Here is a 288358-nt window from a genome sequence, read left to right on the forward strand (position 1 = left end):
CTAACATCACAATGAAAAGAACTAGAGAAGCAAGAGCAAACACATTCGAAAGCAAGCAGAAGGCAAGAAATAACTAAGATCAGAGCAGAACTGAAGGAGATAGAGACACAAAAAAACCCTCCAAAAAATCAATGAATCCAGGAGTTGGTTTTTTGAAAAGATCAACAAAATTGACAGACCGCTAGCAAGACTAATAAAGAAGAAAAGAGAGAAGAATCAAATAGACGCAATAAAAAATGATAAAGGGGATATCACCACCGACCCCACAGAAATACAAACTACCATCAGAGAATACTATAAACACCTCTACGCAAATAAACTAGAAAATCTACAAGAAATGGATAATTTCCTGGACACTTACACTCTTCCAAGACTAAACCAGGAAGAAGTTGAATCCCTGAATAGACCAATAGCAGGCTCTGAAATTGAGGCAATAATTAATAGCCTACCAACCAAAAAAAGTCCAGGACCAGATGGATTCACAGCTGAATTCTACCAGAGGTACAAGGAGGAGCTGGTACCATTCCTTCTGAAACTATTCCAGTCAATAGAAAAAGAGGGAATCCTCCCTAACTCATTTTATGAGGCCAACATCATCCTGATACCAAAGCCTGGCAGAGACACAACAAAAAAAGAGAATTTTAGACCAATATCCCTGATGAACATCGATGCAAAAATCCTCAATAAAATACTGGCAAACCGGATTCAGCAGCACATCAAAAAACTTATCCACCATGATCAAGTTGGCTTCATCCCTGGGATGCAAGGCTGGTTCAACATTCACAAATCAATAAACATAATCCAGCATATAAACAGAACCAAAGACAAGAACCACATGATTATTTCAATAGATGCAGAAAAGGCTTTTGACAAAATTCAACAGCCCTCCATGCTAAAAACGCTCAATAAATTCGGTATTGATGGAACGTACCTCAAAATAATAAGAGTTATTTATGACAAACCCACAGCCAATATCATACTGAATGGGCAAAAACTGGAAAAATTCCCTTTGAAAACTGGCACAAGACAGGGATGCCCTCTCTCACCAGTCCTATTCAACATAGTGTTGGAAGTTCTGGCTAGGGCAATCAGGCAAGAGAAAGAAATCAAGGGTATTCAGTTAGGAAAAGAAGAAGTCAAATTGTCCCTCTTTTCAGATGACATGATTGTATATTTAGAAAACCCCATCGTCTCAGCCCAAAATCTCCTTTGGCTGATAAGCAACTTCAGCAAAGTCTCAGGATACAAAATTAATGTGCAAAAATCACAAGCATTCTTATACACCAGTAACAGACAAACAGAGAGCCAAATCATGAATGAACTTCCATTCACAATCGCTTCAAAGAGAATAAAATACCTAGGAATCCAACTTACAAGGGATGTAAAGGACCTCTTCAAGGAGAACTACAAACCACTGCTCAGTGAAATCAAAGAGGACACAAACAAATGGAAGGAATGCTCATGGATAGGAAGAATCAATATCGTGAAAATGGCCATACTGCCCAAGGTTATTTATAGATTCAATGCCATCCCCATCAAGCTACCAATGAGTTTCTTCACAGAATTGGAAAAAACTGCTTTAAAGTTCATATGGAACCAAAAAAGAGCCCGCATCTCCAAGACAATCCTAAGTCAAAAGAACAAAGCTGGAGGTATCACGCTACCTGACTTCAAACTATACTACAAGGCTACAGTAACCAAAACAGCATGGTACTGGTACCAAAACAGAGATATAGACCAATGGAACAGAACAGAGCTCTCAGAAATAATACCACACATCTACAGCCATCCAATCTTTGACAAACCTGAGAGAAACAAGAAATGGGGAAAGGATTCCCTATTTAATAAATGGTGCTGAGAAAATTGGCTAGCCATAAGTAGAAAGCTGAAACTGGATCCTTTCCTTACTCCTTATACGAAAATTAATTCAAGATGGATTAGAGACTTAAATGTTAGACCTAATACCATCAAAATCCTAGAAGAAAACCTAGGTAGTACCATTCAGGACATAGGCATGGGCAAAGACTTCATGTCTAAAACACCAAAAGCAACGGCAGCAAAAGCCAAAATTGACAAATGGGATCTAATTAAACTAAAGAGCTTCTGCACAGCAAAAGAAACTACCATCACAGTGAACAGGCAACCTACAGAATGGGAGAAAATTTTTGCAATCTACTCATCTGGCAAAGGGCTAATATCCAGAACCTACAAAGAACTCAAACAAATTTACAAGAAAAAAACAAACAACCCCATCAAAAAGTGGGCAAAGGATATGAACAGACATTTCTCAAAAGAAGACATTTATGTAGCCAACAGACACATGAAAAAATGCTCATCATCACTGGCCATCAGAGAAATGCAAATCAAAACCACAATGAGATACCATCTCACACCGGTTAGAATGGTGATCATTAAAAAGTCAGGAAACAAGAGGTGCTGGAGAGGATGTGGAGAAATAGGAACACTTTTACACTGTTGGTGGGATTGTAAACTAGTTCAACCATTATGGAAAACAGTATGGCGATTCCTCAAGGATCTAGAACTAGATGTACCATATGACCCAGCCATCCCATTACTGGGGATATACCCAAAGGATTATAAATCATGCTGCTATAAAGACACATGCACACATATGTTTATTGTGGCACTATTCACAATAGCAAAGACTTGGAATCAACCCAAACGTCCATCAGTGACAGACTGGATTAAGAAAATGTGGCACATATACACCATGGAATACTATGCAGCCATAAAAAAGGATGAGTTTGTGTCCTTTGTAGAGACATGGATGCAGCTGGAAACCATCATTCTTAGCAAACTATCACAAGAACAGAAAACCAAACACCGCATGTTCTCACTCATAGGTGGGAACTGAACAATGAGATCACTTGGACTCGGGAAGGGGAACATCACACACCGGGGCCTATCATGGGGAGGGGGGAGGGGGGAGGGATTGCTTTGGGAGTTATACCTGATGTAAATGACGAGTTGATGGGTGCTGACGAGTTGATGGGTGTAGCACACCAACATGGCACAAGTATACATATGTAACAAACCTGCACGTTATGCACATGTACCCTAGAACTTAAAGTATAATAATAATAAATAAATAAATAAATAAATAGGTAGATTTTTCCTCCCTCACTCCACTCTCACCCTTCCCCCTTCTGAGACGCCAATGACCAGTATACTACTCTGTATACCTTTGCTTACCCATAGCTTAGCTCCCATTTTTAAATGAGAACATGTGGTATTCGATTTTCGATTCCTGAGTTAGAATAATGGCCTCCAGTTCCATTCTAGTTGCTGCAAAAGGCATTATTTTGTGCTTTTCAAATGGCTGAGTAGTATTCCATGCTGTATATATACAGTATTTTCTTTATCAACTCATTGGTTGATGGGGACTTAGGTTGATTCCATATCTTTGCAATTGTGAATTGTGCTGCAACAAACACATGTGTGGTGGTGTCTTTTTGATATAGTGACTTCTTTTCCTTTGGGTAAATACACAGTAGTGGGATTGCTGGATTGAATGGTAGATCTACTTTTAGTTCTTTGAGAAATCTCTATACTGTTATCCATAGAGGTTGTATTAACTTACATTCTGATTACCAGTGTATAAGTGATCCTTTTTTTTTTTTTTTTTTTTTTTTTTTTTTTTTTTTTTTTTTACCACATCCACACCAAACTTTTTTTTTTTCTTTTTACTTTTTAGTAATGGCCATTCTGGCTGGAGTAAGGTGGTCTCTCATTGTGGTTTTAATTTGCATTTCCCTGAAGATTAGTGGTATTCAGCATTGTTTTCATATGTTTGTTGGCCATTTGTATATTTCCTTTTGAGAAATGTCTATTCATGTCCTTTACTGATTTTTTAATGGGACTATTTTTGTTTTGTTTTGTTTGAGGTTTTCTTTTTTGTAAAGTCTGGATATTAATTCTTTTTTGGATGCATAGTTCGCAAATATTTTCTCCCAGTCTGCGGGTTTTCTGATAATTATTTCTTTTGCTGTGCAGAAGCTTTTTAGTTTAATTAGGTCCCATTTATTCATTTTTATTTTTGTCGCATTTCCTTTTGGGGTCTTAGTCATAAATTATTTGCCTAGGCCAATGTTCAGAAGAGTTTTTCCTAGGTTTTCTTCTAGATTTTGAATGGTATCAGTTCTTAGATCCACCTTGAGTTAAATTTTGTACATGGTAAGAGAATGGGATCCAGTTTTATTCTTCTACATGTAGATATCCAATTTTCCCAGCACCATTTATTGAATAGGACATTTTTTCCCAATTTATGTTTTTGTATGCTTTGTCAAAGATCAGTTGGTTGTAAGATTTGACTTTATTCCTGAGACCTCTATTCTGTTCCATCAGTTACGTGTCTACCTTTTTACCAGTACCATGCTGTTTTGGTTACTATAACCTTATAGTATAATTTGAAGTCAGGTAATGTGGTGCCTCCAGATTTGTTTTTCTGCTTAGGATTGCTTTGGCTGTGTGGATTCTTTTCTGGTTCCGTATGAATTTCAGGGGCTTTTTTCTAATTCTGTGAGAAAATGATGTTGGTATTTTGATAGGAATTGCACTGAATCTGTAGGTTGCTTTGAGCAGTATGGTCATTTTCATCATATTGATTCTTCCAGTGCATGAGCATGGGATGTATTTCCATTTGTTTGTGTCATTACAATTTCTTGCAGCTGTGTTTTGTAATATTCCTTAGAGAGGTTTTTAACCTCCTTGGTTAGGTATATTCCTGGGTATTTTATTTTTTTGTAGCTATTGTAAAAGGAATTGAGTCTTGATTTGGCATTCAGTTTGGTCATTGTTGGTGCATAGCAGTACTACTCACTTGTGTATATTGATGTTGTAGCCTGGGACTTTACTGAGTTCATTCATCAGATCTAAAAGTCTTTGGAGGAGTCTTTAGGGTATTCCAGATTTAAGATCATATAATCAGAAAACAGAGATAGTTCGATTTCCTCTTTTCCAGTTGGGATACCCTTTATTTCTTTCTCTTGCCTGATTGCTGTGGCTAGAACTTCGAAATGTAACTTTTATATGCACTCAGCAACCAAAAAGATTACGTTGCTCGCTTTTTTGCAATATTTGCTTTATGGCAGTAGTCTGAAAGCAAAACCACAGTATCTTCAATGTATGCTTATTTAAGGAGGACATCCTTTGTTGGACAAGTTTGAAGGTGGAGAGACCAATCAAAAGATGATTGAAGTAGCACAGGTGAGAGAGATGATGGAGGCTGTGACTGGGTTGTTGCTAATGCAGATGAAGAAAAGTGGATGAATTGGGCATCTATAACAACTGCTGAAACCACAGACGATTTCAGTTTTCCAGCTGAGAAGTTATGAGGTCAGATCCAGCACAGTGTATGTAGAAACAGAAAATAAGAGATATCTTAGAGATATAACTTTGAAGGAAGTCTCAAAGACTTAATACCAGGGAGAATTAGAGCATATTGAGGGTCAGGGAGACTGATTTGTGATCTCAATCATTAGGAAGATTGAAGGACCAGACAAAGAAATGAGGAGCAAAGGATGGAGACAGGATGTGGGGAGAAGTGAGGAGGGGGACAGTTTTGGGAAAGTTTTAATGTTGAAAAGTCATGGAGATATCCAAATGAACATGCCCCATAAGCAATTGGAAATGTAGGTCTGGAGCTCAGGAGCAAGAAAACACTGCAAACGTAATGGGACGAAAGATCTTTCACATTTATATTTAGGTAGAGATGTATCCAGAGACCTGTAGACATCTTTGGTATTACTCTTTTTAAAAACAAACGTGTGATCATCCATAGTCTCTAATACTTATCTACAACCCCAAGAAAGTCTTTCGTTATTGTTGTTTTATTTTTGTTTCTAGGGAGTTGGGTATGGAGAGGTCATGTGGGAAAGAACATATGGACAAGGTAAAAGTGTGGGATGGGGGAGAAATTGAGAAAGAGAGAGGAGAAAAGCACATAAAACATATCAGAAGCTGCTCCCACCACCATCTCTCTAAAGCTATGATTAAGATGCTGGGCCAGGGTGAGTGATTGTGTTAATTTCCCCTTCCTACCCCATTTTCAGTGCAAGTTTCACCTAGCTTCATGAATATCTGTGTCTTGCTCTGTCTCACTTGCTTTGGCCTTGTCTTTGTCTTTCTCTGTCTTTGTCTCTCCTAGTTTCCTTATCTAGCTTTCCCTCGGGGGACTTTTTCATTCTTCACCAGCCCAATATTTCATCCTTGGGTTGGTTCATGTTTCTCCAAAATGCCGACAGCTCCATCAGAGAATGCAAGGATGAGTTGCCACAAATATGTTTCTGAATTGCCACTAGATGGCCGTGTCTGGGAACTTTGTTAACTCGGTCTAGGCATTCATGAGTGCCTGACTGCTGAGTGGTAGGGAGTTTTACTTGATTATTCTGCTTTTAGGCTGTTGCAACCAGTTGCTAATACAAGCGCTAGACTTAGCTGGATCTCTTTCTCCATGATAGAAGAAAATTCATGTTTGTAAAACACCCAGGTCTGGAAAAGCCTGTTCTCTAAGAGGGTTAGCGTTTTCCTCTACCTCAATTCTCACACAAGTTCCTAGCCCTTAGATTCCTTAGGTTCCCTTTTGTTCCCCCTTCAGCTGTTGTTTGTTGTTTGGTTTCATTTTTTATGCAAATGCATTTCCTCATTTCCCAGCTTTGTTGGTAAGCTGGATTGATTCTCTTTCCTCTTTTTGAGCGTGGACTTGTAGAATCATCTGCTATCAAAGCTTGAAGAACTCTTAGATGTCATTGAGTCCAACCCAATCATTTATAGATAGGGAAACTGAGGCAAATACAGGAGCAGAAACTTGTTCAAGGCCATATAAAAATTCAAGGCAGAATCCTATGAGATAATCTCATGACATACTTGTAATAATCAACAAAACAACCAGAAGATTATTTTTGATCCATTAATTGTGGATCTAGCACAACAGAAGAAGGGGAGGGAGACAGGAGGTATAGGACATGGTGTCTATTCTTAAGGTACTTAGAATCTAGGTGGGAATATAGACTTTTACACAATGAAAAAGAATAAATGCATTGTATGATAAGGTAGTCTAAGAAAAAATGCTAATGTAGGCAAGTGGCACAGGGATTCAGAGGAACAACAGCTCTAAGAGAAAACAAGGCAATGGGTGGGGGTGGAGGGGTGGAGGTGGAGGTGAAGCTGGGAGATGAGAAATTCAAGGATTATTATTATTCAGGGATCAAGGCCTAATAAGTAGGCCTGACAAGTACAGGGTGGGGGTCAATAAGAAGTAAAAGATAAGACTCAGTGATAGGCTGGGACTGTACCGTATAGGCTCTTAAATGCCAAGCTAATTCCTGGTAATGCTGAACAGAAACTTTCCAAATGTTTTCAATCTATTTTCTATTTACAGTGGTAACTTTCTACTGTGTTTGATTCCCCAAGAAGTAGCCTCTTTGCTCTACCGTGCTTTTCCCCATTAGTCTCATCTTGCCATCCCCGTAGAAGGGAGATGAAGTAGAGCTGAAAAATCAGTCTGGGGCTTATTTCTACTACAGCTTTTCCCTAGTGATTCAACCAAGAGTGACCTGGACATTCTCCAACCCTAAACCCCTTTCATTCACTTTATTTCCATTCTCCACCCACTCATGGGAGTCTGAGCACCTGGCCCCTGCATCCCACAACTTCCTTTGTCACAAGGACCTTCTAGAAGGTTTGGAGAGCTCTTGACAGCTGAGAAACACCTACAGGAGGTGAGCATGACTTCATGCAAATGAAAGAGGCCACCATACAAAACAGCTCTTTAAAAGCAGTCTGAACGTAGGAACAATCCAAGAGCCCTTTCAGATTGTCAAGAGCACATCAGTGCCCAAGCATCTTGGCCAGCCACTTTTCAAAGCCAAACAGTGCCACCCTCTCCCCTTCTCAACTCTCCCTTTATACTCCCAAATGGCTTGAGGTCTTTCTTCCAGGATATAGTGGATACCCCTGCCTCAGCACCTTCCATCTGGCTTTCTTCCCGCCATTTGCTGTCTTCTTGTCCCCCCAGGATGCTATGTGTTTCCTCTTAGCCTGTGCTTGGTATACAATCTGACACAGTAGGTACTCAATACATGGTGTTCTTGTCCTTCACAAGGACGTTGGAGATTATCTAGGCCTGAATATTATGGAGCCACCTAATGGGCCACCGAGGTAGGGATCATTGGGAAATAAGGAAATACTCATGACAATTACAGTCTTCATTTCTGTAACTGGTCACATGGTTGTAGTTGAAATTTATAACTACCTTCTACTACTACCCATTCTACATCCTCTTTGTCTTCAGCAAACACCTCAACTGGTTGTGGTTCTTTACCTGGAGGCATGACCCAAACCTTCATTCCTGAAGGGTCTGGGCCATTAGTAGTCTTGCCTGGATTGGTTTGTTGTCCTTTTCCATTTATCTTAATCACAGGGTGTGGAAATACTAAGATACACCTTAAGGGATCCTCTGTATTCCAGACATATTCTTTCTTATCTACATTGTGGAGTTATAGTTCATTTTCTCCTTGGTATTCAGGATCAATCAACTCAGCCAGCACAGTAACTCTCTTCCTTGCCTCCTGTTGATTCAGAGGCATGAGGAGCCCCAAGTGGCCAGGCGGCAACCTTAACTTTCAATTCAATGGAATCATTGTCGTGTCTTCTGGTGGAAGCATTCCTCCCTTTGGAACTAAGACTTCTTGGCCAGAAGACCATAAATTCATGAAAAAAGGCAGTAGAAATTTTGCTAGTGGATCAAAAGGGGTGATGGTGAATGGTACCACTCCCATTCCCACCCCTTAATTGCTCGACCCATGAATCCTGGCTGTGGGAGAAACAGCCCCATCTGAAGATGCCGATTTAGAGCATATACAGCCTTCTGGAGAACTTTCCTCTTGCCCTACAAGGTATTGCCAGCTGGCTGGTGCTGTAACAGAGTTTTCAAAAAGCCAGTTTGCAGTGAAGTGAGTTCCTTTATCAGAAGCAATGCTGTGTGGAATACTATGATGGTAGATAGGGCATTCTGTAAGTCCCCAGAAGGTAGTTTTGCAAGAATAATTGTGTTCAGGGAAGGCAAATCCTTATCCATAGTAAGTGTCTATTCCAGTATGGACAAAACTTCCACAATGGAAGTGGCCCAATGTAATCAGCCTGCCACCGTATCAAGGATTCAATGTTGATCTCTGCTGCTGGCAGATTGGACACCCAGCCACGGCCATAGCCAAGTTGGCCTTGTTGAGTAGAAGTTCATGTTGCTGATTCTATGCATAACCTCCATTCCTGCCACTATGGTCACTTTGTTTATGAGCCCATTGAGCAATGACAGAGGTGGCTGGGAAAGAGACTGGTATCCATAGAGTGGGTGTTCTATCCACTTGATTATTAAAATTATCTGCTGAAGTCACCTTTTGATGAGCATTCACAAATATCTTCATTATGTTTTTACCCATTCATAGAGATCTATCCCACACCTCTTCCCCAAATTTCTTTCTCATCAATGTTCCAATTATGTTCCCTTCAAGTCTCTGACCATCCAGCTAAACTATTGGCCACAGTCCATGAATTAGTATATATTAATGTCTAGCCATTTTTTATTCCAAACAAGTGAATGACAAGTGTACTTTTTCAAGTTCTTCCCACTGGGAATATTTTCCTTCATCAGTGTCCTTTAGGGATATTTCAGAGAGGGGCTGTAATCCTGCAGCTGTCCACCTTTGGGTAGTACATGTATATCATGCAGAATCATCTATAAAGCAGATCTGGGTCCTCTCTTCCTCTATGACCTGATCATAGGAAACTCCCCCATGAGGCCATAGCTGCAAGCTTACAGACAGAGGATAGTGTAGCAGGAGTGAGGATCATGGGCATTTAGCCCACTTCTTCGTGTAACTTATTTGTGCTCTCAGTTCCTGCTCAGACCAATCGAGTATAATATCGCTTTTATTGAATGATGAAGTATTTTGGTGCATGCCCAATTTTATGGCTTGGTGGGTCAGATAATGGTCAGTTCAGGTCACCTGGTAATGTGGTGGCCTGTGGTTAAGCATTCAGTCTCTACTAAGGCCCAGCAGCAGGCAAACAGCTCTTTCTCCAAATAGTAGTTATTTGCTGAGGGAGGTAAGATTTTGCTCCAAAATCCTGAGAGCCTTGTGTAGCAGTTCACCTATGGGGCCTGACATGGGTTCCAAACAACATTCCTATCTGCCACTGACCCTTCAGGCACCATTGGATCTGCTGGATCATGTAGCCCAATTGGCAGAGCAGCTTACACACCAGCCTGGACCTTGTTCTGGGCCCTACTCAAAATTAGCAGCTTTTTGGGTCACTCAGTAAATGGGCTAGAGTAATACACTCAAATAAGGAATATGTTGAAATCCAAAGAGGCCCACCAGGAACTGTGCCTCCTTTTTGGTTGTGGGAGGAGAAAGATACAACAATCTGTTTTTCACCTTTGCAGGGATTCCTCCACATGCCCTACTCCACTTAGCCCCTAAACATTTCACTGAGGTAGAAGCCCCCTGAATTTTTGATAGATTTATTTCCAAACCTCTAGCAAGGTGTTGCTCCACTGTCTTACTATTTGCATAATTTCCAATCCGCTGTCACCTATATATATGTTCTTCTGAACATAACATATCTCTTTTATCTGGCTACTTTAAAGAGTTTTTCTTTGTCACTGGTTTTGGACAACTTGACTATGATGTGCCCGATTCTACTATTCTTCATATTTCCTGGGCTTGGGGTTAATTGAGCTTCTTGGATCTGTGGGTTTATAGTTTTCATCAAATTTAGAAAATTCTCAGCTATTATTCCTTAAAATATTTTTTCTGCCCCTCCTTCCCCCACCTCAGGGGATCTGATTACATGTGTATTAAGCCGCTTGTTGTTTTCCTAAGCTCACTGATATTCTATTTAGTTTTTTTCTTTCTGTTTCACTTGGGATAGTTTCTACTAATATATCTTCATGTTCACTAATCTGTTCTGCAATGTGTACTCTGCCAGTCTATCCAGTGTATTTTTCATATTAGACATTGTATTTTTCATCTCTAGAAGTTCAATTTGGTCTTTTAAAATTTATTTATTTGTTTAGAGACAGAGTCTTGCTCTGTCACCCAGGCTGGAGTGCAGTGGCATGATCTTGGCTCACTGCAACCTCTGCCTCCAGCAATTCTCCTGCCTCAGCCTCCTGAGTAGCTGGGATTACAGGCGTGCACCACCACGCCTGGCTTATTTTTATATTTTTAGTACAGACAGCATTTCACCATGTTGGCCAGGCTGGTCTCAAACTCCTGACCTCAAGTGATCTGCCTGCCTCGGCCTCCTAAAGTGCTGGGATTACAGGCGTGAACCACTGCACCTGGCCTATTTTATTTTATTTTTTTATTTTATTTTATTGTATTATTTTTTATTATTATTATACTTTGAGTTCTAGGGTACATGTGCATAACGTGCAGGTTTGTTACATATGTATACTTGTGCCATGTTGGTGTGCTGCATGGATGCAGCTGGAAACCATTTATTTTTTTTAAATTGTAAAAACACACAACCCCTGGTTTACAATCAATTTGGTATTTTTTATATCACTCATGTCTTCACTCAAACTTTTGAATGTATGAAATACAATTACAATAACTATTTCAATGTCGTTTTCTCTGCTAATTCTAATACAGTTATTCTCCTCATTATGGATCATTCTTTCCTTCTTCTTTGCATACTGATAATCTTTTATTGGATGCCAGATATTGTGACTTTTACCTCAATGTATGCTAGATGTTTTTATAGTTATAATAAATATTATAGACCTTCGTTCTGGGATGCAGTTCAGTTACTCAAAAACATTTTGATCCTTTCAAGGCCAGCTTTTATAATCTATTAGGCAGGTCTGAAAGAATGTTCAGTCTATGGGTAAATAGTCTTTATAACTGAGGCAAGGCCTTCCTGATTACTCTATCCAATGCCCTAGAATTATGAGGTTTTGCAATCTGGCTGGTTGGGAACAGGCACTACTCCTAGCCTTGTATGAGTGCTAAGTGTAGTTATTTCTGATCCTTTTGGGTGGTTCTTCCCTCAATATCAGGTAGTTTTCTCACATGTGCAGTTTAGTACTCAGCTGAATGCTTACGAGGAACCCTCTGTAGATCTCTCAAGTTCCCTCTCTATGCAGTCCTCTCCTGGTATTCTGTTCTGAGAACTCCAGCCTCCTTAGTCACCCCAGATTATCAGCTCTATCTCTTCAACTCAAGAAGTCTGTCACACTCTACCAGGATTTTCCCTTCCTAGGTTTCTTTCATTTGTTTTTCGTCCCCCGGGGATTACTGCTCTTCATTGCCTGATATACACTCATGAAAAGTGTTGCATCATATATTTTTTCTAACTTCTTGGTTATTTCAAGTGGGAGATGAAATCTGGTCCCTGATACTCATCTTAATCAGAAGCAGAGGTCCATCTTCAGGAAAGCTCTTCTAACAACATCTCAGCTTCTTCATTATGCTTCCTCTTGAGCTTGTCCCATATAGTTAATTTAGCTGCAAACCTGCTGCATTCATGGGCTCCACCAAGGACACATACAGAACAGGGATATTCTGTCTCTATCCAGGATCTGTTTTCCCTCTTAGTCTTCTCCCTTATGGCCACTGCCCTTGTCCCTTCATATTGGCACACTCATGTCTCACTTGACTGGAGGCCCTTGACAGCTTCCCTGGAGTATAGTTTGGTGTCTTCTCCCCAAAGAACTTCATCATAGTAGTTCAGAGCTTGACATCTTCCCCTAGATTTCCCTAACTTCCTTCCTTTTAACAGGACATACTTAGAAAATTACTAGGGGGTTTCACTGGATCTAAGTAGGTCATAAGGATCCTAAGATTTCCTATGGCTATTCCATCACCACCCAACACTAGGGGAAGTATGATGGAAGGGGAAGTTGAAATGGAAAACTGTAGTCTTAACTAATTCAAGTTAAACTATTTTACTTCTGCAAATTTTACAAAAACATGACTAATGCTATAGTAATTCCCAGGGCCTTGGAAAGGTTGTTTGAAAAGGGCCCAGAAACTTTATGGTTAGTTAGCTATGTGGTAAATTCACCCTGGGTGCATGTGCCATTTTGATGTTCTACCTTGCTCCATATGCTGGAATCTTCCTTTTAGAGTCCATTTCTGTCTCTTTCGTAACTCCCAGCTGAGCAACCAATCTCTATTTTTGAACTTTGTCTTAATAATTGGTTTTGGTCACTCAACAACCCACTTTCCAAAATACATAACTTTCCCATTATCTCAATTATCTCATCCTGGCTCATTCTTCACATGGTGTGCTAGTGTAAACACTAGCACTAGTTCATGCTCAACCTTCATGCTTCCACACGGGCCAAACTCTGACCAACTTCTCAAATGTATCTAGACAAGCCATTTAGTAAGAGACAAAACTGAATGGATATAGATTATAGTGACACATGTCATCAAACTTACTAGGAGATATAAAGTCACCTGCCTTTTATAAAGTTTTGAGAAACAATATGTACAAATGTGAGATGACCTAGACAATTTCCAAACAGATAATGACATATGTCTATGAAAATTTTTGTTCCTACCCACCAGTCCTCCCAGTGGATGTGATGGACAACTACAGAGCTTGGATCTTTAGGGACTGGTAGGATAAATTCAAACTAAAAGTCTTGGAGTGAATACAAAATTAAAGAACAGAATAGACTAGTTGGAATAGCAGGAGAAGGGTGGTAAATGAAGGAATCAATTAAGAGTCATAGAATAGGATGAAACTGGGTCTCAGTAGAAGCATACCAGGAACAAGCAAATTTTCTTGGATATCAGTGGATGTCCACAGTTCATTCTCATGGATCAATAGATGTGTGGCGCCCTCATCGAGTTAATAAGTACATTAATTCAAGAATTAGTCCATTCATGTAAACAGACCCCCACATATGCCAAATCTCCCTCTCTCTATAAAAGGTAAACATTATTATTCTTTGACTCAAGCTTTTAACCACATCTATAGAAAACCTGAACTCAAAGCAATTTGAAGACAAACTGTTGTTTCATCTCCAACTAGCAATGACTGGTACAGAGTAAGAGTTCAGTGAACATATGTTGAACAAATTTGCCACTCTGTATTTTACCAATCTGTGTACCCCTATCTCTGCCATGAAAAAGTGACAATTCTTATTTATTTTCCTACCCTCAGTGTCTAGCACTATGTCTGGGACTTTTTGCATTATTGATAAGTGGTTTCCAGATGAATGGAAAACCTTGGAAGAGTGACGCATTGCTTTGTGAATCACATCAACATGACACTGGTGGCAGTGTTTAACACTTACCCAATAATCTAAGAAGATTCCCTCCGCATCTTGAGAAGGACAGAGCTAGAACTGATTTAAATTATAGGAGGGAGAATGGAATGACCAGAATCAGAATTCCAGGTGTGCCTTCCCACCATAGCTCAGGTGGCCAAAAGGTAATGGAGACCATACCATTCTTAGCTACTGTCACCTTGAAGTACACAGATCTTTTCTTTTGTAGTATCTAGTCTGATATTAAGCCTATTCAGTAAATTTTCACTTTAGACATTGTACTTTGCAACTCTAAACACTCAAATATTTTTAGTTTAAATTGACTTTTTTTATCTTTCAGAAGGTGTTGATTATTTATTATATGATAGGAGTTGATAACTTATTGGTTTTCAAACCTTAAATCAGTTACTTATTGAGCATAATAGATACAACATGCTTTTAATCAATATTTTATACTGTAAATCTGCAGTATTTTACCATTTACTTTAAAATCAGCAAAGCAAGCAAAATACTCCTGTAATAGTTTATGTAGTCAGTATTAGACTTCCAAACTGATCAAAAGTTGGATATGTCATTCTACTTGAGATTAAGTAAAATGTACATAAATTAAATATATTTGTTATAGAGTTTTTCTTCTTTATAATTTATCTTTTTAAATTATTTTGATTTTATTGTGGTAATAACACTTAACATGAGATCTACTTTCTTAAATTTTGAAGTGTAGAAACATTTTTGTTGAATTATAGGCACAACATTAAAGATACAGCAGATCTCTAGAGCTTTTTCATCTTGCTCAACTGAAGCTTTATGCCAATTGATTAGTAACTCCCAATTTTTCACTCCCCCATCTCCTCACAACCATTATTCTGTTCTTTGATTCTGTTAAACTATTTTAGCTACCACATATATGTGGAATCATGCATTATTTGTCTTTCTGTGACTGATTTATTTCACTTACCATGCCATCAAGCTTCATCAACGCTGTCCCATATCATAATTTCCTTCTTTTTTAAGGCCAAATAATATTCACGTGTGTGTGTGTGTGTGTGTGTGCGTGCGCGCATGCATATATTTACCACATTTTCTCTATTCATTCATTTATTAACGGACATTTAGATTGTTTCCACATCTTGGTTATTGTGAATAATGCTGCAATGAACATAGGAGTGCTGAGATCCTGATTTCAATAGATAAATACCCAGAAGTGGGATTGCTGGATCATATGGTAGTTCTATTTTTAATTTTTTAAGGAACTTCCATACCACTTTCCATAGTGGTTGCACCATTTTCATTCCCATCCATGGTGTATTTTTTTGGTAATAGCCATCCTAACAGGTGTGAGATAATATGGTTTTGATTTACATTTCCCTGATGATTAGATATGATGACCATTTTTTTCATATACCTGTTGGTCATTTGTATGTCTCCTTTCGATAAATGCCTATTCAGGTGCTTTGCCCATTTTTAAATCATGTTATTAGTTTTTTGTTTGTTTGTTTTCTCTTTTTTGCTATTGAGTTGTAGAAGTTTCTTGGATATTTTGGAGATTAACCCCTTATAAGATGGATGGTTTGCAAGTATTTTCTCCCATTCCATAGGTTGCTTTTTACTCTGATGATCGTTTCCCTTGCTGTTTGGAAACTTTTTGGTTTGCTGTAGTACTATTTGTCTATTTTTGCTTTGGTTGCCTGTGCTTTTAGTGTCATATCCATGAAATCACTGCAAAGATCTATGTCATGAAGATCTTCTCCTGTTTTTTTTCTAAGAGTTTTACCGTTTTTGATCTTACATTTAAGTATTTAACCATTTTGAATTGATTATTTTGTATGGTATAAGTTAAGGGTCTAATTTCACCATTTTGCATGTGGATATCCAGTTTTCCCCCCAAATTCTCCTGCTTCAGCCTCCTGAGTAGCTGGGATTACAGGTACTTGCCACCATGCCCAGCTAATTTTTGTATTTTTAGTAGAGACGACTTTTTTTTTTTTTTAAATACATGTTTATTTATATTCATGATCTTCTCTATGGATTTCTTAGTCTTCATGGTGATTTGTTTTTAATTAGTATACTTTAAGTTCTAGGGTACGTGTGCACACCATGCAGGTTTGTTACATATGTATACATGTGCCATGTTGGTGTGCTGCACCCATTAACTCGTGATTTACGTTAGGTATATCTCCTAATGCTATCCCTTTCTCCTACACCCTCCCCACAATAGGACCCAGTGTGATGTTCCCCTTCCTGTGTCCAAGTGATCTCATTGTTCAATTCCCACCTATAAATGAGAATATGTGGTGTTTGGTTTTCTGTTCTTGTGATAGTTTGCTGAGAATGATGGTTTCCAGCTGCGTCCATGTCCCTACAAAGGACATGAACCCATCCTTTTTTATGGCTGCATAGTATTCCATGGTGTATATGTGCCACATTTTCTTTTTTTTATTATTATACTCAAAGTTCTAGGGTATATGTGCACAATGTGCAGGTTTGTTACATATGTATACATGTGCCATCTTGGTGTGCTGCACCCATTAACTCGTCATTTACATTAGGTATATCTCCTAATGCTATCCCTCCCCGCTACCCCCTTCCCATAATAGGACCCGGTGTGGGATGTTTCCCTTCCTGTGTCCAAGTGATCTCATTGTTCAATTCCCACCTATGAGTGAGAACAGGCGGTATTTGATTTTCTGTTCTTGCGATAGTTTGCTGAGAATGATGGTTTCCAGCTGCATCCATGTCCCTACAAAGGACACGAACTCATCCTTTTTTTATGGCTGCATAGTATTCCAAGGTGTATATGTGCCACATTTTCTTAATCCATTCTGTCACTGATGGACATTTGGGTTGATTCCAAGTCATTGCTATTGTGAACAGTGCTGCAATAAACATATGTGTACATGTGTCTTTATAGCAACATGCCTTATAATCCTTTGGGTATATCCCCAGTAATGGGATGGCTGGGTCAAATGGTATTTCTAGTTCTAGATCCTTGAGGAATTGCCACACTGTTTTCCACAGTGGCTGAACTAGTTTACAGTCCCACCAGCAGTGTAAAAGTGTTCCTATTTCTCCACATCCTCTCCAGCACCTGTTGTTTCCTGATTTTTTAATGATTGCCATTCTAACTGATGTGAGATGGTATCTCATTGTGGTTTTGATTTGCATTTCTCTGATGGTGAGTGATGATGAGCATTTTTTCATGTGTCTGTTGGCTGTATGAATGTCTTCTTTTGAGAACTGTCTGTTCATATCCTTTGCCCACTTTTTGATGGGGTTGTTTTTTTGTTGTTGTTGTTGTTGTAAATTTGATTGAGTTCTTTATAGGTTCTGGATATTAGCCGTTTGTCAGATGAGTAGATTGCAAAAATTTTCTCCCATTCTGTAGGTTGCCTGTTCACTCTGATGGTAGTTTCTTTTGCTGTGCAGAAGCTCTTTAGTATAATTAGATCCCATTTGTCAATTTTGACTTTTGTTGTCGTTGCTTTGGTGTTTTAGTCATGAAGTCCTGGCCCATGCCTATGTCCTGAATGGTATTGCTTACGTTTTCTTCTAGGGTTTTGATAGTTTTAGGTCTTACATTTAATTCTCTAATCCATCTTGAATTAATTTTCATATAAGGAGTAAGGAAAGGATCCAGTTTCAGCTTTCTACTTATGGCTAGCCAATTCCCCAGCACCATTTATTAAATAGGGAATCCTTTCCTCATTTCTTGTTTTTGTCAGGTTTGTCAAAGATCAGATGGCTGTAGATGTGTGGTATTATTTCTGAGAGCTCTGTTCTGTTCCATTGGTCTATATCTCTGTTCTGGTACCAGTACCATGCTGTTTTGCTTACTGTGGCCTTGTAGTATAGTTTGAAGTCGGGTAGAGCGTGATGCCTCGAGCTTTGTTCTTTTGGCTTAGGATTGTCTTGGCAATGCGGGGTCTTTTTTGGTTCCATATGAACTTTAAAGGAGTTTTTTTCCAATTCTTTGAAGAAAGTCATTGGTAGCTTAATGGGGATGGCATTGAATCTATAAATTACCTTGGGCAGTATGGCCATTTTCACAATATTGATTCTTCCTATCCACGAGCATTGTGTTCTTTAGCTCTATGATTTTGGTTTGGTACTTCTAATATTTTCTATCTGTTTGTTGAAATTTTCACTTTATTCGTGTATTGTTCTTTTGGCCTCAAGAGCATCTTTATAACAATGTTTTGAATTCTTGGTTAGGTAAATTATATAACTCTGTTCTGAAGTGTGCAGTTTCTGAAAAGTTATCTTGTTCCTTTGTTTGGAACTTCTTTGCCTAATTCTTTATTTTCCTTGACTCTCTGTGTTATGTCTGCACATTATGCAAAGCAGCCACCTCTCTTAGTCTTCACAGACTAGCCTTATACAAAAGAAGACCTCCACCAATCAGTATTGCCAGAGATTCTGGGAGTCCCTCAAACCTTTGTGCTAGTCCAACCTGCTTTTTGTGCTTTGTAGTCCCCAAGCATATAGGGTATGTTGAATCCTATCAGTGTAGTGCAACAAGTGTAAATGCAGTTGGTTCCTTGGAAAACTCCCAGAAAGTTGGATTGTTGGATGCTACATTCAATTCTGTTTTCTAGTCCAATTCAACTCTTTTTCTTCTTAGGGGAAAGCTGAGACCGGTTTTTTTTTTTTGTTTTTTTTTTTTTAATTCCTTTGCTCTGTGCTGATAGGGGGAAATGAGCTATGGCATCTACCAGCGCAAGCCACCATCTCTGTTCTCCCACAGGTGACAGATTATGCTGGGCTTGTCAGAGCTCTAAGACTGGCAAGTAGGAAAACAGTCCTCTAGTGAGCCCCCTCAGAAAAGTTGTGGTGCTTGATGCAAACCAACTCTTTAACCTCTCTTGGGAGAAGCTGGGAGTTTGAAGGTCTCTTCTTTCTCATGTGTTGCTGTGCCAGAGGTAGGGATTTCAATGAGAGGGTGTCCTGAATCTCTCTACTGGCTTCTGTGAGTCTGCTTTCACATTCGCTCAGGTTGCAAGATACTGTCATTTAATTTCTGGATTTTTCATAAAGGTAATTTTCTGTGAATTATTGCTGAATCAATGTGTCTGTAAGAGGAAGAAAGGTCCAGGGATTCCTATTCTGACATCTTGCTGTTATCATTCTTTGTTTTATATGTTTTTCCTCATATCTTCCATTTCTCTTCTCTTTATGCTCATGTTTTCCTTCCAATATTTCAATAGTTGTATTTATAATAGCTTTCTAAAAGTACTTGTCTGCTAATTCTATCATTCCTGTCATTTATGATTGTGTTTATATGGACTGAATTTTCTCCTGGCTCTGGATCACATTTTCCTGCCTTCTTCATGTTAGTAATTGAGTGCTAGACATCATGAATATTACATTGTTCAGAGTCTAGATTTTGCTGTGTTTCTGCAAAGAAGGTTGAAGTTTGTTCTGACAGGAAGCTAAGTTACTTGTGTATCACTTTGATTCTTTCAAGTATTATTTTTAAGTTTCGTTCAGGTGGGTCTAGTATAACCTCTAGATAAACGCTAATTTAACCCACTATGAATGCATGACCCTTTCATTATTTACTGAATGTTCCAGTGTTCACTGTGGCTTCTTCGCTTTGGCAGGTCAGAATTCAAATGTCTCCTGGTACATGTCAGTTTGGGAATTATTCCAATTACAGTTCCCTAGTAGCTGTTCTTTGCCTGGCCTTGTGGGGTTTCACCATATGCATATGCAGCTTAATATTCAGCGAAAGACTCAAGGGGACCCCAAGAAGTTTTCTTGGGCTTTGTCTCTGCATAGCACCCTTTCCTCTGGTACTCTGTCTCACAAATTCCAGCTTCATCAGCCTCAATGAATCCTAATTTGTGCCTTCTTAACTCATCAAGAGTACCATGTTCTGCATGTGTTTACCCTCCCTGTGCAAATGGTGTGGGAAGTACATTCAGTCAGAAGGTTGAGGTAATCACAAGACCTACCTTATTTATTTTCCATCTCTAAGGGATCAAATTCCTCCAATTTTTATTGCCCAATGTTTGACAAGAGTTGTTTTATATATTTTGTCTACTTTTATAGTTATTTATGCAGAAGGTCAAATTAGCTGCCATTTACTCTATCATGGTCAGAAGGACTGCTATCACCTTCAAAATTCATTGACTCATAAATTTTTATTCAATGTCTTCTATATTCCCAGTGTGTACTCAATCTCAGATGATATACAGAAGATAAATAAGATAGAATCTCTGACCCTAAGGGACATACAAACAGCTAATGGGAAAAGATAAATAGGTACTAACTCACTGTTCCCTTTAATTGGAATATTCTTTCCAGTTTGTCTTTCTGCTTAGCCAAAAATTGTTCATCTAGCTTAAAGACAACTTTGTGTATGAGGCCATAACTTGGATGGAACTAACTATGCTCTCCTTTGAACATAACAATATCCTGTGCATATTTCTGTCAGTGCTCACTAAACATCTTCTTCTGTTTCTCTGTTTTATATATTACTCTTCCTCACTAAACAGTGAGCTTCTGTAAGACAAATGTCATGACTTTTTTCACAGTACCCAGCACAATCACTAGCACAGAGAAGATATCCAAGGCAATAAGTACTAGTAAAAGGAAGGAATGGATGAGTAAGTATACAGATATGAGCTAATTAAAGAATAACAGGTGCTAGAGGGCATGGTACCCACTCTTATGCAATAATTTTTTTTTAAAAAGAGATTATGGAGCTTTGGGACAATCAGGAAAGGCAGTGATCTTAATTTGGTGTGACAGGCAGAATAATGCCCCCCCCCCCCCCACAAAATGTCCATGTCCTAATGCCTAGAATCAGTGAACATGTTACCTTATAGGCAAAAGGGACTTTGCAAGTGTGATTAAGTTAAGGACCTTAAGATGGGGAGATAATTTGGATTGTCAGGGGGTGCATAATATAATCACAAGTGTTCTTACAAGAGTTATAGAAGGAGATGTGATGGCAAAAGCCAAAAAAAAGGCAAAAAAACAAAAGCACAAAACAATGCATTGTGAAAAAGATTTGATCAGCCATTGCTGGCTTTGAAGATAGAGGAATGGAGCCACTAGTCAAGGAATTTGGGCAGCCTCTAGTAGCTTGAAAAGGCAAGATAATATGTTTGCTCTAGAACCTCCAGAAGAACACAGTAATTCTAAGACCTTGATTTTAGCCCAGTGAGACCCATCTTGGATTTCTGAGCTCTAGAACTGTAAGTAGTAAATCTGTTGTTTTAAGCCACCAAGTTTATGGTAATTTGTTATAGCAGCAATAAGAAACTAATAGAGTTCAACATAAAAGGCTGGGTTGAATTTTGGCCAACAAAACAATCTTGATTGATGCAAGAATTGAAGACATTTGAAGATCCATGGAATTATCAGAGCAGGGGTTGATAACTCAAATGGAGTGCTACTGGGCAACTGGGAATGAAAACAAAAACATAAATGATCCTTAAAAGTCATGCAGAAGTCAGATATGGGCTTGGATGGACTTTAAATGCAGGCCCTGAAAAAACACCATTTCCATATCCAAATATTTCATGGAGGGCAAACCTTAACTCCATTCTGTTTTTGAGGGAAGTTTCCTCAACCCATTTGCACAGATGAATTTCCTTATAGGCAGCCATAACAAAGAAGGAGGCTCATGGAATATTCATTCATTTACTTGTTTATTCTCTGCTGAAATATTGTTGAGCTACTAATGCTCTCACTACTATATACATGATCCTTGCCCTCTAGGAACCTATGTATGTAGGTAATACAGTTTGGATATTTGTGCCTATCCAAATCTCTTGTTGAAATGTAATCTCCAATGTTAGAGGTGGGACCTTGTGGGAGGTGTTTGAATTATGGGGGTGGATCCCTAATGAATGGCTTGGGCCATCTCCTTGGTGATAAGTGAGCTCTCGCTCTGAGTTCCCATGAGATGGGGTCATTTAAAAGTGTGTGGCACCTACTCCCCCCACCCAACCACTCTCTTTCTCTCTTGCTTCTACTTTCACCATGTGAAATGCCTGCTCCTGTTATACTTTTTGCCATGATTGAACACTCCCTTAGGCCTCATCAAAAGCTGAGCAGATGCCAGGACCATGCATCCTGTAAAGCCTGCAGAGTCATAAGCCAATTAAACCTTTTTTCTTTATAAATTACCCAGTCTCATGTATTTCTTTATAGCAATGCATGAATGGCCTAATAGAGCAGGAAAGACGAATAACTTTAATACAAGTATAGCAGGACAGGATTCTTCATTCCTTTAACTCTTCATTTTTTCTCCTTATTTCTGGGGCAGGGGGACAATTTTTTTGAAGCAGGGTCTTGCTTTGTTCTCCAGGCTAGAGGGCAGTGGCATGATGATGGCTCACTGCAGCCTTGATCTCCTGGGCTCAGGTGATCTTCCCACCCCAGCCTCCCATGTAGCTGGGACCAGTGTCATGTGCCACCACATCCAGCTAATTTTTTAAATTTTTTGTAGAGATGGGGTCTCACATTGTTTCCCAGGCTGGGAGCAAGTTTTTCACATAATGACACATCAAAGTTTTACTATTAATGATGTTTAATATAAGCAAGAAGAAAGGTTATGTGATTTCTCTATGCTAAAAGAGACTGTAAGAAGCCATTGGATGGAAAGATCCATCATCATCGCCTCCTGTCTGCCAGAATGAAGAATCTCCGGCCTTGATCACAATCAAGATTCCGAACCATTTGGAAAACCTACAGGAAGGGGCTGGAACATGGTAGAAGGGAGAGGAGGGAGACCAGGGGCTGTCATCAGACATGAGTTTTGATTGAACTGAAAGGAAAATCAATAGGTAAAGTGAATAACTCTTTTGTACTACCCTCTGAAATCTGAGTGTGTTTATGATGGACTACTAGTTAGAAATGGGCTATTTTTGCATATCATTTCAAGGTGTTTTGCAAAATAATCATGGTGTTACCTAAATAAAAATGTACTGTATTATAAGAGTGACGAAGTGACATGGGGGTTCCACATTGGTATGATCAGAGAAGTATCAAGCATGATTTCCAACCCCCAAATATCTCTCCATAAAGAGCTTAGAACCTGAAATGTTATCATTGATGCCTAACACATTTGTCTTAAACATTACTTTCTTTCCACATTGCTTATTTGAGCGAGCAAGCCACCTTAGTCTTAAAGAGCTGGTGGGATGAGGGGTGGGATTGGCTGTAAGGTGGAAGATGTACCTCTTTATTCTCATTTGCAAAGGCTCTGTTTCTAATCATTTATAGGGATCTCACTATCTAATACTGCTAATCTGGTCTTTGTTCCTCAGAACTCCCTGAATATGAAGCAGAATGCACATGAAAATGGAGTGCAACTGAATTGTTCTGTGCTAGATTCTAGACAAGGGAGAGATTGCTGCTCAGGCTTTGGTTCTATTGGAAGTAAATCTTATTCTTTGGGTGATAGGCCCTGCCTTTTTAAGTGGTGCAAGATTTTCATTTTGTGTACCTAAAGAAACAGATCTCAAAATAAAACCAGCTACTCAGAATCAATGTAGCTGTGACATGCACAAAATGGATACATGGCCAGGAGTAGTGTTCAATATCAGCTGAGAGTAGTGGGCTAGATGCTATCAGTGGGGGCTGCTTTTGGTGCTTCCAGAATAAACTCTATTCAGATATCCCCATCAGACTCCCCCAGAACGTTAATGTTTATCTAGTCCCACATATGTGGTTCTCTTTTCCTCCTTCTCTTCCTGGTGGCTTCCCTGATACATTCAATGCCTGAATGCTTCTCTGTGCTATCTATGGGCAGAGGAAACATAGCAGGGACTGTAGGGAACAGCTCAAAAGTTGTAATAAAATGGCCATGTATTCATTTTGTGCATGTTGTGGCCACACTGTTCCTGGGTAGCTAGTTTTATTCTGAGATCTGTTCCTTTAAGTACACAAAATGAAAATCTAGCACCACTTGAAAAAGTAGGGCCTATCACCAAAAGAATCACAGAGCAGCAAGTGATTCTCGGGTACCTTCCCCTCACCCCCTACATACCCCAAGCCTCTTCCTCCTTCCATTCTCAATCTCCTGATGTATGCTTGTCAATATAAGGGACACAGAGTTGAGTTACATCATTAAAACAGACCATCATTGGCCAGGCACAGTGGCTCATGCCTGTAATCTCAGCACTTTGGAAGGCTGAAGCAGGAGGATTATTTGAGGCCAGGAGTTCAAGATCAGCCTGGCCAACAGAATAAGACCCTGTATCTACAATATTTTTTAAAAAATTAGCCAGACATGGTGGTGCTGGCCTGTAGACCCAGCTAGTTACGAGGCTGAGGTAGGAGGATCACTTGGGCCCAGGAGGTCAAGGCTGCAGTGAGCTATGATCACACCACTGCAATGCAACCTGGGTGACAGAACAAGGCTTTGTCTCCAAAACAATTTAACAAAATATAGAGGAAAGAATAAGTTCCTGGGGTTTAGGAGGCCTAGTTGAGCCATTATTTAGTTGTGTGACCTTGGACAAATCTCTTTCAATTCCTGGGCCTCAGTAAATAAGGGGAAAGGTAGGCTGCATTGCTAAGGATGTTGAAAGTTCTGATATTCAAAAAGTAAAAAGAGAGCATACACCTGGGCTCTGTGTTTGTATCCCACCTTAGACAAATCACTTGCCCTCTGTGTATCTAAGTTTCTCTATCTAGAATATGGGAGGCTGAACTACATTGTTACTAATAGCCCTGCCAATCCTCACATTCTATGGAACATTTCCTGAAACCAGACCAGGTGCTGACTACCTCTGAAAGTCATGAAGCATTTTGGGAGAAGAAAGTTGTCTCTTGCTTCCTGGTGCATGTGCTCGAGTGTCTGGCATAACTCATTGGGTGGGTCCAATTTGCCAACAGATGCATTTTTGTTTGCTTGATTTCTTGTCAAGACAAGTGTGCAATCCATTCTGTGAATATAATTAAAGCGGCTTTAATTCACTTCTCAAGAGTTAGAGATTCTAGTTCTCTCCAAAGGAGGAAATACATTTGCATTGGGAGCTAGGTCCCAGAGGATGCCTACCAGGAGCTGATGAGTGCCTAATGTGAGGATCAGCATTGTGAGGAGGTGATGACCTACATGGTATGCATTGAGGAATAATAGGGAGACCATCACTATAAAGCATGCTTCTTCCAGTGCTCATCATTATGCCTCTAATTTTCCCATTTAAAAGGCATTCATTGCAATACTGCAGATTTCAGTCAAAGGCTGCAAACTAGTGACCCAGGGGCTAACCAATGCCTGTCCACAGAGCTTACTTGGGCAGCACAGTTTTAAAGATTTGATTTGAATACTTTTAGACAGAGCAGTGTCTCCTGTGAGCCATAAACATCACTATTCCTTTTTGTATGATAGCTTCCTGTTTTATTATGCCCCAGGATACTTGAATGCCAGTGATTTATGTGGTATCAGGTTTTGGCTCCCTACTTTGTAGCTCCTCCTCAGTTGGAAGTTAGATACTCTGGAAGCTGATCTTCTTCCAGCCTCGGAAGTGGGCACTAGGTGGTAGCTTAATGGTTTAAAGAGATTTGATGTTTTCCAATACCTGCCTGAATTCCAACAAGGATTTTAAATCCTGAGATAACCTGGTTACTTTACCCATCCAGAGGGTTCTAATCTGTATCCTCTAGGGTCCAAATGTGGAGTTCCCCAGTGTGGGTGACTGCTAGCTCTGGCACAGAGGCTCAAACAGTTTCTCCCAAACCTAGTCATTGCTGGGGATGAGAACAACAGCTAAAAATGGACCGTGGTCACAGAAGCACTTCCTACAACTGGACTTTGGCTTGAGAGAGAAGATGAAAAAGAACACTGTGGCTTGGCATGGTGGCCTGTAATCCCAGCACTTTGTGAGGCTGAGGCAGGCAGATCATTTGAGGTCAGGAGTTCGAGACCAGCCTGGCCAACATGGTGAGACCCCATCTCTACTAAAAATGCAAAAATTAGCCAGGCGTGGTAGCGCACGCCTGTAATCCCAGCTACTCAGGAGGCTGAGGCATGAGAATCACTTTAGCCCGGGAGGCGGAGGTTGCAGTGAGCCATTATTGAGCCAGTGCACTTTAGCCTGGGTGACAGAGCGAGACTCCATCCCTCCACCCATAAAAAAAGAACATTGAATAATTGTTTTATGTTTTATATTATTTAAAATTCTCTTTAATTTTTCAGGGCTTGTAAAAAGCCTCTGGAAATGGTGTTCAGACCCAAAGGTAAAGCTTTCCCTGGAGTAAGGTAAAGTTTTCCCTGGAGTGAGGAGAACTCTTTCAGGCCATGTGCAAAATGTTTTCTTTGAGTTCACCAAGTATTTAACTGCTGACTTGTTTTTCCAACTCTCAGCCTCAAACTTCCCTCTAAGTCAGCCTGAAGAGACTTAATAGGAGATAAACAGTAAGTCATTCAGGCTTGTCTTGCTTCCCAAGTAACCCTGTGGGCTCACCTTCTGCTCTGGAAATGGAGGTCCAGAGGGAACAGACACATGAAAGTGAGACTGGGACTTGTTGTAGGGAAGTTGTTAATGGCAGAAGAGTTCTGAGAGCAAAACAAAATCCTGTCACCATCTGAACCTCAACCTTCACGACCATCTGGGCAACCTCCCCCCACCCCATTTTATTGGCATTTTGTTATCTTTTTCTTCAAGAAGGATAAGAAAAGCAATACTATTCCCCAACAGAGGAGGCCTACAGCTATGCCTGAAAGTCAAGAAATTTAGTGTCCAGTGGTCAGTAGCCACTTCTGCCCTCTGGCCCTGCTACCCTCTCTCCAAATTTTCATTTTTAGTTCCCTTACTCATCCAGAAAAAGTTCAGTGATGTTTAAAGAAGGCAGACAACTGCATAATTCATCTAAGAAATGCTCATTAGGTTCATTTCAATTAAAAAAGAAAAGTTTGGGGTCTTAAGAAGCATGCCTCAATTCCCCAGGTAACCTTCCACCTAATCCTTGAATATATGTTCACCAAGATTTTGCCTCTGGCCACCATTTCTTCTCCCGCTTTGTACTTCAAGTACCATCTTTCCATGATTTTAAGAAATCATGTATTTTAAGACATTGATTTAATAATAGCTTTACAACATTCACTGCATTCTATTTTAGAAATTGCTTAGTATCAAGGAAGTATGGTATCATCTTTCTGCTGATATTCCTGAACTTTTGTCTGCACCTCTGACCCTTCTCCTGAAGTTATGTAACTAACTGTCTACTGGAAGTCTTCATTTACCAGTTATTTACCGAGGACTTACTATGAGTCCAGACACTGTTCAAATCCCTGTGGGTGCAGCAAAAATAACACACATAAAGTCACTACTCTTGTGGATTTTATATTCTAATTGGGAAGGACAGATAATAAATAAGTACATGGTACAACCAATAATAGTAATCATAATAAGTTATATGAAGAGAATGAGCCCTGCTACTATAAATGAGAGTGACTGAAAAGGGAGGATGTTATAGCTAGGGTGCTTACTGAAGACTTTCCCAATGAGGAAACATTTGAGCAGAGATCTGAATCATAAAAAGGATCCAGCTACATGCAGATCTGGGGAAGAACATTCCAGACAGAGTAAACAACAAATATAAAGGTCCTGAGGTGAGAATGAAAAGAAAGTCAATCTGACTGAAGGGCAGTGAGCAACTGTGATCATAAGAGAAAACGTAGGATAATTAAGCAGTAACCAGGATTGGGCCTGAAGGTCAGGGCATAAAGTTTGTATTTTATTTTAAGTACTATTCATATCAGCATTATTAATAATAGCCAAATGGTGGAAATGACTGAAATGCCCATCAACAATTGAATGGATAAAATGTGGTATATCTATACAATGGAATATTATACAGCTATAAAAAGGAACAAAGTACTGATAGATGCTACAACATGAATAAACCTTGAAAACATACTAAGTGAAAGAAGCCAGACACATACTATACAATTTGTACATTTAAAATGTGTAATTTGGTGGTTTTTAGTATATTCACAGAGTTTGGTAACCATCACCACAATCAATTTTAGAACACTTTCATCACCTCGAAAATAAACTGTATATATGGTATATTTTATTTAACAATAAAATTGTTAAAATAAAGAACTGGGTTTGGGACATGTTAAGTTTGAGGAACAAGTAGGTCCTCAAATATTGGGTAGGTCATTGTATACATGAGTCTAAGAATTCAGAGGGGAGATCCAGGCTGGAGAAATAAATATAGGAGGGTGTTTTTCTTCTCTTTATACTCTATTTCTTCTCCCTCATTCCTAGTGAAGATGGAGCTTTTAGTGTAATGATGTGCCAATAACTGGCTATTAAGAACTCAATATTGCCAAGAAGAAAGGTCTTGAGAATAATTCATGCTGAAGGCTCCAAAAGACATCAAGGAGGCCTCTAAAGAGCCATTGAATTGAAGGATCTACCATAACTCTATAAGAATGATGATTTCTGAGCCCTGACATTTACTAATTGTGTCCTAGGATTCTATTCATAAGTTCCATTATGAGTCTGTTACATATACCTCTTTGTTTTTATTTTAGGGATTGCTGTAAGATTTATCATCTGCATCTTTAACTTATTAGATTTTCTTTTCAAATAATGCTGCATCAGTTCACATAAAAGAACCTTAGAGCAATATATTTTCCACTTCTCCTCTGCCCTTGGCAATATTGTTGACATAAACTTTATATCTACATGTTTCTGAACTATATGACGCACACTGTTATTATTTTTGCTTTAAAGTTAGTTACTTTTTTTTTTTTTTTTTTTGAGATGGAGTTTCACTCTTTCTCCCAGGCTGGAGTACAGTGGCATGATCTCAGCTCACTGCAACCTCTGCCTTCCGGTTTCAAGCCATTCTTCTGCCTCATCCTCCTGAGTAGGTGGGATTACAGGTGCCCTCCACCACGCCTGGCTGATTTTTGTATTTTTAGTAGACACGGGGTTTCACCATGTTGGCCAGGCTGATCTCGAGCTCCTGACCTTGTGATCTGCCTGCCTTGGCCTCCCAAAGTGCTGGGATTACAGGCATGAGCCACTGTGCCTGGCCTAAAGTTAATTATCTTTTAGAGAAATTTAAAATGAGAAAACAGTTTGAAACTATCTGCCCACAGAAGCTCTTTAATTTAATCCATTATCCTTAGCAAACTAACACAGGAACAGAAAATACTACATGTTCTCACTTTTAAGTGTGTGCTAAATGATGAGAACACATGGACACATAGACGGGAACAACACACACTGGAGCCTTTTGGAGGATGGAGGGTGGGAGGAGGGAGAGGATCAGGAAAAATAACTAATAAGTACTATGCTTAATATCTGGGTGATGAAATCATCTGTACAACAGAAACCCATGGCACAAGTTTACTTATGTAACAAACCTGGACTTGTACCCCTGAACTTAGTTAAAAGAAAAAATCTGCCCACATATTTTCCATTCTGGAGCTCTTTATTCCTACGTTTAGGTCCCAATTTCTATCTGGCATAACTTTCCTTTAGGCTGAAGAACTTCCTTTAATAGTCCCTGTATTACAGGTCTATTGGCATGAAGTCTCTTAGCTTTTGCTTGTTAAGAAATAGTATTCATTTTGCTTTAATTTTTGAAGAATATATTCTTGAAGTATATTTGAAACTTAAAGATTAGTTCCTATCTGGCTTGCATTGTTTGTGCTGAGAAGTCTGCAGTCATTCTTATCTTTTTTCTCTGGTATCTTATGTGTCTTTTTTCCTCAGGCTGCTATTGAGATATTTTCCTTAATCATGACTTTTCGGCAATTTTATTATGACGTGTCTTTGTGTTGTTTGCTTGGTGTTTACCCTTCATGAGTTCACTGGGATTCTTGGATCTGTGGCTTTATGCTTTTCATGAAATTTAGAAAAAAATGTGCTGTTGTTTCATCAAATACATTTTCCACCTTCTCCTGTTGCTTCTTTTTGGGACTTCAGTTACATGTAGATTACATTGCTTGATATTGTGCCACAAATCTCTATTCTTTGTTGTTACTGTTTTGGTACTTTTTTCTTTCTATGTTTCATTGTAGTTAGATTCTCTTGCTATGTCATCAAGTCACTGATATTTTCTTCTGAAGTGTCTAATTTGCTATTAAAGTACAAACCTTTCAACAGCACACTTCAATTTATGATTACTTTTCATATTACATATTGTATTTTTCAGATTTAAAAGTTGCATTTGTTTCTTTTTTATATCTTCCCTCATTATGTTTATAAGTTTTCCTTTATTTTTTGAGCATTCTTAAAATAGCCATTTTAATGTTATTATCTACTAGTTTCATTAGCTCTCTCATTTTTTTTTGTTTTATTTCTATTGACTGACTTCTCTCCTAGTTGTGGGTAACATTTTCCTTTTTCTTGTATGTCTAATAATGTTTAATTGAGAATAGTATGTTGCTGAGTGTCTGCACTTGGTTGTCTTCCTTAAGAAAATGTTGGGCTTTGCCTAATAGGCAGTTATGTTACTGTATCCAGTTCATTATGATACTTTTGAGTCTCATTTTGAAGTTTTGTTATAGCAGATCTATTGCATACCTTACCCACTGCTTGCTTAGCCCTAATAAAAAAAAAATGTTCCTTCATAAGCCACTACCAGATTCCCTGGGTATTCAATAAGTTCTCTCTCCTTTATCTGGCTGGAACTTAAATGTCTCCTATACTTGCGTGAACTCTGTAAATTTTTCAGCTCACAGCATCCTGGTAGTTGCCTTTGTCTTGAAACATGGCATTTTACCATATGTATTTATGTGGATGATTCATAAACAGAACTCAGGGTTATGCCTATGCAGATTTCTGAAGGTCTTTTCCTGCATGTCATCCTCCTCTCCTGTGCTCTTGTCAAGAAATTCCACTCATCTCAGCTTCCATAAACTCTAGTCTCTGTCTCCTGAATTCAGTGTCTGCTGTACTCTGCTCAAGTTCCCTCTTCTTGCAGTATGGACAAGAAAGTAGGGCTCACCTCAACTGTTATATTCCATGATGGATCACAGTTCTGCGCCTGAAAATAGTTGTTTCACGTATTTTGTCCCGTTTTCTAAATGTGTATAATAGGGCAACAAGTTTTGTACTAAGTACTCCACCATGATAGAATTCAAAGCCTCTCAAAGTACTACTTTTACAAAACATTTTTAAAGCACATTTCTGACCTGGTTCTTTCTGGTCTCTGTGCCTTTGCTCATGTCCAAATCATATTCATTCTTCAAGACCCAGTGTATGCTATCTCCTTGATGCAACATTTAATATACCCCTGCCAGAAACAATCTCTCTTTACTTTGCTCTCCAGTGCACATTTATGATTTCCTTCATTCACTCATTTAGGAATTAAACAATCATATAATGAGCACTTTCCATGTTCCAGGCACTGTGCTAGGCCCTGAGGATATGGAAATGCAAAGTCCCTTTTCTTTTGTTGAGCGTGGAGACTATACATTGTGATATTAATACTGTTGTGGCAGAAGGATGCCGACTGGACCACATAAGCACATACTGTGGAAGGACAAGAAGTCTGCTGGAGGAATCCACATACAGAAGGTTTATTAGTAGAAGTGATAATTGCTAGGAGAGGCAGGAGGGAAGAGTGTTCCAGATGAAAGGACTAACATGTACTCTTAATGTCTGTGTAAATCCAAGTCACACTATTACTCTCAATCCCCCACTGCTTTGTAAGCTCCTGGAGTATAGAGATTGCGTTTTGTTTATCATACTTCCCACACCCCCCGCCCCACGCAGACTCGTAATATAAACACCAAATATAACACACTGCAACACATAGTATGTAGTAAGTATTTGGGGGTAGAATAGCTTATTTTTCTACAATAGATTTAAGATCAGAAAAATACTTGGAAATGCCTAATCCTCTCACACTGGGTATACTCACTGGACTGAGAAGTGTTCCCCCGAGATTCATTGATCTCTGAGACATAGTGACATCCCCTTTTTCAGCATTATAGAAGTAAGAGTCTCCTATATATAGCTAGGACATGATATCTATACGTGGCTACTGCAGATTTTTGCAATAGCTTCAGAGCTTCCATGTAGACATCATAAATAATGTCTGTAGAGAAGTTCTCATGTTGGCATATTATCTTAGGTCAAAATGAATCAGTTTGACTGATAATCTGGCTAATTCAGCTCAAATCTTGTGTTTCTGTCTTTATTACCTAGGTGACTGTCTGAATCCTTTGATTGGGTTTTGGCATGACTTAATTGCATGTGTATTATTCATGTCTGTCAGCCTCACACTGAAAACCAACATTCTGATTTCTGTGTTGCACTAGAAAGGGGTCTGTATACCTGGATTCTGTTTTCAGCTCTGCAAGTCTCATCACGTCTTTGAGACTCTCTCATAGAGATAATAATACTTAGAACATCATTAGTATTTTCATGCCTCATATTTGTAGTGAAAGTATTTTTAAATCATATAAAGTGCTTCAAGATGTCTGAAGAATCATTCTACACATGCATTCATGTATCACTTAATGACAGGGATATGTTCCTGTCATTAACTTTGTCAGACAATTTTCTCATTGTGCAAGAAAACATAGAGTGTGCTTATACAAACCTAGATGGTATAGCCTACTACAAACCTAGGCTGTATGGTACAGTCTCTTGCTCCTAGGCTACAAACCTGTACAGCGTGATACTGCACTGAATACTGTAGGTAACTGCAACACAATGGTAGGTATTTCTGTATCTAAACATATAAAAGGTACAGCAAAGTACCTTACTAGACAAGGAAGGGCATTACATAATGGTAAAGGGATCATTGCAGTAAGAAGAGCTAACTATCCTAAATACATATGCACCCAATACAGGAGCACCCAGATTCATAAAGCAAGTTGTTAGAGAATTACAAAGAGACTTAGACTCCCACACAATAACAGTGGGAGATTTTAACACACTGCTGTCAATATTAGACAGATCAACGAGACAGAAAATTAACAAGGATATTCAGGACTTGAAGTCAGTTCTGGACCAAGCAGATCTAATAGACATCTATAGAACTCTCCACCCCAAATCAACAGAATATACATTCTTCTCAGCACCTCATCACACTTATTCTAAAATTGACCACATAATTGGAAGTAAAACACTCCTCAGCAAATGAAAATGAATGGAAATCATAACAGCAAACAGTCTCTCAGACCACAGTGCAATCAAATGAGAACTCAGGATTAAGAAACTCACTCAAAACCTCACAACCACATGAAAACTGACCAACCTGCTCCTGAATGACTACTGGGTAAATAACAAAATTAAGGCAGACATAAATAAATTCTTTGAAACCAATGAGAATGAAGACACAACGTACCAGAATTTCTGGGACACATTTAAAGCAGTGTGTAGAGGGAAATGTATAGCCCTAAATGCCCACAAGAGAAAGCAGGGAAGATCTAAAATTGACACCTAAACATCAAAATTAAACGAAGTAGAGAAGCAACAGCAAACACATTCAAAATCTAGCAGAAGACAAGAAATAACTAAGATCAGAGCAGAACTGAAGGAGCTAGAGACACGAAAAACCCTTCAAAAATCAATGAATCCAGGAGCTCATTTTTTGAAAAGATCAACAAAATAGATAGACAGCTATCCACACTAATAAAGAAGAAAGAGAGAAGAATCAAATAGATGCAATAAAAAATGATATAGGGGATATCACCACTGATCCCACAGAAATACAAACTACCATCAGAGAATACTATAAAGTCCTCTATGCAAATAAACTAGAAAATCTAGAAGAAATGGATAAATTCTCGGACACATACACCCTCCCAAGTCTAAACCAGAAAGAAGTCAAATCCCTGAATAAACCAATGGCAAGTTCTGAAATTGAGGTATTGATTAATAACCTACCAACCGAGAAAAGCCCAGGACTAGATGGATTCACAACCGAATTCTACCAGAGGTACAAAGAGGAGCTGGTTCCATTCCTTCTGAAACTATTCCAAACAATACAAAAAGAGGGAATCCTCCCTAACTCATTTTATGAGGCCAGCATTATCCTGATACCAAAACCTGGCAGAGACACAACAGAAAAAGAAATTTTCAGGTGAATATCCCTGATGAACATCGTTGCAAAAATCCTCAATAAAATACTGGCAAACCAAATCCAGCAGCACATCAAAAAGTTTATCCACCATGATCAAGTCGGCTTCATTCCTGGGATGGAAGGCTGGTTCAACGTACACAAATCAATAGATGTAATCCATCACATAAACAGAATCAATGACAAAAATGACATGATTATCTCAATAGATGCAGAAAAGGACTTTGACAAAATTCAACACCTGTTCATGCTAAAAACTCTCAATATACTAGGTATCAATGGAACATATCTCAAAATAATAAGAGTTATTTATGACAAACCCACAGCCAATATCATACTGAATGGGCAAAAACTGGAAGCATTCCCTTTGAAAACCAGCACAAGACAAGGATGCCCTCTCTCACCACTCCTATTCAACATGGTATTGGAAGTTCTGGCCAGGACAATCAGGCAAGAGAAAGAAAAAAAGGTATTCAAATAGGAAGAGAGGAAGTCAAATTGTCTCTGTTTGCAGATGACATGATTGTATATTTAGAAAACCCCATCGTCTCAGCCCAAAATCTCCTTAAGCTGATAAGAAACTTCAGCATCTTAGGATACAAAATCAGTGTGCAAAAATCACAAGCATTCCTATACACCAATAACAGACAAGCAGAGAGCCAAATCATGAATGAACTCCCATTCACAATTGCTACTAAGAGAATAAAATGCCTAGGAATCCAACTTACAAAGGATGTGAAGGACGTCTTCAAGGAAAACTACAAACCACTGACTGCTCAAGGAAATAAGAGAGGACACAAACAAATGGAAAAACATTCCATGCTCATGGATAGGAAGAATCAATGTCGTGAAAATGGCCATACTGCCCAAAGTAATTTATAGATTCAATGCCATCCCCATCACGCTACCACTGACTTTCTTCACAGAATTGGAAAAATCTACTTTAAACATCATATAGAAGCGAAAAAGAGCCTGCATAGCCAAGACAATCCTGGGCAAGAAGAACAAAGCTGGAAGCATCACACTACCTGACTTCAAACTATACTACAAAGCTACAGTAACCAAAACAGCATGGTACTGATACCAAAAGAGATATATAGACCAATAGAACAGAACAGAGACCTCAGGAATAACATAACACATCTACAACCATCTGCTCTTTGATAAACCTGACAAAAACAAGCAATGGGGAAAGGATTCACAATTTAATAAATGGTGTTGGGAAAACTGGCTAGCCATATGCAGAAAACTGAAACTGGACCCCTTCCTTATACCTTATACAAAAATCAACTCAAGATGGATCAAAGACTTAAACGTAAGACCTAGGACCATAAAAATCCTGGAAGAAAACTTAGACAACACCGTTCAGGACATAGGCATGGGCAAAGACTTCATGTCTAAAACACCAAAAGCAATTTCAAGAAGAGCCAAAATTGACAAGTGGTATCTAATTAAACTAAAGAGCTTCTGCACAGCAAAAGAAACTATCATCAGACTGAACAGGCAACCTACAGAATGGGGGAAAATTTTTACAATCTATCCATCTAACAAAGGGCTAATATCCAGAGTCTACAAATAAACAAATTTACAAGAAAAAAACAGGGGGCGGAGCAAGATGGCCAAATAGGAGCAGCTCCAGTCTCCAACTCCTAGCGCCAGCGACACAGAAGACCGGTGATTTCTGCATTTTCAACTGAGGTACTGGGTTCATCTCACTGGGGAGTGCCGGACGATCGGAGCTGGTCAGCTGCTGCAGCCCGACCAGCGAGAGCTGAAGCAGGGCGAGGCATTGCCTCACCTGGGAAGCGCAAGGGGGAAGGGAGTCCCTTTTCCTAGCCAGGGGAACTGAGACACACAACACCTGGAAAATCGGGTAACTCCCACCCCAATACTGCGCTTTAGGAAACAGGCACACCAGGAGATCATATCCCACACCTGGCCGGGAGGGTCCCACACCCACGGAGCCTCCCTCGTTGCTAGCTCAGCAGTCTGTGATCTACCGGCAAGGCAGCAGCGAGGCTGGGGGAGGGGCGCCCGCCATTGCTGAGGCTTAAGTAGGTAAACAAAGCTGCTGGGAAGCTCGAACTGGGTGGAGCTCACAGCAGTTCAAGGAAACCTGCCTGTCTCTGTAGACTCCACCTCTGGGGACAGGGCACAGTAAACTAAGACACACAGACACCTCTGCACAGACGCAAACGACTCTGTCTGACAGCTTTGAAGAGAGCAGTGGATCTCCCAACACGGAGGTTGAGATCTGAGAAGGGACAGACTCCCTGCTCAAGCGGGTCCCTGACCCCTGAGTAGCCTAACTGGGAGACATCCCCCACTAGGGGCAGTCTGACACCCCACACCTCACAGGGAGGAGTACACCCCTGAGAGGAAGCTTCCAAAGCAAGAATCAGACAGGTACACTCGCTGTTCAGAAATATTCTATCTTCTGCAGCCTCTGCTGCTGATACCCAGGCAAACAGGGTCTGGAGTGGACCTCAAGCAATCTCCAACAGACCTACAGCTGAGGGTCCTGACTGTTAGAAGGAAAACTATCAAACAGGAAGGACACCTACACCAAAACCCCATCAGTACATCACCATCATCAAAGACCAGAGGCAGATAAAACCACAAAGATGGGGAAAAAGCAGGGCAGAAAAGCTGGAAATTCAAAAAATAAGAGCGCATCTCCCCCGGCAAAGGAGCGCAGCTCATCGCCAGCAACGGATCAAAGCTGGACGGAGAATGACTTTGACGAGATGAGAGAAGAAGGCTTCAGTCCATCAAATTTCTCAGAGCTAAAGGAGGAATTACGTACCCAGCGCAAAGAAACTAAAAATCTTGAAAAAAAAGTGGAAGAATTGATGGCTAGAGTAATTAATGCAGAGAAGGTCCTAAACGAAATGAAAGAGATGAAAACCATGACACGAGAAATACGTGACAAATGCACAAGCTTCAGTAACCGACTCGATCAACTGGAAGAAAGAGTATCAGCGATTGAGGATCAAATGAATGAAATGAAGCGAGAAGAGAAACCAAAAGAAAAAAGAAGAAAAAGAAACGAACAAAGCCTGCAAGAAGTATGGGATTATGTAAAAAGACCAAATCTACGTCTGATTGGGGTGCCTGAAAGTGAGGGGGAAAATGGAACCAAGTTGGAAAACACTCTTCAGGATATCATCCAGGAGAACTTCCCCAACCTAGTAGGGCAGGCCAACATTCAAATCCAGGAAATACAGAGAACGCCACAAAGATACTCCTCGAGAAGAGCAACTCCAAGACACATAATTGCCAGATTCACCAAAGTTGAAATGAAGGAAAAAATCTTAAGGGCAGCCAGAGAGAAAGGTCGGGTTACCCACAAAGGGAAGCCCATCAGACTAACAGCAGATCTCTCAGCAGAAACTCTACAAGCCAGAAGAGAGTGGGGGCCAATATTCAACATTCTTAAAGAAAAGAATTTTAAACCCAGAATTTCATATCCAGCCAAACTAAGTTTCATAAGTGAAGGAGAAATAAAATCCTTTACAGATAAGCAAATGCTTAGAGATTTTGTCACCACTAGGCCTGCCTTACAAGAGATCCTGAAGGAAGCACTAAACATGGAAAGGAACAACCGGTACCAGCCATTGCAAAAACATGCCAAAATGTAAAGACCATTGAGGCTAGGAAGAAACTGCATCAACTAATGAGCAAAATAACCAGTTAATATCATAATGGCAGGATCAAGTTCACACATAACAATCTTAACCTTAAATGTAAATGGACTAAATGCTCCAATTAAAAGACACAGACTGGCAAACTGGATAAAGAGTCAAGACCCATCAGTCTGCTGTATTCAGGAGACCCATCTCACACGCAGAGACATACATAGGCTCAAAATAAAGGGATGGAGGAAGATTTACCAAGCAAATGGAGAACAAAAAAAAGCAGGGGTTGCAATACTAGTCTCTGATAAAACAGACTTTAAACCATCAAAGATCAAAAGAGACAAAGAAGGCCATTACATAATGGTAAAGGGATCAATTCAACAGGAAGAGCTAACTATCCTAAATATATATGCACCCAATACAGGAGCACCCAGATTCATAAAGCAAGTCCTTAGAGACTTACAAAGAGACTTAGACTCCCATACAATAATAATGGGAGACTTCAACACTCCACTGTCAACATTAGACAGATCAACGAGACAGAAAGTTAACAAGGATATCCAGGAATTGAACTCATCTCTGCAGCAAGCAGACCTAATAGACATCTATAGAACTCTCCACCCCAAATCAACAGAATATACATTCTTCTCAGCACCACATCATACTTACTCCAAAATTGACCACGTAATTGGAAGTAAAGCACTCCTCAGCAAATGTACAAGAACAGAAATTATAACAAACTGTCTCTCAGACCACAGTGCAATCAAACTAGAACTCAGGACTAAGAAACTCAATCAAAACCGCTCAACTACATGGAAACTGAACAACCTGCTCCTGAATGACTACTGGGTACATAACGAAATGAAGGCAGAAATAAAGATGTTCTTTGAAACCAATGAGAACAAAGATACAACATACCAGAATCTCTGGGACACATTTAAAGCAGTGTGTAGAGGGAAATTTATAGCACTAAATGCCCACAAGAGAAAGCAGGAAAGATGTAAAATTGACACTCTAACATCGCAATTAAAAGAACTAGAGAAGCAAGAGCAAACACATTCGAAAGCTAGCAGAAGGCAAGAAATAACTAAGATCAGAGCAGAACTGAAGGAGATAGAAACACAAAAAACCCTCCAAAAAATCAATGAATCCAGGAGTTGGTTTTTTGAAAAGATCAACAAAATTGACAGACCACTAGCCAGACTAATAAAGAAGAAAAGAGAGAAGAATCAAATCAACGCAATTAAAAATGATCAAGGGGATATCACCACCGACCCCACAGAAATACAAACTACCATCAGAGAATACTATAAACACCTCTACGCAAATAAAATGGAAAATCTAGAAGAAATGGATAATTTCCTGGACACTTACACTCTTCCAAGACTAAACCAGGAAGAAGTTGAATCCCTGAATAGACCAATAGCAGGCTCTGAAATTGAGGCAACAATTAATAGCCTACCAACCAAAAAAAGTCCAGGACCAGATGGATTCACAGCTGAATTCTACCAGAGGTACAAAGAGGAGTTGGTACCATTCCTTCTGAAACTATTCCAATCAATAGAAAAAGAGGGAATCCTCCCTAACTCATTTTATGAGGCCAACATCATCCTGATACCAAAGCCTGGCAGAGACACAACAAAAAAAGAGAATTTTAGACCAATATCCCTGATGAACATCGATGCAAAAATCCTCAATAAAATACTGGGAAACCGGATTCAGCAACACATCAAAAAGCTTATCCACCATGATCAAGTGGGCTTCATCCCTGGGATGCAAGGCTGGTTCAACATTTGCAAATCAATAAACATAATCCAGCATATAAACAGAACCAAAGACAAGAACCACATGATTATCTCAATTGATGCAGAAAAGGCTTTTGACAAAATTCAACAGCCCTTCATGCTAAAAACGCTCAATAAATTCGGTATTGATGGAACGTACCTCAAAATAATAAGAGCTATTTATGACAAACCCACAGCCAATATCATACTGAATGGGCAAAAACTGGAAAAATTCCCTTTGAAAACTGGCCCAAGACAGGGATGCCCTCTCTCATCACTCCTATTCAACATAGTGTTGGAAGTTCTGGCTAGGGCAATCAGGCAAGAGAAAGAAATCAAGGGTATTCAGTTAGGAAAAGAAGAAGTCAAATTGTCCCTGTTTGCAGATGACATGATTGTATATTTAGAAAACCCCATTGTCTCAGCCCAAAATCTCCTTAAGCTGATAAGCAACTTCAGCAAAGTCTCAGGATACAAAATTAATGTGCAAAAATCACAAGCATTCTTATACACCAGTAACAGACAAACAGAGAGCCAAATCAGGAATGAACTTCCATTCACAATTGCTTCAAAGAGAATCAAATACCTAGGAATCCAACTTACAAGGGATGTAAAGGACCTCTTCAAGGAGAACTACAAACCACTGCTCAGTGAAATAAAAGAGGACACAAACAAATGGAAGAACATACCATGCTCATGGATAGGAAGAATCAATATTGTGAAAATGGCCATACTGCCCAAGGTAATTTATAGATTCAATGCCATCCCCATCAAGCTACCAATTAGTTTCTTCACAGAATTGGAAAAAACTGCTTTAAAGTTCATATGGAACCAAAAAAGAGCCCGCATCTCCAAGAGAATCCTAAGTCAAAAGAACAAAGCTGGAGGCATCACGCTACCTGACTTCAAACTATACTACAAGGCTACAGTAACCAAAACAGCATGGTACTGGTACCAAAACAGAGATATAGACCAATGGAACAGAACAGAGTCCTCAGAAATAATACCACCCATCTACAGCCATTTGATCTTTGACAAACCTGAGAGAAACAAGAAATGGGGAAAGGATTCCCTATTTAATAAATGGTGCTGGGAAAATTGGCTAGCCATAAGTAGAAAGCTGAAACTGGATCCTTTCCTTACTCCTTATACGAAAATTAATTCAAGATGGATTAGAGACTTAAATGTTAGACCTAATACCATAAAAATCCTAGAGGAAAACCTAGGTAGTACCATTCAGGACATAGGCATGGGCAAAGATTTCATGTCTAAAACACCAAAAGCAACGGCAGCAAAAGCCAAAATTGACAAATGGGATCTCATTAAACTAAAGAGCTTCTGCACAGCAAAAGAAACTACCATCAGAGTGAACAGGCAACCTACAGAATGGGAGAAAATTTTTGCAATCTACTCATCTGACAAAGGGCTAATATCCAGAACCTACAAAGAACTCAAACAAATTTACAAGAAAAAAACAAACAACCCCATCAAAAAGTGGGCAAAGGACACGAACAGACATTTCTCAAAAGAAGACATTCATACAGCCAACAGACACATGAAAAAATGCTCATCATCACTGGCCATCAGAGAAATGCAAATCAAAACCACAATGAGATACCATCTCACACCAGTTAGAATGGCAATCATTAAAAAGTCAGGAAACAACAGGTGCTGGAGAGGATGTGGAGAAATAGGAACACTTTTACACTGTTGGTGGGATTGTAAACTAGTTCAACCATTATGGAAAACAGTATGGCGATTCCTCAAGGATCTAGAACTAGATGTACCATATGACCCAGCCATCCCATTACTGGGTATATACCCAAAGGATTATAAATTATGCTGCTATAAAGACACATGCACACGTATGTTTATTGCAGCACTATTCACAATAGCAAAGACTTGGAATCAACCCAAATGTCCATCAGTGACAGATTGGATTAAGAAAATGTGGCACATATACACCATGGAATACTATGCAGCCATAAAAAAGGATGAGTTTGAGTCCTTTGTAGGGACTTGGATGCAGCTGGAATCCATCATTCTTAGCAAACTATCACAAGAACAGAAAACCAAACACCGCATGTTCTCACTCATAGGTGGGAACTGAACAATGAGATCACTCGGACTCAGGAAGGGGAACATCACACACCGGGGCCTATCATGGGGAGGGGGGAGGGGGGAGGGATTGCACTGGGAGTTATACCTGATGTAAATGACGAGTTGATGGGTGCAGCACAGCAACATGGCACAAGTATACATATGTAACAAACCTGCACGTTATGCACATGTACCCTACAACTTAAAGTATAATAATAATAAATAAATTAAAAAAAAAAAAAAAAGAAAAAAACAACAATCCCATCAAAAAGTGGGCAAAGGATATGAACAAACACTTCTGAAAAGAAGACATTTATGCAGCCAACACACATATGAAAAAATGCTCATGATCACTGGTCATTAGAGAAATGCAAATCAAAACCACAGTGAGATACCATGTCACGCCACTTAGAATGGTGATCATTAAAAAGTCAGGAAACAACAGATGCTGGAGAGGATGTGGATAAATAGGAACGCTTTTACACTGTTGGTAGGAGTGTAAATTAGTTCAACCATCGTGGAAGACAGTGTGGCGACTACTCAAGGATCTAGAACTAGAAATACCATTTGACCCAGCAATCCCATTACTGGGCATATAAGCAAAGAATCATAAATCATTCTACTATATAGACTCATGCACACATATGTTTATTGTGGCACTATTCACAATTGCAAAGACTTGGAACCAACCCAAATATCCATCAATAATAGACTGGATAAAGAAAATGTGGCACATATACACCATGGAATACTATGCAGCCATAAAAAAGGATGAGTTCATGTCCTTTGCAGGGACATGGATGAAGTTGGAAACCATCATTCTCAGCAAGCTATCACAAACAGAAAACCAAACACCACATGTTATCATTCATAAGTGGGAGATGAGCAATGAGAACACATGGACACAGGGAAGAGAACATCACACACCAGGGCCTCTTGGGGGGTGGGGAGCTAGGGGAGGGATAACATTGGGAGAAATACCTAATATAGGTGATAGGTTGATGGGTGCAGGAAACCACCATGGCACGTGTATACCGGTGTAACAAAACTGCATGTTCTTCACATGTACCCCAGAACTTAAAGTATAATTTTTTTAAAAAGTACCTTACTATAATCTTATGGGACCACCATCATATATGTGCTCCACGATTGACCAAAAGTTCATGACACAAAACATGATTTTATTTTGTATATGTATTTTGGCATTAGAGTCACAGTGGTATGGTAGTAAAATTAGTGGGCTTCAGGTGTGACTCTGTAGAAATTAGCTTTTGTCCTTGAGCAAGTCATTTTCCTCTTTGTAGCCTTAGTTTCTTCATCCCTCCTTTTTGAGATATCATTCTGGGTATCTTAACTGAAATTCTTTTCATCCTTTGAAATACATAGTGCTATTAGGATGCCATCTTAGTCTGTTTGTGCTGCTATAACAAAATACCTGTACCTGAGACTGAGTAATTTATAAAGAGTAGAAATTTATTTCTCACAGTTCTGAAGGCTCGGAAGTCCAAGACCAACTGGCACTGGCCAGTTCAATGTCTGGTAAGGGTTTGCTCTCTGCTTCCAAGGTGACACCTTCCCACTGCATCCACACATGAAGGAAGTGAGAAGGGTCAAACACTAACTATATCCTCACGTGGTAGAAGGGGCAGAAGAGCAAAAGAGATAAACATGTTCCATTGAGCTCTTATTATAAGAGCATTATTGTCACCCATGAGTGTGGAGCCCTTATAGCCTAATCACCTTCTAAATGCACCTACTTCTTTATAGAGTTGCATTGGAAATTAAGTTTCAACATGAATTTTGGAGGAACATAAGTATTCAATCCATAGCATTCCACTCCTGCCCTTTCCCACCCACCAAATTTATGTTAAAATACACAAATATTCCTTCCCAATAGGCCTAGAAATTTTAACTCATTCCAGCATCAACTTTAAAGTCTGAATCCAAAGTCTCGTCTAAATATTGTCTAAATCAGGTATGGGTGAGAGACCCAAAATATGATTCATCCCGAAGCAAATTCCCCCTCTAACTGTAAGCCTGTGAAATCAAACAAGTCACATGCTTCCAAAATAGAATGGTGGGACAGGTTTAGGTTAAATATTTTCATTCTAAAAATATGCCAAAAAAGAAGAAAGGGATAATAGGTCCTGAGTAAGTCCAACCCCCAACAGAGCAAACAATATTCAATCTTAAGGCTGGAGAATAATCTTCCTTTATTCCATATCCTGCCCTCTGGACACCCTGGGGTAGCATTTGGGTTCCCAAGGCTCCAGGCAACCTTGCTCCCATGGCTTTGCTTGGCACAGCCATACTGAAGCTCTGCCAAGTAGAGTCTTGTGCCTGTGACTCTCCCAGTCTACAGTTACATGCTGGTGGCCCTAGCTCTAGAGTTCTTGGTTCTTGGGATCACTCCTGCTCCCATGGATCCAATGGACATTGCCCTAGTGGGGACTCTCTGTAGTGGCCCATTAGGCACCACTAAGCATTGCTTTAGTGGAAACTCTCTGGTGCCTCTGTCCCTGTGGCATTTCTCTGCCTTGGCCCTTAAGCTTTCCAGGGAATCCTTTGAAATCTAGGTGAAGGTAGCCATGCCCCCACAGCTCTTGGACTCTGTGTGCCTGCAGAGTTAGCACCACGTGGATGCTATGAAAGTTTACCCCATGTGCCTCCTGGAGAGGCAGCCTAAGCTGCAGCTGGGCTCACTTGAGCCACATCTGGAAAGACTGAAGAGTGCTGCATCGGAATACATGGAGCAGAAACTTGACACTCCCGTGGGCAGTGAAACTTGAGGACCCAAGATGATGCCTTCTCATTGTATTCTCACTTAATGGAAAGATGGAAGAGATAAACTGTGTCTTCATATGGCAGAGGAGATAGAAGAGATGGATGCTGTGTCTTCATATGGCAGAGGAGATAGAAGAGATGGATGCTGTGTGCTCATATGGTGAAAGAGGCAGAAAAGCAAAAGAGATAAACTCACTCTTTCAAGCCTTTTCATAAGGGCACTAATCCCATCTATGAAGGTGGAGCCCTCATGGCCTAATTACCTCCTAAAGGCCCCACGTTTTAATACTGTTGCATTGGAGAGTAAGTTTCAACAGGAATTTTGAAGGGACACAAACAGGCAAGCCCTAGGAGATGTTCAAGTGCCTTAGTTGAAGTTCAATATTTTTAAAGGTCCAGGTCCAACATTTAGATGTTGAGATCAACATTTTAGCTTTTAGATGATAACAAAGACTCCAAAAAAGGAGGAGGGAAAATGGGAGGCTGATATGCACAGAACTAAATCTATTGACCCACAACCCAAAGATCAAGCTGAGAATGTTAAGACAGGAATATCTATGGAGAATAAAGGAGTGTGATTCTGAAATTTTCGTTTGGAAGCTGAATTTTATTTCTCTGGGAAGTAGGGCACAATATCCAAGATGGAGGACAGGGATACTTATGTCCAACATTGCCCCATATAAATATAAGCTTTACATTAGGGCATCACAAAAATAATGGGCAAATTATTGCTGGAGGCTTTCCCACATATACATTAATAACCTAGTGCCATCATTTTGAGGAACACCAAGAGAGTCAGCTAGATTCAGTCCATATGACAGCATCCCTGGAAATATTTCCCAGAGGGAATGGCCATTTGGAATTTTGATGGTGGTAGCATCATTGGAAGGCTCAGTGACAGTTTGTATTAGCAGTAGCAATGGAAAATATAACAGTCCATAAACATTGTACAGCAATGGGTAGACTCCTTAAAACAGAGTTTCTCAACCTTGGCACTGTTAATGTTTGGAGCTGAATCACTTCTTGTTGTGGGGAGCTGTCCTGTGCATTGTAGAATGCTGAATGCATACATGACCTCTATCCACTAGATGCCAATAGAATTCCCCTAGTTGTGACAACTGAAAATGTGTTCAGACATGGCCACATATCCCCTTGGAGGCAAAATTCCTGATTGAGAAGCAGTGCTGTAGGGAATGACAGAACACTAAGAGTAGATTGAATCTCAGTCCATCAGGGTGATCCATGGATTCCTTGCAGCATCTGTTTTATCACCTCTCACCTAGATATGCTAAGAACAATCCAAGATTCAGTAGCTGAATGCAAAGTGGAGGAGAAAGTAGTGAGTAAGGCAGTCTGAGCTTCTACTTCCCCTGTAAGCCAGGAGGAGAGATTTCCATTGTTGAATACAAAGAACCAGGCTTTAGTTTCAGACAGACTTGTTTGTACAATACTCTGTCACTTTCTGTTGTTGAGTCCTCATGAAGTGGCACCACCTCCCTGAATCTGTTCCCTCAACTGTATCTACACAAATTTGATTTTTATTTTGTTATTTATAATCACAACCTCCTTCGGAGGAGGGTGCTTCTCTCCAAGTGACATTTTAGAACATATTAAAATGGGGGGAAAATACCCGACAAAGTTGTATGAGAATGAGAGATAATAGATATTAATGAAAGTAAATAGAGCACCTGAAACTAGGCCTGGCACATGTGCTGATTCTATAAAGGATGACTATTGTTAAGTTGAATATTTCTGAAATTTAATTGGTGGTGGCTTAATCAGATTTACTATTTTGCCTTTTTTTTTTTTTTTGTAGTGCAATTTGACATCACCCACCTATTACATTAAGAATCCTTTCTTTAATCTCCATCTCCACCTGCCAACTATATCTAGAGAAGGTTATCAGTCTGTGACCTTTTGCTACTTTCAGAGTAACCATGGGGGCTCAGGGCCTCTCTTCTCGTAATCCTGTTTCCCTTGTTTACCTCAGTGTTTCTTTGATGTGAACCTTCCTGCTGACTGTACCTGTAAGAGATTATCCATTGTGCTTTTGCCTCTTCTCTAAGCCACCAGACATTTGGAGGTATCATTGCTTAATCTTTGTGTTTCACCATCAGTTAAAGTCAGAAACCTTTGATCCATCCTGTTTACTAGACCCTACATTTTAACACATAAAATTGCTGACAGCTATATTTTTATTAAATTTGTTTTCCTGGGTTTTAGTCATAGCACTAAAATTCAATACCAATATACCACTACATTAAAAAAATCTATCATCAGTGTGTTTTTACAGTTACCATAGCAGTAAAATTTGTACTCAACAGCATTATTACAATTTTCTCCTATTTACAAGGTATATTTGATTCATGTTTTAAAACCAACAAAGGAAAAACGTAAATAGAATTATTGCTATCAACACTACTGCAATTTTTTCTACCCTTAACACTCACAACCAGTGATAGATATAACAACAGATTGCCTGTAAACACATAAAAGGCCTTCTCAGAAAAATAAAATGGGCTTTTTGTATCCATCATGGTGAAATCCGGGTCCTTTGATAGGATGATTGATGACAGAGAAGATAAGAAAAGGTGATAAGGCCTACCTTTCTGCACTCTACACCAGTACCCTGTGGATACATTAGGATGAACAGTGGCCTGACTCCTCTTAGTTTCCCAAGATCAAGTGACCCATACTACAATTTGCTACTGATAGATGGGGCAGCCCTGGACTCTAGCAGGAGCAAGTAGGTGATGAAATCTTGCCCACTCCTAATTATTTTTCCACTCTACAAAGTGATCCTCTGGGCAGGAAGTTTAATGGGATACTGTATAGGCCCAACAGTTTTCATGCCTGCTACATTGCTAGCCTCAGTTCCTGTGGCTCCTGAGCAGCTGGCTGTCTGAACCCCAGCCCTTTCTCCTTACTGTACACCTACAGAAAAGGAGAGTTGGTGGAGGCTCTCCTGTAGGTGTACAGTAAATAGACTCAGCTCTATGGAGGTGGATACTTTTGGGAGTTGGTTTCTGGGGGACCCAAGTTAGAATGGGGTTATCCTATCTGAAGCAATATAGGGAGCATCAAATAATAAGATAAAGTCAATACTGATGGAAAAATCCAAAAGGCCAGGAGCAACATGAGGGTTGTGAGTTTGTATCAGTGTGAGACAGGATTAGAGTGACAGCCAGTAAAAAATAAGTCAGTGGGTCCTGTTGGGTCTTTGCTCTTAGCCTTGCAGGTAGTACATGCATGGTGTGTGTGTAGATTGGGATGGCTGCAGTCCCTGAGCACCTAAATGCTTTATTACTTCAATTCCATATATGTACTACCTAGCAAGTGTCTACTTGCCAAACTTAACAATAATATTCCTTCAAGAAGGACACAAAGAAGGTCATTGTAAATTGAGTTCCTTTCATTGTTTTCTTCCAAGAGTGAAGCCTATAAAACAATACATTGATTCTGAAATGTCCTGGTCCTCCCCTTCTCCTCAACCTTGTTTTAGCTTCAACATCTTAAAGCAGTAATATTTTGTGGGCTTGGCACAAGTGGCTAATGCCTGCAATCCCAGTGCTTTGGGAGGATAAGGTGGGAGGATTGCTTGAGGCCGGGAGTTCAAGACGAACCTGGACAACATAGCAAGACCCTATCCCTACCAATTTTTTTTAACTTAGCCAGGTGTGGTGGTGCATGCCTGTAGTCCCAGTTACTTGGGAAGCTGAGATGAGAGGATCGTTTGAGCTCAAGAGGTCGAGGCTACAGTGAGTTGTGATCATGCCACCACACTCTAGCCTGGGCAGCAGAGCAAGACCCATTTAAAAAATAAAAACAAAACTTTTTTGTGGAATAGCCTTTTGTTTTGAGAGGATTTATTACAATGAAACTCTTAACGGCTTAACAATTTCTATTTCATATTCTTCTCAGAGCAAAAGTGGATCCAAAAGAGGTAAGCAGTCATAAAGTAAGGAAGAATGAAAACCCCATTTTCCTTCTATCTTGTTGGAGGCCCTTGAAATATAGATTTTGGAAGATTTGCCACAGGCCTTCCATAGAATTGACTCCAGAAAAAGTTTTCATTAAGCCTGGCACACAAATACTGAAACCCAAATGAGAAAATGGATAAAAGTGATAAAAAAGTTCAAATGTTGTATGCATAGATGTTTTTGTGTGGATGATGTGTGATGTATCCTTTTGTGTATAAAGGTAAATAATCTACAAATACAAACTGTCTGTTTAGATTCAGGAATAGTCAAAGACTTTAAGACAAACTCAGTGAGGTTTGGCTCTGAGACTCACATATTTTGGTTATTAAAACTACAACCTCTTCTTTCAACCTAGGCATCTAATTTGCCCTTATACCCCAAGAGGCTCTTTCTGTCATGAATCGTTGCTCTCTGTAGTTTTTGCTCTTGCCCTCATGCTTTGGTTTCATTTTCAGTGTTCTACTTTATCACTTTCAAAGTTGAAGAACAATTCCCATACTGGAGCAATTTCAGATTTCCTGGTCAAATACAGATTATCTAGCATTCAAGAGACCACAATTCTTAAACTCTTGCTCTCCACCCCCATCCCCAAGAGAATCTTCAATTTTGAGTAATGTAGGACAATTTCATCATGAACTGTTTGAAGGGACGTTTTAGTGGCACATCTTCGTGCTATTCTGGGAATATTATTTCCAACCTTTCTTCCCTGGAACCACAGTACAAGATGTTTTGACTTTTTGACTCTACAATCTGCCATTCCTTCCTCCTTCCAGAGGTCTTGTTGAATTTTTTTGTGTGTGTGAATTGCTCTTTGATCTCTAAATCCCGTTCCATATTTCTGCCAGATGGCCCCTTACAAAAATAAGAGTAACTTTGGCTGTCCCTGCTATCCTCTAGTTTATAATGTAGGTTTTAAATTCAGGCCCTTACAAAGACCTTGCTGTAGTCTCTCCCCATAACATTTTTATTATTCCTGTAAAGTTCTCACTTTTACCCAAGATCTCCCCCTTTTAATTGATGACTTTGAGAGCATTCCTTCAATAGTTATTAACTTCAATAGCTACCCTACATCCAGCTTCATGATATAGAGTAACTACTCAAATACTTGCTGAATGAACCAATTAATGGAAAAAAAAAAGATGGAAGGAAGGATTGAATCAGATTTCTAAAGTGCCAGACTGAATAGGCAGTAGAAGTCAACCAAGACAAAGTTTCACTTGGGGCTCATCCATTCCTATATTTCTGTTTTTGTTTGTTTGTGTTTTAAACCATAGTAGAGGTAGCCCTGATAGGATTCCTAGTTTAGAGGTAGGCTCTACCTGGCTCAAATGGCAGGAGCTGGATCAAAATGGACAGTGTTTTCCATAAACTAATTTTTTTCTGGTCCAATTCATTAACAACTCCCTCAGTCTTGAATTTTGAGTCATAGTCATTCCCTGAATTCATGATAGCCACAGACTGTGGTTCCCATGATCTATTCCTGCTTTATATTGCTGAGCCTAAGGGACCAACATCCTGGGCTAAAATATGGCAAAGTCCATTTCACTGTATGAGTTGATCTCATACTGATTATTTTGCCATCTCTTCATAAAGGCCGTCAAGTCCAAGCTGAAGAGAAACAAAGGGATATTTATGGTCTCAGCCTACTTTTTTGAGGGCCAGGGAGATGCAGACCTCATGCTTTTCTGTTATTTTGACCTCCCCCAGATACATCATAGCTTCTGAAACTCCAGGGGTAAATTCTGGTTTCAGATGCATCCAGCCTATAGAGAACAAACATTATCATAAGAACAATATAACAGCGGGCTTGCCCCAGAATTACTTGCCCTGTATACTTGGCTCATGACTTCTCTATATCCATTTCCCCCTTTTTTCTTAACAGAATTCTTTATTCAGGACAGTCTCCCCTGTGGCTTAGAGGTGACCACGTTTCAGGGTTTTGGCTAGTTAAACGTAAGTAAAAGTCTAATAGATAAGACTACAAGGAAAACTGTTTTCTTTCCAAGAAGGTGGAGACTCACATATCATATGGATTTTGCCTTTGTTCTTTACTGCTTTTCCCTGCCTGGAACATGGATGCAGTCCCTGGAGCTATGATAACTCTCAAACCCATAGGAAAAAAAAGCCAATTAGTAAGAAAGGCAGAAAAGGAAGACTGGAGTGAGGACTGACCTTGAGTAATTAAACCAACTCTGAGCTGCCCACCGCCAAACTTGCTGTAAGAGGAGAAGGAGAAGCCCCTGCCAGGGTATACCTCTTTCATGCAAGTTTCTGCTCTTCTTTCACCACAAAGGCCCTTTTGAGACGTTCTATGACTGTCTCTGCTACTTTGGTTGTCCCTCTTTTCATTTCTCTTCTTCCTCAGGTAGTTTTGCTTTTAGCTGGAAGAGGTTGGGAGGCAGATGCTTTCATTTTGCAGTTATATGGAGATTACACTGAGTTTGGGTAGCACCCAATCTCAACCTAATATGAGGGGTCTTCAGGAAGTTCATAATAATGCATATTATGAAAAAACTGTGCAAGGATTTCAATTTCTTTTTGTGCCAAAATACACTCATATTAACGTGTTACAACATGTCTGAACAGGATCTAGTTAGAGGTGCTAAGAAGTATAAATTATCAGTTTGAAAAGAGCCCCTCTCAGAGCAACATGAATCCTGCTAAAATTAAAGCAAGAACAAACATCAAATTTATGGTGAAGCTTGGGTGGAAGAATGGAGAAATCACTAATGCTTTATAAAAAGTTTATGGGGACAAGCCCCCCCCAACCAAAAAAAAAAAAACTGGCAGTAAGGGAGAAGACAATGTTGAAGATGAAGCCCACAGTGGCAAACCATTCACATCAATTTGTCTGGAAAAATATATATTTGTTCTTGCCTTAATTGAAAAGGACCAATGATTAATACCAGAAACAATAGCCAACACCATAGACATCTCAGTTGGTTCAGCTTACACAATTCTGACTGAAAAATTAAAGTTGAGCAAACTTTCTACTTGATGGGTGCCAAAACCACTGCACCCAGATCAGCTGCAAACAAGAGCAGAACTTTCAGTGTAAATTTTAAACAAGTGGGTTCAAGATCCTAAAGCATTTCTCCAAACCAACTGTAATAGGAGATGAAACATAGCTTTACCATGTCTTGTGATCTTGAAAACAAAGCACAATCAAAGTAATGGTTACCAAGAGGTGGAAGTGGTCCAGTTGAAACAAAAGCAGATTGATCAAGAGCAAAAGTCATGGCAACAGTTTTTTGGAATGCTCAAAGCATTTTGCTTTTGCTTGCTGACTTTCTGGAGGACCAAAGAACAATAATATTTGCTTATTATAAAAGTGTTTTGAGAAAGTTAGTCAAAGCTCTAGCACAAAAATGACCAGGAAATGTTCACTAGAGAGTCCTTCTACACCATGGCAATGCTCCTGTTCATACCTCTCATTAAACAAGAACAATTTTGGGCAAATTTCAATGGGAAATCATTAGGCATCCACCTTACAGTTCTAATTGGCTCCTTCTGAGTTCTTTTTGTTTCCTAATCTTAAAAAGTCTTTAAAGGGCACCCATTTTTCTTCAGATAATAATGTAAACAAGACCACATTGACATGATTAAATTCCCGGGATCTTCAGTTCGTTAGGGATGGACTAAATGACTGGGATCATCCCTTACAAAAGTGCTTGAACTTGATAAAGTGTATGTTAGAAATACAACTAATAATATTTTTCTATCATTTACTTCTACTGTCCATGAACTTTTAAGAATCCCCTCATATACAGACTCCCATTATGGCAAAAGTAAAAAAAAAAAAAAAAAAAAATGGTGGTTCAAAGCGGGAAGATATAGCCTGCTCAGTGTTTTAAAAGATTAGAATCCATTGTCAGCATTTAAAAATCATAATATTTTTCATAAATTCTAGATTTTCAGCATCTATAACAACACTGGACCCTCATTAGCTCATGACAATAATTGACTAAAGTAGCAAATTCTCCATTTAGAAGGAAGCAGGCACAGATTGCCACAGTTTTCAGCCTTCTTGCAAGCGATACGCTTCATTTCTTTTTAATACCTGTCTTGCCCTATAGGTATTTGAGTTTTCAATAACGTATCTATGGATTCTTTGAAGTATATTTAGTAATACTTTTTCTATTTCAAACCCCTAGGCAGAAGCCTCTGCCTCCTCTAATAACTATCAAGGAAAATATGACCAGCCTGGAATTGCATCTCTCCATACTCCTAAACATCTTAGCCAGTGTCCCCAAGAAATTTGTCTCTGTTACAAATGCACTGGAAGTGTGGAGGATATTGCCTCAATCATGGGGCCCAAAGGCAATTAGATTCTTCTTTTCTACATCTGACACCTGCCATTCTTGAGACATAATTTTGGTGTCTTCCTCAAAATATCTTTCCCTACAAATGAGCAAATGATAATAACCTCAGTTTGGAAGGCTGGCAGGTATTAATAATTATGAGAATTATTGGTTCCAGTAGTCCTTCTCTAAATCTACTTCTTTAGAGCACTTGGAATTGGAGAAAGTTTCATATCTACACCATAACTGATTTTAATTTCTGTTTCTTCTCTAGGATAAATCACAGTAATTTGTAACTTCAATGTTTCTATTGCTATAAATTGATACGAACTCTTTGGGAGGCGATCTGGGAAAACTTACTAAAATTTTAAATGTGGACATCCTTTGATTTGGCATTGCCTCATCTAAGAAACTTTCCTTTAAAAATGCTTTCACAATTATACTACACACACATGCGCACACACACGTGTGTATGTATGTATGTATGAAGCTTTTTTTTTTCTAGCCATACAATGAGAACAGTGAAAACGTCCAGTAACAGGGAACTCATTAAGTAAATAATAGTAATCCAACAATATGGCATCTAGAGGCTGAGTGACCCTATTGTTTCAGAACAACTTTTTTGTTAATTTCTGGTCTAAGAAGAGTAGTGGGGAAAAAGGATGATCTTTTTAAGACCTGAGGAAAAAGTTGAAACTCAATCTTTACCTCTCACTACGTGCAAATATTTACTTGAAATGGATTGCGGACAAACACATAAAAGCTAAAAAAAATTTTTAGAGGAAAACTTTGGAATCTTTGTGACTTTGGGATAGGCAAAAATTTCTTAGGTTATTCATTTGAGTTGCTTGTAGATGCTGAATATTAGCCTTCCATCGAATGGTTTGCAAATATTTTTCCCATTCTGTAGGTTGTCAGTTTACTCTGTTGATTGTTTCCTTGCTGTGCACAAGCTTTTTAGTTTAAGTAAGTCCCATTTGTCTATTTTTATTTTTGTTGAGTTTGCTTTTGAGGACTTGATCATAAATTATTTGCCTAGGCAATGTCCAGAGAGTGTTTTCTAGGATTTTTATAGTTTTGGGTCTTGCATTTAGGTCTTTAATTCATCTTGAATTAGTTTCGTATATGGTAAGAGGTAAGAGTCCAGTTTCATTCTTCTGCATATGACTAGCCTATTTTTCTAGCACCATTTATTGAAAAGGGTATCCTTTTCCCAGTGTATATTTTGTTGACTTTGTTGAAGATTAGTTGCTTATCGGTATTCTGAGTTGTTTATTCTGTCCCATTGAACTATGTGTCTATTTTTATATCAATATCACGCTATAGCCTTTTAGTATAATTTGAAGTCAGGTTATGTGATGACTCCAGATTTTTTTTCTTTATTGCTTAACATTGCTTTGTCTATTTGGGCTTTTTTTGGATCCATATGAATTCTAGAATTGCTTTTTCTAATTCTGTGAGAAACGACATCAGTAATTTTGTAGGGATTGCACTAAATCTGCAGATTGCTTTGGGCAGAATGGACATTTTAATCATATTAATTATTTCCATCCATAAGCATGGGATGTTTTTCCATTTGTATCATCTACGATTTCTTTCATCAGTTTTATAGCTCTGCTTAGAGAGATATTTCACCTTCTTGGTTAAATATATTCCTAGATATTTTATGTTTTTTGGTGGCTATTGTAAATAGGATTTTCGTCTTGATTTGGTCCTTGGCTGGATCATTATTGGTGTACAGAAATGTTACTGATTTCTGTAGTTAATTTTGTATCCTGAAACTTTACTGAATTCATTTACCAAAACGAAGAGTTTTTTGGTGGAATCTGGTGTTTTCAAGATATCAGATCATGTCATTGGTGAACAAGTATAATTTGACTTCATCTTTTCCAATGTAGATTTTTTTTTTTTCTCTTGTTGATTGCTCTGGCAAGGACTTCTAGTACTATGTTGAATAACAGTGGTGAAAGTGAGCATCCTTATCTTGCTCCAGTTCTTAGAGGGAATGCTTTCAACTATTTCTTGTTCAGTATGATGTTGGTTGTGGGTTTGTCAAATATTACCTATGTTATGTTGAGGTATGTTTCTTTTATACCTAGCTTGTTGAGGATTTTTATCACAAAGGGATGCTGAATTTCATTGAATGCTTTTTCTGCATCTATTGAGATGGTTATATGGTTTTTGTCTTTAACTCTTTTGTGTGATTATCACATTTCTTGATTTGCATATGTTGAACTATCCTTGCATCTATGGGAGAAATCCCATCTGATCAAAACAAATAGCCCCGTTAAAAAGGAGGCAAAGGATATAAACAGACATTTTTCAAAAGAAGACATTCAAGTGGCTAATGAACATATGAAAAAAATGCTCAGGATCACTAATCATCAGAGAAATGCAAATTAAAACCACAATGAGAAATCTGATGGCAGTCAGAATGTCTATTATTAAAAAGTCAAAAAACGACAGATGTTTGTGAGGATGTGGATAAAGGGGAATGCTTATACACTGTTGGAGGGAATATAAATTAGTACAACCTTTATGGAAAAGAGTATAGAAATTTCTCAAAGAACTAAAAACAGAACCACCATTCAATTCAGCAGTCCCACTACTGGGTACCTATCCAAAGGGAAAGAAATCATTATATCACAAAGATACCTGCACTAGTATGTTTTTTACAGCACTATTCACAATAGCAAAGAAATTGAATCAACCTAAGTCCATCAATGGATGATTAGATAAAGAAAATATTACACACACACATACACTATAGAATACTACTCAGTCATAAACAGAGTGAAGTCATGTCTTTTGCAGCAACATGGATGAAACTGGAGGCCATTATCCTAACTGAAATAATTCAGAAAATCAAATACTGCATGTTCTCACTTATAAGTGGGAGCTAAACAATGGGTACACATGGACATGCAGAGTGGAATAATAGAACACTGGAGGCTAGAAGAGGTGGGAAGATGGTACTAGGGTGAGAGTTGAAAAATTACCTATTGGACACAGTGTTCATTATTCAGGTGATGGGTACACTCAAATCCAGACTTTACCACTACATAATACATGCATGTAAAAAATCTGTACTTGTACCCTCTAAATATATATATAAAATGTAAAAACTTAGAATTCAATTAAAAAGTGTAACTGGCTCTACACACACACACACACACGCACACATACACACACAGCATGTGTGCATATATATGTACATAGTTTATTATAAATTGTACTGATATGAAAGATACACAATTTACCGAAAATAAATAATATACAGTATTCTTTATCATAAATTCCATATAGCCAATTGAATCATACAGAATGCTTTGATTTTTGCTGACTGTTGTATCCATATGCAATCTCTAATTGCAGTTCAACCATTATTTGACAAATGAAGTTGAATCACAATTTGGTAGCTCTTTCTTCAATGTATATATTGTGATTGAATCTGAATCACAATACGCTCTTGTAAAAAACAAATTATTGGGACACAAAAATGTGAACCGTGTAAAAATGTACAATGAATTGCCTCAAAACTAAACTTTTTGCTCTTTAAAAATACACTGTTAAAAAATGTCAAGGAAAGTTAGAAATGAAAATATTCACACTGCATATATCTAATGAAGGAGTTATATCCAGAATATATAAAGACTGTTAAAATTTGATTACAAGAAGATAAACAATCTACTTAAAATGGATAAAAATATTCAAACATTTTGCAAAAAAACGTATAAATGGTCAATAAGCACATGAAAGATATTCAAAATCACTGGGCATCAAGGAAATGCAAATTAAAACAGCAGAGTCATAGCACTACGCACTCATTAAGATAGGCAAAATTGAAAAATACTGGCAGTACTTGGTGTTGGTGAAGATGTGGAGCAACTGGAATGCAAATACATTGCTTGTCAGATGGGAGAAGGCTACAACAACCACTTTGAAAATAGTCACTAAGGCCAGGAGCAGTGGCTCACGCCTATAATCCCAGAACTTTGGGAGGCCAAGGAGGGCAGATCCCATGGGTCAGGAGTTTGAGACCAGCCTGGTCAACATGGCAAAACCCCTCCTCTACTAAAAATACAAAAATTAGCTGGGCATGGTGGTGCATGCCTGTAATCCCAGCTACTTGGGAGGCCGAGGCAGGAGAATCACATGAATCCGGGAGGTGGAGGTTGCAGTGCACAACTGCACTCCAGCCCGGGTGACAAAGTAAAAGAAGAGAAAAGAAGAGAATAGAAAAGAAAAGAAAAGAGTCACTATCAAGTGATTTACTCAAGAGAAAGGAAAGCGTATGTCCATATAAAAAATTGAACTTAAACATATATAGCAGTTTTATTGAACTATCAGCAAACTAAGTGTCCATCAAAGGGTGAGTAAACAAAACAAGTCATAGTATATGCATACAATGGAATATTGTTTAGCACTAAAAAAGAAGTTAACTTATACCACACATAGTGACATGGGTGAATCTTTGGAAGTTTATGGTGATCAAGATAGCCAGACACAAAATTATACATATTTTATGAATCCATTTATATGTAACTCCAGGAAATACAAATTTAATCTATAGTGATAGCAATTATCTAGAGCTGGTATGGGTAGAAGGGAAGGGTACTGACTGGGAAGGGGAATGAAAGAGTTTTCTGTTGTGTTGGAAATAGTCTATTTGTTGATTATGGTACTCATTACACAACTGTTACATGTTAAGCTTTTCAGAAGAAGATGCTGAATTGGGGGCATAAGTTGTTTATTAGGGATCAATACTTGTGAAGGAAGAGAGAGAAAGCCGTATTAGAGAGTGGAAGTTGTTGAACTATGACATAGGAACAGTAAAACCTCTGTCAATCTGAAGTATTGCCAATAAGAGTGTCCCACATCAGGCAGAAATACCTGAGCCTTTATATTCTGGCTTTGCTAGGTCACTGGGTATGGCCTGCCTTAGGAAGTTTGTGACCTGGAACATGGTGGTTCTCTGTATCTGAGAAAGAAGCTGAAGAAGCTGACAGTGGATGCAATCTGCTGACTACATTCCCCACAGTTGGTGGTAGGGATGGATGTGTTGGTGAGGGGATGTGCACATGGTTGTGTTTTCAGCAATGAGTATATATATTTGTCAAAAATAATTAAACTATATGCTTAATATGTGTGCATTTTTTAATTTTTTATGTTTCGTTTTGTTTTGTTTTTTTTGAGATGTAGTCTCACTCTGTCACCCAGGGTGGAATGCAGTGGCACGATCTTGGCCCACTGCAACCTCTACCTCCCGGGCTCAAGCGATTCTCTTGCCTCAGCTTCCAGAGTAGCTGGGATTACAGACACCCACCACCACGCCTAGCTAAATTTTGTATTTTTAGTAGAGACGGAGTTTCACCATGTTGGCCAGACTGGTCTTGAACTCCTGACCTCAGATGATCTATTGTTTTTAAATTATATTTTTTAAAGCTGATTTTGTAAAATAATGTTAAACAGATTAGATAGTAAGCATGTGTAACAGTCTCAGTACACATTTTATGTACAAAATCTTAATTATGTCTAATCTATCAGCTTAAAAATTGACAAAAATAAAATATTGGACCAAAATGGCATGTAAGTTGTCACTGTTGCTGGCAAAAATGGAAATATGGTTGATAGGAATTAAAATGTATTAAGATCCATGTACTGTTTGGGAGGGAGATTAAGGTACTATTTTTAACTTTAGGTTGTGTTATGAAACAACATTTTAATGATAACCACCTAAAGAATATTATTTGGTGTAAAAATTCCAAACTCTTACAGGAAAAAAAGACTGGAATATGAAAAAAGCAATAATTGTACTATAATTTAATCAGGGGAGAGAGACAACGAGAGAGAAGTATTAAAAAGTTCAAATAGAAATAAAGCAGTGAGATGGTAGAGACAATTATAAACATATAACAAATCTCATAAAGTAAACCCTTTCCAGAAAAACTGAAAGAATAGGGAGTCAAAAGATATACCAAGAAAAAATATGTATCAGACAAAATAGTAGACAAAACGGAAGCTATGATAGCAATATTACTAGGAAAATGTTAAAATGAATTATTAGAGATAAACAGGGTCACCACAGAATAAAAGGCTAAATTTGCTAGAAATATGTAGCTATTCTAAACTTATTTGCATATATACATAGCCTCAAAAAGGCAGTAATAGAAAAAGAGAAACAAAATGTCATAAGTCATATAGAAAACAAGGAGCAAAATGGCAGACACAAATCCTACCTTATTAGTAATTATATTAAGTGCAAAAAAGACTAACTACTCCAAACAACCTATAGAAATTCACAGAATGGATAAATAAAACATGATCTGGCAATATGCTATCTATAAGAAATACTTAAATTCAAAGACACAAATATGTCAAAAGTAGAAGCGTAGATCGATGACTTAAATGGAAGAGCTAAAATTATAAAACTCATTGATGAAAACACAGAAGTAAATCATTGTGACCTCGGGTTAGGCAATAGTTTCTTAGATGCAGCACCAAAAGCACAATATCAAAAGAAAGAAATAGTTAAATTGGACTTCATCAAAATTAAAAACTTATTGCTTCAAATAATACCATCAATAAAGTAAAGGCAAACACAGAATGAGAGAAAATATTTACAAATCATATATCTGATAAGACATGTGTTCAGAATATGTAAACATTTCTTGTAACTAAACATTTAGGAAATAAATCAGCTTAAAAATGGACCAAGGAACTGAACAGACATTTCTTCAAAGAAAATATTCAAACAACCAATAAGTACATGAAAAGATTCTCAACATCTCTAATAATTAGAGAAATGCAAGTCAAAACCACAGTGAGATCCAAACAAACACCCAATAGAATGGCAATGTTAATAATAATAACAAAAGACAATAACAAGTGTTAGCAAGGATGTGGAGAAATTGGAATCCTCTTACATTGCTGGTAAGAATGTAAAATGATGCAGCTGCTTTGGAAAACAGTCTGGAAACTCCTCAAATGGTTAAATGTAGAGTTAGCATATAATCCAGCAATCTCACTTTGAATTACATACATAAGAGAAATGAAATCATCTGCTCACACAAATATTTTTACACAAATGTTTCATAGCAGCATTATTCATAATAGCCATAAAATTGAAACAACAAAAATATCCATGTATTGATGAGTTGATAAACATAATGTTGTATATCCACACAATGGAATATTATATAGGCATCAAAAGGAATGGAGAACTGAACTGATATATGCTGCAACATGGATAAACTTGAAAAAAATTATAACAAGTTAAAGAAGCCAGTCATGAAAGACTACATATTGTATCATGCCATTTATACGTGATGTTGAGAATAACCAAATTCATACAGAATGAAACTAAATTAGCATTTGCTAGGGACTGGGAAGTGGGTCCAATGGGCAATGACTGCTAATGGGTACAGAGTCTCTTTTTGGAATAACAAGAATACTGTAAAATTAGGTAGTGGCAATAGTTGCACAACTCAGTAAATATTCTCTAAACCATTGAATTAATAGAGTGAATTATATATTTTCTGATTTATATCTCAAAAGGAGTTATGTTAAAAAGGATTTGAAGAAACTGTCCATAATTTTTTTTAAAAAAAATTAAGCACCCTTTTGTGACAAAGAATTTCAGCAATCTAGGAATAGAAGGGAACTTCCAAAGGTTATTTGAGGTCCCTAGCAAAAATCTACAGCAAATATTTCTTTTTTTATGGGAGAGAAAGGTAGAAAAATTCAGATTAAAACAAGAAACAAGGTAAGGCTGACTATTATCAACACCCCTGCTCACCTTTGTATTTCTGTTTCTAACCCATGCAGTAAGATAAGAAATTATAATTAAGGACAGATGAATTAAGAAAATAGAAACAAAAGTACTATTGTTAGCAATTGATATAATTTTCTACACAGAAAACAAAGGAATACACAAATTATTACATATATAGTGTTTACAATATGGCTAACTATATGAACAATGTACATAACCTAATTTCATTTGTATCTACCAATAAACATTTTGAAAATATAAGTTGAACAAAAGATACCACTTACGATATCAAGAATATCATTAAGTACGTAGGCGTAAATATAACAAAAATGTACAAAACACCTACAGAGAAAATTGTAAATGTTTTTCTGAATACATTAAAGAAATAAGGGAGAATTAATGGAGAGATATTTTCTCTTCATGTATATGAAGGCTTAATATTTTACATATGTCAATTATCTCCAAAAACATTTATAGATTCTATGCAATTCTGATAAAAACTCCCAAAACCATATTCTAATAAGCCAATTCTAAAATTTATATGTAAGAGCAATAGGCCAAAGACAGATGAGACATTTGTGAAAAAGAAGGTCAAAGGAATCTGCCCTACTTGATTTGAAATTTATTTTAAATCTAGACCAGTTAAGCCAGCATCTTTTATTAAATGAAGGGACAAATAAAATAATCAATGTAAAATAATAGAGAACCCAGAAACAGAAATGTGTATATAGAATCTTTGTATATAACAGAAGCATTGAGATCTCTGTGTAAGGAAGGTTTAGTTGTTCAATAAATGGAACTGGAACAATTGGTTATGTATAGGGAAAGTGAAATAAAACCATCATTTCACACCCTACAGCTAAATAAAACCATATGGATTAGGGACTAAAGTGTGAAGCTACCCAAATTGAATCAAGAACACAATCTCATTTATAATAGCCACCAAAAAAAAAAGTACCTAGGAATACATCTAACCAAGAGGTTAAAGATCTCTACAAGGAGAACAACAAAACACTGATGAAAAAAATCATAGAAGACAAAAACAAATGGAAAAACATTCCATGCTCATGGACTGAAAGAATCAATGTAGTTAAAATGGCCATACCGCCCAAAGCGATATACAGATGGAATGCTTTTCCTATCGGACTACAAATTTTTCCCAGAAATAGAGAAAAAGCCCAGAGCCAAAGCAATCCTAAGCAAAAAGAACAAAGCCAAAGGCATCACACTACCTGACTTCAAACTATGCTACGAGGCTACAATAACCAGAACACATGGTACTGGTATGAAAACAGACACAATAGACCAATGGAACAAGATGGGGAACCCAGAAATAATGCTGAACACCTACAACCATCTGATTTTCAAAGGTCAACAAACACAAGCAATCAGGAAAGGACTCTCTGTTCAATACATGATGCTGGGATAACTGGCGAGCCATATGCAGAAGAATGTAACTAGGCCCCTAACTTTCGCTATATACAAAAATTAACTCAGATTGATTAAAGGCTTAAATGGAAGACCTAAAACTAGAAAAATTATAGAAGAAAACATAAGAAACACCATTCTGTCCATTGGCCTTGGCAAAGAATTTGTGACTAAGTCCTCAAAAGCAATTGCAGCAAAACCAAAAATTGGTAAGTGGGACCTAATTAAACTGAAGAGTTTCTGCGCAGCAAAAGAAACTATTAACAGAGTAAACAGACAACCTACAGAATGGGAGAAAATATTCACAAACTATACACCTGACAAAGGTCTAATATGCAGAATCTACAAGGAATTTAAACAAATCAGCAAGCAAAAAACAACTCCATTAAAAAGAAGGCAAAGGACATGAAAACTCAAAGAAAGGTATACATGGAGGTAACAAACATGAAAAAAATGCTCAACATCGCTAATCATTAGAGAACTGCAAATCAAAACCACAGTGGGATACTATCTGTCACTAGTCAGAATGGCTATAATTAGTAAGTCAAGAAACAAAAGATATTGGTGAAGTTGTGGAGAAAAGAGAATACTTATACACTGTTGGTACAAATATAAATTAGTGCAGCCACTGTGGAAAGCAGTTTGGAGATTTCTCAATGAACTTAAAACAGATCTACCATCCAACCCAGCAATCCCATTACTGGATACATAACAAAGGAAAACCAATTCTTCTACTCAAAAGACTTACGCATTTGTATGTTCATCACAGCACTATTCACAATAGCTAAGACATAGAATCAACCTAGATGCCCATCAATGGTGCACTGGATAAAGAAAATGTGGTACCTATACACCATGGGATACTATGCAGCCTTAAAAAATAATGAAATCATGTCCTTTGCAGTAACATGGATGCAGCTGGAGGTGATTTTCTTGACGAATTAATGCAGGAGCAGAAAACCAAATACAGCATTTTCTGACTTATAAGTGGGAGCTAAACACTGAGTACGCAAGAATGTAAAGATGGGAACAACAGACCCTGAAGACTACTAGATGGAGAAAGGAAGGATGGGGTGACAGTTGAAACACTATCTAGTTGGTACTGTGCTCACTATCTGGCTGAAGGGATTATTCATACCCCAAACCTGAGCATCACACAATTTATTCATGTAACAAACTTGCACGTGTACTACCGACCTTAAAGTAAAAGTTGAAATATTTTTAAAGGATAAAATTAAATGGTCTTTATTTGCAAATCATATGATTTCTTACACAGAAAACAAAAAAGAATCTATGTAAAATTATTACAAATTATAATACAGTTTATCAACATGGCTCACAATATGATACACATAAAAATGTAATTGCATGTATATATTCTAACAACACACAAAAAGCATAACTTTTTGTTAAAAGATAACATTTCTTATAGCTGGAAAACTATTAAGGTACTTGAGAATGAATATAATAAAACATGTGTAAGACATCTGTGGAGAAATTTATGAACCTTCATTAAATACATTAAAGAAGGCCTAAATAAATGAAACGATATTACATGTCTATGAATTTCATGTTCATCTTCTAACACTTTTAGAAGGAACTATAAGAGAATGTCTTTGTGACCTTGGGCTAGTTTAGACTCAAGATAAAAAAAAGCATAAATCATAAAAAACAAACTTTGATACATTTGACTACATTTAAAATTAAGAGCTGTGGTTTATAAAAATGTAACAGAAAGAAAGTGGCAATACAAACCATAAACAGATAAAGGATATTTGAAATATATATAGTAGACAAAGTTTTGGTGTCTTAAATAATATATATTTCTACAAATAAATATGAAAATCAAAATCAAAATGATCTAGTGGGAAGGAGAGAGAGAAGAAAGACAAAACAGGCATTTCATGCATAAACATGAATGCCAATTTAAAAATACAAAAATTTTCTCAATCTCATTAATAATCCAGAAGATGAAAATTGAGAACACAATGAGGTACCATTTTACACTCATTTGATTGACAGTGATTAAACTGTCTGACAATACTAAGTATTGGAGAGAATGTGGATCAATAGGAATTCTTGTACAGTAATGCTGATCATTATCAATCAGCACAATCTCTTTGAAGAGGAATTTGTCTTTATCATTAGAGTGAATATTCACATAATCTACCCAGAAATTCTATTCCTAGGTTTATACCCTAGAGCAGCAAATTCCAATAGGAATGTAATATGATCCATAAATGTAGGCCTAATATGTAATTTGAACATTCTTGAAGTAATATAAAGTACTAAGAAAAAAGGTGATATTAATGTTTATATTTAATTTAACCAATATATCCAGTACATTTTGATTTCAACATGTAATCAATATCAAAATTATCCATGAGATATTTTACATTACCTTTTCATGGTAAGCCTTTAAAATCCAGTGTGTATTTTAGATTTATAGCAGATCTCAGTTCTTACCTGCCCATTTCAAATGCTCCATAGTGACAGGTAGCTACTGCCTACCATATTGGACAGTGAGCCTCAGAGAAATTCTTGTTCATGTGCATCAAGAAACATGTGCAAAATTGTTTATGGTAGCACTGATTGTAATAATCAAAATAAGATAATCTATATGTCCATCAATAGTGGTATAAATAATAAATGCAATAGGATACTATGCAGCAGTAAAAACACATGGACTAAGGTTATACAATAACATGGATAAATATTAGAAATCATGAGTGAAAATGCAATTCTAAGAATATATGTAGAATGATAGCATCGTAATAAAGTTCAATATAAGCAATTCTAGGCAATATATTCTTTAGGGAAACAAACATATGTGACAAAACTATTTTTTAAAATGAAAGCAGGTTGAAAGAACAAGAATGGCTGCCTTATTTTGAATCTCTCCCATACCTACCTTTCAGAAACTCTTAAAATCACCAAGAAATATATGTATAAGCATACATGATGTATGCATTTAGCATTTCTAGGAAACAGTAAACACTCCAACCTTAACGTGACCCTCAAGGATAAAAAGAGAACTAATTACAACACACCCTGTTGCTGTCCACTTGCTATTGCAAGCTTGTGGATGCAGAAAATGGTAGTGGAGAGGCTTAAGAGGCACCTTCAAAAAGTGTTGATCTGATCAGAGGACTTAAATGAGGCACAAATAAAAGTCACCCCTAGGATGTGAGCATTCAACATTGACAAAATATTGAATACAGGTTGGGATTTGGCAGTTCAAAGCACCAATTACAAGAAAAGGGCGTGAATGTGTGTTGGACCACAAGGGGCAGCCTCATATGCTCCTGTGGGAGAACTAGATATATAGAGAAGTGTCAGTACCCTTTAGAGATGAGGCTGTGTAGTGAAAGAGGGAAACAAGAAGAAAATAAAAAAGACACAGCAACCTCTCCCTCACTCCCTTGCACCAACACCACCATTGATAAAAGAAACTTCATAGTAGAGGGAAGAACTGGCAGAATAACTTCTTTAACTAGGAATCCTGTCCATGAATTTAATAGAAATAGAAAAAAGACTGACCATGTCCATAAAAAAACTACTGTAAGAAACAAGACTACATTAATCAAAGAATTTCTGATGGTAAAAATTATCCCCCAAAAAACATGAAGTGAAATAAAATTGAAAATACTTTGAAGTAAATTATATGACTATATACCTTTCTCTTCAAAAAAGCTTTTAGAGATATGAAAAAACACCTTCATTGAGAAATACAAAACCAAAGAACATAAATGGACAAAAAAAAAAAAGTAGCAAGAAATGAAATGAGTTCAGCTCAGGAAAAATGATGAAAAAATAATAATCATACAATAATAAAGACTAAATTACAGAGTCCTTAATGAAATATCAGTCTAAATGAAAATGGAATAAAAGTCCCATAAGAGCATATAACAAAGAAACATTAAGTAGAACAGGAAGTAGTAGAATGGGACAGTCACTGGCGCTTACTCTGATGTGTGAAAGTTGGGAAGGAGTTAGACAAAAGAGTAGCAGGTATCATTAAGGATCATCACAAGCCCTATTGTAGGATGGAGCACATCTTTGTGAATAAACTCTGATAATAAGATGAGGAACAGTAAGAGGTGAGCGATGAGGAACAGTAAGAGATGAGCCTGGAGAGTATGGTAAAAGCCAAACTGTAAGAAGTTTGGAAACCACATTATAGACTTTAGTCTTTATGTTAGGAGCAATGTAAAGTCACTGAAGTTTTTTGTTTGTTTGTTTGTTTGGTTTTTGTTTTTTTGTTTTTTTTAAAAGAAATGGGCAATACAATCAGATTTGTTTTTGAAAAGAAGACTGGCTGCAGTTCAGAGCCTGTATTAGAGGGGAATCAGAGATTCAGGGCAACAGATAGGGGGATTTGTCTAGTACTTTAAGTAAGATCAATCTAGGGTGATAGCAGAAGACATGAAGACAATTCAATAGATTTTAGTGATATTTAAGTAGTGAAATTAACTAAAATTTGTAATATATTCAATATAGGGGAGGTGAAAGACAAGGAAGAGTCAAGTATGATACTTAGGATTTTTGGCTTGAGGAATTGAGTGGATGGGGTACCATTCAATAACACTGGACACTGAAAGAGGATTAGATGTGTGGAGGTGAGAAGTTAAAGGGTCTTCAAGATATCAAATTGGGGCTGGCACAGTGGCTCATGCTTGTAATACCAGCACTTTGGGAGGCTGAGGTGGGAGGATTGCTTGAGGCTAGGAGTTCAAGCCCTAGCTGGGCAATATAGCGAGACCTCATCTCTTACTACTAGTACTACTACTACTACTACTACTACTAATAATAATAATAATAATAATAAGGAAGATATCAAATTTGATATATCAAGCAGATCTTACAGGTGATGTGTAGGCTAGAGATTTTATTGGGAAGTCATTGACATTTAGATGTAATTGAAGCTATGAATGTGAATTAGATCACCTAGGGAGTGAGTATGGGGAGTATAGGAGGAGTTATACTAGGGCAGAACCTCGAGGAACTCCAAGATTGAATGCCCAGAAAGAAGAGAATGGATCTGCAAAAACTTTGAAGCATGGACCACAGAGATAGAAAGAAAAACAGTAGAATGTGGTTTTACAAAAGTCAAGGGAGACGTTTTCTAGATGGAGGAAAGATTAACAGGGTCAAATGCTGCTAAGAGGCCAAATAGGATAAGGATCATAAAGTGTCCCCTTGAGTTGGTAACAAGGAGATCATTGATGACTTTCATAAAGGTATTTTGTTGGAGGAGTGGAGGACAGATTGGAGTTGGTTGAGGAATAACAAAATGGATAGAAAAAATAGACAAATTTTTAAAGAAATGTATCTATAAATGGGAGAAGAGAGACGAGGGTAACTGGAAAGGGTGGTGGAGTCTAGGGAAGGGTTTTTAAAGAAAGAAGGGACTTAACAAGGCACAAATATTGTTGAGAAAGTTTATGGTGAAAGAAAGAAGTTGATGGTATAGGAAATGGAATGGATGGTTGATAGTATAAGGTTCCCTAGAAGGCAGGAAGGTGGAGGATGTAAAGCTAGAAATAGTGATTGCCTCACATGGGAGCAGACATAATCTGTACTGTGTAAAAAGAGGGGGAGAATTGAAGATTAAAAAACAGGCTTCAAAACAGTATGTATGGTACTATCCTGTGATTACTTAAGGTATAAAAGGAGCATGCATCAGTACAAGACAAAAAATATGGAGAAATATATGTCCGTATGATAACAGTTTGGTGGGCTGAAGTTGGGATCAGAGGATGAAAATAGTGATGGCATGGACATTCTATATTATGAATGATTTTATTTAACATTGATTAAATGTTTATTACATGCTTTTATTTTTACATGTTTATTTGGTATATACCTTTATTATAAGAAGATGGTGCTCTTAGCATTTTCATGCATTACCACATTTCATTCTTATAAATAGCATATGAAGTCAGTATTATTGTTTTGCCCTATTTACAAATGAGAAAACTAAGGATGAGAAAAGTGAAGTATCTTACCCATGATTACGAAATTAAAATGTCTTTCGAGCCCAGATTTATCTGATTTCCGAGACATGCTTTATACCAAAATGCTAGACTGCATTCCTGCAAATTTTGAATTTTTTACAGTGAACGTGTATTATTTTGCAAGCAGAAAAACATATAAGGGTCAAAGTTTATAGTAAACATGATACCTCTTTGATTGCCCAATAGCACTTTGTTTTAGGAACTATCCCTCTGTCATTACCTTATATAGGTTTTTTTTTCTCTAACAAATGATACATTTCTCTCATGGACATAGGAATGGACATCTTACCCAGACTAGACTGATCTTTGTACTGCATTCCCTATAGTCACAGTGATTTGTGCAGAGAATAGCTCATGAACCAAGCAGAGTCATCAGAATTCTTTCCTGAGATTTTCTATAAGTATTCTGGGGGAAAAAAATATCCATCTACCTTTTGAATTTTGAGTTACACAAATATAGACTGGGAACTACCAGCAACCATCTTTCCTGCCAAATGAGGAGAACCTAAGAAATAAGCAGCACACAGAGATGAACAGAGCCAAGAAATGAAAAGGGAACTCAGATGACATCGTTGAGTCCCTGGGTCCAACTCTGCCAGATCTGCCCTTGGACTTTCCAGTTGTGTGGGCCAATGTATCCCTTTGCTGCTAAAGCTATTTTAACATGGGTCGTTATTGCCTGCATCTGAAAGAGTACTGGCTAAAGCAAAATTGGAAACAAAACTGGTGTCTAGAAAGTGGCAGACATAGGCCGGGTGCAGTGGCTCACGCCTGTAATCCTAACACTTTGGAAGGCCGAGGTGGGCGGATCATCTGAGGCCAGGAGTTTGAGACTAGCCTGGCCAACATGGTGAAGCCCTGTCTCTACTAGAAATACAGAAGTTAGCTGGGTCATGGTGGTGCACATCTGTAGTCCCAGTTACTTGGGAGGTCCAAGAGAATTGCTGAAACCCAGGAGGTGGAGGTTGCAGTGAGCCAAGATTGTGCCACTGCAATAGAGCCTGGGTGACAGAGCGAGACTCCATCTCAAAAAAAAAAAAAAAAAAAAAAAAAGTGGCAGACCTAAATACAAAATTTGCTTCACTGAAATTCGCTACAGGGCAAGAGGATCCCCTCGTCTCCAATCAGGAAGCTGGCACTCTTTATTATAAACTTGCATACCATCTAGTTAAACTGTTTTTACTGAAACTTGTACCTATTGGTTAGATTAATATTATGTACCTATTGATCTGGAGCTAGAAAATGTTCGAGATTATGATGTGACTGCTACTTTTTGTAGCCTCTAGTTAGTATCTGCATGGATACAAACTTTGGTCAAAGCTGGCCCACATGTAAGCAGAAAGGAAAGGGCACAAAACTTTCCTAAACAAGGCTATATCTTGCTGCAGTAAAGAATTTAAGAAGGCTGGGAGTTGCTGTAAATGTTCAATGTCTATTTCTCCTGTTAAAGTTAGAGGAAGTAGGAAACACTGATAAATCAGACTGGGACAAGGGGAGGTGCGAATTGGGGGATGTGATTCTTTAGCTCCATCCCAAACACTTCTTACTGACCTGTATTCGTTTCCTGAATAAATTTAATAATTATTAACTTATTAAATTCTTTATTCTTTCTTACAAAGGGCTGTCCATTAGAATACAGGCCAGGAACAAGGAGTAAATTACCCCTGTATCATTACCTAAGCTCATTTGTCAGAGATGGAGACTCTTCAAAAGAGACAGAAATTCTTAAATGAGGGTCCAAATTTAAGGTCCATGACTGAGCAGTCTCTGGCTAATTGATACAAATTACACATTCTCCAGCAGCTGTCTAAATAGATACATACACATGTACATGCATACATAAATGCTATGTTATTAGGTACATACATAGAACTATATCTTCTTGTTGAATTGACCCTTTTAGAATTATGAAATATTTCCTGTATCTTTCCTTAAAGTATAGTTTGTCTAATATTAATACAGTCACACAAGCTTTCTTTTGGTTAGTGTTTACATGGTGTATCTTTTTCTATATTTTTACTTTCAACCTATTTCTATTTTAACATTTAAAGTGTGTTTCTTGCTCCTTGTAGACATAATTGGGGTCTATTTTTAAAGATAAGTCTGTCAATACAGTTATTTTCATTGTTTCATTATTTTTATTGTGTTTAGTTTATTTATATTTAATGCAATTACCAGTATAGTTTGTCTTAAGTCTACAATTTTGCTATTTACTTTCTATTTTTCCCATCTATTCTTCATTTTTTATTCCTTCTTTTTCTACTTTCTTTGTTTTAATAAAGCATTTATTATTCCATTTATCTCCTCTATTAGTCTTTATGTTACACTTTTTTATTGTTCTTTTAGAAGTCATCTTAAAAATTTCAAAATACATGTGTAGCTTAATGGTTCACCTTAAAGTAATACTTTTTCTCCATCCAGAACCATGCAAGAACCTTACAGGAGTTTAACCCTAGTCACCCTTCACACCCTTTCAGTTATCAAAAAATATATTTTACATTTAACCCCACAAAACTTTATTATTGCTTTTGTTTTAAATAGTCAATAATTTTTGAAAATGACCAAATTATTTAGCCTTTCCTGTGCTTTTCATTCTTTCTTGAAGTTCCAAGGAGTAATTTTCTTTCAGCTTTCCAGAACTTCCTTTAGTATTTTTATCTAATACTAGCAAAAATTTATTTCTGCTTTTGTCTGAGAATGTCTTTTTTCAGTGATTTTTGAAATATTGATTGTAGAATTCTAGGTTGGACATGTTTTTGTTTTTCTTTTGCTCTTTTTGGCACTTTAAAGATGTCATTTTATGGTCGTCTGCTTTCCATAGTTTCTGTGGATTAGTCAGCTATCTTCTTATATTGTTCTTCTCAGGACAATGTGTTGTATTCCTCTGGGCACTTTTGGGATTTTCACTTTAACTTTGATTTGAGCAGCTTGACTATAATGTACATGAATTGTTTTTCTTCATATATATTCTGCTTGATGTTCACTGAGCTTTTTGAATCTGTGGGTTGATGTTTTTCATCACATTTAGAAAATTTCCAGTCATTATTTCTTCCATTCCATTCTCCTTTTTCTCTTCTTCTGGGACTCAAATTACACATATGCTAGACCTTTGTCTGTATCCCACATTTCTCTTATGTGCTGTTTTGATTTTTGCATTCGTTTTTCTCTTGAGGTTCAGATTAAATTTTCTACTGACCTGTCAATAAGCCTATCTTCCAGTTGACTGATACTATCTTCTGCTATTAAATCTATCCAATGGGCTGGGTGCGGTGGCTCATGCCTGTAATCCCAGCACTTTGGGAGGCCGTGGCGGGCGGGTCACCTGAGGTCAGGAGTTTGAGACCAGCCTGGTGGAACCCCGTCTTTACATAAAATACAAAAATTAGCCGGGAATGGTGGCATATGTCTGTAATCCCAGCTACAAGGGTGGCTGAGGCAGGATAATCACTTGAACCCGAGAGGCAGAGGTTACAGTGAGCTGAGATTGCGCCACTGCACTCCAGCCTGGGCAACAGAGCAAGACTCCATCTCAAAAAAAAAAAAAAAAAAAAACAACACATTGTCTCAGCCCCAAATCTCCTTAAGCTGATAAGAAACTTCAGCAAAGTCTCAGGATACAAAATTAATGTGCAAAAATCACAAGCATTCTTATACACCAGTAACAGACAAACAGAGAGCCAAATCATGAATGAACTTCCATTCACAATTGCTTCAAAGAGAATAAAATACCTAGGAATCCAGCTTACAAGGGATGTAAAGGACCTCTTCAAGGAGAACTACAAACCACTGCTCAGTGAAATCAAAGAGGACACAAACAAATGGAAGAACATACCATGCTCATGGATAGGAAGAATCAATATCGTGAAAATGGCCATACTGCCCAAGGTAATTTATAGATTCAATGCCATCCCCATCAAGCTACCAATGACTTTCTTCACAGAATTGGAAAAAAACTGCTTTAAAGTTCATAAGGAACCAAAAAAGAGCCCGCATCTCCAAGACAATCCTAAGTCAAAAGAACAAAGCTGGAGGTATCACGCTACCTGACTTCAAACAATACTACAAGGCTACAGTAACCAAAACAGCATGGTACTGGTACCAAAACAGAGATATAGACCAATGGAACAGAACAGAGTCCTCAGAAATAATACCACACATCTACAGCCATCTGATCTTTGATAAACCTGAGAGAAACAAGAAATGGGGAAAGGATTCCCTATTTAATAAATGGTGCTGGGAAAATTGGCTAGCCATAAGTAGAAAGCTGAAACTGGATCCTTTCCTTACTCCTTATACGAAAATTAATTCAAGATGGATTAGAGACTTAAATGTTAGACCTAATACCATCAAAACCCTAGAAGAAAACCTAGGTAATACCATTCAGGACATAGGCATGGGCAAAGACTTCATGTCTAAAACACCAAAAGCAACGGCAACAAAAGCCAAAATTGACAAATGGGATCTAATTAAACTAAAGAGCTTCTGCACAGCAAAAGAAACTACCATCAGAGTGAACAGGCAACCTACAGAATGGGAGAAAATTTTTGCAATCTACTCATCAGACAAAGGGCTAATATCCAGAACCTACAAAGAACTCAAACAAATTTACAAGAAAAAAACAAACAACCCCATCAAAAAGTGGGCAAAGGATATGAACAGACATTTCTCAAAAGAGGACATTCATACATCCAACAGACACATGAAAAAATGCTCATCATCACTGGCCATCATAGAAATGCAAATGAAAACCACAATGAGATACCATCTCACACCAGTTAGAATGGCAATCATTAAAAAGTCAGGAAACAACAGGTGCTGGAGAGGATGTGGAGAAATAGGAACACTTTTACACTGTTGGTGGGATTGTAAACTAGTTCAACCATTATGGAAAACAGTATGGCGATTCCTAAAGGATCTAGAACTAGAAGTACCATATGACCCAGCCATCCCATTACTGGGTATATACCCAAAGGATTATAAATCATGCTGCTATAAAGACACATGCACACATGTTTATTGTGGCACTATTCACAATAGCAAAGACTTGGAATCAACCCAAATGTCCATCAGTGACAGACTGGATTAAGAAAATGTGGCACATATACACCATGGAATACTATGCAGCCATAAAAAAGGATGAGTTTGTGTCCTTTGTAGGGACATGGGCAGCTGGAAACCATCATTCTCAGCAAACTATTGGAAGAACAGAAAACCAAACACCGCATGTTCTCACTCATAGGTGGGAACTGAACAATGAGATCACTTGGACTCGGGAAGTGATCATCACACACCGGGGCCTATCACTGGGAGGGGGGAGGGGGGAGGGATTGCATTGAGAGTTATACCTGATGTAAATGACGAGTTGATGGGTGCTGACGAGTTGATGGGTGCAGCACACCAACATGGCACAAGTATACATATGTAACAAACCTGCACGTTATGCACATGTACCCTAGAACTTAAAGTATAAAAAAAAAAAAGATTACAATCTATTACTTTTAATGTAAATGTATACGCATTGTGTTGTACAAAAAAATCCGTGCATTTTTACTTAACCTATCATAGATCCATTCTTATTTGATAAACATGTAGGCGCATCACTGTTTTTAATAGGTGCACAATCCTTCATTTTACAGATGCACAATAGTTTGATTACAAACACAGTTTTTGGCAGTTAGGTTGTTGTCAAACAACATAATTACAAAAATCCTACAGTGCAATGTTTAAGGTATTAGATTTGCCTGGATTAAAATTTTGCTGTTGAAAAAAAAAAACAAACTATCCAATGAATTCTTAATTTTAAATATTGCATCTTGCAGTTGTAAAATAACCATTTAATGTTTAAATAATTATTTGTTGAACTACTTCATCATTTTACTCATTCAATTATGTTATTGGTGTCCCAACCTTCATTCCCCTCTACTTTTGGTCTGGGAATCTCATTTTCTTTTACCAGATCCATTGATTTCCTTATTTCTTTGTTTGGGAATAAAGGCCTAGCTTTTTTTTTATGATTCTAATCTTAGTTTTTCCGGAACCTGACCATTAGTTTCAAGCTCTCCTTCATAAGTTTTCTAAGGAAATCTCCTTCAATTGCTGAAGCTTGCCTGTTCTAATAAATCAGAGCTCCCAAACTGGGATTAGTCCCTCCCGTTTTCCACTTGATTCTGTGCAAGCATGTGTGTGTGTTTGTGTGTGTGTGTGTGTGTCTGTGTGTCTGTGTGTTCATAAAGCCTAGGCATATTTCATCAGGTTTCAAATGGGCATAATTTTCATGTAATCAAAGCAGCTAATGAACATATGAGTATCTGGTGATATGTGAAAAATGATATCTATTAATTTGTAAATTTTGATACACACAGGTGATAATTATAGGCATTCCTTAGCATTTATTTTTCCAATCATTTTCTGCAATTAAGCTTAGAATTTCTACAATACGTAACCTTAAGTACTTTAATTTCCAATCAAATACATTATATAACATTGTTTCTAAGAAATTTTATCCATTAGTGAGTGTTTATCTACTTAAGTATTTAATAAAAGGTTTAATGTTTGTATTTCTGTTTTCATAGCAGCATTATTCATAAAAGTCAAAAGGTAGAAGCAACCCACATGTCCATCAAGTGGAAGAATGGATAAACAAAATGTGGATATACATGCAACAGGATATTATTCAGCCTTAAAAAGGAAGGAAATTCTGGCACATGCTGCAATGTGAATGAACCCTGAGGACTTAAAGTTAAATAAGCCAATCACAAAAAGACAAATATTGTATGATTTCATTTATATGCATTATTAACAGTAGTCAAATTCACAGAAAAAGAAAATAGAATGGTGGCTACCGGGGACTGGGGGGAGTTGGTAAATGGGAAGTTGTTTAATGGGGATGGTTTTAGTTTTGTAAGATGAAAAAGTGCTGGAGATTGGTTGCACAAAATATGTGAATATACTTAGTGAGCTGTACATTTAAAATGGGCATGATGGTAAATTTTACGTTTGTGTGTTCTATTATATTTACAACTTAAAAATGAGTTCAGTGTTTTTAGAGCTTCAACATGACTGATTTGTATGATAGAACTGTGACCATATAAAAAATACTGATGTAAGGACAGGCACAGTGGCTCACACCTGTAATCCCAGCACTTTGGGAGGCCGACGTGGGTGGATCACTTGAGGCCAGGAGTTTGAGACTAGCCTGACCAACATGGGAAAACCCCATCTCAACTAAAAATACAAAAAATTAGCCAGCTACTCCGGAGGCTGAGGCAGAAAAATCGCTGGAACCCCAGAGGCAGAGGTTGCAGTTAGCCGAGATCATGCCACTGCACTCCAGGCTGGGCAACAGAGCGCGACTCTATCTCAAAAACAACAACAACAACAACAACAACAAAAAACCCTGATGTGAGGGGAAATAAACTACAAAATGAAAATGAAGCAATGATGATGAAAATGGATGAAGAAAAGGTAAAGGAAAAGGAAGACTTAGATATGAGACTAAGAATTTGAAAAATAGGACAATAAAATAGAGGTGTTATGTATGGACAATCAATAAGCAATAATCAACTCATAAGGGTATAATGTGGACAATATGTGTTCAACTGTGAGCCATAAAATACAAGGTGTTGGGGACAAAAGTTAAATATAATGCATACACACACACACACACACTAAATGATGTCCCTATGGAAAGATGTCTAATATCTACTCCAAGAATACAGGATACATGAAAAACAAAAAGAAAAATAAAGAATATACACAGGAGTACAGTTCAGCAACAGCATTTACATCAGTAGGTACCAAGATAAAAATTAATTTGTATTTACTCACAAAAATGTTTTCCTCTCAAGACATCATTGTACTCCTCTCAAGACATCATTGTACTCAGTAAATGTTGCATCTACCAAAAAATTAAGACTAATAATTGTGTTTACAATAAAATGAGCAAATAGATCCATAAACATTTCATTATAATTATAAATAATTATTAAGATCTACCAGATTAGTGTATTCTATACTGTGTAATGTTAAAATTTCAGATGTCTGTTGCAAATCAGATCTGTACATAGCTCTTAGGCTGATTCAATTTGTTGAGTTACTAGCAATGTGAGGATTAACGAAGTGTAAAACCTTATCTGTGGCATCAAAGTATTTACAGACTGTCTGGGACCACGTTGATGCCCTGGAAAAGCTATGAATGTGTTGGTTATGCCTCTTCATGTTTTCAGGCAAAACTCTGTTCCTAATCTTGCACTTCTGTCACAAGATAAGAAGAGGGCACTGAAGGCCAGGACTAGTCAGCTACTCTCAAAATTGTGTCCCATGCATTATATTTTTTCTAAGTAATTTTGAGGAAAAATTTGGATCATATCGATCTCTCCCAGGCATCAGTAACAGCTGATCATCTAGGTGGTTGGAGTGTGTACAAGCCCAACAAAAAGACAAGAGAACCTACCACACCTCTATACATTTCCCTCTAACCCAGGGTGGCAGCCTTCCATCACTTTTGAAAACTTCTCCCTCCCTAACTCAGAGTGGGGAGAGTTAGTGTCAGATGAGCATCCTAAGGATGGTGGAAAAGAAACTGAAGAAAGCGCAGAGGAGTGGACTCGCATACCTCCAAAAGAGGTCCAAGTATGCATTTAGTGTCCACACATGGATCTGTAGTATAAATTTCTAACTTCACTTATCTGTCTGCATCTTTAGCAAGCATTGCTTGTCAAGTGTTGGGTACTGACAATGAGAGAAAATGACACAGACATAGTCCTGCTCTCGTGAAGCTTAGATTGTAGCAGAGGAGTAAAATATAAAAGAAGTGATTGTGGATTCACTGTTATGATAAAAGCAATATGGAAGTAGATAGCAAGTGTACCTAACCTAGTTTAGGAAATCAAAGAAGATCTCCTAAGAGAGTGAAACTTACACTGAGACCTGAAGGCTAAGATCTAGCTAAGTCTGAGGGGAATGAGGTAGAGAAAAGTATTACAGGAAGAAAGAACAGTATGAGCAAAGACCCAAAGGCATAGTGCTTTCTGTGAATTGAAAGAAATCCGGAGTGCTTAGAATGATGTTAGAATACAGAAAAAGGGAAGGTGTTGAAACTGGATTGTATAAATAACTGCTTGGACTAGAGTAAGAATTAACATAAATTTAAGAGGTAGGATTGGATGTGGGAAGTTAAGGGGAGCACCAAGTATGACTCCCAGTTTTCTGCCTTAAGCAAATAAGTGGATGATGGTATCATTTATTAAGATAAAGAAGATTGGAATAGAAGCATGGCTAAGGATGAAGATATAATATTAAGTTCTGTTTTAGACATGTGGGGTTTGACATGCTTGTAAGACATTGAAGTGTATCAGAAGGTCTGAAGGTCAGAAGTGTCCTGGCTAGAGATCTGTATCGTGGGAATGGGTGAGATTGTCTTTGAGTATAGTGTAGAATTTATAACATATATATAGTGGCCTTGGGCTAAACCTTGAAGATCTTCATATATTCTCTGAGTAGAGGAGGATGTGATAAAAGTAAGGAGGAAAATGAGAAATGTCACAAAAGCCAAAGGAAGAAGTTTTTATTGATTTATTTGGGTTTATGTAATACATTTTATTCTTTGTGGTGTGTTGTTCTATGTGTTTTGGCAAATGCATACTCATATAACCACAAACACCAGATTTAAGAAATAGAACAGCTTTGTCACCCCCCAAAATTTGCTCATGTTGCCCCTTTTTAGTCAACCCCTGCACCTACCCATGACAACCACTGATCTGATTTCCACTGCGTGGTTTTCTTTTTTCCAGAATGATGTATAAATGGAATCATACCATATGCAGCCTTTTGAATCTGGCTGCTTTCATTTCGCATAATGCTTTTGAGATTCATCCACGTTGTTATGTATATCAGTAATTTGTTCCTCTTTGCTGATGAGTAGTGTTGCATTGTATGACTGTGCCACCACTTTTCCATTCACCAGTTGAAAGACATTTGTGTTCTTTCCAGTTTGTAGAGATGTGCATAAAATTGCCATAAACATTCATCTATAGATTTTTGTGTGAATGTAATTTTTCATTTCTCTGGGATAAATACCTAAGAGTAGAAAGGCTGGGTGATGTGGTAAGTGATATGTTTAACTTTATAAGAAACTGATAGACTGTTTTCCAAAGTGGTGATACCTTTTTATATTCACACCAGTAATTTATGAAAGTTCTATTTGGCCAGGTGCGGTGGCTCAAGCCTGTAATCCCCCCACTTTGGGAGGCCGAGAGGGGCGGATCACGAGGTCAGGAGATTGAGACCATCCTGGCTAACCCGGTGAAACCCGTCTCTACTAAAAAATACAAAAAACTAGCCGGGCGAGGTGGCGGACACCTGTAGTCCCAGCTACTCGGGAGGCTGAGGCAGGAGAATGGCATAAACCCGGGAGGTGGAGCTTGCAGTGAGCTGAGATCCTGCCACTGCACTCCAGCCTGGGGGACAGAGCGAGACTCCATCTCAAAAAAAAAAAAAAAAAAAAAAAGAAAGTTCTATTTGCTTCATAGTCTCACCAGCATTTGGTATTGTCACTTTTTTTACTCCATTCTAATAGGCACGTGTGGTAGTATCTCACTGTAGTTTTAATTTGCATTTTCATAATGGCGAATTATTTTGAACCTATTTTCTTATGTTTACTTGCCATCTATATGTCTTCTTTGGTGAAGTATATTTATATATTTTGCCCATTTCAAAATCTGGTTGTTGGCCGGGCATGGTGGCTCATGCTGGTAATCCTAGCACTTTGGGAGGCTGAGGTGGGTAGATCACCTGAGGTCAGGAGTTCAAGACCTGCCTGGCCAACATGGTGAAATCCTGTCTCTACTAAAAATACAAAAAAATTAGCCAGGCATGGTGGTGAGCACCTATAATCCCAGCTACTTGGGGAGCTGAGGCAGCAGAATCGCTTGAACCCAGGAGGCGGATGTTGCAGTAAGCAGAGATCATGCCACTTCACTCCAGCTTGGGCAAAAGAAGGAAACTCCGTCTCAAAAATCAATCAATCAATAAATAAATACATAAATAAATAAATAAAATCTGGTTGTTTGTTGTCTTATTGTGAGTTTTAAGGGTTCTTTGTACATTTTGGGTACAAGTCCTTTGTCAGGTATGTGATTTGGAAATATTTTCTCCTAGTCTCTAGCTTGTCTTTTCACTCCCTTAAAAATGTCTTTCACAGAATAGAAGTTTTTAATTTTAGTGAAGTCCAACTTATCAAGTTTTCCTTTCATTCATTGTGCTTTTGGTCTTGTATTTAAAAACTTTTTGTTTAAAGCAAAGGAAGAATTTTAAAAGAAAAAGTGGTCAACAAAGTCACTGATGTCCTTGATGAGGGAAGTTTTATGGAGAGATGAAGGCAGAATATGAACAAGTGGGTTGAGAAGTGAATGAAGAGTAACTACATGGAAATAACAGGTGCAGACAGCCTGTCCAGGAAGTTGGGTAATACATGAAGAGAAAAGAGTGATAAATTGAAGGTCATGAGGGAGTTGAGAGAAAGTTTTTTTTTTAAGCTGGTAGGGACTTGAGACTATAAATTCTATTGGGAAGAAAACATCAGAGTGGGTGAAGTGTCATCCTTTGTGGCTTTGGTTTTAAATTTAGTTTCTACCTTCTAGGTCATGTGCTCATCTTGCATGAATTTGGCACCTGCCTTTGGCTTATCCCTTACTGAAACTGGAAAGGAGGGTCTGACCTGTGATGCTAACACACTTGCTTAGCTCCAGCCAAAGCTATTAAGTCTTCATTCTTTTGTATGGGCCTGGGCTGTAGCCTATAACACTTAGTGATTGCCACTCCCACAGTCCGTTTCTGAAGAAATCAGCCCCCAAGTTTCTTTCCGCATAGAGTTGTTAGAGCCTATGCCATATGCATTGAAAACAACTAACCCTTGAAATAAAACTAACCCCAGCCATGACAGGTTGAACCAGAGATCTGCACACAATCAAGGCCAATTATTATCTAAGCCTGTTTGCCTTAAAACACTGCCTTATAATGGTGCTCTGTGTTAGAAGGTACTGGTGCCAAGAGCAAATACCTATAGAATGGGCATAAAGGAGGCTATCTGTCCTTGTGGTACTGTGTTAATCTGTTCTCACATTGCTATAATGAACTACCTAAGACTGGGCAATCTATAAAGAAAAGGGGTTAAATTGACTAACAATTGCACAGGCTGTACAGGAAGCATGGCTGAGGAGGCCTCAGGAAACTTACAATTATGGTGGAAGGTGAAGGAGAAGCAGGCACATCTTACATGACTGGAGAAGGAGGAAGAGAGCAAGGGGAAGTGCTACACACTTTTAAACAACCAGATCTCATGAGAACTCACAAGAACAGCAAGGAGTAAGTCTACCCCCATGATCGAATCACCTGCCACCAGGCAACTCCTCCAACAATGGGGATTACAATTTGACATGAGATTTGGGCAGGGACACAAATTCAAACCATGTCAGGTGGCTTATTGAGAAACCCAGCTCCTATAAATGTAGAGGCAGTAAGGAAGGAGAAGGTGTCTCTGATGTTCTGAATGTTTACTCCTAAATGATCTTGGCTATTATTACCATTTTCCTTGATAATCATCCATGTTTAGGAATTACCGAGATCTAAACTATCTATGTAGATAAGAAGACAATATGTTTCACCGAGAGACAGTAGAGCATTAAGGTTGGAACCAAACTGGTTGTCTCTGGAACCAAATTGCCTATGTTTGAATATTGCTTTCATTGTTTAATACCTATATGACCTCATGCCAGTGATATAACCTTTCTGTGCCTTAGTTTCTCTGTCTGTAAAATAAGGATAATAATGGTGCCTACCAGATCAAATTGTGAGGCTGAAATTAGTTAATACAGATCAAGCACTTATAACTATGGCTGGCATGTAATATGTGCTCAACAAATACAAGGTCTTAGTATTATTTTAGCCTGGCACTAAGTGAAGCAGGGAAATTTGTTGAGATATTGTTTATTCTTCCTCTATTTTTTCTTTCTTGTATTCCAAAGAGGAATCCAGGCCCTTGCGCTTTCTTTCCTAGGGAAAGGGTGGAATGTGTTGCAGGGCCCAAAGTCTGTCTTCCTAGCTTTTATCTATCTGGAATCCTAAGCACATTATAGGGACTACACTCAAAGAAAGAGATGGAAGTAGTTACCTTTAGAGCAGGCAGAAGAAGAGTGATTTCTCCAAGCCTTAGGAATGACATACAGTTGCCAGTTTGGAAGTAGTAAAACTCTGAGGCCAGTCACTCACAGAACCCCTGGGAGTAATATATCTGTGGTTGACCTTGGAAGCCTAGCTAGATTTTAGATGTTGCAGCTTTCACCCAGGCATGAGAGAAGTGTGACTGCTTGCTTTCACAGTGCCATGAAGGCTTGGACTAGAAAGCATGAGAGCCTGAGAATTAGAGATATCGTCCCTACGTGACAGTTACCACAAAAACCTATTGAGTATTTGTGATTCTGCAGAGGGTAGGGAGCTCCAGAAAGTGATGGTAATTTAATTTATTGCGATTTCTGACAGCACAGAAAAGTGGAATTGGAATGACTTGGATATAAAGAAAATGAAGAAATGTGACAGTTCTTGCATACTCCAGTGTATGGGGTACCACCCATACAATTATGCAATAAACTATTATTACCAAAAGTGATATTGTAGAGTTTCTTCTTTGTAACATTAGAAAGACTATATGTAAATTGGTGATAAAAAGTAAGTTACAAGGAAAAGATCATTAGAGGGAATGAGAGGCTGGAGGGGTGGAGTGGGGAGCAGTGAGGATCTCCCTCTGCGGTTCTTGTGAAATCATTAATTAAGGTATGTTTTAGAGGTTAGGTAAAGTCTTTGGGTGCATGACATCTGTCACTTAGAGCATGCACTAGTTTCCTAGGGCTGCTATAGTAAAATGCTACAAACCAAGTGGCTTAAAACAACAAAAATGTATTCTCTTACAGTTCTGAAGCTTTCAAATCCAAAATCAAGGTGTCTCCAATAATGAAAATCCTTATGAAGGCCTTCCAGGAACATTCCTTTTTTTTTTGAGACAGGGTCTCACTTTGTCGCCCAGGCTGGAGTGCAGTGGTGAGATCGCAGCTCACCATAGCCTCAACTTCCTGGGTTCAGATGATCCTCCCTACCACCTCAGCTTCCGGAGGAGCTGGGACTACAGGTGTGCACCACCAAGCCTAGCTACTATGTTTTTTTTTGTTTTTGGTTTTTTTTTTTTTTAGTAGAGATGAAGTCTCACTGTGTTGCGCAGGCTGGTGTCAAACTCCTGGGCTCAAGTGATCCACCCACCTCAGCCTCCCAAAATGCTGGGATTATAGGTGTGAGCTACTGTGCCCAGCCAGGAACATTCTTTAAAAACACAAAACAACATGGCAGTTTCTTTTCTTTCCTGTTTTATCGAGGTATGATTGAAAAATAAAATTTATTTATATTTAAGATGTACAACGTCATCACAAACAACTTTTAAAGTATCCCCAAGTTATTGCCTGGGATGTAACAGCAAGGCATGACTTGTAGGTTGCTACTCCATCGGAAAGAGGGTAGATGTAATACTGGTTGGCAGCATGATAGTTGGAGTATTCTAGTGAGGATATATGCAGAAGAAAAGGTATTTTACACATGGTGGACAACAGAATACCTTGCAGAAGTATACATGATTTTCTTAATTTACCATTCCTATATGGCCAATCTGAGACCAGTAGCCTTTTATTGTTCTTTCTGCAGAAGGCTGCTAGGGTAGGGGATGCTACGGAAGACAAGCAAGTAATGCCAATAAGCAGCATTGGCTAACCGGAAACTGGTGACCTGGAGAACATATACCTCACTTAAAGAGAGCAGCTGCACTTCAGATGCGGTAGATTGCCCCAGCATTGCCAGATCTTCTGGTTTCTTTAAGAGAACTCCCATAGCTGCATCATTATATAAAATATCTTGATTTTTCAATGTTGGCAAGCAATTAAAGAAAAACATTTGGACAATCTGAATCTGATCCAACGGCTGCCATTTGGGGTCCTTTGGTAGGAGCATGAATTATATGAGCTGAAAGGAAGCCAACCCTGAAACTCTCTCAAAAGTCTAGGCGACTATTCCTTCCATGAAGTTTCTTCAATGTAAGAAATCTGTTCTTCTTTTATACTGCTATGGCATGTAATCCTTATATTTCTCGTGGTATTTATCTTTACCACGGGAATAACACCACAAAACTATAGGAGAGAACTCTGTCTGATGTATTCATAGAACATTACCTTTGCCCTCTGACCACAGCTAATTTGATAAATGAAAAGCTGACTAAAATGAGCTAGTAAGATTCTCTCCCTAGGAAATTTGAATTTGGGACCCATGGATTCTTGTGACTTGTGGTTCTTTTGGTTAAACTGAAGATATGTTAATCCAAGCATTGGTGGGGTCAGCCAAAAGCTCCAAGAAAAAAATACCCATTCTGAACACAGGAGAATGAATCAGATGTGCAAAGAAAAATGACTATAGAGTTAGGAGAAATTACAGGGGAAATATCAGGATGGTGACATTTGCTATTTGTTGCTTTTATCAAAGTTCTGCAAGAGAGAAATTAACTCAAACTAGAACTGAGAATGTCTGAATGTAGATATAGAAAAAAACAACATTGCCAAGATAAGTGCTTTCTGCCTCTGATTTACAGTCTACATTGACAGTTATCCCATAATTTGGAGACTTATGGGATCGAAAGGACCAACTGTTTCTGTATCTCAAAACTAAAGCTGGTACAATCAGTGGCAAAGAATTGGCAGCCATAGCAGAAGATGCAGTTGGTGGTCTAGGCCTTTATAAAGCAGGCTCTATTAATAATTATCTGCCAGAACAAGGGGCAAGCCCATTGAAAAATATCTGATTATGAGTGGTGTCTCATTAACCAAAGTTATTTTAGGATTAGGGGCATGGATAGAGTGCAAAGATGAGTAGATACAAAAGAGACACTTCAGTCTTACAAAGAATATGTCTTGTCAAAACATTTGTCTGTGGCTACTTGCACATGGAATTGATTGGAAATATACTTCAGTTTTTGAGAGAATTCAGTTCCCAAAGCCAACAACATACTGTGGGGTTCAACCCCTTAGCAAACCCCAGGTGTCCAATAGGAAATGCTATGAAATTATAGTCTCCAGGATATTCTCCCTAGTGCCTGCCTCACATATGGCCCTGAGTGAAAAAGAAGCAGCCTCTCAGAGGACAGATTTTTTTAAATGAAGGAAAATGAGTAAGGGAGAGCTTCCTAGAGGACAGGACAAAGAACTGCTAAGTTCCTTGGCTCACTAAGGAACTTACTGTACTGTAAGGGCAAGAAACCCTCGTAATTCCTGTCTAGCAGGATTTGATATAAGTTTTGGATGAATGACTGCTATATGTCATTCAATTCATGTGCTTATATGAATTTTCTGAATGGAGTTTTTATTTTAGATATTCTGTTCCAACTACAACATTTCATACCAGTTATGTGAGGAGAAGACTACTTGTGTCTTGATTTGTAGGTCACCAGACCAGACATTATGGAGAGGATGTGCAATACCTAGAGATTCTAGCTTCAAGGTGGAAGCTGTAATCAGGTTAGACTTTTGGCCAGTCCTAGCTTTTCCATTAAAGGGCAAATAGATGTGTATAAACATTGGCTACCCAAAGTGGTAAACAGGCACTACAGATTGGCTTCCCCACAGCCTTATATAACCTTATTCTCCCTTGACTTCCTCTACTATTGAGGATGGAGATGGCCACATAACCCAGTATTAGCCAATAAGGCAGCATTCATTGGTTGGAATTTCTGAGAAAGTGGTTTTTTGTTTTTGTTTTTGTTTTTAATGGATATATTCAGTTGGCATATCTTCGAATCTTTTTGTTTCTTCCTTTCTCTTTCTGCCTAAAACATGCTCAAAATGCCAGAGGTACAGCAGCCATCTTGTGATCATAAAATGCAGGACAAAAGGTCTGCATATTAAGAATAGCAGAGCTTTAGGTACCTTTCAAAAATGTCAGTATGTTGGAGTATATGGGGACTTCTTGTGGCCTTCACTAATAGCCTGCAAAAACAGGGGAAAAGCTGTGGCTGACACTGGTGCATCTGAAAGCAGAGGGGAAAGACAGTACATTTTTGCCAAGTGGTCCTTTATGCCTGCTATCAGCAATCCAAGATGAATGAGAATCATTATGAAACTCGGAGTGTCAGAAAGCCTGAGTTATTTTATCCAAAATATAAAGATGGTGTTTGGAAAGTTAAGAAGAAGGAAACACCATTGAACATAAGAATAGGACCTGGGAAAAGCCTGATCTCCCAGGCATCCCTGAAATAGCTAATCCTACGAAAGGAGAGCCAATACCTCAGATCACTTGTGTTTCCCCACCCTAAAGTGATTTTTAATGACCCCAATGCAAAAGTCAAGAGAGAGTCATTTAATTGAGGGACTAGGAAGCTGGGCAGGGTTCTAAGGCCTGTTGTTTCTTAGGCTAAGGTAAAGATTCAAGAACATGTATATACAGTACCTTTTCCTCTGACCGCCATCCCATAAAATAGAATATAAATCAAGTTTACTTTTATGGTAGAATTCTAGTTGCCTACACCAACATCTATTTTCTCCTTCTGTAGTAACAGATGCCCAATTTGTATCTGGGCATATTGCCATTTTGCATAAAAAACTAGAATACAGGCCTTTCTTCATTTTTCCCCATCCTGCTGTGTGTAATGTAGATGTGTTAGCTGGAGTTCTATCAGCCATCTTAGGCCATAAGGATGAAGACCATACCCTAGGGATGGTAAAGCATAGAACTAGAAGGAAGTTGTCTACTTCATATCAACTGTAAATATTTACTTACACACTTCTTTTATGAAAGAAAGGAAGAAATTTCAATCCTGAGTAGGCCACTGCTATTTTTTTTTCCTATAGGAAACTAAATTTAATACTAAGCGATATGCCTATTAAATAGTTAAGAAAGATGTATTGCCAGATAAACCACAAGTCTGGCCACAAAAAAAGGACTGTGATTTTTCAACTCCTAAGGCAATCTCCAAGCCACTGTATTCACACATACAGGAAGTGGGTTGCTGAAATGGTGGCACCCCCAGGGAACATTTTTGCAATGCCCCCTTTGGGAGTAGCCAGTAGGAAAACAGACAAGGGAGATGCTCTCAGCAGAATCTGGGACATTCAGCTGGCTGACCAAGAACTCACTCTGTTGCCAGGTCTGGGAGTTCTTGCTATTCATATATATGGTACATAAATTGTTATAATATTGGTCAATAATCTCTGTATATTGTTTCTATTTCTTCCATTTCCAAATTGGAGGTTTTATTTAGTTCATCCTGTTTTCCCTCTAATATTGGACTTTGGATATTTTAGATGGAGTCAAATATCTTGTACCCATAAATGTGAGACCATGGGGAGCTATATCAAGACATGTCCAAGATGCCTGTAAATCACTAAAAGATCTTGCACTTAAAATTGGATACCCTGGCCATGCGCGGTAGCTCATGCCTATAATCCCAGCACTTTGGGAGGCTGAGACGGGCAGATTACCTGAGATCAGGAGTTCGAGACTAGCCTGGCCAACACGGTGAAACTCTGTCTCTACTAAAACTACAAAAATTAGCCAGGCGTTGTGGCATCCACCTGTAATCCCAGCTACCCAGGAGGCTGAGACAGGAGAATCACTGGAACCCGGGAGGCAGAGGCTGCAGTGAGCCGAGATTGTGCCACTGCACTCCACCCTGGGTGACAGAACAAGACTCTGTCTAAAAAAATAAAAAAATAAAAGGATACCCTTAGGTTATATGTACTTGGGTTGTGTCTATATAGAGGGCACAAGTACACTTTCATCTGTATATGATATAATTACGTTATATTAGTTGAAGAGCTTTTTAATCGCTACACTAGTTGCTGGAAATAGAGAAACAGATAAGACACACACCTTTTCCTCAAAAAAAAAAAACTCACAGGATAGTGAGAGAAGCAGAAAATATATTTTAATACAATATGGTAAATCCAGTGATGTGTGCTCAAGGTATAATGGGAGTTTCAAAAAGGAGTACATTAATGGAGGTGTGGAGCAGATGTGGACGTTTTCTTGGGGGATATGGTACTTAAACAGATCCTCGAATGATGGTAGCCAGGCAAAAAGGGAAAGCGTGGACATTCCACGCAGAAAGAAAATCACAAGCAAAGACTTGCAGGCATGAAACAGCAGAGTGTGTGCTGGAAACTACCAGCATAAGCATTTACCTGCTGTTGAAGCAAGTCCAAGGCAAGAAATGGCAAGAGATGAGGCTGGAAAGTTAGACAGGGACTGGATCATGCCAGATGTTATAGGCTATTGTAAGGTTTATTTAAGTTTTATCCCAAGACCCATGGGGTGTCATTGAAAGTTTTTAAGCAGAGGAGTTGCCTAGTCGAAGTTGTGCTTTAGATCCAAGCTTCCCAATCTCTTTTCATATCACATCTTAGTATATGCAGCATGATAATTTTTGTGTGGCACTCTGGGTGAGGTAGACTTGCAGCTGCATGCTGCTGAAGACAACAGGCCCAGGCTCCATCTGCCCTGTGCCCAACACAACTGTCCTGAGAGCTAAGGTTGGGAAGCTGCTTTAGCTAGATCACTCTGAAAGTCATGTGAAGAACAGATTTAGAAAAAAAAAAAAATCACTGGAGGTAGGGTGTCAAGTTAAACTAACCAGGCATAGTAGGGATAGAGAAAATAATTAGGAAATAGAATTGACAAAAGTTTATAGATTGGGGTAAACGAGGAAGAGTCAAAGAAGTTTCTGACTTGCACTACTGGCTGGAGAGGCAGCATATTTGAGAGGGAAGATTATGATTTTGTTTTGTTTTGTTTTGTTTTGTTTTGTTTTTGAGACGGAGTCTCACTCTGTCGCCCAGGCTGGAGTGCAGAGGCCTGATTTCGGCTCACCGCAAGCTCCGCCTCCCAGGTTCACGCCATTCTCCTGCTTCAGCTTCCAGAGTAGCTGGGACTACAGGCGCCCGCCACCACACCCGGCTATATTTTTTTTGTATTTTTAGTAGAGACGGGGTTTCACCGTGTTAGCCAGGATGGTGTCGATCTCCTGACCTCATGATCTGCCCGCCTCGGCCTCCCAAAGTGCTGGGATTACAGGTGTGAGCTACTGTGCCAGGCCCAGGAAGATTATTTTGGGGCTGAACATAAAGTTTTGATTCAATTTGAGATGACTGGCTGGTGATGCCCAATAGATGGTTATTATTTTCCTATCAGCTCTATTGGCTATGGAGAATTGAGCCACATGAACCAAGGAACTAATTCAGTATAGAAAATCTAATGGCTTTAAATACAGCTGTGGCAGTGACTGTACTAGAGATCTAACTTCTTGGGAAAGTTTCCCAACCCACAGCCTCAAAGAGACAACATGTCATATGTACCATGTGACTCCAACCTCTTGGCCACAACTGAGTGCAACAGAGATAGCATCTGACTCAAATTGGACCAATCAGATTCTCTCTCATGAGACTCAGGCATTGGAGCCCAGTGACTGAGTCAGTTCTCTGTGGGGAGTCAAGCTTGAAGTTCACATCAATCAATGATTTTCAAAGTGTAGTTCCCAGATCATTGGAATCAACTATCTGAGAACATGTTAGAAATGCAAATTCTCATACCTCATACAATAGCTGCCTAATCAGAAATTGTGGGGTGGATCTCCAGCAATCTTTGTTTCATAAACCTTGCAGGTGCTTCTCAGGTTGGGTATCATTCGTGAAGACTCTTGGTACAAGCCTACCATTCTGGGAGTAGTCCTGATCAATTACTGATAAGTTATTATCAGTGCTTATAAGTAAGCAGAGAAAGCTGGTTTGCACACAGAAGCAGGAGAATGGAGCAGAGAGATACAGACAGACAGACACAGAGAGATCAAGACAGGGAGAAAGAGAGGTGAGAAACAAGCCATCTGATAACTTTTCAATTTCATGAGGCCCAGTTGTTCTTCCTGCAGCTGGAAACTGAAATTTTTCTTTATCATTACATGAATCCCTTTTATTTGAATGGATTTTCTTTCTTCTTTACAATAAAAGTGCCCTGACTTGTTACTTATTTCTCCCCCAAGTTTTTATTGCAGTTGTACTGTATGGCTACTGTTCCAAGTATCATAGAGGATACTAAAATCAACGAGACCCGGTTCTTGCTCTTGAGAAGCCAGATTTAATGAAGGAGGCACAGAGACAATGTTAGAAGCACTATAGAGGATGTGGTAATTGAGCTTTGAGATCACCTGGTAAGCACTAAAGAAATATTAGCTGCATCTCAGTGTAGCAGGTGAGACCAGAGAAGACCTCAAGGGAGTGCTAGTTGATATATACGTATGTACTAGTCCATCTTCATGCTGCTAATAAAGACATACCTGAGACAGGGTAATTTGTAAAAGGAAGGTTTAATGAACTCACAGTTCCACATGGCTGGGGAGGTCTCACAATCATGACAGACGGTGGAAGAGGAGCAAAGTACATCTTACATGGCAGCAAGCAAGAGAGCATGTGCAGGGGAAGTGCTCTTTATAAAACCATCATATCTCGTGAGATTTATTCACTATCACAAGAATAGCACAGGAAAAACCCACCCCCAGTGATTCAATTACCTCCCACTGGGTCCCTCCCAGGACATGTGGGGATTATGGGAGCTACAATTCAAGATGAGATTTGGGTGGGGACACAGTCAAACCATGTCAACATAGGATGGGTTTGCAAAGAAGAGGAAGAAGAAGAAGAAAAGGTGTTTCAAGTTGAGATGAGAAGACAGAGACATGGGAACCCACGGTGTGTATCTGGGAAACAGAGAGTGGTGTAAGGGCAGACACAAGTTAAAAATAAGAAGCTTAATTCTCCCTGTTGAACATAAGGGAAGAGATTTCTTTCTACACTACCCCCTTCCCTTTTCTTTTAAAATTTATTTCTCTGTCCTTTGCAAGTCTTTTTTATGCAAATCTTTTAAATGGCTAAATAAGTAAGCCTTTCTCCCAGTCTTACAACTCCTAGGAGCTATCTTTTTGAAATGCAAACATCAAGGGAGGTAGCATCCCTATCTCCCAGTTCCCATAGGAGGGTAAGAGCCTAACTTTCATGGGCCTTGCTCCAGTTTGCAAAACTACCTCCTGCTTAAAATATATGAGAAAATTTGTTTCTTCTTCAGATAAAGCCAACACAAGTGACTTCTCCAATTATCACCGTAAAGTTAGGACAAAATTTTGTGTGACAAAAGCTGCTCTAAAATCCTCTTGGTCAAGGACTAGTCATTACTTATATTGGGAACATACATGTAATGGGTTGTATCTGCTTGGCTATATTAGGGGGTGAGATTCCTTTCTGTCTTTGCATTCTCTTAGTGAGTTACCTGCGATGTACATCACACTCTGGTTTAATGTTTATTCAATAATAAGAGTGTTTTCTTTCTTTACTACCTTTCTGGAGAAGATTTCTGGATTGGGAGAAGATCTCTTGTTTTATTACATTTCCCCAACAGTGCTTTAACTTGCCTGGAATGTACAGTGATGAAGTTATTCCTTGATCAAACTTTAGTCAGATTCTTCTGAGTCCTCTTCCCAACTTGGCCTCAATGTTTACACTTCCATGTTTGTCTTCGCATTGCTCAATTTTAGCAAGAATCTTGCCAAGTTGGTTTAGCCAAAAGCCCACCCTTGATATCTGATCAGGTTTCTCATCCTCTACCGACTCCCAGGTGATGTCTTTTCACCCTGACCTGTCTTCAGCAAGAATCCTGTTAGGTCAGGTTAGCCGGAATCCATCCCCCCCACCCCCTGCGTCCCCACCCTGCCCCTTATCTCTGATGCTTCCTCTTAGTAATCTTCCATCCACTGTCCCCTACCCTTACTCCTTGGCTATAAATTCCCATTTTTCCTTGTTGTATTTAAAATTGAACCCCGTTCAATACTGAGGTCTCTTTTCCCATATGGCAATAGTCCTGAATAAAATCTGTTTTTACTGTTTGAACCACTGTTCACCTCTGGCTTGCTTTTGTAACACATTACAGGAGGCAGAGGGGAAAGGTAAAGGGCACGCCCAAGGCCAGAGCACGAAAGAGTGCTATGTCAGAGTGTAGACTATTCCATAGACATTGAGGACCTGTGAAGATTTTAATCAGGAATCGAAATAATCCACCACTTGACTTTAGGCAAATGACTCTGGCAGTAATGTGGAGGATAGAGCAGAAAGGAGAAGGGTCAAATGGCACAGCACTGAATGCATTCACAATCATAAATTTCCAATTATTTTTTAGTCTGTTATTACCAAAAGTTATTCTTGGACTGACTTTTCCCTAAGCCACCCTAACAATATCTAGAGCTGTATTTTTCCCCCCCCACAGGAACATTTCTCCAGAATGTGGAGAGTAGAGGACGACATGTCGGGATGTCTGACACTCCTTGGATATTGTTCCTGTGTGGTTTGGGTGTTCCTCTGGCTCCAGAATTTCATCCCAGTGACACTGAGATTCCAGGCATCTTTAGGATTTCTGATGGTGTCCATCAGAAGAAAGAGTTGCTTATTAGAGTGTTCTCTACCACTGGCTTGTAGCTCAGTTTATGGTAAACACTTGCTTATCACTGAGGTTTTGTATATGAATTGTGAAAATGGGGTGTGATTGTTAGAACAAATGCCGCTTGGCTTTCATTGGCAGCCCCTTCTGCGAGCCCCAAATTATGACCATTGTTTGCATGGATTCTTATGGGTGCAAGTTTTCCTAGTGTAACTACCCGTCAGTGACTTTAACTTGGGTCTTTGTTCATAGAGATTGAGAAGAACTGAAACACTTTGAACAAACTACACACACATTTATTAAATAGTTAAATGGTTAACAAAGGCACATCAATAACCACTTACTATATATATAGAAATATATATAATTAACACGGATACAATTATAACTGCCATTTTTTTCCAAAAAAGAGTCATTCAATTCATGTCATGAAGGTTAAAGGCAAAGTCTTAGTCCCCATCTTATGCTTTCCCACCCTCTTCTTGAGAACTACATTGAACCTCTATGAGTTGATCATCATCTTCTGTAGCCATAAGGTCTCTACAAGCATGCTGACTGCAGGCTCCTCAGATTCTTTCTCCATTCCCTCAAGTCCAGTTTTTAATGATCAGGCTGTCTGCTTTAGCAGGTGCTGTTGCTGGTATTCATCCAGTTACACTATGACTTTTTAAAAATCAATCTTTCCTTGTACTTGTACATGCCTGCATTGCATTGCATCACTTATGAAGAGATAGCTCCCTCTCTCATCAGGAAAACTGGATTTGTGTGTCTATGTCTGTTGTACTTTGCACCGGATGCCCTGCCTGCCTTTTCACTGTGTTCTTTCCATACACAACAGAAAAATGCTGGGCTACACTGACCAGAACTGCCATTGTATATGAATTTCTGCATCCCCTTCAGAATGCTGTGCTTTTGCTTTGGACATGTTTGTACAGATGGGAATCAGACAGTCTGTCCCTCTCACAAAGCTCACCCTATTTCCTGGTGGCTGTCCTTTGTATCCAAAATCTCTGTTTGGAGCTCTTGGTTTTTACTCCACAGACACCCACTGTCCTCCTGCCTAAGGGAGTAGTGTAAGTCAGGCACTGAACAGAAAAGCCAGGAAGGTTTAGTTAAGTGTGCATTTCCAGTACTGGAAAGAGCCAAGTAGAAAATCAGAGAGTGCGTGTCCATCTGTTAAAGTTTAACAAATATAGGCTTTAAATTACTCCAGAATTATAATCATACCTCAGGCCTGTCACTGTATCATGCCCTCTACAGATGATGACCATGGGAGTGGATTCTGGTCAGTGGAATTTTAGGACGTTCACTATCTAGTCAGTATTTTAGGTTTATTATCATATCATAACTTTCCTGATAATAACAAAGTTACAAGAGTCTTCATTTTTTTGGCCTTCCTGGGGTGGTGAATGACTGCATTGCTTATAGGAATTCCATCTCTGCGCCTAAACACTGAGCTTCAATGCTTAGAAGTTTGCTTAAGTAAAACATATTTCCCTTATCTATGCATGTAGGTGTCTGATATTTGCCCATTGGAAAGTCATGCCTTTTTAAATGTAACACTTTCAGGACAGGCAGCACATTAAGTATGGCCATTCTTGAACACCATAGGGTAATTTGTCGCTTAGATCTCAACTATGAGCAGCTCTCCATAGTCTGAGAAGCCCAACAGGAAAGTACTTAAGGGGAAAAGTCCAGATCTATCAGAGGAAGCAGGCCTGATAAGTTGCTATCTTGAGGATTTTCCTGGGCCAGAGGCCACCATGAGGGATGAGAAAAGGATGCTGTGGAAAGAATTTGAAAAGTACCCAAGACAAACTTGGTTTACATCTGGTTTTGCCTGTGGGTCAACTTTCTTCCAGCCAATAGAAACTCCAAGTCTCCACTTTGATGATGGTCGGGAATGCTTGCCCTGAATTCTTACCTAACATTCAGCAGCCCCAAAGAGAAAGACATTAACTGAATTCTGAAGAGGCCTAAGACCTCTTGTAAATGTCTATATACTGAACTGGATTTAGTGCTGGTATTATCAGACTCACAGAAACACCTACAAAACATTAAACGGCTCAAAGTTGGCTTATCAAGAAATGCCATCGTGGGAACCACCTTAGAAATAGTAAAACCCAACCTCCTCCCTGACCCTCTTCACTGTTAAATGACACATCAGTAATACTTTGCTCTGCCACAGCCTCTGACCTAAACTCTGTTCACCCCAGTTTTCTATCAGCCCGACTCCAGGACAGTGGTCAATGCAGAGAAGTTCCAGATTCGCATTTTTGAAGCATTTTGAAATAAGGCAGAATAAATTACCAAATTACATTTACTTTCTTAAAGAACAAAAATGATCATCCTTTTATTACTGTGCCATTTGTTGAAGATAACCAATTTTAAGTGAGAGAAAACATTTTAATGGAAAAATGCATGCATCTCATTGTTATTAAATGATTGATACCCATCTGGAAAGTAGGAAATAAACAACACTGGTTTCATATGTTACACTGGGGATGCAGGATAGACATGAATAACTGGGAAAGAGAAACTTCTAATAATGTATCTCAGAATATGCCTTAGGATTTCTGAGGCACAAGAGAAACTAGTAAGCATTCTCTCAAAATTTTAAGTTTTCTTTTATTAAAATAGAAGTGTCTTTCTTGTGTTAGTAACTTCAATCTTATAGGAGTAATAGGCCTAACAAAATGGATATATTATCTACATAATTCAAAATACTGATGGTATATTTGGAAATAAATTTACTTTATGTATGAAATATAACATTGAGCCAAGTCAGAAATTTAAATTTCATTTTAGAATTACTAAATATTAGCATTAATATACTAGAACATGAATAGCCTTCAAGTGAACTCCTAATGTGTGAATATGGATTCATAAAAAAAGACATAAGCAAGAAGTTTACGCATTTTATTAAAAGAACAAAAAATAAACATGGAAGTAGCATACTAAAATGAGCTGCATAATGTGCACTTTTAAACATAAACAAGCACTACAGCACTATAACTTGAAAAAAAATCAAAGTGTCTGCAGTTGAGGGAATGAGCTATTGCATTTTGGAGTAAAAATACTATGGGAAGAGTTGGTACTCATGAAATATTCTGGTCATTATTTAAATATGTTACACAGGGCTAATAATTTTCTTATATGTATTTTTAATTGCGATTTTCCACCCAAATTATGTGCCTCCATTTTTCACATTATTCCAAATTCTTGTTATATGAATGCACAAAGTTAGCCCTTTAAAAAAGAATATATTTAGGAAAATCCTTCAAAGTTTTTTAATTTAAATGCTTGTAATTTCGGAGCATGGGGACAAATGGCTCATTTTCTGTTAAAGCAGCAACAATAATAAAAAGAAACTTATTTTGAAAAGGGCATTCATTCCCATAATCCAGTGATATGATGGTCATATCATTCTCTCAACTGCTAGACACAAAAGACATAGCAACAAAATAATTTGTTTCCATCACTAACAAATAGCAACTCTACACAGAAATAAAGCTCTGGAACCATGCAGTTTTATGACAGATAAATCTTTAGGTTGTGTGTTTTCGGTGAAAAAAAAGCACTGCTTAATAGTTGGGTTACTTTTAGGTCTTGTTACAGAGGTATTTTTTAAAAAACTAATATGATGTAGATGCCTAGCAAGGATTTTGCAATATCAGCAAAGAGCTGCGACTTATTTCATAGTGATACATTTTTTTTTTTTACATATACCATAATTGTGGATGGATTATATTTAAAGATAAAATTTCTCTTCGGTAATCCAGCTTTTGAGTATTAGTGATTCTCTTATAGGCAAGAACAAGTAGAAGGGCTGGAAACTGCACAAATTAGTCAAACTAAATACTTTCTTGAGGTTAGTAATAGAGGGCTTTTTTTTTTCTTGGCCTCAGTTACATCCATTTGTTATACTTAATTCCCTAATTTGTCTTACTTATTGAAACACAGCCTCTATGTTGAAACTCCAGAGTATGACCCTGTGGCTGACAGCATGCACACCATGCCATCTATACATGGGGTATCTTTTGTGATGCTTCTACGGTTATTCCTACTAATTTACAGGTGATTTTTCCTGACTTAAAATGTCATATCTCTATTGACCTTAGAAAAATACATTCTTGAATCTGGCAGATTCACAAAGAAATGTCCATATCAGTACATAGGTTAAATTGGGAAATTATGTTGAAGATAGGGCTGAAGTTGGAATTCCTAACTACAGAATGAAGGAATGCTTACATTTTATATCAATGGAAATGCTGGTCAGATTGTCAGGCTGTTTGTTGTATGGCTAACTCTGAGTGATTATGGGCTGAGGGAAAAGAAAATTCTAGCCAACTGGCCCTGAGGTATTGGACAACTGTAAGGCTTGGATTGCTTTCTGGCTTTGGCTTATTTTTCTTTCTCTGTAAGTGACAACTATCAAAACGAGTAGCAATACCAACTCCACCAACCCCAGGATGGGCTCCTTCTCTAGGTACTCAAAGTACCTGTGGTGATCAAATGCTTAACCTTTCTAACCTTGACCTCTTCAAGGGCCTCATTGCCTGGGGCAAAAAGAAAGTTAACTGGCTATCTGTAGGTGGTGTGGGAGCTAAAACTGGCAGAGATGGTCAGATTGAAACATTCTCTTCCAGCTCCTGTGTTATGTAAGATTTTGGCTGGTTCTCTTCTGTTTAGTTAAAACAAAACAGTGGGAGGCTGAAGTGGCACAGTTAAGTACTTTGTAATCTGGTAAAGGTAGGTCAGAAAACAGCTTCCACTGAACAGGTATAATGTAAATAAAGTCAGTTATAAAGTTGTGCCAGCAGCATTTTTTTTTTTTCCTTTATTGAAGGGAATGAACTGCCCTACGCTGGCCATCCTTAACTGTTAAATATCATCTTTCAATGGTTACCGATTTGGTTTTGGTTACTGGATCTTAAAGGAGGAACAGTGGTCAACATTAACAATTTGTCACTTAAATAACTATTAATTGATAAACGTTTTAACTGACACATATATAAGCTGATCACTTTCTGTGAAAGACGAAATCTGATTCTATCATAAAGGTAGTATCTATCGTGTAATATATGAGGTATTTCACTGCTTGCAACCACTGAAAAGGGAAAACTTGTTCTAGAAACTGCCTGGTGTGTGTGTGTGTGTGTGTGTGTGTGTGTGTGTGTGTGTGTGTGTGTGTGTTTATAGTGGGGATTAATTTAAAAAGCAAACAATCTTTGCTAATGATCTTGTTAAAAGATGAAATTTTTCTACTCTTGTTCAATGCTGTTAGCTGAGGCTGACCTGTTACCTGTTACTAGCCTTCTCTTTTGGTGACCTGTAGCAAACTAGAAAGCCTCCATAACAGCAAAGCAACATTATGCTTTAGTTAAGTCTTAGAGCAAAAACACCGTCCTTTTCAAAGCCTTAGAAATAACTCTCTCTTACTAACTTTTCCACTATTATCACAGACTTCTCACATTTAAAAAAAGCTCCAAGGATTGCTTTCATGGACTATGTACATTAAGTGCAAAAAAGGTGTGTCTCACACATCCGCACCCTAACTGAGACAGTCAATTAACTGCAGCATATGTTTCTTAAACACTGTTAAGGAGTCATTCCACAGTATCTTTACGTATAGTTTTAAATATATGAATTAATTTCAAAAGAGGCTTTAGTCATGCTTTAATCCTCATATAGCTATATTTGCTTATGTAATTCCAGAAAACAGAATTTTTGCAGCTACAGCTATGCCACTTGAATAGGGTAATTTTGAATAAAGTTACAAAAAAGTTAGGTAATGTATTAAAAATGCAATGATTGTGTTTTTAAGTCTAAATACTGTGGAATAACCCTATCCACACAACAAATTCTATAAACTATAAAGCCTGATTCTCGAATCCATGTGTTACAAACTTTTTCACAAAAAGTCACACAAGGACACAAATTCAGCTTTTATATATGGGCCTTTGGGTTTAAAAAATAACTCAACCATGTCTGTTTTCATAGTTTTGAGCTGTATTTTCTACATGCTCATACTGTCACAAATCACCTATAGTTTACAAGTAAAATGTTCACATACACAAATGTCTAAAGGTAGCCATGTTGTAATTTTGTTGCCAAAGCAACAACTAAATATAATTAGATAACAATTATTATTTGTATATAAAGTTAAATTTGTTCTTAAATTGTGAACTGTAAAGGATAGTTTTGGACTATAATCTGTATCTTGTCATACTTCAGTGTCAGTTTAGAACCTAGCTAGGCGGGCAGAATCCATGCAGTAAAAGCTTAAATTTTCTTTAACTTTACTTCGAAATTAAATTCATTAGTTACTTAGAGCTACAGAAAAGCAATAAAATAAAGCCTTAAAGATGAAAAATAAGAAAAATGAAAATATGGTACCAATTAGTGAGTTATATTTACAGTTTGATTAGGTTAGCAACTAAATTTACAGAAGAAGTTGTTATACACTTGGACATGCTATTTATTCTAGTGCCTTCTACAGGCACTGGTTAAACAAGGCTACTATCTTAGTATATCTATTCATCAGAAATGGGAAATCAGATTTCCCTCATAAATTTTGCCTATTTCTGTTTCAATGTGTGTGAAATGTATTTGAGAGAAAAATAATGAGGATTTCAGTTTCCAATCATTCTGTACCTCATAGCCTACCCTACAGACTAAAGGAACTCAGAAAACTTGTGGCTGCATTTTACCTAAGAGCATCCTTATCTATACTCTTCAAAGAGGGGGACAAAGAACCAAATAACATTTCAAGTAGCACATTAACGTTCTCTCTTATTTAAGAAAATGTAATGTAAATGTCATTCCTTATTCAGACATCACTATGCTTATTGGTAATGCTACTTAAAACAGATTCAAGTTGCAAAGATTAATTTCATTCGGTTTCTGCTGATGGTAGGGAGGAGGTACTTGCTTTTTCCCAAATTGGAGAGCAGGTGAGCTGAGGCTCTCCCATTAGTGAACACCGCCTAGTGGTATAGGACAACACTTATGGCAAGATCAAAGTGCTTCAGCATGTTCAAAAATGGATGAAGAAAATTGATGGGGTAGAGAGAAGATGACTTTCCACATCATGATTAACTACAAATTAAAGCCTCTGATCTAGATAAGTGAAATGAAATGCCACTGCTGGTTGTGGAATCATGCTCCAATTAAAAAAGTAAATACTGTATTTAAATAGCAATTTTATGAATCCATTTACTTTAATTTAATCTTAATCCCTCTTTAAAATATACGTCTGTTATGGTCACGTAATACTTTTTTTAAAAGTTGACGCTACTAAATCCCTCTTAAAGATAACTTTTAGATTATTTTCTCTGTATACATGACCCGTTTTATCCAAGTTTCAGCACTCTTGCATATGTTTTGCAAAAGGCTGAGAAAAATGGAAAAAAACAATAAATTTGGATAAATAGAGGCCCCTGTAAAATACAAAGCTTATAAAATGTTAACTAAGAATCATAAGTGATTAGAATTTTATATATACAATTCATCCAGTAAATTTTTGTTTAGAGTCACTGATTAGTTTTGTGACTTGTCTTTTTAAATGGAAATTTATAGTCTAATGACTTATCTTTCTTTTCTTTTCTTGAATAAAGATAATTTGAATAAGTCATTGCACATCTAGTTCAAAGAGTGCTATCTTAAAATTGTATTTTTTTCCTCAAAACTCTATTGAATTTGATCAAAACTTTAGGGCTTTGGGCTTTCTTTCTTTAAATTCATTCACAAAACAACTTTTAAAATGCCAACGATGTAGAAAATTGTGGCACCAAAAATACAATGGCCCTAAATATTCCTCACTGAACCTTTTACTTTAAAGTAAGTCATTGTTAATGTCTTCCAGTGCTTAACGCAACATGAAAACAGCTGTACTCTAGGTCTATTATCCATGGTTTATGTACGTCTTTGCCCAAAGTTGAAAAAGTTAAGTGAGATAGTTCACTGCATGCAGATGTCAAACTATACAAAAGTTTATTTTGCACAAAAAAGTTCTTGTCTCCTTTAAGAAATATATCCAGACTAGCTCAGGTGCATCCCTTCTGGATTCATGTAGTCAGATCCGCCCTTCTGGAGAGGCACTGGCACAGATCATACAAAACTCAGTTCCATACAGAAGGAATTTCAAAAAGGCATACACTACTTTCTTCTATAGCAATGTTAAGATTTAAGAAACAGAAATTAACTGGTTCAAAGAGTCCATAGGTAAAAGTCGGGACAACTCTTGATCTCTAATTCCACGCAACACTGTCAACAGCTGACAATGGCTCAATATAAGCAAGACTGTTTAGAAAGCACTGTTGATCAGGATTTGGATGGATAATTAAGATCAACAGAGCATCAATTCCCAGAAAGTTAATTTTGCTCTCTCGCATTCCGAGCCAAATGGGTCTGCTTTGGGAGAGAGCATCAAATGTTCTGAAGCACAAACAATGTGAAAAGGAGGAACAATGGGAAGCAGGAGATATTTCTAGTTCCCACAATGGCTAAGGTAGCCTTGGGCAAGTCATATGCCCCTGGATTCAGTTCCATCAACTATGAGAAGGATTTTGCTAACTCCATTGTTCTGTGATTCGAACACTTCTAGCCAGCTTAAGTTATCCTCAATCAGATTTGCTTTTTGTCATATTCATGAAAGAGAAAAACAATTATATATATATACACATATATATGTATATATATGATGGTTTTATACTTTCTGGCGGAAGAACACCTATTTACTAGAAAATATTAAATCTATTACTTGATGTAAAATCTCACGTTTCCACCACTGTATAATAACATTAATAACTGAGTAGAGTGGATGAGATATGTCACACACCACAGGAATTATTTGGTTGTAAAATTCTTTCATAAGTATTAGTAATGTGAATTCAGCTGAGCTCTGTGGAGTATAGCCACTCTGTCTCATTCAAAGGGTGCTAAAACCCTCTCTATTGTCATTTTCAAACATATATAAAGGCAAACAAATCCAAACAAGCAAAAAAAAAAGGCTTGGTTATGATGTGAGAGGGTCTGATGTTAAAGTTTGGGCAGGGGGACACTTGCCATATATCACAGGTGCTTTCTCCTTCACTGAACTGTTTAACAAAACGAAATTCAGTTGAACCGAAGCTAAAGACAACTACAACCATCTTTCCCAGTTCTTTTGAATAAATCAAGGAATAATTGTAAGTGCTTCCCTGTTCCCTGTCCTAGCCATTTCTCCAAGCCTGTACTCAGGCTCCCTCTGTGATCAATAGAGAAGACTGTCCATTTGGGGAGGAAAGTCGTTATTTGTAACCAATTCTCTTTCACCCTGACTGACTTTTGCTAGATTGCTTCTTACTTGTTATTCAAAGAGTAGCCTAAAGAGCATGAGCCATTTGCATTTGGAAAATGGCATTTGTGTAAAAGGTGACATTGCCATGGTTTTACACACTTTCCTCGAGTATGTGAGAACTATCTCCATGCCCCCATCTCTCTGTTTGATTTATAACTTGTAATTAGCATATTTTTAAGCTCCCAAGTACCAGTTTCTCAGCTGAAGATGACAAAATGGCTGAGTTTTAGACACTCAACCTAGGAGATAGGATTCTCAAGCCACACACACAAAAAGTCTAATGGGCACTTTACATAATTTTTACTATAAATGCTGAGAAATTCATTTAAAGGTAAAGTCTTATTTTCCAAGCTATTTAAGAAGAGTGAAATAGGGGTTAATGTTTTATGAAGTTCTCTGCTTTGTGCAGGTAATTATTTCTCTCTTTAAAAAATCTAGCAATTTGATTGTATTATGCAACATCAGATCTGCAGGTACAAATTATACACATGCATGTTAATGAACAGGTTTTGTGCACATTCAAAAATGAGGCGTTTTGAATGTCAGTCCCAAGAAACCTACAGAAATATTCTAAAGAAAGAGAGCATATTTGCATGAACCTGTCATGGTTTTAAGCACATATAGTTCTGTTCCCCACTAATAACACTTTAGTTGAAATCAAACACCATACATATACGGCAAAACACTACAGTATGTAAAAACCTAACACAGCACAACACAATACAAGAAATGGTACTGAATATATTTGTTACATCCTGAATCAAACCAATAGACTATCTTGTAAACAAAACAGTAAGGTAACACTTCAAAAACAGATGAACAATTTATCCACCAAGAATGTATATAGTAAGCCAACAGCTCACTGTGGAAATACACTTAGCATGGTTATTAGAAAATCACAAAGAGTAATGTAACAAGTTACCAAATTTTATGGTCATGTTCTGCTTGATAATTCAAATAGGATGGATGGTAGTTACTAGTTTTCTATTCGTGTTGTTTTAACATCTCCATTGATTTTTAATGCTTTATTTTTTATCTGAATTTGCTGGCTGGCAGGTTTGCTTTGCTTAATACATTGACTGCAACACGCTTATTGTTGTGTTGGTAGAATAAGACATACGAGAAAATACATAGAAAGGCCATATGGAGGTTTCCATGGAAAGATTCTGATACTCCATAACTCTGCTGTTCAGAATTTCAGCTGAAATGGAAAAAAAAGAAAGAAAGAGTGAGAAATATTGAAAGGTTATTGAACGAAGAGTCAGGAGAATGTGGTGGGTCTTGTTCCAGTTCTGTCTGTTAACAGTGCCAAAATATCCCCAATGTGAATTTCATATTGAAATAGGGCTTTTGAGAATGATTATGAAAGAACCATGTATCTATGATAGTCTATGATACCCTTTGAGTGCTAATGTGGAGAACTGTCCTAACAGAGATGCACTCCAATGTTTAAGGCATTATTTATCTACTCAATGCCAATACTTTTTGTTGAGCGTACACCCATGTGTCCACCTTTCAACTGGCATGTACTGAGAAAACATGTTTGATACTGAACATTTTGAAATATGCAAATATTAAATACACTTTCAACTTTTTCTCTGAATGTTTTAGAGCCATGCAGTAATAGCCTACCTGTGAAATCTGGGTATTGTATTGTACAAAATTACATTTTTGAACTTTAGAGAAATTTTCAGCACCTATTACATATTGAAGTGATTATGTTCTGCCAAATACCTCTACATTTTCTAACGAAATCAAGCAAGAAGGAATCACTCTTCCCAAACATGCTCTGTTGGAAAGTTAATTTGATAACTTTTGTTTACCTTGATGTAAAGCAGCCCATGAAAGTTGGGCAAGTGTTGGCAAAACCTATATTATCATGTTTAGTGCTATTCCCAAGTTGCCACTATCCCAAATGACACCCCTGGATACAATTACAATTTACAGCTCCTTCAGTTATCCCATGTGCTCAAAGGTGCCTTTTAAAATCCTTCCTTATGATTCAGGGGACCTATTTATTAAATGTCCAGTTGGCTATCTGCTCTGTCCAGAACACTTAGTGTTCTAAGCCCATGTGTCCTCAGCAGGAAAGAAGGGCTAGCTGGGATCTGGGGGACTAGTTAACTAGGGTACAGAACTGCTGCCTCCTTCCACCAAATGACACATGCCAGGTGTGAGAACTTCAAACTTTCGATGATGAAGGTATGCAATTCAGAGTTGGTACACTATTTCAGTTAGTCCCTAGAATTAATTAAAATACCTAGGAGTCTTAAATGGCTTCAGAAGTCACATGTTCTTAAGTGAATGACTGCTAAAATGAAGTGTGTGCCATGATGGGCACCAGGCAAAGAGGAGATTGAAGGTGAAGGAGAAAAAGAAAAATCCCACAACAACAAAAATTTTAAAAAAGAGACATGATTGGAATGAAAATAATGACTCGGTTACTAAATTATGTCACTCAAAATTCAATACAATGTCACATGAGAGGCATAGTGCTTACTGTGTTTAACATAATCATATCAGTCAAATTCTAAAAATTCTTGTTTGATTTCCAAAAATAATGAAGCTATAAAGTGGTTAAAGAATTACAATTCAAAAGTAATCTGTGCCTCTGTCTAACAAATCATATATTCCTTTACATTTAAGAATGTGTTAGCTCATTGAGAAAATACAGTACCAGCTGTCATTGCCATATAAAAGATACTGCATATTTGCGCTCACATTTCAATTTGGAAAATTTATAATGTGTAAATCAAGCTCTACGTCACAAGCAATGTCTATGAATGAAAATATTTACCAAAGCCTTTTAGCAAGTGTAATTGTGTAAATAAAATATGTAGCCTATAAATATTATTTATATTAATACTTAAAGAAACTTACTGTTCTACTGGGAACTTCTACATCTGTGAAACAAACATGCTGCTATTCAGTTCATCTATTGATAATTGGGGTATCTATAGTAGTAAAAAAGATTTTAGATTAAAATAGTTTCTTGAGAGAATTCTGTTTATGTTGTTATATATGTGGAACTTTTCATCTATAAGCATGATTCCCACTTTAATAAAGCAAAATGGCCCTAATATTATACAATAATTATCATATGCATCTCCTTATAATTTCAAGACTCCCCCCAAATTATAATTTGCCTTGTGAATTCTGCCTAAAAATACCTAAAGCAAATAAAAATCAAAACGACAAGCACATCTAATGTCCATATAAGAAGGAACTTCTGATATAATCACTGGGAAATGATAAAGATATCCATGTCTTGGAAAGAAATGTGATATTTTGTTTTCTCTCCAGTGGATCTGAAGGTAAAGGCGATGACTGTACTAAGCCAAAGTTTAAACACAATAATAAAAAATGGCAGTAAAATAAATTCTCTTGACCAATGAGGAAGCATTTAAGTAATATTAAGTATATACATTTGAGGATTGGTGTGTTACCAGTAATTAAATATAGAATATCAAGAGCAACATCTGGTAACCAATTAAAAATGAGCAAAACTCCTCTGATTCATCTTGAGATGAATAGCAAAGCACATATAGCACTCTAGAATATACACAAAAATAAAAATTCTAAATGTAACAATGGCTTACAAACACATAAGAATCTCACCAATCCAAAAAGCATACACTGTGCATTACCAAAACATTGTAGTTATCTCTATCTGAACAGCTGAAATAAATGGCCAAACCTGATTGCCTGTAGTTGGTGCAGCGAAGGGAACGCTGGTGGCAGGTGTTGTTGCTGCAGACACAGTGGTAGGTGTAGCACCGTGCATCATGGGCACTTTCAGTTGAAAACCATAGAAGCAACACACAGGAGGGTAGAGGATTTATGCAACCATGACATTTACGATGGAATGAGGTGTGGTAGGTATCACAGCAGCAAGCCATGTGACATCATAATGATGAATACATCAGGGTGTTCATGCAATCACAGTCAATGCAAAGCAACACAGCATGGAAGGGGGGAAAATTAAAAAGAGAAAAGGGGAAAGCCAATTATATTTACCAATATGGAAAATGGAACCATTCTCAACATTTAGTAAGGTTTTGAGCAGAATCCCATTGCAGTTTACTCAAAAGGCTAAATTTTCAGAAGGGGCTATAATGAATGCATATGAAAACAAAAATCCAATGTTACAAGAGCTATCTATCTGAAGCTAGTTAAGCAGACAAGTAACTGGATTGCGCATTCAAAATGGAATTAAGGAATCATACATTGGAATTTAGGTTCACTGACTTATGGACACGAATGCCGTCACTAGATCTGCAGGTGCAAATGGACAGTTATATGTATACTTACCCGATCTGCATGCAAAGACATGGTAGGTAGACTGGTTGGTGTGTGGTAGGGGGGCAGATATGAAGAATATAGTGAACTATGCATGCAGGTTTTTAAGTACACCTCTGGCAAACTCCTGGGAAACTTTGGCCATTTATCAAATAAATACATGGAGTACTTCATAGTAAATCTTGTCTTCATAGCAACTATTATAGCTACAATGGTTAGCAGCTGTGAAATCTCTTGCAGGACGTTTTATCTTTGCCTTTTCTAGTTCCTATCTCTTTTAGAAAGTGTTTTGGGTGCTTTCTGATGTCTAGCTCATTTCAGAAACCAAACCAGGGAATTAATGTGTGAATGGCAATGTGTGAATGGCAAGCACACATATGTAATAATTTATCATGTCTACATCGGTTGAATTCAGATTTTCTGAAAGTCTACAGAGAAAATGAATGGCCAGGGAAAACTTAACATGTGCAATACCATAGAAACCAAAAATGTACCCCAAATGGTGATTAACAAAAACTCCATAGTTATCCATTCCACTTATCTCTAGTTACCCATTACCCAGAGTCATCCCTGTTGTCTTACATGCCAATTCTAAAAACACTCTTGTTTTCCATTTGGGAGTGCAGCAATTTACAGGAAGCAGACCCACTAAAGAATGCAGTTTTCATTCCTAAGCAAAGCTCTGAAGGTGAAAGGACAAGAGAGCATCTTCAAGAAAATTGTCACAAAATATGAAGGCAAAGACACATTTCTCAAACTTGCAGAAGTCTGTTCTGATTGTACACATTATGATTTCAATGTATACATATTGTGCTCCTGTTGGTATTAATGGAAATGTTTATTAATTCCTACAGAAGACAGTCAAACCCTCCCTGACAGGATCCTCACCTCCATTGCCAGGGTTCAGATCTCGCTATGTTAGTGAGCGCTGATACTATGCGGTTGTCATTTTGAACTTTATTCTCAAGAAGCCTGTTAGTAGTGCTTTTGGGGCTCTGCATCTACTCTGGTCCACCAAGGTGACAAAGGTCAATTTGTTGCGAACTCTCAAAAGGGATGGGATGGCCTGGATTGATGTGAGATGGCAGAGTGGGACGGGGTGGGATCATTTCTCCTTGCATAGAACAGAGCTATTTTCTCCTGGTCTGTTCCTTGTGCCCATGAGGACTGTAGGAGCTGTGAACTCCCCACTCCTTCCTCATGATCTTCAGTATTAGGGCTGTATAAAATGGTTTAGAGATGGCTATCATATTGTGTTAGTGGCTAACGAAAGGATCTGTGTGCAACTGCTTGTTAAAAATCACATAACACCCAAAGAGTCATTTTGAAATGATTCCGTTGTGCCTAGCTTCTATGCCAATGGTGCCTCAGGCTGGAGCACTATAGGATTTATTACACAACACTGCAGAATCCTCTGGCTTTGCTGAACTCATCCTCTGGCAACATGGGAACATTGAATGCTTTAAGTTGTATAGATAACTTTTTCAGGGAGGAATTGTTTCATTGTACTTTACAAGTTATATATTTTAAGTATTTTACAATTTTTAAATAATACATGTTAAGCAAGGAACAAAACTGTCCAGTCTGGCTAGTTTCAAATATTGAAAAAGAAACTTTTTAAATATTTCAGTTGCTATTATTAGGGTAGAAATAGAGAAATGACAGGGCCAGCATTTGGCCACAGTGGCAACCAACTAGGACTTGAGAAAGTAGGACTATTTTGATGCTACAAAGACATAAAACAGAAAGCACCATGTTAAACCTTAACACACTCAGAAAATTTCCAGCCACATCTTTCAGTCATTCATCTTTCATAGTCACAACAGAAAAACACATTTTTTCAGATTAGAAAATGTTGATAATTTTTGTAGAAAACCTACCAATATTTGAAGCGGGTGCCATGCACAGTATTGGCCCTGTACACCATGCAGAAAAGCGTGGAAAGTAAAGAAAAGAGATATTTGATTATTAAGGATTTACTGATAGAAATACATTTTAACAGAAAGATTATTTCTTTGCAATATCAATTACTCAGCACATGCAAGTCCAACAATCTCTCATGTTTACAATTGCAGATTAGCTTTAAGGTCACAAACCCAGGTAATCAAAATAATTCTTGGATTCTTAGGTACAAAATGAGCTATAATTTTTCTTTAAAAGAATTAACTCACTTAAATTACATATTTATTGTGGACAAATACATCCTAAATAATTTTTATAATAAGAAGGAGAATTTTAATTTATTACACATATCATTTTCTAAATATGCTCCAGAATCTTGTATCTGGTGTCTGTATTTCTATTTAGAGTATTAATCTGTTAACACTGTCTCCTCCACTGTCTCATAGTCAATAGGACTCAACTATGAATATATGGCAAACAGGTTCCATTAAGAGAAACCTCTTAGCTGGACAGGCTTTTATGTTGCTACTAATCAAGGGGAAAGGAATTTTTCTGAAATTTTTGCTTATGAAACTAGATTTCATGTTGGCCAAATCTTGCAAAAAATTTAAACTTGGAAACAAAGTAACTGTAGTATTAAGAAAACCTAAGATGAACAGCATAAATTTTATTATATTCAACCACCTTGACTAGACTTCCAGGGCTACTGAATTCATTCCATAGCTATAATATAAATTGGAAGTAGCCAAGGTAGAGTGATCTAATGTGTAGGTAAATTACCACAATTTTTGAAGAAAAAAAATGCCAGGAATAAAGTCATGTCAACTCATACTGGTTTTCTCTTTTACTCTGTAGACATTATGTGTTTTCTTCTTAGGTTGGGAGAAAAATATCTAAATTATTAGATATCAGTGGTTACTTATCATAAGGGATGTAAGAAAGTGCTGAAGAATTCCATATTTCCTCTCAGAAAATATCATATAAATGTATACAAATTGTATAATTTAAATGATGGCATGAAGGACTACTGTGGCTAGTAATTAAAGACTGGTGTTTTACGGTACCTTTCAAAATTAATTAACTGATTAATTTACTAATTAACCAATAAGTTTTCTCAAGTCTGGGTATTAACAAGATTTCTAAATTTTTTTAAAACATATGTTATTTTCATTTAAAAATAGTTTCCAATCTTGGGCATTTAGCATTCTGTCAAAAAAAAATAAAAAAAGAAAAAAGAAAAAAAAATGCTGTACTCTCAATGGTTAGAATTTTCAATTTATTCTTAAGAAACTATATGCTCATTCTTAAACTACTAAACCACTGGAAGAAAATTATTTTCCCCCCCAGTATATGATATTTAATTGAACAAATTTTTGGCTTAACATTTTCTATTCAACTTGGTGTAAAACAGGCTATTAAATATGGCTGAATGTAGGAGATAACAAAATACGCTGCAAAATGTCAGAAAAGATAAACTGCTATGTATTTTATATTAACTGATTCAAGAGTTACAGGCTAAAACTATCTGTTTAATCTATATTATACTATATTATACATTTAAGGGTAGTTTTATTTTAACTACCTTTGGCATATCAAAGATATATTGACAACGCATTTCCATAATATCGAAGCTGGGAGTTTTTTCCTTTTTTTTTTTTCCCCGACAACACTCTATTGTCTGTGACAGTGATACCTGAGAGTCAAGGAATTAGTTTGAGACTGAACCAAGTGAATTAATCATCAGCAAAAACCCATAAGTGCTAAAAAGAAAAATGTTGATACCTTTTCCTAGTTTGATTTCAAACCATGAATTTTCATGACTTATAGAAAAACAAGTAGTTCTAGATACTAGCAGATAAGCATAACTTCCTTGTTTTATTTTTAATCAAAATACATGTCCTCCTATAAAAGCTCTTTGAAAGCTGCTTTGCATTGTATACATTCACAACATCACCAAACTCGCTGCAGTGCCCAGAGCTGTGTTCTCACCTGCAGGGATAAATGCCGGCTGTGGGAGCTGCAGGTTAGTCAGAGCCTGTTGACAGTGGAAAACAGTGGGATTAAAGACCGGGGTGGCACCATTGGGCTTTTCCAGTGCTGATCTCTTTGGTATCAGTTGCAGTGTACCAGGCTGCAGGGCCTGTCGGGGGAGAGATGGTACTAGTACTAGAGAAAGTAACCAATGTACTCAAACCAAGCAAGCACCAGTTATATAAGGTATTTCCTGGGAATCCTCCGTAAGGGTATCCATTGGGCAAGACACTGGATAAGCAGTGGCCCCACAGCAAGGTAACCAACTGCAGAGATAAGGGGGTTCACGGCTGTGTGCAGTGGCTCATGCCTGTAATCCCAGCACTTTGGGAGGCTGAGACCAGCAGATTGTTTGAGCTTAGGAGTTTGAGACCAGCCTGGGCAATATAGCAAAACCCCATCTCTAAAAAAATAGAAAAATTAGCCAGGCATAGTGGTGCATGCCTGTGGTCCCAGCTACTTGGGAGGCTGAGGTGGGAGGATTGCTTGAGGCCAGGAGGTCAAGACTGCAGTAGCTGAGACCACACCACTGCACTCCAGCTTGAGTGACAGAGCAAGAGCCTGTCTCAAGAAAAAGAAAAAAGGTAGTCCACTACATGAGCAGTAGTCCAAAACAGAAAAAAACGCAAAAAAAAAAAAAAAAAAAAAAAAGGTTTTCAACTTCACTAATTTAGACCTCATTTGGGCAGGATGTGACAGAAAGCTACTACAGTAAACGATCATTTATAATTAATATCTCAGGGATACTCATCTGTGAATCTATAAAAATGAGATTAGCGGAAGCAACAGATAGCAGGAAAGAGAGTCCTGCCTGTTAAAACTCCGATACAGATCTAGGACATAAATGGCATATAGGTGATAAAGCAGATGTTGGTAGATCAGAGTCTGACACTGTCACCCCATAAAATAAAATCCAATTTATACAAAGACTTCAGGTTCAAATCCAATAACTATATATTTCCTAACTAACAGGTAAGGAAAAAGCAAATGAATATTTCCTTCCCCACCACCTACCTCACCCAGGTACTATGTAGATAGCTAGCAAAATATATGCAGTTCTTATTTATAGAGGCTTGCTGTGCATTTCGGTATGTACCATTTGCTTTGTTAAGTTCTTGTAAGGTTTAATTCTAAAACCTATTAGCATTTTTAAACCATCCTTTCATGTCTACAGTTCTTTCAAAATCCCACTGTGCTTACAATACTCAGTCAAACTTGCCCCTGGATCAGATTCTTTGGAGAAGTTTAACACTACTTTACATTTTTTTTTCTCAGCAAATTGCACGTTACTTAAAAAACATGTCCCAGCAACAACAATTAGGTATCCTCCAAATTCTTAAGGAAACAGGAATGCTTGTGTTGAGTAACTATCCTACCATGTGTCCAAAAGGGTAATGCCATGACCTCGTTCCTGTGGATAACAATGATCTCAAGGTATCTCTATTTTCTTTTGGGAACTCTGCTGTCAGTACACACATTGTGACAGAGCTGCTTTTCATTTCACCTAAATAAAGAAAAGCATGCTAGAAGAGTGAGATAAAATAAACTGAGTAGCTTTAGAGATACAAAATTTCCAAATTTATCCCAGCAGACCAGATGGCAAAGGTCAGGACTAAAATCATAAACCATAAAACAAAATCTATCATTTCGAATGCCTTTTATCACCATTGGGAGAAAATGGTTTTGCTGAACATTTTAACTAAGACAGAAGACTTACTTATCTGGTTGTTAAAAAGATTTCCCTTTGGTATAAATGGGGGGTGTCCCTTTCTCTTGAAAGCTGGCAGCATGGTATGATCATCAGAACCACAGTTATGTTCCCTAGTAAACTATAAATTGGGGTGAAACCTAGATGAACATTCAATAGGCAGACGCTGGTAAAGTAGTACTGCTTGTTTATGGCTGGGGTTTATCCTGATGGGTCAGTGCCCAGTTCCAATTGGGTGGTGATTGTACTACTAAATTCATAAACCTACTGAAGAAGTGTGAGACTGTGGATGAACGAAGTATCAACCCTTTATGTCTTTTTTTTTTTTTTTTTTTATTACAAGCTGCTTTGTGTGAACTTAACCTGAGCTATATACATGAACAAGGTAAAAATGTCTCTTTTACAAAGCATGTCCACTATGAATCCTTAAAAATATAAAATGCTTGAATTTCTTCATGAAGCCCTTCTTTATTTAATCTTACCTCTATCAAATTCCTATGGGCCAACTTGATCTCACTGCTAAGACCCTGCTGTGATCAGTTACTTAAAAGGGAATTTTATACTGATATTCATAAGTAACAATTGAAGGCCTACCATATAATACTTAGCTCTCTAAATGGAAATTTGAGGCTGACTTATAACCTATGCATTCTATCAAACACACTCAAATAATCAGAAACGGACAGATGCATATGAAGTTATTTTCATAGCTTATAATTCTCCCATTCAAAAGCATTTAAGACAAAAAGAATTTGGTAAAGTCTTTTTTAACATTAATTAACAGATTATGTTGTTCAGATCAAGGGAGAAAGTAAGTTTTTTCTTCTTTAGTGCTCAGATCTTTCAGGATGCAATGAGTTCAGCTCTGAAAAAAAGTGGAGCCAGTCTGAAAATGGTACTGTGTCCTTGAAACCACAAACTACTAGGAAAAGTGGGAGAAATCTGCAGTATTTAGCTTAGAGAGGAGACATCAGAGTCCTTCTCACTTGGAATAGGGACTGACTTCTTTCGTGAAGTTCCAGTTGCAGCAAGATAAATTTCAACCCAGTATGAAGAAAACCTTCTTAATAGGGATGTTTGAAAATAAGTGTCTCTGTGTTGTGAATAGGCAAAGTCTGTCATGGGAGTCCAAACTATGAATGTTTGTGAGGAGATTTAGCTACAGTGCATCTCCTGGGTTTCAGGGTCACGTCAGTGCTTTTTCCACACCCAGGGAACATGAGGTTTCCTGCGGGTTTTGTCCTTTATTGGAGCTATTATGCCTTATTATACAAGGAAAGGTCCAGGTAGAAAAAGAAAGACATAGCAAGCAGCACATCAAAACAATGGACAGCTGTGGCAAACTTAAGTCATAAGAATTCCTGGTTCTCACTGATCGCACTACAGTGTTACACAAATATTTTTCTTACTTCCTACCTTTCAGTGTTACTAAGCAGCACTTACTATTCCCCCAAACTGGCTTTCTACAGCAACTTAAAAGTCAGGCCTCTGGGCTGTGCATGGTGGCTCATGCCTATAATCCCAGCACTTTGGGAGGCTGAGGCAGGAGGATCACCTGAGATCAGGAGTTCAAGACCAGCCTGGCCAACATGATGAAACCCGGTCTCTATAAAAAATACAAAAATTAGCCAGAAGTAGTGCACACCTCTAGTCCCAGCTACTCAGGAGGCTAAGGCTAGAGAATTGCTTGAACCTGGGAGGTGGAGGTTACAGTGAGCCGAGATCACGCCACTGCATTCTAGCCTGGGCAACAGAGTGAGACTCTGTCTCAAAACAAACAACAACAAAAAACACACAACCGCCCCCCCCACCAAACAACAACAACAACAACAACAAAATACCAAAGTCAGGCCTCTGCTCCCAACCATGTAGAAATTCTCCGCCAGACTAAGCAGGCTGCTGTCCTTGATACTATGCCTCTAGAGAGGAAAAGTGGCCTTAACCTTTAGGAAATTACAGCCCACTTAATATCCTATCTTTTAAGTGCTCTGTTTTTGAAAGGCATTAAGGATGTTAGTAGCAAAGTGCCCATGAAAGTGGCTCACAGAGCAGAGGCAACTTTCTGCCTCCCTAGGATATTGAGGGTAGTGAAACTATAAAAGCACTAAAAAATAACTTACTGTTTAAATTATATACTTTACCCTTACTCTGAAAATCGGAGAAAGAGCACAGTAGGTTAAAAGCATTAGTAAGGCTTTTAAATAATTATCTTTAGAAAATCTTAGTAAATAAAGTAGAATAAATAGGTTCTTTCTTTTCCAGCTTATAACCTTGACTGTTCATATTAAGGTCTACTCATGACTAGCCATGATTATGGTTACAGGATATTAGACAAATTGAGGAATATACAAAGCATTTACTCTGAAACAGGCCGGAAGTACAGGCCTTTTCTTACCATGGCAGAGGCAGCTGAATGGTTCATCTGATGATGAGCTGCCTTGAGTTTGGCTTGCAAGTGTGCAGGAGGATGAAAGTACTTGCATTTCTCCCGCGAGCATCGACCTTTGATGTAATCCATGCAGATTGTCACAGTATTATCACTCGCTTCAATCATGGAAGCATCAGTAGGGTGAGCATAGCGGCAATCATTCTCCCCACGGGTACAATTTCCACGCTGAAATTCTCGGCAAACCTTAGAACACACACATGCACATACACACGCATCACACTGATGACTGGAAGCTGACTGGCTTTTATTTATTTTGCTAGTGAATGTAACAGTAATTATACATACATTGAATATATTATTTATGAACAAATCTAAAAAGATAAAGAATAATGTAAAGCCATATTCACTATGACATATAAACAGACAGAATTTCTATTCCCAGAAAAAAATTCTATTCTCCACAAAGGAAGGTTGTCCTTACATTAAAATAAAAATGCTTAAAAAATATATTACTGAAAACCAGTTTTAATTCTCCAATTAATACACAGCCCTAAGCATAATTAGTGTTTATTTAAGTCCAAGATGAGTCTTTATTACAACGTAACACACTGGTTTTCCAAAGTCAACTTGTGAACCATAACTGAGTTATATGTACAATCAGATTCTATTACAATACATTACTAGGCATTTAAGGGGCTGCAAATGGAGCTGACTTGATAAGGAAAAGACTAGCTATTTCAATGTACAAAGAATAACAAGAGAAGAATGAAGGACTTCAATAAATCAAAAAGTTGTCTGAAATTTCTTTCAGATTTTCTTTTCTTAGGCATCGGGGGTATTTATTGCCTAGCACATCACTCTCAAAATGGAGAAAAAAGTTGAGGCACTATGAGACTAATTTACTTTCTTTATTCATATAGCTTTACATTCTGCAATCATAGAGAGTTATATTGTCTACTTTTTTCCCACTTTGATTATTCTAGCAAGTAGAGACTCATTAACAAATACAATAATCTGTTTCTGAAAACTGGAGCCTAGGTAAAAGGAACATTCCCACAGAGGCTTCCTGAGCCATCACACAGTCTATGGCTGGGTACACTTAACATATTGTTTGACCCACCATACAGCTGAATCAATGCACTTTATAACAAGGTATGATTGCAGTAGTAAAATGTTTAACATTTTTCTGAGGTTATACCCTATAAGCTAAGAAATTTGGGTTCTCTTATTTAAAACACAACACATTGGGCTCTGAGAATACTGCTTTATGTGTAAGGTTAATATCTATTCTACAGGTATTTATATATATCTTCACAAATACCTCCAGTTTATCTGAACGCATCAGTTTTGGGCCAACAGCTCCTGGCATTGCAAGAGGTGGGTTTCCAGGAATCAGAACAGGTGTATTTGGTACAAGTTCTGCAGGAACGAGGCTCATCCCAGGATGTGGTATGTAAGGATTGAAAGCCATGGGAGGATTAGCTGGAAGTGATGGAGTCATAGGAAAAGAACCCTGTATGTTTAAAAGAGAAAAAAAAAGATGTTAGAAGTAAACAGATTCTTCCTGTCATTACACAAAGAGGCATTCTTTCAGAAACATCAAAATTACTTACGCCACATCAAAATTTACCATTGTTTCTTCTGATTTATTTTTAGCCTCTTACTAATTCCCATAGAGGAGTTGCTTTTAAACCAACAAATCTCTTTAAGTAATAACTTTATTGGTAAGCTGATAAAATAAGCCACATGACTTTAACAGTCACGAATTAGCCAAATTAAATCTCATTGCTAGAGTCTGTTCCAAATGTGTTTCCTCCAACTCTTTCTTTTTTCCCTAAAAACCATGTCACCAATGACAATACACATATGGACAATCTTCTTTGTTTCCTTACACAGGCATGGCCTTTGCATTCAGTCCCTTTCCTTCCTCCTTCCTCTTCCCCATCAATACTGCTTGGCTGTAAGGCTGTCTGTCCTACCACAGGCCCCACCTGTACTACCAAATACTGACTGTGCTTCTGTCTTTCTGGCCTGCTGACAGTTATGGAACACAGCAAGGAGTTGAAGAAGAAAGGGATAAATTAGAAAAAGTGAGTGCTTTAATGTCTACCTAAAATGAGTTTACTATGGTCCATTATATTTTGTTATTTTTTTAAATTAGAGGTCCTGTTTTGTTTAATTTTTTAATTTTTATGTGTACATAGTAGGTATCTATATTTATGGGCTACCTGAGATATTTTGATACAGGCATACTATATGTAACAATCACATCAGGGTAAATGGAGTATCTATCACCTCAAGCATTTATCATTCCTTTCTGTTACAAACACTCTAATTATACTCTTTTAGTTATTTTTAAGTGTACAAGAAATTATTGTTTACTGTAGTCATCCTAGAGGTCCTGTTTCACAAGCTAATCTGACTTGCCTAGCCTTGTCTTTATCTAGGGGGCCAGATGATATTCATAGTTCAAAAGAAGGCACTAGAAATGCTACAAGAATCCCTGTTAGGCAGGAAGAGATAAGATAACAGGATTATATGGTATACAAACTAAGTGTAACTTGTAAAAAATAAAAAAAGCCTCAGAAATGCAAAAAGGTATTACTGTTTTTTCTATTTTCAAAGATCCTGGGACTCAAAAAGTTTGATATGTGTATTTCCTTTATTATCTGTCACATTATTTATCACTTTGCTGTTTCCCAGTTTGTTCCACATGTGGGTATCTTTTCTTGTCAATGTGGTCTTATTCCTTTGATAGTTCTCATCTCCCCTATAGTACCCAACACTTAGTGAATGACTGGTTGACAGATATACTCAATGATACATTTTAAAAGCTTAATGAATGAATAACAAATCATGACTAAATGTAGTATATTTCTAAAAATGACTCTATAAGGTAGTTATTGTGAAACTGGTGGTGTTTCACTGTGTATTACTAATTACATGCGTTCCTTTTTGCTTTATAAAATTTTTTCATGTTAAAAAGAACCCGAATCTGTTGCATTTGCCAAACTGTGCCCATACCTGCTAAGTCACATTAATAGAAACAAGTCTAAATACAAATTGTGGAATATAAAGTGAGGGGCAATGTATACTCTTTGCCTCACCCCCACACAGACTTGAAATTGTCACCCGCACAGCATTCCAAGAAGACCCTGTTATAAACCATATTCAGCTTAGAAGGAAGCACTCCCCCATTAGCATTCTACCTTAGATGAGTTTATCAAATTAGCTGATTGGGACATTAGGAAGAGCAGGAAGAATCTGGCGCCAAAAAATTGGCAAGACTCATGAGGGTGAGTAGAAAAGGCATGGTTGCTAAGAGCCTTAAGTGGAAAGGGAAGGCCAGGTGCCAGGAAAGATGATGGCATAGTCAGGAGGACTCTAAAGTCTGGGGGCAAATAGCCAAGGGCTGACCCAGTCTAACTAGGTCTTATGATATAATAGAATACAGGAATATGGGATACCTGTCATGGAATGAGATGTGAAGCTCAGGAACTAGCTGATGTGACATTATCTTGTATAATGAGAAGGAAATCTTCTGGAAACAGCCACCCAGGCATGCTTCAGCAATAAGGCAGACTTTATCGATGTAATGATTCATAGTTGTCTCAAGATCACCAAGAAATCTCTGAGAAAAACTCCATTTTTGAAGCACATGATAGTGCTCTTCACTTGACTTTTTGTTGTCTCTGACTTTACTGGTAAATTTCTCACTGAAGCCACCAGCCCATTCTCCTGCATGCTTTTTGCTTTTGCCTTTTACAAAAATGAGCAGGACCATTATTGCATCTATTAATTTTTGAACTGAAAGAAAAACCTGGAGGTGGGTGAATTTTCCAGATTAAAAAGTTATTAATCACTAATAAATGCTGATCAATTAATAATATTAAAGCCTAATGTATGTATAAGCAATGCTTTCTGTTTATGGTAGCTTTTTACTTCCGTAATTTTTTCTTTTCTTTTTTGGGGTGACTCACCAGGGAAATTCTCCTAGCTAAATTCTGCTTTCTTTGGATTACTTTTAAGCTTTCTTAGGTTTGTTATATGCTCCAAGTGTATGGAAAAAAAGCTATAAATTAATGATTAGTCTACATATAAAATGTAAAGGGCTTGCTGCAAGTATTTAGATTTTTCTAAGGTTTCATCACAAACTATGCTATCTTTAGATCTTAAAACTAGTATCCTAGCACTTATAACTATTTCCTCCTTGAGTATGAAATGCATTCTATAACACTGTTTATTGAGAAGAAGCAAGCTATTCCATTGTCAATACTGGGGCAGAGGCAGGAACTCCTGAGTGGCTTATTTATTTTCAGTTGGACATTTCTATTTTCTCACCACCACCTCTGCCCCAGGGTAACTACTCCATTTCATGAATTTGAACATTCAAGGGCTTAGCATTGACTAACAGCCATGGGTTAAGTCAAGCAGCCTGCAAGCTCACAAGCTCAGGTTTAATAAACAACTTTAATCCTGTCTCTACATATATCTCAGCCCTTGATGTCAGTTGAGCTAACATGAACCTATCTGTGGGTTAATTTTTATTGTAAAGGAAAAGGTTTTAAATACGCTGACTCTGATTTATCTTTACAGCTTGAAATGGTCTGAACACTCAAATGTTTCAGATATTTAAATTCCAACCTAAATTATTTACTAAATACTTGAAAAGAGACGGCTGTCCCTCCCACAACCAGGTGTAAATTTTCATCTTTCTGAGTCTTGTCAACCAGCAAGAATGGTGGCGACAACAGGCTTTATGAATAAGATCACCTGACAACTATTTATCCCGATGTCTCTAGCAGTATTAGCTCCTACAGTAGAAATTCCCATGAGTTCCCAGTGACTTGCAGAGTGCTTAGGAACTATTGGGCATTCAGGAAATGTGTCCTAAAAATTAATGAAATATCTAGAGAACAGTGGCTTCTAATCTTTTTTGAGTCCAGGACTTCTCCAAGAGTCAGATGAAGACTGCAGGCTCTGTCCACAGAAAAATTCATGTATGCAAAAAATGTTGCTTATGATCTCAGCAAGTTCAAGGACCCCACAACACTCACCCCTGGTGTGGGGTTATGAACTACTTACTGGTTAAGAATCTCTGTTCTAGAGTAAGACTCTGCAAACTAGGGCCCATAGGCCAAATTCAGCCTGCCCGTGTTTTTGTATGGCCAGCAATCTAAGAATGTTTTTTACAGTTTTAAATGATGGAAAAAAATAAGAAAATAATATTTAGTGAAACATGAAAATTATAGGAAACTCTTATTCCAGTGTCCATCTACAAATTTCATTGTGCTCATTAGTAGACCTGTATTACAAAAAATTGTAGATACTTGTTTCCTCTCTTGTTATATAAGTACCTATATAATACCCTCAACTTTGCCTCTTGAACCTCACAGCCTAAAATATTTATATTTAGCCATTCACAAGAAAGTTCACTGACCTTGGTTCTAAATGATTTCAAAAAATGAAATTCTCCAACACTTTCAGGAGTAAAGCACCAAATATATACATATATATAGACGTGAATTTAGTATTTGTAGCAAGATTCCACAAACTGAAAATGTTTGGCTTTGTAAACCAATACTAAGGTATTCACTAAAATGCTCTTTTACATAGTTGCTAACGTTAGGATTTTTAACTATTTGTTTCTAGAATAATCACTACTCAGTGACTAAGAATGAGGAAATAGCAGTTGGAATCCTGTAAAGGTAAAAATTTTAAGAGCCACCACAGATTGCTCTTAAAGGATTCTGAGGCAATGCAATTCAATGCAAAACTATGCCTCAAATAAATGTCTAGTTTACACACACTTTAGGAACAATGACTTAACAGGTTATTTCTCAAGCTAGTATAAAGAAATGAAAATTAAATGTTATGCTGAATCAATCTTTGTGTCTCCTCAATAGCCTAGATCTATTTGTAGTTACCTCAAAAATATCCAAGATCAGTTACAATTATTGTTGGATGAATGTAAAAATTTCAAAATCCTGGCCTAAGGTCAACAGAATAATCGGGGCCTTCCATCTCTGAGTTTCTGTCTGGAGTTGAATGACTAGATATTTTCTTTTACAGAAGGGTAAACATTTGGTAACCATTTGTTGACCCAATTTTAATACAAGAAAAATAGCACTCTTAAATTTTACTAGCATCATAATATCTGCATTTTATTGCTCATTTGCAAGCATTTATATAATGTAAAAGGAAGCTCCTTTTATGGTCATCATGCATATTTCTATCTTTAGATAATCCCAAAATGCACTGAAATATATAATGTTAGTTTCCATCCGACTTCATTTTCACACAGAGTACAATTGAATAATCTCTCTTTCACAGTATTTGCTTGGTCATTTCCACACTGCTTGAGTAATGTTCCATGGGGACTGAAGTGGCCAAAATGCAGGCTGCAGGAGACCCACATAACCTCCAGACTAGTTAATTGGTTTCTCAATAATTGAGAGTTAACTTTATAAACAGATGCAAGCTGATAGCGGTGGTATTTAAGTACTAATCGTACTTGTTAATGAATAAGTCGCCGTGGCTCTAGAGAGAGCTAAGGAAAAAAAAGTTCAAGGGTCAAAAGTGAACCATTGTCCTCACCTAGAACTGGATTTTCTGATCTTATTAATCAGAGAAGTCTCCAAGTAAGAGGAAGCATTGAAGGCAGGCAGGTTAGTTGAAAGATCAATAGGTGATTGTGAGTATAAGAGGTATAAAGAATAACACAAATGAGAACACAAGTCATGGTTCAGAGCTACCCATATTTGCTGGGAGGAGAAATACAACAGCAGGCCAGGAATCATAAAGGAGTACCTAAACACAGATCAGCACATCACCTAGGTAGAGAGCAAATGATTGACACTTCATAAGCAGGTAACTTTGACATTGTTCCTGAGGAGGTGAACAGGAATTGACCTAAAAATTTGTTGGTGACCACCGTGTAATAATAATGACAATTCAACTAACTTTAGTAATCTAGTAGGAAACAAAGATTACTTTTAAAAAATCAAGTTTGTGGCATGGATTGTAGTAATGGTATCATGAGCCTCTGTTTGTCTCCAAAGTCATCAATTTGCATACATTGAACATGTGCAGCTTTTGTGTGTCAATCATACCTCATTAAAGTAGTTCAAAAATATTAAAGTAGTTCAAAAAATTAAGTGGTTATCTAGTTTTAACAAAGGGTATAAACAAAATGTGGGTTTTTGAGAGACAAATAGGAAGAGATAAGCAAAGCAAGGAACCCACAGGAAACCTGGAGACTATTTATGAAGATGTCAGTGAAAGTTAGATAAATAGGCACGCTAAGAGTTAACATTATCAGGGGTTTGACCAATTACAACCACCACCACCACCACCATCAAAACAACACAAACCAAAACAGACCCTTGCATGGCTAATAGAAAGATAATTCTATGTGGAAAAAAGAGAGGCCCAAAGCTATAAAAATATGAAGAATCAGGTACAAATCAGAAATTAAGGGGACCAGAAGATATTCATCCAACATCTTACTTTTGTTACATAATGAATTCCTAGAGGGTAGAGTTTGTTTCTTGATCATCTTTTCATCCACCCTTTACTCATTTAAATACCTGTCACAGAGTATATGCTCGATAAATACTTACTGAATTGAATAAAAAGGGATTCCTAAACCATTAATTAATTTTTGATTTACTAAATAGAGCAACCCAATTTAAAAATCAGAGTGCAAAAAGAAGTAAAAGTAGTTTCAAAAATGGTGGCAAAGAGAATGAATAAATCCTCAGTCTTGCTCTCCACTGAGGAAGACTTTAGGCAGATGGCTAGTCCTAAACTGTCTTTTGATAAAGATATGAATTGCTAGATCAAACAGTATGAAAAGCACAGGGTATTTTATACATACATATGTACATACATGAATCCCATATGTGTATGTATGTATGTATGCATGTATTTTTAAAATTGGAGTGGCTAAATCCATACTAGAAGGTACCTAATTAAGAGCTCTAAAAAAAGTGATTTAGTGATACTATAGATAAAAATATGTAACTTTATTACAAAGTGTGTAATTCACAACGTGTATAATCCAGGTGATTAATGAATTGCTAATGTGACTGGTATCCAGAGTGGTTCAAGAGATAAGACTATGGAAAGAAGGGTGTAAATTAATATTTAACAAATGATTACAGGATATTAAGGCAAATTACAAACGCTTGGGGGTACCACTTTAATTATCAGGTGGTGGGGCAACCACAGGTTTTTATATAAGGTCTCCTCTCATTGACAAATTACTGAGCCATATCAACCTGCAGGTAAAAAAAAAAAAATATTTCACAGAGCCCACCAAACTCCCAGCCTTCACCTCATTTGTGATCAACAGCAAGCAATCTCAAGGTAGCTGGCTGTAGCTTACACTGCGACCACGAACAGTGAAGCTCACAGGCCACCATGGTCTCATTAGCAGCAGGCTCCAACTAACCAAGCTAACCAGCCCCAAAGGAGAAGGACACAAAATAGAGGAGGTTACATATAATTTATCTCATGGGAATATATAAAGGATGATAAAGGGAGAATGTTGAGATTTGTGACTATCAAAGAAACTGGGCACTATAAAAGATATCATATGTACAAGTGTCCTCTGTTTGACTGTAAAAGTGTAGCATTTTCATTCAACTTTTGAAAAAAGCAGATTTCGCAGTGTCTATTAACAGAGGTGGGGCAAAGCAGCAAAGGGACTGCTAGGGGATTTATTTTGTTTTAACGTAAAAGAAGCTTTAAGCTATGTGACATACACAGTCTTATTAGCAAAAGGCCCGAATAACTACTCTACTTTGGACCAGTAATTGCAATGAGGAGCAAATCTAGGATCTGTGGGGTCTGAAGCTTAGACCACTGGGTGGGGAAGTGAAGCCTTAAGAATGAAACACACAAATATATTTTGCAAATTTTACAAACACATTTTAAATACGTTGCTAGGACCCCTCTCAGGGTTTTGGAAGGAAACCATGCAAATGAGCATCCCTAAACCCCTCATGTTAGTTTGAAGGTAAGTCTACCTTAAAAACAATATTAGTTGAACAAACAGATAACAATAGGCTTCAGTTGGTACACCTAAAAGTAAAATTTTGTCTAATCTTTCAGAAAATGTAGTAAAGTCCAGATGATTATGGCATGGTAGCACTCCAGGCACTTCTGTGATGTGATTTGGTCAACCTCAGTGGGGAAGTTCACATGATCATGACTGTTGTAATTATATTAAGAGCATATTAACCTTATAATTACATAATGTCTGTCTTTTCCTGACTTGAAAATTTTGCAAAAATCCTTTTACAAAACATGTAATGTCACCACATCAAGATGAAAGTACTAAATGCCATCATTCATCATTACATGAGTAGGTGAACTGAAAAACCTGTTGTGGAACCTTCATTAAAACATGTTATAATTTCTGTACTGACCATGAGACTGGTAATTTAGAATATGGACACAGTTTTCTTTTCTACTAAACCTACACAATATCTGGGCCACCTTTTAAAATAATAATTGTTAATAAAAGAGCCATGACAAAACTACTGTTTTTTAAAACAGCATACATATTTCAATCAATAAACTAAGTTTATATGAACTAAAAAACTGTAACTCTAATATGAATATTTGTCCTCTTGTTTTCAAGTACTATATCATTTAACGACTGACTTACAAAAATTAAAAAGTAGGCCAGGCATGCCAGCACTGTGGGAGGTCAAGGCAGGAGGATTGCTTGAGGCTGGGAAATCAGTACCAGACTGGGCAATGTAGTGAGATCACATTTCTAATTCTATTCAAAAAATTTTTTAAAAAAACATTATCTGTGCATGGTGATGTGCACCTGTAGTCCCAGCTACTCAGGAGGATGGGGCAGGATGACGACTTGACCCCACAAGTTTGCGGCTACATTGAGCTATGATCATGCCACTGCACTGTAGCCTGGTCCACAGAGTGACACCGTGTCTCAAAAAAAATAAATATTAAAAAGTAAATAAATATTTTCCAATTTTATCTCTAGTCACTTAAAATTGTTCTAGTCCTAAATTTATAAGTAATATATACCTAAGTAATATAACACCTTGTAGCCCTTTAGTAAAAGAGAAAAAAATTAAAAACATGAGTCTAAAAATAATATTATTCATTAATTAGTATATCTCCCTTCCTCGTACCTATTTGAACTTTCTATTATTTTTTTCTCTTGGTTCTGAAGCATTACATAACCTTCATTCCTTACTACATTAATGTGAGATAAACATATAAGCCTGTTTATGAGAAATATATTTGGTAAATAGAATTATGATAATGATGTAAAAAGGTGGAGGGGGATCCAGGCAGACATCAGATGATTCAATTTGAGATAAAGGAAAACCTAGAGAGGAAGCCTTGTTTATGGCCTTCATGGTTTGGAACTTGGTAACTTAGCCACAGGAATGCCAGCCATGAATAGCATACAACAGAACCTGAGGACTTGGCACACCCCAATGCAACCTCAAATGTGCTGAATCAACAATCTCTATATAAATAATCAAATGAATACACTCTATTGAGTCAAGTTCACTTGTGTGTCAGGATCTGTTTCCATGTAAATCACTACATTCAAAGAGAGAAAATAGAGGAATTTCCCAGGTATTCCTTTAGGTTGGATATGGACAGGTGTAGATATGCAAAATGTCCAAATAAAACATTTTAACAGCCTGTAATATCATATTCACTTTATAAATACATACACCACATCCAGTAGTGAGAATCTTTCCTCATAACTAAAATTTCTAATTGTAAAACCAAAATTTTCAAACATTCGCTTTGCTTCAGGGTAATCCACTGTTCTTACTCTTTCTAATATTCTTCTATAGTGGTTGTATTTGCCTCCTGATTATGGCAAGGGGATACTTCAACTTATACTTTTTTTGCTGGGAACATCAGGAACAATCTCTTTTAAACTGCATTGAAAAATACTAGGTAGTCACACCTTTTGTTTCACCTGCTGAACTTCCTTAATAAAGCCAAAAAAAAAGCTTTCAGAGATGGACTTTTATACTGGCAAATGTCAATTCAGATCTGTTTAATAGAGTGAACAAACTTGCCTGTTCCAGCAAGCATTCCACCCAAATTGACTAGGTGTGGCTTTTATTCATTGTTCAGTTACACTCAACAGAATCTGTTCTCTAGGTACCATCGCATTTAGGTTGACATTCCCTTTATCTAGGGGCTTATAATAAGCAAACCATATTCAATTCTGCAAAGGCAGATGTGCTCTTCTGGTATCCTAGAAACAGATCAAAGTATTCTTTGTGGAAAGACATGAAGTTCAAGCCAGTGATACAAATGGGTCTTAATATGCAACCCTACAAATATCAGGACTGGAAATTTCTTAAACAAAAGCATGACCATCTTAGAGACAAGAATCAGATTATTGGGTGCGGTGATTGAAAGGGATAGAGAGTTGTTTGAGGGAGAGTAGGTACCAGAGAAATTAAGTAAAATCATACATTACTTCTGTAATAATATCAAGATCTACAACAAAGAAATTTTTTTTCCAAATCAGGCTGGTAAATGTTATTTAAAATTGCTCACACTAGCTCAGTTACACCATGCCTATAAAGTGGCTTCCTTAGACCATAGAAGAGGAACATATCAACCATCTTGGAGTTAGATTTTTGTACACATAATAACTGCAGGAATTAATCATTTAGCAGCTCATTGCATCATAATAGCTATCATTAAATAACCTACAAGGTAGAGAAGCAATTTCCAATTGTTCCCTTGGGTCTTCTAAGTAATGCCTTGTATCTTGTAACATTCTATAAAATAAATTGTACTCCTGTGAATCATATCAGTCATCTTCCGTCATCTGAAATCTAAAATTACCCTCATTGAAGAAAAGACAGGGAAACATATTCTAACATAGAAAGGATGGAGAATCAAATTAGAAAGCACAAGTGAAGAGGCTGGAAAGCACAATGGATTTCTTATTGGATTCTCAAAAAAGCTACTCCCTATTCTCCAGTATGAGCTAGCATGATCAATAACACTTGAAGGGTTGAGACTTGAATTGGAGAGACTCTAGCAGAGGCTGAATAGAACGGCTTTCCTCTGTACCCCTACTTTACCCCACTTCTTGCTCTCTGATTCCCTGAAACAAGGCATTTCACTAGTACCCTGAAGCTGTCCCTCGACCTTTGAAAAGATAAATGCTCCAGCTCTGTAGGAAACACTGGGCTCAGGTGTCTGATAATGAAATCTGCTTCCTAGTCTTTGCTCAGTTTGAATTGAGACATCCCATGAGAAGCTGAGAGTAGTAATTGTGCGTTAAAATCTCCCTTGCTATACCTTTGACCAACATCTTCCCCCATCCCCTCCCACCCACATCCCCTGGCAACTACCCTTCTACTCTGTTTCTATGCATTCAGTTTTTTCAAGGTTCCACATATGAGTGAGATCATACAGTATTTGTTTTTTCTCTGTCTGGCTTATTTCACTTGGCATAATGCCTGCCAAGTTCATCCATGTCATCTCATTTCACAATGTATACGTCTAACAAATCATCACATACTGTACACTTTAAAATATACACAATTTTATTTGTTAATTATACCTCAATAAAACTGGGAAAAAAAATAAAAGCTGCCTTGCTTTATTCCCCAGCCACTCACATTTTCTGGACTTACCAAGCACGTTCACTTCTCTGTGGTTTTGTTCATAACAATTTTCAGTATCCAAAAGACTTTATCTTCCCTCTGCCCTTAGAAGTAGGGAGGGACTGAGATACGTCAGTATGTGAAAGCCCAGAAAAAGCGTTTGCGCAAGGAGTTCAAAGATGTAAAGAATTACTGAGGGTCAAAGAGGAGCTTCGAGGAGTTCACCTTCTAGAAACTAATTTACCAACATAATTAATCTGAGTTCCAAGGCAAAACTTTTTGGTAAACTAATAGTACAGAACATGACATCTATTTATTTTACTTAAATCTGTCTAGACATTCTGGAAAAAGTATGGTGCAAACCTTTAGTGATTCATCATTGCCTCTCCCATCTGTTTTTGCATATATCCATAAAGATGTACTCATTAAAGGGTTCCATATCAACACAGATATCCTTGAATTCTGAGAATCAACTTTATAATGAGATAGGTTTTACTGACAGCAGATTGTCCTCCCACATTTTCATTGCATCTAAATACTATATACATATTTCAGCTTTCAAGTTCATTGTAGTCACTGATTAAATGGGTAACAAATAAAGGTAACAGGATTTTCAAATTTATCCTGTTAATAGTTTAAAGGAAGTAGGACAGCTGGAATTAGAATGAGGCACCACTGAACTAAATGTGAGGCCTGAAGAACTATAGCAGAAAAGGGACAGTTTTCAATTCACCCTAAGAGGTGTAAAAGCAAAATGAAAGTTTATATTTTAAGGCATAGGGACAAGATGAATTTTCAATAGAATAATATGAACAGATACAGCTTAAGTACTTTATAAAGAATCCATTTAAACTCACAAGTCCACAAAATAGTAGATATTTGTCTAGAATGACATAATCTTACTAATTTCTGCATAGGGAAACCCTGTAGCTACGATAAGGGAAAGCCACCATCAAGATCATGGGAAATTGGGAAAAACTGAGAAATGGTCACAGAGCAGAGAAGAGAGGGGAGGCAAAATTCAAATGAATGCACTTTGGTACCCTGAATCAGACACTGGAATAGAAAGATTACATTAATAGAAAACCTGGGGAAATCTGAATAAAGTCTGGAGTTTAGTCAATAGTAATGACATGTGATTCCCGTTTCTTGCTTTTGACAAATCTACCAGGGTAATATAAGATGCTAACAGTGGGGAGAACGGGGTGAAAGGTAATATAGGAACTCTTTGTACTATTAATACCTTTGCAACTTTTCTGTAAATCTAAAATTATTTCACAATAAAAAGTTTGTTTAACAGCAACAACAGGCCAGGCTCACACCTGTAATTCTAGCACTTTGGGAGGCTGAGACAGGTGGATCACCTGAAGTCAGGAGTTCAAAACCAGCCTGGACATGGTGAAACCCCGTCTCTACTAAAAATCCACAAAAAAATTAGCTGGGTGTGATGGCAGGCACCTGTAATATCAGTTACTTGGGAGGCTGAGGCAGGAGAATCACTTGAACCCGGGAGGCAGAGGTTGCAATGAGCCTAGATCGCACCATTGCACTCCAGCCTGGGCAACAAGAGTAAAACTCTGTCTCAAAAAACAACAACAAAACAAAACAAAACAAAACAAAACAACACCAAAATCCCCATCAAACAAGAAACTTTGTTTGACTTAATGTCCTAGAATTCAAAGGTTTCCATGTAACAATAATCAACTCTCCTTATCTTAAAATGCCCCTGCTCCTTTATCCATATTCTTTTATAAACTGAACTCATGCATAAATGCAGCCAGGTTTTCAGTGCAACACACCTGACTGCTCTCTTCAAGTGCACAGCTCTGTAGTGTCAATGAACATATTAGTTTGTGTCCTAAATCCTGTTGCAACTAATTTCCGCTAGTCCCTGCCAGGTTATTCCACTGTAGATCTTTATTGGCAATTTTCAAAACATAGCTGCGACTTACAAGTGATGACATTTGAGCGTTCTGGAGCATAAGCTGCATCTGCTGGGCGAACATGGCTGCGGCAGTCTTCTGTTGAATCAGATTGTTCCGCCCATTAATCTCCAGCTGCGTTTTTAAGTGTGGAGGAGGGTGAAGGTACTTGCAGTTCTCTCGAGTACACCGACCCTAACAATGAAGAATGGGGAAAATATTTAATTAAAACTATACACAAATAGATAAATTTTGGACTCCATTATCTGGGGACAATCTAAGCTCCAAAACTCTTCATCTTGAATCCACATAAAGCGAGAAATACCCTGAAATTCACTGACAGTCTGTTAATGAAATAATAAATCCCTATGCCCGGCAGCCATTTTGTTCTTTAGGTTCCAGAGACAATGGCCTTAGATCACTTGCATGATGGAGACCAAAGTGTATTTTGGAACCTCAGCTAATTGAATGTTTTTTATTGATGTTAAGCACTTTCAAGACAGGATAGTGTGTCAGGTCCGTGGAATCAAACATGCTTTTGGTGTCACCTAAATGCTGGCATGGCCGCTGATTATGGTGTTTACTATGTAGCAGCAAAGGATGTCACTGGACTAGTTGTTGATCACATTGTCACAATGTGACCCATTACTGTGTTTAACTCACGAGCAGTATACAAAGAAGCTAATGATTCTCTCTTATTTGGATTACTAGGTCCACCATAAACCTTTTAAGAAAGCACAACTGCAAACAATTCTATTTCCCATAGATGCTAAGATTCTTTACAGTACATGAGGTTATTGGGGGAGGGGAAGGTGGGGAGCAAAGGGGCAACTTTTTTTTGGACCAAAGAGTGCAAGCTGCTACGCCACCTGAATTCCCAAGAGAAAAATGAGTTTGTTCACCAAGTGTTTTCATTCAACACATGCTATGTGCAGTTTCCTTATTTATGATGCCTACACAGTTTATGCAATGGCTTCTCCATTGTTTAGTTGTTATTAAAACATTCCTATAATGTCATTGAGAATCAAGATGTGTCCTTCAAAACTTTTCTAGAGCTACATATAATGCAAACCCAGATGCACTGCAACTGCTCTTTTTAAATATTAGATCACTAGGACAAGGTGGCTCTATTGTTTTACCTCCTCTGTCAAGAAGCTGAGTATAACTTAAAAGTCAGTGTGAGAGATTAAAAGACACATCATTGTTTTCTGTCGAGTTTGTCTTTTTGTTTTTCCCATTGCTCAATTTACATTTAATTAAATTAAAATGATTTACAAAATCAAATGCTATCTTAGTTTTATGTACTTCTGTATTTCTATGCAAATCTTGGAGAAAGAATAATTTATTGGTAGTATGAGTTAAGAATCATGTTAACCTAATCCTCCTAAATTCTTAAAAGTAGCCTAGGAATAGCTACACAATTTCAACATATATAATGAGTATAAGCAGACCCCTGTGTATGTTAAATCACAATAATGGGGGTCTTTTCCCCATAAATGTACCCCTAAGAGAAACCATAAGCTTCTTTTTACACCCACCAACGTGATGCAAGGCAGAAAGTTACAAGGATCTTCAGTTCCTAGATTCTCCACTGTCCATCTACATAACTGAGGTGATCCGGCTCAGAATTAACAGCTGATGGAGGCAGTGGCACTTGGTGACTTCCACAGCCAAGCATTCTAGTTTATACTTCTACTTCAGGGTTTCTCTTCCTCCTCCCACACCCTAACATTAAAGATTTCCCCAAGGCCCTGTTCTAAATCCTCTTGCTCTCTCCTCTCTAATCTCTTTTCCCTGGAGAAACTAAGTTGTCTCAAAGTTCCATCTATTTGTACAATTGCTCGGATCTTAAATCTCTATCTCTACCCCTGACCTCTCTTCTGAATTTCAGTCTTTTGTTTTGTTTTGTTTTTTTAACCAATTGCAGCTGCATTTGGAGACCCTGCTGCCTAACCAGGTCTAAATAACTTACTACTGACCTTCCTTCTCATTTGACTATTTTTCATCTTGCTGCATACTCCCGGTTAGGGCCACCACTCTAATTCCTGTGCTTTGGGGTAGTTAGACAGCAGTAGTGGGAAAACAAATTAGGCAGCTCAGCAGTATTGCTTAAGGATTACAGAGCCACCTAGATAGCTTGTTTAGACAATGAGCATACATAAGCATGGAACACAATTTGTAACTCCACTGCAAAAAAAAAAAAAAAAAAACTATATAATTAAGACTGTCTTTCATATTCAGGAATTCCAAACATTAGATAAGTTAAAGAAAAGAAAGAAAAAAGAATAATTGGAATTTCACCATTTGTTACAACTGAGTTTTAATATCATCTACATTGAATGTAATCAGAGAAGAAGAAAGGGAGGGAGAGAACACACTGTATTTGGCACATTTCCTGCCAATATACAGATAAAGAAGTGAACATGCCTTTGTGCTTTTATATCACTATCCTTTACATAAAGTAACTTATCTTAAGCTTTTTCTTGGGAAATAATGACAATTTAGCAGAGCAAAAGCAGTACACAGAAATAGAAAAAAAGAGAATTACACTTTAAAAAATTATATCAAGTTGGGCTATAAAACTAAAGTATGGAATATGAGGCAGCATGAGATTTAAAGAAACTTATTCATCTTAGTTATGAGATTTTACTTGATTTATAAAGCTTCTATTTTGAATGACAGAATCCATAATTTAATTCTATAACAATGCAAATGCATAGCAACACCACCTTACCAGAGACTGCTGCTTATGTTCCAGAAAGCTTATAAAATAAAATAAAAATCTGCATTCTCTATCCAAACAATAGATGAGGAGACCAAGTAATTTAATATCTATATTATCCATGGAATACAACATTTCAAAAGAAAACTATGCCCCTGTTTTTTTCAAAACGACATTAGAACTCAGGATAATATATTTATACGCACAACACTTGGTGATAATAAATCTCATCTACATAGCATTCATTCTTCAAGAGGCCCAAACGTAATTATAGGCCAAAATACTTTAATTGGTGTTTGGGAGAGAACAAACTTGGTTTTTGACATCTGTTAACACTTGTTTTTTAATCCTTGTATAGAATTAAGGCTTTGGTAAGGCATGTAAGGTTGGGATGGAGTGGGGATTAGGGAGGGACTGTCCCAGTGGAGGAGGCAATCATCTATTGTTTTTGTCCTTTGGAAAATCGATGACTCTGTACTAGGAAAGTTCCAATGATTTCTGTAGGCCACCTAAGCACTCTGAGTGGGCCACAAGGTACCTATCACATTGGGTCTATAACAGTTTGGTGTGATAGCCCAGCAGCCATCTTGGCTCTGAAAATTCACCCTTCATGTTTCCCTAGCCAAGTCAATGGTGTCCCAAGTCCTCCTTCTTCCAATCTAGACCCACAGGTTCAGAGTTGGCACACACTAGTGCAAAGTATCAGACCAAGTCTTAAAAGACTCTGTAAATGTACCTACGACAGTTGCCATCCTCTGGCAGAGCAGGCTACATACTAAAATCAGCAGCTAAGGGGAGTCAAGACATGAAAATTAACTCTCTCTCTCCCCCCCTCCCATGTACACTGAAAATTAAAGAAACATCGAAGACATTAGAGTGCAAGCTCATTTATGCTTGCCTCAATTTCCCTCCTTTTCCATTTCCTTTTGGACTTAAAAAACATGTCTTTCACTGTGTTACTGAGGTAAGAAAATAGCAAAGTGATTCAATAGGAAAGCGATTCTCTGCTGAAATATGTGCTACTACACCTATGAATCATACGAATCTTCTAACTCCCCTTTCCCATCTACTGTCTTTGAAAAATGCACTCAAAAAGCAGCAAGCAGGGGGAGAAAATAGCCGATGACATTTCTGAAGTACATCTGCATCAAGAAGTTGATGACAGACAAAGGGATACGTTGCAGAACATTTATAAAGCCTCCCAAATTCAATCTATTACCTTTTTCCTACCTTCAGGCTTCTCCCAAATGAATACAAAGCCTTTGACTAAGAGAGAAAAGTCTCATTGTAGAGATTCAAATCCCACCTATGTCTAGGGAGTTATGAGAGTCAGTCTGTCAGACACAAGACTTCCCAGGCACTGGGTGATAGAAAAACCCTGTGAAATGTACTTTACGTTCATGAGAAAAAGCCCTACCATACATCAGAATAAGAAAAGGAACCTGGGAGTCTGCAAATTACCCTTTGTCAGCCACAGTATCTTAAGAGAAACAGCTGTTTGCAGAATGACTTGCTTCTTCAAATACATATGGAGTTAGAGAGAGAAAAAAAAAAAACCCTAAATATCCTTTCTCAAATACAATTATAACTGGATTATTTTTCAAATACATAATCTCACTGATCTGCTAGACTGCCAACAGTTAAAAGTTAAATGTTAAATCAAGGCACCCAACAGATGATTTGTTCTATGAAGAAAAATGTTGTTATTCCATTTTAATCATCATGTATTAAATGAAAGAATTCTGACGATAGTGCCCCACTGTAACATACTTACATGCATAGACATGGCTTCTCAGAGGAAGTAACAGTGATTTCAGAATTACAAATCCTATGTACCAATTTGGCTAGTTCCTGCAAGCATCACAGATTTATTAAAGCTAGGAAAAACCTGAGTCAAGATCAACATACAATGAGTTATTAGCCAGATATCAGCACTCTACTGGCAAATTTCCCACTTTCTTCCTCTTAGAATTCCGTCTTTACAAAAATGGATAATCTGCATCATTTTCTCCTCCAAATAATGTATCATCTATAAATATTGATATAAATGCACAAAGAGCAGCCTTAAAATTCTGCATACAACTTTTAAGTTAAATGTGAGATGCAGGCAAGAAATTTAGAGGGAAAAGTCTTTGATAAACCATTTCTTAAATATAATGAAGGCAAAATTAATGAGGCTGAACGTCGACCCCTATGGAGAGGGCCAGCCAAGTACCCCCTACCATTGCAGCCAGCACTGTACCCACCTTCTTCATGCTGTCCCAACTCTGTTTTCTTGACACATCCCATACACACATACACAGGGCAATGACTGGTGCAAACCAGATAATAAGTTTGAATAGGCAAGAAGCTGGGGGGAGAGCAGAAGAATTTTCTTGCCTATCTGTCTCCAGAGAACTTTCACATTTTGATCTCCCAATGACAAAGGGAGTACTGGGCTCAACAATCACACTTTTGTTCTGAAATAGCCCACTAAGATAATTTGATTCCCAGGATGGAAACAGTTTAGGGCTGAATCGGATTGTAGGGAACATCTTGTGCACCTTTATCTTACAGAGAATGTGAAGGCCAAAGGGGTGAGGTGACTTGTCCTGATTCATAAGCAGCTCAGTAAGCACATAAGCCAAGTTTCCAGACTTTCACTACCCAATATGGATTCTCAGTTCAAATGACTTTTCCTCTGTAAAGATTTTCCTGGAACCATCTCCCCACTCCTGCCTCCATTTATCTCTCCCTTCTTTGTGCTCCCAACTGCACCTTGTACTCAGTTTTATTGTAGCTCTTATCGCTGTGTATGTCGATAAATTGTTTGCATGCTTGTCTCCTCTATTAGACTTTGAGTATGTATAACGGCAGAACTACATCTTCCTCCACTTTCAATCTCCAGGGATGTGTGTGTGTGCCTGATGAATAGTCGTCCCGCCATACACGTTTTTTGAACTTTGTGAGAATAATTTTATAGGGCATAACACTAAGTCTGCCTTAGAAGCCTAAGTGCTTCTCTTGTTATTTTCTTTCACAAGTTCTTTCTTCTCCCTCCAAGAAGAGAACAATAGTCAACACACGACTGAGGGTGCTCCTGGTTGTCTATTCCAAATGAACCGTTATTCTATTCAGGTCCAGAAAATAGCTAGTTCCTAACTTTTTTTTTTTCCTATGAATATAGACCCTGAGGAATATGTGACCATTACAGCTGAAACATCCTGATAATTTAGTATAACTTAACCAGAAGTGACATGAATCCATGAGGCCCACAGACACAAACTCTGGTCTGATTCCAAGGGGTCTCTGGCCACAAAGGCCCTCAGGATATAGGGCCCCACCGGACGAATAAAGGAGCAGCAGCAGATCCATATCTAATCAGCACCTGGGCCTGCCCAGGAGGGCCCTGCATTTCCAGGGTCAGTTTAGAAAAAAACTGCGTTCTCCAACTGCCCCACCCCCATCCTGAATTTCTCTGAACAAGCCGCAAGTCAAATTCCCTGAAGCTACTAAGACAAAGGTGGCTTTAGGAAAATCACAGCAGGTGGGGCCTTCTTGTGGCTCTCTAATGCATATGCCTTCTTACAAGAAAAATGTTTGCGGCTTTCCTTCATGACCCACGCTTAGCTTTGTTTACGTTAAACATTTATTTTCAAATGATCATGAGCTTGATCTTTTTCTCAGAAATTTTTTGAACAGCAAATAACACTAAAAATCCCAGAAGCTGTTCACCGTGAAAGCAAGCCTGCCTCACTAATAACCCAAATCTACTTCCTGCCCTATTCCACCCCACTTACACACTTTTTACCTCGGTTCTCATCGAATACTGTCCATCGCTGTAGAAAAATATTAACTGAATGGTCAATAATAAGCTCATCAAAAATGCATCATCTATTTACAAACCAGCCAACCAGAATAAAATTAAAACCCAAACACAACGAAGCACATTGGTACCAAGTTATCAAAAGTCAGAAGGCATTCCTGATGCAAAATATTCCTAGACGCTGTCTTTAGAGCAGCTGATAGCTGCCAACATAAACTGTCATCAAGAATGGAAAAAAAGGGAGAGAAAAAGTAATGGTACTGAATTTGTTACTCCAAGAAATAAAACACACATAAAATCATATAATTTCAAACATCTCCTTCTACACAGACTTCATTAAGAACATAAGGAGGTGTTTCTCTCTGACCCATTAGTCAAATCTCCTGGTCCTAGGCTTCTTTACCTCCTTTTTCTGGACACCTCATCCACTCACTTGCCACAACGATTTACAAGTCAGGACAAACAGGATACCGGCTGCTTGCCCCCTTTATTCCCCAGCTAGGGCTTCTGCTTAGGATCCTTTCTAGAGATGCTAGGTTTATCAAATAAATATGCAGGACTCCCAGGTAAATTTGAATTTCAGATAAACAGTGAATTTTTTTTTTTTTTTTTTTTTTTTTTTTTTTAGTATAAGTATGCCCCATACAATATGTTATCTGGCAGCCCTCTCCCGCTCTGTTCTTCTGCCTTGATGACTTGAGCTCAATAAAGGCAAATCCTTGAAAACCCATTTTACCTCTTTACCTTAAGATTCTTAGCAGCCCTCTCCATGGAATCAGCCCAGGCTCTCCCAGGCCTTCATTTGCCCAGAGTAAAGTAGAAGGCACTCTCAGCCCCAGCTTACCTGATCAGCTGCAAGGAAATTTAAGGAAGTTGACTGTTGGAGACAGCAATTTTTGATCCATAGCTCCTCCCACCAAAAGCTTCACACGGCTCGCTACCCTGGCAGCCACTCCACCTTCCCACCCACCGGTGGCGCAACAGTATATTTAAATACCCTCGATGTCCCCTGGAGCTCCCCCTTTAGGCTAGGATGAAGAGGGGGATGGTGTGTGACCAACACCTGCCTAACCCGTAACTCCGATTTTACAGAACAGATTTTTGAGTATATGAGGTGTTACATAAAGATGAGGCTTTTAAGTTTTTAAGGTTTTTATTTGTGTGTGCAGAGGTGAGGGGTGGTTAATCTTTTTTTTTTTTTCCCCTTCAGCCCTGTCTTTGGAATACTCAAATTCGAGTAAAAGTCAATCATTAAAGTGCAGGGAAATAACTGCTTAGCATCATGTTTCTAAACGCACACATAAGCGCTATAAAGGTACAGATTCACAGCATGCAGATGAATAGCCATTATTTGCATAGATATCTTTTTCAGTCAATACTTGATTACTTACATTAAAAGAGAGCGCAAAGTAGAGAGGTATGGCTAATTCTAATGAACCAAATAATATATTCAAGAAAAATGGCAATCCATAATAGCCTCACATTACAATCGTGAACATTTAAGCAATTGCCAGACACAGTCCTGAATTTATTTTTTCAGTAAGAATGCAGACTCTTTCATTGGAATGATCAAAGATTAAGAATTAGTAAGGTCAGAAGTAGTAAAATTGTACTGCTCTGGGGAAGTTTATATGTTTACGGATATATCATAGAAAGATCAAATAGTAAAGCTGGAAAGGCTCTTAGAGATCATTTAGTCCAGCATTTGCCAGAGTGTGTACCACAGACAACTAATACCAAGAGAGGAACCTCAAACGCTGGGTTCACTGGTCAATTAGGTATAAGAAATGTCACTTTATATTCCTCGCTTGTAGGCTGACAATACACAAGAGTATGATAAAGGCTCTCACATGTCCTAAAGTAAAGAAACCTGGTTACCTTTGTTAACCCAGCATTTCCCAACATTGTTTAACTCACAAACCATCCCCCCTTTTTTCAACATATTACCGTTAATATCTCTCTTTAGTACACCCTTAGGAAAATACTGATCTAATCCAACTTCCTCATTCTATAGGTAAAGAAACTAAAGCTTAAACCAAGTTGTATGGTGTTTTACGGGTCAAGTTAGTTTTCCTTCGTATTTTCATTTTGATTTCTCTCTTAAATAGAAAAATAGAGTGAACTCCCCAAAAATGGCTCTTCTGTTGAAATGCCATTTTTGCCCACCCCTGATCTCCCAAGAGCTAACAAGATGGATATTTTCCTATTACTTCAAAGTAACATCCCACAATCATCTTCCCAACACCCCTTTTCAAAGCTGTAAGTTTCGTCAGATCTTTCCAAATGGTTGCCGTGGCTTTCGTCTTTCATTTGAAGGCTTTAGTCAAGGAACTTCTGAAATAAGAACGTCAAGCATTCTCTGCCTAACTGGCTTTCCTACATTGTGACTTCTGCCCCTTGAAACCATGCTAATTATTTTAGGCTTTCCATGACTTAAGGGTCTCAAGTGAGTTTTCGCTGTCCTGAAACCTGGGAAGTCAGAAGGTATTGGGCAATCTCACCTCCAAATGGTTTTAGTTTTGCACCAACCTCAAACCTTGGGGTTTCCACTTGGCAAAATTAAATTTCCTGTCTCTAAGTAAAATGAAAAGTTTCAAAGAAGAATTTAATTTGCAAAAATATCTTACAAATTTATGAAGAGTATAAGGTGAGAAAGGCACTGATTATTGTTCAGATTTAAACAATTTATCTTTGCAGGGCTCAGTGTGCGGCTCAGAATAAATTAAATAATTATGTCTTTATAGCCAGCCACATATCTCGCCACTCAAACTTTATTTAAAGGGTAGATATAGCTATTGATTTACCTCCGCATTTTGAAATTAGCAGTACAAAGATGAAAATCAGTTCCTCTTTGTTAAACATGAATCTTCTTTCAGATAAAGAAATGTAAAACATGGTATCAGAATGATTGTTTGCAGGGTGAATTAGTCTGTGTGAAATTATGTTTCAATCCCCCAATGAGGCCAAATGTCTCCACTTTATAATAAGCATTTTCCTCACACTCCTACCCTACTACCAACCTAACACCAAAAATGGAATTTCCACGCAGAAAGTTTTTACTTGGTGACATGGACTGCCATTAAAATACTTTTGAGGCATGGACTAAGTTTATATTTTGTTAGGGAAAGTATACATTTCATCACCAAAAGTTCTACTGAAACCTTTGTGCCAAGTTGTTATTAAAATTGTAGGAAAGTAGGCAACTGTTGGTGAGAATGTAAATTAGCACAGCCACTGGAAAAAAAAAACAAACAAACAAACAAACAAAAAAAAACAGTATGGAGGTTCTCAAAAAAACTAAAAATAGAACTATGATATGATCCAGCAATCCCACTGCTGGGTATCTGTCCTAAAGAAAGGAAAACAGTATTTCAAAGAGATGCACCCCTGTGTTTATTACAGTATTATTCACAATGACCCAGATATGGAATCAATTTAAGTTTCCATCAACGGAAGAATGGATAAAGAACATGTGGTACATATACACAATTGAATATTATTGAACCATAAAGAAGAACAAAATCCTGTCATTTGCAACAGCATGATTGGAACTGGAGAACATTATGTTAAGTGAAATACGCCAGGCACAGAAAGATCAATACTGCTCATATGCGAGAGAAAAAAACAAAACAAAAACCCACTGAACCCATAGAGACAGAGAGTGGAATGATCTCGTTGCCAGAGGCTAGAAAGGGTAGTTAGCAAGGGCTTATAAGGAGGGGATGGTTAATGGGTAAAAAATACAGTTAGATAGAAGGAATAAGGTCTAGTATTCAGTAGCACAATAGGGTGACTACAGTTAATAACAATTTATTGTATATTTTAAAATAACTAAAAGAGTAGGATTGGAATGTTCCTAACACAAAGAAATGATAAAGGTTTGAGGTGATAGATATCCCAATTACCCTGATTTGATCATTACGCATTGTATGCCTGTATCAAAATATCACATGTATCCCACAAATATGCACAACTATTATGTTCCCATAATAATTACTAATTAAAAATAAAACACAATTGTATGAGGTTTAGAGTATCAGGCATATGCCCAGGGAAAATTCCAAACTCTAAATGTATCATGTATTTAAGTGGCATTTTTAGCCAAATGATTCTTTTAAAAAGTATCTGAAAATTAGGCCAACTTACTGTTTATTTTTGTTCTACAGACACGAAAACAAGGTATTGATACAAATGCTTTCTCTTCTAAAAATAAAGATCTATTCTGCCTGGCATGAATATCTACCAAGTATGTTAAGTTTCATCCAAAATGTAACTTTCATTTGGGATGAAATGTTTCAGATATGTGAACACAATTGACAAAGCTCTAAAGAAACTGCTGAGATTATTTTTCTTTTTCTTTCTCTCTCTCTCTTTCATATATGTGTGTGTCTTAAAATGTTCCTCTCACAAATTTAGTAAATACTGCAACCTTAATTAAGCTCACCTTCTGCTTCCAGTGAGCAGTTAATATTTAATGATGATGAAACTGTTCCCAGTATTTAAAGAACTAAACAAGGCCCTCCACAAACAATGTAACTAGAAATGGGGTTAAAGAAAATAGTGATAAAGGGAGGCTTTTTGCTTTAAAATAAATCAATGCCTCAACCATAAATGTCTCATGGTCTTACAGAGAAGAAGTTGAAATATGACCACTACCAAAGGATGCATATCTCCACACCCAAAACAAGAAAAAAATAAAGCAAAGAACAGAGAGTTAATTAGTTAGCTTCAAAATCTATGAACTGTACTCCCTTAGTCAATTTAAACAGCTGGAATAAGACTTATTAAAAGAGTAGTACACGTCTAAGGATGTAGTGTTCATTAAAAATGTGCATCCTTTATATTAAGCACAAAAAGATTTCTGGGGTCATTCAGGCCATGGTGATATTCTAGTCAGTGCCTTTTAATTAGCAGAATCCTTATTTTGGCAAGGAAAAATAAATAAAATAAATCTACTCTAGCTCCATTGTGCTTTCCCTCAAAATCAAGATAAAATTAGAAAACTTCAGAAAACATGTCTTTCTGAAAAAAAAAGTCAGTTTATGTCTGTTATATAAGGTAAATCAAATTCCATTCTCAAAGATTTTGACAAAGTGGATAGAACGAAAGAAACTACGTAGTGTAAAACATCAGTGCGCTAATCTTTTACACTCATCTTTCTACTAAAGATAACTAGTCTATTAATTTGGTTTTACATTGTTTCATGTTTTGCATTGACTTGGTATACTAGACTCTTGCATATAAGGTCAAGTGACCCTTTTGATGTTAACTAATTCAGATCACTTATGAATAAGCTGCAGATATTTGTATATACAGCTTTAGCTCATGTTACTTGGCATGAGACAATTGTTGATACACATTTAGACACCAGGTTGAGGCCCCTGTAAAATTATATTTTCTATTAATATCATGAAAGTAGTCATAAAACATAAACTAATTTTAAAAACAAAACTAGTCATAAAAAACCAAAACTAATTGGAGAGATTTTTAGAATACTGTAAACTGGTTTCAATTTTTTCACACCATGTCTACCTGAATATTAATGGCTAACTTTATTGTGGATTTACCACATGCCAGGCATTGTTCAAAGTACTTTATATGCATTATCTCATTTAATCTTCGCAATTGAGGAAACAGGGGCACTGAGAAGTGAAAAAGCATGCTCAAGCTGACATAATTAATAAGCAGCAGAGCTGGGATTTGAACCTGTGTGCTCTGTGTCCAGCGCTCATACTCAATCAGGATACTTTGCTTCATAATACTGTGATAGTTCTAAATAGAGGAATGAGCTGGTTCAAATATTTGTATAAATATACAAATATTTATACCACCACTTACCCTCTAAGATTATAACAAAGACTGCATATCAACTGGCTGTTAGGTATGTCCAGACACTAGTTACTAGCCCAAATTTATGGCAAATTTATTTTGTTCAAAACCCAGGGATCTTGAATGACTTCAGAATGAATAAGACAAGGCAACTGAAGTGCGTGTGTGTGGTTTTTTTTTGTTTTGTTTTTTGTTTTTTAGATAGGGTCTCACTCTGTTGCCCAGGCTGGAGTGTAGTGGCACCATCACAGCTCATTGTAACCTCAACTTCCCCAGGCTGAGGTAATCCTCCCACCTCAGTGTCCCGAGTAGCTGGGACTACAGGTACACACCACCATGCCCAGGTAATTTTTGTATTTTTTATAATGACGGGGTTTACCCGTGTTGGTCTAGAACTCCTGGGCTCAAGCAATCCACCTGCCTCAGCCTCCCAAAGTGCTAGGGATTATAGGCGAGGGCCACTGCACCTGGCCCTAGGTAACCAAATGTTAGAAATAGCCTTCCATAATTCCTGAAGCAGAACAATTAGCATAAACATGTTATCTGTTAACACAGCTTTTTAGTAAATGTTTGCACAGTAGCATTTTGCTAGTTGGTTTGGGAGAAGCAATGTCCAATTATCAGGAGTTGGGTCATGAGGGCTTAAGCATAAACGGCCGTGACTTGACAGAAGTAACAGTCTAGCAATATCCCATGGAGATTGAGAACCGATGGAAGTAGGTCTCAATGAAAGAGGTGGTCTGTGAACTTCATGACTATCATCACCACCCTAAGAGAAGAATCTTTTAAAAACACCATAGTGCCATTCAGAAGCAAGTTTACTCAGATGACAAGTGAGTGCTGTAGGTTTGACACTATCACAAAGCAGAGAAAGTCTCCAAATGATGAGAAAAGATCAACCTTAACACAAAATGGTACAAAGTGTTCTTCTGAAGCATTTCATTCCCCTAAGGACAAAGGCAAATGAGAACGCACATGAACTGCACACACCATTTCACAAAAGACTACCCCACCGAAAGCTCAGTTTCAGAGGTTTTAGTTAAATGACTGTAAAGTAGATATATTTTGAGATACTGCAAAGTGGAGGTGACGATCTGCGGGCCTAGGCACTAGGGTTTGACTTTTTCAGTGCTTCAAATGTACAAGTTTTTTTCTTTCTTTTCTTTTCTTTATTGGCAATTTATTTTTGGTTAAGCAAATATTATTCACAAAATAAAACTAAAGGGTTTCAAACACAAATTAATATGTGGCTGCATCATGTAAACATGCCAATAAGATAAACATATCAATTCTATTCTGTGATTTATCATTTAGGTTTCTCCACAGCTTTTTAAAATGAAGGGTTATAGACATTTTGATGATGACAGTAGATAATCTGCCTGTTATATAAAAAGTGAGCTGGGTGCAGTGGCTCACGCCTGTAATCCTAGCACTTTGGGAGGCTGAGGTGGAGGATTGCTTGAGCACAGGAGTTCGAGACCAGCCTGGGCAACATGGTGAGGTTCCATCTCTACTAAAAACAAATATACACACACACACAAATTAGCTGGGTGTGGTGGCACATGCCTGCTGTCCTAGCTACTCGGGAGGCTGCGGTGAGAGGATCACCTGAGCCCAGGAGGTTGAGGCTGCAGTGAGTCATTGTTACCAGGTATCCTTGTTCTTAGAGCTTCCAAGATAGTGGTGGGCCACTTCCAAGATGGTGGCAAGCCTCTTGTTCTCTGACCTGGGGTTCTTGGCCTCATGGATTCCAAGGAATGGAATCTTGGGCCATGTGGTGAGTATTATAGCTCTAATAGAAGCCGTGGATCATGGAAGAGAACCTCGAAACCCAGCGACTAGTTCAGCTTGATTAGGACGAACCTGGGCACTTAGCCATGCAGGAACAATGGCAAGCCTTTAGCCCGACTGGGAGCGGCAATGGGTGCCTCGCTGGACCAGGAGTGCAGCGGACACCCTGCTGGATCTGGAGGGGTGGAAGTCAGCGTTGGCTCTGCTGCGGCGGGAGAAGAGTGTGCAGTACCAAGATTTATTAGAGTGAAAACAGAGCTCCCATAAAATAGGAGGGGACCCAAAGGGGGTTGCTGTTGCCAGCTGGAATGCCTGGGTTTATATCCCGATCATTGTCCCTCCCCCTGTGCTCTCAGGCGATAGATGATTGGCTATTTCTTTACCTCCTGTTTTTGCCTAATTAGCATTTTAGTGAGCTCTCTTTACTACCTGATTGATCAGGTGTGAGCTAAGTTGCAAGCCCCCTGTTTAAAGGTGGATGCGGTCACCTTCCCAGCTAGGCTTAAGGATTCTTAGTTGGCCTAGGAAATCCAGCTAGTCCTGTCTCTCACCATGATCTTGCCACTGCACTCCAGCCTGGGCAACAGAGTGAGACCCTGTCTCAGAAAAAAAAAAAAAAAAAAAAAAAGTGACTAGACAACTGAGGATACAGAATCCAAAAGTATACTAATACTTCTAAAGACAATATAATAGGGAAAATAATAACAACAACAAATAAATCCACTGTTATGTGAATTAACTGTTTTGGAAGCAGGTCACAGGCTGTTCATACTCTGTCCTCTAATGTATTTGTTCCCAAGAAGAAATGAATTTAAGTTTTAACAGGAATACAGGATTTTATTAGAAAGAGTACTAAGCTGAGATTCAAGTGGCCTTAATTCTAATTACTTTTAGATCATCAGTAAATTATTTTCCAATTGTGCTAGCTTCTCTAGAAATAATTCCTGCCCCTACATACTTTCTAGGTGCTTTGAAAGAATAAAGGAACAAAGTAAAATTTAGTATGTTTTGGAAGTAAAATCAGTACAAAATGTAAAAAATATATTTTTCTTTATTAGTTCTTTACAACAGAACTAAAATATTTCCCGAGAATTAAGTATAATAACTTTGACAGATTATAACTACTTTAAATCATTTTACTTCCCTAAAAGAGGTAATATATTATCATAGAGTAATTACCAATTATATGAGTAATATAAATTACTATGTGCCTAGGGAGGGAATTTGTATATGTATAATGTTTAGGAAACTGAGGACACTTCTCTTATTAGAAATGGATATTACTGTCAAACAGTTGCTGTTCCCACAACTTAGTAGTATTCTAGGTGGAAAGGCAGAGGATAAAGAAGCATATCCAAGTTTTAATTTCATCCTCGTAAATAACTAAAAGGAGAAAAGAATTATTGCTCCTTTTCAAATGGTAATAAGCCAGTGCCTACTTAGGAGACTAGTTTATCTAGTCAAGAGACACTCTTTTACCATCACAAGCTTCTTTAAGATTTAGCATAACGAACATCCACTTTAAAATCATAATGAATAAAACATTCAAAGTCATTTGTATTATATAAAAAAGCATGGAGCATCACACTCTAGTTGGTACTATTTTTATTCTAATTTGGCCATGGGTACTGTTATATTTTACTTATAACATATATTAAAATGATAACAAGAAACCAGGCAAGTCATTTTTTCCTGGTAAGTTAGAAAGACAAAGTCAAATAAGAGACTATAAAAGATGTTAATGGTGCTTAAAATATTTTTAAACAATTATAGCGAAGTGATTTTAAATATCATTTAAATAAATTGGTAAAATAATAAAATCGAATCTCGTTAGAAAACTGTTTATAGATGTTTGAGCCAATTTTTCATTTTTCTGATTTTTCATTTTAATAGGCTAACCTTATGGAAGTGAAGATTGACTCATATAAATGTGAAATGTCTGAATATACTGTGTGTGTGTGTGTGTGTGTGTGTGTATACATACACACACCCTTTTGTTCTCACAGTTGCTACATATGAAAATTTGAAGGTCCACATGTGGCAGCTAGCAACACCTACAATACACGTTTTGGGGTACAAAAAAGTCACTAATCCTTTCAAAGGGTTATAATAGGCAGATAATTAAAATAACTTCATTTCTTTTGGGTTCCACACATTTAGACATCAGCATGATTCTTGCCCAATTACCTGTTATATAATATTCCATAAGTTTCTCTATGTTCCACAAAGACAGGGTTCTATGATCAAAGGATTTAGAGAAATTCTTGGGTTAAACAGAACTAAACTGCACTAACACACAGTTAACAGAACTAAACTGTCTTTCATGCAATACCTCTCAGAGCCTTTTATCAGCTAAAAAGCATTGTGATGCTCCTTGGAGGGAAAATATAATAGGTCTCCGAAAGAAACATTAGTTTTCCAGAATAGACATCATTTCCCTTCCAACAGATCTGAATATATATCAAGAAAGGGCCGTTTGAACAAGTGGTGAGGAAGGAAGAGGCATTGGAGGAACAAGACAGAGTCCTGAGAATTATGAAGCTTTGAAACATCATCCTTAATTGACACCCTGCTAAACCAATTATCGTTTTCTCTAAACTAATGGTTCCCAATTTGCCAGAATTACCAGGACAGTTTCTTGAAACAGAAAGTGTCAGGCCTCCCCACAGAGTCTCTGATTCAGTAGGTGTGGGTGAGGTGAGAATTTACATTTCTAAATGCATCCAGGTGAAGTTGATGTTGCTAGTCCATCTGCCATACTTTTGAGAACCCCTGCTCTAAGGGAATATTGTCCTATCTGACAATGGATTTAGTTATTTGCTAAGCATTTTCTTATGTTACTGATAATTCAGTTTCCAAAAGGTCATACTGAAGGAATCTGGACACCTTAATTCTACATCTCTGACATCAGTAATTATGTTAGCAGCCACGTAAAAGAAGGCCGGTCTAGGTCATGAAGAAGGATTGGCCTTCTCAAAATCTATTCTACTACTCCTGGGAAACACATTCATTTTCTGTTTACAAAGTAGGGCTACTAGTTATGATGGTAAGTATGTATATGAGAGCTCTGTGTTGTATGTTGCTTACATTTGCTGTATAAACATTTCCAGAGTGTTTTCTAAATGTTTGCTATGTACTCAAATTTGAACGAATAAAGGATTCTTTAAAAACTGCCCCTCAGCTCTCCAATAAACTCACACCTTTACTCACTATAGAAATCCCAATCATTTGAGAACATTACCCCTTCTCCTCACCCCTAAAAAAAAGATACCTAGAAAAAAGACAAGCTAAAAGGAGGAAAATACTTTCCACATCGATTAGGCAAACAATGTAATGCTGACCACAGCATTTCAGCACAGACGATCAAAAGCTTAAGTATCAATAGATTACTAAACTTCAAAACAAGCACTGAATACAAGTTCATCAATTGCACCCTGCAGCGAGGAAGTAAGGAAAAAACACATCTCATACAACCCTTTCTACTTTTTTCCTAATGAAAAAAAAGTGAACATCTAAGGAGTGTCAAGTATTTGTTATTTATTCCTTTCTGTTTTACAAGTAGCCCCAGCTGCATTTGGTTTACTTCTGAGTATCACTGGAAGCCCATTTTAAACTGAGGCCCCCAGTTAACCATACTGGAATTCCTGGAATACATTAACATGTCCAAATGAAAATCACTCAGATAGCCTTATAAGCTGCAAATAAGAAATGCAGAAATGGAAATAGCCCCTTCTCTTGTTGACTTGCTCTCTTACTACTTAGACAATTACATTCTTCCCAAAAGGCTCGAAATGACCTTCAAGAAAGATATTTTTGCAGTAAGATTATTACAGTAACTGTAAAGACTGATATAATGGGGAAGGTGGAACAATGGAGATAATTGTATCAAAAACTTCAAAATTCTAGACTAAGGTTAATTGCTGCAGCTAAAACTTCAAAATTCTAGACTAAGTTTAATTGCTGCAGCTGGGCCCAAAACATAGCTGTGAGCTTTCTGGCAACCACAGTAAATAGGAAAATGTACTGAATTGCATTTGCTCCTATAGTCTGATAAAAGAAGGCATACTGTTTAATACCTCTCCTGCATAAAAGTAAAAACTTGTGCTAGATACTGTGGAAGAAATGAAAAAGATTATGCCATGGAAACTGCCCACAAGGAGTTTACAAATCTTCTCTCTCCCATAACTACAGAGGCATGAGTAGTTGTGCTGGCGGGGGACCTAGGACTTGACGCCTGCTTGGAGGTTGTGAACAGTAGGGAGATCAAAGGTAACTAGTGGTGCATGTTTAGTGGTGCTGTTGAAAATGAGGAAGAGCAAGTTCCATGGGGAGAATGAGACTTCTCTGGGCCATAATTAATCACAGCTATTCATTTTTGCTTCAACGAAAGCAGAGGAGTTTATAATGAAAAATATGTGATAAAAATGGCACAAATAATTCTCTCTTGGGGGTGGAGGAATCCTACTCTCTTATATTACCCTCTTTTCATGAGTATGTTACTCTATTCATTACACTTTCCTTATGTTTTTGTTACAAATACATTATTATTGGAGCTGAAGTATTTCAGAATGAAAAGCCTTTCTCAATGGGTGTCTCCTAATTGCTTTCTTTCTTCACTCACTCCTTCCCTCCTTTCCTCCTTCCTTCTTTCTCTGACTTGGAAGCAATGCCACTTTTTAAAGGTATTTCTTTAGTGGGACAATAGGAAAATTTGGGGAGAAATAAGTGAAACATGTTTAAATGTTTTATCATTTCAAAGATGAGTAAATGTCACATGCCACTAAAGTGAGGCCTCAAGAATTTGGAAAAAGGGGGAGACAGTCTTGGTTCTGTTTTATCTGTCAGTTGCCTATTAAAATATGCAAGTCACAATTATGGAAATCATTGCCAAATGTTGACACCAGCTGAATGCTGCTAAATATTTAAAAATTATTTTAAGGTTTTTTGTTGTTGTTGAAACACTTTTCTCAAATGTTCCAGACACCTTCCCTGTTTTTGAAAGCAGAGTCAGTTGTCCAAACCTAAATCGTATCTTGGTTACTAAGGATTGCACTAAGACCTAAGGATCGCCTGTTCAGAAAACCAGCAATCACTATCCAGGAATGGAGATGAACATGGAGAAAGTCTAAGAGACTGGGCTGACTATACAAACTCCAAGATACAGTACATGAGCCTAGAGATCCTTTCTTAAACTTCCATGTTGAAATTACTTTCTTATTATTTCTCCCATTTCTTTTAAAAGCATATTGCTTGGACTAAATTACAGTTACTGTGGGTTTTTTTAAGTGTTAATTCATGGGCTCTATTATAATATTTCTTTGTCTTTCTATGTTCAAACTTTTTGGACTTTGAAAATGTCATTGTGTATTTAGAACAATAGTTCTTTAATAAACTTTAAATATATATATTTTTGAACTAGGCAGTCACCTTTTTCACAAAATTGCTTTTTGAAGATTATGAGCTCATACTTGATTCAGAATCACCTTATTAGCACTCATTATGCTTCCAAGAATACCTTGATTTGCAAGCTACCCATCTGCTGTAAAATTCAACCTCAAACATTTTAAGACAAAAAATGCTAGACTACTACTGCATAATCACACTGATTATTTTAAAAATAACACTCAACAATGGCCACTAAGTAATTTTGTTTTTAAATCCGTATATGAGGTAAAAGCACGCAAAATGTAACAGTTGGGGAGTATCCAACAGCATTTAGCCAAATATCATTTCTATAATGCTAAGGGATGGAATTAGATTTGCAAATATCAGCAATCTGTAGGCCATCAAATCTAGGTTAAAATCTGGTTGAGTGAGGAAAGTTGGCACATGGGGGTATACAATTTTCATCTATATTTGAGTAAAAACTGAACTGGGAGTGAAATTACAGCTGTAGATGAAGAGATCTCTGTGTACCTCTCAGTTGAGCCCATATTTATTCTCCCTCTCTCAAAGTGTTTCAACAATCTCATGTTTCATTCAACAAATATTTTTCCAAGTCCTCACATGTACTAGGCACAAAAGATATGATGGTGGACAAGATAGCATCTAATGCAAAACAAAACAAAAAGTATGGCAGACTTTCACTGCAACTTCAAAGAAATCTGATGTTAAGATGAGCACAAGGTCAGTAGGCTGGAGGAAAATAGCCACTCCTTTCTACTTAACCATGTGGGATTCATCTGAATCTCAATTCCATCACTAGTTTTTCCTTCCCACCATGACCACCTAATTCAAAACCTTAATATTTCATACCTTCGACACTTCAACAGCTTTCTAAGAGGTACTTCCTCTTGTCAGTCTTTTTTTTCTATCTTTTTTTTTTTTTTTGCACAAGCTGATGGTGTCATTTCTCATGCTTCAGCCATTCTGACTTAACATTCGACTCCCCAAACATATCACAGTTTCCCCCTTCTATCTTTGCTCAGGTTATTCCCTCTGCCTGGAATACCTTCCTATTCCTTCTTCAAAGAACACCTCAAACAGTGTCTCTCCCATGACTGCATCTTCAGCCACCACTGCTGGATATAATCCCAGTCCCTACCTGTGCCCTTGGACTGTTTTAGCTGTTAGTTTGTATCTGGCTTACGGCATATAACACAAGCAACCTCTTACTAAAAGGTCAGGCAAGAACCACGTCTTTCCTAACTTTGTATTCTCCACATTACTGAGCCCAGTGCCTAACAAGTAAGAGATTGCAATAAATGTTTGTTGAATGAATCATTTCTTTGGGGAATTGAATGTACATACAATTCTTAATGGATTTAACAGGACTTTCAGAATTAAATAACCCCTGACATTTATAAAAATCCTTCTAGGAAACCACAACCAAATAGTCTTATAAATTCAGTGCTGCTGCTTGCTCTGAAATGAAGAGAAACAGAGGTAGTAGGATTCCCATGACTTGCTCAAGGCTGCATAAGGAGCCCTTGTTAGAACTGTTATGTGTGACAAAGCAGCATTTTCAGTGTTTATGCTACTTGCTGATAGAACGTTTCATTTCAGATATTTTCAGTGGTTACATCTAGAGTTCACCCAAGAAAAAGGCATTTTCCAAAACTACTTATCAGGCTCCTTTGAAAAATGAGACAATATTCCAAAGTCAAATTCTTCCTACAGTGGGGTACTGGGAGATTAAGGATGGCTATGGTTTTAAAAACTTTTTAGTAACACTGAAGTTAAGACTGAATTTGTTTCTATATAGAACACTTTTTTTGGTTAGTAAAAAAAGTAAAATAATCAGGAAACTGCAGAAACTCTAGAAATTACATTTTTGTAAAAGCTGGAAAAAATTAAGTTTGTTAAGTGGAACGACTCCTAGGATAGGTATTTGTGAAATATTTAAAACAAGAACACAGAGTACATGGAGCTATTAAAAATCCTCAAATTATTACTTCAGTTTTATTATCTTTCACAAATAGGTGGATGAACAAAGATATTAAGACAGTGTGACAATGTGGTCTTAAAACAATGTGGTTTTTTAAAAATGAGACCTCTAAAAAGTATTTGGAGCTAAGAGATTATTGATACTACAGTGTCATCTACTCACTGTATTTAGACGCATATAAAAGATGGTTAAAGAGTTTAAAGTCACAGAAAAAGGTTTTCTGTTTGCATTTTTGCATGCTAAGACAGAAATTAGAACATTACTACCATTCAGTTAGTTAGCTAACAAATCATGGCTGATACATAGGACATGTCTTGGTTTTTGTCATATTTAATGGAATTAAAGGGAATTTGTCATCTGTAATACATTTATATTACTGTGGACTTTACATTTTCAAATTTTTGTACAGTTTTCAATGTGGAAACTGCCTTCACTGTCCACTATCTACTCATAAGAATATAGATAGAAGCAAAGCCTAATTTATTTTCTACCAATTTCCAGTGGGTTAAAAAAAAATTTGAGCTTCAACAGAAAAAAAACTTATTTATGATAGACAAAAATCCAATTTAAAGCATACATTTAAATGCCTATGACCGAGTTATGGCTGCAAAACTGTTTCTAACAGATAGATTCTATAGCCATATCTACTTAACTAAATAACAGATTAGACATGACATTAAGCAATTTTACATAAACTCATCATAAACAAGATACTGAAAAGTGATTTACTCTATCTCTAGATACAACATGGTTCAATCCAAATACTGGAGATCATTTAGAAAATAAAAGGATGAAAAACAAATGGAATTGTTTACTGACTTCAAAGAAAACAGTATCAAGAAAGATGGCAAAAAATGTGAGACAAACTTGTAATGACATCTAGCAGTAAAACTTGACCCTGGGGTGAGAATTGAAGGCACAGAAATAAAAACATTGAAAACCCAAGCAAGACTGCAAATCTGGATTAGACATCAAAAATTTTTTAAAAACCATAAATTTAAGAAACTGAAGACCAATTATGCAGCAGAATAAACACTGAAGAAAAAAAAAGAGTATTTAGAGAAAATAGCAGACAGCTCAGATTCCTCTGGAATATATAACCCCATAAGTCAGGGACCAAGTGACACACTGAGATAGAGGAAAACAAGGGTCACCCCAAAGATGGTACATGCAGAAAGGTCATCTGCAAGGGCAAAAAGAACAGTAAGTAAACAATGTTCTATGAATAATGTCATGTTCCTAGAAGAACTAATTGCTATTTCCAGATGCACAGAAGTACCTTGTATACACATTTCAAAAAAATCTGATATGGCGAAAAAGACTTCATTTCAGCTATGCTACATGAAGAGATTATTTACTAACCAAGTAGGATCAGATGTATATTACCCTAACATCTAAGAGTTTCTTCTAGACAAAATAGTTGACATAAAATAGTTTTCAAATTTCAAATTTCCAAATCTCTCCTACTTAATGGAGCTCCCGTAGCAAAGGGTCAGTATTAATGGTATCATCAAATAGTGGTTGGGGAATACATGCCTGGCCCTAGCCCAAGTCTTTTCTCACCAGATGCCCAATTACAACTTGGCCAGGAAGAAATGATTTTGAGCTATGATCCCATAAAACAACACTTTAAATAAGTTGGATTAGATTCTAAATTACTGTACAAAATACTTGACCCATAATAAGGCTGAATTGCTACTGCAGTATTTCAGCTGATCTATGACAGGTTTCTTCCTAGTTGGCCAGGGCATCGTACTAATGAGAATATAACAGAATCAGACATCAGTGAGTTTTATGCAGTGAAGATGTGATACGCAGGCACAGTTATAATCCCCAGTTCTGGTCAGCAAACTCAACAATGCAGTGTTTGGGGAGAAGGATGGACAAGGGAGCAGAGACAGCTCAGTGTTCTGATGTTTCTCAATTAAGCAAAATTTAGTACCACAGAGTTAGGTAACTTTGTCTAAAAATTCTTCTCTTCTGCCCTGTTTTCAAAACAAGTTATCCAAGTAATTGTCCATGAACTAAATATGGAGGTTAATAAAGTCTTAATCTAAATTATCATGAATCAGAAACAATAAAAGAGGGAGGGATTAGCAAAGGAAAAGTTGGCTCTCCACCCCTCACTTTTAAGTGCAAAAAGTAAAGGAGAGCCACAAAACTTCACAGACAGTCCCAATGCAATGTGGAGCAGCATGACTGTGATAAGAGCTGGATGCTTTTGGTTTACTAAAGCAATAGACTAATTGATGTTTTCTCCATTTCCTTCTCCTCCATAGGAAAGAAGACCGAATAATGATTGGAAGAACGCTGGAGTCATCAAGCTCTTTTGATAATTGCATATGTGAACTAGGTCAAGTAACTCTCCCCCAACGGATCGCCAGTTTACCCAACTGTAAATGGCAACAATTTTGAACTGAACGTTCTTCCTTCTACAGCCAAAATTATTCATTTGCTAGGTTTGTGAAGTGCTTTTATATGTATGAGTGCTTTCTTAACTATTAAGTTATCTGAGTCATCAAGCTTTTGTCGGGGGCGGGCAATCTCATGATCAGTCATGACATGGATTTTAGAGTTTTCTCATCCCCATACTCAAAGTTTTTTTAAAAAAATAAAAATGAAAAGAAACAATACCCGACAATATTTCTGAGCCTCAAAGGACAGACTAAAAAAGCTAACTTTTAAAATACTTCCTTTTGAAATAATTTTGAACTTACAAAAAAATCGCAAAAATGATACCTGGAGTCCCTGTATACCCTTCACCCAGAATTCCCCTACTGTTAAAAACTTACATAACCATAACACAATTACCAAAACAAGGAAATTAACACTGGTACAAGACTCTTAACAAGAGACCTTATTTGAATGTCACCAATTTTCTTCCTAATATTCTTCTGTTCTAGGATCCAATCCAGGTTCCCACATGGCATGTATTCCTCCCTTCTCCTTAGTCTCCTCCAATCTATGACACTTTCTCAGTCTTTCCTTGTCTTTCATGACCATGACACTTTGGATGAGTACTGGTCATTTATTCTGTAAAATGCCTCTCACTTTGTGTTTGTTGAATGTTTTCTCATGATTAGATGGAAACCATGTCTTTTTGGCAGGAATATCACAGAAATGATGTGTATTCTATCTGAGGGTATGTGATATTGCTATATCTTATCACTCATTATGTTAACCTTAAACACCTGGTTAAAGTGGCATCTGCTGGGTTTCTCCACTGTAAAGTGACTATTTTCCCTTTATTTATTTATTTTAGAAACAGGGTCTTGCTGTGTTGCCCAGGCTGGAGTGCAGTGGCACAATCACTGCTGACTGCAGCCTCAATCTCCCAGGCTCAAGCAATCCTCTGCTTCAGCCTCCTGAGTACCTGGGACTACAGGCATGCACCATTATGCCCAGTTAATTTTTTAAAAAATGTTTTGTATAGACAGGGTCTCGCTATATTGCCCAGGCTGGTCTCAAACTCCTGGCCTCAAGAGATCCTCCCACCTTGGCCTCCCAAAGTGATGGGATTAAAGGCATGAGCCAGTCACCATGCCTGGTCTATTTTTCACTTTTAATTGATAAATATCCTGGGAGAAATACTTTGGGACAATGCAAATATCCTGTTTCTCCTCCAACTTTTACCCACTGATTTCAGCATGTATCAGTGGATCTTGCCTGCAACCACTATTACCATGGCATTTGCCTACTAGTGATTTTGTGTTTCCTTCATTTGTTCTCCATTTATTAATTGGAATTCTTCTGTAAGGAGGAGTTGTCCCTTCTCCCCACCTTATCCATTTATTTATTTATTTATTTATTTATTTATTTTATTTATTTATTTTTTTTTTTTGTAAACTATGGACTCATGGGCATCTATTTTATTCTATGGGCTATAATTCTATACTATCATCATTTAGTTTCTTGCTCAAGTTATTCCAACTTCAGTCATTGGGAGCTCCTTCAGATTGGCTACTGTGCTCTCTTTCGTGCCCCCACCCTTTTTCTAGCACTTTCTTATATTCTTACACCAAAAGACATTACAGCCTCATCTTGTATTTTCCCTGCTTCTGTCCAGAATCAGCCATTATTCCAAAGATCCCTAGTTCCGTTATTGGAGAATGATATTAGACACAAAGATGTGGGTGCTATGTATGCTCATTGCTGTTGGGGTGTTAATTGCTTCTAGGTCCTCCCTAGACAGAGCTAAGAAATGAAAGCCTACATAATAACCCATGCATACACACAGATCAATATCTATTCCTGTATCTATCTGTATACATACTCATGTGTCCTTTCTAATCCACACCACAGCATTCATCCTAACCTTCCCCTTTTATTTTTAACTTTTTTTCTCTGACAGTGAGAAAACAGGCTCTCATTATCTACTCTATATACATTTAGTTGTTCAACCTCAGTATCCACATACTTACATATGCCTGTGAGGAACAGATTTACTAACTAGAATCCTGTATTTGTGTGCAATTCTTTTTATCTTTATTATAAATATAGCACCTCCAGGCTTCTATTTATTAGTGTCAGCATGACATAGCTTTTCCCATCTTTTACAATTAATATTTTAAACTTAAAAAAAGCAAGGAGGAAAACGGTATGCTACTATTTGTGTAAAAATGGAAAATAAGTATGGATATATTTGCTCGTGTGTGTGTGTGTGTGTGTGTGTGTGTGTGTGTGTGTGTGTGTATATATATATATATATATATATATATAAAATATCTATGGGAGAGGGAAAACCAAAGTATCAGTTTGGAGGTCAACTGATTAACTGGGAAAAAGAGATGAGGGGAAAACTTCACTGCATACTCTATTATCGTTGAATTTTCTTAAACTTTCTCATTGAGTATAATTCACAAATCATAAAACTCACCCTTTTAAAATGTACACATCAGCAGTTTTTAACGCATTTATATACAAAGTTGTATAACTATCACCACTATCTAATTCCAAGACATTTTCATCACCCTTAAACAAAAAACCTTGTACCCATTAGCAGTTAATTCCCATACCCCTCATCCCTCACTCACCCATCTACTGCCCTTCACAAGACCCTGGCAACCACTAATCTGCTTTCTGTCTCTGTGGATTTGCCAACTCTTGATGTTTCATATAAATGCAATAACACAATATGTGACCTCTTATGTCTGGCTTCTTTCATTTAACATCATGATTTTAAGGTTCATCCATGTTGTAGCATGGATCAGTACTTTGTTCCTTTTTGTGGCTGAGTAATATTCCATTGTATGTATATACCACATTTTGTTGATGTAGTCATCAGCTGATGACTGTTTTTATAAATTTTTGAATTATGAAAATATCCATTCAAAAATTAAACTTTAAAAAATAGAAACAAAATGAACAAGCCCTTCTCATAAAAAACATAAAAATGTAAAAAAGAATCAAGCAAATAATATACGAAAAATACTAATGTACAGAAAAGCTTCTTTGACATTTGCCAGGACTCACAGACTCAATAGCAACTTACACTCGTGGCTAAAATTTATTACAGCATGGAATACAGAGGAAAAGTAACAGGAAACATAAATGTATCAGCAGAGTCAAGAGAAGCCCAGCACAAGCTTCCAATGTTCTTTCTAGTTCGAAGCCACACGCACAAGGACTCTCTCTCTAGTAGCAAACTACAGAGGCATGTATGGAATGTCTCCACCCTGGGAAGCCCAGTTCTAGTCTCAACGTCTGAGGTGCAGATGGGTCCTGATCACATATGCACAGCCTGCTACCAACTGGCCATGGCAACTGTAATCCAGGACCCTAACAATGAATCAGTCATCAATCTTGATCTTGAGCAAAGCAACCCTGACAAATTGTTATGTCATGGTCCATTGTTCCAGGTGTATACAACACAATAACCAATCAGTGACAAAATGAATGGTGGCCACATTCCCAGGGGATAGTTAAGGTTTCCCTTGGAGACATGCAAAGAGTAAGCCACCAAACCTGCTATGTTAACTCTTTCCTCACATGAGATTTCTTTATTGATAATCCCCCATCACTGGGGCATGAACTCTAGTTGATGTACAAGTCATAGAAAGAAGGGAGTGAAGAATAGGGATTGGGCACCGTTTGACTTCTACTTTACCTATAAACAGGAGTTATTTGTCTTCGTGGAAATTATTCTCTTTTCCATTTAAAAATATAAAGAATAGACACCTCTGCTTTGTGTGGGCTTGCTTTCCCCCGATTATGTCAACCTTTCCAGCTCTTGGAACAGAATCCAAAGTCCTCAGTATGATACACAGAGCCCCACCTGATCTCCCCACCCCCAGGACCTCCCTGCCCTCATCTCCCACTGCCCTCCCCCTTCACCGCTCTCCTCCAGCCACACTAGTGACCTTGAGTTTCCTCACACACACCAGGCTGCCGCCAGCTTCAGGGCCTCAGCTGTCACCATTCTCCTTGCCTGGAGTGTTCTTAGAAATCCTCTTCACTGTCCCCTCATCTCCTGCATGCCTCTCCTCAAAGGTCACCTCATTGGAGGCCTCCTGGCCACTGTATCTAAAACAGTAGCCCCTGCCATTCTCTGTACCCTTTCCTCACACCTGACAATATATTGTTATCCTGAATATTTAATTATTATTATTATTTATTTTTATTTATTTATTTTTTGAGATGGAATCTGGCTCAGTCGCTCAGGTTGGAGTGCAGTGGCGCGATCTCAGCTCACTGCAAGCTCCACCTCCCGGGTTCATGCCATTCTCCTGCCTCAGCCTCCGGAGTAGCTGGAACTACAAGCGCCCGCCACCACGCCTGGCTAATTTTTTGTGTTTTTAGTAGAGATGGGGTTTCACCATGTTAGCCAGGATGGTCTCGATCTCCTGACCTCGTGATCCACCCTCCTCGGCCTCCCAAAGTGCTGGGATTACAGGCGTGAGCCACCGCACCCGGCCATATTTAATTATTTTTTTACCTGCTCCTCCTCCAACTCCCAATGAGAATGTCTGTACCATGGAGACAGGGACTGTTTCTGGTTTATGGCTAAGTCCCAAGGCCGTGAACCAGAAGGGGACAGCTGTCACACTCTGCAGGAGTATATGATAGGCACACATATATCACACCACTTCTAGGACTTCTCACTCTCCAGTGTTCTGTCTTTCTGGCGACTTGTTGCTTCTATTTTCTCTGTCACGCTCTTGGTCCATTTTCCCTTGCTCTCTTTCTTGATTGACCATAATTACAGAAGTACATTACCAATCACTTCTAAGATGGACACTTGTTCACTTTTTAACATCTAGGACATTGGGATGCCCATTATGATCAATGGCATATTGTAGGGGATGATGAATAAATGGGAGACACAGTTAAGAGTTTTTACAAAAGAAAAACTGGTCATGTTACAGTAGAGAAACCCAGTAGATGCCAACTTAACCAAGTGATTAAAGTTAACATAATGAATAAGATATATCAACATCACATACCCTCATATGTCATGCACATCATTTCTGTGTGTGGGTTTCTTTTTTATTTGCCAAAACCACATGACCTCAGTCTAATCATGAGAAAACATTCAATAAGCACAAAGTAAGATGTATTTTACAGAATAACTGACCAGTATTCATCCTCAGTGTCATGGTCATGAAAGACAAGGAAAGACTGAGAAAGTGTCACAGGTTGGAGGAGACTAAGGAGATATGAGGAATAAATGCCATATGGGATCCTAGATTGGATCCTGGAGCAGAAAACTAACATTAGGAAGAAAATTGGTGACATTCAAATAAGTTCTCTAGTTTACTTAAGAATCTTGTACCAGTGATAATTCCCTGGTTTTGATAACTGCAATGCATGGCATGTAAGTTGTTGACATTAGGAGAATCTGGATAAAAAGTATACAGGAGTTTCCTGTATTACTTTGGTAACTTTTCTGTAAGCCTAAAATTATTAATATTTCAAAATAAAATGTTTAAAAGGCGAGGCTGAACTATCAATATGTATTTGTTTGGGTACCATTAGGTTGGTGCAGAAGTAATTGCAGTTTTTGCCATTGCTTTCATGGCAAAAAACACAATTACTTCCGCACCAACCTATAATTACAATTCTATTTTCCTTTCAAAAGAGGTTTTTGAAATGTTCAAAATAGCATTGACTTTTACCAAAGATACTTCCTTTTGAAGATTAGCATCATAGAAAATAGAGATCCTTAAATAAAATGTTATTTTCCTTGACTCTCAGGATGACAGGTGCTGCTTATGTGTCTTTATAGTGTAGACAGACCTCTCTGATGGAGCTGATAAATGGTGCTAAGTCTTGCATAATCCAGTGACCCTTGGGATTGTGTTGCTAGGTGTCTAGTTTCTGGTAAACTTTCCCTTAGCAAATAGGGATGAGTAAGTATTCAGTCAAAAATAGTCAAATTTTAAACTAATGAAAACTGCTGTGACTAGTGGTGCTATTACAGAATATACTGGTAACTCGGGTCAGTTTGACCTACAAGGATAGATTCATATCCATATAATTATACAACAGGTTTCACTTGTCAAAATATTATTTTTCTTGTGATCATATGTGATTTTGAAGACACAGCATGTGACTGTTTTATGTGCATTCCTCACACAGTTCCCATTTTTTAAGGAATGTATATAGGTTAGCTTGAGTATCCTCTAACTATGTCTGCTGCTATAGCCTTTACCAGGAAATTCTTGGCACAAAACTACCCAAAGTGGTAAGAGGGGTGGGCAGATGTGATGGGTGTTGACCTGTCATAATGAAATAATGACAACATTTATATCCTTCCTTGATAAAAAGTGACTGATAACACATTGCTTCAAGTATAGAGGGAAAGGTTCAAGACATCATGATATTACTGAAGCAGAATAACTTGGCTATGAAAACAATCACAAATATTGATTTCGTTTTAAAAATGACGACTCTTCGTTAAATCCAAGGAACATTCACTAAAAATACCAACCTAGATCAATGGCAAACTGTAATATCAAGAAATTGGCATAGAATGGATTAAGCAATATTTAAAGAGAACTTTGGAGACAGATTGTGCCCAGTCCACAAGGCAACGGAGTCAAAAACAGCTGCATACTAACATGATATGAGACCATTCTACGTAGTTGGAAATTAATCCATGGACTGCACTAGATTTCCATTTGAAGATGGTGCTGCCTTCATCACTGAGCACTCAACATTCATGGATTGATAGGCACAGCACTTCAGCACAATACACAATCAGTCATCCAATTTGCCCTTCTTATTTTCATAATATTCCCTCATTACAAGGTGAGTTAGAACATTGTATCTGTTGTACCTGTTATTAAGGCAATAACCATCATCTGGTAGAGTAGCTAGTACTAATAGAATTCTTACACAACAACAACAAAACAAAACAAAAACAAAAGCAGCAGCCCAAAACTCATCAAATGATTGCTTCAGTTATTTAATCACTCATGAGAGAAGAAATAGTATACAGATGAAGTTCAACAGTGTTTCAATTATAAAAACTCAGGAGAAGTAGGAAATGCTGCAGTAACCACGGAAGTATGTTATTTGTGTATTATAGATATGATACTAGTACAATGCACACAGGTCAATTACCCTCAGCTTAATTTAACTTTCATGCATGTCATGGATAAGAACTACAAAGCTCTTGTGCAGACATGGAACTCTGATTAATGTGCTATCTAAATGGCAAATTAAATAATTGTTTGAAAGGCTTTATATATTTGAAATATTAAGGGTTTCACAAAAATATGAGAATGTAAGGATTATGTAAATCATCTTTACCCTTTGTGACTGGTCGTCAGGATATTAACATGATGCAAACATTACTTTAAAAATACTAGATACAGTGAGTAGACAACTTATTTAAATAATTAAGTGGCTTATTAATATTCATTGGCCATTATCTATTTTGTCTCTGAATTAAACACTTTCCAAGCTCTAAAGTTGTAGTGCAGTACGCATTTTGTAAACAGTTACCTTCCCTAGTACTTTTCTTCAAAATGTTTAGTTTATGGTACTCTTTTGCCTTTAAATGGAATTACTGACCTGAGTTTATTAATGAATAGGAAGATCACACATCTCCTTTCACATTCTATGATGTTCGGAAAGATAGAATTTACAAAGCCTGCAAGGAACTCTATATCAGAGCAACCACAAAACAGTTATACTTAGTTTGAACAACTAATATCACACAGCAACTAGATTTGGTTATGTACCTTTAGAACATGAGTTTGTAATTTTAAATAATAAACCCTAACTAAATAGAACTTTATTAAAGAATGCCTCCAACAAACATTGAGTTGATAGGAAGAAAACCTTTTATTTAATTCACTTTTATAGTGAAATGTGGTTTTCCATTTGTACTAGCTTACTGCAGTCTCCACAATAATCACAGAAGTTAGGTAGAGAAGATATTACCTATCTGTTAGAGATGAAGTCACTCCAAGATTGTGAGGTTAAGTTGCCCGAGGTCAGATACAGAGGCTGGGACTGTACCCCAGATCTCCTGAAACAACACATGCAAAGTTCCTACTGCAGTTCCTGACCCTCTATATGGACTGGATGAAAGATACCTCATTTTTTCCCCCAACTAACTCAGCAATCTTTTCCCCTTCAAAGTAATGCCCAACCCTGTAGCAGCAGATTTAAATAATACACAAAATAATTGTAGATGAAACTTAAATGAAACCAAAATGAAGAAAAAAAGTAAGTTCTTTAGTCATAATGTCTACCACAAATAAAGGCAATTCAGAGATTTTCAATGGTAGGAATTACCTTTATCTTTACAATAACAAGTTTGTATTCTTAAAATGGAATGGTCTGCAAAAAAAAAAAAAAAAAAGCAAACTAGTAATCACGAAATAGGTAAAAGTAACTCCTTAAGTAGTACAGGTTGAGCATCTCTAATCTGAAAACCTGAAGTATAAAATGCTGCAAAAGCCTTAACTTTTTAAGTGCCAACATGATGTCACATGGGTGGCTGAGATAATGACACTTTTGTTTTCTGATAGTTGAATGTACACAACTTTGTTTCATGCACAAAATTATTCAAAATGTTGTATAAAATTACCTTCAGGCTATGTGTAAAAAGTATATGTAAAATGTAAATGAATTTCATGTTTAGACTGGAGTCCCATCCCCAAGATATCTCTTTATGGATATTCAAATATTCCAAAATCCAAAAAATCGAAAACATTTTCAGTCTCAAGCATTTCAGATAAGAGATACTTAACCTGTGTATCACTTAAGAAAATGTTTCCTGAGGAAACCATCACACTAAGGGATATATCTCTGTTAGCCAATGCAGCCATAAATAAAAATGTTAATGAGGTAAAATTGGTCACTGGTCATGATGAGGGTAAAACAATATCAAGAAACTGAAAAGGTTCTTGTTAAGCTTAATTCATTTTGACATATTTTGAAAAAAATCTCAAATGCATTGTAGCAAATCTTATTAATTAAACCAGAAATCCATTACAATTTATTGCTTCTATGTTTTAATTTGTACTTTTTATCCTTAAGGATAACTATGAATAAAACATGAAAATGACTACATTTTCTTTTTCTGCAATCATATACATCCTGTCCTATATAATACCTCATCTGCCCTCATATTTTGTTTATAATCTAGTATGTAATACTCAGGCTTGATGACTTTGGTAATAGGGCTTTCCTTACAAAATATACTTACAAATCTGAAATTGGTCAATCAGCTGTCCAGGAGGAAAATTAAGTGAACCTAGTTTTATAGCAATATGTTTAAGTTAAAGGTTCAAAATATACTTTGAGATACTTCAAAACGCTATAATTTTCCTTCTGGAAACCTTATACTCCCTCAGTCTGACCTTATTTATCCTCTGAAAGCTGACTGGTCCCTCCCAAGTGCATTTTGGTACTATGGATAATAAGCTATAATTCAGTGAAGGGCTTCTCTAGGTTACATGGCGATTATGATCACTGTAACATCTAAATCATATACAAAAAAGTAAATGATAGCAAGACTACAATCCCTCACTGCTACAAAAATTATTCAATTTTTATTCTTTAAGTGTATCTGTTTTGATAAGTGGTAAGTGGTCTTTGGTGGAATGAGATTTAGACTTGGCTTAGCTCTGCAAACACAAAGAATTAAGACATTTTGTCGTTAAGCCATTCTGACTTTAAGACCTTCTATCTTGCCATTCTGTTTTTTTTAAAAAAAAAAAACAAAATTTATCACTTTCATGCTATTATTAATTTTACTCATTTCAAAGCACATCGTATTTCAAAAAACACAGAAATCAACAAATTTAAATTATGTGCATTCAGATGGGACTCACCTTTAGAGAATCAAAACAGGCCACCACACGACCATTTTCCACATGGCAAACTCTTGGTGGATGGGCAAACTTGCAATCTGCATCAGCTCGAGAGCAAGTTCCTCTCTGAAATTCTCTACAGACTTCTAAAGTCAGCCACTTGGTATCACGAATCAGGGCAACATTGACAGCCGTCATATTGAAAGCAAAATTAAAATCCAATGTACCCTCTTTAGGACAATATTATTGTGGACTATTAAAGGATTAAAAATGAATTCAAACTAAGTGTGAAGAGATAACAGGTTGCTTTGGTGAAACGTCTATTTGTTAACACTTAGGTTTTCATTAAAGTCAAATCTGGTCTAGTCAAACAAAAAGCCAATCATAAAAACTATCAGAATAACTAAAAATCAAATTAGAGACCAACTCCTAAGAAGCCAACTGTTAAGATAATGAATGCTTTATTTTGTTCCTTTGCCGAATTTATGTGAAATAACCAGCAGACTTTCAAAAGAATTCTGTGCTCTGCAGTTGATGTTTTCAATTATTCTTGTAAAAAACATATGCTGCTGGCTGCCCTTTGATTTGTGGAATGGTCTCAGATCAGGGGGAGAAAAGTTTTTCTATTTATTAGCTTTAAATAATAAGATTGGGAAGGATGTTAGAACCCCAAAAAAGTTTTGTTGCAAAATCAAGTGGAGGGAAAATGACTAAGAAAATTGAGAATCACAGAAAAAAGAAATGGACCAGCTGCTGACAGTAAACTACAAGCACACCAGGTTCGGCGGGGAGGTGGAGAGGGCAGGGAACGGTATGGTAGGGAGAGGGGTTTATAAAGAGACAGCTCTAGAGTAGAATCCAAGCAGCAGAGTTTTCAGAAAAGGCACTTTTCAGAACCTGCAAGAAAAAAATAAATAAAATTAGCTAAAATAATACAATGCTTCCGTTTCAAACTCTAGATTTGGAAAAGAAGTAACTATATCCTATTTAAAACAGGAAGCATCTAGATACTGACAGTGCAACATAGTACAGTCAGCTATTGTCAATAAAAAGGGCATTTCCCAGTATAAAACTGTATAGTAAAAGCAAGCAACTGCTTAGATTTACTGTTGTACTACAAGACTGGGCAACAACCTCACATTAAGTGGGGTGGAGGATGGAAATGTAAAATGTGCTTCAGATAAAGAAAAAAGTCATTTGAAAAGATATTTTTGTTTGTTTGTTTGTTTGTTTGTTTTTCGTGTGTGTAGGCTCCTTAGTCTCTGAAGGGAAATTGGAGCAACTCAGAAGAAGGTTTCAGCATATACAAACAAGTGAGACAGAATGTGCTGTTTAATGAAATAGATTAAATATTATGCAGCTTTAAAGTACGCAGTTTAACTCAGTGTGAACCAGCTATAATTTCTAGCAACAGCTGAAAAGATACAGGAAAGGTTAATTTACTGGCATATGCCATAAACACATACTGAAACAGCACTAATGCAAAAGTGAGCTCTGAGTATTAGAAAAATCAAATAACTGTTAACTTCATCAAAAAGTGAGATTAAAGTTCTTAAAAGTATTTCATTTAATTTTTTGGACAATATTTTCAACAACTTTATAAAAATCTCAATCTTCTCTTTGTCTTTTCCATATTCAAGATGAAATTCAATATCACCTGACTTTTTAAATGTCATTGAGAAATTAAGTACCTAGAAAATTCAAGCAAGCTTATCTACTCAAGAGCAAAACATGTTTTTCTCTGAATCATTCTTCATGGAAATCACTCTAAAATGTATTCTATGTAACTTTGCCTTCTTAAAAAATATATCAAATATAATTTGGTCTCTAATTAAAGACTTGGGACTATTAATATATTAGGAAGTATAATAGTTCTCATCTTTAAGTGGCAGACTAATTGTCATATCCACTGCCACTTATCTGACTGTCACAATATCTACCACAGTGAATTTTCCAGCTCTCTTCTGAAAAACCTAATAGCCAGTCATGAATGTTGAATAACAATTAGTTACCCACTGAATGAGGGGCCTTTGGAACAAAATGCAGAGCTTTCTTGCATCTTCTATGACTGCTCTTACTTTTTTGGGGCCCCTTCTGCATCAAGTTACATGCAGGACCATGTTCTAGAGGGTTGAAGTTGCAGGCAAATGACTTCTAGGAAAAAATATTTTTTAAATAACCTGATGATAGAAATGCAAAACAAAATCACAATGTGATGACCACTTCACTCTTATTAGTCTAACTATAATTTTAAAAGACAGAGAAATTGGAGAAATTTGAACCCTCATACATTGTGGCTGGGAATACGAAATAGTGCAGTTGCTGTGGCAAACTGTCTGACAGTTCCTTCACTTCCACAACTCAGTATATACCCAAAGTATCTGAAAACAAGCGATAAAGAAATCCTCCTACAAATCCTTGTACATGAATGTTCATAGCAACACTATTCACAATAGCCAAAAGTGGAAATAGCGTAAGTGTCCATTAACAGATGAATGGATAAACAAAATGTGGTATATCCACACAATGGAATATTATTCGGTCACAAATAGGAATGAAGTACTGAGGCATGCTACCAGAAGGATGAACCTTGACAACATCATGTTAAGCGAAAGAACTCTGTCACAAAAGGCCACATATTGTATGATTCTATTTATATGAAACGTTCAGAGTAGCCAAATCTACAGAGACAGAAGATAAATTAGTGGTTGCCAGGGGCTGCGAAGAAGGGATAAGGGTGAATGACTGCTTAATGGGTACAGAGTTTCCTTTGGGGGGTGATGAAAATGTTCTGGAATTAGATAGTGGTGACGATTGCTTGATTTTTGAAATACCATAACCAATTCACTGAATTGTACACTTTAAATAGATGAATTGGATAGTATGTGAATTACATCCCAATAAAGCTGTTATATATATTTTAAAATGTCTAAAGAGACATGACAACCAAAAACAGCCTGACTAGTGATGGGATTAGCTATCCCAAACTTTCTGAGTTTCTCCTTAGCCAGAGATTTTTCTCAGTAGTGTCAGTAAGTTGAATTTCAAGAGTAAATTCATTTCCACACTGTAACTGTCTTAATGTATTATGAAAAGTACTCTGGAAGAGTATGATATTCCAACCTAATCCCACAACTAAATTATATAGTCTGTCTGAACACATTTGGAAGGAAAATGACAAAAAAAGATCTATCTATATAAGATCTGCTCAAAACATAAACACTGAGGGTCTGGAGAAAGACTTTTTCTACAGAGGTCCACCAAGTATAGAAACATAATAAATGATACATGTGAATTCTGAACTTTTACAAATGAAAAATGCAAACAAGAACTGGCTTCTGGACATGCATTTTATTCAGAGATAGGGGGAGAAAGAATTTTCTTTTTTCTTTTTCAAAATTTTGGCCTGTAACCTACGATGAAGCCCTGGCCAACTCTTCAAAGCAGTTCTAGCCACCACATGTCTTCCTTCAGACTGAAACTATTTTAGGGGCTGACTCAGAAGAAACTAAGTGCAACACTCAAGGGAGCTGGAGGAAAGATGGGGAGAAGTTCTCTCATGCAGCTCTGTTTGTCTATGTATAAAAGACAGGGAGAAGTGCCAGTTTTCTCTGTATTCTTAAGATCAATTTTGTTTTGGGGATAATATAGCTTTGTCTTCACTTCCTTAGACTTAAGTAATAGGAATACAGTTCTGCTTCTTAAGATTTATAGTCCTCTAAAGCAGAACATGAAAAGTTACCATTTCTTAGTGCATTTGTACTTTATTGTACTTGCAGTTTACAAGCGCTTGTATTTCACTGATCTTTCGATCTCTCAAAAATATTCTAAAGCATGAGTGATAACCTAAAACACTGATGACTGAAATGAAGCTCATGGAGGTTAAATTAGTTATCCGAAGTTACAAAGCCTGGTGGTAGAGCCATGACTCCAGGCAAGATCTTCTGACTCCAAATCTCATGCACTGATTCTAGCTGAGAAATGTCATAGATAGCATTGTTTATCTCTCTTGGGAATCTTAAACAAGGGAAACCTGTCAATTTTGTAGAGTACTTATGGTTCGTTTTCAGAATTACATTCATGCCTGATGTATCAACATTTTCATAATTGCCATAAGTTGTGCTCAACCAACATTTATCTAGCATCTACTATGTGCCAGGCATTGTTCTAGGTACTGAACAAGACTGATAAGGTCCTTGCTCTTGTGGAACATGCTATGCTCATTTAAATAGAGAAGTAACTTGATAGTACAAGGAAATAAAATGAGTATTAGAATTTATGAAGAGCTGGAAGTAAACACTAGGAATTCTGACTTCAGCACAAACCTCTAACTCACCATGAATGATACACCAAGCACTATGATTTAAGAATACTCTTAAACGCACACTCAAACACCACTGCATAGAAGTTAAGTCATCAAGAGGAATACCTTGGAATTACATTGAGACTTATTGCTCTCCAGATTTCTCTTGGAGAGGGCAACTACTGTTCTCATTTTACAGATGGGGAAATGAGGGTGGAGAAAGGTTGAGTAATTTAACTTGCACAACTTCATGAAGCTAGCAGGTGATCAAGCCATGGTTCAAACTCAGGCAGCCTGACTCCAGAGTCCCCTCCACCACTTAACCATACCACAATACTGTGTTACTCTTATGGCATCTATCATATTCTTACTCATGCTTGCTGACTGGGCCCCTTAACCTTTTCTCCCTTACCAGATTTAAACTCCTTGAGCATAGAGATCATGTCTTGCTCAGCACTGCTGGCTCTATCTTGTCATTGGGGGTTACAGTAGCATTCCCCAGGATTTTTGTTTTGAAAATTATAAAGATTAAATGGTAATTTAACATTAACCCTTCTGTTGTATGACACTAGAAAAGAGTTTTGTCAGTTGGGCACCCTCTAGGCTAGCTGAGCTTTGGCCACCTCTGTTAGTTTTGAATCGATTGGACCTGTGAAGTTGAATATTTTCTCACAATCCTAGCCTTCAAATTGGGATGACAATACCTATGATTCTTCATATATAGTGCATTCATTCTTCACAAAGAATGACCTATTCCTGTCCATTTGATAGCAACAAGATCTTATAAAAATATGAAATTCCCAGATGATTGCTGTTTGTGTCTTTGGATAGTAGGTTCATCTTTGGAATGTTTTTGCTCAATAATAGGTATGATGAAACTGAACTGGTGGTGGGAATAAGGGTGGGGGAGATTTCACTCCAATCCACAGGAAGAAACCTTTCATAAGTATTTTTCCATGAAAATAAAATAGTTAACTTTGACTTTGAATTGATGCTCATCTATGAGAGTCCTAGACAAGATACAACATAAGGAAAATACAAAAACTTATATTTTAAAATTAAATACATAACAGATTCTCTATTAAAGTATAATGTTTGAAAAAAGAACTGCAGATTTTATTATTTTTAAGAATTCATATTTTTTTTCTCACGGAAGTTGTCTTGAAAGTAAAACAAGAGAAGAAAGACATGTTTTCTTCTAATCTAATGGAAGCAGTAACTTGTCCTAGAGCTGTTTGCAAGGCCACTACCATCAGCTACTTTTGCCCTGGTTTTCCTATACTTTCCTTGTCTCCTACTTTCTTTTGCCTTCCCTCCACAAACCAGCACATAACAGGAACACTGCCAGTGCCTGGTCCAGAAGATCACAAAGATTTTTGGCACCTAAACCAATCACTGAAGAGGTCTTCCTTTAAATGCATTTATCAACCCCTGAATAAACAATGAAAACAATGTTTTCTTTCTTTCCATTTTAAGCTTTCCTTACATCTGTATTACTTCTGAATTTCTTGTGGCCATTTATTTTGGCTCTACAAATATACGACACACCTGCCATACACTGCTTGAATTGGATGGCTGACAAGATTTAAAGTCTTCAAGTTTTCAGATTTGCTTCAAGTTCTATTTCCCTCACGTGTTTTTGTTAGTGGTCCACCACAAGTTCTGTAAGGAATATAAGAGGTACTCAGCACTGCAGATGGAAACCATGATTTCATAGACATCCTATGGAAAATCAAGTCTTCTGTCCAGAAAAAAAAAGTGGTCATAAAAAAATAAGGATATTTTGCCTAAGTACAGAACTTTTTCATTAATGTATTTTTAAAGCTTTGCTGCATTTTTTTCATAATACTCCTGGGATGGTAAATTCCATGTCTTTTTCCAAAAAGCAGGTAAGTCAACTTATTCTATTTTACAAAACAATTAAACATCCCAACTCAGTTCATACATATAATCATAAAAGGAAAAAATAGGTGCAACAGTGTCTCTTTTGAAAATAACTTTAGCAATGGATAAAATAATGTTACTGGCACATCTTTTTTAAAAAGATGTGTCCATTTTTAAATAGTACAAGAACTTGCTAATAAATGCCATTTAAAGTTTTATTATCATTATTATTTTTTAATTGTACTTTAAGTTCTGGGATACATGTGCAGAACGTGCAGGTTTGTTACATAGGAATACACGTGCCATGATGGTTTGCTGCACCCATCAACCCATCATCTACATTAGGTATTTCTCCTAATACTATCCCTCCCTTAGCTCCCCACCCTCCAACAGGCCATGGTGTATGATGTTCCCCTCCCTGTGTCCATGTGTTCTCATTGTTCACCTCCCACTTATGAGTGAGAATATGCAGTGTTTGGTTTTCTGTTCCTGTGTTAGTTGGCTGAGAATGATGGTTTCCATCTTCATCTATGTCCCTGCAAAGGACATGAACTCATCCTTTTCTATGGCTGCATAGTATTCCATGGTGTACATGTGCCACATTTTCTTTATCCAGTCTAACATTGATGGGCATTTGGGTTGGTTCCAAATCTTTGCTATTGTGAATCATGCTACAGTAAACATATGTGTGCATGTGTCTTTATAGCAGAAAGATTTATAATACTTTGGGTATATATCCAGTAATGCGATTGCTGGATCAAATGGTATTTGTGGTTCTAGATCCTTGAGGAATCACCACACTGTCTTCCACAATGGTTGAACTAATTTACACTCCCACCAACAGTGTAAAAGCATTCCTATTTCTCCACATCCTCTCCAGTATCTGGAGATGGTATCTCATTGCAGTTTCGATTTGCATTTGTCTAATGACCAGTGATGATGAGCTTTTTTCCATGTTTGTTTACCACATAAATGTCTTTTTTTGAGAAGTATCTGCTCATATCCTTCACCCACTTTTGATGGTTTTTTTTTTTTCTTGTAAATTTGTTTAAGTTCCTTGTAGATTCTGGATATTAGCCCTTTGTCAGATGGATAAATTGCAAAAATTTTCTCCCATTCTATAGGTTGCCTGTTCACTCTGATGAGAGTTTCTTTTGCTGTGCAGAAGCTCTTTAGTTTAATTAGCTCCCATTTGTCAATTTTGACTTTTGTCACCATTGCTTTTGGTGTTTAAGTCAAGAAGTTTTTGCCCATGCCAATGTCCTGAACGGTATTGCCTAGGTTTTCTTCTAGGGTTTTTATAGGTCTTGTGTTTAAGTCTTTAATCCATCTTGAGTTAATTTTTGTATAAGGTGTAAGGAGTCCAGTTTCAGTTTTCTGCATATGGCTAGCCAGTTTTCTCAACACTACTTATTAAATAGTGAATCCTTTCCCCATTGCTTGTTTTTGTCAGGTTTGTCAAAGATCAGATGTTTGTAGATGTGTGGTGTTATTTCTGAGGCCTCTGTTCTGTTCCATTGGTCTAGATATATGTTTTGGTACCAGTACCATGCTGTTTTGGTTACTGTAGCCTTGTAGTATAGTTTGAAGTCAGGTAGCGTGATACCTCCAGCCTTGTTCTTTTTGCTTAGGATTGTCTTGGCTATGTGGGTTCTTTTTTGCTTCCATATGAAATTTAAAGTAGTTCTTTCCAATTATGTGAAGAAAGTCAGTGGTAGCTTGATGGGGACAGCATTGAATCTATAAATTGTTTTGGGCAGTATGGCCATTTTCACAATATTAATTCTTCCTATCCATGAGCATGGAATGTTTTTCCATTTGTTTGTGTCCTCTCTTATTTCCTTGAGCAGTGGTTTGTAGTTCTCCTTGAAGAGGTCCTTCACATCCCTTGTGAGTTCAATTCCTAGGTATTTTATTCTTTTAGTAGCAATTGTGAATGGGAATTCACTCATGATTTGACTCTGATTGTCTGTTATTGGTGGATAGGAATGCTTGTGATTTTTGCACATTGATTTTGTATCCCAAGACTCTGCTGAAGCTGCTTATCAGCTTAAGGAGATTTTAGGCTGAGAAAATGGGATTTTCTAAATATACAATCATGTCATCTGCAAACAGAGACAATTTAACTTCCTCTCTTCCTATTTGAATACACTTTATTTCTTTCTCTTGCCTGATTGCCCTGGCCAGAACTTCCAATACTATGTTGAATAGGAGTGGTGAGAGAGGGCATCCTTGTCTTGTGCTGGTTTTCAAAAGGAATGCTTCCAGTTTTTGACCATTCAGTATGATATTGGCTGTGGGTTTGTCATAAATAACTTATTATTTTGAGATGTTCCAATAATACCTAGTTTATTGAGAGTTTTTAGCATGAAGCAGTGTTGAATTTTCTCAAAGGCCTTTTCTGCATCTATTGAGATAATCATGTGGTTTTTGTCCTTGTTCTGTTTCTGTGATGGACTACGTTTATTGATTTGTGTATGTTTAAATAGCCTTGCATCCCAGGGATGAAGCCAACTTGATCATGGTGGATAAGCTTTTTGATGTGCTGCTGGATTAGGTTTGCCAGTATTTTATTGAGGATATTAGTCTCTCTTTTTCTATTGTTTGGAATAGTTTCAGAAGGAATGGTACCAGCTCCTCTTTGTACCCTTGGTGGAATTTGGCTGTGAATCCGTCTGGTCCTGGGCTTTTTGGGGTTGGCAGGCTATTAATTACTGCCTCAATTTCAGAATTTGTTATTGGTCTATTCAGGGATTCGACTTCTTCCTGGTTTAGTCTTGGGAGGGTGCATGTGTCCAGGAAATTATCCATTTCTTCTAGATTTTCTAGTTGATTTGCGTAGAGGTGTGTTTATAGTATTCTCTGATGGTAGTCTGTATTTCTGTGGGATCAGTGGTGACATCCCCTTTATCATTTTTTATTGTGTGTATTTGATTCTTATCTCTTTTCTTCTTTATTAGTCTGGCTAGTGGTGTATATTTTTTGTTAATCTTTTCAAAAAACCAGCTCCTAGATTCATTGCTTTTTTTGAAGGGTTTTTCGTGTCTCTAGCTCCTTCAGTTCTGCTCTGATCTTAGTTATTACTTATCTTCTGCTAGCTTTTGAGTTTGTTTGCTTTTGCATCTCGAGTTCTTGTAATTGTGATGTTAGGGTGTCAATTTTAGATCTTTCCCACTTTCTCCTGTGGGCATTTAGAGATATAAATTTCCCTCTAAGCACTGTTTTAGCTGTGTCCCAGAGATTCTGGTACATTGTGTCTTTGTTCTCATTAGTTTCAAAGAACTTATTTATGTCTGCCTTAATTTCGTTATTTACCCAGTAGTCATCCCCAAGAAGGTTGCTCAGTTTCCATGTAGTTGTACGGTTTTGAGTGAGTTTCTTAATCCTGAGTTCTCATTTGATTTCACTGTGGTCTGAGAGACTGTTTGTTATGATTTCTGTTCTTTTGCATTTGCTGAGGAGTGTTTTACTTCGAATTATGTGGTCAATTTAAGAATAAGTGTGATGTGTTTCTGAGAAGAATGTATATTCTGTCGATTTGGGGTGGAGAGTTCTGTAGATGTCTATTAGGTCCATTTGGTCCAGATCTGAGTTCAAGTCCTGAATATCCTTGTTAATTTTCTGTCTCATTGATCTAATATTGACAGTGGGGTGTTAAAGTCTCCCACTATTATTGTGTTGGAGTCTAAGTCTCTTTGTAGGTCTCTAAGAACTTGCTTTATGAATCTGGGTGCTCCTGTATTGGGTGTATATACATTTAGGATAGTTAGCTCTTCTTGTTGCATTGATCCCTTTACCATCATGTAATGCCCTTATTTGTCTCTTTTGATCTTTGTTGGTTTAAAATCTGTTTTATCAGAGACTAGGATTGCGACCCCTGCTTTTTTTTTTTTTTTTTTTTCTTTCCATTTGCTTGGTAAATATTCCTCCATTCCTTTATTTTGATCCTATGCGTGAGATGGGTCTCCTGAATACAGCACACTGATGGGTCCTGACTCTTTATCCAATTTGCCAGTCTGTGTCTTTTATTTGGGGCATTTGGCCCATTTACATTTAAGGTTAATATTATTATGTGTGAACTTGATCCTGTCATTATGATGCTAGCTGGTTACTCTGCCCATTAGTTGATGTAGTTTCTTCATAGTGTTGGTGGTCTTTACAATTTGGTATGTTGTTGCAGTGGCTAGTACCGGTTTTTCCTTTCCATATTTTAGTGCTTCCTTCAGGAGCTCTTGTAAGGGAGGCCAGGTGGTGACAAAATATCTCAACATTTGCTTATCTGTAAAGGATTTTATTTCTCCTTCACTTATGAAGCTTAGTTTGACTGGATATGAAATTCTGGGTTGAAAATTCTTTTCTTTAAGAATGTTGAATATTGGCCCCCACTCTCTTCTGGCTTGTAGGGTTTCTGCAGAGAGATCCACTGTTAGTCTGATGGGCTTCCCTTTGTGGGTAACCCGACCTTTCTCTCTGGCTGCTCTTAACATTTTTTCCTTCATTTCAACCGTGGTGAATCTGACGGTTATATGTCTCAGGGTTAGTCTTCTAGAGGAGTATCTTTGTGGTGTGCTCTGTATTTCCTGAATTTGAATGTTGGCCTTTCTTGCTAGGTTGAGGAAATTCTCCTGGATAATATCCTGAAGAGTGTTTTCCAGCTTGGTTCCATTCTCCCCATCACTTTCAGTAACTCCAATCAAACTTAGGTTTGGTCTTTTCACATAGTCCCATATTTCTTTGGGGGCTTTGCTCGTTCCTTTTCATTCTTTTTTTTCTAATCTTGTCTTCACACTTTATTTCATTAAGTTGATCTTCAATCTCTGATATTATTTCTTCTGCCTGATCGATTCGGCTATTCATACTTTTGTATGCTTCACAAAGTTCTTGTGCTCTGTTTTTCAGCTCCATCAAATCATTTATGTTTTTCTCTAAACTGGTTATTCTAGTTAGCAATACCTCTAACCATTTTTCAAGTTTCTTAGCTTCCTTGCGTTGGGTTAGAACATGCTCCGTTAGCTTGGAGGAGTTTGTTATTACCCACCTTCTGAAGCCTACTTCTGTCAATTTGTCAAACTCATTCTTCGTCCAGTTTTGTTCCCTAGTTGGCAAGGAGTTGTGATCCTTTGGAGGAGAAGAGACGTTCTAGTTTTTGGAGTTTTCAGCCTTTTTGTGCTGCCTTTTCTTCATCTTCACAGATTTATCTACCTTTGGTGTTTGATGCTGGTGACCTTCGGATGGGGTTTTTGTATGGACGTCCTTTTTGTTGATGTTGATGCTATTCTTTTCTGTTTGTTAGTTTTCCTTCTAACAGTCAGGCCTCTCTGCTGCATGTCTGTTGGAGTTTGCCAGAGGTCTAGTTCAGTCCCTGTTTGTCTGGGTATCACCAGCGGAGACTGCAGAACACTAAAGATTGCTGCCTGCTTCTTCCTCTGGAAGCTTCATCCCAGAGTAACACCCACCAGATGCCAGCCAGAGCTCTCCTGTATGAGGTGTCTGTCAACCCCTGCTGGGAGGTGTCTCTCAGTCAGGAGGCACGGGGTCAGGGCCCCACTTGAGGAAGCAGTCTGTTCCTTAGCAGAGCTCAAGTGCTGTGCTGGGAGATCTGCTGCTCTCTTCAGAGCCAGCAGGCAGGAACGTTTAAGTCTACTGAAGCTGTGCCCATAGCCTCCCCTTCTGCCAGGTGCTCTGTCCCAGGGAGATGGGAGTTTTATCTATAAGCCCCTGACTGGGACTGCTGCCTTTCCTTCAGAGATGCCCTGCCCAGAGAGGAGGAATCTAGAGAGGCAGCCTGGCTATAGTGGCTTTGCTGAGCTGTGGTGGGCTCCACACAGTTCGAACTTTGAGGTAGCTTTGTTTATACTGTGGAGAAAAACTGCCTACTCCAACCTTGGTAATGGCAGACACCCCTCCCCTCACAATGCTGGAGCATCCAAGGTCGACTTCAGACTGCTGTGCCTACAGCGAGAATTTCAAGCCAATGTATCTTATCTTGCTGGGCTCTGGCAGGGTGGGATCCGCTGAGCTAGACCACTTGGCTCCCTGGATTCAGCCCCCTTTCCAGAGAAGTGAACGGTTCTGTCTCACTGGTGTTCTAGGCACCACCGGGGTATGAAAAAACTCCTGCAGCTAGCTCCGTGTCTCCCCAAACAGCTACCCAGTTTTGTGCTTGAGACCCAGGGTGCTGGTGGGGTAGACAACCAAGGGAATCTCCTGGTCTGTGGGTTGCAAAGACCATGGAAAAAGTATAGTATCTGGGCCTGAATGCACCGTGCCTCACAGCACAGTCCCTCATGGCTTCTCTTGGCTAGGGGACGGAGTTTCCCAACCCCTCTGCTTCCCGAGTGAGACGATGCCCCACCCTGCTTCAGCTTGCCCTCCATGGGTTGCATCCACTGTCTAACCAGTCCCAGTGAGATGAGCTGGGTACCTCAGCGGGAAATGCAGAAATCACCTGTCTTCTATGTTGATCTCACTGGGAGCTGCAGTCCAAAGCAGTTCCTATTCGACCATCTTGCTTCACACCCAGAACCCACCATTTAAATATGTTAAACTAGCCCAATTTAATATAAAACAACTGAAAACCTGGATTCTAAACATAGTTGTTATTAAATCACACTCATTAAGTGCTTGCTTATGTGCATGTGACAGAAATCCCAGTGCCATTAAAAGGTCTTCTTTCACCAAAAACTGGATTTCAACTTGAAGACAACAGGAACTTGACACACTTGGCACTTCCAATCCTATAATGCTCAAGCATCTTAGATAAATGAAATACTAAATGGGTCCCAAGACTGATTCCATTTAATATATGTGAGGTGATTTTGCTGACAATACTCGGCAGACATTTATCAGGCATCCACTATGACCCAGGCCCTGATCTAGGTCCTGGGGAAACAAAGGTGAACAACACAAAAGCCCTGTCCTTTGACTTGTACATTCAAGTGAGTGGTAGCAGGTGAGGACTAGCCAGAGGAGCAGAAAATAAACAAATATATTCCATCATTCATTTTATCCAATCAACAAATATTTAATATCAATGAAAGTAAAATCTTTAAAAATGTTAACATAGGAAAATATCAATCAATCAACAAACATGTTTTGTATGCCAACTACCTGCACAGACCTGTATCACGTGCTTCGTGGGAATTAGAATAACCTTAAGGCACTGCCTCTGCACTCAAGAAGCCCCTAATTTAGTTGGGGAGGTAAGAACAACATATATGATATGTCTGCAAACAATGCAGACAATTAAGAACAAAATTTGGTAACATTAACAACAAATCTGATGACAGTTCTGAGAACAGAACATCACTAAAGTCTGGAGTAGTCAAAGGAGTTTTCAAGAAGAAAGGGGAGCTGGGCCTTAAAGAATGAGAAGGATCTAGATGAAAGCAAGAGGAGCAGATAGTATTTCTGAAAAGGGAAGCAGCATGAATAAGGGCTGGAAGATCAGACTGGGCACCTGGCATGTGTAGGATGGTGAGCATACATGGGTTGGTTAGGATGGTAGGTTTATACTGGTGAAGAGAAATAATGTGTGGGTGGTTTCTGAAGAACCTGGAAAGCGACCCAAGGGGTATATATTTGTTATAGAAGAAGGAGCCTCTCTCACAGAATTGAAGCAGAGTAGAGTCTTAGAGGCCGTAAATGTAGTATGTTAACAATGATCTGCTCCTGGAAAATTGGTTTACTTAAGGAGCCCACAGCACAGAGTCAGAGTAAAGTTCATGCATTCAATGTACTGTGGAAGAACAAAAGGTGAAGTGAAAGTAGATAAAGGTCAGAGTGTTTTTCTTTACTTCACAGGCTCCGTGAGGCCAAGATAGAGAGTATTTCAAGACCGGTCAACTTAAAAAGGTTGGGAAACAGAAAATTACAGCTTCTTGTTTGCATTTTGCTACCTACCCATCATTTATCAATGACCCCAGTCATTAAGGACACATAGCTACATTCCTATTTTCTGAACTGACTCAAATACTTTTCAATCTTTGTCTCTATAATATAAATTCTTTTAAAAATGTAGTTGAACTTTCAACTAGGATGGTTTTTTCCAGTTACATTTTGCCAAATAGTAAGCTCACACCAGGAACTAAATTTGAACAGTAACTTTTTGGATATAATGGCATCCTGTAAATTCCTGCTATAGGGCTTTAACCAGCACCCCTTTTCAAACCAGTGGTTTGAAAGTGTTCATGCAGACGGGCGTGGTGGCTCACACCTGTCATCCTAGCACTTTGGGAGACTGAGGCGGGCGGATCACTTGAGGCCAGGAGTTCCAGACCGGCTGGGCCAATATGGTGAAACCCCATCTTTACTAAAAATATAAAAATTATCTGGACATGGTGGCACATGTCTGTAATCCCAGCTACTCAGGAGGTTGAAGCACGAGAATCGCTTGAGCCTGGGAGGCAGAGGTTGCAGTGAATGGAGATCGTGCCATTACACTCTAGCCTGGGCAACAGAGGGAAATTCTGTCTCAAAAAGAAAAAGAAAAAAAAAAAGTGTTCATGGTTCTCCCAAAGTACATATTGAATTGAATCAAATTAAATTTTGGTGGCCAAGATATTCACTGATAAGATTTGGTTGAAAATTCACTGTTCACCTCCCCATACACACACACACACACACACACACACACACACACACACACACATCAAAAGCTATCACTAAATGTTTATTCATCCTTTAACTACTTATAAACAGCCCAAGAAATTCTCTAGTCAAACATGAGGGGCATGTAAGGATAATTATTTGGCAGAGAGGTAAACTAAGGTAGCATCCATGTGATATAATGTTGTAAAGGGATTCACTACCATACCTAATAGGCATCCCGTGAGGGCTTCCTTACCTGAATTCATCACTGGCATTATAGCCAATAAATTCAGATTCTCAATCTCCATACTAAGTACCTTCTTATCAAGAGCACTTATAAGAGAAAAAAGCTTTGTGGCTGAAAATGTTGGGAGAGTACCAAACGTACCCTGATTTCAAAGACCAATGCCAAACCTTCCAGTAGCCTTGAAGGGAGTTTTCTGGGAAAGTGAATTTTCTAGGAAAGTATGCACAAGAGTTCTAACCCTTTGTGTCTGAACTTACTGTTTCTAGAAGCATTATTTCACATTCATATCATGCACATGACTGAAATACGTATCTACAAACCAATTGCCTAGAGTTCATTGGAAAGTTGGCTACTTTAGCAAAAAGTTATGAGTGAAATGCTGGGAGCACAGACAGGATAGAATCTTAAGCTCTATATTTCCCAATCTTTACACAGGCCTGAGGGTATCCTTCTTTAAGAGTTTCTAAAATAAAAAAATTCACTTTTCTCTTGATATTCCAAAGTAATTTATGCTTCACTGGAAATTGTGGGCCTTTCTTTATGGAAAAATTTAGAGGAACTTCGAAATAGGCTTACTTTTAAGCATCTTTTAATTGAATGTTGGCCAAGTAGTCAATGCCCTTGTTAACACTAAAGAAAGTTGTGTAAATATAATACAGTCATTATAAAGTCATCTTCCTGGCCCAGATAGAATAGTTCTCTTCCATCTTCCAAGGTCAATCTCAAAAAATCTCAAAAGAAAGATTATAGAACCCCCAAAGTAGAGGGGAGCTGGAAAGGAGATTGGTTTAATTATACCATGAGATTGGAAAGCAACACCTTACCCCCATAATCTAATACTCATCTTCAATAAAAACAATGCTATGAAACACATCAGTTTCAACTCTGATTTACCTCAATAAATGGGGAAACAGGCCGGGCGCGGTGGATCAAGCCTGTAATCCCAGCACTTTGGGAGGCCGAGACGGGCGGATCACTAGGTCAGGAGATCGAGACCATCCTGGCTAACACGGAACCCCGTCTCTACTAAAAAATACAAAAAACTAGCCGGGCGAGGTGGCGGGCGCCTGTAGTCCCAGCTAATCAGGAGGCTGAGACAGGAGAATGGCCCGAACCCGGGAGGCGGAGCTTGCAGTGAGCTGAGATCCGGCCACTGCACTCCAGCCTGGGTGACAGAGCGAGACTCCGTCTCAAAATAAATAAATAAATAAATGGGGAAACAACTTCTGTGCCAAATTTTGCAAGGCATGCGATTTAAATCCATGTTTTGGATATAAAAAAGGGATATGGACAATCAAGTATACATCAAATACGAAAATATTCCAAATAAAATGGGCTCATAATAGAGCTATCAAAGCCAATGAGGGACAAAGTAACCTACTGATTACTTCAACCTTGAATAGAGGCCCAGAAGGGTTCATTTACTTGGCTGAAATGCCTAAAATTTTTAGTGTACACACGAAGAGTTCACACTGTAATTTCATCTTATCTGATATCTTGGCAATCTGTGATCAGAATGGGTAGGCAGAGTCCCAAAAGTTTAACCCAATTGTCCCAGTTCATTTAGTTTGTTTTATTGACAGCTCATATTCATGTTGAAACTTAATTCCTGGCTCTGGAAGCATTTTCACACTACTGAAAACCAGAGGGACACCTTCCATAGCTTTAAATCCCTGGAGAAAGGCAATCCCTTGCTTCTGAGGTTATAAAGATTCATTGACCTCTGTGGGCCTGTGTCTTCCATTAATTTCAACACAACTGCCGTGACACCCTTGTTCAGTTTCAGAGAACAACATCTTCTTTGGACACATGGTTTTGTTTCATTTGCCTCTCTACTATAGGTTGTCCAAACTTTGGATTCAGCTTTTCTATCATACTCTGCCTGATCCTCTCTACTTTCTAAAACCTGTTAGAATCAGATTTAGTTTACCTGTTTGTAACCATCTGACCCTCCTGGCCACAGTCTGTTGCAAGCCAAAACTCGTGAGATCTAGCACATTTCTTCTGTTAAACAAATAATTTGGTTTGTCCTCTCTTTTTCCTGTGTCTACCTCTGTGAGCCCATTTCTCCTGTTATCCTCTGGTCTGGATAAACTGTGTCCACACAAAATATTTTCTATATTAATTTCTAATCAACTGTGATACTGGGAATTGTATTAAGTAGGAATTCTAAGAGTGAGTTTAGGATTCACAACCACTAGAACACAATGAGGAAGATAAATTTGCTTTGCTGAGCATATCATATGATGTATTCTAAAGCCAATATCTTTGTTATTAACTAATAGCTATTTTTATATTCCAAGGTCAATCTATTGATTATTAATAGGTATCAATAATAGTTAACATGTATGGAGCTCTATTTCTGTGCCAGACACTGTGCTAGGCATTTTATATTCATTTTCTCATTTAGTCATCCCCAATATCCTATGAGGTACATACTTTTAAAGAGCAATGTTAAAATTTCATTTAAAAACAAAATCAGTCTTTCACAAATTTTAATTCTAGACTTGTCACCAAATCATTGTATTGTTTTTCAATATTTAAATTTCTCAGAAATCATAAGAGTCATAAACACCAATAAAAAATCTCCAAGTTCTCATTCTCTACACCCCAGATTCCTGAAATTACAATAAGAAAGCTTACTAATCCCTACCCATGGAAGCCAAAGCATCCTGAATTGCTCATAGGTACACATATCTGGCAAATAAGTTAGAAACTGCTTGACACATTGGGTTTAAAATCATCATTCAAAAGAACATGTGGTCCAGAAATCTGGCAACCAGCTGGCAGAAGGGAAGCATAAAAACCCTTGGGCACAGTAGATCCTTCCTCTAAAAATAAATTTTTTTCTACCAAAAAAAATGGCTATCCAAATCAAAGTGAAATCTCTGAACAAGATTTGGAAATTATGAAAAAACTATGAAGCTATAATACTACAACAAGATTGTCGGTAACCTTCACAAATGCAACTCCGTTGCTAACTTGTCAATTTACTATATAAAAATCTGGAGTGTGCAAGTCATAAAAAGAAGGCAAATTTCTTTAAAAAAAGATTTCACCACAAGAGGTTTTCAGGACAAGATCTGAGTAAGAGCCTGCAAAGAAAACAGGGATTTGACAATAAAACTCAACGGAAATACCGAAGTCAAACAAGCAAGGAAGTCTGTACATATATGTTGGTAAGTACCAACATATATGGAAAGTAAGAAGGTACCTATAAAGAATCATCTCAAAAATCAACTCAGCTTAAATGCCTAGGCAAAAAAGAAGAAGGAGGTGAAAAAGGAGGAGATGGAGGAGGAGGAGTGGTGGCTTAAATAGTAATTTAAAGAAGGCATTTACATTTATACTGAGGTGAAGGGAAAGTCCATTAAAGCTGATAGATTCCTGTACTGTAGGTAGGAATCATGTCATGTAGGTATCATCTATGTCACTAAGTACTGAATGACTTAAACCATTAAATCTGACAGCCATATAATTCCATATACAGAAAGGGAACCAAAATGTCTTCATTCTATTTAAAATAACAGTATAATCCTACAAAAGATCATAAAGATTCTCAGCAAATACAAACTTCTTCAACTCAAACTGACATAAAACTAGGCTGAAATTCTCAGGGTCTAATATGGATGGTATTATCTATTACATGTACTACTAAACACTTGTTCCACTGAAGATACGCAAGCCTCAAACAACAAAGCAACTTTCACATTAGTAACTACTGAAACAACACAACTCATGTTTTCAGGTTTGGCAAAAGTCATATAAGATTCATTCAGTAAAGGGTAAGAATTTTGCCAATTCTAGAGTTGGAAATAACTCTGAAAGATCAAGTCTAGCTCATTACCTTCAGGCAGGTAAATGTAGGCCTCTAAACCTTTTAGGGTAAATGGTTTATATCCATTTATTCAATGTATATCAATAGCAGTTATCCATAATTAATCTTTTATAAATTTATTCACTAAACAAACAGTAAGAACTAACTCAGGGCCATATAACTAGATGTTGAAGGTACAAACATGGATAAGCCACAGTTCCTCGTTTACATTTAATTTTCAAAATTTCAAAGAAATTTCAAAAAATGTCTTAGTGGATAAATGATAAGACTTTAGAAATCCTGATGTTATATACCCTTCATTTAAAAAAAAAAAAAACTTATGTGTAGGCCCACAATGTTACTGAAGAATAGGCCAAACACTAGGAACTGGTCCATCTTCTGTTGCTATAAAGGAATATCTGGGACTGGGTAATTTATAAAGAAAATAAGTTCATTTTGGCTCATGGTTCTGAAGGTAGGAAAGTCCAAGATTAGGCAGTCCTTCTGGTGTGGGCTTTGTGCTGCTTCAACTCATAGTGGAAAGTGGAAGAACAATTAGACACATGCGAAAGAAAGGGGGACAAAGTGGTTGGCCCACTTTATAACAACACACTCTCATGAGAACAAACCCAGTCTTACTAGAACTGCGTTAATCTATTTGTGAGGGTGGAATTCCCATCACGTAAACACTTCTTGAAGGCCCTATTACACTGGCAATTAAATTTGAAGATGAATCTTGGCAGGGACAAACCACATCCAAACCACAGCAGAACCCATCTATCCCTTGACCATGTTCCTCAGGCCTCTTCCCACTATCACTTGAGCTGTAATTTTGTCTCCCCAACAAACATCCATGTGACTTTCCTAAACTTCAACTTGGCCTCCCTCTAGAGGAAGGCCTCCAAAGCCTTCATGGTTGAAATATCTTCTTCTACCTGATACCTCCTCTTCCTCACCCTTAATCACTCCAGCATGTACTACAATACAGCTTCCATCTATCATTCTATTAAAATTCCCCTAGATTCAATGCCTGCATTCAAGTACATTAATTTGAATTGAATATTACCTCTCCTAGTACAGTATTTGGCATACTAGATTCTCAATAAATACTAGCTGAGTTGAAATTTGTATAAATAATAAAGGTGGTGTGCACTATATAGTAGTTACTCATTAAACAAAACTTCAAATTGTCAGTTGTGTAAGAGTCTGCATATTTACAACTATTTTTTCTTTCATTTGTTTTCCAAATATGTATTAAGTACCAGTACGAGGCAGTGGACATGGTTCCTGTTGTCATGAACTTTAATAGTCTAACAAACTATAATTTCTATGCCACATACTTAATAAACCTGTGTATATAAAAAACAGTATAACATAAATTTGATTTTTAAAAATATATTTAAAGATCTTACAGGATTATGGAATGTGCTTCCTTAGAAAGGGAGAAATCCTACTCATTCTGTGAGAGCCAGCTTTTGATTTACACCAAGTAAAAGGGATCAATGGGTACTCAAAACACTGTTCAAATAGACATCACCACTATGAACCCATTAAATTAAAGTTGTGTATTTCTGGGAACCCCTTCAGAGCAGAACCTAGCCTGATGCCTAACACTTAACAGGCTCTCAGTCTACTTTTTATATATATATATTTTTCCCTTTTCCAGGTGAGGAAACTAAGACCAGACCCAGAGAAGTGAAGAAAATGTGTTGTTGTATACACTACAGAATAAGTTTTAGAATCACAAAGACCTGAATTTGAACCTCTGTCAGGGTATTTAAACTCGGTATCTCAGTTTCCTAGCAGGAATAAATCATATGACACGTGCAAATGCTTGGTGTGAGATAGGCACTCAATAAAGCCAAGATCCCAGTTAATGACAGATATGGTAAATGAGTTGTTAGGAATTCAAAGGAAGTGTTAAAAATGAGCAAACTATGATATTTATTTGGTGTTTTAGGCTTGACTTCATCCAAGGTGAAGCTTTAAATAAAGTGTGGGAGAGTGCAAGGGACCTAGATTGAAAAAAGTTAACAGTTGCCCAAGGGATAGAAAACAGAGCTGATGTAACAGCATTCTTAGAGACTATACTAAAACTTACCCAGATAGTAGCAATGTCAATTAATTAAACAGGCAAAAGTTTTATACAATTAAAATAAATAAAGGTAGAGTGCTTCAAGGTGGCACAAACAGAACAAATGAAAGCAGTACCTTTTCCAGATCTTTTAAGATTAACTTTTAAATAAGTAAAGTTCGCATGAAAAATTGGAAACTTTAAACGACTAGGTTCTTACTTAAGAGAACAAAAGAAACAAAATTAAATGTCCTAGACTTTTTGGAAACCCGTAACAGTTATCCCAGCATAGCATAGTGGTTAAGAATAGGATTCTGGAGCCAGAAGGCCTTGTTCATCATTCTACTTCTTACTGACTAATTGAAAACCCTGGGCAAGTTACCTAAATAATCTGTACTTCAGTTTCCTCATCTATAACATGGTATAATAGTATCTATCTCCTAGGGTTGTTTTGTAGATTGAAATTAGTTAATATTTATAAAGGACTTAGAATAGTGTCTGGCACAGAGTAAATACTAATTAAGTGCTTCTGAAATAAATCACCTGAAGTTATCTCATTCAGTGTGGAAATAGAACTCTGACAAATCTCATTCCATTACTTTACAGTGGCTCAATTTTTAAAATTATTATTACTTTTCATTTCAACAACCTTTGAGGTACAAGTGGTTTTTTGTTACATGGATGAATTCTATAGTGATGAATTCTGAGATCTTGGTGCACCCATTACCTGAGAAGAGTACCGTGTGCCCAATATGTAGTCTTTTATCCCTCACTCACGTCTCTCAATCTCCCACTGTGAGTCTCCAAAATCCATTATATCACTCTGTATGTCTTTGCCTCCTTATAGCTTAGCTCCCACTTGTAAGTGAGAACAAATAGTATTTGGTTTTGCATTCTTGAGTTACTTCACTTAGAATCATGGCTTCCAAGTCCATCCAAGTTGCTGCAAAAGACATTATTTTGTTCCTTTTTATGGCTGCAATGACTCAATTTTTAAAAAATGATTTGTTATGTATTTGCTCTGAAGCCATCAAGGTCCTTATATACACACTTACAAAATGATAAATTCTGGAGATGAACACAGTTGAACAAGAAAAAAATAAAGACAAATGGTTCACTTGCTGTTTTTCCAGAAAGATCTACAGGTGAAAGCTACAGAGAGATAAACTTTAGCTCAACACACTGAAGAGCTTTCTCACAGCCTGAGCTCTCTAAGTGTGTTGAAATGCTTTTCTGGGTGGTACACTCCTCTTCACTGGGTTTCCGTCACACTGGCTGGGAAGTTGGGCTAGAAATCCCCAAATGACCACATAAGGCTAAGACACCATGAGTCAATAACTTATTGTTATAGTATCAGAGAGGAAGTGCATTTCTAACCTGTATTCTAGGTGCATAGCACTGCATTTGGTTTTTCGGTGACACAAAATGCATACAAGATAGTTTCTTCTCTCAATTAGTTTATAATCTAGTTGGGGAGATAATCTCACACCCCAAAACTATTAGAGGCAGCATATAATTAAGTTCTGAATTTCACTTGCTTTTTATTTAAAAAGAATATAAAATGACAAGCTTTGCCCTCTTGGAATGCACTCTCTTATCCAATTGCAGTATTTCTTGTAGATCACAATGATTGCATCTATGTAAACAAAAAATAATCATTGCAAGGTTCCTATTTTCTTTAACATGAATGGGAATATGGTATATCTAACAAGATATCCTAAGTGCAAAGCACTGCATTGATAGCAGATGATTCAGAAAATGCAAGAAATAAAAATAAAAATGAACATACATATTTCTATTATACATAAGAATCTGTGCTTTTTATAGGAAGTTGAGTAGTTCAGTCATGAACTCAAGCAGACCTGAAACTATGCATTCCCCCACATTTTTGCTTTAATATGAAAGCCTGAGTTATGGACTCACAATGTGGGCAAGTGATGATCTACAGGCCAACTCCCTCATTTTTCAGAGAAGACAATAGGACTATAGAGGATAAATGACACAGTCACAAAGAGTGACAGAGCCAACACAAGAGCTCAGTTCTGATACCTGGAGTTGAATATTTTGTTCTACATTTTGGAGAAAGTTTAAATCTCAATCTCTTTCCCAATCTCAATCTCTCTCTCCCTCTCCCTCCCTCTCTCTCCTCTTTCTCTTTACAGTTAAACTCGATTTTCATGTCATGATAATACATGTGGTCAAAGAACTAAAGCAACTATGTCTCTACCTAAAAACCATTCTATTTATTTGAATGGGAAGTTGAAATAAATGCTTTCAAAAATTCAGTAGAAACAGACTATTGGCCTCCTTTTGCAAAGCAGACTGTAAAACTGCTGGGAATCTGCTAGAGAAGTTCACAGGTAATTTCACTATTTGATGCAAATTAGTTTTTGTACCAATCCAAGCATCAAAGTCCAAAAGAAAGCACAAGTTAGAATGAGTGACAAGCTGGAAGCTAGTTGGTGGAAGAGAGACCACTGCAGGACTTTTTCAGAGATCAAGGAAAGACACAGCCACATGTCTACATACGTATACTATACTGTTATAAACCAGTGTGTGGAGGGGTGAGTACACCTGCACTCTGTGTGTGTGTGTGTGTGTGTGTGTGTGTGTGTGTGCATGCATGCATGCGTGTGTGTGTGTGTGTTGTTATTTTTGGACATGGGTGTGGAATCTTATGTACAATGGTCAAAAAGGAGCTAAAACTACTGATACACTGTATTCGATACGTGACACAGTTCTTTCCTATATAAAATTGCTAGGGCTTAACACTTCACCTGAAGCCCAACTAAACCAGACTTTAGTTATTTAGGGCACTTAGAACTAGTAGCAAAACAATTAACTAGGTCAATAGAAGAGAAAGCTACAAGGAAAGAGCCTACAGGAAGCTGTCCATATGCATAGGGCCCAGAGCTTTTTAATAAAAAAAAAATTTTGAGTAACAGAAACAGTCAAGTTCTCCTTTAAAGAAAAACTAAAGAAAGCACATGAGGTGATTTAAAACATTTAAAGTTTGGTGAAAGAAATTATGTATAATTATGCACCCTCGTTTATTTAAATTTTATTTAAAAATGCAGACCAATCTGACTATACTTGGAAGCTGACTGAATATTTATATTGAGGCCGGGCGCGGTGGCTCATGCCTGTAATCTCAGCACTTTGGGAGGCCAAGGCAGGTGGATCACCTGAGGTCAGGAGTTCGAGACCAACCTGACCAACATGGTGAAATCCCGTCTCTACTAAAAATACAAAAATTAGTTGGGCATGGTGGCTCACGCCTGTAGTCCCAGCTACTCCGGAGGCTGAGGCAGGAGAATCGCTTGAACCCGGGCGGAGCAGAGCTTGCAGTGAGCCGAGATCGCACCACTGCACTCCAGCCTGGGTGACAGAGCGAGACTCTGTCGCAAAAAACAAACAAACAAAAAGAATATTTATATTGACCAATTTTCATTAAAAAACCGAATTCAGTTGTGCACTATAAAACTATTCTCTTTTTTTTTTAAATTTATTTATTATTATTATACTTTAAGTTGTAGGGTACATGTGCATAACGTGCAGGTTTGTTACATATGTATACTTGTGCCATGTTGGTGTGCTGCACCCATCAACTCGTCATTTACATCAGGTATAACTCCCAATGCAATCCCTCCCCCCTCCCCTCTCCCCATGATAGGCCCCGGTGTGTGATGTTCCCCTTCCTGAGTCCAAGTGATCTCATTGTTCAGTTCCCACCTATGAGTGAGAACATGCGGTGTTTGGTTTTCTGTTCTTGTGATAGTTTGCTAAGAATGATGGTTTCCAGCTGCATCCATGTCCCTACAAAGGACACAAAATCATCCTTTTTTATGGCTGCATAGTATTCCATGGTGTATATGTGCCACATTTTCTTAATCCAGTCTGTCACTGATGGACATTTGGGTTGATTCCAAGTCTTTGCTATTGTGAATAGTGCTGCAATAAACATACGTGTGCATGTGTCTTTATAGCAGCATAATTTATAATCCTTTGGGTATATACCCAGTAATGGGATGGCTGGGTCATATGGTACATCTAGTTCTAGATCTTTGAGGAATCGCCATACTGTTTTCCATAATGGTTGAACTAGTTTACAATCCCACCAACAGTGTAAAAGTGTTCCTATTTCTCCACATCCTCTCCAGCACCTGTTGTTTCCTGACTTTTTAATGATCGCCATTCTAACTGGTGTGAGATGGTATCTCATTGTGGTTTTGATTTGCATTTCTCTGATGGCCAGTGATGATGAGCATTTTTTCATGTGTCTGTTGGCTGTATGCATGTCTTCTTTTGAGAAATGTCTGTTCATATCCTTTGCCCACTTTTTGATGGGGTTGTTTGTTTTTTTCTTGTAAATTTGTTTGAGTTCTTTGTAGGTTCTGGATATTAGCCCTTTGTCAGACGAGTAGATTGCAAAAATTTTCTCCCATTCTGTAGGTTGCCTGTTCACTCTGATGATAGTTTCTTTTGCTGTGCAGAAGCTCTTTAGTTTAATGAGATCCCATTTGTCAATTTTGGCTTTTGCTGCCGTTGCTTTTGGTGTTTTAGACATGAAGTCTTTGCCCATGCCTATGTCCTGAATGGTACTACCTAGGTTTTCCTCTACCAACCAAAAAAAGTCCAGGACCAGATGGATTCACAGCTGAATTCTACCAGAGGTACAAGGAAGAGTTGGTACCATTCCTTCTGAAACTATTCCAATCAATAGAAAAAGAGGGAATCCTCCCTAACTCATTTTATGAGGCCAACATCATCCTGATACCAAAGCCTGGCAGAGACACAACAAAAAAAGAGAATTTTAGACCAATATCCCTGATGAACATCGATGCAAAAATCCTCAATAAAATACTGGCAAACCGGATTCAGCAACACATCAAAAAGCTTATCCACCATGATCAAGTGGGCTTCATCCCTGGGATGCAAGGCTGGTTCAACATTCGCAAATCAATAAACATAATCCAGCATATAAACAGAACCAAAGACAAGAACCACATGATTATTTCAATAGATGCAGAAAAGGCTTTTGACAAAATTCAACAGCCCTTCATGCTAAAAACGCTCAATAAATTTGGTATTGATGGAACGTACCTCAAAATCATAAGAGCTATTTATGACAAACCCACAGCCAATATCATACTGAATGGGCAAAAACTGGAAAAATTCCCTTTGAAAACTGGCACAAGACAGGGATGCCCTCTCTCACCACTCCTATTCAACATAGTGTTGGAAGTTCTGGCTAGGGCAATTAGGCAAGAGAAAGAAATCAAGGGTATTCAGTTAGGAAAAGAAGAAGTCAAATTGTCCCTGTTTGCAGATGACATGATTGTATATTTAGAAAACCCTATTGTCTCAGCCCAAAATCTCCTTAAGCTGATAAGCAACTTCAGCAAAGTCTCAGGATACAAAATTAATGTGCAAAAATCACAAGCATTCTTATACACCAGTAACAGACAAACAGAGAGCCAAATCAGGAATGAACCTCCATTCACAATTGCTTCAAAGAGAATAAAATACCTAGGAATCCAACTTACAAGGGATGTTAAGGACCTCTTCAAGGAGAACTACAAACCACTGCTCAGTGAAATCAAAGAGGACACAAACAAATGGAAGAACATACCATGCTCATGGATAGGAAGAATCAATATCGTGAAAATGGCCATACTGCCCAAGGTAATTTATAGATTCAATGCCATCCCCATCAAGCTACCAATGAGTTTCTTCACAGAATTGGAAAAAACTGCTTTAAAGTTCATATGGAACCAAAAAAGAGCCCGCATCTCCAAGAGAATCCTAAGTCAAAAAAACAAAGCTGGAGGCATCACGCTACCTGACTTCAAACTATACTACAAGGCTACAGTAACCAAAACAGCATGGTACTGGTACCAAAACAGAGATATAGACCAATGGAACAGAACACAGTCCTCAGAAATAATACCACACATCTACAGCCATCTGATCTTTGACAAACCTGAGAGAAACAAGAAATGGGGAAAGGATTCCCTATTTAATAAATGGTGCTGAGAAAATTGGCTAGCCATAAGTAGAAAGCTGAAACTGGATCCTTTCCTTACTCCTTATACGAAAATTAATTCAAGATGAATTAGAGACTTAAATGTTAGACCTATAAAACTATTCTCATTGTTATCCACACACGGCAAGCCCAGATGGTTACAACTTCCAACCACCCACCACCTAGTGGCAGATAACAGAATTGCAAGCATAGTGGCTAGTTAAAAATAAGGAGTTTTGCACACAATTTAAAAAGAAATACGTATCCCATAAAACGTTAAGAAATTACTAAAGCCATGCTTTTTCAATGACTGCTTTTTCTCATTTTGTGGTATTTAAGTTATACATAGATTATTAGAACTGAATCAATTGCATAGCAATTCCTATCACTGTGTAAGAGTTAGAAATAAATAATTTCTCATTTATAATCTGTCAAACAAACATGATCTGTATGTGTGCCAAAGGTAACAAAGGTTAAACCATCACTGTCCCTAAAAAATTTGTCGGCAATTTTTAAGGGGTTAGGGGAGAATAATGTGGCATGAGATTATGAACATAAAAAATAGATGTACGAGAAAAATAGCTTTTCTTCCTCTGTTTTATAAAAAGACAAAGCACAATATTGTCTGAAATCAGTAGACATATGAAATAGATTCATTTAATGAAAATACGGAATGAATTTTTTAATCGTGGTTACTAAAAACCACTTTTGATAGAAACCATTTCAAAATACCAGTCCTTGTTTTTGTCTTGGTAAACAGCAAATAGTAAACGGAATTAAAACTTTCTCTCATTACTAAAGAACGTGGTTACACTTTTCTTAACACTGAATCCTTGGTAAATTCATATTCTTCCTAATAATCAAATACAAATAAAACTTTTGTCGACTGTGGTTTCAGACAGTTGGGTTCTACTTAATTAATATTTCACTGCACCTGAGAAAATGTATTAGTAGCCCTCAGTGAAAAGAAATAATATGATCATACAATGTAAATAAATATGATGCTAAGTTAAAATCAAGAGTATCTGCTCCTCACAACTGCAAAGGTTGATAAAATAACAGTAAAGAATGAAGGGGCTTTTGCTTTTCACATCTAAGTGGGAACTCAGAAGTGAAACTTAAAACACCAAAAAAACCCACTAATTCTATATGCCATTTGTTTATGAGGTTATTTGGGTCAATAGAAAAATCAGCAAGACCATTAGTGGTAAGTGGAATGGTGCTGTATCAACTAAAGACACACAAATGTCTTACTGTATTTACTATCCAAATACATTTTATATGCTAAGGAGAGGTAAGAAGAGCTTTTTTTAAAAACCATCTGGCTGGGTGTGGTAGCTCACACCTGTAATCCTAGCATTTTGGGAGGCCAAGGTACGTGGATCACTTGAGATCAGGAGTTCAAGACCAGCCTGGCCAACATGGTGAAACCCCCATCTCTACTAAAATTACAAATAAAAAATTAGCTGGGCGTGGTGGCATGCATGTGTTATCCCAGCTACTTGGGAGGCTGAGGCAGGAGAATCGCTTGAACCTGAGAGGCAGAGGTTGCAGTGAGCTGAGATCGATCCACTGCACTACAGATTGGGTGACAGAGCAGGACTCCCTCTCAAAGTAAATAATAAAAACTTTAAAAAAGGGAAGTAAAACAGACATTTTGTTGCTAAGCACATAGTAGGTTTCCAAAAATATATTAGCATATATAGGATTCTAATATACAGGCTATCAAAAACCTTACCTCTGGTAAATCACTGTGTGTGTGTATATTTGAACACAGAAAACTCCAGGGCACATCTTGTAAGCTGTAAGCTACTATGTATTTATTTTGTTATGGTAGTGGTAATACTTTTAAATAAATTGGAATATTTGTTGCTCATTACACTATGAATGGTAGAAAGCCAAACTTAAATTTAAAATCTATGATTCTGGAAACAATACATGTGGTTGTTGGTGCACACAAGTAACATTTACATCTGTATAATATTATCTTCTCTGTATTATAGCACAGGGTATTGTGAGCATTCACATTAACACAGCACTTGAAAATCCTCATATGATAAGCAAAGTATTATTGATATTTTTTGAAAGTTCCGCTGGTAAATCGAACCTTAAAAAGTTAGTGTTCTTCATCTTTGTTCTTCTTTTAGTCCACATTTCTATTTTTAAATGATGCACAAATATTTTGAAGCACATATGATATTGATGACAGAAAAATAATTTTCCCTCCAAATACAAATGCATATTTATTAAAAAGTAAAAGGTGTACATGTAAACATTCAATGGTGACACCAGGTCATTTTAGACATTTCCTGAACAGGCTCCCTTATACTGTTATCAGTGAGATATCTAATAATTCTTTAATCATATTTATTTGAAAAAAGAGACTAAGAAGATTAATATTATGTGTTCTTTTACCTCACAAACAAAACTCTATGAGTTTGGAAATATTTTCACTGAGAGCAGATACTTCTTTGTGATGCTGGCTGTGGTCCCAAAATAATTTTCTCACTGTGATAATTTCTATGAAAAATAATTTTGATTAATATTGCAAGCCCATAATATACTACAAAAGTACCTAAGTTCATATACAGTTCTTATTACAACACTTCATTTATTGGAAAAATGTCAGGCAAGGAGATCAATAAGAATAAAATTTCAAAAAACAAAACCCTTATAAATTAATATTTGTCTCTTTTAATCAATCTTTGGAAATATTTCTGAAGTGCTTTGTAAAACTTTGTTCCCCCTTAGACATAAAACAGTGAAAAAAGTAATGCTTTTTCTGATAATTCCAGGTTATCATTAGAAAGAAGCTTTAGTAATGCCTTGAAGGATATATTGGGCACTTTGTTAAACGGCCCCAAATGCCTGTGTGTTTGGTGTCTTCATTTCCACTTTTTACAGTTTGTCTGTCTTCTTCCTCACTGGCAGCTATTTATTGGCCATGACTTCACTATGCCTCTGCCTCTATTAATTCCCCCACAAACACACTGATTAAATTTCTGTGGTTTGTAAAGTCACATTCAATCAAATAAACTGTAGCAAACAATTGCTCTGTGTAAGGTATTGAATCAAGAGTCTTTAAGATTTGGGTCTTAAAATATAAATGACATGGGCTCTTGAGTGTTCTTAGAGAGGGCCTTGGGAGGTTCCCTATGAGTATGTTTTAAATGCTTTAGGGCCTGGCCTTCATGAGATCTACAGCGTCTGTTAGAAGCTGAGGTCTGGAAGTAGTATGCCATTTCTTTATGGGATACAGCTCTTCTCTCAGAAGTCTAGCTGATGTTTAGGAAGCAATCAGGGAAAAAGTGTTCAGCAAAAGGCTGTGAATGTCACAAAGCACCAATGGCCTGGTCGGTGAGGCAGGGGGCCAACCTCATAGTAAACCATGAGCCAGGAATGACACTCAAAATGTTAAACAATTCTTATAGCATGGTCACAGGCCAATCAAGACTGAAGGTGTTCTGCCAAGTGTTGCCATTTTTGTTGCTGAATCATGGGGGGTTGTCAGGAAGTGAGCATTGGAAAGGGTACTGTAGGCAGTGTCTATTTACCAACCAGTAAGGAAATATTTCAATAAATATTCAATACTATATGGCCATACACATGCAGACTATTACACTGTTACTTTGTGCTGGGTGCTTGCTAATGCACACCACACATTCAGATCCCTTGACATTATATGCACAACGTGAAGGTATATACAAGAGCTTAGTTGGACTTGAGTCAATGAACAAGAGGGAGGATTAGATTTTCCAGGAAGCCAACTAGGAGAAAGCGTAGTTTGCATGCCTAGAGAGAGACACAACCCTCCTTAAGTCTAAAATACAACTAAAAGGCATGCCAATAATTAGGAAATACAAGGAAAGTGGTTATTGCCGTTTCTGTTTATTTATCTTAGTTAAAAGCTCTAGAGAATTAGTCACTGAACACATTAAAATTTCTAGAGATAATTACAGCAGGTTAGAAAGACTATTTGTTGTTAAGTTTATAAACCCAACTTAACTTCTTGTGCATTTTATTTAAGGGAAGTTCTGATTAAAAATTAATAATGATCATATATATAAGAACTATCATTAACTCATTTTCTCATTGGTGCTGAGGAAACTTCCTTGTGGATACAACAGTAATATTTTTACATTTAACAGCAATATATTCACATTTAATGGCAAAGATAAAATTGTGATCTAAATACAATGAGACATTGTTAACAACTTGATCCCAAAAGGTTAAAAGTGCAAAGTGAATCTCCTGTAAACCCTAGACTAAGTCACACATAGTATAGCATCATGTCCCAACAGGCTTCTGTTTTTCTGTGCCAAACTAGCTCCATCACTCTTTTATGCCATTTTCAATGTTTATACTTGTGCTTAATCCTGAAAATGACTATATATCATCACTGTACTGTAAATAATAAATATGAAGCAATATTGAAAGATGAAAAGTTATTAGTAACCTGCATCTGCACTAAGGCAAAAACAATAATCTCAATGTTAATTTGTTATTCTAAATTACTTTGTATGTGTCCATTTTTGACCAAGCAGAACTCCCAAACCCTGCCAAAAACATTTATCAGCAAGACAGACTGCAAGTCACCACTAAATTTTGGTCCCTAGACAGCATACTGGCCAATGATGCTACTGGCTGACTAAAAAAAAAAAATGCCCTTGTAAATCACAAGACTGGCAAACAGAATGACATCAATGCAGTCAAGAAGTATAAATCCAACCCTGTTTATGCTTTATTTCCTGTGGATTTGTAACTATGCATCAAACATTTTAAAAGCACTGATCCTTTGGCATGAAATAATGTGTGAGTTATAGAGATTTTATCAAGCTAACTGATAGGAGATAGGCATGTGACATTATAAAACTCTGTGGCCATGCAAAAGGAGCAGAAAGGAATGTCAACCGTGACCTCTTATTTTCAAGTACAGATACCAGAAAATCTAGTTGGCCTTTGGTGTGAGAACCTCAAAAACTATAGGTCCTTGTAAAAGGAACATTCAATTTCCAATGACTTGAATATCATTTAATGGTGAGTGTGTATAATTTATGAAGAACAGACTAATAAAACATGGCAATTCAACATGGTTGAATTGAAAATATAACAACAGAAAATATGCACGGGTTTTCCACGTGCAAGGCACTAATTTTAGCATACTCATATATATTAATTCATTTACTGCTCATAACTATCCTGTAAGGCAGGTTCCATTATTGTACCCATTTCACACATGAGGAAACTGAGACACAGAGAGGCTAAGTAACTTGGTTCAAGATTACACAGCAGATGAGTGGAAGAGCTAGGATCAAATTCAGGCATATTCCAAAACGCTTACTGTCAATCACTACTCTGTACTGTCTCTAATGGGCACAAAAGCATACAAACATAATCTAAAATTTATACATATTTCTTACCAGAGATTTTGGCCCATTAAAAATCCAAGTACTTTCTATAAAATAATAAAGATTACTTGAAGTTCTATTATGATATGGTATCATTTCTGGAGGTGCCAAGTAATGTTAACAGCTCTATTTAAGTTTTATTTACAAACTATGTAATTATACTGTATAGATTTGATGTCAAAATATATGGGCATTTGGTAGATTAGAAAAATGCAGCTTAATTTCACTGTGTTAGTAAAAAGTGAGCATCTTATGTGCAAAAATCACAAGCATTCTTATACACCAGTAACAGACAAACAGAGAGCCAAATCATGAATGAACTTCCATTCACAATCGCTTCAAAGAGAATAAAATACCTAGGAATCCAACTTACAAGGGATGTAAAGGACCTCTTCAAGGAGAACTACAAACCACTGCTCAGTGAAATAAAAGAGGACACAAACAAATGGAAGAACATACCATGCTCATGGATAGGAAGAATCAATATCGTGAAAATGGCCATACTGCCCAAGGTAATTTATAGATTCAATGCCATCCCCATCAAGCTACCAATGAGTTTCTTCACAGAATTGGAAAAAACTGCTTTAAAGTTCATATGGAACCAAAAAAGAGCCCGCATCTCCAAGAGAATCCTAAGTCAAAAGAACAAAGCTGGAGGCATCACGCTACCTGACTTCAAACTATACTACAAGGCTACAGTAACCAAAACAGCGTGGTACTGGTACCAAAACAGAGATATAGACTAATGGAACAGAACAGAGTCCTCAGAAATAATACCACACATCTACAGCCATCTGATCTTTGATAAACCTGAGAAAAACAAGAAATGGGGAAAGGATTCCCTATTTAATAAATGGTGCTGGGATAATTGGCTAGCCATAAGTAGAAAGCTGAAACTGGATCCTTTCCTTACTCCTTATATGAAAATTAATTCAAGATGGATTAGTGACTTAAATGTTAGACCTAATACCATCAAAACCCTAGAAGAAAACCTAGGTAATACCATTCAGGACATAGGCATGGGCAAAGACTTCATGTCTAAAACACCAAAAGCAATGGCAACAAAAGCCAAAATTGACAAATGGGATCTAATTAAACTAAAGAGCTTCTGCACAGCAAAAGAAACTACCATCAGAGTGAACAGGCAACCTACAGAATGGGAGAAAATTTTTGCAATCTACTCATCAGACAAAGGGCTAATATCCAGAACCTACAAAGAACTCAAACAAATTGACAAGAAAAAAACAAACAACCCCATCCAAAAGTGGGCAAAGGATATGAACAGACATTTCTCAAAAGAAGACATGCATACAGCCAACAGACACATGAAAAAATGCTCATCATCACTGGCCATCAGAGAAATGCAAATCAAAACCACAATGAGATACCATCTCACACCAGTTAGAATGGCGATCATTAAAAAGTCAGGAGACAACAGGTGCTGGAGAGGATGTGGAGAAATAGGAACACTTTTACACTGTTGGTGGGATTGTAAACTAGTTCAACCATTATGGAAAACAGTATGGTGATTCCTCAAGGATCTAGAACTAGAAGTACCATATGACCCAGCCATCCCATTACTGGGTATATACCCAAAGGATTATAAATCATGCTGCTATAAAGACACATGCACACGTATGTTTATTGCGGCACTATTCACAATAGCAAAGACTTGGAATCAACCCAAATGTCCATCAGTGACAGACTGGATTAAGAAAATGTGGCACATATACACCATGGAATACTATGCAGCCATAAAAAAGGATGAGTTTGTGTCCTTTGTAGGGACATGGATGCAGCTGGAAACCATCATTCTCAGCAAACTATCGCAAGAACAGAAAACCAAACACCGCATGTTCTCACTCATAGGTGGGAACTGAACAATGAGATCACTTGGGCTCAGGAAGGGGAACATCACACACCGGGGCCTATCACGGGGAGAGGTGAGGGGGGAGGGATTGCATTGGGAGTTATACCTGATGTAAATGACGAGTTGATGGGTGCTGACGAGTTGATGGGTGCAGCACACCAACATGGCACAAGTATACATATGTAACAAACCTGCACGTTATGCACATGTACCCTAGAACTTAAAGTATAATTAAAAAAAAAAAAGTGAGCATCTTGTTATTGGATGTGTTCAAATATAGAGAAGAATACCATGGATGGGGTATGCATATCAGATAAGTGAATGAACTAGATCCAGACACAGAACTATACTCAGGGTTTCAGCATCCCCATCAAACATGTCTGCCCATCTCCACCTCAACATTTGTCACACTGTAGTGTAACTGCTGCTTAGCTGCCTGGCTGACTGTGAGCTCCTTGAGGACACATCTTCATCTCCAGTGTCTGGCTCAATACTACATATAAATAAGTCATCAATAAGTACATGCTAAACCAATGGAAGTCATGAGCATCTGTCATATGGAAGACACTGTGCTAGATGTTGGGAAGGCAATGATTTGGTCCACATGTAAGGCAGCATGGCCAAGTGCTCAGTAAATAGTGGGACCAAAAAGGAAGGCATCTGTAAGAACAGAGATAGCTGATGTGGGTCTTCAGGTAAGAAATCAACTGTTCCCATAAAGATCAAAGAATAAGTGGAATCCAAAGCTATTCCAATCCATTGCTCTCTTTAAAAATAGATCAACAATCCCCTCAATTTAGCTATTGATTAAATTTGTAATTCTAAAATGAGAATAATATATCATATTTAAGTCAGTACAATTCTTAATAACAGCTTTATTGCAATATAATTCACATACCATAAAATTCACCCTTTGAAAAAGTATTAATTCAGTGATTTTTAGTATTTTTTACTAATATCTGCAACCATCACTATAGTCAATTTTATAACACTTTTACTCCCCCACCAGAGAAACTCCATTTCCCTTAGGCTGTACTCCCACCCCTTCTTCCCTAAGCAGCCACTAACACTAATCTGCTTTCTTGTCCCTGAATTTGCCTTTTCTGGACATTTCATATAAATTGAATCATATCATATGCAGCCTTTTGTGTCTGCCTTTTTTCATTTAATACAATGTTTTTAAGGTTCATCTACATTGCAGCATGTATTCCATTCCTTTCTATTCCTGAATATTATTCCATTGTATGGGTATGCCACATTTAGCTTACCTGTCCATTAGTTGATAGACATTTGGGCTATTTCCACTTTTTGGCTATTGTGACTGAATCAGTACAATTTTAAAACAACATGACTAGGCTAAAGAAGGACATCTAAGGCAATAAAGGTAATGGTGCTTTGTGAGACTCAATTTATAGAAAAATGTCTAAGTCCCTTACATTAACACTAAAATTAATTTACTTACACGATCAGAGTTATATCCTCAGCACCTAGAAACACGGCTGACTCATAGTATGTGCTCAATAAAGTATGTTGAATGAATAACAAATGCAAAATCAAAAAAAAAAAACCCCACAAAAACAAAAAAACTGAAAGTGGGATGAAAAGGAGAGGGAAATAGGAAAGTCCTAGGGAGTCAAATATCAGGGAAAAATCAAGCTGTAATTTCAAAAATGCTATAGATACTTCTAAGCATTTAACAGTTTACATTAAAGTCTCCTAAATGAAACATTCCTAGAAAAATGTCAAGAACTACCTCTATTATATAATAGTAAATCCCACCATAATACAACTTTTAAAAGTCTGAAACATTTAGGCTTGCTATTACTGAAAATATTGTGCCGAACAGTCTTATTCTGCACAAATGTATTATTAATCAAATGATGCTTTCCCCCCTCCACTTCTAACAGTTTATAATTCTATAATTAGAATTATAATGAATGAATTGTAATGTCTGTCCCATCTGGTGGTTCCAGCTGTTTACTTCATTCAAGCAGCACTATCTTTATCCAGTGCCCAATCCTAGGTGGCTAATACACTGTGGAAGAGACAAGCAGCAAACTCAAGTTCCCAATCAAACCTTTTTTTATATTTCCACAATATAACCACGGGGATTATAGGCATAGACCAATGTTAGAGCATTAAGTTCAAGTTTTTGACGCTACGTTTACTAGCAGAATGTCTTTGGGCGTGCTGCTTCCTCTCTCTGAGTCCCATGTTCCCCATCTGTAAAAAGGAGATAAATAAGAACACCAAATTCACAGGGTTGCTGTGAGGATTAGATGAGATAACATGTGCAAAGTGCTTGCCACAGAGACTAGCACAGAGTAAGTAGCTGTTACTATTAGAAAAAAGTAAAAAATTACATCACTACTTCCCACCACTTCTTAATATGATATCAATATTCCTTTTATTTTCCTTTTTTCTCCCTAGTGGATAATTCTACAGTTAGACCCACTCTGAAACTAAAAACTGGCTATCAGTTAATATTACATTAAAATAAAAAGATATGATTAAATGATTTATTTTAGGTCAGTTATTACATGGGAAAACACAATTGAAAAACTTTCACAACTGCTACACATCTATAATATAACTGGTCCAGGTGCAGTGGCTCATGCCTGTAATCCCAACACTTTGGGAGGCTGAGGCAGAAGGATCGCTTGAGCCCAGGAGTTCAAGACCAGCCTGGTCAACACAGCAGACCCTGTCTATTAAAAAAGTTATTTTTAATTAGCCAAGCGTGGTGGCACATGCCTCTGGTGCCAGCTACTCAAGAGGCTGAGGTGGGAGGATTGCTTGAGCCGAGGAGTTTGAGGCTACAGTGAGCTCTGATGATTGTGCCACTGGTACTGCAGCCTGGGCCACAGAGTGAGACCCCCTTTTTGTAAAATAAAAATACAATGTAACTGCAAGCTACTACATAACTGTAGTTTCAATATAAGTTAAAGCTGTTCCTATGTTTATTTCTGTGTGTACATGCTGCAGGAGGGAAGGGAATATATTTAGCACTTAGGATGCCCTGTTATAAAGTCATAAAACATATGTAGTCTGTAAATATACTTTGAAAATAAAAAGAAGACTTGCTATCTAATATATTTTGTTAGTGAAGCAATTTTCCAAGAGTATAAGTATAGTGATTTCCTGGGCTAAGACTGCTTTGGGAGGATGCCAGCATTGATATGCTATAGAAGGTCAACTGCAGACGTCACACACAACTGGTATACTGAACTTTTCTCCATGTGTTTTGTAGATTTGCTGTTTTCATGTGAAATTGTGTGGGCTTATTGACTAGAGTCAGATAAATTAGCCCCCTTCCCCTTTGTGCCAACTGCTCTACACATGTAAGGGCACAATTTTCAATTTGAGTATTGGAAGAATCAAATTCATGCCAAGAAAAGAGGATACAAAAGTTTGGATGTCAATGTGGATATTTAGGAACATTGATGCTGTACCAGGAACTGGGGCTAAGGGACTAAATGTGAGCTTGCACTTTCAGACAAAAGGGAGTTCTGATGATGTACAGACACAAGAGAAATTGACTGGAATTTGAATTGGAAGAAGTGAATACCTCTCAAAGATCACAAGTCCTTCAAACTAGGCTTCTCTATCTTTGAATAAGGCAAGGTACTTAGCATCCTAAAGTAAATGTTTCTCTCTCTCAACTAAAATGCAGCCCGGCAGAGATGGAGGCAAAAGCTTTTCACTGAAAAGTCATTTTAAGACACTTTAAGAGGGATATGTTTGGAAATACTCTCTCATCACTCACTTCTGTCTTCCTTGCTGGATTTTTTCCACTTAAAGCTCAACAAACAAGTCGTCATTTCTTTGGTATTTACTGCAGTATTAATCATACAGACACATACCCCTCAAAAGATAACATAGTAAAGACTTTTGGGGAAAATGCATCTTTTCTATAGGTTTCCCATTTTAATTCTTTTAATTTCATTGTGTAAAATGTGTTGAAAAATATTATTTTACAGAGGAAAAGGATTCTAAGAATGTTGATTATTGATACTATCCAAATCCGAAAAGGATCTGCTTGCAAATTGAATTTCTTTACTGAATCCAGTAAATAATCATCATAATACTAAACTAGAGAGCAGACCCTGAAAGAGAGACTAAGATTCCTATGAGGTGTAGCTAATTGGTAACACAGAACATGGACTTTGAGGGGATATCACACTAAATTAATTAGTTCAGAGATGCACTGAGTTCACAACTTGATTACAAGGGTTGTCTGATTCCCTCAAAACAATAGCCTTAATTTAAACCAACCATATAAACTTGCCTTCCTTTGCAATCCTTCCAATTATCAAGCAAACAGTTGCAAATCGTTGATCACAGGCTTAATAAGCTCATTCATGCTATTATTTCAGAATTTAAACCTGCTGAATATTTTTACTTCAACAAAGTAAAACTATATCCTCCATAATCTAAATGTAAAGCCATTTGACTTGCTTCTCTATATAGGATACTACAAAATATATTTTCCCCAGTATAAAATGATAAAAAAATTTATACTAGAAACCATAAACAAAATTAAAAGCAAAATTCCTGTATTCATTTTAGAAATGCATTTAATAAACATTTTTCTCTAGCATTAGGGAAAGCTTTTAATCTAAAGTCTTGTTGATTTTGTGCAATGTGTTCTCTTGGCTTGAAGATGCCATTAATCTACTTTGATTCCTATAGAAAGAGTATTCTTAAATTCTTATCAACAAGTAATATTTGCACAGTAACTTGAAATGCAGCATTAAAAGCCAAAAGCTGAAATTTAAAAGAATAAACGCATGCACACACACACACAAACTCATATGTATACATATGTTTACATATATTTTTAGGAATATAGCCTTAATGCAATTTAATTCTCAGAATGTGGTGTTTGTTTCAACCTCAATTCTCAGGCATTCCACCTAATATATCTTTTTTATCCTAGAACATGTGGCAAAATAAACACAGTTTTGAAAATGCTGGTTTAGATCATTAGTATCTCTACAATATAACTTCAAAGATTTAAGTTTTTCAATGTATTTGCATTGAAAATTTGCCACGTTTTCCGCTTCAGAGTAAAAAGAAATCTGCAGAACCTCAGAGCAGCATCACCTTTTGTTTGACTAGAATCAACCTAGACATTAAATTCAAAGCTTAAGGTAGAGATATTTTCTACCAATAATTCATAAGCTTCTAAGAAAAGAGGAAATAAATATATTCTTCTAGATGGGAGAATAGGGATGGTGATTAAAATGAGGGAAATTGAACCAGACCTGAGATTTTTTTTAATTATTATTACAAGTTGAAATATAAAATTTATGAAAAACCGAAATTATCAGATATAACATAAGGGAAGTAATGTCTATGGTAAATTTCCAAATTTATGAAAGACACTGAATCCTAGTGTAAAGGCAAATCATAGAGTAAAAATATATCCTCTATAGTTATATTTGAATTCTCATTTTTATAGATTTCCCCAACCCTCTCTTTCATTTTCATTGAGCATGTGCTGTAAAAAAATGTCAGTCACATTTTCACTATTTCAGTAGCACTGTCTTGCCTCTGAAGCCATTTAAAAATAATCCTATCTGTTATTTTGGCTGAATTCCACTGTCTTTCCCCCTCCTCCTTTTTTGTTTTTGGTTATACCTATCCCAGTTATTTTATGACAACCCTAATCCTCTACCTTAAAGGCAAAAAGAATAAAGAGTACCCAAAATTCAGGCTCACCAGAGTTCTGCATGAATTACTTGATCAGACTGCACAATTAATACTGTGCATATTAACAGAGATGTTGGGCAAGTAGGGTAGCCATTCAGAACATATTCCATGCTTGACAGACATTTTCAATATTCTCTTCTGCTTCCTTCTCATCAGCCAGTAAGCACATCTAAGTCATCTCTATCCTAATAACAAAACCCTTCCTTCCCTTGATGCAATTTCCTTTTTAAGTTCCAACATATCTCATCCTTCATCATCATATATCTGAAAAAAAGTCATCATTACCACTTTCACTTTCCAACTTTTCATTTACTCCTCAACCCACTGGAAACCAGCTTCTTGGCTCTCAAAAATCACCAACAACCTTTTCAATGCCAAAACCAGTGGCCTCAACTTACATAATTCCTGCGGTATTTGTTGATTGCTCACTTCTTCTAGACTTTCTTTGCCCTTTGCTTCTATAACAAAAAAATTCTCTGGTGTTGCTCAACTTGGGTTGCCCTGGCCACTCCTAGGGGTGAGGGATTAACTTCCAACATCTTGCCCTGTTATTTTCTCTGCATTCTAGACTTAATCCAATGTTATTCTAGATTTTTCTACATGGCTTTCACTAGCACTTAACTCCACATCATTCACACTCCTGACCCCTCACTCTTCATCCACCTCTCAAGCCTCTTCCTCTGTTTCTCCTATCCTACTGTAGCACCATCCATCAAATACTGAAAGCAGCCTTTTGTTACATCAAGATGGGTAACAGATTAGTGTTGGCTTGATTTATAATGAAATAAATATCTTCATGGATGGAAGAGGCAGGCCATGGGCCATTAGATGGTTCCCAAATGATGAAGCAAGACAGAGAAGAAATGATTGTGTGTTGGGGGGGGTGTTTTATATAAAAAGTGAACAGGGTCTTGAGGATGCAATTTTTAGCCTGATATCTACTAGATGCCAAAGACAGTATTTGCCTGGCTAGAACCAATTGTATTTCATAACTTAAAAAAACTGTCATAACAAAATGAAAGTACCTAGCAGAGCATCTGGCACACAGTAATTGTTCAATAAATGTCAGTTGACTCTGAATAAACACCTATTACAGGACGTTTTTATTGGGTGTGAAAATGGGGGTTCAAATTTTATTCCTAAATATAAACTCCTGCCTACAGATACTAACATTGATTTAAAAGTATAATACATTCCTGGAGGTGAAGGTGGTTGTAAACACTGTTTCTCCTGCCACCCAAGTGCTACAAGAGCCAATGTCAAACTGCCTGGGCCTGCCAGCATAAGGAAGTATCAAGGGAAGTCTCAGGCCTCTAACATCTTACATAGTTAAATTCTATACCATTATTCGCACCACGCCAATCAGAAAGGGACCCTTAACAGCACAGAAGCCATAGATTTTTACTGTATTTTCTGACTTCATATTTCTTAAGTCTTTCCTGCTCTAGAAAGCAAAAAGCATAAACTCTCAGAAGTCTGGATGAGTACTTCACAAGAGTCTCCTTATAGGAATCCAAGGAAACCCTACTTATTTTCACTTAAAAAACCTGCCATTTCAAGGGGGTTTTATTTTCTTCTGTTTTAATGATTATTCAACATGAGGAATAATATGAGCCAGGACTCCTCTCCTGGATCCGAGATGATCAAGTTTTTTTTTCAACATGATTATATTTATTTTTATTTTTTAAAAAATGTTGTGAGTACATAGAAGGTGTATATATTTTGTTTTCCTTATGTCCAAATCATTGCAGGCTTCCTGAGAGTGTTAATGGTTGCAATTCTTGGGAACAAGGGGTTTCCCTCACTTACTAGTTTAGGGAAAACTCTGCTAACAGCAATATAGCATTTCAACCTTCTTTTGGATTTGATGAAAATGAGGAATGTGGTATAAGGAATTCCCCAAACAAAATGTTAGGAAACCGTGCAGCTCTTTCTCTCCTTCCTTCCTCCTCCTCCATTCTACAAGAAAGTTTGCCTTGACAGTCTCATTGCCTACTGAAGGAAATTTCCGCTCACAATAAACAAAACAAACTCACCTGTCAAAGGTCTTGAGTTCCGTGTATACCTTAAAGTTTCAAATGTAATATTACATAACACGTCATAATATTTCCCAGACAGCCTGATGAAAGTTAGAATGCTGCATGAAATGAATGATAAGTTGGTGTTTAGTTGGCTTGAGCACTCCCTCTCACAGAGCTTTTGCTTATCACTATTAATTTGTCAAGCATCCCATAACAAAAAATCCCAAAAGGCTAACGTGAAAAAGGTAGCTGACACCCAAAACAAAGGCTAATTTTGTTTGCCTAAAACAATCAACTACATGCTTGTTACAGCTGAAAATCCTGAATAACTCACACTCAAACCCCCCACACCTTCTTGAACTGACTCTATACTACTCTATAAATGTTTACAGTGAAATAGCTGCTTATACGCAAAGGTATCCTATAATCCCCCAAAATATGTATTACTGCTTTCTAAAAAACTTTAACATCAGAATAAGGAAGAATTAAAACTTTTAACTCCCAGGATCAGAGAGTGTATGCAATTTCATCCTTCAACATTTTTTAGTTTTTATCATCATAAACAGAAAAATGTATATAACGGGTTTTGTTGGTGATGATGTAACCTTTTATTATGGTCCTTAATTTGTTTTACATCTCATGTCATAAACTGATTGCTAATTACACAATCAGAAGATGTGTAAATCTTTTCCTATTCTTAATATTTAAATGTACTATATCTGAGGAGGGAGATACAAACTCACAATGACAAAGAGTTTAGTCACTAACTCATAAAAAGCTGACATTATATTTTCAGAGCAGTAACTTCAGTTTAACATTTAAATATCTATAAAGCCTTATTGCATGTCAGGTCGCAAAGCTGAGGAAGCAACAGTGCTTTAAGGCTCTGAAGGTTGTCCACAGGAAGAGACCTTTGGGAAATGAATTTAGTATGTCCCAGGCAGAAAGAGATTTAATGACAACAGGAGGGAACTGCAGGAGAGGTGAGGGTGAAGACAAACTCCTCATGATCCTACTGGAGATGCAATAGTACCCTCAGAAGGCAATATTTTCCTCCCCCTGACATTTAATTCTAAGGAATATGCAAATTGGCCAGACTTCTAAGGATGATTCCATTTTCCTAATGGGTTGCATTCAGTAGTTAATCTCCTATCTGTTCATGTGAGTACATCTTATTTTTTCCTACTACTAAGCTCAATACTCATTAGTACAAAAAAAGTGATAGGAAGAGTATGTGGCTATTTTCTTCTTTATTTCTGTAATCACTCCCATTAATATTTTAGGTATATTTAACAGACTTTCAGCTTATGCCTCATCTACAATTTTAAAATTCATTTTAAAATGTGCCTTTGTTCACTGCAGAAAAAATAGACACCAGCAGTTTTTTTTCCAGCACAAACATTTATATTTATTTATGAATCAGCTTGTTTTGTTCTTGCAAATACATTCTCTCTTGCTGTGCCCATTTTTGGTTTATGAAAATCAAAAACAATTTTTGAGCCCTTTAACTTATATTTAACTCAGTAAAATGAGCTGGAGTTTCTTCCAACATTTAAAATTTTTTGATAATTATTTTGCCATTCGAAGCACCTCACACCCAATTGTCCCAAGATTTTTAGTTGTCATTTTGTTGTTGTTGTTGTTAAACATCCTTTTTTGGCTTTTGTTCCCAGATAGTTTTATTTTCAGTGTCCTAATGTTCTGGCAATACCACTTAGTAAATACATAATATATAAAGTTTCTGCCTTCAGGATTGAAAAATACCTTGGACATTAAATCTTATAGCACATCTATAGCAATATTTTACTGTTCAGTTTGAAAAGCAGACACATAACTATCAGGGTACTGAACCAACAGCACTAGGTATGTTATCACCAAAGCCCTCAGCATCCCTTGACCATCTTCCCGTCAGAAAAAAAGAGGAAAAATATTTCTGACACAGAAATAAGATCCACTAAAATACTGACTTTTAAACCTTTCTGATAGCAACAAATAGTAAGAAACACACTTTACATCCTAACTCAGTAATATGTGCATGAATTTGAAATAAGTCTCCCCCAAAATATCTAATCTTACTATATGACACATGTTGATATTTTCTTACTGTCTATTTAATGCAATTCTGTTTAATAGAAATGCTAGTCACAACCTACTAAATGGATTTCATTATGCATTAATGAGTTGTTGCCTACCACTTGAAAACTACAATGATAGAATAAATAGGCTTTTCTAATACCACAAGGTAATGCTGTTGGCTCCAAATACAGTAGAGTAAACCTATATTAATTTTGACACCACTACTTCAGATTGTGATAACTGAACCTGAATCAGCTTGAAATATATATTTTAGATTACCTATAAAAAAAGGTTTTGCTAAACAAAATAATAAAGTCCAGGCCGGGCATGGTGGTTCACGCCTGTAATCCTAGCACTTTGGGAGGCCAAAGCAGGCAGGTCACCTGAGGCAGGAGTTCAAGACCAGCCTGGCCAACATGGTGAAACCCAATCTCTACTAAAAATACAAAAATTATCCTGGTATGTGGCGGGCGCCCATAATCCCAGCTACTTGGGAGGGTGAGGCAGGAGAATTGCTTGAACCTAGGAGGCAGAGGTTGCAGTGAGCTGAGATTGTACCACTGCATTCTAGCCTGGGTGAAAGAGTGAGACTCCAACTCCAAAAATAAAAAATACATACATACATACATACATACATACATGCATGCATGCAGCTGTTTTGCTAATTATAAATGTGTGTAAATATTCAGGCCAATCTACTTAAAAAAACTTTATTTGTTCTTAGTCCAAACTAGTTTCTAAATCAAATACTGTCTTTGAGTTTTCAAAATTTTAGTGTATCTTAACATTCAAACTCAAAAATGTTCAAAAATTAAAATCATGTTTTGAAATATATATATTTTCATTTATCAGCCACTTTTTTGTTTATAAATCTGCTCTGGGCATCATCTAATAACAACAGTAATGAGTATACGGTTTATTTGTGGAACATTTTAAACTTCAGAAAACCCTTTCACTTTTGTGAACTGGTAATGACCAGCAATCCCTGGATTACTAAATATTTAAAAAGCATGTAATGACATTTGCCAGACTCAAAAATGAAACTTAATATTTGGTTTGTTCTGCATGTAACAGATTACTCAATCCCATGAAGAAATGCAGGTGTCTGGCCATCAATGATTGCCTCTATTTCAGAGATTCAGCCCACCCCTGCCATCCCCCCACCAAATTTGGAAGATATGAAAGAAATTTAAATTTCAAGGTAAAGGACCAAGCCAAGCCGTGGAGTCGGAGGAGTTGTGGGGGTGGGGGGAGGCCGGTCACATAGCCTCCTTTATATGGAGGTACCTACCAAAGAACTCAGAACAGATGTTTGTCTTTTATAAACATTTAACTTTTTGGCAAAGTGAAGGCTTAGGAAGCTAAGGGAGTGAAGGGCAGGCCAGGAAGTCAGGGATTCCTGGATGTGAACCCAGCCTCGATCTTATTCTGTTTTTGCTCTAAATCAATGCCAAACTCTTCACACCTCAGCTGCTTTATAGCAGGCAAGAATTATACCGAGGACAAAACTGTTTCCTGGAAATGTCATGGGTTACATGATCACTATTACAGCTCTCAATGGTACTTCCACAAAAGGCAAAGCACTCTTCATGTATATTATTTACCTTCATTATATTAGGAGATCAAAGTAAAATAGCTGTAACCTGCTAGACTGACCTTGAAAACAAACCGTTCTTTCCATTCCTTTCCAAGTTTTTGTCCACTTTACTAATGATCAGTTATTCAACCAATTAGGAAACTCAATCATGTGATCTTAAAGGTTTTTCAAGTACCTGTAACAGCTCTGAGTTAAGAATTATCTGGCAGACGTTAATGGCAAGTTCAGGGCCTTCAACTTTATTTGGCCAGTCTCTATTGGACCATCTACCTATAGGAAATGCCCTCCCATCGAAGGCCCAATTTGGCAACCTATGGGAAATAAGTAGTTCGTCCCTGTTAGGAAAAGCAGCTCCATTCTCCAAATGGATGAAGAGGCACCACATCCATACCCAGCTCTGCCCATGGTGCTCTGGGCTCTTCAAAGGGCAGAATGTGGTTTCACTTTCTCCCCACTACTTCATGAGAAAAGCAGCCTGGTCGCTTCCTGGCATTTAATGAATGGTCCTCTCTCCGTGGATTTGGACTGTTGGTCCTTCCAACCAGTCATTAGCTGGCAGGAAATGCCCTCCTCAGCAATCACTATTGTGTAAATAAAGCCATAAACTTTCGAAGGCCCGTGCAATCCCAGACCACAAAGCTGCACGTGTGGGGGGGGGGGGAGGGACCTTGATTGTAAAAGCACTGCCTTCCAAATTAAACTCAAACCACATGATACAGTTCATAAAATATACAAAACATGCAGCCCAGTGACAGATTTATTGTGGCCTTACAGAATAAAGAAAAAAAAAAAAAACTCTATATGGAAAACACAGCTACTTTTGACTCAAATAGCCCCCAAACAGGAAGTTAAAAGCAAATCAGCCAGCTGTGGCCTCACTAACTTATGAAGGAGCCCAGTGCAACCAGCATTTCCTGTCATTGCTTGTCACCGTTTCTGAGCGCCTCTGTCTGAACTGTTTTCTTAGATGGCTAAAAATATTACAGAGATTTCTTTGGGGATAGACACAAGGCAACAAGGAGGCCTATTATAGGATCTAGGCTTGAAAGTGAAAAATGTAACTTTTCTCCAAAAAACATTCACTTAACACAGGTTACAGATTCAGTCACTTGAACCACTGCATTATAATGAATATTGGAATAAAAGCCCATATTTGTAAAAGCATTTAAAATCAGATCTTAGGTTGCCTGTTTCCTGTTAATTTAGGATAAATATTCAGAACCACAATTTTCATATGCCTGATTAGTAAGTGACAGAGCTGGAAACTACTATATCCCAGAAAACTAGCTTCTTAGAGGTTTCTCTCATCATCATCATCATCATCATCCCACAAAATTACTTGTGCTAGTTCAAAGTATGTGCATGTATGAGAGTTCTCTAAATCAAATCACATTTTAGATCCTTTTATGATGATGTGATGATGATGATGATCACACTCTTCACAAAATACGGAGGCAGTCTCGTCTTTTTTTCAGCACTGTGAAATGCCAAGCCTTAGGACACGTCTTTCTAGCCTATCAACTTTTCGATCACAAAAGAGCTTTGGAGGGGGAGTTTCGGTAACAAAGCAAAAGCATTCTGCCCTGGTATTGTTGCTGCACTGAATCTCAGTGTATATAAATGAATTCCCCAGCAAAACCAGGTTATTAAACATGGAGAAGAGGGGCAACTTGCAAGTCAGTCAGAAGTCCCACCAAAACATGGATGAACCTGGAGGACATCATGTTACATGAAATAAACCAGGCACAGAAATACAAATACTGCATGTTCTCACTCATATATAGAAGCTGAAAGAGTTGATCTCATAGAAGCAGTGAGTAAAACATTGGTAACTAGAGCCTGGGAAGGGTGGGGGTGGGGGAATATCCAAAGGCTGGTTAATGGACACAAAACTATAGCTACATAGGAGGAATAAACTGTAGCGTTTTATAGCACTGTGGGGTGACAATAACAACAATTTAGTTTATGTTTTCAAATAGCTAGAAGAGAGGATTTTGAAAGTTCCCAACACAAAGAAATGACAAATGTTTGAGGCGATGGATACGCTAAATACCGATTTGATCATTACACATTGTATGCATGTATTGAAATATCACACTCTACCCCATAAATATTACAATTATTAAGTGTCAATTTAAAATATACATATAAATTTGTAAAAAGAACTCCCAGACCCTCCCTCTGGTCAATCCACAGGTTTTAGCCCTTCCTCCTCATTTAGATGGGTGACACTGATTTTCAATTCATCTTCTATGGTGAGTGGGACATACCCTGAACTGAAGTTTAGAGGCGGACATAAAGCCCTTCACTGCTCATACTGGTCTCCTCCCTGGTTCTGATGTCATGATGACTAAATGGCGTGATGACCATTTACCTAAGGTCTTGAATTCACAAATTGCCTCAGATGCAGATGTTTAACACTATCTCCAGTTCAGGTTATATATTTTGACCCTATATTTTCATTTGCATTACAATGTTAATTTAACAAATGTAAACATATAAAGTACATCACAAAAAAGTCCCGCCAAAATCCAAGATCTTTCTCAAAAAAGGGCCTCCCTTGGGGAGCCTGTCAATCTGAGTCTGGCCTTGACCCTGACTTCAGAAAGCCAAAAGAATGCATATTGACACAGCCTCTGTCTGCAGCTGAGGCCGCTGCTATAGGCATTCATGAAACATATCAGATTACACAGGCATGGTACCCCAGTCCCTCCCTAATTATTTTATTTAGAAGTCCTTAAAGATAAAATGTAACTCTATAACATGTACTATGTTTCACTTCATGTATCTGGGTGAGCTAATAAGGTGTCTCTTCATGTCCAATTACTTGGGGGAAAATGCTGACATAAAGGAGTTGGGAGTTTAAAATTTTCTCAAAATCACTTCTGAAAGAAATGCCCCCATTCTTTCTTCGGGATCCTCATGGATCACAGACAGCAAACAATTTTTAAAATATCAATGTACCCTTTAACAAAACAGCACCCCCAACTGGGCCATTATCAAGCGCCTACTTTTCAGAGGACAAATACAAACTCTTCACTTGGGTACTGAGGTTAAATGTGATCCCCCACCTCTGTGCCATGGGTCTTGCTGAATTTGTCATTACATATTTTAAATGGAATTCAGAAAAACCAGTGTATAGTATATGAATCCAACCTTAAAGCAACCACCTTAATATTATATATTGTGACAATCTCATTTTCCCTATTGGTAAATTAAGTAAGGAATTATTTCATGAGATATATGTCCAGTTAATATTCTACAGCGTGCTTTTGTTTTGTGTTGTTTTGCTTTCCCGCGTAGAAGCTGAGTACTACAAAACAAAAGGTGAAATGCTAGCTGTCTGGCTCTTTCACTCTCTCATTTTGCTAATAGACCACCCCTCCCACACCACTCTCCAACACAACCTGTTGTTTGGTTACTTTGTACTGCCACATAAGGAGAAACTGCAAGCGCTGAACCTAAAGACTGATTATCCTCTGGGCACAAAAGATGATTGTGGTGGATCTGAAATGACAGCTCTTGTCTCTTCTACTGTGTGGACTTTGCTTTCTGGACACAATAAAAAGAGGCACTATTCATACCTGTATCTTGGTAAGTAAAAACCTATGCAAATCCAGTCTCTAAATGGGCAATCAACATCTGACTGAAAATGAGACAGCTCCCAGTGTCCTTTTTGGATTTTGTCTGTAACTTCATCACTTCCTAAACTATACATGACGGGAGGCATCAGGGTCACAGTATTTCTGATTTTTTTTTCTTATTTTTAATCTGGTGAAACAGTTAAAAAACTGTTTCTATGTAAACATTTCTTTGTAATGAAGACTGATATCCCTGGGATGTGGGGGAGGTATTCTAAATGCAACTACAGGTGAAAGAAAAGTAGCAGCTGACTTTCAGGCCAGTCCTCAAGGTCTCAGCCCTAAACCTGCATTGCTTGCATCTCCCTGGACTTGAGTTGCTACTGTGGCCTCTAACAGAACAGTCATTCAATCTAGTGTTCAGTCTGCTTATTGGTGTTGATTTTTCTTTTGTCAATAAAAAAACAGAAATAATGCTATAAGGAAGAATGTTCATAACATGCAAAAACAAGTTAGAAAGATTAATCTAGTCTTTCATTTATTTAACAAACTTTTACTGAGAACCTACCATTTACCAGGCATTAGGGATATGAGGTAAAAAGACCCAATAACCTCTGCTTAATGAATAGTTACTGGTACATTCAAGGAAACCTGAGTAAGCCTGAAGGAACCTTTCCCAATTTTCCACACCAGTTGAAGGCAATGCCAAGAAGCTCAGGATTCAAAGAATCCAATGTGGACAATTTTAAGCTAATTTGAATGATCCTAAATTGAAAACAAAATTCAGCCAACTATCAGACTCCAGGATGCTCCCATGGCTTAAAGAGATCAAATGACCTCTAGTCTCTACTGCCAACCCCCTGCATTTCTGTCCAGGTTGCCTTTTCTCAATGGGAGGCCCTTTCTTTCTAAGCCCTTCAAGTTCACTCACCGGGCACAAAACAAACTCCTGCCTCAAATCAGAAAACAAATCATTTCTTTTCCTCATGAGCCAACTTAATGTTGATGCAAGTAAAACTTGAGAGTCAACATAATATTTCAGGAAGCATGTCAAGTTGAGTCCTATGCTTGGGCTTCTAGAAAATCACCATACACATACAAAGGGAGAACACACACACACACACACACACATATTTAAATCAAGCCTCCTTTTATTCTTGCTTCCTCTTGAGTTCTGAGCAAAACATCTTTTTTTTTTTTTTTTTTTTCCTGAAAGTTAACTGCCTGGAGTTGAACATTCAGAGCCCTGGCTCTTTTCCTGAGCCTCAGAAAGACACCACTATATCAAATATTTATTATAGTTTACAGTGAACCTTTTTTCTTTCATTCTTAGAATTGAAGGAATGCTGTAAAAATAGGTATTTTCTGTAATCTTCCAGTGAGAAAGCAATGCACATCTGTATACACTGTTTTGAACTGACCACTAATTTGCACACTCACGTACGTGTTTGTGTGCCCAGGCAATTTGGAAGTCCTGTTATTTCTCAAATAAAAATGGTAAGGTCCTACTTCTCAGATTGTATTGTTTTCCCCATCAATCTTTTATAAACAATGTCACTCAATCTAATACCAAGCAGATCTAAACGATGAGTTAATAATGCATTTTTACTAGAATGATCTGAAAAAAAATATTTTGTTAACCCTTTCAGGTCATGTGGATGTTATTAATATCCAATAAGACAACTGATACCTTATTTATCCTAATTCTCAAAGTTGCCTTTCCAACACTGTCATTTGGCTATCTTGAGGCAATAGATAACCATTTAGAAAGAACAGAATGTCATGGAACCATCTGGTATCCTTAAGACCTAAAAGCCCACATTATTAAAGATCTAATTGCTTTCTTTCAGTCATAATTTATGTTTGTTTACTGATTGTTTAATTGACAGTTAAACAACTTGCTCCCAGACACAGTTTCTTCTCTTTCAGGAAAAGTGTCCATCTCATTTTAGCTGAGGCTCGGGTTTCTTTCTATATTTGAAGTGAGAGCTGTATCTCTTCTAGAGAAAGGCAGAAAAATCCCACAAACACAACTTCTGATTTCCATTTTCTTGATATCACATACATTTGAATGAGGAAAAATCCATCTGTTCTGCCTAGTAGACAATGTCATAAGAAAACTCAACAGCATAGAAGAACCTTGATGAAGTAAAGGTGAGTGTAGCCTTCATGCTCTTACAGACACTTGATAGTGTTAACATGGCAATGACCATTGTCTAACTTTAATTACAGGATGAAATTACTTGTTAAAAATGTACTATAACTTATGTACTGTCAGCTATGCTCCAATCTGTTTAGAAGCCTATCAGGCAACATTATTTATTTGAAAACAGAAAAAGTCTGCCACCTTCCTGAATTTATTGTACTATAAGCAGAATAAAAGTGAAATGTTATCAATAGAAATCTTCATCATTTTAGAGCTTCTCACACCATTCCCTCCCCTCCTCCCTCACACATAAAGGCAGCTGGGTGGAGAACAAAACTGTACTAAACTATACTGTCAACATCTGCACAACAGTCAAGAGACTGTCACTGTTCCAGCATGTGTGGTACTATACAGTCACTCAAAAGACAAAACCTTTTTTATTCCCAAGCTGCTGTGATTACTGGGAAGTATCACAGTGAAGCTGGAGAGATAATAATACACCTACTGGTCAAAAGCATGAAGCATGCAAGTGCCTGGAAGTACAATGAGAGGCAAGAGAACCCTTTAGAAGCAAATACAATACAACTAGGGGAATGTACATTCTAATCTTCTTTGAATGTTTAGGTTCTTGTAAGTGCACAAAAATGCCTTCCGTTTAAATTAAAAGCTGTACCCAAAATCCATTCCACTGTGAGTTTATAAGCTATTCATTTTTCTTTTTAATGTAACATTTATTAAGCACCTAGTTTGTGCAAAGCATTATTTAGGTAGAGGGTAGGTGCAAGAGAATACCAAAGGTACTTTGCCACCAGCTCATAATCATAAAAAGCAGCTGTTGTGAAATGCCTGAAGTGGACAGTTGAGGAAAAAAAGGTACTTTATAATAGTCCTGGGAGTCATTACAATTGCTTAAAGTAGCAAAGGAAATTAGAGAAATGAAGTAGCTCTTGGAAGTAGAGCGAAACATGCAGTCACCACCTCTAGCCCAGCACTGTATCAATTATCTCTCAAAACATTTTTTTTTTTAACAAACTCTTTCACTTATGTTTTCATATAAGGTCTCCAATCTCATCACTGTAAGAGGCAGCAGAGTGTTAACTGGCAAAATTTCCTCCTAATTTCTCTGACACCAGTTTAGCTTATCTATTCTAGCCTCAAGGTTTAGTATTTTCACTTTTTTTTTTTTTTTTAAGGATGCATTTGGTCCGAAGTCTTTTAACAGCAAGGCAGCACATCCGGAAGCAAACAGTACTGAACTGGGAGAAGTTGCTTTTTCTCATCCTCCCTTTACCAAAATGCAAGGGTTTATTGCTCTACCTGCAGGAACTCTCATTCTAGACATGAAGCAATGAATTGCCCCATATACTTCTCTCAAGAATACTATGAAAAATTGCTGAAAATTTGTTGTACAGTAAATTCCATTGTAAACAGTTTGACTGTTTCTAGGTAGACTACAGCACCTGGGCAGAAAACTGCACCATGCTTTAATAAGTGCAAAATAATATTTTTCTCCCTTTCCACACACTTGCTAAATTTAGTAGCAGAGTGTCTGCCAACCAAGTAGTTTCTACCTGCTTTGGGAGAAGTAAGAAGTGAACAGAGATAGAATATTATCAGCTAAGCTGTGGGCAGAAGCCCATTTTAGGTTATATTTGAAGAAGTGTTGGTAAATATGAAAGCATCCCCCAAAAGTATTGCACATTAGAAAGAAGTTAAAAATTACTTGAAAAAGTAGTTATTCAGGACTAGATTTTCATGGGCCAAGGAGAAAATGAGAATATAATCAGGAAAAATCCAAGGTGTCTGATAAGCCTCATTGTCTATTTACCTTTCATTGGAGGGGGAAACAAAACAAAACAAAATTCAGATAAATTGTATCAAGCAAGGATGTTTAGTCATTCCCACATACCAACAATGTTTCCCAAACATGATATCGGTAATCACCCAAACGTTTATTCACTAAAGCAGGGAGTCTGCTTAATAAAAATGTACCAATCATTTCAAAATTAAATCTTGCAAGTTTTGTTTTAATTGATTCTTTCCCATGAAGTCTACCCACGAAGACGGAGAGGCTGTGGGGATCCCAGCTCAATTTACCAACGATGTAAGAACATCTAGGAGAAAATAACTCTTTTAAAACATATTACTTGAATTAGAGCCACAATCAATTTTTCTGTTTTATCTCTCATCTAGCTAGCTAGCTAGCTATCTAAGAGTGCTCAGAAAAACACACAGTAGGTCTATTACCCTAATTACGAAACTACAACAATGAATCACTTAAATGTCAACTTTCATTACTTGTCTGGGTTTAATTTCGTTTTCTTACCATAAAAGCTTATTGTGTGAGTGTTAAAAACTAAAGTTCCCTTTTTAATAGTCTCCTAAAATCTACTCTCATGCCCTTCAAACCCCAGTAGTAAAAGCGAGCTGCCCAAATGTGTTGACTCAGGGCAGGAAGAGACAAGGTTCTGCAAGGAAGCTGTGGCACTGCTCACGATATCGCGTGAAAATGGGGAAATTAGTTGTTAAAAAGCATTTGCTGATGATATGCCATGTAAGAAGTTCCTTTAAATTAAAAAGATAGAAGAAAGCAGAAAAAAAAGAAAGAAGGAAGGAAGGGGAGGAAGAGAAGAGGAGGAGGAAGAAGAAACAGGAGGAAAGGAGGAGGAAAATGGTCAAAGCTCTAAAATCGCAACAAAGTTGCAGGATGACTTTTCCTTCTATTTGCTATTTTGTAAAACGAAGTGTAAAAGGCATTATTTCCTCGGAGTCCTAGGAAAGCAGCCTCGCTTACAAATCCCAGTTCATCTCCAGCCTTACCTTATGCTGCTAGCGCAAACCCAGAGGCTAAGGGGCCCTGCTCTCAGCGGCAGCAGCAGGGGCAGCGGCAGCGACAGCGGCACATGCCATCTGTTAGCGGCAGAAGCAAAAGCAGCGCTGCGCTAGGTGGCCCCGGTGCCGGGAGAGCCTTTAGCAGGGGTGCATACTGAATGCCGCCATTTTAAAGCGAGGTTCCTGAAATCATTAGATATAAGCAAATTAAAGCCCGCCCCACCTCCAGAACTTAAGGGCTGGGACTCGCAACTCGGCTCCAAGTCGGCCGCTCTGGGGTATAAAATGTCAAGTCTACAGACACGCGCACGCGGACTCTCGGACGGAGGCGACGGATCCCCCTCTCCCTTCTGCCCCCTTGACCCTTTGGTGCTTTTTGCAAGACTCCTTTCGATTCCAGGGGCCAAAATACTTTCTTTTCTGGGCTCCTCGGGGCCCCTTCCCGGGGCCGGCCGGCGGGCTGTTGGGGGAGGGGACGAGGCCACGGACTGGCCCTCCCCGCTCCTCCCAGGCTCTTGGTTCAGTCCGCTCGGAGCACACCTCGTAGAGCCCCAGCTCCCTCGCGGAGGCCGGGCGTGGGGCTCCCGCCCGGGCTCGCAGCCACCATAGCAACCCGGTCCCAACCCCGCCCGGCCTTTGCCAAAGGCGTGCCCTCCTCCCGGGCCAGTGCCCTTCGCCGGACGCCAGACGTCCCCTCGCGCAGCCCCGCCGATCCCGGGCCGCCCGGGCCAGGGCCGCGGCTCCGTGCGTCCAGCTCCGGACACACGCGGCACGCGGAGGGAAACGGCGCCGGCGAGGGGCTTTAGGCGCCAAAACGGAAACTCCCGCGAAACTCCGCCGGCCAGCGGAGCCGCGCGCGGGCATCCGGAGCGCCGGACTCGGAAGCGGCGCACGCGGCCGCCCGGCCCCGCCCCGCCCGGCCAGGTAGCGCGGCGCGCCCCGCGTCACCAGTGCTGCCGCCAACCTCACCTGGCTCCGCGCGCCGCTGTGGGACAGACGGGAATTTGGCCACGGGCCGCCCGGGCTCCCGCGCCCACCCCGGACTCTCTGGCCTCCGCCTCCCTCTCGCTGCTCCCAAAGAGCGCCAAAAAGTCGCGCTCCGGCTCACGCTCGGAGTGCGGGCACTTTCTTCCTGTAGGGCGCTGTTTCGTCGCGAAATATATTCTTTGTGTGGTTCGCTCACTCGTGCCTGGTTCTCCGAGAGCGCAGCGCGGGCTTTATTCTCAGGGGGTGTGGCGCCTCGCCCCCAAACCCGGCAGCCCAGCCCCCGCTGCACAGACCCTTTGTCATTTCATTAGGAAGGGAAAGGGGGACAAATCATAACGCTCAGATTTTACAAAAGCGAAAACAAACGGAGCAGGCACACATCCCCAGAGGCGGGGGTGGGGTGGGGGTGCAAAGTTTCTGGCGCTTCAGGAACTGAAGTACCAGTGAGAAAGGCAGGGTGGTTCACAGCGGGACGCTCATAGACACTTCCCAGACAGGTGAGAGGCAAAATGGGTCCTTTCAAAATTGATCTTAGTCGATAAATATGTCCACTCACTACAGGCTAAATAAATACATTCATACTCACCAGCTGCCTTCTTGGGGGTTTTATCTTTCATAAATGCCCCAATCCTTTATTTCCCTCTTAAGAATTTCAGGCAGGGAAATGCTGATCAGTGCAATCTGTTCCCCTTCTTCCACGGAGTTTGCAGGAAAAGAGGAACCCTGAGGTAAGGTTCCAGATACTTTGGAAAATGGACAAAGCAAATGCAGTTTTATATCTTGATTAAAAAGTGTGCATCTGCACAGGGAAATTACAAGTTTCGATTTAATGCAAGTGTAATAGGAGCACCAGCTGTCTCGTAATTGGAGCCCCACAATAATAAATGCGTGCTTTTATTTAATTTTACGAAGACAATTGTAGTTGATAACGCACACATATGCAGGATCGTCAGTGACAAGCTCATAGCAATTCATGGCTGCTTTCCTGTAATCAACTGCTTCACCCAGAGACAGAGTTCTACATGCTCTGCACAAAGTGCGAAACATTGCAGGAGATATTTAAGCAGCAGTTAGGTTGAAAAGTGGAGTGAATTCTCAGGCTAATTACACTTTTTAATTCTGATGGACTGATCCAAATAGAATTCTCCAGCTAATTTTAGGCAAGAAATCAATCCGTTTGTTAAGTGCAAGATAATAGAGTAGGGTGGTAATTGTTGGAAGGAGAAGACTGGGTACAAACTACCCTTCAAATAATTGAGAAAATACCCCATGGTGTTTGGCAAGTATTGTGAAAGTCATTGGGACAATGCGCAGGGATGGTGTCCGATACTTTGTTACACTGGGTAGAAACCTAGCATGAGTCAAGAGAGTAGGAGTTTCCAGTTATTTGAGAAAAGGGGGAAAAGACTCTAATTCCTAACCACCTCTTCCCACCTTCCTTCAAATTTGCCGAATTGCCTGAACTGTGGTAAAAGTCTAATGTGTCTGACATACAGGAAGTGGCTTTGGCAGTCCAAGATCTACCACAGCAAAAAGTAGGCAGTGTTGGCTACCACAGTCAGCTAGAGAGAAGGGCATGGCTGAATTACATAACTTTATACCCAATGATCTAACAAATGAGGAACTGTTATCACAGCGAGTCAACAAAGGAGTCTTTATATTAAACATAACTTGGGTCAACACCCGTTCTCTTACCTCTGTCCACCATTGCAAGCCACATCTCCTGTGGGACATTCGGGGTTTTGCTAATAACACAAAAACTGGCTCAATCTTATTGAATTGCTGAAATAATTGTTTTATCTTAAATTTAAGGCATAAATAGGTCAATTTGCTATTTCTTGGGATACTATAGCTTCAACATTGTCTGTTGCTTTTAATTTCTGGCCAGTGAAAATTGCAGATGATACTTTAGTATTTTCTTTCCCATACTGGAGGGGAAAGAAACCTTATAAACAAATTTTAGCCTGGTAAACTGCCTTCCTTTTATCCAGGGTGGCATGACCTCCACAAATGAAGCTAGGCAAATTTCCATGCCACTAGGCCACTGGGGAACGTTGTCAAAGGCCCGAAGAAATTGCTAGTCCCTCCCCTCAGCATTTTAAAAAGGCCCATTTGCTCTCTGGGGCGGACTCACCTTGGAATTACTTTCTTTCCATTTTCGTAGAGTGGTTAGAGCTAGCCAACATTTTCTCTTCTGTTCTTCTCTTTAGGCATAATTGGTGGCATGACCCAGGAAAAATAGGATCGTGTAGTGACTGATACGCAAGATGAATTCTTACAATATTGTATGTGCATTATAGGCTCGGAATACATATGCCTGTTTCCCCATTGCGTTTTGAGATCATCTGAGAACCACTATCCTGACGGATCTTCAAAAGTCAGTGTCTTGTAACTCGGATTGAAAAATTAAGTCCCTGGCTGAAGAAGAAGAAGGAAGAAGGAAGAAAAAGAAGAAAAAGAAGAAGAAAGAAGTAGTCCCGTCCTTCTCTCCTAGCCAGTCAAATGCAGGTGTGTAAGCAAATGTTTCAACAAACCTGGGGGACATGCTTTCTGTGCTCTAACTAGGTCTTAACGCTTGAGATGGACACTTACACAAATGTTAAGGCTAGGATTCTGGGTAAGGATGTAGCCTCTCAAGTAGCATGTTCTTCCAATAAATATAATTAACTTTGATGCAGGAAAGAATTGTAAAAGTTATGTAATGGTTTAAAAAAAGATTATTGTACTCCACCACCAAACAAATGTTGCTGTGTTTTTAGAGAGATCGGATAGGTGAAAAGTTAAACTCATGCGTGTATCAGTGAACCAGGGTCTTGAGAAGTTTTTGAACTTTCAGCATATTCTATCAGAATTATCCTTTTACTCCTCTGCTAAGCCACATAACTCATTCATTATTCTTTGAAACAGACAGTCAACGTGTACTACTGGACATATGGGCAAGGCCGTGCTATGGACAAAAGGTCAAACATCTCTTTTCTGTTTTGAGCTTGTGTAATTATTCTCACTGGCCTATCAACAATAGTATTATTTGCTACTGCTGTGTTCTAGCGATGGCTCCACAGGCTCCAGCCCCACAGCAGTATTTGTGGTAATTCCATAGAGAAGCCTCTGGCCATTTAAGGGTGGTTCAGGAGCTAAAGACACTGATTATTCATTCATTCTTGAAGAGTCTTTTTCATTCAGAGTTGGGAATTTGGACTTTGGGGTTCAACACAAAGGTTCCTACTAAATAAATGGGAAAAAGGTTTAAACAATCAAGTAAATGTTGGCTTCCAAGGTAACCCCGCTGTAAAATGTTATAGACTGTATTCTTACAGAAGAAACTATAAGGCAATTTAGTAACTAGTTGAATGCAGAAACAATTGCAAGCATAGATAACAAATTGATCAACAATTCTCAGGTTGCAAAGAAAATTTCTGAAACTCAGTGTTTTTTTTTCACATGGACAAAATTGTCAGAATTCTTTGGACATATTCTAATAAATACAGAAGAAAACAGGACAAATATATTTTTAAAAATCCTTCAAAGCGCACCTGGGCCTGATGGATTTACAAGGTGAATTCTCTTCCAAGCCTTTTAAGAACATATTATACAAATTATCCTTGATTATTGAAAAGTATAGTATATTTCTTAAAATTGCCCTCAGAGGGAAATGTGCTAAGAATGATACAGATAAAATGATACAAAAAGGTAAGAATAATTCAAAAATGGAAGCATGATATAAAAAAGAAATGCAAGCCCTAGTCTCACTTAGGAATACAATAATTCTAACAGTAATCATTTAATGTAGAACTACTCTAGGCACTGTATTAAGTATTTTTCACAAATTAACTCATTTAATTCTCATAACAATCTTATAAGGTAATTACTTTTATGTCCCCATAAAAACAGAAAAACTGAGGCTTGCCCAAAGTAAAAAAGTTATTAGGTAGCAGAACTAGGATTCTGCACTATTTTTCTCTGATGACAGGGCTCATGTTTTAACTACTGCACAGTACTGAATAAAGCTGCTGTGAGGTCCAATTGGATTTAAACTCAAACACTTGCTCCATATAGTATGCCACACTACCTCTCATTGATGTGGGCATTTTAACAAAAATTCTACAAATACAATAGAGACATGTATTAAAATAACTTTGTCTTGATCAAGTATTGTTTATCCCAGAAATGTAAAGATAATTTCAACAACTATCAATATATTGAAAAATATGTGATTATCCCAGTAAATGCCAAAAAAAGCATTTAATAAAATCTAATTCCTGTTTATGGTTAACATCAGGAATAATGAACTATGTCTCTGACATAATAAAAAATGTGTACTCGAAAAACAAAGAACTAACCACCTACCTATTGATAAAACATTATTTTCCAAAAAGCTGGACTAAAATAAGTGTTTTAATCATTTATAAGTCTAGTGTTTCTGAGGAAATCTTTGATCTGGTAATAAGATATAAAAATAGATTAGAAGTAAATATTGTAAAGGAAGAAACTATGGAGAATTTTTAAATCAAGACTATTTTTTAAAATCAGTTTTAGGTCCACAGTCCAATTGACAGGTGAAGAGATTTCTCATATAGCCTGGCCCCAACACATGCACAACCTCTCCAATTATTAACATCCAATTGATGAGCCTACATTGACACATAATTATCATTCAACGAACAGTTTACATTAGAATTCACTGTTGGTGTTAAAAATTCTGTGAGTTTGGACAAACGTATAATGACATTATCTACCATTATAATATCATGCAGAGTATTTTCAATACCCTAAAAATCAAAGATAGAAAATGTTTAGACAATATTGTTGTATACCTAGAAAATCCTCAGAATTAACTGAAAGAGATTAGACATTATTAGAGTTCTTGAGGCTGCATTGAGCCATGATTGCAACGCTGCACTTCAGCCTGGGCAACAGAGCAAGACCTTGTCTCTAAATAAATAAAATAAAAAGCAAAATCATTAAAATATTTGGAAGTAAGTCAATATACAGAAGAGTTGTGAGAAAAAGAAATAATATAAAACCTTAATGGCAGAAATAAAGAAAAATTTGAATAAATGTAAAGTCATACTGTGTTTCTGAATGTGACCAACAGTGTGAAGATGACACTTCTTCACAGGTCGATTTATAAATGTAGACAATTCAAATGAAGATATCCATTATCTCAAAAATGATACATTAACAATTGTATACGACTGTCCTAGAAAAGCAAAAGTCTAAAACAATTCCCAAATACTAGAATGTATTATAAGCTAACACTAGTTAAAATAGCAGAATTCTGATGCAAATCAAAAAATCAGTAAATGGGACCTCGAGACCAAGGAAAAGCCCTAGTAAATGAAAGAATTGAATGTTTGATGTACAAAGCATAACTAAACAATAGGGAAAACACTCATTATTTAATAAATTCACGTGGGGTAACTGGTCATGGATATGGAGAAAAATTAACATAAGCTTTTATCTCTTACCATATATAACAATTCTTTCTACATATGCTAAATGCTTAAATATTTAAAGAAAAATTTAAAAACTAGAAGGAATAGACTAACCATGAGACTAGACTATTTAAATCAACTATGGGGATTTTTTAAAGTTTTGAAATAATAGAAAACATTACAAAGACTGGTCAGAGAGTACAGCATAATACAACAATGTAAAATCAGGATCAAAACTGAGATTAAATGGTGGAAATGCTAGGAATGTCAGAGATAAATTAATATCATCTAAAGTGTGTTCAGAAGTACTACAAATTTAGAAGGTCCCCAAGATCCCAAGGGACAAATGGTCAAAGAACATCATCACGCTAAAAGAAATATATATAGTTCAAAGTAGGAGGCACCATTTGATATTAATTCAACTGCCCAAACTAACAGTTTACAAAACCCAATACTATACAGACTCTGGAAGAAAAGACTCATTTAAGTTGCTAATAGCATTGCAAAAAGAGTCAAGAATTATAAAAATGTTCATAGTCTTGGACCCAGGGATTGTAATCCTGCAAGTTATCCTAAACCAATAATTCAAATGAAGAAAAAAAGCAACCTTAGTTTGAATATAAAAATAATCCTTAAAATAACCTAAATATGAAAAAATAATGGAATGCTTAAACTATTTACTATATACTCATTCTGTAATAAAAACCAAGAAAATTGCATAAAATAATATTAATAAAAGATTAAAATGCAAAATTATATTTTTCACATTGATTGCATCCAGTCATATTCATTTGCTTTTAAAAAAATAAAATGGGGATATTGTTTTATTTATTTTATTATTTTGGCGTTCTGTCTAACAAAACATTACTGAATTGGAGAAATAAATAATTCAATGGGAGAATCAGACCTCTATTTCAAATGAACTACTTCTATTTATGTCACCTTGTGCCATTTCTTTTTCTGTTTCTCTGCATCTCTCAACATCTGTTATTTTACCTTCTATGAATATTTTTTCTGGCACTTTGTCTCTTTCTTCATTTCTCCCTATTCCAACTATATTTCTTTTTTTCTTCTGTCACCCCGGATACTACACATTTTTCCCCCTTTTATCCTTCTTAGCTTTCTTTTCTGCCTCTGTTCTTGGAATGGTTAAAATATGGAACAGGAATGTATTTTATTTGTTTTATCTGTTGAATAAAACATTGCTTTTGTTCATTTTTAAAGTGAACTGAATTCATTATTTTTAAATTCTGTTATAAAGGGCACTCAAATTGAATTGTCTTTTAATTGTTTATGCATGGGCAAGGCCAAATCAAAAGCTTCTTCAAGGCCCTAAACTATGTCAAGTGGAAAATACTACATATCATAATTCCATTAGATTTATCATCACAGGAAGAACAGTGAACATAAACATGAAAGATTTACATGTGTATGTACAGGAAACCCTGCTATGCCAATTTTTGTGTTTTCAACTATCTACCTCTTAATTATGCTAAAACATGCTTTTAACTCTCATGAGACATGTTGATGCAATAATTATGATCTCGTATTTGGCAATCAAGATATTGTGAACGTAGTATCAGTATGAATGGGTGCCTTTAATCATGGAACCTGAGATGAAACTGAATGGCAATGCACAAATGCAGAGAATGGTCAAGAAGCTAAAAAATAGCTATTGGTAGTACAGTGACCTTGGGCAAGTTATTCTCTCTCAGCTTCCTCACAAATAAAATGAAGATAATACTAGTGTCTTTTTGAAGTATATATTGTAGGATTAATATATGGCAAGGTTTTGAAAGCATTTAACACAGTACCTGACACACAGTAAGTGCTCCATTAGTGAGAGAATGTGGAAGGTATTGCAGATTTGGAGGCATAGCATGCACGTTAGCTTGAGAAGAGATTGGCTTACCTCTGGTCATACTGGAGGGTTAGTTTGGAGAATCATCCTTTTACTTTTAGAAAATAGTATTAGTCATACTTCAGCTGTTCTTTGTCAAACCTACAGAGCAACCCCCAGGGCTGAGCATTCCTTCCTTTTTTGGGATAGAATGGAGTGGGAGAAGGAGGGCTTGAGAGGCAGTCCCTTGTCAACCTTGTGCAGCATTGAAGGGAAGAGGGTGATATCAACCTCAGAGTAGCTTAAGCTCCTATGAGCAAGGTCAGAGTGCCAGGTCAGTGGCCTGTTTCTGCTCTGCCAAACACGGGGCATGGCTGCAATACCCCGGCTATGGGATTAGAGTGTGTGCCTTAATGATGACTCTCTATGAGCCAATTGTTGTGTCTGATATATCTGCTAATTCTATGAAGGAAAAGGAGACTTGAACCTGAGACACTGATAGAGATAGGATAGTGATTAAGGGCGTAGATCCTGGAGCCACACTTCATGGGTTCACTTGGTAGCGGTGTGACCTTGAACAACTTACTTACCCTCTCTGTGCCTCAGTTCTTTGTTCAAAAAGTGAGATAATGATAGTATTTACTTCATGGGGTTTGTGGTGGGAATTAAATGAGATCACATATGTCAAGCACTTAGAATGCTGCCTACCAGATCATGAGTACTGCCTATTTTTATCCAAGTACAAATAGCCCATTCCTCAGCTTCTCTTGTAATCAGGAGAATTTTCTTCATGGGTGCAAGAAAACACATTCCAAATACAAAAAAAAAAAAAAACCAAAACAGGAGGATTGTGCATTTTCTCTTTGATCCAAACTTGGTTGAGGCATAATAAAATTCATAAGACAGTGAAGTGCCTTTGGCACCAGGAAGATTTTGCAAATGGCCATAGAAACCAGACTGAGGCTAATCCTGAAAGCCTGGGTCATGTGGGGGCACTCTCTTCCTCTCCAGGCTGCAATGAGACCCAAAATTTCCTGCCATCATGCCTTAATGTCTTCAAAAAACCCCTCTCGAAATGAACAAATTACCCCGGAAGAATAACACATCAACCTGTTAGCTGGATGAACACTTTAGTGGAGATTACTTTTATCAGATTACTTAGCTTCTGGGAGTTGGACCCTGAAGCCAGCAGATGAAGGATGGCTAAATGATGCTGGGAGGGAAAGAAGAGGGAACGAGCATGGGGAGGCAGCCTAAGGGCTTCTGAGGACTAAAGCTGGGCAAAGCCAGGAGCTGCACGGTCTCCTGGATGGCGCATAGAGCTTCCTCAGCCCTACTGTCTTCCCTACTCCCTTTGTCCTGTATTGTTTTTCATTTCCCTATTTTCATGTGTATCATACACCACCTAGTACAGGGCCAGACACACAATAAACAGATATGTATTAAGTACCTATTGAGTGAATAAGTGCCTACAGAAGACACATGCCTCCCCATCCCTCCCCAAGACAGGACAGGGATGTCCTGTGTGGAACACAGCTAGGTCCGGCTCAGTAACTACTGACTAGAAGGGGCTGTAATTTAGAGGTTGGCCTGCTACATAGGGTGAGGTAGGCACCTGTGGCTGGGAACTTAACACATACTAAGAAATCACTCACAAATAACTAGAAGGAGGATACTGAATGTCCCCAACACAAATAAATGATAAATGTTCAAGATGATGAATATGCTAATTACCCTGATCTGATCCTGTACAATATGTGTATTGAAACATCACTATGTACCCCAGAAATAGTTACAATTGTTATAACTCAATTAACAAAATAAAAGGAAAAAAAAAACCAAAGTATTCACAAAATGGCTGGAGCATAGTCATGGGCACTGCAGAATCAAGGATAGGAGATCTGAGCAGAGAGGCAGCATACAGTACTCAAGAAAATAGCAAGGCAGGACTGATTCCAAGAACCAGGAGAAAGCTGAGTTTTCAAGAGAAAGGAAATGAAAAAGAGAGAGAGAGAAAAAAAAAAAACAGCTTTTTTATCCAGTGCCTTCTTTGTACCAGGCACTCTTCACTGACCTTATCACATATATTCTTCAAAACAGGACCCAAATGAATTCTTGCCTCTATTTGTTCAATAAATGGAAACCTAATAGAAAAGCTGTGAATTTGCAGCATAGTATAGTAGCTTAGTGTAGACTTAGCTGCCTGGGTTTGGCTCCTGCTCTGTCACTTATTAGCTGTATGACCCTGGGCAAGTTAGTTAACCGCTCTGTTCCTTAGTTTCCTCTTAGAGGAAAATGAGGATAATAATAGTACCTGCTTCATAGAATTATTATAAAATTTAAGTGAGTTACTATTTACAAAGCACTTAGAACAGTGCTTTGTAAGCACTGTTATATATATATATATATATATATATATATATATATATATATATACACACACACACACACATATATATATATATATGTATAACAGTTATATAAGTGTGTGGTAAATAAATTAATATTCCCAATGTTATACAGCCATTATTAGAAGTAGGCAGGACTTGAGCCCAGGTCCAAATACTTCAGTACTAGCACAATTCCTACCTCCTCCATAAACCTCAAGTTTGACTTCTCTTCAAGGACTCCTTGAAGTCCTGTATCCCCCAGGAAACTTACCCAGTCCAAGCCTACTTTGATTCCCTGCTTCATATCCAGTTTCAGACTGCTTGCCTAATGATTTGAATTCTTCCTGCACATTATCTTGTTTTTCAAACTAGTTCATACACTTCTTTTTGAGGAGTTCACTTTTTTATTTTCACGTTCCAAAGTACCTAGCATTTCCTCTGTGTATTGAGTTCAAACACTGAGTGGTCTTAAAGTTTTGAGTACTTGCTAAATGGCTGGAGCATAGTCATGGGCACTGCAGAAGCAAGGGTAGGAGACCTGAGCAGAGAGGCAGCATATTGTATTCAAGAAAATAGCAAGGCAGGACTGATTCCAAGAACCACGAGAAAGAAATGTATATGGCAGGCCATAGAGGTCCGGAATCATTTGGTCTTATGTACTCACATTTTCCACATCTGCCCATGCATTTTAACAGTTTTTGTTTCATACCTAACCAATGGCTGAAAGAAATAGACATTCTGGTTTTTAACTCATTCTATATAAAGTTTTAGTATGGTTTTTGTATTTTTTAAACAATTCTCTCAGCTATTATCATTTTAAAGCATTTGCTAAAGCACAATTAGTACAAGTGTGAGAGAGAAACAGAGACAGAGACTGAGAAACAGAGAAACAACATGGCACCACCAACGTTCCCGTAAAAACATAATTTTCTATGTTATCCCTTCCCAGGCATATGGCACTGAGTCATAATAAATAACAGTAATGGAAAATGGCCAAATGTACTTGGTATACTGGAGCTAAGTACAAAAGGAGATATAGAGTTAGTTTTAAGATACATTGTATTTCGAAAGTGCTTTCAAAGCCTTAAATATACTGAACAGTCATATCTCTAAAGGGAAAGAAATGTACATACGTTCTAAAAACACTTGCTGAGATAGTAAATGAATGTGCTCGATTTCCCTGATCAGAGCCTTTCATTCCAATTTGATGCAAGCCATAAATGAAATGACTTGGCTGATTATAAGTCAGCTCCCCATGAACATTTGTTTACATCTGAAAGCCACTACACATAATTGCTGTCTCTGCTCAGGGGAGGCCCAGCTGGGATTACAAGAACTGTTGCAAGGTTCTACTGAGGTGTGATCACCAGTTACGGCATGAACCTGGCACTGCATGTCCACACTCTGTCTGCTTTGGCAATTGGATCCATCAGTCTTCCTCCTTCACACAGCTAAAATTAGCTAGAAGACAGCAGAAGTCTTGGGAAGGAAAACATGGGGCTGTAAATAACATTCAGACCCCAAGTCTGCTTTGCTCCTGAGAGATAGCGTGTAATTATACAGTAGTTACTGTGTTCTTCCAAAAGCCAATAATAGTACATTTTCATTGATGAAGGGAAGGGTGAGATTGAGGATAAGGCAGGATAACGGGCATACCATAAACATTGATTTCTCTGAAAAAATGGAAATTGGCAATTTACCTTAATCGTTTTCTTTTGAAGAAAAAAAATGGGTCTACTCGATTTGAATAATAATGGGAAGTAAATATGTAACTGCTTCTTCCCTTTATTAACAAATTAAAATTTAAAATAAGCCAGTTTAACATCTGTATGTACATTGGGGATAATAATGGTATCTACCTCAAAGGTAGTTATGAAGATGAGTGAATTTAGAACTTTTATAACTTTTAGAACAGTGTAACTCTATATGTTTTCCAAATAAATGAATAAAGCCTAAGAAGAAAAAATCTATTAACATTATTATAATCTTTCATTTTGTGTAGCTAACATTCCCATTTAAATGACAGCATGTAAAAATTTTGTGGTACAATATTCCTTTGCATATTTTACACATAGCACACATTTACTTTCTGATTGTAATGTGACCCAAAAGAAGTTAAATCCGAGCTTGAGAGTCAGTATCATTGCCTCTAGCATTACCAATTTATTGCATATTCTTAGATAACTCATCCATCATCTTACTCCCTCTGAAATACACATCTTAACTCAAAAAGGGTTATAGACCTCTATCACAAATATGCTTAAAATGATCAAGGAAAGAGGTGAGATCATAATTCCTTACCCTTGTATTTACTGTTAACAAATAATAATAAAGACAGATTTCCAGACTTGGTCTGTTGTTGCTGTTTTTCTTCATGTTCAAATCTTATCAAATAAAACCCTCTGATTATGACTTAATAAAGAAGTCCCTTGAAGTTGATCATGTAAGTAACTCCAGTAACATTTCCAGAAGGTGGACTCATTAGAAAATGAGATTCAGATTAATGGGGGAGAAGGGGAGATTCTTCTTTCTTTATGTAATAAAACTGCTCACTGGGGCGAGGCTGCCCCAGCAGCGAGGACTTCCCTTCACTCCTGAATGAGGATAACACATGTGCTAACTGATCTAACCTCTTAGTTACAGATGATTAGAAATACAGCCGTTTACCAACCCCAGGACGTCACTCTTGCAGACAAACCATCAGCCCTGGTGACAACCCACTAGGAAAAAGGCTCATGAGGACCCAAAGTCCAGGCTGTCTTGGGTGGTTCTGGCTGAGCAGAATAAGCCTGAGGAGGAGGGAAAGGGAGGGAACACTAAATCTTTCTAATCATTCTCTCTAACCTCCCATGTCCCATAGGAGAATGTAATTTTGTTTCTGTGGAATTTTTTAAGTAAATGGTTCAGGTTTCCTTTGCTATTTATGGGGGCAAGACTGGCCTGTTATTACTGTACTGAGGTGTGATACCAAAGGCCTTTATAGCAATGGCAAGGTGGTATCCAATTCTGCCTCCCACTCAGACTTTAGGCAGCTCACTTTCCCTCTGCAGGCCTCATTTTCTTCATCAGTAATGGTGTTACCTGGTCTGTGAATTATTATGATTTTTTTTTTTGAGACAGGGTCTCACTTTGTGGCCCAGGCTGGAATGCAGTGGCACAGTCTCGGCTCACTGCAACCTCTGTCTCTGGGTTCAGGTGATTCTCCTACATCAGCCTTCCGAGTAGCTGGGACTACAGGTGTGTGCCACCACACCCGGCTGATTTTTGTATTTTTAGTAGAGATGGAGGATTCACCATGTTGGCCAGGCTGTTCTCAAACTCCTAACCTCAAGTGATCCACCTGCCCTAGCCTCCCAAAGTGCTGGGATTACAGGCGTGAGTCACCGCGCCCGGCCCTATTATGATTTTTTTTTAACTTACTTTGGCAAAAGAGATCATTCTCCCCTTTGAGCTCCCACTACGTTTTGGACACAACTTAGCCTCTCCACTTTCTACTCTGTCTGCTAATGTACTATTCCAATAGGACTTGAACTCTTTCAGAGCATGGACTATATCTTACTTATATTTGTATTACTATCACCTCGAATGCAGTGAACCCTCAAACATGTTTGATGAATAAATGAAGGAAGGAAGGCATAAATGAATACATGAGTGAAATGAGTTGAACTAGATATAGTCTGAGACCTCTAAACTGCAGGCTGGGGCAGTACTTTTCCATCCCAATTCAAACCACAGTTTGTATAGGTTCAGGCATAGATAGATAATTCAGAAGAACTGGAGAAATTATAGATGAGTGCTTTAAGTGTCTTGTATTTTGTACACTCCCTCCCCCAATTTTTACTCATCTTTGTCTTCTTCATCCTATGATGAGACCTATTTTCCTCTTTTCTAAGGCAAAGAAAAAAAATTGACATTTGCATTTCTCCACCAGACTGTGTCACTGTTTATTATAAAAATAATTCTTTTCAGCTCATTAAAAACAGCTCATATATGATACAGTATTTCCTTGGTAAATACAACCCTTTTTATACAAGCCTGCATCATTTTCCCCAGATGCACTCAAACTGATTATATGCCATGACCAGCCAATCTTAGCCACAGAGTCCCCTCTTTCCACAATCATTGATGGCTGCAATTAGCATATGTGAAGTACTGCTAGGCAACCTCAGCATCTTTCCCTATGTGTCTGAAGACTTAGGCAGCCAGCTTTGGAGTGCAGGTCTTCTGGTCAGTGTAAGATTCCCCAGATTGTACATGCAGTTGCAACTTCTGCCAGTTGTTTGAAGGTTCTGATTGCTTGAGTGACAGTTAAATGGGAGTGTGACTATAATACTGCTTAGACCTTTACATTTTACATAGGTCAGAGAAAAAAGCAACTTTAAAAAATGGAGTGTACTTAAGTAGTACATTTTTCAAAATTGTCATTGTTTTTTCTTTCTGCTATTCTGTGAAATATAAAAGGGCCGATGGTCACATACAAATAATGCAGGTGCTTCACTAAATAGGAAAGGGGAAGGAGAGTGAGAGAAAGACAGAGAGAGAGAAGGGGCACATAAGAAGGGAAATATGGAAATATGGAAGCACTGTTGTTTTCTCTCAATAGTGCTTCTATGAAGCAATGTTTCTAATGGACCTAGGAAGGCAGACCAAGGAGGAGAGTATAAAGAAAGGCAGTGTAATTTAAACCAATGGTTCATAACAATGTGTAATGAATGACTAAGGCTTAGATCAAAGTCCAAAAGGAACAGTCCAGCCTTGGCTGTAAAAATCAAAAGTCAAAATATGCATTAAGGGTGGCCCTCTGTAGCCAGCACCATCCCTCTGCCGGTGCTCCTTGTCTCCAAAGGAAGCATATGCCACAGCAGCAAACTCTATTCACAAGTGAACATTCTTAAAGAATTATTTGTGTACACCTTTACTGCATAATGGTCCAAGGACAGAACCCCCTGACTGTGCCATTGCACAATGCAATGGAAACATTCAAAACTGGCAGCCCTGTGTTTGTAGCTTCCAAGAACCCTAACCAAGGTCAATTACCAGATACTTACTCTTTCCAGACAAAGCATTACAATGAGAAGCATCAGGGTTTTTTCACAGGAGTATAAAAATTTGGTTAAACATTGGGAAGGCATTGAAAGTTTTCCTACTCTTCTTTCCACTTGTGCTATGCAGTGTGCTGTGTGGAAGTAGGCTGCGTGCTCTGCCACCAAGAGTTGGCTGCATTTCAGTAGCAAAGAAGAAAGGCACCACAGAACTGTGATTATTTCTTAATATTCCTGAGGATGATTTCTCCTGAATCCTATTATGTATTTCTCAGCATGCTTTGGTTATGGGATCCTTGCCTTAAGTCCCTTTAACATTGTGACCTCCCAGAATTAAAAGGATGTTGAATACCACTGATTACATTTGTTTCTCAGTCCTAACCTGAGTCACAGTTCCTTTTAGAGGAGTAAAACACACATGCATCCAAGTTCTTTACATTTGAAAGATTTGGAATAAGTTGTCTAGCTTTTAGGATTCCTCAATCCAATCAACAGAGGTATTTCTCTTCACTAAGATGTTTCCTACATCAGCAGGACATCCAAATCATTCTTCACTTTGATTCTAGGGTAATGCCTACAGAGGGCCTGAAGGGAACAAGTGTGATTTAAGGGAGGCCTAGGGTTTTTAAAATAAGTGACTCCTGCTAAGTGCTTCAAGGCTTTGTTTTATAGAAGGTGAGGTCAGTGAAAGTGAAGTTATACTTAAATCATCAGGGAACAAGCTGATCTACTGTGTAATGACCACTGCCTGCCTAAAATGCAATGAGACCACTTTGAAGGAAACTCTCAGCACTTGAAACATCCAAGTGACCTTTGTCTATCAAAAGTAGCCTTTTCACTGCCAGTACTTCCCATTTTGGAACTCCTCTTGGGGAAATGTCCTTAGAGCCAGTATCTGAGTTGTAAAAGAAAAGCACAGTCATTTCTTCAGATACACACCTAGTCGGTGAACAAAAACAGCATTGCTCAGTTTGATCCAACGCCGCCCCCGCACTGCATTAGACTTTGCTTCCAGAGAAGGTGTCCTTTCCAAAAATTAAACCCACTCTCAGAAGACCAAACTTTTGCACCACTGAGAGTCATAAAAATGGGCTCAGAAGATAGTTTCCAAAGAGGAGCGTCATTAACCAAGCTGAAGTAAGTGTATAGCCCTAAAACGGACAGCACTAATTTATATTTAAATTATGAAATGTTATTTAAATATTGTGTGTATGGGGGAAAAAATTTTAGTTTAAAGTGGATTAAAAAATCTAGGCTTCCCCATTTCTAACAATGGGGATCAAAAACTCTGACTTCAAAACGCTTTTGTGATAAACAATCAAGATATGTGGACATCTTTTGTAGACCCCGAGGTGCACATTCAAGAATAAGGTGTATGTGTATGTATGTAAACAAATATAGGCATTTGTACACATCTACAAACTACATAAAACTAGTGCTTTAAATTCCCATCTTTTAATCTATAAGGAAAACATGAAGAAGATTTGAAGAGGATGGAGATAAAAGGAATGAACAGTTGAGCTTAGATTACAAGAGTAGAAAGGTGAACACAGATTTAAAAGCAGAATGTAGTGGCTTGAATTTTACTAATGATTCACTTTTCCCTATCTTAATACCAAACGATCCTATTAGAAAAGGTTAAACCCTCAAAGATCAGACCACATTTAAACCCAACAAAGGAAGAACCATTTTGCTAATTACTCTCAATTGACTTAATACTTGTTATTCTTTTTATACCGGTATTTCAACACAAAACACACTTATTAAAGGAAAGCTAAATGAATTAATTGGGAAACTTAATTTGAGTTCACTTGAACAAAATTTTACTCGATGGATTTCTTCTTAGAAATGTAATACTTGATGCCACCCTGGACCCTCAAAATAAAAAGCCAAATACAGAATTTCTCACAGACCCTTCAGTAAGTGATTAGTCTTAACACTTTTCCATTCAAAATTACATACTCAGAGGATCACAAGGTTTTTTTCTCTATTTAAAGTCAACTCCCAGTTATTGATAATAGATAAAACCTCAATTAATTGGAACTCAACCAACTAGAAGTCTCACTTTACTGGAATGTTGTTGTCATTACCCTTCAGAGAGAAGAAAATAACAATAAAGTGGCTAGGCCGGTAGCTCACGCCTGTAATCCCAGCACTTTGGTAGGCATGGTGGGCGGATCGTTTGAGGTCAGGAGTTTGAGACCAGCGGATCATTTGAGGTCAGGAGTTTGAGACCAGCCTGGCCAAAACCCCATTTCTACTAAAAACAAACAAACAAACAAACAAAACCAAAAAAAAAAAAAATGCAAGTGCAAGTCAGCCAATTTGGTTAGCAAACACTACCAGATCTTCTGGAGGGGAGAGTGTCTTCGTTTCCCAATAAGCCCAGTTTTCTGCGCTTGTCCTGTGATAGCTATATAAAGAAATAGGGAAAAGAATAAAGATTTTTGAGGCACTTTCTACATGCCCAGCTCTTTTTGATCTGGCCCCAGCTAACATTTTACACCCTATTCCTTCACATGTCTTCCATTCCAGCCATTCTAGATATCGGTCATTTTGTTTAATCCTGACAACAATCATGTAAAAGTTGTAATATATATTAATTCTATAGATGACAAAATGGAAGACTAGTGATGTTAAATTGTCCAAGGACATGAAGTTAAGTAACTTGTCCAAGGTCACATGGTGCTAATAGGACTGGTATTTGAATCCAGACCAGTTTGACACCAAAACGTGTATTTGAATGATGGCCCTTAAACATTGCAAAATCCTTAACCAGTACAGAAATGTTCTCTTGCATCCATTAGTGTCTATGTCCTGAGTGGTCCATGAAAGTTGATTTACATATATGCATATGAAATATTTATATATATTTATATATTTCGTATGTATGTGAAATATTTTCAGCAAGGAATGAAATTTAAAAGGCCATTTATTTAAACTTCAGTTAATTATAGTTTATTCTAACTCTAAAATTCCAAGTTAAAAGAAAAACTTCCATCAATTAACAAAATGAAGTTATTCACATTGAGTACGTTCTCATCACAATGCAATTATGTCAAAACTCAATAACAAAAGTCTCTCAAAACCAGATACTTAGGAAAACTCTTAAATGTCCTGAAAGAATGAGTCAAACAATGAAATCAGTAAAAATTGCAGAGTGTAGACCTCTGAAATTTATTCTTAAAATCAATTTTAAAAACTGACAATATTTCTCAGGATTAACTTTTTTGGAGCTCTGGACTGCTACAAAACTTTGGATAATTTCCAGAGTTTGGAAAAAGATATACCACACAAATGATAACAAAATAAGAGCTGAAATGACTACACTAAAATCAGACAAAATAGCTTTTAAGAAAAAAAATTGTTCCTAAGAAAAAAAGGGACATTTCATAATGATAAATGGATCAATCCCTCAAGAAGATATGACAATTATGAACATATGTGCACTTAACAATAGAGCCAAAAAACGCATAAAACAAAACTGAGGGAATTAAAGGGAGAAATGGGCAGTTCAATAGTAACAGCAGGAGCTTTCAATACCCCACTGGCATAATGGATAGAATAACTATGTTAGATCAACAGAATAATAATGGATAGTCAACAATGAAATAGAAGACTTTAACAGCACTGTAAACAAACTAGACTTAAAAGACATCTACAGAACATGCCACTCAACAACAGCAAAATCACTTTTGAACCTACCTGATACATGGAACATCTTTCTCAAGCACACATGGAACATTCTCCAAGACAGACCATATACTAAAATACAAAACAAGACTCGAGAAATTAAAAATGATAGAAATCATGTGAGTATGTTCTCTGACCACAATGGAATGAACATAGAAATCAATAACAGAAGGAAATTTGGGAAAATTACACATATGAAAAATTAAACAGCATACTACTAAATAAATAATGAGTTAATGAAGAAATCATAAGAAAAACTATCCTGAGATGAATGTAAATGAAAGTACAACAAACAAAAAGTTATGGAATGCAGCAAAAGCTTAGCTTAGAGGGAAATTTGTAGCATAAACATCTTTATTTTTAAAAAGAGAGACCTAAAGTAAGTAACCTAACCTTTCAAATTAAGAAACTAAAAAGGAAGAGCAAACTAAACCCAAAGCACACAGATGGAATAATATATTAAAAATTAGAGCAGAAATTAATACAATGGAGAATAAGAAAATAATACCAAAAACCAACAAAACCAAAAATTGATTCTTTGCAATTACAAAGAAAATTGACAGACCTTTAGCTAGACTGTCCAAGAAGAAAAAAAGAAGACTCATATTACTGAAATCAGCATTAAAAGCTGGATATTACTACTAACCTTAAAGAAATAAGAAGGATTATAAGGGGATACAATGAAAAATTGTATGCCAACAATTTACATAACGTAGATGAAATAGAAAAATACATAAAAGACACAAACTACAGAAACTGACTCAAGATGAAATAGAGAATACGAATACACTGTATTATATCAAGTAAATAAATCAAATTAGTAATAAAAAATACCACAAAGAGAAACCCAGCCCCAAATGGCTTCACTGGTGAAATCTCCCATGTTTAAGGAATAATTAATACCAATCTCATACCAAATAAACATACAAAAATCAGTAGCATTTCTATATGCCATGAGTGAGCAATCTTAAAGAAGAAATAGAGAAAGCAATCCTACTTACAATAGCTACAACAAAATACCTAGGAATCACAAAAGACCCCATATAGTCAAAGCAATTCTGAACAAAAAGAACAAAGTTGGATGTATCACACTATCTTGTTTTAAAATATACATTGAAGCTATATTTTGATAGCACAACAGGGTGACTTCAGTCAATAATAACTTAATTTTACATTTCAAAATAACTAAACAGTGTAATTGGATTGTTTGTAACACAAGGGATAAACGCTTAGGGGGATGGATACCCCATTCTCCATGATGTGATTATGTCACATTGCATGACTGTATCAAAACATCTCATTTATCCCATAAATATATACACCTACTATGTACTCGCAAAATTAAAAGTAAAAAAAAAATGAAAACCTACTATTAGTCTCAAAGTTAGTATGATTCAGAGAGAGGGAGAATGCTAAGGATTTTTTAAATTTTTAAATTGTTTTGAGTACATAAGAGTTTTATATACATGAGGGGTACATATGATGCTTATAGTTCTGAGATACCAGATGTTCTCTGACAGTGCCAACAGATGAAGTATCAAAAAAGCAGGGAAAACTCAATAAACTGAGTTTTACTGAGGGAAGAAGGAAATGGAAACTATCACCAAATTAGGGCCACTGTTTGACTCTTCCCTGGCACCCTCATCTGTACAAGACCTGTCCCAGACACAGAGCAAGTCTTTGCTCTCTATTAAATGAGAGCAGTAATCCATATTCATTCACAAAGCCCTAATTAAGTAGTTATTTGTAAAGGAGTTTTCCATGACTTCTAGACACAAAAAGATATGTGTAGAATCCCAGCAATTTATGTAGAAGCCAACACAGTCCCCGGCACATAAATAATAGATATTTAATGAACAAAGCATCCACGTTATTGTTAATATTAATAAAAAGAATATTCATTGAGTGCCTAAAAAGAAAAAGCCATAATAACAAAAACAGCATGATACATAAAAACAGACACGCATACCAATGGAACATAATAGAGAACCCAGAAATAAATCCACTCATTTACAGCCAACTCATTTTTGACAAGGGCACCAAGAACATACATTGGAGAAAGGACTGTCTTCAATAAATGGTGCTGGAAAAACTGGATATCCATACACAGAAGAGTGAAACTAGATTCCTATCTCTTACCATATATAAAAATCAAATCAAAGTGGATTAAAGACCAATGTAAGACCTGAAACTATGAAACTACTAAAAGAAAACATTGGACAATTTTTCAGGACATTGGTGTAGGCAAAGATTTTGGGTGTAAGATTTCAAAAGCACAGGCAACAAAAACAAAAATGGACAAATGGGATCACATCAAGCTAAAACACTTTTGCACAGCCATGGAAACAACAATTGAAGAGACAACCCACAGAATGTGAAAAAAATTATTTTCAGACTATCTAACAAGGGATTAATAACCACAATATATAAGGAACTCAAGCAATTCAACAGCAAAAAGAACAAATAATCCAATTTAAAAATGGGCAAATGATGTGAACAGACATTTCTCAAAAGAAGAAATAGAAACGGTCAACAGGTATATGAAAAAAATGCTCAGCACCACTAATCATCAGGGAAATGCAAATCAATACCACAATGAGATAGCATCCCACTTCAGTTAAAATGGCTATTATCAAAAAGACAAAAAATAGCAGATACTGGCGAGGATGTTGAGAAAGAGATACTCTCATACGCTGTTGGTGGAAATGTAAATTAGCATGACCATTATGAAAAACAGTATGGAGGATCCTAAAAAAAAACTAAAGGTAGAACTATCGTACAATTCAGCAATCGCACTGCTGGGTATATATCCAAAAGAAAGATAATTGGTATATTGAATATATCTGCACTCCCATGTTTATCACAGTACTATACACAATAACCAAGATATGAAACCAACCTGAGTGTCCATCAATGGATAAATGGATTTTTTAAAATGTGGTATATATACACAATGGAACAATATTCAGCCATAAAAATAATAAAATCCATCATTTGCAAGACACAGATGAGCCTGGAGAATACATAACTGAAAGAAGCCAGATGCAGACAGACAAATATCGCATGTTCTCCCTCATATGTGGAAGCTAAAAAAGTTGATCTCATAGACATGGAGAACAGAATGGTGCTCACCAGAGACTAGAGTGGGGAGAAAGATGAAAAGGGGTTGGTTGATGGGTAAAAAATGCAATTAGATAGAAAGAATCAGTTCTACTTTTCAGTAGCACAGTAGAAAGACTATAGTTATCAATAATTTATTGTATATTTTAAAGTATCTAAAAAAGAAGATTTGGAACGGACTCACACACACACACAAAATTGTTTGAGGTGATGAATGTCTCAATTGCCCTGATTTGATCATTACAAATTGTATCCATCTATCAAAATATCACATGTACCCCACAAATATGTATAATTATTATGTAGCAGTAAAATGCAAGTCATCTGGAAAAAAAAAAAGAATTACTACCAATACTTCACAAACTCTTCCAAAACCTCAAAGGAGAGAGTGTACTTATCAGTTCATTCTATGAAGCCAGTATTACCCGGATAACAAAGTCGGACAAAAGCATCACAAGAAACAAACTATAGAGCAATATCTCTTCTCAATATAGATGTAAATGTCCTCAACAAAATACTAGCAAACAAAATACTAGCAAACAGAATACAGCAGCATATAAAAATGTTATATTCTATGACTAAGTAAGACTTATTCCAGTAATGCAAGGTTGCTTCAACATGCAAGAATCAATTAATGTGAGATACCATATTAATAGAATAAAGGGAAAAATTACATGATCCTCTCAATATATTCAGAAAAAGCATTTGATGAAATTCAATGTTCTTTCATATAAACATACTCAATAAACTAGGAATAGAAAGGAACCTTCTCATGCTGATAAAGGGCAGCTGTGAGAAACTCAGTATCATATTGAATGGTGAAATACTTAAAACTTTCCCCCTAATATCAGGCACAAGATAAGGATGCCTCTCACTGCCTCTATTCAACATTGTACTGGAGGTGCCAACAAGAGCAATTAGACAAGAAAATGATGTAAAATGCATCCAGACTGGAAAGGAAGAAGTAAAACCATATTTGCAGATGGTATGATCTTATACAAGAAAATACTGTGGAATTCAGAAGAAAACTATTAGAACTTGTAAATGAGCTCACCACATTTGTAGGCTACAAGATTAATATGCAAAAATTTATTGTAATATGTGATGAATCAATATTTTGTATTATCTTGACAAATTTCTCATAAAATGTATCACATTGTGTGTTTCTGGGCTCTTTATATGTTACTCCTAAAGGGTAGACACTATGAGTTTTTCTATATGTGTATCCAGTCTCAGGACATGGCACTTATTTGTCATTCAATTAATATAAGTATGAACAATATAACTTGGTAATATGTCATAGATATTACCCAAGGCCAAAGATACTCATGAAGTAGGGCTTACCTTGAAATCTGTAATAGAACATATATAGTGTGAGGAAAGACAGCTCCCTTGGTATCACTTAAATACATACTATTGTATTGGAAAAATAACTACTTGTATTTATATATATTGTCAATGTATAATCTGAAAGTGATATTAATAAAGCAATTCCATTGAAAATAGATTCAAGCCCAAGTGATCTCATTGTTCAGTTCCCACCTATGAGTGAGAACATGCGGTGTTTGGTTTTCTGTTCTTGCGATAGTTTGCTAAGAATGATGGTTTCCAGCTGCATCCATGTCTCTACAAAGGACAGAAACTCATCCTTTTTTATGGCTGCATAGTATTCCATGGTGTATATGTGCCACATTTTCTTAATCCAGTCTGTCACTGATGGACTTTTGGGCCTATCATGGGGAGGGGGGAGGGGGGAGGGGGGAGGGATTGCATTGGGAGTTATACCTGATGTAAATGACGAGTTGATGGGTGCTGACAAGTTGATGGGTGCAGCACACCAACATGGCACAAGTATACATATGTAACAAACCTGCACGTTATGCACATGTACCCTAGAACTTAAAGTATAATAATAATAATTTTAAAAAAAGAAAATAGATTCAAAAGAAATTACACTAATAATACATTTAACAAAAGCAAAACGTATACCTTGAAAACTAAAGAAAAAAATCATTGAAAGGAATGAAAGAAAACCTAAATAAAAAAATGGAAAGACCCCTCCATGTTCGTAGACAGAACGACTTAATATTGTTAAACGGCAACACTCTGCAAATTTATCTATAGATTCAATGTGATGTTTAACAAAATCCCAGCTTCGTTTTATTGCACAAATTGACAAGTTTATCCTAAAATTCCTATGGAAATACAAGAGTGACAGAAAAGACAGATCAATCCTGAAACATAAGATTAAAGTTGAAGGTCTCACACCTTCCTATTTCAGAAGTTAGTACATAGCTACAGTAATCAAGGCTATCTTGTACTGGCATAAAAATAGATCAATGGAATAGAATTGAGTGTTCAGAAGTAAACTTATACATTAGTGGTAAATTGTCTTTTGGCAAGGATGCTAACTCAATTCAATGGGAGAATTAATAATCTTTTAAAGTAATCTTTCTGGGAGAGCTAGAAATCCGCACATGAATGAAGTTGAGCCCTTACGTCTCACCATATACAAGAATTAACTAAAAACACAAAATGGATCGAAGGTCTGTATTTAAAGACTAAAGTTACAAAACTCTTAGAAGAAAACATAAATGTAAGTCTTGGTGAAATTTGGTTGAGCGATGGTTTCTTTTTTTTTAATATTTAATTTATTATTATTATTATTATACTTTAAGTTCTAGGGTACATGTGCATAACGTGCAGGCTTGTTACATATGTATACTTGTGCCATGTTGGTGTGTTGCACCCATCAACTCATCAGCACCCATCAACTCGTCATTTACATCAGGTATAACTCCCAATGCAATCCCTCCCCCCTCCCCTCTCCCCGTGATAGGCCCCGGTGTGTGATGTTCCCCTTCCCGAGTCCAAGTGATCTCATTGTTCAGTTCCCACCTATGAGTGAGAACATGCGGTGTTTGGTTTTCTGTTCTTGTGATAGTTTGCTGAGAATGATGGTTTCCATCTGCATCCATGTCCCTACAAAGGACACAAACTCATCCTTTTTTATGGCTGCATAGTATTCCATGGTGTATATGTGCCACATTTTCTTAATCCAGTCTGTCACTGATGGACATTTGGGTTGATTCCAAGTCTTTGCTATTGTGAATAGTGCCGCAATAAACATACGTGTGCATGTGTCTTCATAGCAGCATGATTTATAATCCTTTGGGTATATACCCAGTAATGGGATGGCTGGATCATATGGTACATCTAGTTCTAGATCTTTGAGGAATCGCCATACTGTTTTCCATAATGGCTGAACTAGTTTACAATCCCACCAACAGTGTAAAAGTGTTCCTATTTCTCCACATCCTCTCCAGCACCTGTTGTCTCCTGACTTTTTAATGATTGCCATTCTAACTGGTGTGAGATGGTATCTCATTGTGGTTTTGATTTGCATTTCTCTGATGGCCAGTGATGATGAGCATTTTTTCATGTGTCTGTTGGCTGTATGAATGTCTTCCTTTGAGAAATGTCTGTTCATATCCTTTGCCCACTTTTTGATGGGGTTGTTTGTTTTTTTCTTGTCAATTTGTTTGAGTTCTTTGTAGGTTCTGGATATTAGCCCTTTGTCAGATGAGTAGACTGCAAAAATTTTCTCCCATTCTGTAGGTTGCCTGTTCACTCTGATGGTAGTTTCTTTTGCTGTGCAGAAGCTCTTTAGTTTAATTAGATCCCTTTTGTCAATTTTGGCTTTTGCTGCCTTTGCTTTTGGTGTTTTAGACATGAAGTCTTTGCCCACGCCTGTGCCCACAAGAGAAAGCAGGAAAGATCTAAAATTGACACTCTAACATCACAATTAAAAGAACTAGAGAAGCAAGAGCAAACACATTCGAAAGCTAGCAGAAGGCAAGAAATAACTAAGATCAGAGCAGAACTGAAGGAGATAGAGACACAAAAAACCCTCCAAAAAATCAATGAATCCAGGAGTTGGTTTTTTGAAAAGATCAACAAAATTGACAGACCGCTAGCAAGACTAATAAAGAAGAAAAGAGAGAAGAATCAAATAGACGCAATAAAAAATGATAAAGGGGATATCACCACCGACCCCACAGAAATACAAACTACCATCAGAGAATACTATAAACACCTCTACGCAAATAAACTAGAAAATCTAGAAGAAATGGATAATTTCCTGGACACTTACACTCTTCCAAGACTAAACCAGGAAGAAGTTGAATCCCTGAATAGACCAATAGCAGGCTCTGAAATTGAGGCAATAATTAATAGCCTACCAACCAAAAAAAGTCCAGGACCAGATGGATTCACAGCTGAATTCTACCAGAGGTACAAGGAGGAGCTGGTACCATTCCTTCTGAAACTATTCCAATCAATAGAAAAAGAGGGAATCCTCCCTAACTCATTTTATGAGGCCAACATCATCCTGATACCAAAGCCTGGCAGAGACACAACAAAAAAAGAGAATTTTAGACCAATATCCCTTATGAACATTGATGCAAAAATCCTCAATAAAATACTGGCAAACCGGATTCAGCAGCACATCAAAAAGGTTATCCACCATGATCAAGTGGGCTTCATCCCTGGGATGCAAGGCTGGTTCAACATTCGCAAATCAATAAACATAATCCAGCATATAAACAGAATCAAAGACAAGAACCACATGATTATCTCAATAGATGCAGAAAAGGCCTTTGACAAAATTCAACAGCCCTTCATGCTAAAAACGCTCAATAAATTCGGTATTGATGGAACGTACCTCAAAATAATAAGAGCTATTTATGGCAAACCCACAGCCAATATCATACTGAATCTGCAAAAACTGGAAAAATTCCCTTTGAAAACTGGCACAAGACAGGGATGCCCTCTCTCACCACTCCTATTCAACATAGTGTTGGAAGTTCTAGCTAGGGCAATCAGGCAAGAGAAAGAAATCAAGGGTATTCAGTTAGGAAAAGAAGAAGTCAAATTGTCCCTGTTTGCAGATGACATGATTGTATATTTAGAAAACCCCATTGTCTCAGCCCAAAATCTCCTTAAGCTGATAAGCAACTTCAGCAAAGTCTCAGGATACAAAATTAATGTGCAAAAATCACAAGCATTCTTATACACCAGTAACAGACAAACAGAGAGCCAAATCATGAATGAACTTCCATTCACAATCGCTTCAAAGAGAATAAAATACCTAGGAATCCAACTTACAAGGATGTAAAGGACCTCTTCAAGGAGAACTACAAGCCACTGCTCAGTGAAATAAAAGAGGACACAAACAAATGGAAGAACATACCATGCTCATGGATAAGAAGAATCAATATCGTGAAAATGGCCATACTGCCCAAGGTTATTTATAGATTCAATGCCATCCCCATCAAGCTACCAATGACTTTCTTCACAGAATTGGAAAAAACTGCTTTAAAGTTCATATGGAACCAAAAAAGACCCCGCATCTCCAAGACAATCCTAAGTCAAAAGAACAAAGCTGGAGGCATCACGCTACCTGACTTCAAACCATACTACAAGGCTACAGTAGCCAAAACAGCATGGTACTGGTACCAAAACAGAGATATAGACCAATGGAACAGAACAGAGTCCTCAGAAATAATACCACACATCTACAGCCATCTGATCTTTGATGAACCTGAGAGAAACAAGAAATGGGGAAAGGATTCCCTATTTAATAAATGGTGCTGAGAAAATTGGCTAGCCATAAGTAGAAAGCTGAAACTGGATCCTTTCCTTACTCCTTATACGAAAATTAATTCAAGATGGATTAGAGACTTAAATGTTAGACCTAATACCATAAAAATCCTAGAAGAAAACCTAGGTAGTACCATTCAGAGCAATGGTTTCTTAAAGCACAAGCACCCAAGGAAAAAATAGCAAAATTTTACCTTATCAAAATTAGAAGCTTTCTAATTTTGTCTTAAGAAGCACTTCTTAAGACACCATCATGAAAGTAACTAGACAACCTGTAGAATGGAAGAAAATGTTTGCAAATCATATATCTAATAATATGCAAATCATGTATGCATATACGAGAGATATAATATATCTATGTGATGCAATTCATATATCTAATCATAATCATATAGCAAATCATATATCTAATAATATGCAAATATCTAATAATATGGAAATCATACAGCTAATAATATAGAAATCATACAGCTAATAAGGGTCTAATATCTAGACTATATAAAGAACTAAAACCTCTTAACAGCAAAAAGGCAAATAATCCAGTTAAAAATTGGCAACAGACATTTGGTGACATTTCTCTGAAAAACATATACAAATAGTCATGAAAAGTTGTTCAGCATCATTGGCCATAAGGAAAATGTAAGTCACAATTAAAATATCACTTCATAGTCATTAGGAAGGGTACAATAAAAAAGACAGACAATAGCAAGCGTTCATTAGAATGTGGAGAAACTGGAACCCTCATATACAGCTAGTGGGAATAAAATGGTGCAGCTGCTTTGGGATACAATCTAGTAGTTCCTGAAAAAGTTAAACACAGACTTACTATATGACTTAATTCCCCTCCTAGGTATACAGCATATACCCAAGGGAAAGGAAAACTTCTACCCATACAAATATTCATAGCAGCATTATTCGTAAAAATATCCCAAAGTGGAAATAACCCAAACACTCTTTAACTGGTGATGAAGAAACAAAATGTGGACTATCCATACAATGGAATATTATTCAGCCATAAAATGAATGAAGTACTGATACATGTTACATGGATTAAACTTATGAAATTATAAGTAAAAGAATCAGACACAAAAGACCACATTTTGTATAAGTCTAATAATATGAAATGTCAATGATAAGCAAATCCTGGGAAACAGAAATATCAGTGGTTGCCAGGGACTAGGAGGAGGGAAAATGGTTTGTGACTGCTAATGAATATGAGGTTTCTTTTAGGGGTGATGAAAATGTTCTAGAATTACACAACAGTAATGATTGTGGAATCTTGTTAAGATAGTAAAAAAAAAAAAAACACTTCAAAATGGTGAATTTTATTGTATGTGAATTATATATCAATAAATAAAAGAAACTAAAAATAGTGAGTTAACAAGGAAATCTTGTTTTTTCCCCCTCATTCTTGCTTTCATCTTAGGACTGGTTCCTTGTGGGAGCTCTAAGGAAGAAATCTGTTTCCTGCCTTTTCCAGCTTCTAGAGACCACCTAAATTCCTTGCCTCCTGGTCCCCTTATTCATCTTCAAAATCAGTGGAGTAGCTTCAAATCTCTCTCTCCCCTTCTGTATTCACACTGCCTTCCCTCTTTAAAAAACCCCGGTGGTTGTGCCTACCTGGATAATTCAGGATAATTTCCTCATCTCAAGATCCTCAACTGAATCACATCTTCAAAGTCTTTTTTTTTTTTTTTTTTTCGCCATGGAAGGTAACTTACTCATAGGTTCTAAGGATTAGGACATGGAGGAGGGGGTGTTTATTCTGTCTACTACAGACTCTCTTCATTTTAAGATTAAAATAATAATCATTAAAATGACAGTTTAAAATGACTTAAAATGAGAGTTTAAAAAGCAATAGGAGATTATGTGAGCGTTACATAATTGTTTTCTTCTGTTCAGCAGGTAGGCAAGCACTGAGAAAAGTCATTAAGTATCAGAAGTTACACCTAAGAAATTGTTATGGTTTGGCTATGTCCACACAAGAATCTAATCCTGAATTGTAACTCCCACAATTCCCACATGCCACGGGAGGAACCTGGTGGGAGGTGATTGAATTATGGGGTTGGGTCTTTTCTGCACTGTTCTGGTGATAGTGAATGAGTCTCACAAGATCTGATGGTTTTAAAAACGGGAGTTTCCCTACACAAGCTCTCTTCTTTTGTCTTCTGCCACGTGAGATGTGCATTTCACCTTCTGCCATGATTGTGAGGCCTTCCCAGCCACATGGAACTATAGCTTCATTAAACTTCTTTCTTTTGTTAATTGCCCAGCCTCAGGTATATCTATTAGCAGCATGAAAATGGAATAATGCAGAAACCAATTTATTTAGCAAGAAAGGACCACGCAGAATATTATTATTTTGCTCTTCACAGTAGAATATTCAAATAACCCTTTAAAGGTGAAAAAAAAAATCAAATCAGCAAAAAGAACAATCTGTTCATATATTTTAAAGGGAAAAGTGCTGCTCCTCTTGGGCCAAAAAGGAAATAATTAGAAAGCAATGGCTGAATTGCCACCTAAGGTCACATTGTCTTGATGCAAACATAACAATAATTGGTAATAGTATTATTATTATTAGTAGTAGTAGTAGCAGCAGCAGCAGCAGCAGTAGTAGTAGTAGTAACCAGCATTTATTGAGTTGTTAATATATGGTAGGTATGCTGGTAAAAAAATTTCCATTAGGTAATTTATTCCTCAAAACAATCCAATGAAGTAAGGCCCCTTTTTCACAGAAGAGGAAAATAAGTCTTCAATAAATCAAGTGACTTATCCAAAGTCACATAGCTAATATGTGGTAGAGCTGGGTTTAGAACCTAGGAACCCAACCCTAGAGTCTGTGCTGGAAATACAATTGTGATCCATCACTGACATGGCCCTGGGAAAGAAGTGTACCAGTACCTGAGATTGTACATATGGGGAACTTCAGTGGTCTAGGAGATCAAGTAACACTTCACTGAGTTAAAATCTGAAGAGTGAACAAATATCAAATAAGCAAATGTGATATGAGGCAGGGACATATTTGTGGAGAGCATTCCAAAAAGACAGATTAGCCTAAGCAAAGGAAAAAACCCTGAGGCCAGAGCACATTCCCAGAACAAAAAGATGGTTATGGTGACTGGAATATAGTGAGCGTAGTGAGGTATGATACACACTAAAATCAGAGAGGTGAACAGAGTTCAGCTCATGAAAGGTTGTATAGCCCATGGTAAGATACTGGGATTGATTCTAATTTAGTGGTTATGAATCATTAGTAATTTTGCTCCTCCTGCTCCCCCAAAGGACATTTGACAATGCCTAAAAACGTTTTTGATAGTCACAACTAGGGGTGGGCTGCTACTGTAGTGAATAAGGACCAGAGATTCTGTTAAGCATCTTACAGGGCACAGGACTGCCCCTCCTCCCCACAACAAAGAAATACCAGTACTGCTGAGGTGAGAAACCCTGTTCTAAGGGTAATAGGAAACTTTTGAAGGATTTTAAGTAGGTGAGTGGTCCAATCTTACAAATATTTTCAGATTTATGTCTTATATCTTTTATGTCTTATGTCAATGCATAGAGTTGATGGTGGAGAGAGATGGCTGGATATAGGCTGATTAATTAAGAGACTTTTGCAGAAGTCCAGACCAAAGGTGATTATGGCAGTAGTAGCAGAGAAAATTTAAAGGATTCAAGTTCTACTTTAAAGGTAGAGACTGGAGGATTTACTGAAGGATTGGATGAGGTGGTGCTGAAGGAAAGAGAGGAATCAAAGATGATATCCACATTTCTGGCTTTACTTGGTGGGTGGATGGATGGAGGTACAAATGAGGGAGAAAAAAGATTGAGAGGGTCAAAGTGTGAAGGGAGACATAATATCAATTGTGATCAAAGTAGTTTTAAGGTGCCTCCTTGATATATAAGTGAAGACACCAAGAAGTCAGTTAGACATATGAGTTTGGAGCTCAGAGAAATCTAGGCTGGACTGATATATTCATGAGCATTCCATCCAGAACAGCAAATGGAGAAATCTGGAATGTCTGGGGGCAAGTCCTTTTTTTTTTTTTTTTTTTTTTTTTTTTTTTTTTTTTTTTTTGAGACGGAGTCTCGCTCTGCCGCCCAGGCTGGAGTGCAGTGGCCGGATCTCAGCTCACTGCAAGCTCCGCCTCCCGGGTTCACGCCATTCTGCCTCAGCCTCCCGAGTAGCTGGGACTACAGGCGCCCGCCACCTCGCCCGGCTAGTTTTTTGTATTTTTAAAGTAGAGACGGGGTTTCACTGTGTCAGCCAGGATGGTCTCGATCTCCTGACCTCGTGATCCGCCCGTCTCGGCCTCCCAAAGTGCTGGGATTACAGGCTTGAGCCACCGCGCCCGGCCCCGCAAGTCTTAATCTTCTGAAACAGTATCATGAAAAGATACTGCTGCCCTCTCCTTAAAATTATCTCTTGACATCACTATTGGAGACACTTGCTATTGGTTGAATCCTAGGGCTTACCCAGTCTCATATTTCTTATATTCTGTAAATCAATATTCATGTTGCTTACATGAAAGCTAAGCATATTTTATTTTCATAAATTATGAAGTGTCAAAGATGAACATGATTGTATGGATTTACCATTTTCTACTTGAAGCTAAAATACGTTTCTTATAGTTCTAGTGTCTTCAGTTTAATTGTCTTCCTGTAACTCTAGGATTCAGTTCCACTGCAGCTAGAAGAAATGGTGGGGCATAATGCACTGTTTGCCAAGGCAAAGCTCTCTATTGCCCCAAATTTTACTACATTAGATGATTACTAAATCTGTCCATTTCTCTCTGCCTCTACTGCCACCATACTAGTGCAAACGACACCAACTCTCTCCTGGACTTCTGCAGCAGGTTCATAATTGATCTCCGTTATCAGTCATGTATTTTTTTTTTTTTTTTTTGAGATGGAGTCTTGTTCTGTTGCCCAGGGTGGAGTGGAATGGCACGATTTCGGTTCACTGCAACATCCGACTCCAGGGTTCAAGTGATTCTCCTGCCTCAGCCTCCTGAGTAGCTGGGATTACAGGCATGTGCCACCATGCCCGGCTAATTTTTGTATTTTTAGTAGAGACGGGGTTTCACTAGGTTGGCCAGGCTGGTCTTGAACTCCTGAGCTCAGGCAATCCACCCACCTTGGCCTCCCAAAGTGCTGGGATTACATGCATGAGCCACCGCACCCAGCCAATCTTGGAAATTCTAAGGCCTTCACCATGCTATTAGCTCTAAATTGTCGTTAAAGAGCTAAGAAGTCAGGTACTCTTAATCCATTCTTCAAATGGCTGCCAACACTAATAATTTAAAAACATGAATTAGAGCTCACTATTTGTGTCCTCAAACATCTTCTAGAAATTGCTGGTGGCACTCACAGTAAAACCAAAATCCTCACCAAGGCTTTTCATGGTGTATATCTCCTCTACCTCTTCCATCATTTCCTACCCTCTCCCCAAACTCACCTCTTTTCAGCTATACCATTTTTCTGTATTGGCCAATTTTGTTCTTGCCTTAGAGTCTTGGTACTTGCTGTTACCCCTGCTTGGGCTGTCTTTTCCCTCAAATATTCACATAGCAGTAGCCTTCCCACCTTTCAGGTTCTAGTTTGAATGTCACTTCCTCAGAGAGGGCCATCTCTTACTCCATCAGCCATGTGGCATTGGGTAAATTGCTTAACTTTTCTAAGCCTCAGTATCTTCATCAATGTAATGAAGTTCAAAAGACTTCCTATCAACAAAAATGAAAGTTTTAATAAATGATTCTGAGATAATTTATTGGAATTTATTGGAAAAAGATAAAATGAGATCAATTTTTATATTGTGCATAAGGATAAATCATACATGTATAAGGGATCTCAATGTAAAAAATGCAGGCAAGCAAGTCCTAGGAAAAAAAAAAATGAATTCATCCTTAACCGGGGCAGGCGGATCACAAGGTCAGGAGATCGAGACCACAGTGAAACCCCGTCTCTACTAAAAATACAAAAAATTAGCCGGGCGCGGTGGCGGGCGCCTGTAGTCCTAGCTACTCAGGAGGCTGAGGCAGGAGAATGGCGTGAACCCAGGAGGCGGAGCTTGCAGTGAGCCGAGATCGCTCCACTGCACTCCAGCCTGGGCAACAGCGTGAGACTCCGTCTCAAAAAAAAAAAAAAAAAAAAAAAAAAGATTTCTAACTATGGTCCAAAATGAAGAGGCAATAAAATAAAAGACTGATACATTTGACTACATTAAAAAAACTTATGTATGTAAAAAAGTAACACCATAACGAGATTCAAAACAATTAGGAGAAAATAGTTGCAACATATATCATAAAGGGCTGATATCACTAACATACAAAGAAGTCTTAAGAATTGAGAGAAAAGACCAAAACCTGATACAAAAACAGGTAAATGACATGAATAAACAATTCACAAAAAATTAAATGGCCCTCAAATATATTAAGGGATATTTAATTTTCCTCATGATCAGAATAAAAGTCAAAGTACACTGAGAGCACATTTCTCATGTACCAGACTGGTAAAGACTAAAAAGTACAATAAACAAATTGGTTGGTGAAGCTATAGGTAAACAGTCACTTTCATGCATTGCTGGTTGGAACACAAATTTGTACAACTTGTATGAAGGGAAATTTGGCAATACTAAACAAATCTTACACATGCATTTACTTTTGATTGTAGTAATCCCACTTTACCCTGAAGATTCACCTCCACCAAGACAAAAATAGATATGCACAAGGTTATTCATTGCAATATTCTTTTTAATTGCAAACTATTGTACTGGTTTAATAAACTACAGTACATGCATACAGTTATGAAAAATATTTTTTAAAAAAAGAATGTGGAAGATCTCTATGAACTGATGTGGACCGATTTCCAGGTTATAATGTTGAGTAAAACAAAAGCAAAGTACAAAACTGCATAGGCAGTGTGCTACATTTTGTTTAAGAAGGGCAAATGAGAAAATTTCATGCATCTATTTATTTGTGCAAAAATAAAACATGCAAGAAGTATAAACTAGATACTAATGAGATCTGTTTCTTATAGATGTGAGCGGGAACAGGGTGGAAAAGATAGATAAGAATGTAGAGTATCTGAAATTTCTCTGAGTAATACTTTTTAAAGATTTCTAACTTTTGGAACTGTGGTAATGTTTTACATACTCAAAAAAAGAAAATCAATAAAATCAACAAAGGTTGGGAAAACACTAAAATGGAACACAAACAGAACAAATGAACTAAAGTTTACTTAAAATAGATAACATAAATACAGTGAAAAGTGAAAAAAGAGAATTAATTTAAATAACTTTTTTCTTTCATACTTGAGATTTTATTGGTTGTTTTGAAGATTAGTATACAGACATTATGAACAATTTTTTAAAATTTCAATGTAGGTACCGAAATCTAAAAAGCGAAGTAATTGTAATTCTATCCTAGTTATTTCAGTGACTTTCCAGTTTAAAATTTAGAGGCTAAATAGTTTTTTCAATGATTTCCAAGTTCAACATTTAGAAGCCAATTTTTTCTAAGAGGATATCAACTATCAATAACTTCAAATGCTTAAAAACATATTACATTGTAAGTGCCACTAATTCACAATTCAATATCATACCTACTACGTACACAAATTTTCAACCTTTCACAGCACATAAGAAAGTAATTAGCAAATATGAACTACCACAACCAAATATATTACCTAATGCACACAATTCTGACAGGGAGAGCCAAGGTCAGGGAGAGGTTTTCTTTAAGAAACAATCCTACTGAAAAACAACATGAGAATAGAAGTAATTTTAATTGTTTAAGACATATTAAATGTATGACTGTGACTCCAAGTTGTCATTTAGTATGCTTTGTATTACAGGACACAAAAACTGCCTCCTTCCAGTCTACGGGATATTAAATTGGTGCCCAAGACAGTGAATGCCTCCCACAATTCAATGTCTCACTATTTTCTCGTTGTACCACCTCTTAAAACAATTTACACTTAGCAAATGAATGAAGTAGCATTCCTGTCTTCTTAAAAATGTGTCTAGAGCTACTAAAAAGCTTGCGTCTTCAAAATAGTTGATAAAAATTATTCCATATTAATCAGACTTGGTTTATTTTTTTCCTGCATCATCAGAGGCTAGATGCTCCTCCATTTTAACTCTCGGTTTTCTGCAGGTAAATCTTTAGTTTCTCGGTTAGTCTATTGAGCCTGTTTGCCCTTTGTTCCCCTTTTCCCTTTTGTTTGCACTTTTTTTTTCTGAGGATTTATCCTTTCCTGCTGCTTTTTATTTATTTATTTATTTATTTTTTGGCTTTGTTTCAACTTTTGCAGGGGCAGGCTTAACTGAGAACCTCGCAGATCTCCTCTTGGGCTCTTCCTTCGCGTCTAGAGACTTTGCAAAGCTGGACTGCTGGGCTGTCACTCTTCTCGCCCTCAAATAACCTTTGAACATAGCATTTGGATAATATGACCTTGGGGCTAAAGACAAAAAGAACTCTAAAACAATATTGACCTCTACTTTGTAGGCTTTTATTTCTCAGAGGGGTGGGTGAGCGATACTGAAATTACTTTTTGTGTATCCTAGGATTGACCAAATAAGTAAATATACTGTGGATAAAGGAAGCCAGGTTTCTTACTGTCAGAGAAGGGAGTTATAAATATGGAAGATGAAAAAAATAGAATGAATCCTGTAGTATTGGATTGAACTTGGAGGTATTAGTGTGAAATCATGGATTTAAATATAGCCTAGAGATAGATATGTAAATAAATATTGGTGTATATGTGTGTGTGTGTGTGTGTGTGTGTGTGTATATAATTTTTTTTCTTTATTAGCTGAGAGAGTCTAAAAGCAATGACACCCAAGAAACAACGGGCACACCTAGCACTCAGATCTTGGTTTCTAAAAACTCAAAGGAATCAAGGCTCCTTGGAGAAATGGCTGAATGCAAGGCTGGGACAGGAAAAGAATGAGGTGAATCTGGAATATTCTGCTATGACAGAAAGTAAGAAACTGTTCAAAGCTTGTTGGGGGCATGTCAAAAGGAAGCAGGAGGCATCTTTAAGGGGTACCCACTTGGCCAAATCTGGGGCAATTTGAGCTTCTTTTTCTTCTTTTCTTTTTTTGAAACAGACTGGAGTGCAGTGGCACAATCATAGCTCACTGCAACCTTGAATTCCTGGGCCCAAGCCATCCTCTCAAATCAGCCTCCTGAATAGCACTGGGACTACAGGTGAATACCATTATGCCATGCTAATGTTTTATTTTTATATTTTTGGAGGCATGGTCTTGCTATGTTGCTGAGGCTTGTCTCAAACTCCTGGCCTCAAGAATCCTCCTACTTTAACCTCCCAAGTCGCTGGGATTGCAGACACGAGCCACCATGCCCAGCAGCAAATTAAGCTTCTAAATAAATGATAGTAAAGGACTTTATCTTGTAAAATAAAATAAAAATCCATGAGTCCACACTGCTGTAAGAAATAAGGAATAAAAGGAGAAGGGGAAGGTCCTTCTTGGAATAGAAAGCAGCTAATAAATGTAGAAGCAATTATGAAATTAGAAATTTATCATTTGGCCACCATTATAGTAATAATTGTTTCTAGCAAGAATCTACTAAATCTAGTGTGTGGCATTTTAAGGAATAGCAGAATATTTATATAGTTTCAAAATATCCCCCCTATAAGAAGCTTATTAATATTATTAATTACAAAGGGGAAAAATAGCTACTTCACAATGAGGAAACCCTGATAGATATCACTTTAAACAAGGATCAAAATTAACATCACCAGTAGTGGCACTGATGGACATCATGTGCTTCCTGATACGATGGTCAAAGAACCCAATGTCACTTGAGGGTTATTCCTGACACAAAAATGTATAACCTGAATATAATCATGAGTAAACCTCAGACAAACTGAAACTGAGGGATATGCTACAACTAGTCGATAACATCAGAAATTTCAGTGTCTTGAAACACAAAGAAAGACTGTATTTTAGGTTAAGGGAGACTAACTAAATATGACAATCGAATGCACCACATGTTTCTGTATTTCATTTGCTATATAAGACATTACTGGGACAATTAGAAAAATCTGAATGAAGTCTGTAGAGTAGATAAATAATATTGCACCAATGGTAATTTATCAGTTTTGATCATTGGACTGTGGTTATGTCAGATAATTTCTTTGTTTACAGAAAACACACACAAAAGTATTTAGGGGTAAAAGGGCATCATGCCTATGATTTATTCTCAAGTAGTCCCTCAAGATAGATACAGGTTAAGTATTCCTTATTTGAAAAGCTTGAGGCCAGAAGTGCTTCAGATTTATAATTTGATTTTGGAATATTTGCATTATACAGGTTCGGGGTCTTAAATAAAAATAACCAAAATCCAGCATGCTCCAATAAGCATTTCTTTTGAATATTGTGTTGGTTCTCAAAAAGTTTTGGATTTTGGAGCATGTTGGATTTCAGATTTTCAAATTGCAGATGTTCGATCTGTATAATAATATGCAAATGAATGGTATTTATGCTAATATGTATATATGTAATAATGTATCTGTATTATATAAGTATGTTATATATACATATGCAAGAAAGTCCTTACTTCACAAAGATATTATATATCATATTAAAAAGAAAATTGTGTAAGAGCTTAGCCCAATGTTTGATACAATATAGATGCCTAATACACCTTAGCTATTGTTATCACTATTAACACTTAGAAATCAGTTTATTCATCTCTAAATTGGGTTAATTATGCACACACACTGGGTGTGTGAGAGGATTGAATAAGATAATGCTTATAAAAGTGACATGTGAGCCCTAATGTTCTCTGAAAAAGTGAAATCACCTTTCATATAAATTTTTAAAAATTCTATGAGCACTTCTATAGTTCTTATTGTGTAGCAATATTAACTCATTTAATCTTTGTAGCAACCCTATTGAGGTAGGTACTATTATTGTCCCCATTTTATAGACAAGGCAGCTGGAGTTCAGGAAGGATAACTTACCCAACATCATATAACTAGTTTGTGGTAAATCCAGGCTTTTAGCTCAGACAGTCTGACCCTTAGAGTTTGCATTCTTAACCACTATGCTATGCAGATTGTCATTTCTTTTGCTAGTACATCATCTTAATTTATGTATTCTAACACCTTCTCCAGGATTCAAGAGGAGGCATTAGACCAGGGTCCTAGAATATTCCAGGATTTGGTGACAATTTAATGGTATCCCTCTCTATACAACTTAACATAGTGCCTTTCTTGAGTTTATATAAATGTTTATACCTTCTCTTTTCTTCTCACATTGAAGGAGACTTCCCTCTTTTGTATATCATTCTGCTACTTCCCTTACGTAAAATTATGAAGAAGTCCTCTAATATTTCTTCTTTTTCTGAATCTTCCCCAGACCTGGACATAGTGGTCCACGTGTGACACTGGATAATGATTATACACAAGAAATGGAGCATAATGTTTTCCATTTTGTTTCCAGTCCCATTTCTGAAAATGACCAGCCTTTGGTCAGTAATTTGAGAGGCTGAGCTATTAGGTAGCCTGCCTTTAACACAACTGGTACTCTCACACCTGTCCCTGGGCAAACTATTAAAATAGGACTCCGCAGTGATTTAAGGGGTGTCTAGAAATAATTTGCTTCTCTTATGCTTTTCCTTTTGTTTTCTTCAGTTAGATCTAGATTATTATTATTTTCTCAGTGATAAATAATTGATAAATAAGTGATAAATGATAAATAACTTCTGGAAAGGTGCCAATAGATACATAATAACTATTGCAATTTATAAGAAATACTGTTAAAATTAAGTTTCTGACTTACCTAAAATTTTAAAACATGAACTAAATTTTGGCAAATTTTCCCTCAAACGCTAGCTTTCGAAATCTATCTACAGTTTAGCTCTTCTCACAGTGGATTCCTCCTTCAGTTGACAAATTGGCAAATATGTGAGACAATCATGGCTATAAGTAACAAAGCTATCGATACTTTCTCTTTTAAGCCTGTTAAGAAGCACTAGTGTTTTAACCATTTCTCTTTTAGAAAATTAGGAAATGTGACTATATGTTCACGTAAGTTTTAAAGGAATAACCAGAATAAAATAAAAGCAGCAAGAAAATGGTTAAAACGCAGACAAACACAAACACGTAACAGCAGTTTGGTGGGCTGAAATGATATCTCACATTTCTCTGAGGATCTGTTTTTCATCATTTTTTTCCCTCTGTTCTTCAGTTGCATAAGCACTATTGATCTATGTTCAAGTTTAATGATTCTTTTTTCTCTACCTCAAACCTACTGTTGAATTCCTCTAGTGACTTTTAAAAATTTCAATTATACTTTTCTTTTTTAACTTCTTTTTTTAGTATTTTGTTATTTCAATAGCTTTTGGTGTATACAAGTGGCTTTTGGTTGAAAGGGTGAATTATATAGGGGCAAATTCTGAGATTTTAGTGCACCTGTCACCTGAGTAGTGTATGTTGTACTCAGTATGTATTTTTTTTACCCCACATACCCCTTCCCAACCTCCCCGTTATGAGTCTCCAAAGTCCATTATATCACTCTGTATGTATGCCTTGCATACTCACAGCTTAACTTCCACTTATAAGTGGAAACATACAGTATTTGGTTTTCCATTCCTGAGTTACTTCCCTCAGAATAATGGCCTCGAGTTTCAGCACCGTTGCTGCAAAAGACATTATTACATTCCTTTTTTATGGCTGAGTACTATTGCATGATGTATATATACCACATTTTCTTTATCCATTTCGATTAATGGACACTTAATGGTTGGTTCTATATCTTTGCAATTGTGAATTGTGCTGCAATAAACACACATGTGCATGTGTCTCTTTGGTAAATGACTTATTTTCCTTTGGGTAGACACCCAGTAGTGAGATTGCTGAATTGAATGGTAGATCTACTTTTAGTTCTTTAAGAAATTTCCATACTGTTTTCCATAGAGGTTCTATTAACTTATGTTCCCACCAACAGTGTATAAGTATTCCTCTTTCACCATATCCACACCAACATCTATTGTGTTTTGACTTTTTAATAATGGGATTTTTGCAGGAATAAAGTGGCATATCACTGTGGTTTTAATTTGAATTTTCCTGATGATTAGTGATGTTGACCATTTTTCATGTTTGCTGGCCACTTGAATATCTCCTTCTGAGAAAAGTCTGTTCATGTCCTTTGCCCACTTTTGATGGGACTATTAGTCCTTTTTCAGATGCATAGTCTGAAAATATTTTCTCCCATTCTGTGGATTGTCTGTTTACTCTGATGATTGTTTCTTTTGCTGTACAGAAACTATTTAATTTAATCAGGTCCCATTTATTTATTTTTGTTTCTGTTGCATGTGCTTTGGGGGTGTCAGTCATGAATTCTTTGCCTAAGCCAATGTCCAGAAGAGTTTTTCCAATGTTATCTTCTAGTATTTTTATGGTTTCATGTCTTAGATTTAAGTCTTTGATCCACCTTGAGTTAACTTTTCTATAAGATGAGATAGGGATCCAGTTTCATTCTTCTACTTGTGGCTAGCCAGTTTTCCCAACATCATTGATCAAATAGAGTGTACTTTCCTCAATTTATGCTTTTGTGTGCTTTGTCAAAGATCAGTTAGTTGTAAGTATTTGGCTTTATTTTGGGATTCTCTATTCTGTTGTATTGGTCTATGTGCCTACTTTTTTTCCACCGGAACCGTGATGTTTTGGTAACTATAGCCTTGCAGTATAACTTGATGTCCGATAATGTGCTGCCTCTAGATTTATTCTTTTTGCTTAAGATTAATTTGGCAATTTGGGCTCTTTTTTGGTTCCATATGAATTTTAGGATTTTTTTTCTAATTCTGTGAAAAATAATGTTGGTATTTTGAACAGGATTGCATTGAATCTGCAGATTGCTTCGGGGAGTATGGTCATTTTCACAATATTGATTATTGCAATCCATGAGTATAGGATGTGTTTCCATTTGTTTGTATCATGTATGATTTTTTTCAGCAGTGTTTTGTAGTTCCTCTTCTATAGATCTTTCATCTCCTTGGTTAAGTATATTCCTAGATATTTTATTTGTTTTGCAGTTGTTGTAAAAGAGATTGAGTTCTTTATTTGATTCTCAGCTTGATCATTGGTGCTGTACAACGGTGCTATCGATTTGTTTACCTTGATTTTGTAACCCGAGAGTTTACTGAATTTATTTATCAAATCTGGGAGTCTTTTGGAAGAGTCTTTAGGGTTTTCTAGGTATACGATCATATCATCAGCGAACAGTGATAGTCTGACTTCCTTTTTTTCCGATTTGGATGCCCCTTTATTTCTTTCTCTTGCCTGATTGCTCTGGCTAGAACTTCCAGTATTGTGTTGAATAGAAGTGATGAAAGTGGGCATTCTTGTATTGCTCCATTTCTCAAGGGGAATGCTTTCAACTTGTCCCCATTCAGTCTGATGTTGGCTGTGGGTTTGTCATATATGGCTTTTCTTAATTTGAGGTAAGTCCTTTTTATGCCTAGTTTGTTTTGTCATAAAGGGATGCTGGATTTTAGTAAATGCTTTCTCTGCATGTATTGAGATGATTATATGGTTTTTGTTTTTAATTCTGTTTATGTGATGTATCACATTTTTTGGCTTGTGTATGTTAAACCATCCCTGCATCCCTGGGATGAAACAAAATTGATAATGGCATATTATCTTTTTCATATGCTATTGGATCCAGCTACCTAGCATTTTGTTGAGAATTTTTGCATCTATGTTCATAAAGGATATTGATCTGTAGCTTTCTTTTTTTGTTATGTCCTTTCCTGGTTTTGGTATCAGGGTGATACTGACTTTATAGAATGATTTAGGGAGCAATCCCCTTTTCTCAACATTTTGGAATAGTTTCAGTAGAATTGGTTTCAGTTCTTCTTTGAATGTCTGGTAGAATTCAGCTGTAAAACCATCTGGCCCTTGGCTTTAAAAGAAAATTATTACCCATTCAATCTCACTGCTTGTTATTGGTGTGTTCAGAATTTCTGTTTCTTCCTGATTTCATATAGGAGGGTTGTGTATTTCCAGGAATTTATCCATTTCCTCTAGGTTTTCTAGTTTATGTACATAGAGGTGTTCATAGTAGTCTCAAACAAGCCCTGTTGTGTAGGTTGTAATGTCTCCAGTTTCATTTCTAATTGAGCTTATTCGAATCTTCTCTTTTCTTATCTTGGTAAATCTAGCTAATGGTATACCAATTTTGTTTATATTTTCAAAGAACAAGCTTTTTGTTTCATTGATCTTTTGTATTTTTGTTTGCTTGCTTCAATTTCATTTAGTTCTGCTCTGATATTTGCTATTTCTTTTGTTCTGCTAAAGTTCAGGTTTAGTTTGTTCTTGTTTCTCTAGTTCCTTGAGGTGTGACATTAGATTGTAGATTTGTAATCTTTCAGACCTTTTGATGTAGGCCTTTAGCACTATAAACTTTCCTCATAGCACTGCTTTCGCTGTATCTCAGTGGTATTGATAACTTATGTCACTATTATCATTCATTTTAAAGAAATATTTAATTTCCATCTTGATATCATTGATAATCCAAAAATCATTCAGGACTAGATTGTTAAATTTCCTTGTGTTTGTATAGTTTTGGAGATTCATTTCGGAGTTAATTTCTAGTTTTATTCCATTGTGGTCTGAGAGGATACTTGATATTATTTTTATTTTCTTAAATGTATTGAGACTTGTTTTGTGGCCTATCACATGGTCAATCTTGGAAAATATTCCATGTACTGATGAATAGAATATATATTCTGCATTTCTTGGGTAGAATGTTCTATAAATATCTTTTAGGTCCTTTTGTTCTAGAGTGTAGTTTAAGTCCATTGTTTCTTTGTTGACTTTCTGTCTTGGTGATCTGTCAGGAAGTTTATATTTTTTGGCTCCACATTCAGCCAGGAACTAGTAGTTTAGAAGTTTCCACTCAGTTTCTAAGACAGCACAGCCTTGGGTATGCCCCTAGTCGTACAGGTTTCTAGGGATGACTGTGATATTATTTTTAGGCCTGATTTCTTGGGAGTTGCTCTTGGGTCAGAGCAGCTTATTATTTAGCATTTGGCCAGAGGTGTGTTTAAGCCCTTTATGCCAGTGAGGCTTCCACTCTGTGTTGAGAGATCTGTGTGTGGTTTGGGGAATGCTTTCAGGTATTCATCATGTTCTGTTCTGATTGCTCCTGAGTGAGTAAAACCTATCATGTGCTTGCAGCTTTCCCAGCCCAACAGATTTGACTGTGATGCTAGGAGGGCTCTTCTTAACTATCTCTTTCTCTGATTCTTTCTATTCAACTTCCAGATACTCTGCTATTTTGCTCATGTCATAGAGTTACCAACTTCTTCTTAATTGGTCTCCACCAAGATTGCCACTGTTTTCTATAACACTCTTAGGCATGGAGTTCTTCATACTCTGTTTCATATTTAGTCTGTGGAGCTCTTCACCCTTATGGCCTGACTTTCTCCCTGGGACGAATCCCTATGACACTGGTCTAGAACTAGGGCCAGGGACCAAGGTTTTTTGGAGTGACAAACACACTCTATGAGATTGGCACAGGAGGGAGGGTGGAAACCCCTGGTCTTCTTAGCTTTCTCCACCTGGTGTGGAATCTCTGCCCTAAGAGCAACCTGGGGCAGAGATAATTCAGGTCAGGATTCTTGGCTTGCCACACCTGGGGTAGAGTTTCCATCCTACAAGGCAAGGGGGCTTGGTCAGAGACCCAGTTATCTTGGCCATACCTGCCTAGAATAGACCTTCTGCAACATGGTGTTGGGGTAATAAGAAACATCAGCATCCTGACCCTCTTGGTGTGAAATCATAGCCCCAGACAGGGAGCTTCCATAACACGAAGCTGGGAGGGGTAGATAAGACTTTCATTGTTCCCACCAAAATTTAGTAAATTTACTTGAGTGAATGTTTCTCCATTTGCTGTATGCCCTTAGGACAATATTCACTTTAAATGATTGTTTTATATAATTTTCAGCAGCTCAATTATTGTTTTGCTAGAAAGAGCATCTGCTGAGCTACTTATTCCATCACTTCAGAAGTTCTCTCTACCTTCATTTTTTTATTAGAGGGAGAAACTGAAGCCCAGAGAAATTATGAATTGCCTGTAGCATTAAAGAGGCTGAGACCAAAACCCAAATTCAATATTCTTTTCCATTATTCCCGGTGCTTCAAGTAAAATGGTCACTGGTTTACATTTCTGCTTGTGTCATAGCTGAGTAGATGTGAACCAAGTAAAGGGTTAAAATTATGGATAGATCCAATAATTCAAGTTCAAAATTGATTCATTAAAGCAATGGGGGTGTTGTCAAGTGACCTTACTGTGTCCTTGATGCTTTTACTTTTGTGCTTCACTGATCCTCCTTTTCCCTAATTTGTCTCTCCCCCAACTGTTACATATACTATAGGGAGTCCTTGGGCAGTGATGAAATTTCCACAACAATTATTTTACTGAGAAATCACACATAACTTTGAGGCTGTTTGGTGAGTATTGGCTTATCACATTTTGAACAGGTGGGCTGGTGCAGGAAATAGAATCCAGACTTTGACATCAAACTTAGTTTCAGATTATAACTTGACCACTTCCTAGTTCGGTGTTCTCAGGGCATGTTAGACAATCTGTATTAGTCTCAGTTTCTGAATCTGCAAAATGGGCATAATAAAACTTGGCAGGGTGTTGTAAGGAGTCAGTGTAGTCAGTTGGGTATAGAATCTGGCATGGAACAGGGACTCAGTTTGTAGCGGCTTCTTTTAATCTCTGTGCCATTGCTGTTAGAGAGAAGTTGGTTACTAGGTTTCACTTACTGCTCTTTTTTTTTTTTTTTTTTTTTTTTGGCAGATTGTTGCTTACTTTCTTATTCCCTGATGATATCTCTTAGATGTAATGTTGTTCAATTGACGCACATCCTTCACACTTCACATAATATCGTGCTTTACCTAATGTTAAATTTAGTACTTTACATAATAATAAAAGAGTGGAACTGCCTTGGGGGTAAATAGAGTCTAGATATCGGGTCATTTTTGTCCTAGTTTGTGAATTTAGGGTTTCTACTTTCATCTAGCTTCTTGCCTGTTTTTGTGACTGTCCCCTTAACCTCTGTTATCAGAGCATCTAGAAATAATGAAGAATTCACTAAATTAGTCGTCTGGAGTTCAAAGGGCAATTGCTTTATGTAAGTGTTTTAAAAGCTTATCCTCCAAAACGTAAGCAATCCAGTAAATCTGTCCAATCTAAGTGTGTTATGATTGGGATGGATTAACCTCATTCCACTAAAAGAGAAATGCAGAACTCTATGTTGCAGCCAAGGTGCACTGGTTAATGTCCATCATGGATTGACAAAGTGGTTGTTTGGTTGTAAGCTGACAGTTTGCTTTCCAAGCTCAGAATTTGTTCATGAAATTGGTATGTGCCTTAGAGTCTGCTTAGAGTGAATAAAGGATATGTGCGTATGTGTTTGCTTTGGGAGGAGGGGACTTAATGTGGCCTTGCAAGTTTGTAGAAAGGTCATGATGAGTCACCAAAGATCATAATGATAAAGAATTATGTTGTGCTTATAATGTTGAGGCCCTATTCTAAGTGCTTCATATGTTAATTAATTCACTGAATGCTGACAACATCTCTGTGAGGTAGTTATGATTATCATTCACATTTTACAGATGAGGATACTGAGGCATAGAAAAGTTAAATGACTTGCCCATGATCAAACAGGATTGGCACACAAACTAAAATGGGCCAGCTTCAAATTTGATGCTGCCAATTACTATGCTGCCTCTTGCATAATGATGTGGTGTCAGAAGCATTCAAATGGCTTTCATTACCCTTAAAGCCATATTTTTCAGCTAAGTAGCCTCAGCAGAGGCTTCCCTGTGAGCAAGCAGCAGTGTACTGCTCTTCTCAAGCCTTGTCATTAATGGTGGCAGTCTGGCTCGACAGAATATCTCCCAGTCAATGCTGGGAGGGTTCTGCTCTCCACCTCAGCAGGAGAATATGTAGGTCTGGCTCTAGGGCCTCTCATCATCAGCTCCAGCGATCAGCAGAGAGGCCACTGTGAAGGGTTGTTGATAGAGAAGTTGCAGCAGATATGGTTTGATTCTTGAGAGATCTCTTGGAGATTGTACATGGATATTTCAAGGCAAGGAGCAGAGGCTGTTATCTTAGAAGCTTCCCAGTGCAACACCGTAGTGACATCCATGAAGAAGGGAGCAGAGAAACAATATCGCCAGGGCCCAGCGGGACTGCTCTAAGGCCATGATAAGTGAGAGAGCAGCTGGCTCTCTTACTAGAATCTGGAAAAAATGTAACCATGAAAGTGAGATTCTTGAACAACATTTCCATCTGAACTGTACCTTAGGGAGAATTCATATGCCAGGTGGCCTCAAACACAAAATATGGCTGCTGACAGCATTAGGTGTTGTCTATTATCTTAGTGCATTTTCTGCTGCTATAACAGAATACCACAGACAGGGTAACTTATAAAGAACAAAAGTTTAATTGGCTCATGGGCTTGGAGGGTGAGAAGTCCAAGAGTGTGGCGCTGGCATCTGGCAAGGGTCACCCCATAGCAGAAGGGGCAGAAGGTGAAAGCAAATGCAGGAGACAGAGAAAAAATAGTGGTTGAACTTATTTATTTATTTTTTTCGGGAGACCACTCCCACAATAACAGCATTAATCCACTGGTGAGGGCAGAGCCTTCATGCCTAATCACTTCTTAAAGGTTCTGCCTCTTAATAGTGTTATAATGGCAATTAAGATTCCAACATATGAGCTTTTGGGGGATACAGTCAAACCATAGCACCTACATGAATGGGTCTGTAAGCATAGGATACATTCTCTTTGTGTTGAATTTATTTCCAAGGCTAGTCGCTCATTTGTTACTTTTCAAAGTATTTTTTTGATGTAATGTAGGCCCCTGAAATGAATAACTAAACAAATGATTAACCACAGGACTCAACATCAACATAGGCACATTATGATGCTTTGTATCATCTCTCAATGAGAGATTTTGTCTGACATTTTCCCTATTGCAGGAGGGCTGGAGAAGAAAAAATACTCAGAAAATCTGTCCTAAATTCAATAATCAGTAATTGTACTAAAACAATTTAAGAAGAGGTATTTTCTATCTCTATCCTCAGCCTCATAGGAGACATTTGTTCTTTTGTCTCCCCAATGGGGAGCATCTTTCCTAAGAGGATATGATATCTTACATCTTTAGGAGAAAGGGAGAAAAAAAATATGTAATAAGCTAGAGTTACACACATCTAAGATGTTATTCTCAGTTGTTAATTCAATCAACGGACTTATCCAGCTTTTTGTCTAATCGAACGAAGGCATTTGATACCTTGTCTATATTCAAATTGATTTACTCTTACAAACTAACAGGCGCAAATGACTGCTCAAAATGGATTGATTGATACCATACCCTAGAGTCTGCTAACTCTTAAGATCCCCTGCAGTGGAATTCCAAAGGGTATTAAAAGGAAGTAAAGGAGCTGTTGCAACTCCTGCCCTACAGAGGAGGAGAAAGAGCCCACTTTCACTCGGCTCTGTGTTGCCAGGACCAAAAACGACCTTGTTTATGTTCTCTTGCTTCCATTGCCTGCATCCTATTCTTTATGTCCCTATGCCTCCTTCTCTTCTTCTCTTTCCTTTCTTTCCCTTTTCTCTACTGTCCTGTTTTGTCCTCTTGATTTTCTTCTTTTCCCTTGACTTTTCATTTTGACTTTTCCCTTATTGTCATGACAAAATTCAATTTGTGTTTTTCTAGTGGGTAACAATGCTGAACATATTTTCATGGCTTATTTGCCATCCTTTTGTCCTGTTTGCCCATCTTTGGATTGGGTTGTTTGTTTTCTTTTGGTGGAGCTTGAGATATATAGATATAGGTATATATTATGGATATAAGTCCCTTGGCAAGTTATTTCATTTACAATTATTTCCTTACCATCTGTGGATTTCATTTTAATTCTCTTAACATCTTATTTTAGGGCCGGGCGTAGTGGCTCACTCCTGTAATCCCAACACTTTGGGTGGCCAAGGTGGACAGATCACTTGAGTTCAGGAATTCAAGACCAGCCTGGCCTACATAGTAAAACCCCGTCTCTACTAAAAATACAAAAATTAGCCCAGCGTGGTAGCACATGCCTATAATCCCAGCTACTTGGGAGGCTGAGTCATGAGAATCGCCTGAACCCAGCAGGTGTAGGTTGTAGTGATTCGAGATCGTGCCACTGTACTCCAGCCTGGGTGACAGAGTGAGACTCTGCCTCAAAAAAAAAAAAAAAAAAAAAAGAGAGTTTATTTTGAAAAGCAGAAGTAGGCCAGGCGGTGGCTCACACCTGTAATCCCAACACTCTGGGAGGCCAAGGCGGGTGGATCACGAGGTCAGGAGATCGAGACCGTCCTGGCTAACATGGTGAAACCCCGTCTCTACTAAAAATACAAAAAAATTAGCCGGGCGTGGTGGTGGGTGCCTGTAGTCCCAGCTACTGGGAAGGCTGAGGCAGGAGAATGGCGTGAACCTGGGAGGCGGAGCTTGCAGGGAGCCGAGATCCCGCCACTGCACTCCAGCCTGGGTGACAGAGCGAGACTCTAGAAAAAAGAAAAGCAAAAGTTTTAGATTTCTGCGAAGTCTGATTTATGTAATTTGTTATTTTATGGCTTATGCTTTTTGGTGTTGTACCTGGAAATCTTTGCCTAACCAAGGTCTCAATGAATTTCTCCTATATTTCCTGATGAAAGTTTTATAGTTTTAGGTTTTACAATCATGTCAATGAGTTATTTCGAGTTTTTTTTGTGTATGGTGCAAGGTATGAATAAAAGTTTATTTTTTGCATATAGATATCCAATTGTTCCAGCTCCATTTATGGAAAAGTCTATTATCTATCCAGTGAATTGCCTTTGCAACTCTGTCAACAATCAGTTGAACATATGTGTAAGTATATTTCTGGACACTCTGTTATGCTCTATCAGTTTATTTGTCTGTCTTTATGCCAATACCACACTTTTTAGCTCATGGTAGGTTTATATTAAAACTTTAAAACAGGTAGTGTTAACACTCCAACTTTGTTCTTCTTTTTACAAGTTATTTTGAATATTCTAGGTCCTGTGCAATGTCATGTGTATTGTAAAGCAGCTTGTCAAACACTACAAAAGTCTGCTGGGATTTTGGCTGGGATCACACTAAATCCACAGACAAATTTTGAGATATTTGACATCTTAACAAAATAGAGTCTTCTAATTCATGAATATATCTCCCCATGTATCTAGATCTTCTTTAATTTTGCTCAGCAATATTTTCAATTTCAGTGTGAGATTTTTTAAAAAATTGTGGGTATGTAGTAGGTGTATGTATTTGTGGGTTACATGAAATGTTTTGATATAGGCATGCAATGCATAATAATTACATCATGGAGAATGGGGTATCCATCCCCTCAAGCATTTATCCTTTGAGTTATAAACAGTCCAGTTACACTCTTTTTGTGATTTGACAATGTACAGTTAATTTTGTTTACTGTAGTCACCCTGTTGTGTTACCAAATACTAGGTCTTATTCATTCTTTCTAACTATGGAGTTGGTGGGGCAAGAAAGGAGGGTTATTGGGTTCCACGTTATATTATCCCTAAGTATTTTGTATTTTTGATGCTGACATATGTGGCATTTAAAATTTTTAATCTCATATTATTTGCTACTGATATATAGAAAGCTACTTGTTTTGTATATTGATTTTGTATTCTGAATCCTTAACAATCTCACTTATCAGCTCCAGTAGCTTTTGTAGATTCCATTACATTTTCTACATAAATGATTATGTCATAGGAAAATAAAGACAGTTTGCTTCCTCCTTTCTAATATGTACACATTTAATGTCCTTTTCTTGCTTATTGCACTGAAGAGAACTTCCAGTGCAATATTGAATAGAAGTGATAAGTGTACATATTTTGCATTCTTCCTGGTCATAGGAATAAATATTCAGTCTCTCACCATCAATTATGATGTTAGCTGTAGGTTTTTGACGTATGCCCTTTTTCAGGTTGAGGAAGTTCCTTTCTATTCTTAGTTTGATCATTGTTTCAATGAAGAATGGATGTTGGATTTTGGCAAAAGCTTTTTCTGAATATTTTGAAATGATAATATGATATTTCATTTTTTAATAGGGTGAATTACATCAGTTATTATTGTCACCCAGGCTGGAGTGCAATGGCGCGATCTAGGCTCACTGCAACATTCACCCCCCAGGTTCAAGTGATTCTCCCACTTAGCCTCCCGAGTAGCTGTGATTCAGGCACCCGCCATAATGCCCAGCTAATTTTTGTATTTTTATAGAGACAGTGTTTCACCATGTTGGCCATCATGGTCTTGAACTCCTAACCTAAGGTGATCCGCCTGCCTTGGCCTCCCAAAGTGCTGGGATTACAAGTGTGAGCCACTGCCCCCAGTCTTAATTTTTAAATTTTAAACTAATTTTGCATTTCTGGGATAAATTCCACTTGGTCATGATGTAACATCCTTTTAAAAAGAAACATATTATTGGATTTAATTTGCTAATATTTTATATGTTTATATTTATGTTCATGAGAGATACTGACTTGTGCATTTTTTTTTGTAATGCCTTTGTCTGATTTTGATATTAAGGCAACAATGGTCTCTTATAATTACTTGAGAAGCGTTTCCTTTCTTCAATTTTATGGGGAGTTTATGTATAATTGGTACTGTTTCCTCTTTAAATGTTTGGTAAAATTCACAAGGTCTCTTTCTGGAGGGTTCTGGAGGGTTTTATTTGTGGGAAGATTTTTTTAACTAAAAGTTCAATTTATTTTATGGGTATAGGGCTATTGAGATTACGCATTTATCCTTGAAAAAGCTTTTGGTGCTTTGTGGATTTAAGGGACTTGTTTACTTCATCTTACCTGTCAAATTTATTGAAATAAAATTGTTCATAATGTTTTCTTATTATGCTACTATTATATGTAGTGATATCATCTTTAGTAATATCATCTCATTCTCTATATTAATAATTTTTGCCTTGTTTCTTTTTTTCCTAATCAGTCTGGCTAGAGATTTGTCAATTTTATATTCTCACAGAACCAGGTTTAGGTTGCATCCACTATTTTCCCCATTGTTTTTCTGTTTTCTATTTTATTGATTGAAACTTGTATCTTTATTATTTCCTTTTTTCTATCTACTTTGTTTTAATTTGTTCTTTTTTCTAGTTTCTTAAGCTGGAACCTAAGGGCATTGACTTGACACCTTCCCTCTTGTCTAATGTGGGCATTTAGTGCAATAAGCATCCCCTTATTTTTTAGTGGCATCCCACAAATTTTGATATGTAGTGTTTTTATTTTCTTTCAGTTAAAAATAGTTTCAAATTTCTCTTTTGAATTCAAAGAATAATTTATACCAAAGTCCTCATTGTAGTCCATTTGGGCTGCTCCAGCAAAAAGACCATAGACTTGGTATCTTAAAAACAATAGAAAATTGTTTCCTATAGTTCTGGAAGCTGGGATCAAGTTACCCACAGAATTAGTGTCTGGTGAGGGCCTGCTTCCTGGCTTACAGATGGCAGTCTTCTTGCTGTGTCTTAACATGGTGGAAAGCGTCAAGGGAGCTCGTCCCTTTTATCAGAGCACAAATCCTATTATGAGAGCTCTGCCCTAATCACCTCCCAAAAGCACCACTTCCAAATACCCTCACGTTGTGGGTTAGGTTGTGGCATATGAATTCTGGGAAGACACATTCAGTGTATAATAGTTCACCTGTAAGAGAAGCATAAGATAACAAAACGGGCAGTGTCTTCAAAATATACAAATAGAAGTTTCACAATGGTGCTAGGTCAGGGGTCTAAAGTTCGATCTAATCCCATCATTTCTTTGCTCAGAAAACTTCTGTGATATCCCAATGCCTCTGAAATAAAGCTCGAATTAATTTTGCTTCAGAAATTTGAGCCTCTTGAGATCTGGCACCAGCTCAGCTTTCCAGCCTTACTTCCCACAAGTCATGCTCACTTGACTAAACTGTTTTAGCTAAATAGTCCCTTCATGTGCCCTGTGATTTTCCATGTTGCTTTCTTCATATTTTTCTCTCTAAATGAACTAACCCATCATCACTACTACCCAATCAAAATGCCCATCTCAAATGTCACTTTTCCCAGGAAGTGTTCCCAAATTATATTTGTCTGAGGCCATCTTTTCTTCCTCTGAATTTCTGTAGCACCTTTGTTAGTTTTCTGTTGCTTCCATAACAAATTACCACAAATTTAGTAGCTTTAAACAATACGAACTTATACCCTTACAGTTCTGTAGGTCAGAAGTCCAAGTACGCTAGGATGGTTTTGCTGCTCCAAGATTCACAAGGTTGAAATGAAGATGTTTGCCAGCTGGACTCTTAATTGGATAATTCTCTTCCAAGATCATTCAAGTTATTGGTGGCATTCAGTTCCTTATGGTTTTAGGACTAAGGTTCCCATTTCTTGCTGGCTGTCATCTGAGGGCCTCCTTAGCTCATTAAAGCCTCTTCATTTCTTGCATGTGGGCCACTATATCACAGAGCAAACAATGATGTATCTAATCCTTATCATGCATGAGATCTCTCTGACTTTCCATTCTACTGTATCTCTCTTCTGCCAGCCAAAGTTCTCTGCTTTTAAGGGTTTATGTGATTTAATTGGTTCTACCCAGATATATCAAGATGATCTCCTATTTCAATGTCCAGGATCTTATTTACATCTGCAAAGTACTTTTTTGCTATGTAAGACAACATATTCACAGGATCATTGGAGGGGCCTTTCTGCCTGCCACACAACTCTGCTTGAAACTTATTTTCTACCTTGCATTTCAGCTGTTTGCATGTATGTCTTAACTCCTTTTCTAGACTGTAAGACCCTGGAGAACAGAAAGTGCAACTTATTCGTCACTGTATTACAAAAAAGGCCTAGGACTGGTATGTAGTAAATAATCATAAGATGCTAGCTAAGGGAATGAAATACAATGATCCTCTACAAAAGCTCTGATTTACATATAGCATTCACTCTTAACTTATCGGAGAGATATCTGGGTGGCCAAAGAACTAATGAGTAAGACCTATGATGTTTATTTAGGCGAGGCAGGAACTGAAATGTGTTTTGGTCTTAATTATAAAGCAGATTATTTTGGTTTTGGGTTTTGCTCCCCATTTTATTGTTTCTGACGGCATTTCAGTTAATTATCCTGAATTTCGCAGGTATACCATAATACATACTTTAAAATTTTTTATTTATAATTTTTGTGAGTACACAGTAGGTGTATATGTTTATGGGGTATGTGAGATATTTTCACACAGGCATGCAATGGATGATAATCACTTCAGCATAAATGGGGTGTCCATCACCTCAAGCATTTATCCTTTGTGTTACAAAACATCCAATTATATTCTTCCAGTTATTTTAAAATATACAATTAAATTATTATTGACTATAGACACCCTGTTTGGCTATCAAATAGTAGGTTTTATTCATTCTTTCTATTTTTGTACCCATTAACCATCCTAATATCCTCCCTACCCCACCACCCTTCCCAGCCTCTGATAACCATCCTTCTACTATCCATGAGTTCAATTGTTCTAACTTTTAGCTCCCACAAATAAGTGAGAACATGTCGTTTGTCTTTCCGTACCTGGCTTATTTCACTTAACGTAATGATCTCCAGTTCCATCCATGTTCTTGCAAATTACATAATCTCATTTTTTTTATGACTGAATAGTATTCCATTGTATGTAAGTGCCCCGTTTTCTTTATTCATTTGTATGTTGATGGACACTTAGATTGCTTCCAAATCTTGGCTATTGTGAATAGTTTTGCAATAAATGGGAGTGCAGATATCTCTTTGATATACTAATTACCTTTATTTAGGGTATATACCTAGAAGTAGGATTGCTGGATCAGATGGTAATGCTATTTTTAGTTTTTTGGAAGCTCCAAACTGTTTACCTTAGCAGCTGTACTAATTTACCCTCCCACCAACAGTGTACGAGGGTTCTCTTTTCTCCACATCTTCACCAGCATTTGTTGTTGCCTTTCGGATGTAAGCCATTTTTACTGCGGTGAGATTATATCTCATTGTGGTAATGAAAACAACCCCATTCTTTGGATTGTCTCTTCACTTTGTTGATTGTTTCCTTAGCTGTGCAAAGGAGTTAGTTGTGGGAAGATTTTAGGACTCCTTTAAATAGAACATTCCCAAGACAGTACTCTAAGTGTTTTTTCAATAAAACCTTAATAGATGGTCTCTGACTCCATGTGTGGAAGATACCGTCATAGGTTAGGAAATTGACACAAGTGTAACAAAGAGTTTTGAAAGTTCTAGCTTATAGCTTACTGATTCCAGGCACCAGTGGGCAATAAAAAAGCTAGGCCTTCTGATTTCACTATCATTGATTTTGATTCGTGTATTTTAGGACTGCTCTAAGAGGAAGAAGAGTGTTCCTGAATAAATTATTAGATTTCTCCAGGATGAAAGGAAAAATCCTAATGGGCAATATAACTGTTTTCTTTCAGAAATTTAGATTTCCGGTAAAAGTGATTTTATGCTAAGGTAACCAAAGACCCTGATATTTTTATTAAAAATTGTATATATACATATACATACATATATACATGTATGTATGATTTGCAATATAAAAATACCAAATTCCAGGCTCCTTAATATGCCTTAACAGTTCCAGTAGTATTAGACATCATGATGTGCAGTAAACATAATACAGAGGATATTTATGTCTCATTTTATTTTATGTCATCACATCCTGTTTACATTATTCTTTGATGTTCTCATAAGATATAGACTATTTTCAAATACTCTTGTCAATGGCATTTTGTAAAGGAAAAGCCAACATTCTAGGAAATCACAATTGTATTTGGAGTTGTAAGAATGTTATAATATGTTATGACTATTTGCTTCATATACAAAAACTTCTGTATCTTTTTTTTCTTTTTAAAAAAATTGTTTAAATTATACTATAAGTTCTAGAGTACATATGCACAACGTACAGGTTTGTTACATATGTATACATGTGCCATGTTGGTGTGCTGCACCCATTAACTCATCATTTACATTAGGTATATCTCCTAATGCTATCCCTCCCACCTCCCCCCACCCCACGACCGGCTCCGGTGTGTGATGTTCCCCTTCCTGTGTCCAAGTGTTCTCATTGTTCAATTCCCACCTATAAGTGAGAATGTGCAGTGTCTGGTTTTCTGTTCTTGTGATAGTTTGCTGAGAATGATGGTTTCCAGCTGCATCCATGTCCCTACAAAGGACATGAACTCATCCTTTTTTTATGGCTGCATAGTATTCCATGGTGTATCTGTGCCACGTTTTCTTAATCCAGTCTGTCATTGATGGACATTTGGGTTGATTCCAAGTCTTTGTTATTGTGAATAGTGCCACAATAAACATACGCATGCACGTGTCTTTATAGCAGCATGATTAATAATCCTTTGGGTATATACCCAGTAATGGGATGGCTGGGTCAAATGGTATTTCTAGTTCTAGATCCTTGAGGAATCGCCACACTGTCTTCCACAATGGTCAAACTAGTTCACAGTCCCACCGACAGTGTAAAAGTGTTCCGATTTCTCCACATCCTCTCCAGCACCTGTTGTTTCCTGACTTTGGAATGATCACCATTCTAACTGGTGTGAGATGGTAACTCATTGTAGTTTTGATTTCCATTTCTCTGATGGCCAATGATGATGAGCATTTTTTCATATGTCTGTTGGCTGCATAAATGTCTTCTTTTGAGAAGTGTCTGTTAATATCCTTTGACCACTTTTTGGTGGGGTTGTTTGTTTTTTTCTTGTAAATTTGTTTGAGTTCTTTGTATGTTCTGGATATTAGCCCTTTGTCAGATGAGTAGATTGCAAAAATTTTCTCCCATTCTGTAGGTTGCCTGTTCACTCTGATGGTAGTTTCTTTTGCTGTGCAGAAGCTCTTTAGTTTAATTAGATCCCATTTGTCAATTTTGGCTTTTGTTGCCGTTGCTTTTGGTGTTTTAGACATGAAGTCTTTGCCCATGCCTATGTCCTGAATGGTATTGCCTAGGTTTTCTTCTAGGGTTTTTATGGTTTTAAGTCTAACATTTAAGTGTCTAATCCATCTTGAATTAATTTTTATATAAGTTGTAAAGAAGGGATCCAGTTTCGACTTTCTACATATGGCTAGCTGGTTATCCCAGCACCATTTATTAAATAGGGAATCCTTTCCCCATTTCTTGTTTTCGTCAGGTTTGTCAAAGATCAGATGGCTGTAGATGTGTGGTATTATTTCTGAGGGCTCTATTCTGTTCCATTGGTCTGTATCTCTGTTTTGGTACCAGTACCATGCTGTTTTGGTTACTGTACCCTTGTAGTATAGTTTGAAGTCAGGTAGAGCATGATGCCTCCAGCTTTGTTCTTTTGGCTTAGGATTGTCTTGGCAATGTGGGGTCTTTTTTGGTTCCATATGAACTTTAAAGCAGTTTTTTCCAATTCTGTGAAGAAAGTCATTGGCAGCTTAATGGAGATGGCATTGAATCTATAAATTACCTTGGGCAGTATGGCCATTTTCACAATATTGATTCTTCCTATCCATGAGCATGGAATGTTCTTCCATTTTTTTGTGTTCTCTTTTATTTCGTTGAGCCATGGTTTGTAGTTCTCCTTGAAGAGGTCCTTTACATCCCTTGTAAGTTGGATTCCTAGGTATTTTATTCTCTTTGAAGCAATTGTGAATGGGAGTTCATTCATGATTTGGCTTTCTGTTTGTCTATTATTGGTGTATACAAATGCTTGTGATTTTTGCACATTGATTTTATATCCTGAGACTTTGGTGAAATTGCTTATCAGCCTAAGGAGATTTTGGGCTGAGACGATGGGGTTTTCTAAATATACAATCATGTCATCTGCAAACAGAGACAATTTGACTTCCTCTAATTGAATACCCTTGATTTCTTTCTCTTGCCTGATTGCCCTGGCCAGAGCTTCCAACACTATGTTGAATAGGAGTGGTGAGAGAGGGCATCCTTTTCTTGTGCCAGTTCTCAGAGGGAATGCTTCCAGTTTTTGCAGATTCAGTATGATATTGGCTGTGGGTTTGTCAAAATAGCTCTTATAATTTTGAGATATGATCCATCAATACCGAATTTATTGAGAGTTTTTAGCATGAAAGGCTGTTGAATTTTGTCAAAGGCCTTTTCTGCATCTATTGAGATAATCATGTGGTTTTTGTCTTTGGTTCTGTTTATATGCTGGATTACATTTATTGATTTGCGTATGTTGAACCAGCCTTGCATCCCAGGGATGAAGCCCACTTGATCATGGTGGATAACCTTTTTGATGTGCTGCTGGATTGGGTTTGCCAGTATTTTATTGAGGATTTTTGCATCGATGTTCATCAGGGATATTGGTTTAAAATTCTCTTTTTTTATTGTGTCTCTGCCAAGCTTTGGTATCAGGATGATGTTGGCCTCATAAAATGAATTAGGGAGGATTCCCTCTTTTCCTATTGATTGGAATAGTTTCAGAAGCAATGGTACCAGCTCCTCCTTGTACTTCTGGTAGAATTCGGCAGTGAATCCGTCTGGTCCTGGACATTTTTTGGTTGGTAGGCTATTAATTATTGTCTCAGTTTCAGAGCCTGTTATTGGTCTATTCAGGGATTCAACTTCTTCCTGGTTTAGTCTTGGGAGAGTGTATGTGTCCAGGAATTTATCCATTTCTCCTAGGTTTTCTTGTTTATTTGCATAGAGGTGTTTATAGTATTCTCTGATGGTAGTTTGTATTTCTGTGGGGTCAGTGGTGATATCCCCTTTATCATTTTTTATTGCGTCTGTTTGATTATTCTCTCTTTTCTTCTCTATTACTCTTGCTAGTGGGCTATCAATTTTGTTGATCTTTTCAAAAAACCAGCTCCTGGATTCATTGATTTCTTGAAGGTTTTTTGTGTCTCTATCTCCTTCTGTTCTGCTCTGATCTTAGTTATTTCTTCCCTTCTGCTAGCTTTTGAATGTGTTTGCTCTTGCTTCTCTAGTTCTTTTAATTGTGTTGTCAGGGTGTCAATTTTAGATCTTTCCTACTTTCTCTTGTGGGCATTTAGTGCTATAAATTTCCCTCTACACACTGCTTTAAATATGTCCCAGAGATTCTGATATGTTGTATCTTTTTTCTCATTGGTTTCAAAGAACATCTTTATTTCTACCTTCATTTCGTTATGTACCCAGTAGTCATTCAGGAGCAGGTTGTTCAGTTTCCATGTAGTTGAGCAGTTTTGAGTGAATTTCTTAATCCTGAGTTCTAGTTTGATTGCACTGTGGTCTGAAAGACAGTTTGTTATAATTTCTGTTCTTTTACATTTGCTGAGGAGTGCTTTACTTCCAACTATATGTGATCAATTTTGGAATCAGTGTGATGTGGTGCTGAGAAGAATGTATATTTTGTTGTTTTGGGGTGGAGAGTTCTGTAGATGTCTATTAGGTCCACTTTGTGCAGAGCTGAGTTCAATTCCTGGATATCGTTGTTAACTTTCTGTCTCATTGATCTGTCTAATGTTGACAGTAGGGTGTTAAAGTTTCCCATTATTATTGTGTGGGAGTCTAAGTCTCTTTGCAAATCTCTAAGGACTTGCTTTATGAATCTGGGTGCTCCTGTATTGAGTACATATATATTTAGGATAGTTAGCTCTTTTTGTTGAATTGGCCCCTTTACCATTATGTAATGTCCTTCTTTGTCTCTTTTGATCTTTGTTGGTTTAATGTCTGTTTTATCAGAGACTAGGATTGCAACCCCTGCCTTTTTTTGTTTTCTTTTGTTTGGTAGATCTTCCTCCATCATTTTATTTTGAGCCTATGTGTGTCTCTGCACGCGAGATGGGTCTTGTGAATACAGCACACTGATGGGTATTGACTCTTTATCCAATTTGTCAGTCTGTGTCTTTAATTGGAGCATTTAGCCCATTTACATTTAAGGTTAATATTGTTCTGTGTGATTTTGATCCTGTCATTATGATGTTAGCTGGTTATTTTGCTCGTTAGTTGATGCAGTTTCTTCCTAGCATCGATTGTCTTTACATTTTGGCATGTTTTTGCAGTGGCTGGTACCAGTTGTTCCATTCCATGTTTAGTGCTTCCTTCAGGAGCTCTTGTAGGGCAGGCCTGATAGTGACAAAATCTCTCAGCATTTGCTTGTCTGTAAAGGATTTTATTTCTCCTTCACTTGTGAAACTTAGTTTGGCCGAATATGAAATTCTTGGTTGAAAATTCTTTTCTTGAAGAATGTTGAATATTGGTCCCCATTCTCTTCCTGCTTGTAGAGTTTCTGCCGAGAGATCCGCTGTTAGTTCGATGGGCTTCCCTTTGTGGGTAACCCGACCTTTCTATCTGGCTGCCCTTAACATTTTTTCCTTCATTTCAACTTTGGTGAATCTGACAATTATGTGCCTTGGAGTTGCTCTTCTCAAGTAGTATCTTTTTGGCATTCTTTGTATTTCCTGAATTTGAATGTTGGCCTGCTTTGCTAGGTTGGGGAAGTTCTCCTGGATAATATCCTGAAGAGTGTTTTCCAACTTGGTTCCATTTTCCCCGTCACTTTCAGGTACACCAGTCAGACGTATATTTGGTCTTTTCACATAGTCCCATTTTTCTTGGAGGCTTTGTTCATTTCTTCTTACTCTTTTTTCTCTAAACTTCTCTTCTCACTTCATTTCATTCATTTGATCTTCAATCACTGATACCCTTTCTTCCACTTGATCGAATCGATTACTGAAGCTAGTGCATTTGTCACATAGTTCTCGTGCCATGGTTTTCAGCTCTATGAGGTCATTTAAGTACTTCTCTACATTGGTTATTCTAGTTAGCCATTCGTCTAATCTTTTTTCAAGGTTTTTAGCTTCTTTGCGATGGGTTCGAACTTCCTCCTTTAACTTGGAGAAGTTCAATTATCTGAAGCCTTCTTCTCTCAACTCATCAAAGTCATTCTCCATCCAGCTTTGTTCCATGCTGGCGAGGAGCTGCGTTTCTTTGGAGGGGGAGAGGTGCTCTGATTTTTAGAATTTTCAGCTTTTCTGCTCTGTTTTTTTGCCATCTTTGTGGTTTTATTCACCTTTGGTCTTTGATGATGGTGATGTATGGATGGAGTTTTGGTGTGGATGGCCTTTGTGTTTGTTAGTTTTCCTTCTAACAGTCAGGACCCTCAGCTGCAGGTCTGTTGGAGTTTGCTGGAGGTCCACTCCAGACCCTGTTTGCCTGGGTATCAGCAGCGGAGTCTGCAGAAGAGTGAATATTCCTGAACAGCAAATGTTGCTGCCTGATCGTTCCTCTGGAAGCTTCGTCTCAGAGGAGTACCTGGCCATGTGAGGTGTGAGGTGTCAATCGGCCCCTACTGGGGGGTGCCTCCTGGTTAGGGTGTTCGGGAGTCAGGGACCCACTTGAGGAGGCAGTCAGTTCGTTCTCAGATCTCAAACTCTGTGCTGAGAGAACCACTACTCTCTTCAAAGGTATCAGACAGGGACATTTAAATCTGCAGAGGTTTCTGCTGCCTTTTGTTTGGCTATGCCCTGTCCCCAGAGGTGGAGTCTACAGATGCAGGCAGGCCTCCTTGAACTGCAGTGAACTCCACCCAGTTCGAACTTCCTGGACCTTTTGTTTACCTACTCAAGCCTCAGCAATGGTGAGTGCCTCTTCCCCAGTCTCACTGCCACCTTGTCGTTAGATCTCAGACTGCTGTGCTAGCAATGAGGGAGGCTCCGTGGGTGTGGGACCCTCTGAGCCAGGCGCAGGATATCATCTCCCGGTGTGCCATTTGCTAAGACCCTTTGTAAAGCGCAGTATTAGGGTAGGAGTGACTCGATTTTCCAGATACTGTGTGTCACGGTTTCCTTTGGCTAGGAAAGGGAATTCCCTTACCCCTTGAGCTTCCCCGATGAGGCAATGCCTTGCCCTGCTTCAGCTCTTGCTTGGTGGGCTGCACCCACTGTCCTGTACCCACTGTCTGACACGCCCCAGTGAGATGAATCTGGTACCTCAGTTGGAAATGCAGAAATCACCTGTCTTCTGTGTCGCTCATGCTGGGAACTATAGCCTGGAGCTGTTCCTATTCGGCCATCTTGGAACCGCCCACCTCTTTTTTTTATTTTTTTCTTTTTTTATTATACTTTAAGTTCTGAGATACATGTGCAAAACGTGCAGCTTGTTCCATAGGTATACATGTGCCATGGTGGTTTGCTGCACCCATCAACCCATCATCTACATTAGTTATTTCTCCTAATGCTATCCCTCCCCTTATCCCCCACCCTCTGAAAGGCTCCGGTGTGTGATGTTCCCCTCCCTGTGTCCATATGCTCTCATTGAAAAACTCCTATATCTTAATAAACCAGACTTTGTGAATAGATTCTTACATCATTGTATAATTTGCAGAATTTTGCAGCCATTAAAAAAATAAATTCCTTCCTGAAGATGAATGAATAAACATGTATCTTTTTTAACTTACATGGGTTTTACAATTGGTTTAAACATATTCTAGTTGTGATTTTAAAGCCTTATAAATATTCAACAAATATTTAAATATTCATCAATTGCTTGCTACTTGAAAGGCACTATACTAGGTGCTAACATGGGTGTTACAAAAATGTATATGACATTAATCCTAGGGTCAGACACACTGGTAGGGGAGAAGATACGTGTATACATAACTGTAATAAAAGCCCTAAGCTTCAGGTGTGCCTCTAGTAAAATACTATGGAAGTTCAGAGGAAGGATTAGGAAATGCATAATGGAGCATATGGCGTCTGTTCAGGGAATGGCAATAGCCCATTGAGGTTGTGATGGAAGTTTTATGAAGGTAAATAGATTGCAGTCAGTTAACAATTTAGGTTGGGACCAGAATTTGAAAAATCTTGAACATAACAATAGGAAATTTGATATTTCCAGTAATTAAATGTTTTTTAATTGACAAGATACTTGATCCCTTCTGGTGTAATCTGTCAACCTCTTGACCACTCTCTGTCATTCACTGGAGACCTTAGCTGGCAATCTTCCTCTCCATTCCAAGCCCTGCCACCATCATCTTTGGTGACTCCAATGTCCAAACTGGACAATCTTTCACATACTCTGGCCTCTCTATTTCTTAATGTTCACCAGTTCTCCACTTCAGCTACCCACTTCCAGAGCAACACTCTGGACTTTGTCATTACCAAAAGCTGCTTCATCTTTGAAATCTTAAATTTTTCCACTTTATCAATAGCCATCCATTTTTCCAGTTCTTTCATTCCATTGCTTTTGTTACACCTGTACACGGACAGCATCAAGACCTTTATCAGTCCCGTCTCATTACTTCCTTTTCTATGAAGCCTGAATCCTATTGTCCATAATTCTGTATTCTTATTAGTACCCTCAGATATTTGAACTATAATTTTTTGCCTTCTTTATATCTATACCAAGGTTGCTGGGGGAAAGAAATCTCCCCACCACAAAAATGAATGACTAAATACCCACCTGATATTCAGTCTCAACTAGCGCTTCCACACTATTCAGTAAACCATCTGTATTTCCCTTATCTTCTGCTATTCTCTTTTCCACTCCAACCCTATGCTCTCATTCTCACTGTATGATCTCACTCCTGCTTCATGGAGAAAATAGTAGCCATCTCAAGTTAAGCCATCTCTTAACTTCCTTGTATGTCAACTACAAACTTACCAGCCTCCACATCCAGTATATAGCCGGTAACTGAAGCCATAGGGAAGATTAACATTGTCCAGGAGGTACTGTGTGTATAGAACATTGATTTTTAATATTTAGAGTCTATATGGATCATCTACGATGCTGGATTAAAATAGATTCTAGAGTGTTTTGAGGTTATGGAATTGACTAAGGGGAAGGAAATTTGTGTTTTTTACTAAGCAGCTTAGGTCATGGTGACACAAGTGTTCCAAGAACCACACTGAAAAATAATGGTCTAGACTACGACTAGAAGAGAGCTAAGAGCAGAACCTTGCACATCAATATTGAAGAGGAACCCATATGGAAAGGGTAGAAGGGAAAACCAGGTGGGCACTATTCCACAGAAAAGAAGGGAAGAGAGAATTTCCAGTGGTCAAGTGAGGTCAATAATGCCAAATATTCCACAAATGTCAAACTAAATAAGACTAAATAAGTGTATTGAATTTATAATAAAATTAAGGGATGGAGGAGATAGTTGATGATTTGGTAAGAAGCATTTCGCTCTGAGGGAAATGGTATATTACAGTGGCTTATGGAGTGGATTGAAGATAAGGCAGTGTACACAATGAATATAAAGTTTTCAAGAAGTGCAACTACAAAGGTGATGACATCAGGGCAGCAGCTAGAGGGGATCATGATATTCTAGGCAGAAGACTCCAGGAGGGCAGGGATTGCGTGTGTCTTATATTACCAAGACCCAGCCCAGTCCCACTAAATATTTGTTGAATGAAATAATTCATCCAGTTGTGTGTACTTATGTGTTTCTTTCTGTGATACCAATTTAATTAGAATAGTTCTCAAAGATTCTTAGAGGTAAAGCCTGAGGAGGCAAATGGGTGATGATCCTAAACTGCTTAAATGCACTAGCAATTGGGCAAGAAAGAAAGAAAAAGGAGGTGTGTCACTTTCTACGGCTAAGGGACTAACTAGTGGGGCCCTACCATGAACTGAATATGTCCCTGCAAAATTCATAAATATATATACTTATATATAGATTGTATATGTATATACACACATATAAATTGTATGTATATACATATATATAAATTGTGTATATATAAAAATTTATGTGTAAATTATTTATAAAATATATATATATATATATATATATATATATATATATATATATAGTGGTTTTTTGAGACAGGGTCTCACTCTGTCACCAAGGCTGGAGTGCAGTGGTGTGATCTCGATTCACTGCAGCCTCAACCTCCTGAGCTCAAGCAGTCCTTCCACCTCAGCCTCCCAAGTAGCTGGGACTGCAGGTGCATACCACCATATCCGGCTAATTTCTAAATTTTTTGTAGATACAGGGATCTCACTATGTTATGGCTGGTCTTGAAATCCTGGACTGAAGCAATCCTCCTGCCTCGGCCTCTCAAAGTGTTAGGATTACAAGCGTGAGCCACTGCGCCCTAATCCTCAACGTTTGGTATTTGGAAGTGGGGCCTTTGGGAGGTAATTAGGATCAGATGAGGTCATGAGAGTGAGGTTCTGGACTGATGGGATTAGTGCCCTTGTAAGAAGAGACCCCAGAGAGCTTACTTCCTCATTCTCTCTCCCTCTCTTCACCATGTGAGGACATAGCAAGAAGGCAGCTGACTGCAAACCAGAAAGAGGGCCCTCACCAGGGAACAGAATTGGCTGGTATCTTGGTCTTGGAATTACCAGCCTACAGAACTGTGAGAAATGAATTCCTGTTGTTTAAACCGCCCAGTCTATGGTATATTGTTATGGCACCCTGAGCTAACTGATACAAGATCCTATTGCTTTTTTTGTTCGATGAATTGTCGAATCAGTAAATGTGTGAAATAGGTAGGAAGAAGTTAAGAAATAGAAGTGTGAGTGGGGCTAGATCATATCAGGCTTTGAATTCCAGGTAAGAAATTTGTTTTGCTGGACAATTAAAAGTTTTGAGCAGAGAAGTGACAAAATCCATAGACATTTTAAGTGAACATTCCAAACTTAATTATGTTGGGTCCTAGCTGCCAAATATGAAATATACCCCATCTTTCTGCTCACAGTATCTCTAGTCATTTGCTGAGAGACAATGGAACAGAGTGTTTTAAACAGTCTGGTAATGGAAAAGACTGACTCGGGAGTCAAACAGACTTGCTCTCAAATCCGGCTCTGCCACTTTTTCTTGGTGTGTCTTCGGTCAGTCTTAGTTTCCTCATCTGTAAAGTCAGGTCTCAAAGGTTAAAATAGATAGTGAATACAAAGTATTTGACATAGGTTAATCACTAAATACATATCAGCCAACATTACTGCTATTATTGAGAATTAAAGGGAAGTCCTGCTAGGGTTCTCTCTCTCCAGGTAATACCTGCTCCTCAGCCAGAAAAAAAAAAAAAAAAAAAAAGATTTTCTTTTCTCAGAACTCTACAAGCTTGGAGGCAACAATAGTGCAGATCATTTCAACTGTTACATTAAATACATCTTAATATCACATGGTAATTCACGTGAAAAATTAGAGTGAAGATAGGAAGTAATAGTTGCTGATAGCTTCACTACTACCATGTCACCTCACAAAAGGAAGTTGTAATACTTGCATTCTAAGCCCTTCCATGTTTTTGTTTCCAGAAAGTTTGTAAGAGACCTGGGCAATATTGACCAGAATTATTGTTCCTATCTCAGCTAACACAAACATGCTAACACTGAGAAAGTTATAATACAACCTTGAGTAATTTTATTTTGCTGGTCAAATTTAAAACATATACTCTCCTGTACACTCTGCAGCTGAGACTGCAACGTCTGAATCCCTGGTGGCTTGCTTCCATAGTAGTGACAGACAAGGAAGTTGGATCCATCTTTGCTTTCAATAGGACATTAAAGAGTCTCCTAGTTATACATCTCTCTTCACCAATTTTTATGTAATTTTTCAAAGGATTGAGCTATAAAATGCCCTTTGTGGGCACACAGCATTTAAAGCTAATATTTTGTTAATGATTTGTTGAGTTGATTGCCTTTAGCTAAGATAAAATTACCCGTCAGGCTCTGTTTCAAGCCCTTGGACATCAAATGGGAATTTTTAAGCAATTAGAGTGGCAGCACCTCTTGCTTTTGAGATCCCCGAAGCAATAAGTTGATGCTTCAGCTATTTATAATTCAGTAGTGGCTGAAAGGACAAATTTTTATGTATTCCTTGTAACACAACCACATTAGGTTCTTCCTTTAGATATTCTTCAATTGTCGTAGAATAGCTTCCATCATTTCCATTCCTGGTGTGGCTTTTGAATCCTCAAATATCATTTAATAAAAGATTTCACAGGCCTTTGGTTGTAAATATATTTTCAAAACCAAAAATACTAGAAACCAGATTTTGAAAAGTGAATCATTTCAAAAAAAAAAAAAGAAAATTCACCTTAAGAAAAATAAACTCCTAATGGTGAAAGAATGGGGAAATCTCCAAGTAACATCCTTAATGTGGGTTAATTTTTCTAATGCATGGGCTAGTAGTTGCAAGAAGTATTACAAAATTAGAACATAGAAATAATGGCAACTTCTAGTTTGTCTCTGTTTTAATCAGACCATGTTTTTCTCCTTTGCTCCTTTTTCTCTATTCTCAAAACTTCCTTGAGTATGAGTTTTTAGCTAGGACTGGCTATATAATTTGGTGAGCTCAGGGAAAAATGAAAATATGGGATCTTTTGTTCTAAAATTATTAAAAATCTCAAGATGGCAACAGCAGAGCTTTAAACTAAGTGCAGGATCCTTCTATGTGTGGGGCCCTGAGTAACTGCACAGGTCACACACCAGTAAAACTAGCCCTGATTCTAGCTTTATAGAATCCCAATATGGAAAACTTCATAGATAATATATCAGCTTTCTGTTGAGTCCACAGTCTGATGGTGTTCAGTATTTTCCAATGATCAAGACTTTTATCTCTTTTATCTCCTGTCCTTTTTTTAATGTCTCTTATGCCATACCTTGAAATAGAGGAATATTTTGATATTGTATGAATCTTCTAAGGCTGTGCTTCCTTTCATATTTTGTCTTTGATCCTTTGTTGAGAAATCTTGTCAAAATATCCCTTGGGTGTACACTGAGCTTTGATGACAAAGCCCCCGTGCAGTAGGTGTTTACTCTCATTGGGGCTTCTCTTCCTCCTAATTGCAAGATTTGTGCTACCCAGTTGGATATTAGAATGCATATATGCTTTTTTACTGTTTGTTCTCCTAATCAAGAAATATATGAGACCCTTATTTCATTTATGATTATGGTTTTTAAAACTCAAATTTTAGAGCTACTTCTCAAACTCTTAACCTAGGAACTTCTTTTCAAGCCAATCTTATCTTCATTCATAGTTTTATTTACTCTGGTTGTTACAGTCCAAAGGTTTGAGCTGATTTTCAGCAATTATCCAGTAATTGGATTGAGGATCTGCTAAATTTTTCATATAACAGATTGTCTTTTTTCAGATTGTGTTAATTCTCTCATTAGGAGCTCTTGAAACTCACAGGTTTGTCAGTGTTGGTATATTTACGTGGGGAAGACTTTGATTGCATCGTAGAAAAAAATGGAGTGTTCTTGATTTTCCTGCTAATGTTATTCTTCATTAACCTTCTTCTTTATAGATTTGTTTGTTTAGAATTTCATTTTATGCATTTCTTTTCTATTCTTTGGGCTTTCTACACAAACACTGCTCAATCATGTATCTCAATATCACTGAAACTTTAAAAAACGTTGTTCTTATTTAAAGAAGTGCATGGTACAAAGCTACACATGTAAAGCGTTATCTGGAAGACTTGTTTTAAGGTAACTGAAATTATCCAATGATATTATGAAGGAACACCTTCCATGGAGACACTACTACAAGAAAATAGTAATTTTTTCCCTTTTTTGACTTCTTGGAAAAGTATCCAGACTCCACTTTTGCATCAAGCCTGAGACCAGACTCTGTAGGCAGTAAGAGTTCATTTTGACTCTGCAGTAGGGTCTTACTCATTTGGCATTTCTGAAATGAACTCCATTACTTTTTGCTTCCTAGTGCCACTTTTCTCCTTATCAAGGGAAGAAACTTTCACTTGGAGTAGAGCTCAGGCTGCTCAAAGCACAGCAGAAATGGTGAGGTTGGCACTCTCTGTGCCAGTTATGTAGTCATAATTGATTGCCTACTAAACTCTCATAGGGCATGCAAGATCTCTTGCTTCTTTTCTGGCTGTCAGCTCACTTCAGCTTCTGTAAGGCCCACTATTCTTTTAGAAAGCAAGTGGGTCACAACAATTGTAGACCAAGTCAGGCACTCTCGCAAAGCTCAATGTATACAGTAGTCCCCACCCACCTTATCTGAAGTTCTGCTTTCTGCAGTTTCAGTTACCTGTGTTCCACCATGGTCTGAAAATATTAAGTAGAAAATTCCAGAAATAAACAATTCATACGTTTTAAATTGCTCACTGTTCTGAGTAGCATGATGAAATCTTGCCCGTTCTGCCCTGTCCCACCTAGGACAGGAATCATCCCTTTGTCTAGTATATGCATGCTGTCTACATTACCTGCCTGGTAGTCACGTAGTAACCCTCTCAGTTACCAGATTGACTGTCGTAGTATTGCAGTGCTTGGGCTCAAAGAACCCTTAGTTTACTTAAGAATGGCCCCAAAGCATAAAAGTAGTTAAGCTGAGAATTTGAATGTGCCAAAGCAGGCATGAAGTGCTTCAGTGCTTCTTTTATCTAAAAAGGTGAGTGTGTGTATGTGTACATATATATATATATATATATATATATATATATATATATATGTATGTATATGTATTTGTGTATGTGTGTGTGTGTGTGTGTGTGTGTGTGTGTGTGTGTGTGTATGAGATTTGGTATCATCTAGAGTTTCCGCCATCCACTAGGGGTCTTGGAATGTACCCCTCATGGATAAGGGGGACCACTATATTTGCGTCATATAATATCAAAGAAGCAAGAACTCCAAGCTGTCCCCTGAAAGTGGTTCCTCCCAACTTCTCGCTCTCCCCCACCTGCTCAACTCAGGGTTTGGGGTAAATTTGCAGGTGGAGGTCAATTACAGAGGAATTCCATTCCTCTATCGGATAGTAAAGGTAGTCACTAAAGGTCAGGACATTTCAAATAAGTATGAGAGATCCTGGAAACTGTTGACTACTTTTTGCTTTCAGGCAAAGTTACTGGAAGATATCCGATTCTAATGTCACTAAGCGATGTGGCGTTTATGGTTTCACCTGATATAATTTGTGTGATAAGCAGACTGAGAGGGCTCCCAAGCTTGGCTCAACAGCTGTTGCTGATCATCCAGTGGAGCAGAGATGTATCCATGGTAATCTTCCTGTTGCAGCCAGAATAAGGTTTCCCATAGGGCTTAAAAGCCTGGCATATTTTTGGCATCCTTAATAAATAAAAGATTGCATTGCATAAGGGTAAATCTGAAACCTCCTTTTAGAGAGAGAGTGAAAGTGGCGATATTTGCTATATTGTCAGTAGAGGGTAGGTAGTGAGAAGAGATTCAAATTGGAGGTTATTAAAACACCTCTATTCTTTTAAGTGTCTCATTTTCTCCATTCTTTAATCATGTAAATGACCAATGAACAACATTCCCAGGGGTATGTGATTGATTGCACACTACAGATGATGAGAAGGATGCTGTGTGGAGGGAGACAAATAGTAAATTAAGCAAATTTTATGGAGAAGCATTTTCTCATTTAATGTCCTGTTAGTTTGGGAACATTTAGGGAACGGAGGGAGAAAGGAAAAACATGTGACAATTTAGAGAACATCTGTAGCTGGGTATGGATGAGTATAGGTCAGGGATTTGCTTATTTAAAGCATAATGAGAACAATATTAAATCTTTTTCTTCCTGCCTCTTTTTAATCGATGCTAGCGTATATTTCCCAGATGAGGCAGCAAAAATGGTACAGGTTTTGAGAGCAAAGGGAAGTAATTCTAAAGGCAATGACATGGTCATTGGAAGCCTCTGACAAAAAGAACATGTCTCTTAGGAGCTGAGGGGTGACATGTTAGTACATCTCAATGAGTAATTTAACAGTTTGATTAATTGTCACTTTGAGAATCCCACAGGCTCTGATTCAGAGAAGGAAACAGAGGGTATCGCATTAGGGATAGTAACATAAGTTGCTGATGGCTATGGAGAGCAGTGGGCAGCGGATTTAGAAGGCTTTTAAGAGTGGAGTGGAATGCTGACAGAAACACATTCAAGTCATGGTGAAATAGAATAGCTATATCCATGGCTATTAAAGAAGTCAGAGGCTTCTAGGAAAGGCTTTAGAGTCCTAGATAACAAGCATATACATTCTACATTCTAGTCAGAGCTCGTTGATGAAATTGAAGTAGTGGTTCCCAATTGTTATGGGTCGGGATATTTGTCCCCTCCACATCTCGTGTGAGAATGTGATCCTCAATGTTGAAGGTGGGGCCCAGTAGGAGGTGACTAGGTCATGAGGACTTATGCTTTGTTAATGGCTTGGTGTCCTCCTCATGGTAATGAGTGAGTTCTCACTCTATGAGTTCACAGGAGAGCTGGTTGTTGAAGGGAGCCGGCGTCTCCTCCTCCTTTTCTTGCTCCCTCTTGCCATGTGACATGCCAGCTCCCCCTTTGCCTTCCACCACCATTGTAAGCTTCGTGAGGTCTCACTAGAAGCCAAACAGATACTGGTGCCATGTGCACAGCTTGCACATCTGTGAGCCAAAATAAACTTCTTTTCATTATAAGTGGCCCAATCTCAAGTATTTCTTTATAGCAATGCAAAACGGACTAACACACGATCCCTGAAGTTTTTTATTTTAGTAGCCATGGATGGGAATCAAGAATACAGATTCTTAGGGTGTTTAGCAGATTCTGATTTTTGACCAAGCTTGGCAACCACTGTTTTAGGAGAAAGCAATTGCCAAATGACCCGAATGCCATCTAGGCTACATTATCCTATTGTTTTGAGAAAAAAAAAAGAGTTGTATAATAAAGAATTTGCAGAAAATATGTATTTTAAAATCTGTCATATTTGAGCATCAGTCCCTCTGTCTTTATAAGGCAAGGGGTTTTAATATTACCATAAAACCATGTAGTTTAACAAATGACTAGTGGATCTGCTGCTGTTTGGTGATAAAATGTTCAAGTATTCAAGGTTCTTTTTGCATATGTTTTGTTTATCTGTTGGTGTGAGACACGTTTTCTGGCTTCTTTGCTTGAGAGGGGAAAAGACCAGCTTTAAACAGTCAATCCTCTATACCTTGAATTTGGAAGGAACAGCAAACATTATATGAGTTTATATAAATGAATTATGTCTCAGATGAAAAATGTAGTTTAAAAAAAAAAAAAACACAAACTAACAGGCACAATTCACGATAGCTAAGAGGAGGAAGTAACCCAAATGTCTATCGAGGGATGAATGGATATACAGTGGAATATTATTCAGCCTTTAAAAGGGAGGAAATCCTGTCACATGCTACTACATGGTTAAACCTTGAGGACATTATGCTAGGTGAAATAAGCCAATTACAAAAAGCCAAATGCTGTATGATTCCACTTACATGACTATTTAAAGTAGTCAAATTCATAGAAACAGAAAGTTAAATGGTGGTTATCA

The 288358-nt window shown here is 37.6% G+C and overlaps 1 protein-coding gene across 19 annotated transcripts; it reads right to left on the reverse strand.

The window, feature by feature from the left end:
* Positions 1-94590: 94590 nt before the first annotated feature.
* Positions 94591-217259, reverse strand: MBNL3 (muscleblind like splicing regulator 3). Of its 19 annotated transcripts, none has more exons than XM_077988282.1 (10): positions 216879-217028; positions 161746-162621; positions 127952-128116; positions 114680-114871; positions 113365-113601; positions 109220-109370; positions 107209-107244; positions 104727-104821; positions 103910-103983; positions 94591-102230 (listed from the first exon to the last, which is right to left on the reverse strand). In XM_077988282.1, the coding sequence occupies exons 2-9, from the start codon at positions 161920-161922 to the stop codon at positions 103927-103929; spliced, it is 1110 nt and encodes a 369-aa protein (XP_077844408.1). In that variant the 5' UTR covers positions 161923-162621; positions 216879-217028; the 3' UTR covers positions 94591-102230; positions 103910-103926. The 19 variants fall into 19 exon arrangements, with proteins under 19 accessions (XP_077844408.1, XP_014983688.1, XP_014983694.1 ...); XM_015128202.3 differs by lacking the exon at positions 216879-217028 and adding an exon at positions 215898-216103; XM_077988283.1 differs by having other exon boundaries at positions 99665-102230; positions 109220-109265.
* Positions 217260-288358: the final 71099 nt, after the last annotated feature.

This window comes from Macaca mulatta, chromosome X, assembly GCF_049350105.2.
Source record: "Macaca mulatta isolate MMU2019108-1 chromosome X, T2T-MMU8v2.0, whole genome shotgun sequence".
In the NCBI taxonomy this organism is placed as follows: domain Eukaryota; kingdom Metazoa; phylum Chordata; class Mammalia; order Primates; family Cercopithecidae; genus Macaca; species Macaca mulatta.

Bases quoted from the DNA above. Each gene is read 5' to 3' on its own strand.
- MBNL3 (XM_015128204.3), bottom strand. From the start codon at position 133,243: ATGAATCAGGACAAGTCACCTCACCCCTTTGGCCTTCACATTCTCTGT. The intron at 113,602-114,679 runs GTATTTGTGAAG...GTGTGTTCTAAG, and splicing joins TGCGTTCAGATAAACTGGAG to GTTTGCCGAGAATTTCAGCG. The intron at 103,984-104,726 runs GTTTGGCCATTT...TTACTACTATAG, and splicing joins CACCAACTACAGGCAATCAG to ATACCCCAATTATCAATAGA.